This window comes from Cygnus olor, chromosome Z (genome assembly GCF_009769625.2).
Source record: "Cygnus olor isolate bCygOlo1 chromosome Z, bCygOlo1.pri.v2, whole genome shotgun sequence".
Taxonomy (NCBI): Eukaryota; Metazoa; Chordata; class Aves; order Anseriformes; family Anatidae; genus Cygnus; species Cygnus olor.
The window spans coordinates 53,122,973-53,411,330 of NC_049198.1; the positions used below are offsets into that span (position 1 = coordinate 53,122,973).

The 288,358-nt window shown below is 42.0% G+C and overlaps 4 protein-coding genes and 1 long non-coding RNA gene across 11 annotated transcripts in view; 1 reads left to right on the top strand and 4 right to left on the bottom strand.

Annotated features, from left to right (window-relative positions):
* CLTA (clathrin light chain A) overlaps nucleotides 1-10,568 on the bottom strand; it is a 13,408-nt gene extending 2,840 nt beyond the window's left edge. For 2 of the 3 annotated variants that reach the window (XM_040540073.1, XM_040540072.1), the window contains exons 1-4: nucleotides 10,311-10,568; nucleotides 4,474-4,511; nucleotides 2,496-2,613; nucleotides 1,350-1,461 (exon numbers count right to left, since the gene is read on the bottom strand). In XM_040540073.1, coding sequence (XP_040396007.1) covers nucleotides 1,350-1,461; nucleotides 2,496-2,613; nucleotides 4,474-4,511; nucleotides 10,311-10,509 — 467 coding nt within the window. In that variant the 5' untranslated portion in view covers nucleotides 10,510-10,568. The remainder of the gene's footprint in view (nucleotides 1-1,349; nucleotides 1,462-2,495; nucleotides 2,614-4,473; nucleotides 4,512-10,310) is intronic. The other variant, XM_040540074.1, reaches the window with a different exon arrangement.
* Nucleotides 10,569-17,890: 7,322 nt separating this feature from the next.
* On the bottom strand, nucleotides 17,891-21,065 carry LOC121061356. Its single transcript, XR_005815055.1, has 2 exons — nucleotides 20,276-21,065; nucleotides 17,891-18,274 (listed from the first exon to the last, which is right to left on the bottom strand). It is a non-coding gene; the product is annotated as an uncharacterized LOC121061356 (long non-coding RNA).
* A 5-nt stretch (nucleotides 21,066-21,070) lies between these two features.
* NANS (N-acetylneuraminate synthase) lies at nucleotides 21,071-31,150 on the top strand. Its single transcript, XM_040540071.1, has 6 exons — nucleotides 21,071-21,333; nucleotides 21,963-22,178; nucleotides 26,032-26,131; nucleotides 26,378-26,532; nucleotides 27,533-27,799; nucleotides 29,315-31,150. The coding sequence occupies exons 1-6, from the start codon at nucleotides 21,202-21,204 to the stop codon at nucleotides 29,522-29,524; spliced, it is 1,080 nt and encodes a 359-aa protein (XP_040396005.1). The 5' UTR covers nucleotides 21,071-21,201; the 3' UTR covers nucleotides 29,525-31,150.
* A 981-nt stretch (nucleotides 31,151-32,131) lies between these two features.
* Nucleotides 32,132-41,786, bottom strand: TRIM14 (tripartite motif containing 14). Of its 2 annotated transcripts, XM_040540068.1 has the most exons (6): nucleotides 41,557-41,783; nucleotides 39,126-39,221; nucleotides 37,992-38,225; nucleotides 37,186-37,348; nucleotides 35,875-35,967; nucleotides 32,132-32,981 (listed from the first exon to the last, which is right to left on the bottom strand). In XM_040540068.1, the coding sequence occupies exons 1-6, from the start codon at nucleotides 41,737-41,739 to the stop codon at nucleotides 32,446-32,448; spliced, it is 1,305 nt and encodes a 434-aa protein (XP_040396002.1). In that variant the 5' UTR covers nucleotides 41,740-41,783; the 3' UTR covers nucleotides 32,132-32,445. The 2 variants fall into 2 exon arrangements, with proteins under 2 accessions (XP_040396002.1, XP_040396004.1); XM_040540070.1 differs by lacking the exon at nucleotides 37,992-38,225 and having other exon boundaries at nucleotides 41,557-41,786.
* Nucleotides 41,787-50,174: 8,388 nt separating this feature from the next.
* On the bottom strand, nucleotides 50,175-176,681 carry RNF38 (ring finger protein 38). 4 transcript variants are annotated; one of them, XM_040540527.1, is made up of 12 exons: nucleotides 176,614-176,681; nucleotides 103,305-103,375; nucleotides 78,007-78,200; nucleotides 73,279-73,492; nucleotides 71,248-71,415; nucleotides 67,550-67,720; nucleotides 65,601-65,762; nucleotides 62,806-62,912; nucleotides 61,940-62,024; nucleotides 59,687-59,808; nucleotides 58,647-58,746; nucleotides 50,175-53,715 (listed from the first exon to the last, which is right to left on the bottom strand). In XM_040540527.1, the coding sequence occupies exons 3-12, from the start codon at nucleotides 78,111-78,113 to the stop codon at nucleotides 53,653-53,655; spliced, it is 1,299 nt and encodes a 432-aa protein (XP_040396461.1). In that variant the 5' UTR covers nucleotides 78,114-78,200; nucleotides 103,305-103,375; nucleotides 176,614-176,681; the 3' UTR covers nucleotides 50,175-53,652. The 4 variants fall into 4 exon arrangements, with proteins under 4 accessions (XP_040396461.1, XP_040396459.1, XP_040396458.1 ...); XM_040540525.1 differs by lacking the exon at nucleotides 176,614-176,681 and adding an exon at nucleotides 176,104-176,202; XM_040540524.1 differs by lacking the exon at nucleotides 176,614-176,681 and adding an exon at nucleotides 163,283-163,333.
* Between the last annotated feature and the right edge of the window lie 111,677 nt (nucleotides 176,682-288,358).

Here is a 288,358-nt window from a genome sequence, read left to right on the forward strand (position 1 = left end):
AGATAAGGATGAGAAGTACAGAACACAGCTGAAGGCAGTTTTTAAAAGTGCATTAATCTCATATTGCCTAGACCTCACTCTAACAGGGAAGCCACGACTACCACATGGAATGTACCAGTAAGGACACTGACTCACAGGGGCAGCATAAAAACTCTATGTCCTAGGAAGTTGGGACCAGCTACCTTAGGGCAAGCCCCAGTGTTAGCGTTAAACTACTTCCAGTGGACAGAGACTAATTAGAGAGATCTCACCAGGCTGATGAGAACACCAAACACTCCCAGAGCAATGCTTTACTTCCATGATCACAGCTCTTGTTAAGTGGGCCCTTCTCCTGAACGCACACCCTGAGCTCAAACTCTGTCCAAGATAAAGCTATGGGGATATCATGAGATCTTGCCACTGCTTGTATGAATGGCAATCCTGTTTTCTCTTCAAACTATCAGAAAGACTGTACCTCAGGGAATGAAAGCGTCAAATCCATAATTTTGTAGGATATATAGGCCTCCTTTCCTCCGTTAGTAAGTCTAGTAGTCCTAGGTAAGCTAGGACTACTTCTGACAAGCCTGCTGGCTATTTAGATAGGAAAAATGGCATTTCAAAAAACAGTTCAGCTTGATGACTCTGGGTTCCCAAAGTATAAAGTAGCCCTGATGACTACCTGGACAAAAATGACACTGGCAGCCCTAAGTCAGAAGTGAAGATCTAAGTCAGGACTACCATATTTACCTTTATGGAGCCAGAAGTCAAAATTCTGCAGGGAGCTTCTAAGGAACTGTAAGAATTTACTAGACTGCAGCTAAGCCATTAGTTTCTGCTCCACATCCCATAATGAAACAATTCAAGCCTTAAATGTAATAATTTAAATAGTCATCATTTAGTTCTTCCCTAGCAGTACTCAGGGTATTTCTCAAACACTTCCACATGAAACAGTCCAAGGTTTTAAGATACCTAATGAAACAAGTGGCAGCAAAGTTAACTAGAAGGCCACTTCCGTGTTTTTGAGAGGTAGTGAGTCAGATTGCTAGTTGCATGGTGGTCACTGAAGGCCTGTGCAGCTAGGTACGTACAAACAAGTAGGCAGACTGATAAACTCTGGCCAAGTTCAAACTTTTTGTCTTAAGGACATAAATAATTCTGGTTCATTATCTTAACACTTTCACTTACTATTCTTGGACACAGAATCTAGACTTTAAGATAACTTAGAGAAGAGTTTACCAGTGGACACCCATCTCTTAGAGAGGTTACTGAAGCGGGATGAAGAATTAGTGCTAGACGTTCTAACCTTTCCCCCCACCCAATCACTTTCACAGACAGTAGCACAGGTCTTCAAATAGCTGGAGAAATCTTACCTGTTGCTGGCTTTTGTTTTCTGGAGCTTTTCATCTTGCCTGGCATACCACTCCTCCAACTCCTTTATTGCTTTCTCTTTCCATTCTGCTTCCTGCTTTCGTGAGTTAGCATCTAAACATTTAAGAATTAATCTGTCAGACATATTTGTTCTACTTAGATCTTGCTAATACTTCAGCTGATGGTTCACAGTGCACCGTAGTGCAGATTGTTGCTTGATCCACTCAAATACGGGTTAGAAGGTTTCCTGATTTAGGCCATGAGAAGTCCAATGCCCTCAGAATTCAGAGGGTTAACTAAACAGAATGCCTGTGCTGCAGACAGTCTACTTCAGTCTAGGCTAAGAATCTGTAGACTAATTTTGATTCAGTAACTCCACAAACTCTTCAGAAACAGTCACCTTGCTATGGTAGTACTAGAACAAAGCTCAGAGTAAGGCCTCTGCATTAGACAAAATGAGGGAGCGTGATACTCAGCTTGCTTTTACACCCAGCCCACAGCTCAGGACAAATTCATCTGCTGTAACCAGTACAGAAGAGAAACAACAGGCTCAGCTGTATCTGGAATCACATTGTATACAAAGTTTTCCTAACAGTTTCAAGGCAGTGTCTCCTCCCAAACGGAACTGGAAAGCACACCATTTTGTAGGCTCCTAGAAGCTGTCCACAGGTAGGTGTCACTTAATTTGATAGCTTGATTTAGTTACAAGTCCATTACTTAAGTTAGCTATTAGGTTAAATCTACGTAACAGATGGCCTCCATCACAAAATTCTTTTCCCTTGCTCAGAGAGCAATCTTCTCCCTTGCAAAAAAAAGTGCTGATGGTTGTTGCATTAACTCACCCTTTTCTGCTGATAAAAGCTGTTTGTTTTCTGTTACAGGACTGAGGAACAGCTTATTGGTAAGTAAAGGGCAAGCCACTTGAACATTCCTGGATCAAGGTTCAGCGATCCACTTGCTTGCTGGATCCTACCTACACTAATATTAACAGTCTGCTTACCAGAAGACTCATCCCCCAAGCTTCCTGCTCAAGCACCAAGTTATGCTCCAAGGAACTAGCAACCACAGTTTGAGAAGTTTGCCTGCTCAAGAAGCTGCCGCTTCTGAGTCACCAGCAAGAACACTACTGCAACAAACACCCTCCTTACCAAGCTGCTCCAGGCGCTCCTTTTGCTCCTCTCTCCACTTACGAATACTCTCTGGTTCTGACTGCAGTCGATCTACTTGTGATATGGCAGCATAGCAGTCTGTTGGACCATTACTCTCCTTAAAGGGAAGAAATAATCACATCATTTACTCATTACAGCTGGAGATTTCAGCTAATTGCCTGCAAGCTACATAAAAGTAGACACCATCTGAACTGAGCACATGACATTCACTATACCACATCTTCACCATTACAATGAAAAATTTCTTGCCACAAATTACAGCAGGATTGCTGCAAATTAATATAGGGCTGCCTCTGGGAATTTAAGATCAAACAAATTCAAGCTGACTAGGAATTCAAACTATGCCAGAGCTCTATGCCTGAAGAAAGCAGAAGACAGTGCCTAGTGCCTCAGCATGCAGTTGCAGGCCTACAGATCCTCCAGCTCATTTCACCTTAAGTGTCTGCTATGAAAGTAATTTTTCAATTTTTTTTTTGGTTTTGTGCACAGGAGTTTAAAATGTTCTTTGTAACTTGCATTTGTCTACTTCAGAAAAATGTGTAAACCTTACAGGAAGTTGGCTTTTAATATCAGTCAAAGGCATTACAGAATTCGTATTGTTGTAAGCAGCTATGTTAAACAGGATGCAGTTTAACATTTAAGCAACAAAACAGTCCAAGTACTAGCATACTTTTCACCATACAATAGTTCAAAGACTTGCAATGAATAGTGTAATTAATGTACCAGACTTCCAAAACTAATATAGTGCTTTTTGCCGCAGAGCGTACTCCAACAGTTTTTACAGGTTCACCCTACCCTGAACAGATGAAATACCACTGCTGATAGTACTAGATTGCAGTTCATGGCAGGTGTGGCTACATCCTGCCATTCTCTGGGCCTCTTATAGTCATCAAAATGAAGGAATAATGCAAAGATAATGAGGAAGGTTGGTACAACAGCACCAGGTATCACACTGAACTCAAAACAAAATAAATTGGCCAGTTGCAGGGATAAATGAGTTACAGGTGGCTGAAAGAAATTATGTATAGCCCATTCTGTCTGTTCTTCCACATTAAGAGGAGGCTCCATCAAACAAAACAGTTGATTAATTAGAACTGCAAATAATCAAAATATTTCATCTACCTTTTACCATGTAATGAGGCACAGAGGACCAATAAGAAGCAGTTTTCCTACCAACCTCACAGCAACAGTGAGGACAAAAATATTAGTAGCAGTGAAAGTAGCTTATGTCTCCAGCAGCCTGTGTTCACTTAAAAGTCTATGGAAAAGTAGCTCATACGCTGTGTCCTTTCCAAGCGTTTACTTAAGCAGCACTATTCAAGCAACTCTCACAGCAGGAAGCAGCCATGCTTTAGCCAAACTTGTCTTAAATGCAGCTGCAATGCAGCGACTGCCTTAACACACCCTATTTCTCCCTGACACTGATAAAGCAAGCATCTCCTTTTGTTATTACCATGCCTAACATGCTTTCATAATATGACTGAGCTATCTAGCCAGCAGTTCAATTTCATGCAACTATATGTCACTAAGAAATGTGTAATGTTTTCAGTCAGTTCCTTATAAGACCAATGCTGGTAAGACAACCAGGATATATGAGCTATCCTTAAAGAATAAGCAATTTAGAAAACTGCTTTAAAGTAGTCAGAACATGCTTTGTTCAGTTTATTAGCCAGTGGCAAGTCAATGTTAAGCCATCCTACAATATGTCAACCTGCTCAGAGTGGTTATGTCCCATTCAGACATAATTCAAAATGGACAGCTGCTTTAAGTTGACTGCAAATTCAGAGGAGAGCACAATATGGGGCGTAACATGAGATGAGCTATCAGAATAGAAGTTCCTCTTGAGACATGAGGTACAAGCAAATTAGATAAGGGCAATTGGAAGCATGAGCCTAGACTGAGGTAAAATCCTTACAGCAGAACAGCACATTCTAGATACAGACTCATTCTACCTTACCTGATAGACATCTCCATTAATCATTCCATCAACAGCACCTGTAAAGAAATGACTACAGTTTAGCCACTTGAGAAAAACAATACCACTGGGTTTATTGACTACCGTAACTTGTAGGGAAAGCTATACTGCAGTATCCAATGTGGGAGTTATGTAAATGCTTGTCACTTAATACCTCACAGGGTCATTTCCTTATCTCTGCACTTTTACTCCTCTTCCAGACAGGCACAAGGGACAGTGAGCCATCATTCTTTGAAACCCACAATACAAAGTCAGCTCTTCACCACAGGATCACACCACAGGCTACATAAAGAGCAGAACTGATATTACTGAGCAGCTGCTACAGGGAATGTCCACAAGTTACTCCCACTTTCTCTCCTGTCTTCAAAAATTAGTAATAAACAACTGTTCAGAAGTTAAGCAGCATGACCTACACTTCCATCTACCTGGAAGACTAACAATCCAGTATGGCAACACTTTGTAAATATTAGCATCGTTTAGATAGTTCCTGATTCCTAGTTAATTCAAAAGTTATAGCTAACATTCCTACCAAAAAAACTCAGCTATCTTCTGCTATCATATTTGATAGCTTTCTACTTCAGCTGCAGCATTATTCCTTCCAAAGTGACATTGGCAGTACAGCCTTAGGAATGTGACCAGCTGCAACCTTTGCCACAGCTTAGAATTTCATCTTGAACAAAGATGTGAGAACACATATCAATTTTGAGACAAACATTTGAGCTTATGAAACCATTTAAATCACCAGACTATGCAAAATGCACTAAGATTTTCAGGAACTGCTAAGTCTCAGCAAGGCACCTTTCTGGAATAGTGGTATGTTACGGCTGTCTGTGTAAGGTAACAAGTCATGTCACTAACAGCTCTGCCTCACCCATAACAATACCCAGCACACACTGACTTGGGCAGTGTCAGCTGCAAGTAACAACACTGCTAAATAGGTCTAGGAAGACTTCAGCCCACAAAGGAAATACGCTGACACTCCACACCACTTGAAGATGCCCCCGCTGTCCGCCTTTTTCTGCTGAGCTGGAATTAGAGCTAAGCCAGGGTCCGTAACTCCTTCCGACAGGAGCAGCTTGGCTCAGCCAGCTGCCCACTCTGCCTGACCTGGGAGGAGCAGGGAGCAGCTCACACCTTCAGACACAGTCACTCTGCAGACAGAATTTGGTTGCCACGACACCCAGGAAAGGCTAGCCTTGAACTAGAGGTGGTTCTCCTCTCCAGCAGGAAGGCAGCTGCTCCATGAGGCGTACTCCATGGGGAGCACTGACTCGCCAGCTAGGCGAGCGGGTTTAGTCTTGAAGATTTTTCCAAGAACCGTGATAATACAAGTAGGTTTGCCACCCTAACAAAGAGAAAGCATTCATCAATGTCTTTAGCACTCAGGCTGGTAGACCATGGAGGTGAAAGGAAAAACATTCTTGCTGAGAGCTGCAGCTGAGGAACAGATGTTTGTCTTAAGACTGCTTTCTTCTGCTTGGAAACAGCTGCTAACTGGTGCTGCAGAAAGTGTTTTCAGAGAGCACACAAGTCAGAAACATTAAAAATACTAAAACAAACTTTCTATCTGTTTTAAGCTCCCTAGAACTTGTGATTAAGATGCCAAGTCAGCATGCTGACTGCGCATACTGCCAGCTGAAGATGAAATGGTTCTGTATCAACATCCTATCACATGCCAAGACAAGCACACTAACTGGAACAGAACCAATGGTCAAATATTCTCTTTTCAGCTCTCCAGTCTCAGTGTTTGTGTAATTCAGTATGAATTGCTTCATCTCAGTAAGCAAAGCTAGCTACATGCCAGATTTTTGTTCATAGAAATATGTTATTTTGTACCTGGCTTCCTCCAGACGAAGCCTAAATACCATTATTACTATCATGCTTTCATCAACCACAAACAATGAGTTGTCTACTGGCTTCAGAGTCCATCCAATCCCAACACAGTACTGCATCTTGAAGCTCATAAGTTAACACCACGCTTTTTGAAAAAGTTAGGAATAAATATCCCACATTCCTCGGTGTTTGCTTCTGGACTTAAGATAAGCACAGAACATGTCCAAGCATCTGTGGTTCTGCGACGTGCTGACAACAGGGTAACCAACTTCCCACACAGCTACTTCCCAGATGTTTTCGGAGTCTGCTGATACGGATGAAGCTCTCCCCACCAGCCCAATCTGCATAGACAGAAGACAAACAGCAGCCAAGCTTGCCAGACACAGACAGCTAGAATCAGTGCCCTCCACATGTCCTACAGCTTACTGAAGAAAGGTCTGGGTATCCTGAAGATAAACACAACAGTTTTGTCCCTTTGGTTCTACAAGTCAACAAGCAGTGAATTTGCCAAATTAAGCTTCTAGCTGAAAGGAACAGCCAAGGAAGTTAACGCAACTTCAAAACAGGGCAGACCAAACAGTTGACGCCGGATTTGGATATAAGTTATTCCTTCGGCATTGACCTCTTTCTGGTAGCACTATGCAAGAGCTACAGACCAGTTCCAAGACCAAAGCACAGGTTTAACCAAGGACTAGTTGACATGCTCCTCCTTTCATGTCAACTTTAATACTGAATGTGGACAGTAACTAAGCTGCCAGAAGCTTACTGTAATGGCCATCAGCTACTGCCAGGAATTGCTTTCAAGTAATATTACACTCTGGTGTAAAACAGTTTGCTTAGCCTTATTCAGTAGCATCCCTAACTTTTATTGATGATGCAATAGATGAGTGCTACCAGAAGTGTTAGAGGCAGGACTGTGCAGAGTTATCACTTGTAACAAGTCCAAGCAGTTCCTACCTCATGGATGAGCCCCTCCTGAAGTCCTTGTATTCGGCTACACTTTGGACAATGTCCTGCATGCAGGAGAAATGAACTTCAACCATACATATAAAAGTAGTACTTATGAGCTACTTTTGGCATCCCTTTTAGACACAGTATTCTACTTCTTCACTGCTACTTCAAGGGGACTCGTAAGCCATAGTTAAAACAACAGAAGAACACAGCTTCCCTTTCACCTGTCTCTCATCCATAAGAGGATAAAAAGATTCTTCTAAAAAGTAGTTGTTTTGGTTTTGTTGTTTGCTCAGGTTTTGTGTTTTGTTGTTTTTTTCTTGTGTGTGTTTTTTTTTAAGTTAGTGATGCAAGAAACTGAGAAATAAATATGTTTTCTATCTATTTCTCAAGCCTGTGTGTAATATAAAGACAAATGGGTCAGAAAGAGGGCTTATCTCCTTGTTGGTTCTGGCCTGCTGTCCCAGCGAAAATTAGAGTCGTTTTCAATATATTCATTAGGCTGATCCTAGATCACACTTCTGGGCAGTAATGCCGCACACCTCTATAACACTGTGCTGTAAGTGCTTCTGTAACTTCACAGCACACATAGCATTCCCTTTTAAAGGGCAAAATAGATTTTTCTACCATGAAATTCACAATCAAATACTATAACCAAAAAATTGCAAATACAAGTTAAATAGATCTCTCCAAATATATTACACCTTTCTCAATGTTATCTTACAGTGCCTTGAAGCCTAAAGACAGGGATTGCATAGCAAAACCTATGGCACTGACTGTTCAAACTGTTAAGAAGTATCAACAGCCACTAACAAGTAACTCATTCGGTCTGCAGTGCTAACTAGAGAAAGGACGAAACAATTCTTTCCCTAACGATATTTTCAAGCAAATTCATATTCAGTCCCTGAGAGAATATTAAATGCTATGAGCTGTTATGGTTTATGGACAAACCACCAAATGCAATTAAGTTCCTTAATTCCTAGAGAGGCTTACGAGCCTCTCCAGGAGGTAGAGAGACATCATTCATTCAAGTTCACATAAAAGTGACAGAGCTCAAAACTGAAGCTGTTTGAGACCAGGCAGCCTACATTAAACTTGAGTAATGTTTTCATTATTAACACACAAAAACACTTGCCTCTGAATGTTCTTCTCAGTAAGAAACTACCTGACAAGCTGTCACGGGGTCTTTACACTGATACACAGGTTCCAAAAGGCAGACACTTCAACCCAAACACATCCACTCCTGATGAAAGGACACAGCAAGTGAACTGTTCTAACTGATTTATCACTGACAAGGGGATCCCATAAGAGACCAAGATACTAATAACTAGACAACAGCTTTATATTGCTTTATTTATACAGTATTTTTTGTCTTCTGAAACGGTGATTATGCTTTCCCTTTCAAGGGAAAACAAGATTAATTTTCATACACCCGGGAAACTTGAACAGAATGGCTACTTACATAATAAACGGTCGAATGGGACAGGCCAGCAGTCCAGCCCTGACCACAGCACTATGAAGTGATGCTCTGTGAGACCAGGTGAGCTTGGCAACTTTCTGCCACTTCCCCCATACTCACTCAGTATTCAATATAACTACAATTAACAGGACTATACACTAATACCTGTTTGCACGGGCATAAGCTCCTGGAGTTCACCACTGTCCATGAGAATGTTTTTGTTTTGTTCTTTTTTTAACAGGCTGCAATGTAAACACATTGTTGTATGAGATAGCACATCCCTCAGAAGTACATTACATGAAGCTGTGACTGCTTCTCAGTAGTTGAAGTTAAGATCTAGTTAAGGTCTTCAAACTCCAGTTGAGAGTTGCCTCAGTTACAGCTCTTCCCCCAGTATCGAGGAAGAAAATTTATCCAGCAGCAGATCCATAAGTCAGGAGTTCAAGAAGGTTAAAAAAAGTAAATCCACAAATCCCTGACCACAGTGCTTACGGACTTACCTAAGGACTTATATAAATTCAAGAAGAAATTTGCATTCACTTACTTAACTTAATTACAAAATTGTTTAATAAACTAGCATGGACTAGAGCTGTCTGATGTTTGTTAGGATGCTGACTGGATCACAAGAAATCTCAAAGACAAATGCCAACATAAGTCATTAATTCATACGTCCCCATGGCTGAACAAGCACATTTTGCACTGCTGCAATTTGCACTTTAATTTTTTTTTTAACTGGTAGAGTAGAGGCTCCAACAGCCAGCAAATGAAGGTTGTATTAAAAAGGAGACCACCAAAGGTTCACAAGCAGAATCTGCTATGCCTATGTAACAGGCCAGAGGATAAACACAATCCCAAAACATGTTAAACAGCAAGATGACATACTGATCACACCTAGACTTCACAGATCAAATTATTATATCCATTATGATTTTTTTTTTCTACAAGTTCTCCAATAACAGTTTCACTTCTTCAAACACAGCTTAACTACTTTCACATTTTAACCCAATCTGGAAGCATTTAACAAGCTGACTTTTTGAGAAGAAATCACACTGCAAGAGCCACACTGCACGCATTTGGGGAAGGCGGTGGGACTAGATGGCTCTGGCAGCTGGGAGAGGCTAGCATCCAACAACTTCCCTTAAAGAACTCAGTCCTCAAGGAGATTGTTTTTATATTCTAGCATCTTTTTTGAATATAAAGGGTATGTAAGGCTTTTACGGGGGGAAAAAAGCGGTGTGTGAGGTGTATGAAAGGGGGAGTAAAAGCGATGTGTGAGGTGCACGAAAGGAGGGAGTTGTGTGCTATTTCTGCCCTATATAAAAGGAAGTCAGGCTGCATCTACTAGCACAGGATGGTTTTCTGATAACCCCCCTCGCACCCCAGCGCTCAGGGAAGCCGCTCCAACACCACCAACCCCTTCAACACCCAGCCTCCAGCCCCCATGCCCCAAACCCGACGAGATAACCGACTCCTGAGGGCCGTGTCACCACCCCAGGGGCAGGCCATGCCGCCGGGTACGAAGGTCGCGGCGGGGCCCTGCCGCAGGCCCTGAGGTGCCGCCCGCCCCGAGCCGTACCGGGAGCGAATCCGTCGGCGGCCTGCAGCGCGGGCGGCACGTCGCCGCTGTCCAGGATGCCGTACCCCTCGTCGCTCTCGATGCCCGCGATCTCGTTCTCCTGCTGCGCCAGGAAGGCGGCGGCCGGGTCCTCCTCGGCGCCGTCCAGCGCGCCGTTACCGGCCGGCTGCGCGCCCATCACCTCCGCGTCCGACGACATGGCGGCGGCAACGGCGGCAACGGGCTTCCGGCACCGCGCCCCGGCCACAAATCGGCGCGAAAGGGGCGGGGCCTCCGCCGCCACCAATGGGAGGGCAGCGCCGCCCCGGGGAGGGGCCAATCGGCGGCGAGGAGGGGGCGGGCCCGGCCGTTAACGGGCGTTAACGGCCGCCACCGGGTGCTGTGCGCTGAGGGGCGCGGCCGTTGGCGCAGGGCAGCCCCGCGGGGAGGGAGGGAGAGAGGGCGGCGGGGCACCGGTGTGATCGCTCCGGCCTTTTGCGCTATTTTGCAGTGTTTTTGCACCATCAAAACCGTTATTTTTGTTCCTGCTGCCTTACCCTGCAAAGCAGGGCAGGATGCATTGCTTTCTAAAGGCAGATGCCACACCTTGGGGACCACCATGGGCTTATAGCCCACAGTAGTGCCCTTTGTAATTCCTGTGTCACGCTGAGGAGAGCTTAGTAGGGGAACAACTTAATGGAAAGACCAAACGACAACCAGACTCCAAAATACTTCCAGTACAGTGCAGTTTCTCCCCATTCTGTGCACTGGGATGACACACAATTCTCATTTCCAAATCTACCGTGCTCTATTTCACAAGATGTTTTCGAGCACTTACCAAAACAAGGGACTGCAGTTACATACTTCCAGCACTTTAAGGAAATGGTTTCAATGATTTTAATGGAATTTTTATTGACTACTCCAGACCAGTTTTGATTTATGAAATTAAAGATTTAGTAGAATAGACATCTCCAGTGCAGAAAATGTAAATGCAAGTGCTTTCAGCTGCCTGTTAACCCATTCAGCATGCAAATGAGACAGGCAGTGTCCAGCTGACATCTGGGCAGGAAGCACATCTCAGGGAATCTCTCCAACTAGAGCTTTATTTCTCAGGAGCTGGTAGCTCCAGCAATGAGAAAGGGAGGGCACACACACTGCCTGGGGTCTGGTCCAAGCCCATTGAAATCAATGAAAAGACCCCCTCAACCTGCTGATGGCTCACAACTATCAAGCTACAGACAGGAGTTTGAAAAAAAATAATATTTTTTTCCAGTTAAATTAACCTAATGTTTTACAACTAGACTCCTGTGTCTGAAAGGTGATAGCTACTTTGCTTGCTGCTCCTCCACAAGTCACAGGAGCCAAGGAGAATGAGCTGGAGTGGCACAGGGAGCTTACAGCACCTGCCTGCCTCACAGCAGCTGCCCTGCGCACCATTTAACATCCAGCAGCAAGCTCCCTCACCGCAGACGTGTAGAGATCTCTGAGCACTTGCTGACTTGGGCAGTGTCAGCTGCAAGTAACAACGCTGCTAAATAGGTCTAGGAAGACTACAGCCCACAAAGGAAATACGCTGACACTCCACACCACTTGAAGATGCCCCCGCTGTTCGCCTTTTTCTGCTGAGCTGGAATTAGAGCTAAGCCAGGGTCCGTAACTCCTTCCGACAGGAGCAGCTTGGCTCAGCCAGCTGCCCACTCTGCCTGACCTGGGAGGAGCAGGGAGCAGCTCACACCTTCAGACACAGTCACTCTGCAGACAGAATTTGGTTGCCACGACACCCAGGAAAGGCTAGCCTTGAACTAGAGGTGGTTCTCCTCTCCAGCGGGAAGGCAGCTGCTCCATGAGGCGTACTCCATGGGGAGCACTGACTCGCCAGCTAGGCGAGTGGGCTTGAAGTGTCTCACCCTTACTTCATATGCATATTGACAGACATGTTGTTACCTTCTACACGGCCTCCACAACCACAGCAAACCAACACTGCCTCCAGTTTACCACACTGATTTGTTGCCATGAGAATTTGAACTGGATGGAATAATGAGGAGATGCTGTTGGTAGTGTCTGCAATGTGGTAAAACACAAAGGTCTCAAGATAAGAGGTGCAGCTGCTTTTCAAAGAACACCCATAAGTAGAAAGTAAAGCAGAAATGTACATATAACTAGTACACGTGCTGCAGTGCTGCTACTTTTTGTTGCTGTTACAGCTGCATCTCTAATCTTCACACCAGTGCATGGTATTCGAGAAGAACCTGAGTAAGTAGAGTGTAGAGGACAGAGGTTGTTCAATGCCTAAGGGAAGCTCAGAGCTGTACAAAGATGAACTGTACAGAGAGAGGGACAGACTGTTGGAGCAGAAAAGTCATATGACAACAGGTGGGGGAGGAGTGGTATAAAAGCCATCTTTGCAGTGATGGGCACAAGATGCTTGAAATGATACGACTGAAGATGTAAAACCATAAAATTGAAGTCAGAGGAACATGAGATTATGAGACCCCAATTTTAATGGAATGACTGAGGCAAAACAACACAGAGAAAAGAATGCAATGTAGAGGTTTTGATAAGGAACAAGACATTAAGAGTTGCTTTGTTTTTATCATAAGTAGTGGCAGATCAATCACAGAATTGTTTAGTTTGGAAGGGACCTCCTGAGGTTGTCTATTCTGACATGCCTGTTCAAGCAGCATCACCAAGAACCCCGTGTTCCGGACTGTGTCCAGTTGGGGTTTGAGTAGTTCCACAGATGGAGACTGCAGCCCTTCTGGGAACCTCTTTGATTGTTTGACCATCTTCACAATAAGAAAGTGTCTTCTTGTCTTCAGCTTGAATGCTCTTATATTTTTATCTTTATTTGTGCCTATTGGCTCCTGTCCTGTCAGTAGGCTCTACAGAGAAGAACCTGGATGTCCCTTCTCCATGAAGCCTCATCAGGCTGTTATACACGTTGGTAAGATCTCCCTGAACCATCACTTCTCCAGGCTAAACTGTCTCAGCTCTCACTGGGGGAGGACTGAGGCCCCCAGGCTAAGCTGATGCTGCTGGGCTCCTGGGCTCTGACACTAATTAGTATTTCTAAGTTTATTCTCGTTGTTTTTTTTTTTTTTTTTGTGTGTGTGTGTGTGTCACGCAGGCTTTCTGCACCAGATACCTTTCAAACACTGCTCTGACAACAGATTTCTTCACTTCTCCCCTGTACCTCTCCCTTGCACCTTTCACAAGAGTGTGGAGGATTTTTAAAGTAATAATTTACTTTTACACACCTCTCAGCAAGGTGAGAGAGAACTATTCCTCCCCTCTCTGTCCTCAATTTCCAGAGAGTACATTCACACACACAGGGCAGAACCAAAATACAATGAGATGAGGGTAGAAAGTGTCTATTTATTCCCAATGCCTATTTAGAGATGTCAAAGACTGGTATTTTATGATCATTGTGTAGTTCAGCACACTTTTATTGATTTGTAGCTGGACAAATTCAGCACTTGGGTAGACTAAATCATAATGCCTCAAATCACACAGACATAAACTGAGGAATTCAAATTTGCAATCTTCTGTCAAAAGCTTAAATTAGTAACTCGCACAGCATCACCCAGCGAATCTTCAGCAAAGGCTGGGGGAATCATCACTGTCTCAATGTAGGGACCAGCTTTTCTTTTCCATAAAGCTTTGATCACTCAGCCTCCCACCCTCTAAAACACGTAACATACGGACTTTAGGACAGTCACCTCCACTACATCTGGTACAACCTGGGGCAAAGACTCCTTTTGGGGTAGGGTATTTTGCTGACTGCTCTATAGTAAGTATGCTAAAAGAGGCAAAAACAACAACTGAGAAAAACAATCTTAAAACTAGCAGCCCTTATCTTTGGAGTTTTTTATAGCCCTAATCATGTGCTTTGTGTCATTAGCCCCAAGCACGTGCACTGTCGAATCAGAAAGCAGTGTGTCCCAGAGACATGCACAGGGCTGAAACATTTAGACCTCTGCTACTTCAGCACAGGAAATAACTGAAGGAGGAGCAGACAGTTGTGCTGAAGGAGGGAGAAAATATGCTGATGGCACATCTCCGGTTAGATTCAAAATCTTCACCAGATTGGGATGTGCTCTAGTGGCTCACAGCCTTTCTCCTGTGACTTTTTAGGAGGAAAAAAAAAAAAAAGAAAAAAAAAAAAAAAGGATGCTTAACACTATCAGTTCCGTATCCTCCAGTATGGCTCTCTCCTGCCTTTTTCCTTATTTCCAGTCCCATTTGTCTCACCTTAGTCATCTAGTCATCCCACTATGGACAGGCTCTTTAGTTTCATTACTCAGTCCCTTCAGCTGCCGTTCCCAGCAGCATTTCTCATGGAACCTCTCTCCTTCTTTTCAGCCTCCAGCTCCTGCACTAGTTACTCTGTCCCACACCCTTCAAAGCAACTTTTTGGCTTCCTCAGCTCTTGGGATTTTCCTTATTCTTCCCAGCTTACTGATCCAGTATCAGGCAGTCCTACTCTCTTCTCTCACTGTTCCCTAGTTTATCCTTTGATCTGTTTCTTTGCAGTTTCCACTTCTGTTACCCTTACTGGCTTCTAGTCACAGCTGTCTTGTTCACGCTATCCCAGCCAATCCGTCCAAATTCCTTATCCAGTCTCAGACTTCCTCTTCTTCATATAGAATCCTAGAACCACAGAATGGTTTGGGTTGGAAGGGACCTAAAAGATCACCCAGTTCCAACCCCCTGCCCTGGGCAGGGACACCTCCCACCAGACCAGGTTGCCCAAAGCCCCATCCAGCCTGGCCTTGAACACCTCCAGGGATGGGGCATCCACAGCTTCTCCAGGAAACCTGTGCCAGTGCCTCACCACCCACTGAGTGAATAATTTCCTCCTAACATCTAATCTAAATCTCCCCTCTTTTAGTCTAAAACCGTTCCCATCTTGTCCTGTCATTGTCAGCCTGAGCAAAATGTCACTCTCCTTCTTTTTATAAGCCCCCTTTAAGTATTGACAAGCTGCAATAAGGTCACCCCGGAGCTTCCTCTTCTTCAGTCTGAACAGCCCTTCCCTGGCTTTCAGTCATTTAAAATCTACAAAATGTTGTGACATTATACATCCATCATTACTGTAGTTTACTGAGCTGCTAGCATGTCTAGACCATTCAAAATACACAGGCTCGCTTTCAAACTGGCAAGAGAAGAGTGCCCAGAGCAAAATGGAAATGCTCGTAATCTTGGGTGGAGTCTGAAGTTTAGATGCTGTGCTGAAATTACAAAAAAAAAAAAAAAATCTACAGAGAATGAATTCTTGCCATCACCACAAGTAGGTGTGCAGCCTGTGACTGTTGTCTGGTGGCCCAACAACAACCACACTGCTGTTGCTAGTAAGAAACCTAATGCTAGCTTTGCAAGAGCTGGTGAACCCTTAGGCTTGTTATTAGCTAGTGCAAATTTGCAGTGCAGACTGGAGGTCAGTGCCAGGTGTCTTTTGTTATGATATGGAGTTTACGTGTGGGATAATTCCAAAGACCTTGAAGATATCTGCACAGGCTGAAAACAGGCCACAAAACTGTAAACATCTCACTGATGGTCAGCTTCTGGTTACTGAAGAAGTACAGCCTTAAGAGCAGGGAAGACCACTTTAGACAGAACAAAGAGGACAAAGAAGCAGTCACACAACAGGATAAGGCAGCTGATGTGGCCTGAGGAAGTTAACACCCGCCAGCATTGTGCAGTGTATAGTCCAAGGAGCTGAGAACAAAAATTTACAATCCACCGAGAAAATTTAACAGTTTAGAATCCTGATATTGGAAAGAAATTGCTGTGGGCAAATGATCATCAGCACTGAACCATTGTGAAATAGTCTTCCTACAAACTGTCAAAGCTGCAAGCACACTGCCTGCTGCGAGAACCATTTTCAGAGGTCTTCTGTCATGCCAGCTGATCTCCAGAGCTGTGTAGAAGCCATTTCATGTCAGAATGCTCAAACTACATGCACTTGTTGTCTCAAGCTCTCTAATTCCTGAATAAAGCATTATGGCATAAAAATCAATTTTACAAGTCACCATCTATCAGTGTGAGAACAAACACACTCTCATTGGCCTTAAGTTTACTTCTCATTATCGTGCCGAAACATATCCATAAAATACTCAGTGTGAGACGGCTCTCCCACCAAAGTAAAAGACAAAACTCCAACAGAACCAGGGTTTAGGTTTACATCATGCAGAGGTTCATGAAAAACAATTTTGTAATTGGTGTTGCCACACCCTTATCAAAGGTAAAAGAAATTGAAAAGTGCCTGATATCTGACATCAGTAAGTAGGTCCTAGCCCTACTCATTTTGTATGAGTTTTACTGCCTGCACAAAAACGACAACATCAAAGCTTCTGGCAGCTTCTAGGAGGTGGTAGTATAAAACTGCCCGAGTTGGACCAGTTCACTTGCTGTTCCACAGTTTCTGTACTTTCATTATCTGTTTCCTGCTTTTGTGCTTTACATTAGAATTACAAATCTATAGCTGCATTTCCTTTTATCTCCTGTTCCACTGCTTTAATGCAAGGTTAAAAAAAAAAAAAAAAAGTACGTGTTCAATCCTTTGTCTTGTTAGACTTTGACAGGCAAAGCTGTATTCTGCCATAGTAAAATTACTTCAGAAGTTAATTATTTGTGTTCTGGAGGCATCTTTTTCCTGCTTCTTTACTAGGTGGTTGCAGAAGGAACTTGCCCCAAGGAGGAGGGGTGTGCCTGTTCTGTGGAGCTGCCGGTGAGCATTAGTACAGGGAGAACCTACTGAATGTTGATGAGAAATCCGGGGCTTTGGGCTGAGACACGTTGGTTACTTGTAGTTATGTCTTATAAGCACACATAGCATATTGGAGTGTAAACTGACATTCACTGAGACCTAGCACTTTAGAGGTTTGCTTCAGAAGTCACTCCAAATACTACAATTAAAAAAATACTTTCTTAATGAACTGTTCTTTCAATCAGCAAATTTTGTGGGGAACTTATTCTCAGCGTTCATATGCATTCTGTGTTAAAGTTACACTCCCAAGTTGTTTTGTACATCCAACAATGAGTGTGAGGTGACTAGTTATAAATAAATGGCTAGTTATTTTTACAGCCTTTACATTCAGTTTGTCCATGCTGTGGTTTGCAACCCACTCTAATTCCTCAAACGATATTGTGGCCCATTATTGGGTGTTTTAGTTATACCTGCAACATACTTTTAAGTTTTTATTCTGTCTCTTGAACCTGTTCAGAAACATACAAAGTATGTACTACCCATTACACAAAATGTAAATGTTTCTGTAGGATAAAATGGGACTGTATTGCACTCAGATCTCTAGTGGCTCAGCACCCCTAAAGAAGCTGTGCCTGCATTTGTATCCACACGTAACAGTGGTCAATGTAACTGACTGGTAGAAATGACTAGTACAGATTCAGTTATCAGGAAACTTTCCTGGCTATGAAACAGCCAGGAAATGGATACGTGTGCCTGCTCTTTATATATCTGCTGTTTTCTTTAAGATGTGATATTGCTGAGTAGCAGAGATAGTGACAAACCTGTCTTTTAACTCATTCTTTCTTACTCACAGGTTAGCTAAAAAAAAATATATTTGCTCTACAATGCCTAAGCAGACAAAGCAAAAAATGGTGTTTATTCAGTGTCCTCTTCCCACTGCCGTTTACAGGTCTCAGCGCATTGTAAAAAGCTGCATCCATTCTGTGTGTCACTTCAGCACTGAGGTGTTGTATCATGGTATACTGTTAGCTCAGAGGCACCCCTGGTTTGAAGCTGAGGTCGCTTTTTAGGCTGGGTTTCATATCATATCATAGCAATGTGGTTGTTGTGTTCAAGTAATCACTGTTACTGCAGTCCTCAGAAGGACGCCGTTCTCCTCTGCACAGGAATAGACACAGCAGCAGAACGACCTACTACGCTTCTCTATCTACAGCGGTACAAAGGGCAGTATCTGGTATGCGTGGGTACAGCCTTGGAGACACAATTCAGCTTCACCCTGAAAAAAAAAAAAACAAAAAACCACGTACCACAAAATCATAATAAATGCAATTACCGATTTTCAGTTCCATTAAAACTCTGCAGATAGGCCCACAACAGCAGAAATATGTCTGACATCTGCCACAAGGTGTTTTTGGAGTCTCAGAGGCAGCCTTTGTCAGAATGCAGTAGTATGTGTAAATTATTTCTCCAGCGCCTCCGTATGGCCTAGTTGAGGCACGGATTCAGGAGGGCCGAGAAAGTAGGCTAAATCCCTGAAAAAGTTGTTCTTTGGAGTTTACCAAAACACAAGACTATCATACAGATACTCAGGACCTTGGAGATAGCAAACCTTGCCCTGGCTTATTTGATCAATACATATAACTCTGCTAAATTAATGTTCCTTCTCTTGCCCACGAAGGTACTTTTAAGGAGAAAATTGTTTCATTGTTTCCTTTTTCCCTGCCTCTATCAGTTTTCTAACCCATTCGCTTACTATAGTGGTGATGGCCCTTTCTTTTCTTAAATCTCTTGAGACTTCTGATATGTTTTTTTTTTTTTCTTTTGTGTTAGATGGATGCAAATAAACACATTCTATACTTCTCTAGTGTTACCACGGTAAATCTAGATATTAAAAACCAAGCTGTATGACCTATCAAAGTGTCACAGTTTAAGTTTCATTGGCATAGTAAGTTTCCTTACAAAATTAATGCACTGCCATCACTTGGAATACAAGGCGAAAGCAAGACCATCCTCGGTTTAAAAATGTAGAACAACATCCCCTAATCAAAAACATTCAGCTTTTCAAAATATTCACAGACACACACCAAAATTGTGAACTTCTTTCCTAGTTTCTTAGAGTAGGAATGCTTTTTTTTTCTTTCTTTTTTTTTTTTTTTTTTACAACACCAGGACTTGCAGCAGCAGAACAGTTGAGACGGCTGCAGTTCGGTGTTTTCCATCACCAGTACACAGAAACCTTGCTGGTATTCTGACAGCCTCATTTCCAAGCTTAACCCTACCATGACCGCCAGCAATTCACTTGGTGTGGCCTCTTTTCCATGCTAGGAGCCTCATACTTCCAGCAAAATCTGCAGGTGTTCTTTGGTTGTATAAGGGTTAATGATTAGGGTCAACAGAAAAAACCTGCAAGGACTCTTCTATCTTGCAGTGATTTTGGTTGTTTAAGTGAACTGGCATAACCAGTAATTTGAGCTCCTTACGTAACACAGACAGCAGCTTCCAACAGTGATAATTCCTCATCATCTGTGCATCTCCATTATATCCAGAACATTAGATCTTAACTTCTGTGGCTTTTTTTTTTTTTTGGTTTAGTTTTGTTTGTTTGCTCTATTCCATCAACACCAAGCTTTGCAGCTCTCCAGCAGCTTGTGTCAGGTAACCACAAACTGCCTTACCCATCCTTAATTCACCACCTCAACATTGTCTTTTAGTTATCACAGAGGGGGTAACTAAATTAGGGAAGTACAGCAATAATCTTGACAGGATCATTAATAACAACCTTCCAAACGTTTGCTTGGAAGGAGAGCTCCAGGATAAATGATTTTATGCAGCTGGCTCCATGAAATGTGGCTGCTCTTTCATTATCTCTCATGGGTGCCAGTATTGCCATTCCTAAATGTTTAAAAATGCCAAGTGAGACTGAATGTCCAGGAGATTTTTTTGTTTGTTTGTTTGTTTTACAGGCCCATGGCTTTTTTTTTTTTTTTTTTCCAAAGAGTGAGGGAGATACTGGGGGAAGACAGAAAGTAAGCCATATACTCTGGAGGAATGACAGGAATGTGGAATAGCTAACCATGTGAAAATCTCTGAACACAGGAAGTATTCCTTTTTTTTTTCAGAACTGTTAATTCATCATTTTTATCCAAAAATACACATTTTTATATAAAAAAATACTCTGTGGCTAATGTAAGTAAACAAGCAATTCAATGTTTTCCAGCCTTATCAGGTTCAGTCAAGAGAAAAGCAGAGGAAGGAAGAAACGGGAACTATTTATCACCTTCTCCTGAGATCACTTGGATCTCTGGGCGGACTCTGTCCACGCAGCACAGCTTGGTTTGGTTTAGTTCCTGATTCATACACTTTACTTCACAACAGATAGTTCTGCTTTTGTTTTTCTTGGAGTTAATATGTAGTTGCCCAACACAGCCTTAAACCACTACATGACATAAATGCAAACAAACTGCTCATTAATATATTCCGTTAGTATAACTGATCTGCATAACCTGCTTCCTTTTACACAGAAGCTTGTTCCTCAGGCTTAACAATCAACTTTTCTTTCCTCCTACAAATGTTCATTAGAATGCCTTTTATCCTTAAAGCTCTGGAGGAAGGTAACTGCTGTCTTGAGCAAAGTATCCCAGCTAGGTTGCAGGTAGCTGATGAGAAAAACAGAAGTTTGAGTGGAAAGAGGGGATATGCGTGTAGCATTTATAAACATTTCTGTAAAAATATTCTGTCGCACAATGACGTTCGGTCAAAAACAGAGCAACACATCGACATTTGAGTCAGTTTTGTTTCAAGAGAAAAGGAATTAAGAGTTTTTTACATTTTTTTTTTTCCCACAGCAGAAATTCTGGTTTCCACAAGGTGCACTCCCACGTGAGGAAAGCAAAAACGACACGAACGACCGTGTTGGTTAGGTGAACAACTCCAACCCGGCCCAGGCGCCCCCCAGCCCCGTGCCTGACTCAGGTCCGCCCCGTGAGGCCCGATGGCGGCGAGCACCCCGCCGGCGCCCCCTGCCGCCACCGCCACCGCCGCCATTACCAGCGCGGCCGGGCGGGGCGGAGCGGCGCGGGGCGGGGCGGGTCCCCTCGGCGCAGTCGCGGCCGCGGTCGGTCTGTCGGTCCGTGTGTCGGTGTGTCCGTCCGTCCGTCCGTCCGTCCGTCCGTCCGTCCCTAGGTCGGCGGTGCTGTCGCCGTCATGTCGCGGGAGTTCGAGCTGTGCCCCGGGCGGCGCGTCGGCGGCGACCATCCGTGCTTCATCATCGCCGAGATCGGGCAGAACCACCAGGGAGACCTGGACATCGCCAAGCGCATGATCCGCATGGCCAAGGTGGGACCGGGCGGGGCGGGACGGGCGCCCTCAGCCAGCGGAGAGCGTGTGCAGCCGCCGAGGTGCCTCCCATGGACATCGTGGGGACGTGTCACGCGTGTTAGACGTGCATTAGACATACTGTAGCATGATACACGTTAGGCTGTGTTCAGAACCGGCATGTCGCCGCCGAAGGAGAAGTCATGCTGTGCTCGCAGCCGCGACTGCTGGTGCTGGCGTGGAGCAGAGTAGTGAGAGGTTGGCTCTGCGACAGGCGTCATCCCAGGCAGCTTTCAGGTTCGCGGTCCTTGCCCTACAGAGGCCTGGCACTCCCATGTAAAATTAGCGTGCGGCAGCTGAGTTGAGGAACTGGCAAGCGTGGCAAGAGGAGGGTCAGTGTTGTAGTTTCAGTATGATTTATTTCTGGACTGCTTTTCTACCAAGCATGCAGGCATTTTGAAATAAAAGGGTGCACGTGGGGGGCTCCTTTGTCACTCGGTGCTCACACCATTATGCCATCGGTACAATGATAAATGTGAAAACTGAAATGCAGGTGACAGCATTAGTTGCGCAGGCCTTGTGTGCTCAGTCCTAGGACAAGTGCATTTCTGGTTGCACTGCCACTGAGTGTGCACCACCTTCTTTTGCAGGAATGTGGAGCAGACTGTGCGAAGTTTCAGAAGAGCGAACTGGAGTACAAGTTCAACAAGAAAGCCTTAGAGAGACCCTATACCTCTAAACACTCCTGGGGAAAGACCTACGGGGAACACAAGCGCCACTTGGAGTTTAGCCATGACCAATACAGAGAGCTAAAGAAATACGCTGAGGAAATAGGGATTTTCTTCACAGCTTCTGGCATGGACGAGGTACGTAAGCCATACTGCAATGACAGGGAGAATCCAGCTATTGTGTCTGTTGCTTGTTACTTATGCGCTATAGTTCTGACATAAAAAGAATACCAAGTATGTGTGGACGTTGAGTTTGTAAATGAGGAAATTGGAGTAAAGGTACTTCTGTCAGTTCACTTGTGTCACTATTCTGATTGATTAGACAGCTGAGTGTTTCAGAAGAACTGCCATTTACGCTGAAGTACGTATGCACAGTACATTATATTAGAGACTAGGCCTCAGCTGAACTCCTTAAACAATCAAGACTTTGAGAGTTTAGATCAAAAGGGCAATCTGACTGCTATCCAGTTTTGTCTGCTGTATCAGCTCCAAAACTTCAAACTCTCCTCTGTATTTGAACTAGATTCCGTTCTTAATGCCTGTTGTTTGTGTCTTTTCTTTCTTTCTTTCTGTTTACTAAGTTCATGTTTCTAAGCAGAAGAAATGTATTTCTTTTTCTTTTACTAATCAAGGTAGAGAAGATCTTCACCTTGCTCTGTTATTCTTGAAACATTTACTTATTTTGTCAGTGGGTTTTTGGGCAGTCAGCCACCAGCCTGGAAACTCCATGAAGCTCATCTGTTGCTGTTCCCCCTTGAAAGATGTAGAAATCTTTAATTCTTGCTTGTTGCCTACCTCAAAACGATGTTAGTTACAGTATTGATAAATGCAGTCTACAATTGAAATGTGTAAACTGGAAAGTTCAGGTAACAGTTAAACCTTAACACAGATTGAAGATTATGTATTGTTCTAGTTTTCTTTGTGGCCTAGAAAATAATAGAGAAACAAACTGAACGAGAGCTTCCAGAAACAAGCCAGCCACTCTTGCATAAGGCAGGCAAACGATCATCCCTGTCATTTTGCATGTAGCCTTATCCAGGATGGGATTAATCTAGTATTCTCAGGTGGTCTGTTCAATGCCTTTCTTTCCCTACCATCAGAGAGAATTCCTGATACCAGCTTAATCTCCTTTCTTATAATTCTTCATCTAACATAAAAGTTCATACTTTTATTCTCCTATCTCCTTGTTATTCAAACACCATTATTACATTATTATTACATTTTTCTCACTCTCCCTTTTTTTTTTTTTTTATATATTTTTCTGGACTAAGCAGTTCCAATCCCTTGAAGCTTCTTACGTTGTCTTTTCTAGTTCTCTGGCTATTCCCACTGTTTCTGTTAACAGACTGTCCTATGGACCAAAATTGCTGTGCCCCAGCTGAGAGTGCAGCTGCCGAACACCATAACACCATCAAAAACTACTTCAGACGTCTGATAGACAAGCAGGTGTTTTGCATGTATCGGAATAGCCCAATGCCATGGGCTCAGAAATAGATCAGGGAAAAGAGAGCGTTGTGATATTTATTGTATTGGTGCCTTCATGTCTAAGGGACCAGCTGAATAACAACACCTACTCCATCTTTTCCTTCAGTAAAAGAACAATTACATCCAGTAGTCTCAGACTTCTGTACCTGAGATCTTAAACACCCGCATGCCTTTGGGATGAAAAAATCACACCCTTTCTTTTCTGATGTTAAAAACCTCCTCCTTCTACAGGCTGTAGTGACATGCAGAACATCTTTCTTTCATATACAGCAGCTAATATCGCTTTCCACCTCTAAGATCTCTCTTTATCTCAAGGTGCTGTGCTTCTCTGAGCCTGTGGCCTCATCAGATAGTTAACAGCACTGATACATACTTGGGCATCCTTTTTTGAACAGCAGTTACTTTATACAGCTGCTGACACTTCTGGTAGTATTTCTGCTCACCATCTTCAGACTTACTGCAGACTTTGCATAGATTGATGTAGCAAGTCCTTGAGAACGTTAGCTTCTGTGAATTGATCATAACCTCTGGAGCTCCAGGTAAGTTGAAGAGGTTAAATTGTGTGTTTAATTGTATGAGGAAGTTCTGTGAAGCAATGTGTGACGTAAATACAAAGACTGTGGGTAACTCCTTTATCTGCTCTGCTCCAGTGTGTACTGGAGACGGAACAGGATCCTGTTGAACCACTCCCTTTAATGTTGTCCCTGCTATTTGAAGTTACACAGGATCACAGACTGGTTGAGGCTGGAAGGGACCTCTGGGGGTCATTTGGCCCAACCCTGATGCTCAAGCTGGTCCTGTTCCTTGAATCTCCTACAAGAAAGCTGCCAATTCCGTGAGACAGTCACCTTATGAAGAGTGGCATTAGATATTGGGTCCATATGTCATACTTCATTTTGTGCAGTCTCTTCTGATTAGATCGGTGGCTTTTTAATATGTCTTCATGCACAATGCATCTTAGTGAATAAACCATATTAAAGAGGCATTATGCATCCTAGACACAAGCAATTGAATCTGCATCATAATGATTATAGAAAAATTAGACTGAAGAAGGTGCGAATCTGTTTTGAACATTACCTGTGTCTTTCTCTGGCACTAAGTGAATTTGGCTGTGACAAGGAACGAGGCAAAGAAATTAAAAATGTGTGGGGAGAGATTGAAAGGGAGACAAAGTTAGGTAACTATTTAATTGTTTTGCCTAAATGTGAATGAAGAATTTTAATGTTGCTTGTGATATGTTTGGGATTTTTTTTTCATTAAATATACTTATTTTCAAAAGGTTACTTACTGATGCAATACTAATTTTAATGGAACCTCCAATAATTCCTGAATTGTCTCAAATATAGCACACACATTCTTAGAAGGAGGCAGAGTGTAATTAAGGTCTGAATAAACTGTCTTTTCTTTGGCACATATTTATTTTTGGATGTTGCTCATAGAAGACAATCCATTGTGGCTTTCTTTTTGGATAGATGATTTGCAAACACGATTTTTCCATGTCTGTGGGTTACTTGTTCTTTGAAAGGGAGCATTAACTTTTTCCACAAATAGTGACATGGCAAGTAGCTAGGTGCAGAAGTTTACATATGGTGGGAACTGAGGGGGATCAGCCATTGCAAACAGATTAGCTAGACTGACGAAGCTGGTGAGAGGTTTCTTCTTAGAGTCAAAAGGCAGCAGAATACTTGCATGACTGTTCAGAGTGACAGAGCTGTTCAGGAAAGCTACCTGTAGTTTTAAGTGTTGTTTGTGGTTTAATACCTCTGAACTGCAGATGTGAGGCAGGAAGACTGCCTCTGTGCCTGCAGTGCATTCCCTCTTCAGGGAGCTAACTCCCATCTGCAGGTAGTTACTCTTCCTCGTAGTGCCAGTAAAATCAAGCAAGAGTGCCATGGCCCACAGAGCCCTGCCTGGGAGTTAGAGGAGCAGGGGAGCACGGCTGTATGAAGGTGCTGTACCTAGAGCAGGCTTGACCAGCTATGGCCAGGAGACCAAAGAGACTGCCCTGAGACAGGGAACCTAATAAAAAACCTGTGCAAAATCTGTGTAAAATAAATTCCTACTATTTGCCTTCTGATTGTATCAAGAGTTTTTTGATAACAGCCTCAGAAAGTCAGGCTTAATGCTTATAGACATGCCACAAGGCATCTGACAAATCCAGCCACACTGTCTATGCTGTATCTTAAAATCTAGTCCTTTGATGGGCTCAGAGTTTCTGAAATGTTAACCTGCAGACCAACCTCCTGAAGCAAAATGGTATATCTGCTTTTGATTTATTTGACCTTTTGTTTTTTTTTTTTGTACCTGATACCATTGATTTGTGAGAAGTACAGTTTGGGGGGCTGTGTATATATGTGCCCTATTTACTTAAGCTTTGCTTTTACTGTTTTGCAGGGTTGGGTTGCTTTTATTTGTTTGTTTGTTTTAACACAGCATGGTAGTTCTTGTCTGTTCCTGACCCAGCTGAAGTGGTGTGGTGAAAAGCAGTGATTTCTTTTTCTTGCAGATGGCTGTGGAATTTCTACATGAACTGGATGTTCCATTTTTCAAAGTAGGATCAGGAGATACAAACAATTTTCCGTATTTGGAAAAGACTGCAAAGAAAGGTAAGCATTTTCTTTCGAGCAGTCTTGGTAAACATCACTTTGTCTCAATAGCTCAATTATTACATATTTCCTCCACTTGATTTTGGAAAACATCTTAAAAAAGAAAAAAAAAAAAAAGATTCACCCACCTTCTTTTTCCAGTTCAATTGAATTAATTCACTGCAAGAATTTCAAATAAGCTTTTGTAGCTTTCCTATGGACCTAAACTTGAGATCTGGGGCAAACCATTTTTTTTTTAATGGCTAGGACGCCCAATGGTGATTTCCAGTGGGATGCAGTCGATGAACACGATGCAGCAGGTTTATCAGATTGTGAAGCCCATCAATCCAAACTTCTGCTTCCTGCAATGCACCAGTGCCTACCCGCTTCAGCCAGAGGATGTCAATCTCCGTGTTATATCGGTCAGTGAATAACCGAGAGTGCCATGGGTAGGGTACCAGAGAAGAGCTATGTATTTCTATTGCGTTATATTTCCAGATCTTGGGCAAGCTGGAATGCACTTCTGAGAAGTCAGATGAGTGTCATGTTCCTCTAATTCATGCAAACATTGAAGTGAAATTATTAATTAGATCCTCTTTTAGCAGAACTCAGCTTTGAAGAATATGATAAGGTATATTACTGTTGGGGCATGTGCAATTAAACAGAGTGAAACAGGAGGTTGAAGTGTCACCCTGCGCTTTGCAGTGGAAAGAAAAGTGACACAGTTACCTCCAAGAAGGTGCATGTAATTGAGAACATGACTCTAAACAGGCGACAAGACCAGAAACTTTCATTGAAAAGGCTTCGTGTGAATATGAGAACTGCAAAGGAAATGGATTATAGTTGCCTTTGCTGAAAATATTACTTGTGTATGCCTGATGCTAATGCAAGAAAAGGTTCCGAAATTGGCTGGTGTTCAAACATTTGCCTAGCTTTAGTTTCAGTAGAACATGACTGCATTTAATTGCTTGTAAGACTGGATAACTCCTCTATGTGCTGCAGAAAGGACTGCCTCAGATTTGAAATAGTAGGAGGTGTAGAACCTGCTCTGGATACAAGTTAAGTTGTCCATTGGGTCCTTGGATGAAAATAAAGCACTACTTTATCAGTGTAATTTGCAGTGATGTAGGCTTTGAAGACCTCGAAGAGTACAACTAAATTAAAAAGAAAAGTATAAGAGAAATTGAAGAATAGAACGTATGTCTTTCATTGTCAGTATTGATAATCCCAATGAACTTGCTAAAACAAGATGGTTGGTAATGCATGACTTGTTCAATAAAAAAAATCATCTCAAGCATAACCAACCACCTGTTTAGTGGCACAGTGACTGTCCATGTTTTCATTGCAGTTATCGTTGTTAAACTTGCTCCATCTCTGAAATTGCTACCTTGATAATTTAGACCAACTCTGTCATGATTCCAGGCATATCAATCAGCTTTTCCTGATATCCCCATTGGATATTCGGGGCATGAAACTGGCATCGCCATTTCAGTGGCAGCTGTGGCTATGGGTGCTAAAGTAGTGGAACGCCACGTGACTCTTGACAAAACGTGGAAAGGAAGTGACCACCAAGCATCCCTGGAGCCAAATGAACTTGCAGAGTTAGTGAAAGCCATCCGTACTGTGGAAAAAGCAATGGGTTCTCCAATTAAACAACTCCTGCCTTGTGAAATGGCTTGCAATGAAAAGGTAACTTTTGCTTTTGCTTCACGTACAGCTGAAAGTCTTTGAGACTGACAGCTAGTAACTCTATATTCATAGGGTCGCTTTACCCTGCTGGACACCTGAGCTCCACCACAACTGCTCTCTCACTCCCTCTCCTCAAAGGAAAAGGAGGAGAAAATACGATGGAAAGGGCTCAAAGGTTGAGATAAGAACAGGGAGATCACTCACCAATTATTGTCACAGGCAAAACAGACTCAGCATAAGGAGATTAATGTAATTTTTTGCCTATCACTAGCAGACTAGCACAGTGAGAAACTAAAAGCAAACTAAAAAGTGCTCCAGCACGGGTCCCCCACGGGTGGGCGGCAGCTCCCCCCAGACCCCCTGCTCCTGCTGCGGGGGCTCCTGTCCACGGGCTGCAGCTCCGGCCCGGGGCCTGCTCCTGCGGGGGCTCTCCATGGGCCGCAGCCTCCTCCAGGCCACATCCACCTGCTCCAGCGGGGGCTCCTCCACGGGGGGGCTGCAGCGTGGAGATCTGCTCCGTGTGGGACCCGTGGGCTGCAGGGGGACAGCCTGCTCCACCAGGGGCCTCTCCCTGCACAGGCCGCAGGGGAACTGCTGCTGCCTGCCTGGAGCACCTCCTGCCCTCCTGCTGCACTCACCTGGGGGGCTGCAGGGCTGCTTCTCTCACACTTTCACAATCCTCATTCTCCCAGCTGCTGTAGCACAGCAGTTTTCCCCCTTCCCTCAATCTGCTCTCCCAGAGGCCCACCCAGCGTCACTCCCTGGCTCAGCTCTGGCCAGCAGCAGGTCCCTTTGGAGCTGTCTGGAGCTGGCTCTGGTCTGACATGGGGCAGCTGCTGGGCTCTGCTCACAGAGGCCACTCCTGCAGCCCCCATGCTACCAATCTCTTGCCACATGAAACCAATACAATTCAGAAAAAACAGCTTGATAATATGCACATCATACTTAGGTTTATAGTCAATATCTCAATTATTGCAGCAGTGTTTCTGCCTCTGCACTCTAAATTTTCTGCTGCTAAGTAACAGCATGCACACCGATAATGCTTACCACACAACTTCTTTGCAGACTTACTGTTTTCTGTAAAGTGCTATTTCTTAACTATTTTTACCAAACCATAATGCTGGCAATTTTGAGCATAGTGTAGTTCTATGCATATCATCCAGTGAGTAACTAAGTTGAGTTATAGTTGTGTATGACTCTATGTGAGCTGCTTTTGCACTAAGCTAGGATACTAGTCAGTCTAATGAGATTCTCTCTATTCTATTTCTGGGATATTCCAGTGAGACATTGTCTGATTTCAGAATGGGTTTAGATCTTCCTGACAGCCTTGTTAGAGTGAAGGCTTTCATGCTAACTCAAACTTAATTTGGACTAAGAAGTAACCAATGGGGAGAGCAGTCCACACAACCTCTTCCCAAGTAACTGCAGATTTTTTTTTTTTTTTCAACCTCTTTTGGTATTCTGTGTCTAGGAATGTGTTTGACTTAAACTTTCTTTTTATTTTCTCCCCTGTAGCTGGGGAAGTCTGTTGTGGCGAAGGTGACAATTCCTGAAGGTACCATACTGACCCTTGACATGCTGACAGTGAAGGTGGGAGAGCCTAAGGGATTTCCCCCAGAAGCCATCTTCGATCTGCTGGGCCAGAAGGTTAAAAAGCATATTGAAGAAGATGAAACCATCACTGAGCAGGCAGTAGAAAATCACGTCAAGAAAGTAAAGTGCTAAACCAAAGTACTCTGTTACACATTTCATGATGTAGGCCTGCCCTACTGCACAACATATTTAAGTATAGCAGCATGGTAGATTAGAAGAAAGGATCTAACCAGATTAGAATTTTCCAGATCCAGTTACCAGGAAGTTTTTGCAGCAAGGGGATATAAATTGTGAAGAGCAATTTTTAGAAACTGTGTATCAGTGTGTCTAGAAAATACCATACTCCTTTTCCATTCCACTTAACCTAGATTATTTCGGAGTTCTGCCAAATCAGAGACCAAGGTCTGCTGCCTTCCAGTTTGCCTTTTCTGGTAAGAATACACTAAATCCTAATGATTTGTCTACACTTTAAATTGTCATAGTGCTATATCTTTTAATGTTTCCCTCTCTCTTCCATCACTTTCCTCATCCCTGCAAAAATAGGATGCTAGTTGGAGTTAAATGCAGACAAGTGCAAGGTTACATAAACTTAACAGAAAACTTTACACATACAACCCGATGGATTTTTCTCAAGGTATGTCTTAAGATTTAAAAAGAAATCTCAAGATAAAGGGTTTGCAGGAACCTGCCTAAGGTGGACAAAGTTGAAATGAAGCATTACAGTGAAGGAAGATAACTGTCTATTCAGTAAAGCCACTATGGGAAAAAAACAGCTCCTTGAGAAAACTAGATTCCAGCATGGCCGTACCTTCTCAAGAGACAGTTCCAAGAAATGTAAATTGGATGGGTAGAAAGCCCCCATGTAACGAGCAGAGAAAGCCTTTTTGTACTTTTTTGTGAACTGAAAGACAAGAGAGCAAGCTGGACAGGTTAAGGGGAAAAATTGGTCCAAGATGGATCAGTGGAACTAAGTTTAACCAATGCATCCAGAAATTGGCAAAAGCATCCACCATCAGCTGACTGAATCCTGGCATCCTCATGATTTCTGCAGTGCATTGGGGTATCTGAATTTGTATTTGGGGGCAACTTCTCATGCTGGTAAAGATTCAGCAGCCTCCTTTCTAGACTAATAAGCAAAGGCACTGCATTGGGATTTTTGTTTTCCAACTCATTGCTCTTTGAAACAGCTGAGGTTGGCTGCTCGACTGGATCACATCACCGACTAGATCACAGCATGATGGTCTGTACTCCTCTGTGCACGCCACTCTTCCATAACAAATTCTTACTTTCCAAGTAAGAAATGCAGTTCCTCTGCCCATTAGCCTGCTGCCCTTACCTTTGTCCAGGAAGGATATGTATGGCAGCAGGTACAACACATCTCTCAGCTAGCTTGGGTCAGCACAAAACCACATTGTTTTAATTTGTCTGCGTTTGTCTGTGACAGAACCCTTTACTAGTTACGGTTATTTGGAACTTGCTACCTCTTGGTTATGAATTGGTGAAGTATTTTGAATTTGATGGTTGTGTTTCTGTACCTGTGAGCAGTTTACTCTCAAAATGTTTACCCTTCTTCAGTTCTGAGGAGACTGTAGTCCTGTATTTAAACCGGGGAGAAGAGGTCTTTGAATCTTGTGCTTGTGACAGTCTGTGAGCTCTGACTGATGCAATATGCTTGCCTTACATTAAGAAACAAGTCAATTGTTAAAAGATTTTTTTTAAAATGACAAATTTAAAAAATAAATTGAGCTTATAAAACAAGCTATTGTTTTTGTGTTTCAGTATGTGGTCAGAGCTTGCCTTTGCTAGCAGCAGAGAGGATTTCAGGGCAGTTAGTATTTGAACCACCCAAGATTACCTTGCTTGCTTCAAGTGGTAGTGCTCCTTCAGTGGGGTGGTACAGCTGGTTCTAGGGAATGCTGCCAACATAGGCTCCAAAGATTTCCAGGACTTCAATTAATCATAGAATCATCCAGGTTGGAGAAGACCTTCAAGATCATCAAGTCCAACCATCCACTTCACATATGGAGTCCCATCACTAAGCCATGTCCCTTAGAGCCATGTCCACACATCTGTTAAATACCTCCAGGGATGGGGACTCCACCACTTCACTGGGCAGGCTGTTCCCGGGAAAAGCCTTCCTACCCTCAAGCAGATCAACATTCCCGCCTAACTTGGGATCATCTGCAAACTTTATGAGGTTGCACTTGGTCATTTGCACGGGTCGTTGGCAAAAATGTTAAAGAAAACTGTCCCCAGAATTGAGCCCTGGAGAAAGCCACTGGTGACCAGCTGCCAATGGGATTGAACTCTGTTCCCTGTGACTCTTTGAGCCTGGGAAAAAGAATAAATCGTTATCCCTGTATAGAAACAGCAGATGAAAAGTAATCCTTGCAAGCTGGAAGAATAGGGCCACTGACAATCCCATTTCAGAGCCTCTGACACCCAAGACCAGCTCATGACTACTGAGTGTGGCTACAGAAGCTCCCACTTCAGCTCTGCTTAAAGGTACCTCTCTATCAGTCGTTGCCTCTATTCAGTTCTTCCATGAGATGATACTTCAGTACAAACCACTTAATTTTAATTAAACCACATTATCCAAATCTGACGTCAACTATAAAATTGGGCAATACGTCCACTTGAAGCTTGAGCCAAACTAAACCCAATATGATGCACAACTGCAACCTCTCCACGCAGATAAGGGGATGGCGCTGAAAAAAAAAATTACAGCAGGCTCAAATATGAGTTGTAATAAACTTTTTTTGCAGATTCTAACCAGGGTTTTTCCATTTTGCAAATTTGAATCAAGTACAAAAAACATAATGTATGGCACTTTAGGTGATATATTGACATCACTTATAAATGGCAGGTCAACTTCCCCTGTTTAAAACACACAGACATTAAAAACAACAATTGGTTTTCTTCAACTTCACCATTACCTTCTAAAAGCATCACAGTCGAATCTTCCATATGACATAGAGTAATTCATGTAGATCACTACTAAAGTGGCTTTCATACCAAAACCATGAAACATAGCCTTTTTTTTACTTCATTCTTTATGTTAGCTTGCGTATCCCAATGGACCCCTCCCAGAGCCTCAAGGCTGGGTAAATTGGCTCTGTGAACTTGCAGCGGAAGGTGTGCAGATGAGCCATGCCATCCGTAACATTGTAGAAGGAAAGGATCCCTGCTTCGTAATCCAGAAAAACACCAATGCGATCAGGATCGTCTTCTATCGCGAGCGGGATCCTCTCCCCCTTGTGGAAAGCCCAGTATTCAAAATCAAACCTTTTGATGCACCACGATGCTCTATTCCAGCCCAGGCGGCAGGTTTCAGAGTCTCCTTTCCTGCCAATGGAAGGGTAGGCTGCGCCAATCCACCACCCAGTTCCAGCCTGAAGGAGGTCAACTTCCCAGTAATGGCTCCCGGAAAGGAAGGCATCTCTGCTTAGCACTTGCCATAATTTATCGAATCTCTGGGGACCACAGGGGTAAAACATCCTCCTCCAGTTGCAGCTCACTACTAGACGGTCATCAGACAACTTCAGCCTAGGATGAAGGCTGTCGTACTCCCAGGTTGGCGTTCTTGCATCTGCAATCAAAACCATAAACGTACTTGCTACCTTTATTGTGACTCATGAAGGAAGCCTGAGTTACAAAAAGCCTGCAAAAGAGCCCACAGCTGGCAGTGGCTTGGAAACGGCAGTTTTGTAAGGAAATAGACACTTTTTAAATTGGAAAACACTGCACTATCAACATGCACTGATGGTTCAAAGTTGCATAGGCCTTAAAGCAGGTCAGTAAAAGACAAATATGTAAAAACAGTATATGTGTGTTTAACAAATGGTAAGAAGAATACAACTAGGTAGGGAATGAACACAGAGCTTCTGCTTTTAAGTGGAATAGTTGGAGACTGGTAGCGTGATGACAGCCTAAGGTTTTTAGAGAGCACTGGAGCAGACTCTTTGGTTGTGAGACCTCATTTCAGTGAGATCGCATTTGAAAAATGGGCTAAGTGTTGGTTTCACACAGGGGCACCACAGCTCAGAGGAGCAGCAGCATGTATGTAGCAAAAGAACAACCTACCCAAAGGAACAACCTACCAGCTCCCAGAGGATTTACAGCACTAAGTTTTCACCTAGCCTGTAATTTACAAAAGAAGAACCACAGTCTGGAACTATACCCTAGAACTCACCGTCTTACTCAGCAGCAGCTCAGAATATTTTCACCACGAAGCAGCTGTTACAGGACTGGAAATCACAAAGCCAGAAAAAGACCTCTATACCCATCCGTAGTGTTTCAGAAAGACAAGTAAGTACTACACGAGTCATGACTAAAAGATACAGCTGCACACCACGCCTCCCTTGCCTTGCCGTGGCCCCTAACATTAGCTATATTTAACATACAGGAAACAGTGGTGCACCAGTAGCTGTTGTTTTATACACAGCCTTGCTAACAAATCGTCTTGGTCTGGGCTGCACACACCTGGCTATCAGAAATGAAGCAGTTGCTTAGTCTGGGTGAAAGACATACAGAAAGAGTTGCTGATGTGTAAAATGCGTGTGAAGGTGCTAGAGAGCCCACTGCTGATAATTCTACCCCCTTCAAACTGTACCTGTTTGCTACAATAAAAGGGAGAGGCCAACAGCACTGTACATGCACAAGTGTTAACAGAAGCATTGACATTTTCTAAACAAAAAAAAAAAGCTTTCATAATTTTAATTCTGGTCTTATGACTGTAGACACCAAGTTGAAACTTCCAAAAGCATACCACTACAGGGGTAGGTCTCACACATGCAACATCTTACTGTTGTGATCTCTACTACACTTCAGGGGTGAAGCACCAGTCAGAAAAGCCAGCGCTGGCTTTCATACGGTCTGCATAGGCATTTTAGGTGGGTGAACACTGCAAACACTAACGCCCACCTGCGTGCACAGTTGGTGACAAAAGACAGGAAACAGGAATTACGAAGGTAAAAACAGCGTGCTGCAGGATTGTCTCTTGTCAATGTCTCTCTGGCTGTCTTTGAGTCTTGGCTTCAAGTCACCTTCCAAGAGGTGAATGGTGGAGACGCTGTTTGTACAGAACATGGAAGACTCTAGGACCAAAAGAGACTGAAAGTGTCACTTGAAAGTAGGGATGATTTTAAAGGCCTGGCTTCAGCATCTGCTTCTCTTCGAGAAAGCACTTGAAAAGCTGTGCAAATTAGCGGTGTAAAGTCTGTCAAATTTGCTCGAAAACCTAGATTTTCATAAAATCCGTTCCTAATAGATACATTGCTACTAAAATGAAAATACCTCCATTGCTTAAAAATAAACCAACAACAACAACAAAAAAAAACCATGAACTGAACGGCATCTGGATGCCAGTATATGAGCGCATGGATGTGAATTTGACCAGAAAAATAATGCAAAACAGCTGGAGTTTGGATTACTGGAAGACTTGCCATTTTTCCCAAGTAGTAACATCTCTAAGTGACTTTAACTCCAAATACTCATTTATCACTAGGGCTTGACAATTTTGCTGGACTATGAGCAGCTGCATCCAGCATCTTTCTCAGTGAGGTTTGTTATTTTTAGGTTTAATAGAGTTGACATATTGTCTTTTTGGCCCTTAAAGAGATGTCTGCTCACACACGAAACAAATGGAGTACTTTCTCTATGAATCCATCAGGAGACAGCCTGAAGGAGATGGATAAAGACTGATGTTCATGAAGACTGGGAGCCCACTTCACTGCCAGACAAAAGCCTCTGCAGTGTTCTCTTTCTGGCTAGAGCTCATTGACACGTACTACCTGTCCTAGCACCCTAAAAAGATCAAGTTACGGTTACAAAGTGAATGACTCAATCTGGATCCTGCAGCGCAGAGATGATGCAAACATGGAAAGACCCACTGACATCACAGCCACCAGATGCCATGTTAACAGGGAACAAAACAGCTTTTGGATTAAGAACAGCCACAGCATATCTGCTGCAGGCCGCTGGAAATGTTAATTAGCTTTCCATCAGAGAGGTGAAACAATTTGCTATACATCTTCTCTACCAACACCAGAGGAAATGATGACCTGTGGATTGTCCCTAGACACACTACATAGAATCACAGAATCGTTAAGGTTGGAAAAGACCTCCAAGATCATCTGGTCCAACCATACATGATGGACAGATACAGTTAAGGACAGACCACAATGACGTGGAAAATAGCAACGCCTTCAAAAAACGAAATTAGCCATTAACTGGTTCACAGCAGTTTTGAATAAAAACAAAGGATCAAGACTTCACAGGCAGAAACTAAAATTTCTTTCCCAACCTGAGATACAGAAAAGGGTACTGGCTCTCAAGCAGAGCTGAGAACTTGTTCCTCTCAAACAGCAGGAGCCCTTTTAAGAGACCTGTTCAAGATAATGGTAGCACACATTCATTGACTGCTTCAATGACTAAGCCATGAGTGTTTGGAGTGCTTCTAGCTTTTGTGCAACCATACTTACGTTTTAAGAAAAGCAACCGATCAACAGGAGACATGGTTTTCAGCATTGTTCCAGGCTCCTTCTTTGTGGTGGCATTAAGGCTGCTGAAAACGTCTGGGCAGAAATGAAAAAGGACAGTTTAGGTAAGTCTATGAGTGGAAGAAGATGGCTCTACTCTCAAGATTTTAAAAATAAACACCAGGGGGGATTTTGCAAGACAGGTTATTTGGGTTTTACCTCTTTGCTGTGAATTCCACCCACATCCTGAGTAAGGTTATATAGTCACACCCCATATTCCAATTTCATGGGACAATCTGTACTACTTTTCTTGGACAAGGTACGCTCACTCTGCACACTTTCTACTTTATGTTCTTTGGATAGCACAGAGATGCCAGATCCCAAAGATGCCACAGGACATCACAATCCAGCACAACCCTAGGCAAGCACCTGCCATTCCTCCAAAACCACTCCACACACCAGGTGAAAACACAGTCAGGCTGTTAAGACAACTACAGGTACTAGCCACAGAGCACCTCCGTGGCACTGTCTAGCAACTTCCCACTCATCCTGCAGTGACCTTCCACGTCTGGTGAGAACACTTCCCCCAGCACCCTGCTCTACTGTTCTTGGTGGCAGCTCTCAAAAATGGGATCATTAAAGGTAGCTGGATGTAATCTGTGGCCACTGTGGCCCTACTGACCTGAAACTCAACCAGCATCAGGATTCCCCCATGGTTATGTGGCTTTGTGGCTCTGTGTTAGGGAACTCCTTGCCTCAATCATGCAAGAGGTCCCTTAAGGATGAAATATGAGCTCGAAGACAAAAGGCCCTCTAAGCAGAACATGTTAACCCACCTTTAAAGTACCAAAAAACAGAGAGTTTTTTCAGAGTGCCTGAGACAGAAGGATCACTAGGTGTATCAACTACAAAAAGCTTTCAATTTCTAGAGGTAGCCAATGTCCCATGTCTGCAGATGTTCTGTCACAGCACTAAACAGTAACTGAAAGGACAGAGCAGCTGCATTGTGTAGGCGTGATGGTCTAGGGATAAAAATAACGTAAGTTCTGTGGAGATAAGTAATCTATATTGAAATAACTGATAGGGCTGGAAAAAAAGCATCTTAAGACATAAAAGAGTTGAAAGAGAAACCTCACGTGTTCCTACATCACCCCAGCTATAGCAACATTACACCGGTGCTGTCAGAGAACAGCACCCATACCCGAAATGCTTGCTTTCTCCAGCTTAGTTTACTTAGTAAAAGAATCTTACAAACCACACTTTATTTAGAAGGAGGCCAGGAGGAAGCAAAATTCGCAGCACTCTCATGAGTACCTTCTTTAAGCCGGGCTTCTAGTGGTTTCTGTAGAACGGACTGAAGCACTGTCATGAGATGCTTGTAGTAGTTGAGTACATGCTCAAATGAGAGAGGTATCGGATGCCACTGTTCTAGCTGGCTCTTTGGCTCCTGCATTTCCTTCTCGATTTCTATGGATTTCTGAGGGCGGAAAGGCAAATCCTCCGATTAGTACAGACAGCGGCACGAATGGACTCTTCCCGCCAGCTCCCACACACCAGAGGGCAAGGACAGCTCCATCACTACGTGAATGAACATAAGGACTGTAACAGGCAACCCTTGCTGTGCTCAGACTGTTTAGCAGCCCGTTAGGAAAGAGAGGCTGACATTTATCAGTAGGCAAGAAGAAAAGCACTCCAGTAAAATGAGCTCGGGGAGATTGGCATCTTTTGCAATTAAAGGAATGAGCCAATTTAGCCTTCCTCCTCAGGTTCCCAGAGAGGGCTGCCTTTCCTCAGACATTCATGTTACACTGTGTAAGGAAAGACCCGATACAGCATTAATCTTCAGGATGAGGAGACAGGCCTAACTCATTTCACGTATGCTTAAAATTAACGTGGTTCTCATACAGCCCTGACGTCAATGCCACAGCACGAACACCTAACAGCTCATAAATCAGGAAACAAACCAGTTCACCAAAATAACAACAAAAAGAAGAAAAAAAAATCAGTGAGAAGGATGCTGCTTACATACAGAACGATCTACAGGTTAGGTAGGCTAACCACTAGAGCAGTTTACCAGGGACTATGAGGATAAGAGGCAGAACGAGACCACACAATACCACCTCCAGAAACTGAATGATGTCATTGTTCTGCTGTGTTTCTCTGATTCGACATGAGAAGGTCTCCAGGGCTGCAAGCTTTTCTCGACAGGACTCCACCTGCTGACCATGTGCTTCCAGGGCTTGCTGAGTCTTTTCATCAATTAAATTTCTCGCCAAGCTCTCCTCTTCGCGAAGCAGTAACTGGAGCTCAGTCATTCTATCTGACAGCTGCTTTTTGGTCATAGCAGCGTGTGCCTAAAGGTGAAGCAGAAGAGTGACCGCCCCAGATTCAACAGACCATAAACATTTCAGCTGTCAATGACATATTTCTGTTGAATTTTACCAATTTGCTGCATCTCTTTAGAAATGAGTGTTTACCCAGTTAAGGGCAAGCACAGTCAGGATCTTCCTGCTTATCTCCTGAATGAAAAAGCTTGAGAGCAGATTCCGTGATGCTTAGTATGTGAAAAACACAGTTTTCAGCTGTAATGTAACCAGGCCAGGTACTGGGCCCGGTACCAACTCCTACAAGCAGCAGACCTGGTCCTTTGGTAGCAACGCTTTGTCCCCTTTTTAAAGCAAGTTAGGGTCAGGGAGCTGCTGGGAAAAGAAAGCATCCAAAAGGAAGTGACAGCAAACCACAGTGTCCAAAGCTCTTCAGAGATTCCTCCAACTTTTACTGATATTTTTGTAACAGAGAAGTTCAGAGATGCTCCTTGGAGCAAAGGACAGTTCATGCTCTATAAATGAGATGGAGCTTAGCACACATCCCCATTCTTAGGGGAAAGTTAATAGAGCTTTTCTTGTTTACCACACTCTGAATTCAGTCAGACTGAACAATGCAATTCTGTGCAATGCAACATCCATCAGTAAAGTCGGAACAAAATAAGTTGGTGGGAATATTTACTATTCCTCTGCACAGACATTTCAACATGGTTCTCCCAAAGGTGTTTGCCTGAGCAGGGGGTGAGGGCCAGGCCTTTAGAAACTCTTTCCCTTCCTCTCTCCCTTTGATAGTAGTATGTTGTAATGTACACACGAAAAACATTCCTTTCCTGGGAAGCAACAGCTGTCTGGTTATGGAGAGCTACAGACAGAGCAAAATGTCTCTCCTTGGAAAACAACCATCCAGGGGAGAAGGAAGCTATGCTTTACCTTCAGATCATTAGCAGCTTGCTCTATACACCTTCTGTTACCAGCCTCTTGTTCTTTTCTCTCTTCTAGATCCTTCAAATACAGTGTCAGGAGTTCCTATACAGTAATAAATAAATAAATAAAATTACTGCTTCATAACAACATCTGTAAAAACCAACTTTCTTTCCTTATCAGTGAGTATACTACGGGAACAGTTTATAAGGCTGTCCAGCAAGGCCACTGGAGGGAGATTAAACAAATATTTCACCATTTCATCTGTTGCCCAGTGGTTAAAAGGGTAAGATACATACAGATGTACAAATTATGCCACCTTCAAAAGCAGCAGGGAAACCAATGGTGAAAAAAACACTTTCATCTTGAAATCTATGGCATTGTGTACTAGGTCTATGTGGGAAAGTTTTGTTAACAGGGGATCTGCAGGAATGGCCTCTGTGAGCAGAGCCCAGCAGGTCTGAGGGGAGCTGCCGCCCACCCGTGGGGGACCCGTGCTGGAGCAGTTTGCTCCTGGGGGATGGATGGACCCCGCGGTACGGAGCCGTGTGGGAGCAGGTCTTGAGGAGCTGCTGCCCGCGGGCAGCCCCCGCAGGCTCAGTTCGGGAAGGACGGCATCCCGTGGGAGGGACCCCGCGTGGAGCAGGGGCAGGGAGGGACCGAGAAGGAGCGGTGGAGACGAAGTGCTGTAGACTGACCACAACCCCCATTCCCCTGTTCCCCTGCGCTGCTCGGGGGGGAGGAGGTAAAGGAGCGCAGAGTGAAGAAGTGAAGTTGAGCATGGGAAAAATGCAGGGGAGACAAGAAAAGGTGTCAAAGGTATTTCTAGTTTTGTTTTTGCTTTTCACTATCCTACTTTATTTTTAATTGGCAATAAATCAAGTTAACCTTCCCCAAGTCAACAGCAATTGCTGAGTGATCCCCCGTCCCTGTCCTTACTTCAGCCCAGGAGCTTATCCATCTTATTTTCTCCCCTGGTCCTATTGAGGAGAGGGGCTGAGAGAGCCGCTGGGTGGGTGACCAGATAAGGCCAACCCACCATACTTCAGATCAGGACTGCATGCTCACGCATTTAGCGCTGAGGGGCTGCTAACCAAGCACTTTCACCCAGACCATCAGCAGGGGGCTCTGTCTAGAGTCAAAACCCACTGAATGTTCAGGGTGCTTCCTGGCGTGCAAAAGAGCAATCAGAAACACCCACTATCACTACAGCGATGCTGTAGCCAACGGCTGCAACAACAAATATTTACAGCTTGGCATCAGTGATACCTGACGGCAAGGCAGCCCCGTGCACTGGTGATGTACACAGAGCCTCTCCGCTGTAGCGGGCAGGCCAGCTCCACAGCTACAGCTCTATCAGTGCGCCCGTCCTGCAGCTGGGACCCAGGCACACGGGTGAACTCACCGCGACATCCCCAGCTCTGTGTGGCGTTTTAACTCTGCAGGGGGGATAAACAGAGCCCACGAGGTTCTGTGTGGGCAACGCAGGTTTGCGTTGCTGACATGTGGCTCCTTTAGAGACGCATGCAATCTTTCACCCAATTACGAGAGAGACAGATGAAATGGGCTGCAGGAAAAAGCCAGAGAGTCCATGTCTGGAAGCTCCTTGGCACAGGCACATATGTGCAAGCAGACAGATGTTTCTCTTGCATGGAGAAAGAAACACCGAGAAACTTAGGGCATGACATCTCTTCCAGCCACAATTTTCCAGTCTTGTCCCTGACTGACCAAAGGTTTCTGCACCACTTAAAAGATTCAAGAGCTCTGCTAGGTGTTAACCTTCCCCGATCTATTCTGCAATTTGCACCCCACTGCCTTCCTCAAAGACCCGTGAAGATAACAGAGCAAAACACACCCTTCCTTCTCCGCCAGCAACGCACATCACCCGGCACTCCCACCCTCACAGGTGGCCACAAGGAAACACGGTGCCAGCCCCAGGCGTTTCAGACCGAGCATTACTCAGGGCTGCACAGAGGAAAACGAAAGCTGTTTCCAAGAGCGCTCCTGCGGCACCCTCAACACTGGCCCTGAGGAGCCAGCTCCAGCAGCGTTCCCTTAGGGGCTGCCTGGATGCAGGAACTTGCTCACTAGTGTGCAAACACGGTAAAAGCAGGGACTTCCACGAGCCTCCCAGCTCCAGTCAGGCCCACAAGTGCACATTCCCTTCCCTTCCCTTCCCTTCCCCTCCCTTCCCCTCCCTTCCCTTCCCTTCCCTTCCCTTCCCTTCCCTTCCCTTCCCTTCCCTTCCCTTCCCTTCCCCTCCCTTCCCTTCCCCTCCCTTCCCTTCCCTTCCCCTCCCTTCCCTTCCCTTCCCTTCCCTTCCCTTCCCTTCCCTTCCCTTCCCTTCCCTCCCTTCCCTTCCCTTCCCTTCCCTTCCCCTCCCTTCCCCTCCCTTCCCTTCCCCTCCCTTCCATTCCCTCCCCTCCCCTCCCGTCCCCACCTGCCGGTGCCGGGCAGCATGCGGCAGCAGGCAGGCTCGGTGGCCGCGGTGCGGGCCCAGCGCGGGGCAGAGGGCGCACACGCAGCGGCCGCACTCCTCGCAGAGCAGCTCCAGCGGCCGCCCGCTGTGGGCCCCGCAGCACCGCCACGCCGCCGCCGCCCCGCACGGCTCCCCCTGCGCCATGGCGGCACGGGGCCGGGCACCGCCGCCGAGACGGGGCCGGGCCGCGGGGCGGGCCCGGGGCCGCTGCCTCCTGCCCCCTGCCGGGCCGGGGGCGGCCCCAGGGGTTGCTCAACTTTCTCCGGGCCAAGGTGGCTGCTACGTTCTTCCGAGTCTCTCTCCCCCCTTCCCCCCCGCCCAAGGTTTATTTACTTTTTGTGTTTTCCTCCGATTGTTTCTGTCAGCAAAAGCCAACCGAGTGGCCAAAATAATGGCCCAGAGTTAAAGTGATGTGAAAAACAGGATGAGATTTGACAATGAGCCTTTCTTTCAGTGGGAAGCCTGGGAGCCAGTGCATGCATGAATGCAAGAGGATGTGGAGAGCTGAGGGCTGAGGGTGCTCCCTCTGACAGCAGCGGGAATGCCAGGCCTGCCAAAAAGCTGCACGGATACTCAGGGATTCACAAAAATGTTCTCCAAGGGCGCCTTACTCAGAGCCCATGCAAGAGTCACAGAATGGTGAGGGTTCATAGCAGTATCTGGGGACCATCTGGTCTCACCATCCCACACAGAAAAGGGCTAGAGCCTGGTGCTGTGGAGGTAGTAAGGATGAGGATTTCACAGCCTCTTTGGGACCTTGTTGCAATGTTTGACCGTCTCCACGGGGAAAACTTCCTAGCGTCAAGTCAAAATTTTCCTCGTTGCACCTTGTGCCATGTCATTTCACCATGCACTTTCAAGGACAGTTGTGACCCCATCACCTATTTCCTCCAAAAAGGGAGTTACAGACAGCCTTGAGATCTCTTCTGAAGGCTGAACAAGCCCAGTTCCTCCCATGTCTCCTTTGACATGCTGTGCTTCAACCCCATCGCTCTCTGAGTGGCCTCTGTAGGAGGGTTCCCTCAAGGAGACCAACATGCAGCTTGAGGCTGGTCTCCATCACCAGAGGGACGTGCTGTGGGAAGGTGTTCAGCCCACAGACCTGGGCCCTTTTCTGCCACAGCCTCTCCCCAGCCTGCTGGTGCCCAGCCTGAACCGCTGCAGAGGGGTTCCTTCATGCACGGGATGATCCCAGAAGTGGCATTCGCCTGCCTTGTTCTTGGTGGGATTCATGCTGGTGCCCTTCCCCAGCCTGTCACAGGCACTCTGCAGAGCTGCCCTGCCAGCTGTCACCTCCCATCCATAATCACCGTGGGCTTGTGGAGGGCACGTTCCACCCTATTGCCCTGTCTGTAGATAAGGACATTAAACATTCCCTGAGGAGCAGTGCTAGCACCCAGCTGCAGCCTGGACTTTGTGCATCTGACAGCAGCGCTTAGTGCCAAGCAGCACAGGAGGCTCTCTGTCCACCTGCTGGCCTATGTATCCAAACAACTGCTCATCAGTTTGGCTGGGAGGACATTACACATGGGTGCGTGCCTTGCAGCTTGCAGGTTGTGACTGCCTGGGACACTATTTCCCATTTCGTATAGGACCTTGCAAAGGAACCCGTTGAGCTCATCTCTCTCAGCTTTCCAATGCTTTTAATTGTTTGCTTTACAGGAGAGAGCTGCAGTAAAACTGGAGTGTTTGCATGAGCACCAGCGGGTGGTCAGGTGCTGGTACCATGCACTCAGGTCAGACACACTTTCACCCTGGTATTTTCCTGCCTGACACCGTGAGCCAGTGCTGCCCTGTGGTGGTGAGGGGCCAGGCGAGCAGGAGGGACCCTGCTCCTCTGCGCAGCTCCCACGTTTGTCTCTGCAGAGGGGCCTGGCGAAGCACTCAAAATGGGGCTCAGGTGCCTCAGAGGGTGCCGTGGGCTGTTTGCGGCCAGGAGGAGCTCTCCTCCAGTGCTAGCGGTGAAGAGAGGTTAGTTAAATCAAGAAGACGAACAGCGGGGAGCCGTGACATTTTCCTGCTTTGGAGCCACTCACCCTGACAGCCGGCTGGGTGGGGTGGGCCAAAGGGAGCTGAAGGGGGCTGAGACTCCCCCTGTTTGTTCTCAGCTGAACTTCCCTTTCCCTGGCTTCGGGTTCTGTAACCCCTCTGCACGCTAGGGGTGAGGAAGATCCATGACGCCTGGTAAAGAGGAAACTGAGCCTGGACACTGCCTTACATTTCCCCTGTCAAGTGACCTGCTCGGTGCATGTCTGGTGAGCCTCTGCGTGGGGCTGGCGGCCGCAGCACACAGACACCTGGCAGGGGTGAAGCCGGGGTCTTCCTGTGCCTCTGTGCAGAAAATTCCTCATACAGATCCGGCTTCTTCTTCATTCTGGGGTGTCAGGGCAAAGGGGAGGAGTGGAGTCTGACTTTGTGTACAATTCACAGGTTCTGGTGAGGATCTGGACTCTTTTCGCACCTTGGCAGAGACACTGGGGAGTGAGAAGTGGCAGCTACACAGCATCTGTAGACGTCAAGCGACAGGGAGCCCCTGCTGCACAGAGCGAATGTTCGACAGGATGAAGCCAAACATCCTGTGTCAGACTGTGGTGCTTTCAGTAAGAGTCACCCTTCCCCCTGGCTGGAGAAGAGAAACCATTCCTGCTGCAGAAAAGTCAAGTGACACTTACACTTTTGCCCAAGTAGTTTGCTTCAGACACAACTACAGGTACAACCTTTAGGCAGTTCAGCCAAAAAGCATGGCTTTCAGCTAAAGGCAGAGACGTATGCGGTTCGTGCTGCCCCAGGAAGGGGCAGAGGCTGGGGACACCAGCCACCATTGGGAAGGGTCCCCACATTGCAGCCGGAGCCTCCTGCATGCAGAGGACGGGCCTTGCTGTGGCTGGGCAGGTAGAGCAGTTTGGGCAGCTGCTGTGTCCCCTGCTTGGTGAGACATAACCCACAGCTGTGCGCAGCCTGCCTCAGAGCACAGATTTGGGTTGTTTTGTTTTTGTTTTTGAAGAGAACTTGGGCAAAAGGCCAAGTCAAGTCCTCTTTCTGCCCCCATTTCCCATGCTTTCCAGTAAAAAACAAACAAACAAACAAAAAAAAAAAAACACACAAACAAACAAGCAAACAACAACCTGTTGTTGTTCCTTTGCCACGACCCTTGTTACTTGCTGTTATTAACAACTACCACAGGACACAGAAAAGCCCAACCCAGGGACCAAGCCATCTTGTTCCAGGTCTGAAGAGAAGCTGGAAAGAAGAAGCCCTGTCCCCTTCTGGGGGAGGAGATGTAGGATTTCTGTTTGGTGTTTTTATCTGTGCACTAACTTGCCTGCTGTCCCCTTCTTCTACTGGCCTTGCTTTGTTCTACTTTTCCTTTTTACTTATTGGGTTTCAGCAACAGATTCTTTGTTTCCTACAGACAGGTTTTTAACTAGCAATAAGGGGAAAGAAATATATTGCTTCCTATCTCCTCCCACCTACCCATATTTATGACAGCATCCTATTTTCACTTTCTGTTTCTCTGCCTTGCTTGTCCGCCATGCAGCCTACTGTTGCATGAACAACACTGCCCCAGGACAACCCAGCAAAGGTAGCACTGAAATCAACGTGCATTCACCAGGAACCAAAATTTTCTAAAAAATAAGCAATCTCTGCATCCTCTGCCCTTTGATTATCCTTGATATTCTGCTGTTTGTCTGTTCTTTGCATACTTGCTGAACACTGCCACTTGCATAGCAGGTGCTCCTTGCCTGAGTAACAGATAGTTGTCTTTCAGGGGCTGAAGTACCACAGCTTGCACTGCTACCCAAGAGACTTACATTCACTTATTGAACAAGATTACGAGGTGGCCCAGGCTCCTGGTACTCATGCAAGCTCTGAACCGCTTCTTAGCTTCTCTTAGCCTCTCTCCACCTCCCTCTCCAACAAACATCTTCCATCCCCCATCAGACATGGTTTGGTGATATGTGTTTCTCCTGGCCAGACAGACTCTGTCCTGTCTAAAGGGCTTTAACCCGTTCCCATACCTGAAAGGATCTCCATATATATATGCCTTTTTTTCCTTCATACCGTGTAAGAAAAGCACGTGAGACAGCCCTGGCTCAGCTGAAGCATTTTTACCTCACATCTCACCCATAACACGACTGCAGGCCCAGCGGGACCCCCGCTGTGTCAGGCCCAGTGCTGAGGCCGGCAGCAAACCGACCCAAAGCTCCGCGGCCTGCTGCGGCTCTGCTGCCAGTCGCTGCTGTATTGAACGGGCTGTCTTGTGGTAAAATCAAGTGCTCGTCAGTAGATGGCATCATCAGTTTCAGAACCACGACGGCCTAACCCATCCACCTCCAGCACCCTCTGGGTGTTGTGCTCCTGCAGCCACTAGCACAGCTGACAGCAATGGGATCCTCCTCCAGGCTGTCTTGCCTCCACATTAAGTGTAGGGCACACATGGGTTGCTTCCCCCACTCTTCCCGGGACCTTTCATGCATTTCTCCTGCTAGAAAACACTTTTCACCTCTGTGCACACCTGCCCACTGCTCTGGGTGCCTCAGGCACCTCGCTCCTCACTGTGCGTTCCTCCGGAGACGCAAACTTGCTCTGTGGTCCTTGCACAGTGACTGTGTGGCAGCATTTCCGCTGATACTTAAACCGTGGCCTTCCAGCTAACTACTGAGGATGGCAGAAGACTCACAAGAAGTGGTAACGTAGGATCAGCAAAGACAGCTGCTTTATAGGCTGAGGAAGAGTGTGAGATGTTGTGACACAAAGGAGGTGGGAAGCCGGAGGTCAGGAAAGGAAGATCTGGGGGCAACTCCACTCTTCAGGCTGCAACTGGTTGTGGCCAAACTCCTGCTGCTCCTGCAACCTGCTTTACATGGGCAGAACAGCCAATGTCTGGGGGCAGCAGATGTGGCTCTGCAGGTATCTGAGCTCAGGTGCCTTTCTGTTTTCTGGTGCAGGTGTTGCTGTGATGATCTGTGACGCATCTCTAATATGTAATATTTCTCTATGGAGCTGAAATAACTCTGCTGACTTTGCAAATTGTTTTCTTTTTTTCAGGAGTTTCAGCCAGTCCGTACATTCCAAGTTACTAGGAAGGGAATACCTTCATGTACTTGCTGATGCCCGTCCCATAACCACACTTCCATGGCATGGTAAGTTCTCTGTGTTCTGCAGAGCAGATGCACAAAAAACATGACTGGGCTCTTTATTTAAGCAGTTTCCTGATGTAATTCAGTAGGAACTTTGCGCAAGAAGAGCATAAACTCCATCCTATGGGACCAGAAGGGCAGTCTTTCCTCTGATTCTTTCTCCACTTTCCTCCTACCCACCAGCAATTTACTCTTTGCCCTCTGATGGTACCGCTGCATCGTTTGATGCTGGCAGAAACCAGAAAGCTGCTTTAAACTGCAGAAGGGAGGGTTGAACTTGTTTGCTTAGGAGTTTATAGCATTTTTGAGTGCTGCCTCCCAGCTGAAAGTTAAGACAAAGTGGTGGAAAGCCAGCAAGTGGGCTGGTGCTAGAAGCAAGAAACCTCTGCCAAAATCAGTACTTGACATCAAAGGTGTTACTAAGCAGTCAGTGCTGTGGTTTGATGAGAAAGTTCTTGGTAAAAGCTTGCAAGGTCCCCAGTGTTCAGCTTTGACCTCACCTGAGACAGGCTGCTAAATGGTCCTGCTTTGACAATGGTGACCAAGGCAGCAAAAACACACCAAAGACACAGAATGTGCAAGACTTCTCAAACAGAAGCATAATTGCTCAGCCTGTTTTCCTAAGTGTTCAGTATCTGCTTGGATGAGATAGGACACAGCAGCTTCTGATCAGTGTTTTCCTCGTTATTTTACTCCTACCTGCAAAGACTGCAAGACTGGGCTCATGGTGGTTGGTGAGGCCACAAATCAGCCAGGAAGGAAGAATTGGACAGATTTTCTTGCAGAAATGTACTGTATGAAGATATCCTAGGGAGACAAGACTTAGCTTCATAAACTCTGTTCTTTTGGAAGGAGTAGAGGGCTCTATGTATTCCAACGATGTAAGGGGAGAGAGATGGGGGAGAACTTCACTTCTGGCCGAAATTAAGGACAACTCCTGGGTTACAAGTAACATGTGTTCATGGATTTATAGAACAGCTGGAGCTTGGCTTGGTATTGTGGATTAAGTGATTTAGATTTTGAAGGTGGTTGTACTGGGAACAGCAAATAAATAATATACTCAGTTAACAGGAAACAAAAGCAGAAAATCTACAGGTTTGGCAGTGAGAAGACTGTCTGGCAAGGCAGACTTCCACTTCGCCTACCAGCTGACAAGTCTGTTTCCTGAGCCTTGCTTCCCCACTCAGAGGCTTCCCATCGAACAGCCAAACATCCTCTTTTCTTCTGCACAGAAAGGAACTGCAGAAAGCTGCTGAGGGTTTCTCTTTCTGCCGAAGGTCTGCCTCTTGCACTCACACCATGACAGACTACAAAACAGGCTCCCATTACAGTACCATCCATACAGCACTTAACACCCAGTGAGTGTAGAAAAATTATTGCAAAAAGGATTAGCTTTCTGTGGCTGGGAGTGCTGCCTAACTCAGCACAACCCACGTGAACGGTGGATACAGCTGTAGCATGGGTTTAACCCGGTGCTCGGAGCCTTGCGCAGGTTTGTGCTGCCCCTCACGAGCTGTTGGCAGAGTGCTCCTACACGTTTGCTGGTGCCGCTCTACAGGCAAGAAGCAGTGGCCAGAGGGTAGTGGACAACATGCTGGTGTGGAGACAGCAGCTAAATTGGTTAAGGCTTATGTCAGCTATGCTTTGGTTCGTCTTGAGCAGGAGGCCCTGCTCTGCTCTCAGAGCCTTGCCAGTGCAGGCTCCAAGCCACCCACCAGCCCTTCTGAGGTCCCCAGCCACCGCTGGAGCTGGGCAGCCCTGTACCTCAGCTTCACGAGGACCACTGGCAGCACTGTAACTGTGTAATTAATAATTAACATTGCTGCATGAAGGAGGGTAAACTAGTTGTATCCAGGATTATAAATCCTAAAGATGCGTATGAATTCCTCCATAAGGATTTCCTTTCTGAAAGCAACAATGGATCTTTAGATATGCTTTGAGTATTAAGATTTGCTGTTGATAAACCTATTCAATACTCTGTGTAAATGAAAACCTTTTAAATATATATATATTTCTTGTTTTTAATGAGGTGACGTAAACTAACCAAAGTGCAACAAGAAAACACCTATAGGATGGGCTCCTTTTTGTTTATGTAACCACCACTTTCTTGTGTGACCCCAAATCCCTGCAATTCAGTTTCACCCTTAACTCAAGATGATTTTTTCCCCACCTTTAGGGCACTGCAAAATGTGACACATTAACACATCTCCATGACACACCGTGTGAACTGTATGCCCAAGGAGCACTTCCATCCCCTCAAATTTCCCTTTGACTATGTCATTATTTTCAGAAAGCTGATCTTTTAGGCAAGGCTCTGCATTCTATTAACTACAACCATTTTACACTTCCAAAATATGACACTTTGTGTCATTTTCTTATGATCTTTCAAAGTAGATCTTATTTAAAAGTCTGTATCACATCATCTTTGGAGGTATTTAAAAGACATGTGGATGTGGCAATTAGGGACCTGCTTCAGTGGTGGACTTGTTAGTGTTATGTGATGACTGGACTTTATGATCTTACGGGTCTTTTCCAATCTATATCATCCTATGCTTCTATGCACTGCAATTTAGAAGATAAACCTTCCACCTACAACACATCTCTAAGCTAAAATACAGGCTGGATGCAGAATGGATTAGGAGCAGCCCTGAGGAGAAGGACCTGGGGGTGGTGGTTGATGAGAAGCTCAACATGAGCCAGCACTGTGCGCTTGCAGCCCAGAAAGCCAACCGTATCCTGGCTGTATCAAAAGCAGCGTGGCCAGCAGGGCTGGGGAGGTGACTGTCCCCCTCTGCTCTGCTCTCGTGAGACCCCACCTGGAGCACTGCGTTCTGCTCTGGGGCCCCCAGCACAAGAAGGACATGGACGTATTAGAATGAGTCCAGAGGAGGGACACAAACATGATCAAGGGGCTGCAGCAGCTCTCTTATGAAAAGAAGCTGAGAGAGTTGGGGTTGTTCAGGCAGGAGAAGAGAAGTCTCTGGGCAGACCTTACAGCGGCCTCCCAGTACCTAAAGGGGGCCTATGGGAAAGCTGGGGAGGGACTCTTTGTCAGGGCGTGTAGTGACAGGACAAGGATTAATGGTTTCAAACTAAAAGAGGGCAGATTTAGATCAGACATAAGGAAGAAATTATTTCCTATGAGGGCGGTGAGGCACTGGCACAGGCTGCCCAGAGAAGCTGTGGATGCCCCACCCCTGGAGGTGTTCTAGGCCAGGCTGGATGGGGCTTTGGGCAACCTGGTCTGGTGGGAGGTGTCCCTGCCCATGGCAGGGGGTTGGAACTGGGTGATCTTTTAGGTCTCTTCCAACCCACATCATTCTGTGATTCTACGTTGCCAATATCTAGAGTCGCATGATGAGGCAGAGAAACACAAAGAATACTGGAAGGAAACAATTCACCTTTTTCTAGGAGAAAGAACAGGACAAAAGTGTGTAAGTGTACATCATACATTTATTACTGAACAACTCTCTCAACTCCAAAATTGGGCACAGGGATTAAAAATAAAAATTCATTGCACTACCTAGTAAAGCATTACTAGTAACTCTCATAAAAAATGTACAAATTTTGTTAAAAATTTATCAAGCCTTCAAATGATTTGGTTACAGATATTTATAATACATTTAAAACTACACATTAAATGATACAATAGAGTATGATTTAAAGAAAACACTTGACAAAATATGATTCCAACAAAACCCATAAGCTTTCAGAATCATTAGCAAATCTGAAACACAAGTAGCAAAATGAGGTAACAATGTACCAAAGAAAAAAAACACAGCTTTTATAAAGGCCCAAAGATAACTCAGTCAAAAATGTGTTTTCTGTAAGTAAAATTAAAAAGGCTGATAACTGTTATCCCCTGTATTACATCGTGTGTTAACAGCTGTGAAATCACATTCAAGAGACCGTATAAAACGGCATACAACAAAAGGCTTTTTTTTTTTTTTGAAAAGAAAGCCACAAAATGAGACATTGGAATTATCTATAGGCCTTGATATCCACTAAAATGTCAAATTTAATTGACAGTTTATGCCAAAAACACAGCAGTGCCATTATGATAAAGCAAACTTTTTTTTTTTTTTTTTTTTTGAGAAGAAGGAGACAGGTGATTGCAGGAAGGGAATGAACATAAGAAATGTCTTTCTGGATGCTGGTGCTGCCAGGCACCATGGCAGGCTGTGAAATTACACACAAACGTGCATAACACATGGCAGTTAACAGCTGAGCATGAATCCCCCTCCCTTGACAGCTGCAACATAGAGGACTTGGTTGTAGCTCGTCTGAGCTGATCCAGAACATATGCATGTGTGCTGTTTGTACACACTAACCACAGGAAGCAAGTCCACACACATCTGCAAGAGTCCCATGCAAACGAAAGAACCATTCCAGAAGAGACGAGCCATAAGAGTGCAACAATTCACTTCAGAATTTTACCAAGTTAGACCCTCCATCTCGATCTCCCACTGCCTCACATAGTTTCACTGGGGAAAAAGGCATGTTACACATCAAGGTTTCTCAATTCGAGAAAGAGGACTACTTTCCCTTGGCCTCAGAAGAATGGTTCTTGCTCACTATGCATTTTTGTCTAGCTTAGAAAAAGTGCCCTCTTTCCATGCTTCAAACTGAATACTGAACATAGTAGTGTTAGTTATGGTTAAATCTGTACACATAGAAACTTTTCTTTTGCAGCTATATAAAAGAGCCTAAGTTTTGTAAGACATGTGGCATACGCTTTTTTTTTTTTAAACATGATTTCATTTGTTAAAAAAATAAATTTTACTATATGTAATTTAACCTGCTAGGTGTTATTGTGAAAAACCTACTCTTTAACTCCTCTGGAAGAGAGAAGAAATTCTAACATTTTGAGTTTGATGTAACAGCAAATTTTTGTTTAGTTAGTGTTCTTAGGTATGAATAGGAATGGAAAGACTCAGTGTTTTTGAGAACTACCTGCATAACTAAATGGAAGCAAGATCATCTGAAATAAAAGGGCAAAATTGTGCTTTTATTTCATTTGCACCACGAGTTGTGACTGGTCTGTGGAATACTCAAAGAGGGCAAGCAGCACGGAGAACATGTAACACTGTCTGAAATTATAACTGACACTAAAGCACAGCAGCATACAAAAACATCAGAAGTGACAAAGAATAAACTTAAAGCTGAGACTGGCAGCAAGTAACAGCAATACTGCTAACTGTGCCACTTGTGCTGCTGCAATCAAAGTAATGACACTGAACTTAGGAGAAGCATTTTGATGTAAAAAGTGCATCCTTTGAATAACTATGGTATACGTGGACCTAAATATTTTGGTGAAACATCTTGAAGATGCTAACAGTCTGAAATGTTATAAATGAAACTAATTTCTTCGAAAGCACAGAGAAAATACTATTCAGAAAACAGTTGAATAGAGGTTACCTCCTGTTTAACAGCACTTTCTTCTGGAAGGTGTTCCCATTTTATCCTACAGTGGAGCACTCTGGAAACTCGATTGCAAAAACCAAGGGAGTTCCTTCTTCATATTACACTCATCACGTAAATAAGGAGGGACAAGAAGCAGCATCAGGGCAACTGAATTCTGCAATGAGTGACCAAAAACCACCCTCTTTTGTGATGCAATGAAAAAAAATCAGAAGTTCTACTTCTCTGTGAAAATGCTAAAAATTTTATTTTATTCATGAAGTTGCAGGAATAAAATTGTAACCTCTTACAAGTTATTTTAATTGTATACAAACTCCCTAGTAAATGACAAAGAATGTGTATGATTAAAGCCAATGTTTAAAAGCTAAAAGATTACGTACTTAGCAAGTACAATGGTGAAAAATGAAGAGCTGTTGCACAAGACCCTCAGCGTCCTTTCTGCTTCCTTTCATGAAAGAAGCACGTAACCGCAGCATCTTCAAAACTTAACTCTAATCTGAAATCAACCGAATGCAATTATAACCCAGCTAGAAAAACTGAAAGGGAGAACAGAAACACATTGATATTCAAATTACTAATTCAAAATGCTAATATTGCTAAATGATTTGTGCGATATTACAACTTTACAGTGATAAAATAACTTGTAAATCAGCAATTTAAAAATCTGGACTTTGTAACATATGCTAGTAAAACAAGGTTACTCATGTGTGAACAATCAATGCACTCTTTTGTGGTACACACTTAAAGCCTCCAATGAAGGGGAAGCATAACCGCTTGTTTGAACGGTAGGTAGAAAGGTCTTTATACCTCTAAGTACGCTGGGGAGGAAATACTAAATGTCTGTAATTGCTGCACCCATCACATTCAGTGTGCAACTGCAAACACAAGGAAAGAAACCAGTGTACAGTACTAGTACTGTTTAAATAACACACAAGATTATACATTGCAGCATAATTAATACTACACACATACGTTCTCAGTACATGCTGGTATATAGGTTCTCAAACACACATGCACACTCAGTCACAAGCACGCTTCATACATCCTCTCACTGACAAACACACGTTCACACCACTCATTCCCACTCACAGTATCTGAAGGCTCTATATAAGGTAGATTGCTATATTGTTTGGAGCTACCACTTTTTTTTCTTTTTATTTTATATAAAAGCACATGCTAAAAGATCACGTCTACAGTAATCTCGCAGCAACACTCGGAATGATCACACAAAAACCAGGGAATGTTAGTGCACACACAAAATTAAGCTAAAGAAAAAAATCTTTGGAGTTCCAATCACACTGCTAGTATAACAATCCCGTAACTGTGAAGACTAGTTTTAAGCTTTTTAATTGATTAAGTCACACAGTGCAAAGTAAGGTCCATTGACCCTTTTGTGGAAAGGGAAAGGCTGGAAGCCACATGGGTAAGTTCAATAGATAGTTCATATATACACGTGACCAGGAACATCCAAACCAGATTTGTGCTCTTAGATTGGTCATTCTGAATCACGATGCACTTCTGAAGCATCAGCTCGACAAATTGGGCAGGTACGATTTGCCTGTAAAACCAGAAACAAGAAAGGGTTTATTTTACTGACAAATACACTGTTAGCGAGTACATGACACAGAACATCCGTGATGACAAGGTTGCTACTTTCAGTGCTGAAGAATACTCAAAAGCAATGAAGAAGAGACGACAAAGTGTGTTTATGCCCTTTTTCAGTTTCCTTTGTTACTTTAGAGTTGTCCATTTGTCAATTCAAAATCATGTTTACAAAAGTTAAAAAAAAAAAAGGGCTTTTTATCTTAAGAGATAGAGGAAAACAGCAAACTTGGCTTTACCTATGCGATGGTGGTTATATTAATGTAGACTTACAGTCATAGTATATTGCAATCAGATGGGTGCAACTTAGAAGTTGTACTGTGTGTTGCAGAGGAACCCAGTAAAACCAAACAAGCCACAGTGGGCCAGAAATAAATGCCCTATATGAAGGTGTCATGCTGTCACAAGCCCTACTGATCAGGGATCACTACTCTTTATACTCTCCTTATCCAGTTATTCTCACAGAAACCCATCATACAGAGTTGGTCAAAGCAAAGCAGGGAAAAACAGAAAGGGTTTTAGTATGAAAATAAATAAATAATAATAATAAAAAGAAGGAAGATGACCTGGCTAAACAGGTATTAAACTTCAAAGCCCAAGTAACATACAGAAAAGCAGGTGTAAGTTTATCCCTTAACTAAAGCACTCACTGAAAATACGTATCCTGCAACTCTTTCACAACTTCTTTTAAAATGTTAATACAGATAAAATGTAACATTCTTTGGGTTACCGGGAGTATTTCTGTCTTTATTTCCTCTTTTTAACTAAAGGTATAATTTTATTTAAAGAAAGTAAGAGGAAACATCCCCCCCAAAAATGTTACATTTATGACAAACATTTACTTTACAAAGTGCAGAGGGAAGGTAATCTAGTTACCAGATTCCGTATTTCCTAATTCCTAAAACAACAGGACCAGCCATTGTCAACTCCAAATTTTTAAAAGGTAGACAAACTTTTTAGTGAAAACAAAACTGATAGCGTGAAGAAACATGGCTCCTCAGGTCACAGTTCCAACATCACTGCCACGCACTTGAAATCCAAGCTATAAATGCCAATGTAGCATGTTATTACTGTAAAACATTTCTTACTAATGTCAGTTAAAATGAATCACATTTCTTTCTGTCAATTACTTCTGTTGTTATCGACGTATAGTTTATACCACAGTTAATATTGCTTTATAGTTTTGTTAAAGCATGAACTCAAGAATCATTTCAAAAGTTATTCCTTGCTCTTTCTCTAGCAGTTTTATAATTCCTTGAAGACAATGCCATCAATTGGTCACTACTTTGCATTACTCTACATATAGTTCAGCTAATATAATTTCTAAAATAAAAAAGGTGTGTTCTTTAAAATTCAATGGATTAATAAATCAAGGGGTAATTACGAAGATAAATAATGAAGTATATACCATTTGCAGCCTGAAACAGAGCATTCGGCAGGAATATTACTAAGTAAAATTTCTTGACAGAATCTGCAGAAACAAACCCACTGTGTCAGGACAAAACAAATAGCCATGCACACTGAAACACTGCTTTTTAAGCAACTTTTCAAGATTCTACTAGAAGATCCATTTTAAATTTAATTGCATTCTTCTGTCTTTCTTAAAATTCACTCCCCTTCCTGACATTTAAAGAGACTTTTAAGTGCAAAAAGAGGCATACGGTAGTCACTCCTTCAGCCAAGCCAACTTTCTGTACTGAGAGTAAAAGAGAGAGTAAAAGAGAGTTGCACCATGAATTAACCAATTTAGTTATGATTGATAGAAATTTGTAGCTAAAGTGAACTGCATTTAGAGCAATGAATCTGTAATGTCACTAGAATTCTCTGACAACCACTGCACTTCTTTAGTGTTAATCAATCAGAACCAAGGGAAAACATGTAATATTTAGTTTGTCTTTTCTCACATATAATACTGCATTTCCTATCAGACTGTTAAACATAAAATCAAGTTTTCCTTGCCACCTGGACCTAAATCCTAAAAGTGAAGATGGATCATATTTTCAAGCTGTCCTTTGGAACGATGATTAAACTTCACCTTACAAAAGAAAAGACTTCTCATGTATTCATATTTGACCAAAGGATTTAGGATATTAAGAAATAAACAAATACTGCAAAATATGAGAGTTGACAATATTATGAAAAGAAAAAGCATTATCTTGTTAATTCTATTTCCTCTGCTCATTCACAAGTATTTAGCCTTGCTTAACCAGAGAAATGTAACCAGAAGCAGGCAACATAATGCACTTTAAAAGAACATCTCCTCTTGCTTGCTCACACTATATAAAGAGTTGGCACTATACACAGCATTATTTCCACAAGGCAGATCAAACCTTTCATGTATGGACAAGTCACAAAACTTGCCTAGACACTTTTTATTTGCTCCACCATCATCAGGCAATGGAATAAGGATTTATTCTCTTTCAATTACCACTTTGGATCACTAACTATGTCTTTACCACTTTCACTAACAAAATGAAGCTTAAAAGAATCAACTTGACTCTGGAGCTCCAGATCAATACGAAATATTCCTAGACAGCACATATTTTCTTCAAAGAAAAAAGATTAACCTAGTAAGAAAGACGGATACTTTTTTTTTTTTTTTTTTTTTTTCAGTCAAGGCTAAACAGACAAGGTTAAAAAATTGAAGTTTTTTAGTTTTTACTTATTTATCTACCCTTCAGGACCTTTTTTTTTCTTTTTTTTTTTAATACTTAAAGTACTAAATGCTAAGCTTTTTACCTTCCTTTGGAAAATTTATCAACACAATGTTGGCTGGATGCTGTGAATTATGTAGATGTGGACATAATCATACTATCAACATATTCAGCGATTTGTCAAATGTATAAAAAAATGGAGATAAGCAAAAAATTACAACCCCAAATACCTTTCTGTTATCCTCACTTCCAGATGGTTGCTGCTTTACCTGTAACCTATTTATTTATTTATTTATATTAAAATAAGCTGACATTATACAGGTAATTTGTTCTGGTTTGCAAGGCAAAATCACCTTTATTTGACACAGCATCTTCATGGATGCTTCATGAAACTAAACCTACACATACTGCTTCAGCAACCTTCCACCAGGGTGCTTTATTCTTGCTAGGTCACTTTGCATCCGGCTTTGGGATATGTTATGCAAATACAAACCATTTTTAGTAGGTATGCTTGCACCTCGTTTACATTTAGATTGTATTTCTTTCACCTTATTCACCCATCTAGGTGACACTCTTATGCTTATACAGTTTTCCTATGATATAACAACCTTTAGAATATACCACACTCAGACCTCTTAGAAAATACATGGTTCCTAAGCTGGGACAGGAGCATCAAGACAAAGCTATTTCACCATTACTACAGTAAATCTAAGATTTTGAAAATAAAGGCTAATGTAAGCTTGCTTTTTCCCATTTGCTGGTCTGAATTCAATTGCCAGTTCATTACCAGTTAGAAGTACTACATATAATGCTAGAACTGCCATAGAGTCCCCAAAAAGCTTCATTTAAGTTAATTTCCTGGCTCTTGAGACCAATAGCATGCAATAAGGGGCACAAGAGCAGGACAAGCTGGCATTCAACTTCCCTGACGTATTTTCCTAACTCCCAGCAATTTGCAGATCAGGACCTCCATGAATCATGGGTGATTTTTTGCACTAATAGCCTGGGAAGAGCTTTCTTTTTACAATCTTTATAGTCATTTTAACCTATTTAAGCTTTTAGCATCCTCTGTCTCACATGCTGTCCAATGATCCTAGTTCTGTTCCTCATAAAACAGACTGACTGCTATCCATAGCTACTTTGTTAACTCCACAAATTAAGTTTTATGCACTGAAAAGACTTTAAAAATGTGGTGTGAACACTTCCTGAGCACCAAGAGGAATAGGGGGACACTGGAGAACACCACTTCCATATAAATTATCTACTTAATTAGCAGTTACTGAATGAAATACAATACATCTCTGTGTGTGTGTGTTTTAATTTGAAGATAAAACAAACAGAAGTTTATATTCCTCTTGCTCAGGTATGTACATGAATTCAGGTACCAAAGGACAACAGTTCTTCTGAAAGTTAGCTGAAAGAAGGCAGTCACTATTAACTTGATTATTCATTTTCCTCAGCAAGTATTTCAGTGTATACCAAAGACATATTTTATTGCCTTTAGGAAGACAAAAAGGAAAGGGCTTTTACTTTCTATTTTTTTTTTATTTTAGTCCTCTAGGGACTGCTTCCAATATACTTTTTTAATATGCAATCACTGCAGTTTCAAATGTTCTACAAAGATTACACAAAGATTAAAATAAAGCTGAATAGAAGAAAATACAGAAAAAAGGTGAGACGTTAGGATACTTTGTTGGCAATATATCTGGCTAATGCAGCTTGTACAAATGTCTCCGTACCGTCTACTTATTTATATCTCCTGTTCTTCATACCTTCTATATAGTTATTTTCTGTCATCTTATTGAGCTGTCCTGATTCTAGACCCTTTTATTTTTTCCTCAAATTGTCTTGAAAGTGTATATCATAATTATGGAAAACTGTAACTATGGTTAAGTTTTATTCGCATATATTCTTCTATATATACATGCATACACATATATGTACACACATAATACACTCGATGTCCTCTAAAAGCTAACGTTGATAGCAAAGCAGGGAGGGAGGGTATTAATATTTACTCTTTGCTATAAAGGTTATTGAAAATAGTTAATCTCACCATAGTAAGGGAAATTCTAATTTGTACTTTGAAGTCTGTTGACATTTCTACCATAAATATTAGAAACATGAAGCAAGAGATGAAATGAAGCAGAACAGTGAAATAAACAAATCCCAAAATAATAACCACCCCTCCTCAAAATCCCTACATAATGAATTCTCCATAAGATGATTTTACCTTTAGCCATTTATCGACACACTTGGCATGGAACTCGTGGTTACAGGGTAAGACTCTAAGTAGCTGCCTTGACTCAAAATCACACATGCACACCACACACCTGAAAAAAAGACAGCAAAGCTTAAATGTATCTGTGATTTGAGAACACCGAATATCCATTCCACACACAACCTTGCAGGTATGACTGCAACACAGTAGCTTCTACAGTTATCTGTATTTGTGGTTGAAGATGTGTAATGCACCAAGGTAAACTGGGAACTCTCTTTTTTTGTGCTTTTACATCACAAAGCAAGTGCTGCTTCTCACAGGAGTCAACAAACCCAATCCACAGAACAGATGTTTCACCAAAATTTAAAATGGTGGAGACGATTATTTAGAAAGTTCACTCAAAAAAAAATTCTACTGTTTTGAATATGACTGCTTTTAGCTCTTCTGATGTAGCTGAGGCTGCAATCTAAATAAATAAAATACAAGCATATAGATCATGTTCACTGCCTACTGATGCTGAAGTTGAACTGAGGGGCACAGCCACCAGAATACCAAAGAAAAAACTTCTTGCAATTAATTTGTTACTGAGTCACTTTAAATACCTTTTTATCTATAGTGCTCTTTCCACTTAGTTGTGCAGACCTTGCAGACAGAGTAAGTTAATGGATTTTAAAAATAAGAAAATGCACTCCTAAACCACTGACTAAACTCTATCAGAAGCACTTGAAACTTCAACACACGAAGCTATTTTAACACAGGCCAAAATCCAAACTGACAATGTTATTTTAGATTCTAGGATGCTGAATCCTAGAACACCCTTCCTTCACTTAGGATTTTTTAAATGTGAAGAACTAAATTGAAACAATTCTAAATAATGTGAGGCTACATAGACATTTTACAGTGAAGTTACAGAGTATTTGATTTGGAAAACAATCTAAGAAAAAAGTGGTTACTGATACGACTGTTTTTAGCTCTTCTGGTGTAGTTGAGGCTGCAATCTAAATAAAGTCAAATACAGACACATAAACTGCATAACCTTGAAAGACACTTACAATGTCTGTTCTGACTGATGGTTGTTTGGATTGAACCTGTAGGATGGGAGCTGTTCAATGTCTGCCTTTGTCAGTCCTCGTGGTTTGGCCTCTCCCAGACGTTCTGCCAGATTCAGCAGTGCCTGGAAAATAAGGAAATCAGGTATTTAAAAATTCTGTTTAAATAAGCTCTGGTTCTGCTACAGGTGGAGGGGCCATTATATGTCACTATACAACCTGGTAGCACAAATCACACTCTTAAAAGATGTTTAGAACCCTTAGCTCTCCCCTACAAAACAAACATCATGGGAAGTCCTGTCCACCAACATCTTTCAACCATCTTTCTGAACTAAGTGAAATGTTCTCTTTGGGATTTCAAAATCCAGGGCCAAACTTCAAAATGCTACTGTGGTTGCACAGCTTGGTGTGTATTTTGCTTCCGAAAGATCCCTTCATGCCGTTATGAAATTAATAGTGTAGGTAAACAGAAAAAAAAAGTCAACAAATTTGCTTCCTAAGAATATACTACAATTCTAGTCCTCTGAAAGAAACCAAGAACTCCACATGAACTGGCAATGTGCACTTGCAACCATATCCTAGGCTGCACCAAGAGCAGCATGGCCAACAGGGTGAGGGAGGTGATTTTCCCCCCTACTCTGCTCTCTTGAGACCCCCACCTGGAGCACTGTGTTCCAGCCTGGGGCCTCCAGCACAAAAAGGACAGGGAAGTATTACAGTGAGTCCAGAGGGCAGCCACAAACATGATCAAGGGGCTGCAGCAGCTCTCTTATGAAAAGAAGCTGAGAGAGTTGGGGTTGTTCAGCCTGGAGAAGAGAAGGCTCCGGGCAGACCTTACAGCGGCCTCCCAGTACCTAAAGGGGGCCTACAGAAGAGCTGGGGAGGGACTCTGTCAGGGCTTGTAGTGACAGGACAAGGGGCAATGGTTCTAAATAACAAAAGGATAGATTTAGACTAGATATTAGGAAGAAACTTTTTACTATGAGTGTGGTGAGGCCCTGGCACAGGCTGCCCAGAGAAGCTGTGGATGCCCCATCCCTGGAGGTGTTCAAGGCCAGGCTGGATGGGGCTTTGGGCAACCTGGTCTGGTGGGAGGTGTCCCTGCCCATGGCAGGGGGGTTGGAACCAGGTGATCTTTAAGGTCTCTTCCAACCCAAACCATTCTGTGATTCTGTGATTTATGAATGTAAAGGAACAGCTTCTGAATCCCACTCTACAACGTGGGCTAGATGAACTGGGAGATGTAGACTTTATAACAAATCTGGAAAATGAGCGCATACCATCAAAGTTTAAATACTTTTTTGTTGAATTTTATGTTCATTTTCTACGAGTCAAGCTTTGCAACTAAGAGCCTCTCGTGTAATTAATTTTGCACTCTGTCATGTATGTAACTTGCACTCCCTTCCAAGGGACCTGGGAAAAATACCACTACAATCTTAACAGAGAACCGATGCCCAGAAAAGGTAAGAGTTGGTGAAAGCTGCAAAACAGTACTGATCACAAGCAGATTTCTAATACTGCCAAACCTAGCAGGCAATTTCTTAGAAACAAGATGATGCTTCTTCTGAACTAGCACAGAAGTTATGACAGAAGTGCTTGCTGTTCAGCTGACAATGGTGTACTGCTACTACACAGAGGAGCACTGGAGAAGAGATGCAAAAGTAAGGGTTTTTGAAGGAGGAATTTTTAAAGAGAATCCAAAGGGAATCAGATAGTTTCAGAACCAGCAAAGGCAGGTTGAATTGCCTCACAACTACCTAGGATATTACAGAGGGTTATGCATCTCTAGATGTGAATTCCTGTACTGTCCTGAGCGTCAAGAAGAAAAGCCACTAAAGCAGTTTTACAAATGTTACACTTAGATCAATTAATCCTATGATATTAACACTATTCTGCAGTTATGTACATAAGAACACTAACTTTTCTTTTGAATGTACTTTCTTGTTTGATATTTAAAATCATTTATCATTCAAAAGAAGAAGAGTAGCATGTAGAACATAAAGGCTGAACAATTTAATGATTACTAGTTAGGAAGGGTGTTTTCTGGGAAAGAGCAACTGGTAAAAGGTAAAGCTAAGCACTTCAGATATCCAGTACTGCAAACAGATATGAAAGGATGGCTTCCGGATTCTGTCTTCACGGTTATTATATTTATTTGAAAGGCAAAACCAGGATAAAAAGCAAAATATAATGCAATTTTATGTGTCACTTGATCTAAATCTATTCTTTAAACGTAGTCACAGTTTGTGCACCAACCTCGTAGTTTTCTACCTCTCCATCTTCCACATCCAACTCAAAGCTGAAAGCCGGTCCAACTGCAGGTGGCACTGGAAGCATTGATCTACCATGAGAGCAAACAATGATAAGGCTCAGCATCTTGCTGAAGGAAGGCACAAAAACATATGGCATAGGTAAAGTTATCTTATTTATCCCTCTAAAAATGTCAAGTTCTCAGAACTGATAAAAATGTTAAGTGTGAAATCAAGAACATACATTTAAAATGAAAGGATCAAGAGAAAAGCTAATTCTGCCAATTTTCGATATTGCCAGTGCTGCCTTTTTAATTGCATGCATGTCTTAACTGATACTTACAATAAGGCTTAGCATTACCACCAATATGAATCTCTTGATTATCACACATTATGGAGAGCTAATACTGACATTGCATTCATAGTCCGGACTTAAACAGTATTTTATTTCTTCAAATGTATAAAATATAAAAAATAATAAGGAACCCTGAATTCTCCTGACTCCCCAACACAAAATTATTGAAGCTTATATATATTTTTTAAAGTCTACAATACATAATGAAGATAATTAGGATACGCTACTGATGAACTTCCATATTGAAGTCATCTTTACGGAGAGTTCAGAAACAAGAGGTACAGACTCAAAAGTATATTGTACGAAATCCTTCACTTATATTTTCTCTTCTGCGAGTGTGTATGTTATTCTGAACAGGCTGAAAACTTTACACAGGAACAGAACTTTTCCTCCTCTTTGGTGCAGCCTATTCCTGTTTTCTGGTAGAGTGCAAGCATGAAGACTGCAGATTCCCATTGAGAGGGCTGGTTAACTCACTTCATTAAACCTACATGGAAGAAAATGTACTTGGAACTTACAGCACATAAGGTAGTAGGCTAGGATGGTATGGGTGTGGTGGTATTGCCTGCTGCGAGCGGTATCTGCTGCGCCCTGTGAGTCTTCGAGGCATAAACGGTGGGTACGGCTACAAGAGAGAAGAAAGTAAGTGTCATTTGAAACTTGTGGAACTGGAACTTTGAGGTTATGGAGTCTCACTCCTAGGAAATATTCAACAGCTGCCTGGACATGGGGCTGGGCAACGCTAGGTGTCCCCGACTGAGGACAGGGGGCTGGACCACAGGACCTGAGCGGCCTTTTCCAACCCCAACCACTCTGTTATCCCGTGATTCAACATGTGGTTTTCTTAATCATGAAATAAAATTATATCTGAATATCAAAATCAATTTTCAATAGGGCGTTATTCAAAAAATCCAGCTATTGCTTAAGTCCAAAAATCTAAGCCTCTCTTACAACAATTTGAAATAGTAATTCCTACCAGGAACAAATTCATACCATTCCGTGTTAAAAAAGTAGTAACACGCAACAGGAATCCTGGCAAGACCTTTTGTGCTCAGTCCACACGTAGGCTGGTTTGGGAAACAGTCAAGACTTGAACTAGTGACTTGCTTCAAGCCTCATGCTATTATGCAGGCTCGTGCACAAGTGGTTGAGTGAAGAAGACTTAAGAAATCTTAAAATAAAACCTTTAAAGATCTGTAGCTGTTATCTTCATTAATTCTTTGGTCAGCATAATGCTTTAATGCCTGCTATGGGGCACCGCCACAATGCACTACAGCAAAATCTCTAAGCAGGATTTAAAAAAGCAGTGGCATATAATTACATTTGAAGAGGGGCTGAAAAGCTTTAAACTGTACTTGTGGAGTTAAATTAGTACAATTTCTGCATCTGGACCATGCCTAAAGAGACGGTCAAGCCTACAGCTTCAATTTCCATGGATAAAACAGGGCTTCAACATCATATTTTTTCATTTGCATGCCAAGCTCTTCACTTAAATATTTAGGTTTATGGTATCATTGTTCAAAATTCCTTGTTTTACCTACTAAAATGGGAACATACATGGTAGAAATTTTCCACTTAATAGTAAATTATATTTTCCCAGAAATATTCAAAGTACTAAAAAATTATAGTAATTTTTAAAATTGAAATTCACATACCATTATTGAATTCAAATTTGAAGGCCTTGAGGCATTTAGTTTTTTGGAACAAAGGGCACTCAAAATCTTCAGTAAAAAGTATTTCTTCTTTCATGTTTGAAACTTAAGAACATACAGAAGCCCAACACCACCAGCAATTTAGCTAAAAATTCTTAAATTTACAATGGAGACATAACGAATAGATAGCCACAGACTTACATATAAACACAATATAAAAAACAGGGTCTTTTTCTTGCAAGTAACATCCCAAACTAGACAGAGTAAATACTAGCTTTACTGCTCGGTGAATTCTGCAACTCAGAAATATCATTATAAAGTGCTGTTTTCAGTTCATTGATTGAAAGAGAATCAGGGATGCAGCCATTCCACCATAACTTTTAAAAAGAGAACATTAATGACCACTTGAAAAATATCAAGCTGTTCTGAAAATCATTTTGAACCACTGGAGAAATTTTATAAATATTTAGGATTGCTTTATAAAACATTGTACGATTACTCATAATAAACCTTTATTCCACCCCTCAGCTGTATGCGACCCAGAACGAAAACACCAGAGAGGAAAAATTATATATATTCTGCAAAAAACATGCTGTTTTCTATCTACTTTTAATGAGTGAACATGGAAATCAAGAAAAACTCACTCCAATCAAATTTTTTTTGATGTGAATAAAATCCAAGCAATTTACCTAAGTTTTTAAAAGTGTCTTTGAAAGTGTCTCATAGTGAGTGAAAATTTCATTGAAAACCTTTTCAACTTCAGTTTAAACTACATTGCTTGATTTCAAAAGACTAATAAAGCAAAGTTAGCAGTGTGTTCTATAGGTACAGGTCCTAAAATTTCATTCTTATGTAAAGGTTTAAGTGACAATGTGCTTCTAAAACCTTCCGATGACTTGATGCACAGGTCAAAATCGAAAAAAATCCATCTAGTCTTGTCTCGCAGTTATTTCTTCAAGCATTACACAGGTAGGAAAGGCTTTTTTCAAACAAAACAATGTAGCGAACTGAAGTGCGCCACAAAGACCGTAAAGGCAGCACACACACATCGGACGTAGTTTAACCGCAAAGCACAAATTTCAGTGCAGATCTTAACCCAGACCAGGTTTCATTTTTTTTGTGCTGCTGCAGCTGAACTGCTTGTAGTCCTCTAGACAGGTGGCTTAAAGCAACCTTGGCTGTTTCTGTAATAGGGAAGTCTGCAGCATGGAAGCACTCTATACAATTGTTTGTGGGCACATTACAAACACTCTGGAGAAAAACTATTTTTAAAGCATTCTAGTTTTTCTGACTTGTAGGAACTCACCTTATGGATGAAGAATTAGCTGGAAGATAAGTGACAAGAGCTTTTCAAAATCACGCGAACTAGTTTCTGCAATGGAAGTCCTGGACTGTGTGGTAATATGATATGTTTTCAAAGTAACTGCTATCACTCTCTCTCTGCAGATAATGTTGTCAGAAATCATTTACTGGTATCAACACATAGGTTATCCTTAACTTGATTAAAATGAGCTTAAAGAAAACACCACAGCTGCAGCTTTAGCCATTAATGGACAACAGCAAGAAGTGCTACTTTTTGACAAAATGTACTACAGAATTGAGAACAAGACAGTCAGCGCAGCATGAATGAATGAGTATGTCATGCAGAAAACAATACTTACAACACCAAATGACACCTCCTGGTGTAAAGGATCATGGGTTAAGAATTGGAGAGGAGCTGAGGGAGGCAATGTTGGTGGATGGGCTGAGGGAGAATACGTAAAACCTCCTACAGGAAGATGTTCACCAAGCAGTTCTACTTCATTTTCTATCCTTTGAAGTGGCTAAAAAAAAAAAAAAAAATCTTTGCTGTGGTAAGAGATGCAATTTTTCCCCACTAAAGAACTGAAATCCCAGATGCATACTCTGCACTGCTGCGGCCAATTTTATGGGATAAAAAAATTACAAGTACTCACTTTCACAGAATATGAACAATTCCTGTGTCATTAACACTACCAAAAAGCAAAGACAGCACTACACATTTGATATAAATTCACCTTTTCCAGCTAGCCATGCTTATTGACCAGGAATTTATGCGATCTAGCAAATATAGGAGTGGTTGTAATTTCCTGTCTCTTGCATTTTGCAGGACAAATATTTGCTCTCCTTCTTGCCAGGCTGCTCTCACTGTAAAACTATGCGAAAGAAAAAAATAAACAACCAAAGACGAGAACTGAAATTGTGTCAAGACAATCTGAAAAGAGGAGAGTGAACATGGTGACTTTAATGATATTAAGCTATGAATGATATTCAGTAATCAAGCAGGTGCTTTCCTGGGAGGATTATGCAAGAAGTCCTATCCAGAACACAATCCAGTGGTTCAGAACCTTAAGATTCCAGTTCAGTATTGTAATTTAGTCATTTGCAGTACATCCACCAGGCCCAACAGTTCTGAAAAAATTCCCAGAAGTTGTCACTGCTTCATTAACACACCTTTCTGTTCCTGATGCTAAATTCCACCATCTTGAGAAATTCAGCTTACGAATCCCATCTTGTGGCAGCAAAGGAAAACTCTGCTTCCTTCTTATGCAGACCAAGCGTTAAACTCAACGTATTCTTAAAGCACTAAGATACAAGCTTTTTGCCAGACCTGAAGATTGGCAGGCAGACCTGGTCAATAACCTAAGTAAGAAATCCAAGCTAAAACCAAAGTTCATACATTTTCTAAAGGAGTCTTATAAAGATTGCCACTGAAAAATGCATTTTTCCGGCTGTTCACCCATCATCGTAACAAAGCTGTTACAACAGTTAGCCACACCTGAGATACGGCATGGATAGGTCTCAGCAACATTTATAATTAATGAAACTCTTTCTGCATTAGTGGAATATTGGCATCTTCTGGTCAGAGGGGCAAACAAATGGATGGGAGTATATTGATAGCCCCACAGTACAACGTGTACACCAGCAGTAAAAATCTAGCTTCTCTCCCCACACCCAGAACAGGGTCACATTTTCCTATATTTGCATAGTCTCTATCACTAAGCCAAGTCTGCATAAGCAAAAAGTGCCAATAACTTCTGTAAGTGAAAAAAAAAAAAAAAGAGAAAGAAAGAGACTGTAGGCTCCTGAATATAACTGGAAGCCCTAAGGTCATCACGTTCTAGCAAAACCACTGGTCATTTAAAAATTAACTGATAAGTAATACAGGGGAAGCATGTAATAAGAGTAACATTCCATCCTTTCTTATCTCTCTGCTAAACCTTTCTCTACTTCTAAGTAATGTAGACCACTACTGCTCTACACAGCTTCCTGTGGATTCTCTCTGGCTTCCTGGAAAAGAAACACCTGAAGGAACTGTTGGTAAAGAAGATACACATCTTTTTGATGAACAGTAAAGGCCCATGGAGAAACAGCACAGACAACAGCTGATGAAATCTGAAGATAAACAGGGTGAATTTTAAAATTATTTTTTCATCTTCACACTAAGTAGTTATAGACTTGCTAAGGAAGCATCAGGGCAAAAACCTGTTACTTTAAACAAAATCCACCTGTTTCCTGAATAAGGTATCAGCACTATTTGCCCATTCAGCCATACCAATCCTAAGGAGAGAGGGTAAGAAGAATTACTTACCGACCGTGACTGCTGTGCTTGGAAAGGAACAAATTGTCCTGGAGGAGGCAAGTGAGGAGGGTGGTGTGGAGAGAGATGAGGAGGATGCAAAAGGAATGGGTCACTAGAAATGAGGGGTGGAAATGCTGCGTACGGTACTGGTAGGTGCTGGACCGAACATGCCTGAAGCATCTGAAATAAAATGAAAACAACACATTTTTGTCTCTAGCACAAACACTCCCTATAGAACAATCCATGCTTACCATGGAAAGATGTCATAAAAAGAAAGCAGTTCTCTTGCCTCCTTGGAAGGACCTCCAAAACACACATAAATAGTAACTCATTCAAATACACAATGATCAGTAACTAGCACTCTTCAAGCTCTAGAAATACCATAGTGTGACATCTGCTAGGTGCAATGTAGCTCTTACTTCTTGTGAGGTCAGTGGGATTTTCAATACTCAGTATTAGACAAACTCCTAAGTAAAAAGTGGATATATTTACCCTGCTAACTTTTGCTCATGTTTTACCTTCAAAATGGCATCTGAAAGCAAGAGCGTTACAAACATTTTAAGCTGTAGATGCAGCTGAGGGACTCCCAGACATCAAACTGTGCCTTAAAACATATGTGGCCTTATATATTAAGAATAATGCATAAGCTCTGCTCAGTTCTGCACTTTGAGGGGGGCTTTATGCTCTGAAGCAGGTGAGATACACCTACTGTGGGAAGTATCCCTTGTTCTCTCGTCTTTGCAATTACTCATATGAAAGTGACTTTGGGCACTGAAGTTTGAACACAGAAATGATGAAGGTGCTGCAGGGGAGCATGAATGTGCTTCACGGAAGAGTTCAGTTTTGTTTCCATTTCTAAACATGGAGAGGATCAAGAAAATCTTCATTCTCTTTTTTCCTGATCTTTGAACTGTTATCAGAATGTTAGGTATTCCTGTTGCATTTTTAGCCATTAAAACAGCAATTCATAATATATTTGCTAGCTGTAAAACAACAGGTACCTTTGTTTTGTATAAACAAAGATGGTTATTAAGACAGTTTTAAATTTAAAACTCTACCACCCTACTTGCAAAGCCTATAGAATTATACAAAGTCATGTAGACGACAGTTCTGATCTCTCACTCTTTTTCATTAGTCTCGTGTCACACTGAACATGCTGACTATAATGGCAAAATGGTAGAGAGATCTAGTTTAAGATGAGATTATAGTAGTAAAGGTGGAATGACCACTTTATTTACTATGTAATGTCATTGCCAAACACACATTTAGATGCACTCAAACAGTATCAGACTATTTTGTTTTTCTTAAGTGCTGACTATTCTTTGAGTTACTACTTTGTTTTTATAAACAGTAAATACCATTGAGAAATGTTTCTACTGTTACAACACAATTGTTGTTACAGTTTACTACATTGAAAACTGTTCTCCAAAATAGCTGAAGATAAATTTGCAGGTACAACATGACAACTCTTTAAAACAGGAAGTACTTTGGAGAATACCGCAAAATAGGTTTCACCCCAAGACTCTGTACAGTAATGATTAGCTGCAGGATATGTTACTGCAGTATCTGCAATATATGTTGGGAAGGATCTGTGCTATGCTCACTGAAATTTTTAAGTAAGAGCAAATAAGATTTCATGTCTTTCCAGTTGAAAGATCATGCAAACTATTTGTTTATTCATTCAGACTTTTGGAAAACTTCTGCTGTTTGAACTTATGCTACTGTAAGTTTTAGAACTGATGAAGGTATTTTAGATGACAGTTGTTTATTTTATAGTTACATATATCCTGAATTGTGCTAATTTTGTGAAAGCAACAAAATGATACCGCAAAGTTCACAGGTGAAGTCAGGGGGAGCAAGGTGATATGCTAGAGATCAGTAATGCCCCTCAAATGTACTTTTATGGTGTGGGGAAACTGGATGACAGGAACCACGTGAAGTTCAATGAAGGCAAGATATGAAGTCTGGTACTGGGACAGAATAACCTCACGGAGCAGGACATTTTGAGACTGGCTGCAGAGTGGATGTACAAGAAAAAAAAAAGATTAGTTCTAGTGGATGGTTCTGTGTCTGGTTTTGGCCTTCTCATTACCAAAACCAGACACTGACATCCTGAAATGGGTCCACTGAAAGACAACATGACGACAAGGAGCCTTGATCACACTGTATAAAAGAAGAGGCTGCAGAACTGGATTTGTTCTGCCTTAAGAAGAGAAAACTATGTAATGACCTTAACACTGCCTTCATCTAATTCATAAGAATGGGTACCTGACTATTCCTCAAGGGGCACAGTAAATGGATGAGAAACAACAGAACCAAGTTGCAGCCAAGGAAATTCCAATCAGATACACAGAAGCAGCTCTTTACTGTAAGGACATACTAACACTGGAGCAGATGCTCAGAACAATTGTGCAATCTCCATCCTTGGAAACTGGTGACCACCAGATCATCTCCAGAGCCCTGTTGTAACTTATATTATTACTCGCTTCTGTGACTTAACAGAAGAAAGTGTAAAGTCTGCCTGCTGACATTACATAATTTCAACCCTGATTAATTCCTTATGTTCATCCACCCTCTCAACACACCTGATTAAGTGCTTACTGTCTCTCATGGGGATAAATGGCATCTGGACAACCTGAGTGCACATCACCCTCACTCTTCAACAAGCAGCTTAAACAAAGAAATAGCTGGTCACATCACGGGTTTTTTTTTCAGTGCCACAGACTAGTTCATGTTCTCTGGTCACAGAACATGCAACAGAGGAAAAGCTAAGTTACAAACTGCTAGGAAATGCACAGCTGGCAGATGTTGGCAATGTATATATCAACTTTATAAGTAGTTACTGGACACTGAATATATAGCTTTTATGTATGATATTGCAGATTTATACTAGAAAAGGGTTAAAAAATAGTTGTGACTCTTCCAGCAAAGTTCTACAACCTTCACTTGCACAGCTAAAACTTCTTGGGTGTACCTGTTTCATTTGTTCAGCCCTGGCATCTGTTAGCACTTAAAGGTGAAATTTCTACAGAATGGCATAGCATGGGAATGCTATGAACTGGAAAGTAGTATCCATCAGTTGATATCTGAATATTGCTGAGAAAATAGTTCATACACTTTCAAGTTCAAAGTTGGTAAGTCAATCAAGGCACTTTATTTCACTCCCAAAAAGGCTGAGAGACATCATTATTAAATAATATTTTGATTTTTGTGAGAGCATTCCAGATAGAAGAGCCCTTCTCAGCTTTTACTGATCATTCAGGATCTTACTACTTCTCAGAAGAAAAGTAAGTTTGGAATATCAGACCTTCTTTGTGTATAACCAATCCACGAAAGAGGTCTCTATAAAATAATATTTTTTTCTTGGTTAGTTAACTAATAAAAGTCTTAGAAGTGTTCCTCTTAAAATGTGAAAGTACGCAGAACAGCTGTTGGTGTGAAATCAGCTCATGAAACTGCATGTCACTAGAACTAAAAGCCATCAGGACTTTACACTAAAAACAGTCACGCACTACTAAGCTGGTAGGTAAGCAACATACATATGCTTACCAGTTTAAGGCCTGCATTGCTATGCCACTACAATTTAGCACTTGGAAAAAAATAATGTCATTTTCCAGTGTAATCAAAGCCACACAGATGTGGAGGCTCCAAGGTGCAATTCTTCTGTTTAAGATTGAAGCTGGTGTAAACTAAAGAAGCCCACTTACAGGGGGAGGTACACTGCAAACTGGAAGGTGCTGTCCACTGAAAACCACCGAGCACCCTGGAACCTGCTGTGCGCTGCAGGCTGGGATGTGCTGGCCTGTGCAAAGTGGTATCCCGTGTGGAGCCACTGTTGTCACTGTGTATGAGACAGGAACTGTGCCCTGATGGATCTGCAGCAAAAATAAAATTTAAAAAAAAGTTGAAATAACTTAATTACTGAAAACTCTTAACAGTACTGTACAGCATGCTGAGTAAGTTAACAAGCTTTTACCTACTTATCAGGAAAATATATACTCACAATGAAGGTCTACAAAAGGAGGCACATGCCTGTAATTCCTGTTCTTTCAAATACTCTTCTCATTGGAATACTACTCACTGATCAGCAGTTTCTGGGCAGGGTGAAGAGGGATCTCTCAGTTTAAAATGTTAAAACTTCCAAGGCTCTTATTTTGTTCTGGTTTGTTTGTTTAACACCAAGTAAGAAATCTCTGATGCTCTGATAAAACCGAAAAGCCTTAGTGTCATGGAGCATGGCTTCACAAAGTAATTATTTCAGAGAAGCTCATTCTTCCTTCTCGTTCTGCTAAAACAGAACTCACTCATGGGAAATTAACAAGCAAGAACAGCTCATCAGGAAGGTGAGAATGATTAAATTAAAAGACAGCTAATTTACTGAACTGGTAGTGTACAGTTAGACACAGAGGCCAAAACAAGAACACGGATCAATGAATGGAACTTAAAGCCTCAACATGTGTATCACTGATGACAGAAACCACTCTCAGGAGAGACACTGAATTTGACCTGGTTCTGGCTCAGGTACAAAAATTAGGCATACAGTGTAATGCTGAGTGTGATTCAGAAATGCTCAGAGTAAGAATAAAAAATGACCTCTTAAAATGGTTCTGTCTCTGAAGTATAAAACATAACCATGGAAGACCTCAGTTAGTCTGGAAACACTGACATCTGATCATAGATGGTGCTTGGAAGGTACAGGCAGTGGGATGGAACAACTGCTTATCCAGGCTTGTCATGATGTAATCTTGCAACACAAAGCAAAAGCATGTTTTGAATTTTTAAGATGCTGCAGCAGTACAGTTGTTCATCAAAACGCTAGGTTGTGAGATGGCTATAACGGTGGTTAGCTTCCACCCTTGCACTTGGTCCCAAACTCAAATACTTCCTCACTGAGCACTGCTCTGCAGATGTAGTACAACGCAGCAGTTGTATGCAGCTGCGCTGAATGCAGGTACGCTTTCAAGCAGGGCAGTTAAGAGTTGCATTCTATGCGTGTGCAGTTTGAGAAGCGGATGTCCAGATGACTAGTTCGTGACTGCGTAGCAACTAATGCACTTGTGCTGCAGCTTGCTGATTTGCACAACAACAACAAAGGTTACGTCAGTAAGTCAGCTTCTTCTATAGGTCTTCAGTTATGAACTCTGTAACAATTCCTGTCTCAGGAATTATTTGCTTTCTGGACCAACCACAGATTTCATTTTTTCATGTAATTTAAGGAGTTGATTAGGTTTGGACAACTAATTTGGTTATGTGACAATACTGTCATGTTTTATACTGTTATGTTCACAACCCATTATTGGCATTGTGAATTCTACTTCTGAATAATTTATTTGAAAAACTTATAGACTCCTGTGCTAAGGAGAGGCACTTAATGTGAAATAGAACACATTCTTGATTATCATCTTACATCTTAATCACGTTAAATTAACTTCAGAAGCAAGAGAACTGCATTTCGAAGGTGTGCCGGAGGCCTATAGCACTACATCAACATATGCATTGGAAAACTGTTAACTTTCAATCTTCTTTACTAACACTCTGGACTTTTTATTTCCCCACTGCCACCGCAGCACTTTAAATATCAATTATGGTACACAACAAAAACAACTTGTAAGAGGGCAAACAGAATTTAGTGATAACGTGACTTTCATAGCCAACTAATTAGGGGTGGAGAGGGATCTTAAGATTTGGGAAAAAAAGATATCTGTGACATTTGCTTGTTTGTACCCTGAAACTCTTACCTGATCATGAATGTCAACCATCACTGCATTTTGCTGTGGTGGGTGAGCAGCTGGGTGCAACATACGAGGAGATACATTCGGTGGGTGAAAGGCTCGGGGCTCTTCTATTGCTTGCTGTTGTCCATAAGAGAGATGGTGATAGTTTTCATCTTGGCTAATGGAATTATGTCGAGACAGGCGATCTCTCCTTGTTCTCTGACGTCGAACAGGAGGACTGGAAACACATTAAAAAGATTAGAGATCATATAAATGCCATAAGCCCTTCCTATTAACTAAAACCACATGAAAATCAAGTATCAAGAAAAAAAACTTGAAAATTTTACTGGAACACAATCGGAACGCAATTTCTTACCAACAAACTTGCCAAGAACTTTTGAGCTGACACTTATCTCAGTGTAGAAGTGCTTAATAGAGCACAGCTTAATGCTGTAAAGGAAACCTGGAGAACTCCAAAATAAATATTAACCTGCTAGAAAGATGACAGTTGGATTGCCAGGACAAGTGCTCAAATGACAACAAACTTCAGGAGATTTCTGTGCATTTATTCTAGGCAAAAATCCCTAACCGTATGATTACAGATTTCCCTAGGTTCCTTGCTCCAGCCACACCACAGAATGGTTGCTCACTTAGTGAGACAGACAAAGCAGTAGACTCTTCTGGAGAAACATGATTTTTTTTAGCTCTCACATGTTCACCAAATAACTGAATGACTCAGAGGCGTCTCTTTGGCAGACACCAGGAAATTGTGATTGCAGTAATCGTTCTTTTGCAGTGTAGAGAACTGCGGTGTAAATAGACCACAGCATCTACTTCGTTTGAGTAACTCATTTACATGTGTGGGATTTGATAATATAATCTTATATAATTACACGTATGTTATGGGCAGAACTGCTACTATCTTGAGCCAAAACTTCTGTAAATCAGAAACCAGCAGCTCAGGCTCAACACTCAGAAAATCAGGCACACACAAGTAACAAATTCACGATTAGAAGTTTTGACTGAGAGACTTCTCATTTATTTGGAAGGGGAAAGAACTGAATCATAGAATTATGTAGGTTGGGAAAGACCTCTAAGATCATCAAGCCCAACTGTTAACCTAGCACAGCCAAGACTACTGCTAAACCACGTCCCTAAGCACCGCATCAACACGTCTTTTGAATACCTCCAGTACTAGTACATCCCTGGAAGTACGAGACCATCCCACCATCCCCCAATACTTCCAATATGTACCTTCCAATCTCCACGACACAAATTGCATGCCCCAGTGGCAACAGCAAAGTAAAGCTACATGGCACAAAATGGTTTGCCAGTTACAGAACAGGCTGAAGGAGCCAAAATGCAGCAAAGAAACAGAAGGGGCTGCAACCGCTAGAGCACATCCTCTCCAAGAGAGTGTCAAAGAGAACGTAATGTGCTTCACTCTCACTATTTGTTTCCTATTACCAAATAAAACTAAAACAAAGTGGCAAATTGGCAAAACAAAGCCTGCTCAAGCCAAGTCCAACTTTTTTGCTGAGTGAAACTGATGTACTCCAGGAAAGGGGGAGCATAATAGCAGTTATTCAGATGATACTGTAAGTATATGATACCATGTCTTAAGCTGCTATTTTTCTGCCCTACTTCATACAGATGTTATGCCATTACTGTCTTAAAACTGTAATAAATGGTCATTCACTTCAGGTCAGACAGAAGGCCTGATGCTGAATTATAACACAGCGGAAAAAAAAAAAGCACAGCCCTCATTCTCTTCACAAATTAACATGTCAGAACACATAAAACATGTTTTATTCTGAGCACTGAGGATGTCAATTTACAGTTCAATATATTTGTATGTCTTAATCACAGTTTCTTTTCTGAAAAGTTTTTTCCACTTTCCATCTCTGTATTACTATTAAAATACACATATAATTTTCTCATTAGATAAAACAGGTATATATGATTTCTAACCACGTAACTGATTAACACTTAACTGCAAAAGATTTTTTTTTGTGAACTGAAGTTGCTTTATAGTTATTTCCTGCTACAAAACATAAATGCTCTAAATAAATATTTTAACATAAAATGTGTGTGCAACATGTGTGTTTCGAAAACCTCCAGTAACAGAGAAAAGCTATCAATGGCAACCCCAGTGCTTTGGAAGAACAATTACAGAAATTCTCTGACACCAGGACTTAGACAAGGTAGCTTCTCATAATTACTCTTTGTTAAATGTTAAATGGTGTACGTTTACTTTTTCATGGACTCAGAATTATGAGAAAGCACAGCCAGGAAAAGCTTGCATGACTTCTGGAGTAATGTTTTATTTTTTTTAAACAAATGGATTAACATTATCTGGAAAAAAAGAAAAACAGTATTTTTCCTACACAGAATAATAAACTACAGGTTTCATTCAGCAAAATTCAGTGCATCCAGATACACAGCTCTACATGCTTCCTAAGTTACTGGCAAGCACTTCAGATGAATAATCAACGCAGGGATCTAAACTATTACTGAACATTGGTAATGAACTTGTGCTTTAAAGCCCTCTGAAAGTAACCACTTAAAAACCTCTGCTTCTACATGCAAAGTATAAACGTGATAAATGCCCAACCGAAACAAAAAGGCAGAATGGAAGCAGTGAAAAAAAATGCAGGAGTTAGACTCCCAGGTAGGAAGAACCATCAAAAGGTGTCCATAACTGCAAAGTCTTGATGTTAGTATTCTCTAACAAGGGAGATTTCTTTGCACTAGCACATTCTCAAATGCCTTTACTCAGTTCAGTACTACCTTCAAGATGAGGAGGAAAGGAAAAATAGATGAAAGGAGAGGCACAGCAATGGCACAGATCTCCCCATTTTGCAGTGACTGGCAAAGACAAATTGAAATGGCCTTCTGTTTCATATAGACACGCACTACACTTCTACATTCACAGTTTATCTGTACTATATGTATCTGGACAAAAACAGCACCTTCCTTCTGCAAATTCATACCAGGAGGCCACTTTTCTAAACGTGATATTTAATTGCTTACTATGAATCTAAACAAAAAACAAACAAACAAACAAACAAACAAATTAAATTAGGGTTCTGTTGTGCTAGACATGGTACAAAATTGCTGATACAAAGAGATAGGGTCTAAACAGCAATCCAGGTTAAGGAAAAAAATCCGGATGATAATAAAAACCAGCGGAGACTCAGCCTGTGCTGACTGACAGGAGTGAGTCAATAGGGCAGAAGAGTTAGTACTGGTTACATCGGGTCAGAGTGATGTCCACCAACACACACTTCAGAGGTTTAGTTTGCGCTAGTCTGTTCCCTTGAACTGAATGACCGTTTGCAACTGCAGTGAGGCAACCTTTCAGCTTATCTTCATCTGAAAAGAGTCTAGGTTATTAACTCTGAGGCCACTCAGAGTGGGAACACAGGAAAGAAAGCAGGAAAACCAGGCAATTTGCTTTAAAAGCAAATGCATAATCACAACTAAAGCTTTAACAACAGATGCACTCACAATGATCATAAGGAATCAAACTTTGACCCATGAGAGTGTTTATTACCTCCAGTATGGCTCCAGGGCATTCTAAGACTCAGAAAGACTCCTACAAAACAGAGGCACGTGTGTGCCATTCTCCCTAACAATCCTGTTCTAGGAGGGGAGGTTGGGTGCAGTACCATTACGAAAATAAGCTACAGCCAGCTGCAATTCAACAGTGCACACAAACTAAAATATGCCCTGCTCAAAGGCAGGGGAGCAGAGCGCTGAAACATTCAAATGCCTCTCATTAGAACAAAAGCAGGTGTTACCCCAGAACAGGGTAACTAACTTGCTTCAAACAACCCTTGCCTGATCATGGTTGACAAACTTGATAGATGGAATCAGAAGAAAAACAGTTATATACATATATACTATGTGTATATATATGATAATGTATACATATTAAGTCTGATATTTTACATTCATGAAAAAGTGGGTACTTCAATTTTAGTAGAAAATAAGCTACAGTATTTCTCAGAAACAAAAGAAGGACAGTGATTTATAATTTGCATTAGGTGACACAGCATTTCTGAGCCAAATTTCAAGGCAGCGAAAGCTTGTCTTTTGGATAGTTAAACTATAATAGTAAAGTGAAGGAACCAGTTCAACCTTGCCATCTAAAACTGTACTCTGCCACGACCATTGCAATATATTCCAAAATCTCTTCTTTGAGAGTCTAACAAGCAACAAGCTAAAAACAATATGAAATGTAATTTTTAATCAGAGGTGAACCACCCACATTAACCATATGACACTATGCTAACCTCCTCGCTCTCTCCAGCCAGTAACCCTGAATTTAGGCTTTTAATGCACAAAAATAAGTGTGACTGCAAGGAAAATCATGGTACTACATAAATAATGATTATCATCTTTGAAAGTACCCTGATGAGAAATAGGATTTTTCCTCACATTGTTCTGAAAGATTACTGCTCCAATGCATAGTAGAACAGAATCAGGTTAATAATTAAAGATGTTAATAAACACTCCTTGAGTTGTCTTCAATAAATTATAGGATGATGAATCAATTTATATTACTTTAACTTCTCAGTTACAAATATAATAATTTACAGCTCAAAGGAAATGTTAACATATTTACCATGTGATCTGGTCTGAAATACTGATTCATCTGAATAGAGGAATCTATTCTGAGATACTCCTCTCTTGAGATGAAATCAGGAAGAATAAAAAACTGTTTCCCCATCTGTACATACTGCTTACCTCCTTCTGTTTCGTGCAGGTGTGTTGCATCGTTCCCCTGAGAAGTGGTGTTGGTTGGGCCGAGCCAAAGGAGGCTGCCTATTTGATGTCATCTCCCATGGTCGCATTGGCGGTGATGAGGCTGGTGATGCTGCTGTATAGTCAAAGACTGAATGGGAAAGGCGTTGTCGCTTGGGACTAGGACTGTCTTCGCTCTATGCCAGTGCAAGAAACAAAACAAAAAACCCACCTCCAGATGAGTGAGTTACAATCCACACTTCAATATCGCTTTGCAGCTAGCATTAGAAGGAGGGATTTACTGCAGACCGCACTAAAACACCATGAAATTAATCAACTGCAAGTAGTTACGTACTTACTACCTTTGTAATACAGATCTGTGATGGCTCTCTAACCCCTGACGAATAACTAAGTTATAATTTAGAAGCATGAACATATCAAAATCCTAACATCCACGCACAAACAAAATTGTACCAGGAAAGAGAATAATATGAGGAAAATCAGGTATATCCTATTTTGCATCCCTCCTGCCCTTGCATTTACAGGTTACAGAAGCTTGAAAAGATGCATAAGCACAGCCCTCATGCTACCACTCGTGCTCTGGGATGCACCCCTCTTCTATGAGGACTGTACTAACGTGGCTGATCAGACATTAGTGTTGCTCTGCAGCCAATTTTAATTCTGCCAGATCAGCACACAAGTGCTCATTTTTCTACTTATTAGTACAATACTGGTCATAGAGAAGTACTCATAAATGATCTGAAAAGAAATCACTTCTCTGTTTACGTGTGTTTACTTCACTAAAGCTCTGCTGGGACTACATAACACCTAGAGTTTTGGTGTCAGTGATATGAACGCCGCTCGCCTCCAAGCAACGTGCTCCCAGTGGGTTCTGAATACAAGTAACTACCCCTCATTTTCATCGTGTGCCCATGCTGCTGATTCGTTAGAGACAGCTGCCATTCCTGTCAGAAGATCTCACAGGCGACCAAAAATCCAGCAGGGAAGGCAATACATGTCCCTTCCCTCCACCCTACTCTTCTGTCGGAAGTGTAACCTGTCATGCTGTTAACCAGCCTAACAACTGAAAATGTTCTGCTACGGAGATCACCGAACACATGAACGTTAACAGCTACACAGGAATGGCCACGCTGCATCCACCTTTGAGTCCAAACATCACGTACACTTCACTGACACTCCCCCTGCAAGCCAGACCCTGCTGGTTTGCTGCTCTCCAGCTTACTCACTCAGCTCACCTCACCCATTTCAGTCCCTCGCAGCGTTATTTCAATTAGCTGGAGCGGCCTCAAATTTGCAGACTACTGCAGATAACCGAGTCAGAGAAAACCCGGCAATTCTGAGATTGTCAGAGGTCTCATTTCAGATTTATTTGTAGATTACGGACCTCTTCTTAGCTTTACAGGGACCTATCATTTTCTGAACACTACCAGTTGCTTCTTGAAAGTTAGTAATGATATTTAGTTTGTCCTCCGGTTCTTTCCAGTGCAAGCATACCTTTATGTAACTCCTAAGTTTTGTTGATGCGTTTAAGACAAAAAAGGTATTTTTCCTCTTTTGACTTCTGGCCATTTTGACTAAATTTCACTTCTCTTCAGCCTCATGCTTCCAAATACTTCAATAGAAATTGAGGTTTTTCCTACTGTATTTTAACTCAAGCAGTCACGCCATGATGATGGAAGAGAAAATTATGAGGAAAAAGAAAGTACATGGGAGGGTGCCCATTTTTAATTCCACATCTGCTTTTAGTGTGGTTTCCATAGGGAAACAGGCTGATAATGCATGCAACCTGCTTTTCAACTCCTTAACTCACTGCACTTGAATATCAAATTCAGTATCCATATTCAGTGTAAAGCAGCAAGAGAAAAACAGGTCAAAATACAGACATATTCCTGAAGGTTCACAAAAGCAGATGCCCAGTAAAAGGGTGACTCTTCCAGAAGGCCGCAGGCACTCAGGATTTCAATGTGTTATAAGCAAACAACTGGAAGAGACACTGGACAATTGCCCTCAAAGCAGTCAAAGCTTCTGTGAAAATATGTATCTTACCAGATTTCGGAGAGTGTTATCAAAGGACAAATCATAAACAAAGCTACAGTTGTTCTGCCACTCACAGAGCTGCTTGTTTAATCTATCCTACTCTTACAACAGAAGGAGACAAAGAGAAGGATTATTTGTGGCCCGACTCTATTCAAATTGAAACACAGGAAACAAAAATGCAGGTAAAGCAGGCACACTGGGGTTGTGGGAGCATAGAAAGAAAAGTCAAATGGAAGAAGGAGACACAAGGTTTAGTTAAGCTGGCAGAGAATAAAACATGATGAAGTAACAAAATAACCACTGTTGCCCTGCTATAACCCGTATGTGCCTTTGGTTGGCAACCTCCCATTGCTACTGACATATTTACATCTGGCACATTTTCCCAAGCATTAACACTAACACACCCTGCCCTGTAGAAAGTAGTCTGGGAAAAATAAAAATAGTTCTTTGATTATTTTTCATTTTGTATCTGGATTGCACCTCTTCAAAAACTGTGGAGATGCAAACTGCCAACTAGCTAGCATCACTCCAAATTCTACAACATCTATCTACAACATTCTACAAACATCACTCCAAATTACTACCTCACACTGCTATTTCAAACTCCACAGCAAGTGCTTAATTGCTCTCTACATTAAGCAACCGTACTTTCACTTCAACTCGCTTCCCATTAGAAAGAAAATAAAGATAAAATCATTTTTGGAATTACATATAACTATAGTTTTAAAAAGTAATTATGATTTTTTTTTCCTATACTGAGAAAGAAATAACCTGAAGCTATGCCAGATTTGCAAACAGATGTCTTTAAAAAATAAAATACAAACAACCTAAACCTCAAGAAGACCTGGTGTTTTATCTTAGTTCTAATTAAGAAACCAAATCTCATGTTATGATTACAGCAAGGTTGTAACAGCACATGAAAAAGAAAAAGAACACAGAGCCAATAACAGGAACACGTCCTGTATAAATTAAGGTTTATTTTCATGTCAGTTTCAACAAGCAGGTGGAATAACTAGCTATTTTCAGTATAATTTTCAAATCTACATAGTTATCACTCATTAAGTTCAACAGTTTATTTGTGGAATACGATGCTCTCAGCAATGATGGCAACTCCCCAAGTCCCAAAACCACTTCAGATGCACCTTGCTAATATTCAAAACATGCTCCGGGACTACTGCTGCTCTTAACAGCCATTACACAACACGTTTTTCCTCCAGCCCAACAAGCAACAAGAATAGGCCGCCTGGCAGCTACCGAAAACACCATACATAGAGCTTTTAACAAGCAAGGTGAAAACTCAACCCTATTTTAGATGTTACTTAAACTAAACAGCCTAATGAGCACAAACTACTTTGTATTTAAAGGTAGCAGAATCAGAAAATTTTAGGACAGAAGTATCAGATTGTACCTAATAACAGATGCAATTTATGTCAGGACACGAGATGTGCAATCTCATCCCTAGAAGCCAGCAATTCGGACATTCCCACCAGTGTTGTCCCATTCTCATCTGTGCAAGCTCTCACAGCGTAACAGTGACAAAGGTGATTAAAGAGAATGCCAGTTTATGAAATATCTTTTAATGGGAACACACTAGTGAAAAAAAAACTATTGTTATGCTTCACTGTATGTTGCCTACAGTAATTTTTATACGGTTTATCTAAATGCTGTTCCATTTTCACCTGGGGACAGAGGAGAAACTTTCATGAAGACAGCATCCTCTGGGGTGTTTCTTTTCCCGTCAAATTCTGAAGATTACACACATGAACCAAGTAGACCAACCATTACATAAGGGAAATGTCAAAAAAACTGCTGTCAATATCTGAAGATCACTCTCCTGTAGCCCATGAAGACCTGTATTTTAAAAGTAACCTTCACCTTAGTATCTTTACAGCATGGAGATACTTGAAGAGTCCTTTCAAGCACAGCCTTTTCCTTAGCCATACACAAGAATTATGATGTGATCAGCATACCCTCTACAACCCTACCAGGCTGGTTAGAAACCTTTAGCTGCATTTTTCCTTTTCGAGCGTGAGTACTGAAAAGGCAATGATTTTTCCCTTGAAATGAACTGAGAATAAGATAAATGTGAAAGCGTATAACCAACTTCAAATTTAACTATGGGCATCTAATGGGCTAGTTAACTACGCATTTTGCATATCCTCTCTGCAAAGAATCTACATGCTTCAACAACAGTGATCTAATTTACATCGCAATGTTTCTAGTACTCTGAAGGTACCTGCAGTAACGTCAAATCCTTGGGCTGAACAGACCAGCTGTCTCCAAACACACTGGCTTAGTCACTGTCCAGGACGGAGCTCACTTAAAGTACCATACAGCTCAGGTCTAGAAAGCTCTGGAAGAGCTGTGCCCCACGGCTCTGTGTCCTAGAGCCACGACAAAGGAAGTTGGTTACAGACGCTTACATGACTGCATGGAGCCAACCAGGCCCAGCTGATTTTATAAGCATTAATGCCATCCTGCATTTCACCCCCCAAAAACAGCAGAGGCTGAAGGTTAAGTTACATGTGGCATTACAAGGTAGAGCTTACAAGCCAGTTTAGTGCTGTATTCAACTAACCTGCCACTCTTGGAAGTGCACTGTACAGTGTACCTGAGATTCTTTGTCATCATCTACCTCTGCTACACAGCATCTCCTGGGTTACCTGCTTTCCACACCCCACACCCCCCCCCCCAAATATAGGTTGGAAAATGTTTCACCTAATCTGTCATTACCCTCAACAATGAAGAAATACAAAATATACCATCTGTTTACCAGTCTACCCCTCACAAAAACGTCTGAACACATCAACTAGCTTTAATGGAAATCTGTCAATGTCCAAAAAAATTACATGGACACCTTTTATGGGGGAAAAAAAAAAAGGTAACTGGTAAAAAGGAAAGCAAAGTAGCTATTCCCATTGCAGAAAAGGCAGAGAAAACTATAGTGTTACATGCTAGCAGACCACTGACCAACATGTGCAACTACGAACTAGCCCAGGATGGGTACTACAGACAGAGCCCCAGTCTTATTTCAAGTCTGCATATCGGAGAAGTGCAAGCACAGATCAGGCAGCAAAGAACACCAAAGTAGTTTCCAAATGCACTTAATTTCTGCTGCTAGTAGAATGAGAATAGTATATTTCCACAGAATTATTGTAAATTAATCCTCCTGATCAAGTTCTCCACATAAAACTTAGCTCACAGACTAAGAGGATTGTCTGTATTTGTCTAGGATTTCCATTCATCTTTCAGCCAAGATTCAACACCACTGAGTAACTCTGCTCAGCTTGCCATTCACCTGAACATCTCTCTGCCACTCTATTGCCCTATGCTATAGAGATGGGAAATCTCCATGAAACCAAGTATAAACGATTTTGGGAAAGATTAAAAACATGCTTCAAATAATAGGTGAGTGCACATGAGAAAGAAAGCTAAGCCCTCAGCTTTCAATAGGAGGATGCGGTGGATTTTCCTAAAGCCAAATGTCTGAAGATTAGTTTAGAAAAATATCAAAACAAATTGACAACATTGCAGAAGCTCTAGAGAAAGTATGGCAAAACCTTAAATACTTAGGTGGATGGTCTGTGTTCACAGTTGTCCATTGTTCATAAGTACTCATTGTCTATTGTTCATAAGTTTGTTCATGAGTAGAACAAACCAGCAGAAGTTAAGAAGCAACCAACAGGACATAACTAGCTACACACTATCAACGGCCCTGTAAATTATTAGCAAGACAGTTTTTTTTTCACAGATTTAGGGAAACCTCACTTTAATGCATACTTTTATATTTTCCAAGGACTTGTTTTATTCATTTTCTTACATAAAAAAGCAAAACAGAAAATCAATACACGCAGAATTACTCTTGCAAATGCATTACTATAAAACTGGCAAGTGTCTACTCACATTACTTTATTATGAATCACAAAAATCAACCAAAATATATTATAATAAATTCATATTCTTGATTAGGAAATAATTATGCAACAGGCAGGTTTTCAAAGAATAATTAATATGAAGGGCATTTTACAACTGCAATAAGAGCCTCTCAAAACAAGAGCTACAGCAAGACTAAGTTTGAATAGCTGACACTTCCAAGGGCATTAAACCACAGCTATACTAAGGATATAGTTGAATAGAACATGACCTAGCAGGTGTTTAATTACAAAATGCTACAAGTACCTTTACACTTTTAGAAAAGAGAGGATGAAGGCCTGCAAACCTGTATTATAAAAGAAAGGAAGGCTTAAAGGTAACCAGATCCTTTGAACATACTAATGTGCATATCCTAAATGTCTGTGTTTTGTTGTTTTTCAGTACAAAGCTAACAACATGACCTAGCCCTGTGTAAAAATACCAATAGGATATAAAAGATGGTGAATGTCTGTCTCATAGTGGCTGATACTAACAGTCACTGAAATACTGGTGTCTCTTATAAAATAATAATTGTTTGTGGTTACCAGGAACACCAGAAATACCACATTTCAATGCAGGACCCTTAAGTGTATTATAAGTCAAGCAATATGAACTTCTGGACTAGTGTGAGATGAACCCTATGGCCAGTGAAGTGCAATTCCTTCCCCAAAGAAGCAAAGCATCCTAATTAAACTATTTACTTTGGTGTGAATAAAAAAACGAGGTGGTAATGTAGGTCCTTAGATGGGAAAACAGGTTTGATTGTTTCTTTTATTTGCATTTCTAAGCACAGTATTTTATAGCAACCTCTAATATTCACATCTTCAATTTGCAAGCCTGTCTAGAAATCTGTACTAAACGTTTAATTTCAAACACAAAACATGTATCAAACTTCCCATTCTCTAAATGTTTAAAAAGCCTCTGGTAGATGAGACTAATGGTTCAAGCAAAGAATAAGCATTCATCATTTTCTCTTTATGCTTCTAAGATGTCCCCACAATTGCACTGCCTAAGGAGTAGTACTCTTGAACTTAATAAATAAATAAATAAATAAATAAATAAAAAATCAATCTCGCTTGGCAAATATTGTAGATCTTATCTCTGAATCAACAGTTTTAATCTGGACAACATCTAGCAAATTATGTTTGCCTACAGACACCCTTTTAACACCACTTTGTTTTCATACTTTCATATACTTAAAATTCAATACATTCAAAAAGCTGAAACTCAGGAATTCCACTTTTTTCCACATTAAAATCAGATATCTCGGTGGCACAATCAAAACGATTTAAAGTAAAGTAGTAACCAAGGCAAAAAAGCATATTGTGCACACACAGGGAAGGTGATACACAATCAACCATTTGGCAACTGCTGAATTTTAAGGCCAGAACGTTCTTACTGGAAGGTAGAAGAGCTCCTCTCCACAAAAAAATGTCATTCTCACTCGTCTCTTGAGTGACTATACAAATATGGCTTACACAAGCAACAAATTAATGATGTTTTTATCTCAAGCAGAAGATGGCAGTCAATTAAATGTTTTGTACATCAGAGACTGAAACTAAGTCAGTATTACACTTTGGAATCCTGATCAAAATGTGCAGTTTCCTTGTTTTTAAAGGAGGAACCCAAATGAAGCCACTGTGTCTCCCTGAAACTCTCTTCACTGCAAAAGTTAGCCTTGCCTTTCCATTCCGCAAATCCCTGTCTGAAGCCATGCTAGCAGGACTTCTTGACTAAACTCAGTGTCGAGGTTTCTCATCTTCCTCCCCAACAGACTTGGAGCAATGAATGCATGTCATTATCTTTCCTCCTCTAAAGAGCTCGTCTGACTGTCACTTTCATTATCAATTCTTAAATTGATAATCTTATGCTGGTCTGTTCTCCAGACTTGTCCTGTTTCCTGGATATCATCTACACAGTATTTGTATTCCAGTGTTTCCTGTTGCTTTTAAGTATTAAAAAATAAAACTTTTTTTTTTTTAATTTAAGAAGAAGAAAACATTTTGACATGCCAGCAAACCACACCATCCTCACTGTTTGGATTCTTCTGAATCCAATTTGCCTGAACAGTAGTTATTGTACCATTTTGGCAGTTTCTCATGTATTTATAGACACAACAGGAAGAAATCTAGAAGAAATTTTTCATTATGCAAATAGTTCCATGAACACTGGCACTAGAGAGGGGTTTGTTACAGATCTCTGTTTTGATGTGAAAAAAACTCCAACATCCTCTGCCTGTAGCCAGGTAAGATACTGGATTCACAGATATTGTTCTGGTATTCAGAATAAGCTCACATGACAGCATCTCCCTCAGCCCAGTCCAGAACAACTGCTCTCAAGTGTCTTCTATTTACACCAAAGTCACCTATTCGCACAAAACTGGCAAAACAGTACTGCAGGTGTAGAGCGACCTACTGCCTAAGCAGATTAAGTCTTCTGATAACGGAACAGCAACTGATCAAAATGGATTTACTTAAAAACTTTATAGATGTAAACACATAAAAAAAGCATAAGGAAAAAAACCAGACTTACTCTATTCCCTAATATTCCTTTTCACATTTGGGAAGGTAACTTGTTGGCTGTATCGCCTTACTCTACGTAAAAGCTGGGTACTACATTGGTATGTGCCTCCCACACCTCTCTCTCATATCTCCCCTTCACTAAAGCCCTTTCAGAAGAGGCAACCAGAGCAGAAATTAAGCTAATGAGTGCAACCTATTCTTTCATCAATCCGACTGCTGCTCATCAGAAGAGTAAATGTAAAAATATTGTCTCTGATAAAAACAAAAAACAACTGTATTTATGTTTAGGAAAGATCCTGTAAAAGCTATCATTATGATAACATAAAAATAATGATTTGGCAAGTCTGAACTGCATGCCACCTAAAGAACCAGTTTTACTCAGAAAGCCAAACATAATTTTAATTCAGTTATGGCAAACTATCAAAAAAAACCCAACAGCACGCTGATTTTATTTTTAACCTCCTAAAATACAATTATAAAATCAACAGATACAGTGAATACAACAAATACTCCATATTTGAGTTTCAGCAAAACACTTAACACTATCCTTCTCAAAATCTTGCCCTAAAGTATCACCAAAAGCAATTCAGACAACGTTTTTGTGGACTGTAACCTTAGTATATGCTGTAACCAATGCAATAAAGTGCAATAACTGTTACCTAGTTAGATATTTTGACAGCCCCAAACACTATAGTAGCTGATTATCTCAAACTTCAGTTAGCTTTCATTACCTTCGACTTTGAAGCATGTTATGGGCTACGCAGGTACACAAAGAAGTACCAGAGAGTGATGTAATGGATTGTTTTTATCCATTATCTGTATCAGCTGTAAGATGAATAATGATGTACAATGATGCCCACAGATGATTCTACATAAAAAAGTTGTGAATAACAAAGATGGATTTTTTTTAAGGAAGCAGGCTTCATAGATAAAACTATTTATTTGGAAGATGCATTAAAACAGATATATGAAAATTTTCTGAGACAGAGATGCACCACTTCATGAAAAAAGATCTTTGAAAGATCAGTGCTAACATACTAGTATTACACCTTAGGCAGTGTTAAACAAGGATGGTAACTTTCCAAGAAAGCAGAGCTTTTCTTTAGAAACCTAAAAAGTTTTCCTACACACAGAATTGAGTCACACTGTACCAAAACATTCTCAACTTTTACATTAACGATAAAATATAACTAATACATATTACGAGGAAGAAGGCAATAGCTTTTTATCTGTCAGCTTGTGTGTGAGACTGGGGTAGTTATTAAAAGGCTATTCTTACATACCTACAATCACATTTTGTCTACATGCAATGCATGGAGAAGTTAGGTTTAATCTCAAAGGACAGAATAAACAGGATATGCCCTGTCAAGCACAACATAGGCCGCAAAGGCTGAAGCTTTAATTACACCACCTTTCTCTACCTGCTGCCAAACACCAAAGACAAAGTAATTTTCTTCAGAGATACAGGCTTATTTTCCCCAGTCCATAGCAGCCGACTGCCGACCATAAAACCCAGCTAACTAGATCTGCAAGCAAATTTTGGGTAAAATGCCTTCACAGAAATGCTAGTTTGTATGTCATTTACAGAACTAAACCATCATTGACCTTATTAACATCTGAGTTATTGGTCCCCTCAGACACACTTTCAACGAGCATTTGGTTTCCTCTGTCCACTGCAAAAACACTATTTTCCTCCCATGTTTGGTCCACATGCATGTTAACTGTGCAAAAAGTCTGATCTGATCTTTATACATCTTTAGTCTAGTCTGATGTGATCTTGATCTTTAGTCCAAGAAAAAACATTGGTGAAAGATACTTGTACTTAAATATGAGCAACATGTCTAGTCATTTGTACTCCCTGCTGTTCCAGCAGCTTGACAAGCCACCACTGTGCTAACACGTCTCATGATTTTTTTTAACGTGCTGACAAACTCTTGATTTCCTGCATACTGAGAATGTAAGCATCAGCTGACGAAACAAATGTCCCCTCTCACAGACCAAGGAAAAGAAGCTGTTAAGGGATGTTATGTTGGGAGTGGCCACTGCCACCAGCAGCTCCAGGACTGGGAATTCCTCCTGTGTGGCCAGTGGAGCCCAGTCTGGTGTGTCTAGGGAGCTTTGGGGCTGAGGGACGTGGCCACTGCTGTCCTGTTGGCAGATTCAAACTGAGCACACGTCTTAGAGGCATACACCTACAGGACAGAAGCAGCCAGCTACACAAACTGCCACCGATGACAGGCTGCCCATATACAAGACCCCACCACTGAGGGGCACAGACTCAACGCCTCCTGCCCTGGGGCTGGCAGAGCCAGCAGGCCCTGGTGCAGGCCCACAGGCGACGTCCCCAAGCCACCAGCACACGCACCCCGGCCTCCCCCAGCAGGGACCCCTGCCCACACCCCGGCCTCTCACCCGCTGCTGTGGCCCCCGGCCCTGTCCCAGCCGTTGGAACGGAGCCCAGCGGAGCTCTGGGGACAGGCAGCGCTCCCACACCGGGGCTGGAGGGTGCAGGGCCCCCGCCCCTGGGGCTGGCACCGAGACCCCACGGGCTCCGGTCGATGGCACTGCAGGCCCAGGCCTGGCTCCAGCTGCCGGCCTCGTGCTGCTCACCGCGGCCTCGCTGGCGGCTGGCGTTTGGTCCCTGCCACGCGCACGGGACTCGAGTGGGAGCCCACGGAGGGGTTGTTAAGCAAGGATGTGAGGAGAAGGGGGACAGGCCGCGGTGACCAGGCACAGTCACACGCCAGCAGCCCCTCCATGCCCTCTTCTGCCTGTCCCCATTGCTCGTCCCTGCTCACCACCTCGTCCCTGCTCACCACCTCGTCCCTGCTCACCACCTCGTCCGCTGGCATCGCTCCACCAGCCCCCTCCAGCAGCCTGGACCTCAGGTTTGCATCCTTACCGGTTGCAAAGTCCTTGTTTGCCTGCAGTTTGTTGATAACACATCAGTTAGTGCAGCTGACTGGGTTTGCTCTTAGTCTTCACCTCTGTTAAGTTTGTCTGGCAGGTCTGAGTCTTTGCATTCAGTTCTGTTTATTGCTTCCCCCTCTTGCTTATCATCCCATTTGGCGAGGTCCTTGATCAGATCTCTCACTGCAGGAAGCACTCCCACATTCCACATACTCTTACCAATTACTGACTGACCAGATTTGGTTCTTGTAATCACCTCCCTTATCATTTTTTGGTCACGTTTGTCTCCCAAGAGAGTTCCTTTTTACGGCTTCCCCTCTTGGCACTGAAATGGTCCTTGACCAGACATACTTATACGTAGGGGCAGACACTCTCTCCTTCCCTACACAGCTAAAGAAATCACATTCGACTTCTACTAATTGTACAGAGAGAAATAAGAATGTCAGAAACTACAGTTCAGGAAGAATGAGAGAGACTACCCATGAAAACTGGACAAATGAACATCCCCTGTGCCTTGTCCTACACGGGAATGCTAAACCAAAATACAAAGGGCAAGAAAAAATAAACAGGAGAAAAAAAGTGATCATATTAACTTTCAAGGTGACAAATGAAAAGCTCATAGGCTTTATACAAAAAGCTTGACATTCCCTTTAAATATTCCCTCCAATTTCTAGATCTAAACAAATCTAGAAAGCAACTACTAAAAAGAAGCACATACATACGATAAACTTAAATTTAAGAGTAATATACCAGAACTGGCAAAAGGGTTATGGATTATGAACAGATTATTTCTAAGGCCAATTGCTATGCTTTTTCCAAGACAAAATAAACAACGATTATCCAGTTGGACGCGGGGCTGCATCACAAAGGAGTTGTCTGCAATTTGCCAGCAGAATCATATTGGGTTGACACACAGCTTTTATTGGCAAAAGCTCTTTACAGAAACTTTAGCTGACAGAACAAACATCAGCAATGAGAATCTCTTTCCAGAGTAATTGCGTTTGCCCAATGAATTTTGCTGGCTTAGTTGTGCTTTTTAAGATTTTTTTTTTAAACTGCTTTTAACTAGTGTGCTAGTTCAGCTATATCACAAAACACTTTTTGCAGTGTTAACTTCCTCTGTTTTGCAGTGTTAACTTTTGAATTCAAATCTTCTGCTCCAACCCACCAATTTTATACCACCATTTCACCTGTTCACATGAGTAATAAAATACCTGGAACATACACCATAACTCCTCAGACAGGACCTAGAAAATTTTATAACCACTGACAATGAACACAATCAGATGAAAAATAAGAATTTAACAGTAGTGTCCACACTTTGCATCCTCCAAGTACCAAATTCAAACCCCAGATTCCAAACATTCAAGACAAATAATTTAAACACTGCATCATAAGAACCTAAGTCCTATTCGGACTTTAAAATCATGATAATGATTTTTTTTAATTAAAATTCACAATTTATTTCTATCCCAGCTTCAATTTTAGATTTGGGACCAACAGACAACTTGGAAACATGGCTGGCTGAGCATATTCAAGACAACTTCCTGATGAAGGAACCCTTCAATAACATGAATATGGTCTAACGAAAACTTGGTGAAGAAATACAGGCATTCCCAAACCTGAGCTGGCTCAAGTGAGTCAGGTAGCTGGAAAGAAGCCCAGAATTAAGCTTTTGTTGGGGTAGGTCCAGAAGTCTTAAGAGAAAATACCTGTAGCATGGAGCTCCCCAGTACAAAACAGAGGGAGGGAGGTACCGAGAGAGTCCAGTGAAAAGCCACACAGATGAAGAATGAGCTGGAGCACCTCTCCTATTAGGAAAGGCTGAGAGAGATGAGACCACTCAGCCTGGAGAAGAGGTTTATGAGGGACCTCATCAGTGTGTACAAGTACCTGAAGGGAAGGTGTCCAGAACATGGAGCCAGGCTCTTGTCAGTGGTGCCCAGTAAGGGGACAAAGGCAGTGGGCACAGACTGGAGCACAGGAGGTTCTGTGCAAACATCAGGAAGCACTTCTGTGCTGTGTGGGTGACCAAGCACTGGCACAGGTTGCCCAGAGAGCTTGTCAAGTATCCTTCCTCGGAGATTTTCAAAACCCACCTGGAGATGGTCCTGGACAGCCTGCTCTGTGTGACCCTGCTTGAGCAGGGGGCTGGACCAGACGGTATCCAGAGGTCCCTTCCAACCACAACCATTCTGTGAATCTGAGACGACACAGATCAAAGCAGTAACTGATCTTCACTGCATGCTGTGCGCTAGGCTTTTAGTAGTGTTTTCCTGTGAATGCAGCAAAAAGCAACTCAACTAATACCTTGGGGTAGAGGTCTGGAGAAGTATTCCTGTGAATATATACAGTTTACCACTGAACACCATGTATGTGTCAGAGTATTTAAAATGGGATACTTTTTGCCACTGCACTTCAGAAGGGACTGTCGAGATTTAAGAAAATTGGTGGTATGTAACCAGTACTTGAGATGAAAATTTCAGGAGTGATCAAGAAACACTAAATACCCATTTCTATGGTTACAGCAGAAAAAAAAGTAGTTCAGAAGAAAACCCCTCACGGCCTCCTCTCCGGGGGATTAGGAAAGAAACACTATATTTTAATTCTTAGAGACAGAAGAGTCCCTAGCAGGCACATCATTCTGAGAGGAAGACTACACTTCCTCCGAACTTGCTTTTGAAATATCACCATTGGATAAGAAAAAAAATTAGTAATGACAGCTTAAAAATGGAAATCAATCTACAATGTTAGGTTGCCAATAAAAAATTTGCTGTGGCAGGTTTACACACATCAGATTTCTGTGACTTAATTAGCCCTGTTGATAATGAAATAGGGAAATATTACACAGTATTTACTAAAAAGAATACAATTTGTAAAGTGGGATAAACATTATTAAATGCAGTACAAAGAGGATGCAAGTCCACTTTTTTTCAGTGTTTCAAAACTATGATGGTATTTATCAGCTAGACTGTGCATCTAACAACTGTACTAAGAACACTTCCCAGTGATCTTTCTGGGCCATCCATAATTCGTTCATGGTTAATAGGATGAATTTGTATGTACTGACAATGAACACAATAGCTACTGTTGTTCTTCAGCTACCAGAAATGACAATGAACCCCTACATGCAAAGTGTTCCTGCAACAGATTGGGGGCACGCAAATAAGATCTGCAAAAGATCGGAGGAATGCAAACCACATATGGATACTGTAAAACACATTCCACGAAGTGCAACACTTAATTTTACTTATGATTAAAACACATTATTAACCTGAAAATTGAATATGCGGTTTATTCAATGGCAGGCTGACAGGCTCCATAAACATTTCCAGGGGTTCCTTTGTAGTACTTCCCTCTCTGAAATGCAATTCTCACTTAACTGTGTTTTTAGGAGACACATAAAAAAAACAATTATCAGACAGCTAAGCCTAAACTGCCTAAGGTTCACACAGGAAATAATATTTTAAACAGCCTGAAGAATTTGCCAGTTTCTTATACCAAACCCCGGAATGTTTATTTGCTGCATGAGAATTTAAAAGGCACACAAAAGAACAATAAAAGTTTTAAAAAAAAACTTAGCATCCTATTTAGCACACTGCATCATCCTCAGCATCAAGAAGAAAAGCAGCAAATTGTGTTTAGAAGACTACACATTCCATTATTTCCCTGTTCTATTGCTTATACAAAAAGGACAGCTATACTAAGATGCAACACATAAATCACATCCGAAGCATCTCCTTTTCTAATGCTGAAGCAGGCTCTAAGAATTAAGGAAACACACAGCCATTACAAAGTTCTTCAATCTGAATTTCAATAGTATTTGCTACTGCAAATGCTGATATTGCATGCAATACTTGCTGCATGCAAACAAAACTAAATATTTTTTTTAATTCAAAATTCCTATTTTCACATTCAAAATTGAAAATATTTTGCAATTATTTATCAAATAGATGAATTAAAGCAAATTTAGTAATTCTAAATAAATCAAATAAGGTAAATATTATTTATCGTATTTCATCAAGGTGTTTTTTTTTTTTTTCTGAATAGGGACCACTACCTCATGAAATCTAAAAATGATAGTTCTCTTCGGTGTTTTCATAAATGACTTGGATGCAGGACCTGAAGGTATACTTCTGATAAGTTTGTGGATGACACTACATTGGGAGGAGCTGTTGACTCCCTCGAGGGTGGAGAAGCCTTGCAGAGATCTTGACAAAACAGAGAGCTGGGCAGTCACCAACAATAAGAAGTTTAACAAGAGCAAGTGCTGGATGCTGCACCTGGAATGGAACAACCCTGGATATATGTAGAGAGTAGGGGATGAGAGGCTGGAGAACATGGCCCTGCAGAAAGGGATCTGGGGTTCTGCTTGATGGCAAGCTGAACATGTGTCAGCAGCGTGCCCCGGCAGCCAAAAGGGCCAGCTGTACCCTGGGGTGCATCAAGCACAGCATTACTGGCTGGCTGAGCGAAGGGATTGTCCTGTTCTGCTCTGTGCTGGTGTGGCCTTATCTCAAGTGCTGTGTGCAGGTTTGGGTGCCACAGTATAAGAAGGACATAAACCTATCAGAGAGTGTCCAAAGGAGGGCTACAATCATGGTGAAGGGTCTGAAGGGCAAGACGTATAAGGAGCAGCTGGGGTCCCTGCGTTTGTTTAGCCCAGAGCAAACAAGGGGAGCGGAGGGGCAGGTGCTGAGCTCTGCTCTCTGGGGACAGCGACAGGACCCGAGGGAACGGCATGGAGCTGGGACAGGGGAGGGTCAGGCTGGGTGTTAGGGAAAGGTTCTGCACCCAGAGGGTGGTCGGGCACTGGCACAGGCTCCCCAAGGCAGTGGTCACGGCACTGAGCCTGCCGGAGTTCAGGAAGAATTTGGACAGTGCTCTCAGACACATGGGCTGATTTGGGGTGGTCATGTGTGGAGCCAGGAGTTGGACACGATGATCCTTGTGGGTCCCTTCCAACTCAGATATTCTTTGAGTCTGAGAGAGTTATTTCCGTATCAAAGTCATCTCTACATATAGTTTTTTGCATGTATTCACTATTGACATTTTCATTTACATGTGTGAAACTACCGTACAGGTATGTCACCAGAGACAGTGAAGTAGACTGTTCGGAAACAATCACTCTTTGTACATAAAGTTTTTTTCCCCACACTAACCTTTATACATATATGTACAAAAGCACATGTACAGAGACATTAAATGCAGTATGTATAAGCGGCTAAGCTAGCATTTCAGCACTGGAGACGGAGACTGAAATGTCTTACGCAGATGAACAAATGTTAGAAGCTGACCATATTTTCTTTCTATGTTAAAGAAAATCCAAACACTGAACTCAAGCATACTGCTACCTAAGCACCTACATTATTTTTTACAGAGGCACGAGCCAATTTTTGACACATTAATACTTTTTAAATGGCACTTAACATACATGATTTAAATTAATCCTCACCAAATGTCAACCCCCAGAAGATTACACTCACACCGATATAAACGTACTTTATACTAGTATACTAGTCCTTACTACGGCAGGCACAAAGGTAAGTCAGCAAATCCAGCACCAGAATTGTGTTCCTATCAAAAATATTACAAAATACCTCAGTGCCTATTGTGGTAGAGCATTTTCACACCTGGTTGCCTTCACCAGCTTTGCATGTAGTCACAATGTTTTGCTGTGTTAGCAAAAGATGTATGTCTCTGTCCAGCTTTCCATATAACTAGAAATTTCTTGTTGTGTTAAAGTGTTATTATGCATTCTCAGAACCTGCGCAAATTGAGAGTCTCATTTCTTCAGCAACATACCAAAGTTTACTCTTTACACTCTTCTACTCATTGCATGTTGCTGGAAATGTGAAGGCTAAACAAATACTCCCAACCCATTCCAGAAACCAAGGAAAGAATCCACAAAACAACCAACCTACCCAAGTAGCAGGACTAAACTGTGATGCAGAGAATGTTCTTCAGTATACTGCATTTTCCGCACCCTGGTATTAGTATAAAAAATGTCTGTCATCAGTCCAAAAAAGAGTTGCATTTAAACACAGGCCTGCAAGTTTACAGAGTGCCAAGATACTTAATGCTAAGAAAAGGCACTCTAGGTTCTACCTTCTCCAACCTTTTTCCTCTCTGAGGTGATCCCACAGAAACGAGTGGTAATACGTGTCCCAAACGGCATGCAGTACAACTGCAACACGGTAGAATACAGAGCTAACTACATCGTGCTCTCCACTACCAAGGCATCAGGGCTCCTCTCACATGGCATTTTGGTTCTCTACTTCTCCCAGTTCTGACACTTTGTTCCTTCCTTCTTCTAGGAACACATGAGGAATCTTCTCTCTCTCACATGAGGACATATTCACAGCTGAAACAAATATAAAGGCGTTACTTCATCATTCACACAGTCCAGGACAAGCAAACTCTCTGCATCATCTACAAATGCTGGAACACAATGGCAGGCTCACTGAACATAACATTACAGATGGCATCCTGTTAACTAACTTGTTAAAGCTATGCCCATATTAGACACTCCTTAAGCCTACATAAGCCATTCAATTTTTACTAACAGCTTATGTAAGTTAATATAATTGTTTTAGATAGCTTTGGAAAAAAAAAATATTCCCTTTGCCATTAAGCTGAGTTTTAAGCACAACTTTTACCCTCTGTAGTTTCAAAAACTTCATTTTTGCGTGTGTCAGACTCACCACAAGTCCTCTGAACATATTAACTGCTGCAAAAGCAGCTGTTTCCTCTACCCATACAAAAAATGCACAGCAGGAGGCCATCATCTTGCATATGTCATCTATACACATATATAACCCTTACAGGGATATAACGGATAGAACACTTAGTCTTCTTAATTTACACAACAAACTACGGTGGACAGCAAAACCAGGAAATAATATATATTTTCTGCTCACTGAGTTAACCTGAAAGAGAAATATAAGAAAACATTGCAGGTTCTCAGCTTCAGGAAACAGTTTATAATTGTCTACATATTTTCTCTTCATTTCCTTTAAAAAATAGGAATCATTTTCAGGCAAAGTTAGAGTAAGTTTTGTTAAAACAAACAAACTAATGAAACAGATGATATGTATCAGAGGGTGTGTTGAAGAAAGAAAGCCTCACTCCACCAAATGCACTCAAATAAGCATGGTTTGCAGAATCTTCTTAACCCCCACCCCTATTTTCCTAAGGAAAAAGAGGACAAAGTGTGTAAGAAACTCACCGAGATCCGTACTTCTTTCTTATACTGTCCTAAGCCCTACTCTATACTGAAAAATGCCCGAATACATAACCGGTCTTGCCAGACTGTGTGTTCACATCTGAACACTTCTCTTAAATCCATACTCATCCACTTAGTACTTTGCCATTTGTCTCCACAAGTTCCTCCCATGTTACTTAAAAAGAATAGCTATTCTTACTGACTCCAACCTCTACATCACCCCTCTTGTTTTATATTCAGTCCAGACGTTTTGCCAACAGATTCACACACACAGGACACCAAGACAAAACGCCCCCTTCAGCATTTAGTGTCAAAGTAGTTTTAAATGTGTCTTCACAACAGGTTTCTAAGAATCAGATTTTAAAAGTGCAGCTCAACACAAATATTCATCACGCTACCTTCTTTTAAAGGAAATCACCTTTGCAAGGAAGAAAAATTCTCAGAAAGAAGGCTATTTCCTAAAGCTTTGATGAAGACTTCCAAACAGATCCCCTGCTTAGCAGCACCATAAGTTGTACTACCCTTGCTGCAACGTGAAAGAAAAAAATGGCTAATTCTATCAAAGAATGAACAGATTTGGCAAAGACAGACACAAGGCTATCAGCAGGAGGCTCTGGAGAGGATACAGGTGAGTTCAAGCCACTGGTGAGTTTGCCTAGGACAGAGGCATCAAGAGATCTCAGTGACAGGAAAACACTGTAAGACTCACCAGACAAAAGGGCTCCTTAAACAGAACGCAAATAAAATTTAGGATGTGTAGCAGTGCTCACATGAAGAAGCACAGCACTTTTTTTTTTCCTTTCCTTTTTTTTTTTTTTTTTAAAAAAAAACAAACACTGTATGATTGTAGTGATAAATACAAAAGGCGAAGTTATCAGAAGTGAACCAAGAGGCAAAAATCTCCAGGGCAGCAACTCTGAAAAGCCTGTTTTTCTGCAAGGGGAGAGCAGGTGGTGATGGAGAGCAAAGCCACCAGTCTTTATACAGCTGGAAAGCCTGTTGAAGGTACCTGGCGAGGCAGCTCTATGCTACTTAACTATTTTTCTACCAAGTGAGGAACAGTTCCAAAGCGATCCAGACAAACTGGTCAGACAGCAATCAGCAAAACACTTAAGGTGCAACAGAGCTTCCTTTCTTTTCCCTCCCACTGCTTTTCACTAGTAGCTGCTGTTAGTGTTTTGTTGCAGTTGAAGACAAAAAAATAAAAAGCCCTAGCTTTAGGCGTTCTGACCAACAGAAATCAGTAGAGGGCACCAAAGAGCAAAGGAAGGTTACCTGAGCTTTCAAGAGGAGTAAACCCACGCGAAGCCAGAGCAAGAACCACGAAAGTCCTCCTTTTAAATCAGAGAAGACGTAGGCAAGTTTCGTCCACAACAGAATTTAAACATGCTGTAATGAATTATTCAACTTGCTACACAAACGTACACAGAGAAGAAAAGCAAAAGCTACATTTCAGCACGAACTGGTTGTCAAGTCTCTTCACAGATGTTTCAAGAATCAGTGCCCCAACAATCAAACTCAACTCTCCAACTCTCCTAAATAGGAAGAAATTTCATATTCCATCTGTGCCCTCACTCCTACCTTTCATGTTCCTCTTTGGGGTGCAGAGGAAGAGCTCCTGACAAAGGTTAAATTAAAGACCTTTAGGAGGGAGTCTAAGACTCGCTCTGTACAAATTCCCATTAAATGCACTAGCAGTTTAGCCTGTGTTATTTCCATGGACAAACATGTAAGATGGTTTTGAAAAGCAATAAGACTACCGCTTAAGTTTCAATTTGCTTTTCAATAGTAGTCTTGAAGAACTCTCTTGTATTCACAACTGCACAAGTTTTGTACTGTTCTTTAATTAGAATATAGAAACCATTTAATTCTTAAAAACTTTCTTACTGGAGCTGAACAAGTAACTTTACTTTGTCAATAGCAATCAATTTAAACCATTATCTCCTATAATAACTTGAATAAACCATGTTGAAAAAATCCATGCGGATAAGCTTATGCATAAATTTCACAAATCACACCTGTACCAGCCTTGATATCCGTTTCTGAGACAAATCCATACCTTCCAGAAAAAGGAAAGGCAATTACACACTATGACTCCCCTGCCACTTCAAGTGCAAAGCAAGGCCGGTTAAACTTGTAACTTCAATTTTGAATTTATCACACCTTTTGTTTAAACAAAACACAAACCAAAACAACCCAGAAAGCAAATTGCAGAAAAAATGCGTACGTAGATCAAACAAAGTTTAGAGTGTGCTGAAAGTCAGGGAGATGGCAAGGTCAGTTTCGCATAGGAAAATCTTGAGATCCCTAACTTACGAACCCCGCTATTTTCCTTCTTGCAAGTACCTGTATTAACACGTACTATTTGCTGGTAACAAGCCCTTGGAAACCTTCATCACATTGTTATACTATGTATGCGTTCGTTTTTTCTTCCAGGGTTTGGTGATTAAGGAAGACAAACATTACTGACTTCCACCAGCCGTTAAACTTGCCGCGGCACCACCTCGTTGGCTCTGCTGTCTCATGCTTGATCCTCCGAATGACCGCGCACCCCCCTCCACTCTCTAACTGCTCCACAAATGGATTTTTTTCCTCTTTCTCAGAACAGCAAATCTCTACTGCCTCAGCTGCAATCCTGTCTTGAAAAAGAAGGTTTGCATTTTTCATTCTTTTAGTGCTGCAGAGCAATTATGGAAGCTGCTGGGCCAGCAAATAAAATCCCTAGGAGTGGGTAAAGAGCATATATTTGGCAACTGCACCCAGAGCTGTTTTCTTAGCAGACAGCATGTAAGAACAAGCACGTAAGTGAAGACATCTAATCACGGAGAAACACCAGAATAAGGCAGACTGTTAGCGCACGTGCTCACCTCACCATTCCCACTCCCATCACCGCATAGTCCAAGAACTTACCGAAACGTACATTTGGTCCAGAGACCACCCCCAAAAACCCCTTTCAGCGTGCAAACGCTACGCAGCCGTTAAGTTTCTCACGAGCTACGTACAGTTGGATGAAGCTGCGCGTAAGAGGTAAATGAGTTACTTACGCTAAAGGACCGCAACCTAAAGCGAGCGTCTGCAGGAAACACCTCAGCGTGCGATCGGTTTCAGGCTGTGCCTCTCAAGGAAGCGGCGCGGGCCTCTCTGCTCTAAGGATGAAGAAGCCCCCCTCACGGTATACAGGCACCAGAGCCGGGCGGCGGGGCTCGACGCCGCTTCGCCGCAGCCCCGAGCGACGCGCTGCCTGCCCCCGCCGCCCCCCTTCCCTCTCCCAGCCCCTCCGAGGCGACGCCGGACCGCGGACACCGGAGGCGCCCCGAACCGCCGCCGGGGCTCGGGCAGGGGAGCGCAACCACCTGCCGCCTCCCGGTCCCCCCGGTGCCCGCACCGCCGCTCCCTCCCGGCCAGCCGCCCGCCGTGCCGAACCCCGCGAGGGCCCGGCAGCGCTGCCGTCCACTTGGCGGAGGTGCCGCGGAGGCCGGCCGGGCCCAGCGCCGCCGATCCTTTACCGCGGCCGACGCCACGGCCCCGCCCCCCCCGCCCGCCGGTACCTGCGGCCGCCCCCCCCCGCGGCCCCCCGCCGCCGCCTCCGCCGGCCGCCATCTTCCGCCCCCCGCCGGACGCCGCCGGGACACGGTGACGTCACGCCCCGCGCGGGCGGGGAGGGGGCGGGGCGGAGGGCGGTGGCCACGCCCCCCCCCCCGCGCGGCGCCCTTTGTTTGGCACCCGCCCGCCGGCAGGCAGCGGGCCACGCCCCCTTTGCACGCCCCCCCCCGGAGAGGCCCCGCCCCCCTCCCCTCCGCCGGGCGAGGCCCCGCCCCGCCTCCCCCGCTCCCTCCCCCCTCCCCCTCTGAAAATCGGGTACAGCACAGGGAAAGAGGGTGCCCCGCTCCGCACCGGCGCTTCACGAAACAAATAAAGAAATAAAGAGAACAAAACTGGTTTTCAGAGAAATTCCCACTAGGAGCTAACGGCCAGTTCAAAACCGACGCAGAAATATATGCATATGCGGAACAGAAGCAGGGAGTGGTAGGGAACTGCTGTGGTACTCCAGTATCGCAACCAACTGCCTTTAGAAAGAGCTACTTACACTTAAAAAAACAAAACCAAACATAACACAACTCCTCAAAAAGCAAATAAGCAGAACATGAGGCATTCGTTTAGCCTATATCCCCCCCCGATGCTGTTAACTAGGCATTAGTGCCCCATCTTCTCCTTTAAAACAAAAGCACAGCATTCACTGGCACGTCACAGGAATAAAAAGCACAGGTGTCTGCTCAGGATTTTTTTCACCGTTTTTCCAAACACATGGCCATCGTAATCAAGGTATCAACTAGAACTTCCCATAAAATGCGAGACAAACAGCTTCGTGTACTCTCACAGAAAATCCAAAGCTCCTACCACAGAGACCTGGCATCAGAGGGAGAACACATTTCCCTGGAATTCACCCCAAACTCATTCTTTCTGCTTTTATACTTGTTCCACCTCAGTGGGCCTTTACAGCGTGGAATTCTCTTCTGGTGTAGAATCAATACCAATGTGAAACATGCTTTTCACCCACCATCCTTAAAGTCGTAATATTAATAATAAAAAAAAGATGTTCTGCCCCAATTCCTCTATCAATACGGAGGCAGATGCTTTGCCAATCGACTCAAAAGATCATACGTGCGCTCTTCTGAATTTCAAACCAGGTAAGCTGCCACCCCTTCCATTCCCACCCCCTAAACCTGTGAAGCACCTAACAGAATTTCCAACAAGCCTTAAAACAGCTTGAATTACCCTGATATGACTGTCTTCCCTCAGTTTTCTTTCAGTCCAACATCTAGAGGTGTTCCTCCGCATAATGACAGAAAAGGAAGAATGCTAAAAGGGAGTGCCAGTCTGAAGTTGGTGCACTAGGATTGCTCTGAAAGGAAATTTCCACCACCTGCTTCTCACCCAAGAATATTTCAGGAACGGAGAGCACTAGCACCAAAAGAAAATACAATGCAGGTAAAAGGAACTAACGCTTTCTTGTGCTGTTTTCCCCAGGTAGCACCACCAGGTGTGGACAACTGCTAACTGCGCAAGTAAACATTAAACAAAATCTTCTGCCCTTCATACTATTTTTTTCCTCTTCCACGTTTTTCCCACTTCTGATCTATCATGTAAAAGTGACCTTCAGCTTTATCTCTCCAAAGTGGAGGACAGCAAAGACTTTTACTTGCTGTGAGCAAGCACAGCAGAAAGTGATGTTGGAACTCTGTCTTTAAGCATCTTCAAAAACAGCTCCAACACCACAAGAAATAAAAAACAATAATAAAAAAGGGAGTTTAGCTGTTTTTGTTTGGTTGGTTTTTTAATCTACAGAGAATATTTTCAGACATTGGAAACAAAGTAGAGAAAATATCTTTGTTAGAGTTTCACAATTCATGACCAGCTAATCAACAGGAAACCAAGTAATTTTCCCATATTGTGGATAGCATGTTTGTCCAGTATCTGTACGTTAAACCAAGCCCCAAATATAGCATGCTCCCTGAAAACAAACATTTTTAAAAAGAGGGAGAGGGGAAAAAAAAAAAAAAAAAAAAGCAGTGTAGCAGTAAAAGAAACTTGCAGTGAGAACAAATCCAGTGCTGGGATGAGCTGGAATAACTATAAAACTGACCTGTTCCAGGATTTTAAAATACAAGGGGTTTTGCGTTTATCAAGGCACTAAGATGCAGATCTCATTTCTAAGAATGATCTTTAAAATTTGACTAATACATGCCCTTTTCCAGCCACGATGAAGTGTCATAGTTGCAAACAATGTAGTACCTGTTATATGTTGAATGAATGTTTATCAATTTGCTTAATTACTCTAAAACCTTAAGTACTCTAAAATCTCTTAGGGACAGTTGAAGTTAAAATCTCTTAATTACTTAAGGACAGTTGAAGTCTAGGGTAAACCCATCAACAATACCAGTAACTTGAAGGAAAGTCTCACAAGCACTTCAGTGTGAAAACTTTTCCCTTCTGTATGCCAGACTTACACTACTGATCCAAGTAACAGTGAACATTTAACAACCAGTGTGCTACCAACTGCGAGCCAATCTGAGAATGTGATTTCTTGTCAAAAATGACTAGGAAAACACTTATATGTTACTGGACAGGTTGGTGTTTTAAGACTGCACTACTGAGTGACAGTTTCCTACCTGTAAAACCTGAAGTTCCCAATAGCAGAACAGGAAGATACAGCCATTGCAAAACCAAACAAAACACACAAGAGAAAAAAAGAACCAACCCCCCCCCCCCCACAAAAAAAAAAGCACCAACAAAAAAAACTTGAACACCTTGAACACTTATCTAGGCTACAACTTCTGAAGCAACAGTAGTAAGACATCCTACCTTACCTAACCATTAGCAGCAACATTGCTTTATTAATTGAGAGCATCAAAATGGCAAACCACCAGTGTTTACCAAGGGAATGCAAGGAAAAATAAAAATATTGTACAACATAAATTTCTCCTTCATTGACTAAGAGATTGTCCTGAATAAAATATATTTCTTAACATGCCAAAGAGTTCAAAGACTAATTTTTAAAATTGACTGCTACGCCTGCATAACAAACAATTTTTATATACTAAAAGCAATACATAAATATATATATATATATATATATATGCATCTTTTGAAGGAAAAATTTATGTATGCCTCACCTTATCACTGTCATCGCTGCAAATGTGATCTTGATGGATTGACTGGCATTGAAAGGAAGTACCAATGCTACCTACAAAAGAAGTTGGGGAAAAATTGTTAAAGTGATAACCCAATTCCTGCGAATGCTAAAAGTAAAGACAAATGTACCAGCCAGATTTTTTTTTCCACACACAGAAGAGAGATTTAGTTGCCAAAGAGTTACGTCTGACAAGTCATACATTTAAATCTGATGCTGGAACAAGCATCAGAGATGCATTTTGCACAATGTGCCAGCAATATCTCCACACAGATTTTTTCCAAATACTTAAACAGAACAAAATTAGAACTAACTACTTCATCAATCCAAGGCAAACATATGCAGCAAAGTACATATGCACAGACACAGAGAGAAGCTACACGCTCCACGTTAAGGTAGTGCAGTCCTGCCCCGTATCTTTTACTACAGAAAATTTTCAGCACCCTGGTTAGCCACAAAACAAGTCTCTCTCCAATGGTATATTAGGAATAAGAGTGAGTGGAAAGATCCAAGGTCAAAGCAAAAAAGCTTTGCTTTGTTGTTATCAGTCTTGTCTATAGCGGAGTTTCTGCCTTAAGGTTTTTCAACAGGTTTCTTTATGCCACGTTCTCTTATGGGGTACAGCACACCTCTGCAAAGACTCACCCAGTCGTGGGACTCCTGTCTAAGGAGAGAACCGAACTGAAGTTTGATCGTATCCACACAGATTCTCAAACTTTTTAGATTTACAAAATAGACTTACAGAACCCCTACATTGTAAAGATTTATTTCACGTGTTTTTTCCTTGCTTAGAAACTACAGGAGTGGGGTAACAGCTATTGTTGGTTTTATACTGCCAAAGGCAGAAAAAAAAAAGTTTTTATTCTGCCATAGGCAGAAATGACGGTCAGTTAATGAAAGCCCCTTAAAGCCCTGTAACTGGGTGAGGGAATGTTTGTCCCTCCTTATTGCCATCACTGCCTCAGATAAGACTCAACGTATTTAGCATTAAAATTGCATTTGCCCACTGACTTCTGAAATAGAAAGTAAAGAACGGGAGAGAGGGAAAACGAGTTTCCTTCCCCTCCACTGAGTTGTAGGCGTGCTGTAGCCAGAGTAGACATTCTTGAAGGAGCCACTGCTGAACCCTGCAGCACAGACACCACAGGCACAGCCTGTGACAGCACACTGAGCCCTATCCAGCACTTAGCCTCTGGATGTTACTCATCGTGATCTTCAGCCAATTCACATCGTTTTAGGCTAGCATCACGCGCTTGCAGACTAGCCAGCTTTACCACAGCTACTGGGAAACAATTCATGTCACGGCTGCATGTAGATACTATCCTGAAGTTTCCAAGTTTCATAAAATATCTAACAGCCTCCAGTTTTTCTGTCCAAAGGTTTGAAGTTGCACATACTAGCTGAACAAGATTAAATCAGAAAAACTTTAATGTAAGTTTACTCATCCACTTAAACATTACTTTTCCCAAGAAAAAAAAGTCTCCGTCAAAGCATCAAATTTAATCCACAAGAAAACTCCAACATACCCTGACTTTCTTAAAAAGAATAAAGCACTTGACTTCCTTTTTCCTGTCAGGTACTGCTAAAAACTTCATCCCATCATGTGATATGTGTACGATTTCCTTCTGTTCCAAATCAGAGTTTGTTTTAGAGCTGACAATTCTTAGAAGCTCTTAATGTGTAAGAATGCACAACGGTATTTTACAAATGCTCACCATTAGCATATTTTAATACATAAACGAAGCAAATCTCAAAAAAATGTGGTAGCAGAGGATACTGTAGGCTACACCACCTACAGCTCTGTTTGGCTCTCACACGCAGAAGGTATTTTACTTGGTTTCGTTTTTATAGCAAAGCACAGGAATCCACGCTCGTGTGCTGGGTAGGATTAGAGCTTCCTCACACCCTCACAGATCAGAAATAGAAGCTTCGGTTCCTCGATAAATGCTTTGCTGTGCGGTAGTTTTGCAGAAACATGTTACCTCTGAAGTCAGCTAAAAAGCCACATTCCTTTAAACACTGCAGCTTTTAAAGAAAAGAGCACTTTTAAACATGTTGTTTGGTTATTCCCCTCCCTCCCCCTCAAGACTTACACATTCAACTTCTCACAAGTTACCAGAACTGTATGTTATTGACGGGATGGGACGGGACTCTCCCCCTGCCCCCAAGTTCCCCTGGCATTTCCAGGATGGAATAACTCTTTAAGAAAGCAGATGTCAGTTAAATTCTTAATAATCCCACGGTTCCACTCTCAGGAAATAAAAATAAAAATAAAAAAAAAGGAACCAGAACACACTGCCAGAATCTACATATCCTTTTGGAAAAAAATCCCAAACAAATAAACAAACTAAAACCTAAATTTTCCACAGAAATTACTAATTAGTTACAGTTTATATAAATAATGCATCAATATAATAAAAGATCATTAAATATAGATAAAAAGGCCACACATTTATTTGGCTTGAGATAACAAAAACAGCTTCAGATGTCATACAGTTTTCTTTTTGGCATCTGTTCCTAGTACCCAAACTAAAATACTTGACTCAGCTGTCACAGCTTACTGCAGACTGCTAGGCATTTGGGCTCACAAGCAGACTTTGAACTGAATCTAGAGTTGCACTTTTCATAGCTATTTTGGTCTAGCAGGTTAGGATGAAAAAGACAAGAAAACTATTTACGAAAATCTATTATTGATTTTTTTTTTCCTATGAATGTGCTTTCAAATGCTGAAAACTTAAGTGTTACCACAAACACAGCACCCTGGTGCCTATCTACACAATCAGAATTTTTAGATGCTGCTCTCACATGGCTGCAGCATGCACAAAACGTTTAAACACACACAGAAAAGTGTATTGCCTGAAATTCAGGTGAAAAATGTGCATGTCGACACCCACCTTGTCAAGCCTGGATTATATTAGATACAGCTTAATTTTATAGGTTGCACAAACACAGTTATTCCTTGCTGTTCTGAATGTGGCATACACACATGCTTGCTTCCAGAAGCCAGTCCCATGTGAACTTACAAAGGTTGAAAGAGGACTTCATGTAAATATATGCATGTACTAAATAATAAACATAAAAGCGTCAAAATTCCTGCAGCCCTGTTCTGGAGTGGCCATGCAGCAGAAAATCCTCTTTAGCAGCGTGACTTCCACGTGTATGAATGGGCTGGGAATCCTCACGCTGAAAAGCCTGACTCTCTTTTGGTGTTGGGGAACGTGGCTGGTGGTGCAAGCGGTCACAGGACTAACACCACAGGAATGAATTTGGAGAGCGGGTGGAATGAAGGAGATGTCTGGGAAGCACATGGCTGGCCCCAAACTCCGGAAAACAGAGAATAAGTAATAAAGTCATCTGGAGAAGAAAGAGGAGGAGCACTGACACCTCCAGCCAGCGGTGAGGTGCGGCTCTCGGTCAGGTCTGCTCCTCTAAGACGTGCTGTGGGGCGTGCTAGTGGTGGCGAGACACATCGCCGTGCTCCCACAGCTGCGATTCAGTGGTCATTAGACTGCAAACCTATAATTAGCAGCTACCTAGAAGGGCACAATCATATGCATTGGAATATAATTGCAAACTTCTTTGATGGCCTACCAGTGATGATTTTGCTGCTGTACCAGTTTCCCCATAACTAATTAATAAACTTCTTAATTGCTTTGCACCAATTATGACTCAAGTCTCCAGTCAAAAGGGTGAACTTGCTTCCTGACAGTAATGCAGACAGGGAACAGCAGGCGCCAACACCACGCAGTCCCATGTGCTCCTTCCTCTGCAAGCACCTGTAGCTCTGCAGCACCTTGAGGTGCCAGTTCACATTAGCCTGGAACTGCGAGCTCATGAGTATTGTGTTAGATTTCATGAGATTTGGGGTTTCCCTTAAACATCTCTCTTCTGCACTAATGTTGTAAACAACTCTGAACCTTCCTGTTTTAAATTTACAGACAATATACTTGAAAAGCGTAAAGAAATTGAATGTGTTAATTTTGTGGGAGAAACACACCAGAGGGGAAAAAAAAAAAAAAAAGATTTTACACACACACACAAACTTGCACATTTACTTAAGGTCCCCTTTCAAGGGAAAATCCTGTTTTTTTTGTGCCCAACTTCATCTTGCAAATTTTTTGATCTGCTCGTATCAAGAACTGCAGTAACATCAATTCAATGCAAAGGTATTAAAAAAAAAAAAAGGTTTTAGAAATCTCTAGTAAAGTATGGTAGATGAAGAACAGATTGTGGAAATCAAAAGTAAATATATATGTGTACATGTACACATATGTACATAGGTGTGTACATGTACACATATATCTGTGTATGTACACACATGCAAGTGTTTATATAGGCATATGTGCAAAATATAGTTTATAATTCTATTATATTATTTCTATAAATCTTTCCAGTATTTATAAACATTCATTATTTCGAATCGTTCACTCATGCCGTCAGAATATTCAAAGCATGCTGGGCTTAAAGGATAGCGGGACATGAAAAAGCAGCTCCTAAACTCAGGCATTAGAATACAACACTTCTAGAAGTATGGTATAAAGGCTTGGCACATAAACTGAAAATGGGCACTCAGAAGTAGGAAGGTCTTACTTTGCTTGATCTATGTTGTACAAATTTATCTCTAGTTTGTGAAAACTGAGCAAACTTGTATAAAGTTCCCTGTATTTACTTTTCTCAACATTAGGACCAATACTCTGTACCTTTTTTTGCAGTGGTGCACCTCAATACTAAGCATAACTGTTCTGATCCTTGCCTTAATGCCACTCAGAAATAATAGAGATAATGCCATTTTACAAGCAAAGCTAAATTCTAAATAATATTATATAATACATTATATAAAATAATATATATATAATAGAGAAAATCTAAATAATAATAAAGATAAATTCTAATGAAATTCTAAATAATGCCATTTTACAAGCAAAGATAAAGACTAGAACTGAAACAGGACTGAAGGTCTTTACAGCAGAACTAAATTATGCAGTGTGCCTGTGCATCGAATTGTGGAAAATTACAACAAACTTCCTTTTTCTCACATACGTGTTTTGAGAATGGGTGTTGCCGCAGAGGAAAGGGCACCTGCATAAGTTTCTGCATCACTGTACTAAAAACTGCTGCACAGAAGACAGGAAACTCCGGACAGCAGCAGCAGCAGCACATTCCTCTGGGTCCCTAACATCGTTAGCAGTGACAGTGCAGAGATGTTCCCACAGCCAGCCTGTCACTACCATTGATTTCTACCCCCCTCCTCCCTTAGCAAGACTGGCTTTCAGAGTCTGTTACTCCATGTTCTCGAAGGGAAACTTGACATTTAGCACTGACAATTCTGCCTGCTGAAAAAAGTTTAAAATTCGGTAGAAGGAAAACTAAATCTCTTTTTTCCTGCTTGCTCTGCAAGAGTCTTTGCCATTTTGTTTACAGATGTGTATTTGCTAGCAAATGGATCCATCACAACATACTGTGTTACTGAAATTAAATAGATGTTAATGCCTCGTGGAAGGTGGTGGTGGTGGAGTTCTTTCTGTCTTTCTTTTTTTCTTTTCTTTTAATCAGAAACTTCCAAGGACAGTCGGCAATGTTTATAACAAAGTAAAATCTTGTGTCAGGAATTCACCTACACCTACTGTTTACCACTATGTTCTGTATTTATCTATGCACAGTCAACTACATTCTATATATGCACACATACAGGCTTATATGTATGTACATTCATACATATACATGAGTGCATACACATGCATATATGTATAAATATTTTACATACACATATACACATATATTATGTTGTTTATTACAGATTTCTACAATCCATCTTTCAGTTTTAACACTGCAACCAGTTGCTAGGAGGGTAATTAACGACTCCAGTAAGGATCAGACAGCCAGAACAGACAAAAAAAACTGAGGAGTCTGTTTTCAAGTAAGTGTCCATAATTACACAAGAATCCCGAACTACAGAAAATGTGATTTGTGGGCAAAACAGTCTCCAAAGCTCCATTATTTATTTCTTACAGAACAGCAGAGATAACGTCATGTTCTTTGACAGAACAGAATCTCCAAACAAAATATAGCCCGTGTTAAAATATGAAAGTTAAGAAAAATCTCTAGTGGAGGGAAATAGCAAAAGGAAAAGACAGTAAGTACAGATAAATTACAACGAGATTGAAATTATTTAACTAGGTAAGCATAAGTAATTAGCAACACGAATAAGCAGTGTTTGTAAAAGAAGGCTCAGCAACACTGCTAAAGAGGTAGGATTCTAGATTAAAATTTTACATAAATATTTTATCTAGAATTATAGCTGATACACCCAGCTTTTGCTTTAATAATAAATCACAAGCTTTAAGTGCCTTGTTTACCCTATTTCTACAAATCATTCCAGAATTTGTAAGTTGACAGAGATTATCAATATCCCTGAGGTCGAAACTTATCTTTTATTCAGAGTTTATATAATCATAGAAACACAGAATGGTTTGGGCTGGAAGGGACCTTAAAGACCACCTACCTCCAACCCCCCTGCCATGGGCAGGGACACCTCCCACCACACCAGGCTGCCCAAAGCCCCATCCAGCCTGGCCTTGAACACCCCCAGGGATGGGGCATCCACAGCTTCTCTGGACAACATTGTAAGGTTAAAAAAAACAAAACAAAACAACAACAAACATATTTAGATTTAGAATTAGAACAATTCAGTTGGAAGGGGCTTCCAAAAGTCATGTTGTCCAACAAACCTGGCCGCTTCAGGGCTAACCAAAATTTAAACATGCTATTGAGGGCACTACCCAACTGACTCTTGAACACCGACAGGCATGGGGCACCAACCACCTCAACAGGAAGCCTGCTGCAGTGTTTGACCACCCTCACAGTACAGATTTTCTTCCTACTGCCCAATCTGAACCTCTTTGGCACAGCTTTGTGCCATTCCTGCACATTCTGCCGTCGGTGACCAGGGAGCAGAGACCCACACCTGCCTCTGTGCTTCCCATCCTGATGGAGTCGCAGAGCCATGGGGTCGCCTCATGGCCTCTTGTCCAGACTGAACAGCCCAAGTGTCCTTGGCCTCTCCCAGAAGGACATGTCTTCCAGCCCTTTTACCAGCTTTGTTGCCCTCCTCCGGACACATTCAAGGACCTTAGCACCCTTTTTATACTGTAGACAATATTCAAGCTGAGGCCACACCAATGCTAAATGCAGTGGGAGCATCACCTCTTCAGACACTGGCTGGCAATGCTGTGTTTAACACACCCCAAAATGCAGTTTGCCCTCTTGTCTGCCACAGGGCAGTCTGCTGGCTCACGCTGAGCCTGCTGTCACCAGCGCCCCCGGGTCCCTTTCTGCTGAGCTGCTCTCCAGGCACTCACGTCCCAGTCTGTGCCTGTGCCTGGCATTGCCCTGTCCCAGAGGCAGCTTCCCATCTGTTTCTTTGTTGCGCTTCATGCCCTTGCTGGCCACCCAATGCTCCAGTCCAACCAGACCCCTCTGAAGGCCCCTCGTCCCTCCAGCGAGTCAGCAGCACCTCCCTGTTCAGTGTCATCAGTGAACTTGCTGAGGACACATTCAACTCCTGCATTCACTTACCACTGTTGTTCAAGAAACACATACCAGAAAGGCACTTGGAAAGAAAAAGGCGGTGTAATAGGACAGTCTGAACTCCTCCACGTACTGTCCTGCAGAGGTTAAGGCGGCAACACACGCCTCCATTCACTCCTCTAGTAGCTTGGTCTAGTAAAACCGCAAATGACCACACCTGACATCTGCAGCACCGTTAAACCTACTCGTTACCCATTATGCCTTTTGTTTTTGCTGGAAATCACAATGCGGCAAGACCAAGAACGCACTTTCTGAAAATCCAGTTACCCGAGAGACACCGAGAAAGTTTAGGAAATGCACTGAGGAGAGAAAGAAGCAATAGACTGAACCCTGGAGAGGAAAAATCAACAGTATTCACCCAGAGGGCCTTTTCTGATGGTAATGCTGATCAACTGAATGCAAGATACATTAAGGCAAACATGAAAATTCATTTAGTTCTTTTCACAGGGCAGGAAAAAAAATCAGCCTCAAACTGATAATTTTGGACAAAACAGTAATTGCACTCTGCAAGCTTATCACTCTATAGTCCAAGATACAATCAAGACTTTTGTTGTCAAAGTACACAAGGATTGCCAGTTAGGTTTCTTGATAAAAGTTTTGACAATGCAGATGCAAAGACTGATGAAGATACGTTAAAGTAGTGAGTTCCTAGTGAATTAGCTGGCTGGCTGACCTCTTCAGACAGAGCTGACAGTTTCCAAAAAAAAAGAAAAGGAAAGCTGCTTTTTGGAAGGCCATCCTTTTGAAAAGCATGTTATTTTCCTCCAAATATTAGTTTCATAAAAATAACTTCTGACTCATCACTTTGGAAAGAAGTAACTTTGCCATAGGATTCACTGACATTGGCTTACACAGGTCATAAGAGTTCCAGAAGACTTCCTGTGTATTTCTGTAGGAAGTGAGAACAAAGAAGAAATCATTATTAAGTTGAAGTTTCAGGGTGTGAAGTTAGAAAAAGACCAGTTTTAAACTGCAAAACATGCTAAGCTCATTCCCATTTGATTTAGACCTGTGCAAAACACATGTACTTTCACTAGAAACACTCCACATGCTTTGCTGAAATCTGGAATCAATTCAAGCTCAAAGGCAAACTAAAAAATCATGAAAATGGTGTTAAAAATAAGGCTTGACAGCTTTCTGTCCATTACTTCAGATGCAGAATTAAAGTAAAATATGACCTCTTGAATTAGCCTAAGATAAAACTGTAGAGCAAGTTCAGTTCTGCCAAATCATGACAAATACTTATAAGCATGTTTTGGGCATCTGTGCATTTGGATAACAAAGGATGTTTCCACAGCTGGTGCATTTATGACATCTGTAGCTTACGTCTAGACTCAACATCACCTAAAACTTGTTCTCTAACATTAAATTCACATACATGGACTTTGCATCACACAAAGAAAGGCAGTAGCACATGCTGTTCATTTACAGTTGCGGTTTTCAAGAACAGTGATCACATACACAATGACAATCAGAAGCTGGCTTCGCTCTAGCTGTAATGGATACCAGCAGCAGCAATACAGTTGCAGCTGAACAGCTTTCACTTAGTAAATATAAACCTATAAAGCATCTGGGCAGCCTGCTACATTTCAGGTCACCAGAGCCACAATTCTAACAATGCCCACATTACTAAGAAAAAAAGCTAGCTTGGGATAAATCTACGTGCTTCACTCATACTCAACTGCTCCATAAGCTGAACCACTTACCACCAAGTGCAGTTAGCCACAGATACAGAAATGCCTTCTTTCCTGTTTTTTTTGAACGTTTTCCATGGTCTTCATATCATATTTGTTTCATTTTTGGTCAACTGCTTATTAAGTATACTAAAGCACAAGAGCAAGGTACAAAACATGATCCCATAACTGTCAGGACTTTACAGATGTCCTGCCTGCTTTGCACTAATTAGCTGGCTGAGCTCAACTACAGTCTCCCCAAAGGCAGCCTTGCAGAAGGGATTCCTTCAAAGACTGCGCTGGTAATGTGGTCCCCCAGACAGGGCCAGCACTGGCAGCAGAGCCAGGGAGCTGGGACAGGATTACCACCAGCTAGAGGCTGTGCTTCACAGCAACACAATCTATAACGTTGTAGGAGTTGTGGTTCTTTTTTTTTTTTTTAAACACGTTTTTAGTTTTAAACAGACAGGTTTAGTAATTGGGTTATCATGCTTTTAAAGTATCTTCTTTCTGAGAAACAGATAGCTTCTCCTTGCACTGAGGCAACCCTGAAGAAAGGTGAACAGCATTTCATGCCTCTGTAAGAAAGGTCAGCTGAGCCCAAATCCCAAAGATAACCTCAGCAGCTTTCTACTCTGCATCACCACTTTTCAACTGTGGTTCAACTGGGAAACAATGCCAGAGCTCCAGCATGGGCTCCTCTCCATGGGCCGCAGCCTCCTCCAGGCCACATCCACCTGCTCCAGCGGGGGCTCCTCCACGGGGGGGCTGCAGCGTGGAGATCTGCTCCATGTGGGACCCGTGGGCTGCAGGGGGACAGCCTGCTCCACCAGGGGCCTCTCCCTGCACAGGCTACAGGGGAACTGCTGCTGCCTGCCTGGAGCACCTCCTGCCCTCCTGCTGCACTCACCTGGGGGGCTGCAGGGCTGCTTCTCACCGCCCCTCTCCCAGCTGCTGTTGCGCAGCAGTATTTTTTCCCCTTCCTTCAATCTGCTCTCCCAGAGGCCCACCCAGCGTCACTCCCTGGCTCAGCTCTGGCCAGCAGCAGGTCCCTTTGGAGCCGTCTGGAGCTGGCTCTGCTCTGACATGGGGCAGCTGCTGGGCTCTGCTCACAGAGGCCACCCCGCAGCCCTTCTCCTCCCCCTGCCACATAAGCCCAATGCACAGACTGAAAGTGGGGAAAACCGCCAATAAGGCTCCTGTGTAGGTGACAGAGCAAGGCATGCAAGATACTGTCCCCACCACCTTGCCAAATGCATTTCCTTGCTGCAGTGTTCAGGAGATGCAACTGTGAGATCTAATGCCTACCTTTTCCCTATGAAACATCCTGGGCTGCACTCCCTCCCCCACAATCCACAGCAGTCTCTCTGCTGTGTGAATAACAGGGTGGTTTGTGACAGTCAGCAAGTTTGCTCAAACTCACAGCTTCTAATACCTCAATGACAAAACTGTAGCCTCAAGTTACGTTGAGAGGCCTGCAAGAAACAACAGCCATCCGTGAAACATCACAGCAGCCACCCCTTCTGCATCACCAATATCGAGAGGATACAGAGTAATGCCCTTCAAGTGATGCACGCACAACTTTCGCTTGTATATGTATGTGTGTACATATATCTAGATGTAATACACGCACACAAAGCCTCAAAGACATTTAAAGACAAACTTGCATTTTCCCTCTTCAAACGCAGTTACATTCTTTTTTAAGTCCCTTTTTCAAATCAAAGTGAGATACACTGTCTGATATGTCCTGAATTCAGGAAAAAACATCAGCTATATTGTAATAAGCAAGAAAGAGTGCTGTGCTCCCCACCTACCACAGGAAGGGGATTGTTTTCCTTCTAAACCCACACATTAAACTGAACAGCAGAGAGAATCTTCTGAATTTCATGGTTTCTACCTAAGTCGTGGATTGTAATAAAAAGGAAATCAATATCAGTTTTGAATGGCTTGCCTCATGCCTATTGATATGTGTTCAAGCTCATGAAATGCTAATGCAAGGGGAAGAGGTAGGAGTTCAATCCTTTAAATGCACTCATTTCAGAGCTACTGTAAGCATCTCGTTGCTTAAATGAATGACACCGATGGATACAATCATCCCCTTCTGAGCACCAGCCTGAACAGGAAACCATTTGTATATGTCACCTAAAGTACTGCACCAAACTTTACGTAGGATAATGCTCTTGAGCTCCACGGACTTGCCTAAGTCAGAAGAGGCCTAGGGTGACTGTTAGCAGATTTGAAGGCTAGAGTCCACAAAGTAGCAAAGGCATGGAAACAAAGTTTGGATTGGAACAAGTTTAGGCTCTTAATCAATAGTTTCTTTGATAAAACCTGTGAGTTGAGAGGAGGATGTATTCTCATGAGATACAGCCACAGATGGCCCGTCCACCTCTGAAGGTACAAGGAAGAGAAAACAAGAAGTTTGCTGTGATACAAAAATTTTATCTTCCAAACACAAAACGAAAAACACACAAAAAAACACACACAAAACCAAAAAACAACCTACAAAACACTCCTGCAGATGTCTATTATCTGCTAGTCAACAATATTCCTGTTTGCAACACACTGTTTATGTTTTAGATGTTCCTGCTAATTCAAGAATCTTTCAAACCACAATGAAGATGCTATTTAAAAGGCCAGCGGAATATTTCACTATTGACAAAGAAAAGAAGTTAGAGATGAATTCGAGAAATGATGCAGTGCCAATCACAACCTCTACCTAGCTGGGGCAAGGAAGAGATGTCTGTAAATCAGCTGTGCTACGGAACTTCTCTCCTCCCCAGGAATAGAAATCTCACCACGATGAAGAAACATGCTACATCTTGCCTGGAGGTTGTAGCTATCCTAGCTGTACACAACACATCTTAGGACTGTTCCCTCTTTTTCTCTGCTCTTCTTTTTTGTAAACTCCAGCAAACAGACCCCACAGGTATCCCACAGATCTGCATCCACTCTGACTTCTGTAGCTGATTAGGCCAGTGGAAAGAAAGCCGTCACATGCTGGGAAGAGCTGGGTGGTGTAGCACGTCCTTGGTAACTTAAGCAACTCCTGAGCATGGAGTATACATATTTAGGAGGCTGTTATAAAACTCTGTGTGACACTCTTCTTCAGGAAGCTGCCTGAAGCCACTACAGAAAAACAAAATATGTAAAATGCCTCCCAAACCTCTTCCTCCCATTCCTCCCATTCCTCTACCTGCCAAGAAATCCATGCTCCTGCCCAACTGTTTTCTGCCTTCAGGTCTCCTCTTCAACGCCCTGGCCCCAGCTAGCCGCACCACAAGGCCTGCCAGCCCCTTCTCCCCACCGTAAGACCCAGGTGGGGGACACTGCCCTCAATTCCCCATACTCACTGAAAGCTTATACACTGTGGGCATCAGAAAGCATGGCGAAATCTCCAAGAAAAGCTCCCTCTTGGTAGCTGTCAGGGAAACAGACTGTCTGCCTCATAAGGATCAAGAAAGCTGATGAAAATGAGACAACTGCAAGCTCACAGCGAAGTCTGGGCCCATGCTACTTCACACTCATTAAATGTACCTTCCAGTCACACTTCTGAGTGCCACCTCTCAGATACACCAGGGGAAAAGCAGAGGAATGAATCTAAGGGAGGTGCCCTGGCTTTTAGGATCTTACTCCGATGTCATTTCAAACGTTACTCAAAATTCTATTTAGAATTTCATGCAAGTGCTAAATTAGTGTTTTAAACTTAGTATTTCCCTATCTATATAGTGCACATATAAAAGCCAGCAGCATTTTCCTTAAGGTTACTCACAGGTGGTTGCTTTGCTCTGAGGATCAGCTTTTCCTGCTTGTTCAAGGAGCAGTTCAGGAAGAAGTCATTTGGGGCAAAAAATTTACAGCGGCCATAAACCTTCAGGAAATTAGGTTAATGCAGAAATACTTTTACACCCATAAGCACAGTGCCACCACTCTTTTGCTGGTAATCTCAGTACTTAGAATTTCAGGAGATGAAGTGCAATTGATGAGATTACACAGCAAAGCGTCAACAAAATCTGTTAGCACATTGTCAGTCTGGCTTATAACAGTTAGGCACCCTCAGAAAAAAATACTTAAAGCAGTAAGGTCAAAGGACTACTTGTGTCAAATAAGCTAATTAATCTTAGGGCCAAAAAGAGGAAGTCACCTTCTGTTCTGAGGACAACCTCTACAATCTGAGACTAAGAACTGATGTTGCTAAAGTCCCAGATTAGAACTTTATATGTGATGTAATTGCAAGGATATTCTTAAAAAAAAAAAAAACAACAAAAAACTCTAAAAAAACACCTCATTTTGCTTGTCTTAACAGTATATACTACTCTCCTCAGACAGCAATTTAGATTTCATTCGAGACCCATTTTTAAATAGAAATTTAAAAGCCACTTCTTGATTTTCTTACATAACATGACACTGTTCATAACTTTACTCCCACTTGCTGTGCCACTCGAGTAAAACTGCCATCAAGTATTGCAAGGATATGTATTTAACATCCACTGTTTATAAATACAAGCTGTTCAAAGTTTTTTTTTTTTTTTTTTTTTTTAACAGAATAGAACAGAGTTAGACCATTCACCCTTTACTGTACCAGGATTTTAAATTAATTGGCTGTGTCACTTTTGTATCTTCCTGTCTCTGACGAACTCAATTCACTAAAATCACCTGTTTTCTGTGCTATCTCATTCAAGCCTCAAACATGAAACACTACCTGTAAATGGGGGTTAGGAGACCGTTTTAAAATGTTCAGCAGCAAGATCCACCTCAGATGACTGCCCAAGTAGTCCCAAGGGAAAAATCACAGTGGGGCACATAATCAATCAACAGGGCACGAGCTCATTTACAAAAGAATGCCAGCAAATAAATGTGCCTGTGATTACTGAAAAAAAGACAGATCCAACTCAACTGCTCCCTGAACATACAGAAACACCACCTAACACACATACCAACCTTTGTGTGGGAAATTGGACAATTTTCCAAAAAGCTGCTTACTCCCACAACCAGTTCATGTTTGTTAAGGTGCAGTCTACCTATACATTTTGGAATACCCTTTTGGAGATTATTAACATGCTGCTGGAGACAATGCCTCCAGATTCAGAAGAGGTTATCCCTGCCGGCCTTGGCAGTCAGATACTTGAACTAAGCCAGCAACACAATGACCAGTTCCTCCTGTATGAGTAATCATTCTGCCAAGATCTTCTCTCACAACAAAACCGTTCTGAGGATACTTTCTAAAGAATTGACATCAATGTAAACTGCAGCTTGAAACACACTGCTACTATAACGTGAAAACATACTTCCTCCTAGCTGCTGTTATTACAGGAATCACACAAGATTTACCTACACAGAAATTGATGCTTGGAGGGATGAGAAACAGTTGAAAGAGAAGTACTCTTGTATTTTTCTATCTTCCTCTCCTTTGCTGCACAGTAGGATCCACAACTCCTACACTGGAATTATCTCTGATACTTACCAGAAGGAACTTTTTAATCGCTAACAAACCAAAATAAACCTAATTTTCTTCATTAAAACTCTGTGAGAGGCTGACACTACTGTCAACACACTCTGAATACGCTATCTGGCCCCTGTGACACCTTATTTTGGAGGCTAGTTACACCAGCCCCTGGCTGCTAAGGGGGTGGCTATTTCATCAGGTGTGATCCTGCAGAAGTAACACTTTAGCTGAGGACCATTAAGCTCTGGATCGTCTCATCCTGCAAGAGCTGGATGTGGAAACGTGCTTTTGATGCACTTCCAGAGTGAAGCATAGCATTCATTTATGCAGATACATAGTGGGGAGAAACCCACCACAGGAAACACTTCCTAGGAACCAAAATTTAGTACTGCCTTTTCAGATAAAGCCTCTCCCTCCAGGGAATTCAGTATCTACTAAAACAAAGGTAATATTCTTTCTGTTCTTGTCATCTTACAAAAGGAGGCTAACAGCAGCACCAAAAGACAAAAAGAAAACAAAATTATTTAAAAGCATGTGCAAATAGATACAAAATGTAAAGAAAACAAGTATTTCAATAACTCAGGGCTGACTTTGCTGAGACACCAGAGCAAGAAGTACGACTGGCAAGCCACACAGCATTTGTAAAAAGAAAAATCATTTAACTTGTCATGGAATTCAGTTTTCATCATCAACTGTTTGGGAGATGAAGCAACAGGAGAAAACACCCTGTTAAAAGCTGGGTATTAGCAGACGAGCACACGGACATCCTTACCCATCCTACAGGACTGATACTAATGGTTTTGAAGATTCAGCTGAGTTCCTGAGACACCTAAATATAAGTTATTTTTATGAAGCAAAAGGTACATGAAATTTCAAGCCATTTGTTTTTCTCTATTTGTAACCAGACCATTAAACTGATTTTCTTGAAATTCACCTTCTCTTGAGAATCTCATTAAGACTCTGACGAATCAAAGACTGCTTAAGCAAACTGTCTAGAAACATATTTTTGGACGCAGCAACTAAGAGTCCTTTCTTTGGTTTAAACTTATTGTCACATATTCATCATTATAATAACTACAACAAAAGCAAAGAGGCGTGAGTTTAAACGTTAAGCTCTAAACTTCAGAGGCTTGTTGCCTTCCTTCTATTTCTTTGTGGCATCACCCAACAAAGCAGCAAACCCATTGCTAATTTGCACAAAAATCCAGCCTATTCTGGAGAACACAAAGCTCTAGCAGTAAAAATGTTCCTAGTGCTGTCTGACTCGTACAGGCTTTAGTCCAGATAGGAAACAGTAATCTAGAGCGTGCATTTGTGATCAACGTTTTCCAGTTTCCTACTTTCATACAGAAAAAAATGTCAGTAAAGCCTTGGGACAAAAAATTCAAACATATCTCATTTTTATTTTGTTTTGTATTTTCACTACCTGTTCAATCTAGCCTTAAATCAAAGATTACCAGTGAGGCACTGCCTACTTAGGAATTGACCTTGGAAACACCTGCTTGAAACAGTGCCAAGCTGAAAGCTTGTTTACTTGAAGCTGTGTGATCAAGCCATCTCTAGGAAAGTATTTCAAGGGAAAGCCCAAATTCTCTCTCACAACAGATTATCTCCAAAAACAGGAAAACCTGAATATAATTTAAATTGGTCTCAGTTCAGAGAAGCCAGAATTTAGTAGCACTTTGTTACCCTGTATGAGCTTTCTACAACCCTGATCTCCTGGCAGCTGATGAAGTGCTTACTATTGCAACTTACCAGTTACTTAGTGCAACTAATCAGTAGGATTGACTTGCCAGGACAAAATGATTATAAATTAAATTAATTTATATTTGATGGGCCATGAAATGACTTTCTCTCGTCCTGTCGTTTTTTGTCTCACTCCAATTTGCGAGTGTTTGTCCCAGCTTTGTTTCCAAGGAGGAACACTAAGAATTTTACTTGTCTTTTTCTTATTATACCTGCAGAGTAAGGACATTAGCAGTCACAGATACCATGCCATTCTTTCTAAAAATAAATAAAATATTTAGTACTGTTTAGTTATCTTTTTGTCTGAGCAAGTCAGGTTCTAATGATAATACACGGGTTACTTAGAAGGAAAAGAAGAAAAGATTGGCAGCACACCTATTTTATCTCAGCCCCACACATGGTAACAGAGACATCAATTACAGAATCGCAGAATCACAGAATCGTCTAGGTTGGAAGAGACCTCCAAGATCACCTAGTCCTACCTCTGACCTAACACTAACAAGTCCTCCACTAAACCATATCACTAAGTTCAACATCTAAACGTCTTTTGAAGACCTCCAGGGATGGCGACTCAACCACTTCCCTGGGCAGCCCATTCCAATGCCTAACATCCCTTTCAGCAAAGAAGTTCTTCCTAATATCCAACCTAAACCTCCCCTGGCACAACTTTAGCCCATTCCCCCTCGTCCTGTCACCGGGCACGTGGGAGAATAGACCAACCCCCACCTCTCTACAGCCTCCTTTAAGGTACCTGTAGAGTGTGATAAGGTCGCCCCTGAGCCTCCTCTTCTCCAGGCTGAACAAGCCCAGCTCCCTCAGCCGCTCCTCAGAAGACTTGTTCTCCAGACCCCTCACCAGCTTCGTTGCCCTTCTCTGGACTCGCTCGAGCACCTCGATGTCCTTCTTGTAGTGAGGGGCCCAAAGCTGAATGCAGTACTTGAGGTGCGGCCTCACCAGAGCCGAGTACAGGGGGACAATCACTTCCCTAGCCCTGCTGGCCACACTGCTTCTTATACAAGCCAGGATGCTGTTGGCCTTCTTGGCCACCTGAGCACACTGCTGGCTCATATTCAGCTGACTATCAACTAATACCCCCAGGTCCTTCTCTGCCAGGCAGCTTTCTAACCACTCATCTCTCAGCCTGTAGCTCTGCTTGGGGTTGTTGCGCCCCAAGTGCAGGACCCGGCACTTGGCCTTGTTGAACTTCACACAGTTGGCCTCAGCCCATCAGTCCAGCCTATCCAGATCCTCCTGCAGAGCCTTCCTACTCTCCAGTAGATCGACGCACGCACCTAACTTGGTGTCGTCTGCAAACTTACTGAGGGTGCAATCAACCCCCTCATCCAGATCATCGATAAAGACATTAAAGAGGACTGGCCCCAGTACTGAGCCCTGGAGGACTCCACTAGTGACCGGCCTCCAACTGGATTTAACTCCATTCACCACAACTCTTTGGGCCTGGCCATCCAGCCAGTTTCTAACCCAAAGAAGCGTATGCCAGTCCAAGCCACGAGCAGCCAGTTTCTTGAGGAGAATGTTGTGGGAAACGGTGTCAAAAGCCTTACTGAAGTCAAGGTAGACCACATCCACAGCCTTTCCCTCATCCACCAAGCGTGTCACTTTGTCATAGAAGGAGATCAGGTTCCTCAAGCAGGACCTGCCTTTCATAAACCAATGCTGACTGGGCCTGATCGCCTGGTTGCCCTGCAAGTGCCACGTGATGACCCTCAAGATAATCTGCTCCATGAGCTTCCCTGGCACTGAGGTCAAACTAACAGGCCTATAGTTCCCCGGGTCTACCCTCCGGCCCTTCTTGTAGATGGGCGTCACATTTGCTAGCCGCGAGTCGACTGGGACCTCCCCTGTAGCCAGGACTGCTGATAAATGATGGAAGGCAGCTTGGCCAGCTCCTCTGCCAGTTCTCTCAGCACCCTTGGGTGGATCCCATCCAGCCCCATAGACTCACGTACATCCAAGTGCTGTAGCAGGTCGCCAACCATTTCCTCGTGGATAGTGAGTGCCACATTCTGCTCCCCATCCCCTTCCACCAGCTCAGGGTACTGGTTTTGCCACTAAAGACTGAGGCAAAGATTACAAAAAATTACAAAAATTACATATATCACACTATCCCCCCCGTTCTGGATATACCACGTCTCAATATGACTAGGTTTCCCCAGGGAGAGAAACTTTCCTAAGGAATCTCAGTTTGCTAAATCACAAGCGGGCCTATTATTGCAAACAACTAGGCACAGATCCTGAGAAAATAACAAGCCAATGTGTTACCAGCACAGATGAATGTTTCTCTGGAAAACCAGCTTCTGCTTTTTTGGAGTACCATTCAATAAGCAAATTACATCAAGCTTTACAGCACAGCAATTCTGTGTTAATTTGTTGCACCTCTCTTGGAGGAATGCTGCAATTCCTTCTGACTTTTTTCATGCTCTGTTTTTTTTTTAAAACCAAGGTGCATTACCACATACTTCAATCCATCTCAGTGCTCCTTTCCTAGCTGCTCCCCCTAATGCCTTTACCCAAAGCATCTCTACAGCTCCCAGCTCCTGTCACCACCTATACCCCCCCCCCCACACTTGCTCTTGTCCAGAGTACACTCTTCTGCAAAAAACTTTTCTCTCACACTGTTTAGTCTGAGAAGAAAGGACAGAAACGGGTACACAAACAGTTTCAGTTCTGGTGCAAACACAGTACACATTGTCATAACCTGTAGTTAAAACAAGTAAATCAGCCAGTAAACAGATAAGCAGAAAGTACCGTATTCACGAGTCTCAATTTCCAGCATTTCTGAAATCTGATTTGTTTTTTAATCATTTTGATGGTTAAATGCTCTTCTTTTCTCTAACTGAAATGAATTTCCACGGGGATGGTACAACACTGACACAAGAGCCCAAGCCTCTCCTAAGTTTCAAATCCTAGGAGTACACAACTAAAAAATTTCTCATAAATGAATGCTCCGAGAAACCTACCTAACCTGGCAAAATGCATTTCTGTCCTGGACCTTGAAGATAGCAGAAAATTCCTTCTGAGGTCTTCTCAGATGTTGTGCTGGAAAAATTCCATCTATCATGTCACCATTTGGAAAAAAGCTCTGAATAACTGAATGCTACAGGAACTACTGACTCTTACCAGCCCTGTTATCAGGGATTCATACACATACTTTATCTACACGCAAAACTCCTTTTTTAAGTAACGCAACTCTCTTAATTCTAAGGGCTTCAACTTCTAATTCAATTTCAAAATTCAAAAATCAGATTATGTTGTTTTTCCATTCTACCTCACTGTATCTGTTTGAAAAAGCAGCTGGGCAACATTTAATGCACATGCCACCGAACACCACGTCCTGCCCCTCCAGACCATTCATCTCGTCATGCCATTTCTTTCTTTGTTTTGCAAGCAGATAATTTTATGTACTACAGCAATAGTAACAGACAAAAAAGAACCTCTGAATACGTGCTATAACAACACGCGTATGGGCTAGGAGAGAGGTGAAAAGCTTCCAGGGTTTAAGTAGGTTTCTTTTTCAGTATCACAAAACACACTGCATCACCCTATCAAATAAGGCAACTTTTTAGCATGCTTAAGTCATTCACTATTTTTGCACGCTGTTGCCTTTTCTATTTTAAAATACAGAAATTCTTTGGCCTATCTTTCCTGCTTCAGTAGGTTACCAAGTCTTAGCAGGCTTATTAAATGCTAACATAGGCACCCTTTTTATACATATTCAACATTAGAAACCTGTCAGCCAAGGAGTGGGTTAGTTTCATGCACTGAAGCACATAGAAAAAATAAACAAAAAAATATTGTCTCCATTTATTTTGCTATTGTTAGACATAGGTAATTCTGGTAAGGGCACTCTAGAAACCTGTTACCTAAGAACACATACTCAAGCTCAGATGGATGGCTTGTTTAAGCACGTGTCTTGTTTCACTGCTGGTCAACAATAGATCTGTCAGGAGTGAGCACAGAAGAGCAGCGCAATTTTCCTCTTTTTTTTTTTTTTTTTCTCCTATAGCCTATCAAAAATCGATAGTCCACGGATCCCTTAGCTGCAAGTTTCATGTGAATAATGGTGTCTAATAAGCAATCATGGATCCATCCCTCATGAATTTGTCCAACCATTTTTTAGGCCACTGTAGCCAATTTGAACCTGATTAAAATCTTCCTTTTTTATAATCCCTGCATCTTCCAAAAATCACCTAAGATTCTTAACAAGAGTTCCTAAGGTTCTCAGCAGAGAAGAACATCTTTTCCAAAAGATCATATTAAAAAAAAAAAGTTCTAACTTACAACATACCTTTCTACAATCATAAACTTTGCTCTCTATGTAAGCAGCTCAAGTCATGCAGAACTCAAACCCTGACCTGTGATAAAAGACCAGTGTTACAAAGAAGCTGTCTCAGTATTTATTCACTTTATAGTTCTTCAGAATCACCAGAGTTAATATCCATCAGAAATTTCATTTACCTTCCTGCAAAGCACAGGCAGGCTGTGCTGCACCCATTCATTTAAATTATAGAGCACTGCCATGATCAAAATCAACGAGGTAGATAATAACAAGGCTAAAGGTAAGGTCCCTTTCGGTTCTGAAAAACATTCAGCACACAGGCAGGTTCTCATTAATTCACAGCACGCAGAAAGACTCCTCCCACCTGGAGGACTCCTGAGACCCAGAAACAGCCTCACAGCACCACTGTCTGGACCAGACATTCAACTTTCCAATATTTTAAAGCATGAGATTATTCAGTTCTGAAGAAAGCAACTCCATTCCAAACCCTTTCATAATTAAGAAAAAACAATGCAGAACAATGGAATTCCATAATAATACATTGTTCAAGAAAAATCAAGACAGAGCAGAACAATGACTGTATGTACAACCTTGATTCCAATCCCTGATCTAAGGAAGATTATTTGAACATCACAAGATAGGAGGTAAAAAGGCAAACATTTAAATAAAGACACTGACTTTAAACATAATAAATGCTACTTTAAGTGTACTTGAAATTGCAAGAATTTATATTAAAGCCTAGTTTTTTGTTGTTGTTGTTTTGTTTTTTTAAGTTTAAAGTCTGAAATGGTACGTATTAATCCTGAAGTTTTAGCATCAGTCAAGCCTCTGGAGGAAATTCTTGGCTGTGCAAATGAAGTCAGAATTGTTTAGGGTATGCTTTCAAAAGCTGTAGCCTTTTTTCCTCCTTCTGGTGAAAAGAGAGTCATTTTCCATTTCGGGATAATGGCTTACTTGTTCAAAGTGAGGAAATGTATTACAAATTGTAGGAGAAAACAGGATAATTTTTATAGATTAGAAAAAGAAGGCAAAGAACAAGTGAATTCTAAATCATGAAAGCTACAAATACCACGTATTGAGAATAACCTTAAATTTGCAAGTTCCTCAAATATTTTTGTTTTCATTTTCCTGAGTTTGCTAAGCTGTTTTATTCTCAGCACACTGACTTATCAACATATGCCTTACTTCTAAGAGTGCTTTAAGAAGCTTTTTGACTAAAATTAATTATATTACATTATTATTCAACAGCAGTCCAGCATCAATTATGAAATAAAAACTAATCCTAGCAAGGGGGAAGGGGGGACACACTTCACAATTTTCCAACAGAATAAACCATGGAACACAAGAAAACAATAAATTGCTACATGAATTGCTCAAGTATGCCTGCAAGCTTTCATAAAATTTATTCGCAAAATTTAGCAAAAAAACCCCAAAAGCTATGTTCAGTTGGAAGTGTCACAGCTATTAACAAATAATAATAAAATCTTATTCAACAGAAACCTCCAAAATATTAAACTGAAAAAGCATCATTCAAACAGAGGCATCCTAAATTAATTAAAACCAACGCAGCTTAGCTATTGGGTGAAGGGTTGTTTTTTTGTGCGGTGGGCTGAAGGCTTTGTTTGAGGCTTTGTTCTCTTGAAAGGGGGGAAAGAAAGCACACACAACAGTGCCTGTTGCCTTTGAGCTGCCAGAACGCAGACGGAGCCTCTGATTTCATTCCTGACCCTGCGAGCTTCCATTACCAATCAACGCCAACATGCTTCTCCGTTATCGGGTGCATCCTGACCTGTCAGTCCACGCTCTGTTCAGCACTGACACCAGTAATCCTCATTGCTGCCAGGGCTGCCATCCCGTGGGCAGCATCCAGAGGCTGTCGCCTGGGGTGCCAGATACCTGCAAGGCATGCTCTGGCGTATCTGAAAATGAGAGCTACCCACAACTTGAGACCATCCTGACCCACAGGCACAAGGGGGAGCAGGTGGTTACAAGAGGAATTTCACTGGGAGGGGCTGTAAGACCGGTATTGGAAGCACCCAGCGAGCTGTTAGAATCACTCAGGTTGGAAAAGCCCTCCAAGATCATCTGGTCCAACCATCCCCCTACCACCAATGTCACCCACTAAACCATGTCGCTAAGCACCATGTCCAACCTTTCCTTGAACACCTCCAGGGATGGTGACTCCACCACCTCCCTGGGCAACCCATCCCAATGCCTGGCTGCTCTTTCTGAGAAGAAATGTCTTCTCATTTCCAACCTGAACCTCCTCTGGGCACAACTTGAGGCTATTCCCTCTAGTCCTATCACTGGTGAGAAGAGGCTGACCCCCAGCTCCCCACACCTTCCTTTCAGGCAGTTGTAGAGAGCAATGAGGTCTCCCCTAAGCCTCCTCTTCTCCGGACTAAACAACCCCAGCTCCCTCAGCTGCTCCCCACAGGACTTGTGCTCCAGGCCCTTCACCAACTTTGTAGCCGTGCTCTGGGCACGCTCCAGGGCCTCAGTGTCCCTCTTGTAGTGAGGGGCCCAAAACTGAATATATGTAAATGATTCAGTGGCTCAGACGTTGAGTTTGGAGGTGCCTGACACCAAGCAGTGCTCCTGCTCCCAGCCTCCCTCACAGACAGGCCCATGCCTACGCAGCTGCACGAGCCCAGGCACTGTACGCGTGCTGGGCCTTGCTCTGCTGCCTCCCACCTCCTCCTGCAGCCATCAGTGCAAGCAGCCTGGGATGCGAGCAATGCCCAGAGCCATGCGTGACCACCAGCTTGCACACGAAGTCCTAGGACCTTGCCACTACCTTCCTCCATCGGCCTCTGCCTGGTGACTCCCCAGGCTGCAGCACAAATGTCCCTCTCCCATCATCTCCCCTCTAGGCTCAGCAGTCCCCAGCCAGTGTAAAGGGATGTCGCCTGAAAAGCTGGCCTAACATCACCAAGCTCGGCTGTAAATGAGTGTCTCATGTACAACATTGACCAAACTACAGCTGCAGTTCAACTGTCTGGTACAGGCAAAAGAACTTTTTTATTTTTTGAACTCTTTCCTAACTTACTATGCTATATCATGATAAGAATAACAAACTATTATATATGCTTTAAGCATCAAAAGCATGTTTGATATAGGGAAGATTTTGATCTCTGCCCTAAGAATTACATCCACTTCAAGTTCATAACCCAGACTAATTTACTAACAGAGATTTCCCTTCATGTAATTAATACAGTTTTGTCACTGCATTACCATGTTTTCTTGGAAAACAAAGTAAAACACAATCAAGCAGCTGCAAAGCTGAAATTCTTCATTGAAAAACACCCACAGCACAAGGTCTGCCTGTAAACACTTCCTAGTGCTGCTCCACTACAACAAAAACAGAATGCAGATTAAAACTATGGTTTACGTGGGACGGATTTATCAGATGCTAGGCAGAAGGTGAAGCACCTTCAATTGCCAAAGAAGTGAACTAAAATCCTAAATGGACCACAGGGAGCTCAACTTTTATTTTTATTTTTTCTCCTGTATAACTATACCAGCCTACTGCTCTCCTGCCTGCTTGACAGTTTTTAATACTTGGGGAGCAATCTGAACACCATGTATAGCATAAAACTAATTACAATTTTAAGATTATTACTTTACCGTCAACGTTAAAAGGACAAGGCAATACACACAAACATATGCATATATTTTAAAACACATACATGATATGTTTTCAAAAGGAAAATTAGGTTAAAGAGAGTTCTTAGATACAAGCCTGAAGCAGGTTTCATTGGTAAAATGTGTTTTTGCTAACATAAACTATGTCAGTGCTGGGGACTTGGTTTCAGTTATACCATACTAAACTGAAACTAGCTAACCCTACCACATGACACCCATGCAACTCACAACAAATCAAAATTTTGTCGATAGTCCTAATCCTGTTATTCTTCCATAACCGTAGCTCTAAACCCCACTTAGAGTTCAAGTGTTACACCTGCAGTATAACAAAACTGTGTAAGCTAGTAAGCAAACCCCGAACTGGATGCAGAGCTACCTACAGCTGGATAGCACAAATCTGCTGAAGAGGCTCCTCTCCAAAACATCCTCTTAGAAAGTAATTCACAAATGGAGATTTCCTTTTAATCACCTGCCTGAATCACTGAGATCGCTGCAAGACGCCTGCAGCAAGAGCTGAACAAGGACGACCACAAACGTGCACACACTCGCGTGGCAGGGGGCCCAGCCCAGGACAGCTGTGCTGAGCTGTGTTATCAGCCTCACCGAAATCACTTGCTCACAAGCACAGGCCAACAACACGAGCTGCCGAAGCCACAGCTCCTTTCTCACCAGCCTCAATGAACTGCGTGCGCCTGCATGCCTCTGTGCGGTTGTGTGAGCACAGGGGAGCATCAGAACGTATTCGGTTGGGTATAAAGTAAATCCTGCAAATGCCCTCTCGACAGAGGTAACTGACGGTAAACAGTCAAGTAAAAGTTTAAGACTGCGTACATATAATGGAAACAAATTAGATCACATTACTGAATTAATGACCCAGCAATCACTATATAAACGAAACAGCTGTAGGAACTACAAACACCGGCCAAAACCATTAAACCTGTACTACTTGGGCTTTTACAAATCAAAATAAAATGATGGTTTTAAATTAAAATAAAAACCCAAATGAAAACAAAAGAAAAAAACAAATAGCAGCAGCATTTCCTTGGGCTCTGGCCAGGAATGCCAAATTTCATTGCCTGCAGTAGGTTTTTACCACAAAGTAGTAAGTGCTGCCATGGATGAGGTTATAGTGGAAGAGTGCGGCAATTATTTTAACTGCATACTAGTAATGGGAACAGCTTTTAATAGGTTTCATGAAACCATTAATTTCGTTTAAGATTTGAGTTTAATAACCAAATATTTTCCCTCTCCTCCCTTTCTTGAACAGTTTTCAAAGAAAAAAAAAACACACACATAAGAAACCAAACAAACCAGCAACAAAACAAAACAAAACAAAAACACACCATCACAGGCACCCTTCTCCCCCTCCAAGAAGATGCCTTCTTCCACACAAGATTCTGCCAACTTCCAGGCAGTACTCTGAAAATAAGTTGTTTCATGCTTTGGGAATGCAACATTAACAGCAGCAGGACAGCAAGAACCATCACAAAGTCCTCTGTCAGAAGAAGGCTCTCCAGCAGCTTTTAAAGAGAATCAAAACATCACTCAGGAGTTTGGTTCCATTTTTTTTTTTTTTTTTTTCCTGACTGACCTGGTTGTTGCCATTCTGCCTTGTAGAGTTTTTAGATCAAAATTTTTGCTGGTACAAAAAGCTGAAGAGGATCCTTTATTTTGAAAAACCTTTGTTTCCATTAAATAAGCACCACACCATTCTGATCATTCTTTGATTGCTGCACAATTCCCTTACACAGAGAACAAAATTGCATACGTAACCACACCAATACAGCACTGCACAAAGATCCCGTCCTAGGGCAAGCTGGTGCTCCCTATGATACCTCACTAACACCATGATTGAGGTACCACATCAGACGTACCAAGGGCACTCCGAGTGCTACCTTTAGGCACAGGTGGCAGAAAGCATCTTAACAGTATTAGTAACAGACATGGATGAAAAAGTGCTGGCTGAAGCAGAGCTACATGAAGTGGTCGCAAAACTCAAGCAAACTCTGAGAGCAAATCCCCCGAGGGAGCCCAGCCACCTGAAACTCTCCAGGGACTCTTAGCACTGCGAAGCAAAGTCGCTGGTGGAAGCGTAACAGAAGCCAAGGGCTCTTCAGCTACGGCAAGCTGAACTAACCTGGTGCCATTCGGTATGCACGAGGAGCATCACCAGCTGTCCAGAAGAACACAAAAATGTCATGAACACATAGTTAATGGCGTCACATTCAGCTAACAGTTACAGAAAACTGAAGGCAGTGTTAAGTTTAGGCAATAAGTAGGTCAGCAGCATGAAGATTTGGGCAAGGGAGGAATCAGACACAATAGGCAGAAGGTAGCCAGCGTGAATGGTCCCAGGACATTACGCTTTGTACTTATTTCTTTGCACAGCAACATCAGTGAATGCAATGCATTTTTTTTTCCAGTTAATTACTCTGTAGCTTGCAGCATCTCCACAGTAAAAGGAGATTTTGACCTTGACCTAAAATTAAGAGAACTGGGGAGCAGCAGCAGCAGCAAGTGAAGGACTTGGAATGAGAGGAACAAAAAGCACCTTGGGAGCACCACTACAAGCTGAGGGATGCCTGCCTCAAATACGTCTGCACAAACACTTGCAGCTGGGAACAGTCAGGAGGAACAAGAGCCCCGCAGCCGATCACAACACAGAATGATCGGAGTAACTGAGACCTCTTGAATGACAGTGAGTGTCATCATGGGCAGACAGGTGCTCTTCAGGAGATGCGGGCAGGGAAGATGAAGAGGAAGGGATGCCTTCCTTCATGCAAAACAACGGTTGGATATAGGGAGCTCTTCCAGGGGACAACAGCTGGGTGGGAGCTTGTAGGTCTGGATCAGAGAAGAGGCCAATAAACACAGCATTGTAGCAGGAATGTCTATCTTACAGATCTCCCACATAAATGAAGTTCTCCTCAAAAAACTTGATAACTGCTCTTGATTGTGGCCCTGGTTCTTACAAAGTATTTTTTATCTCTTTGACATCTGCTGGGAAGACAACAGAGCAAGGGGGACATGCACTGGCAAGCAGATTTCTAAACTGAATATCTTCTCGATACAGGTACTATATAGTCTAACCAGAGGTGGTGTACAACTGACACCCTATTCACTAGCAGGGAAATACTGATTAAGGACATAAAAATCACTGGCAGCCTTGGTGGTGGTGACTATGACGCAGGGGAACTCATGGTCCTGAGGGCAGTGAGGGAGGACAGTTGTAGGCTACAGACCATGGACTTCAGGAGAGCAGGCTTTGGTAAGTGTGACCCCACTGGAAGCACCTGTGAAGGGTAAAGGATCAGAAGAAAGCTGGCAGGTCTTTATGGACATTTTCCAAGCACAAGAACAGCCTCATGCCAGTACTCAGGAAATCAAGCAGACATATCATGAGCCCAAGACAGCCAAGGAAGGAACTAATGGTGGAACTCCACAGCAAAAAGGCAGCCTACAGGATGTGAAAGCAAGGTAAGGCTACAAAAGAGGAATTAAACACTGTCTGAGCATGCAAGAATGATATCAGGAAGGCAGGTAAGAACTGCAAGTACTATAAGGACAAGGCTGACAGGGCTTTGGACAACCCAATATAGTGAAAGATGTCCCTGACCATGGCAGTGGGGTTGGACTAGATGATCTTTCAAGGTCCTGTCCAACGCAAATCACTCTATGACTCTATGATTCTAAGAGCTTCTGCTGCTACATTAACAGTAAGAGGCTGAACAAGAAAAATGTGGGACAGTTACTGAACTGAATATGTGATTTAGTGACAACAGATGTAGATTAGGCAGAGGTACTCTATGCCTTCTTTACCAGAAAGATCCTCCAGTGTACTGTACCTAGAAACGGGGTTCAAGGAGGGAAGAATGACCATCAGTGACTGAGGACTGAGTCAGGGATTGCTGAACAGGACTTGATGCATACATGTCCATTGGATCAGACCTGTTGCATCCATGGGTTCTAGGCAGTGCCAGTAACGATGCTCTCTCTTACACCTGAACATCATGGAGATCAGAGGAGATATCTGATGATTAGAAAACAGCAAATGTTGCCCCCATCTTCAAACAAGGGCAAAAAGACAACGTGGGGAGCTGCAGGACAGTTAGCCTCATGCTGGTCCTTGGTGAAAAATCATGGAGTGAGTCATCCTTGAGTACATTCCTGGATACATGAAGGGAAGGATGATGACGAACAGCATTTGCTCCTGAAGAATCCTCACTCTGTTGATAGTCACTAGGCAACAGGCTAATATGGGACCTCATGCATATCCATACCTGTGCTTGGAAGAAATCAATGAACTAACATATGGAGGGATGGGAGAGGAGGAGGAGGAATGGGATACAAAAGTACACATCTCCACATCTCCAACTGGAAACCTCTTACATAACAGCTAGCTAAGGAAAAACAAACACAAACCAATCCTAAAACTTGCAACCCCTTGAGTTTGTGTGTGTGTGTGTGTGTGTGTAAGAAAACCTATAAAAGAGCAATGAAATAAATGGGATAAATATCTAAGAATGAGAGTTTTTAGAGAGAGTCTCATCACATTTAGGTTTAAAGCAAGAATAACAGAAAAATCTGCAAGGGAAGCCCAGACCTGCCTCTCAGAACTCTTTAGAAAAGAAAATGTTCTTTTAATTATGAAAAATGAAGGCTGATCAAACACTGTGAGACAATGACCTTTTTCTCTGCCATCAGTTCTGCTGGTTAGTGACTCGATGTGGAGGGAGGGAATTTCTCATGTGAAAATATTTGTACCCAAACATCCAAGGTCAGTATTTTTTTTTTTTCTGTATTGAAAGTTAAGAATCTGCCACTTGCTCCTTGTGCCAACAGGTGTGTAAAACTCAGACCTTTACTGCCAAGCTCCTTCAAGACATAATACCTGGTTGCAGTCTGGAAGTAAGCTAACATAGTATTAAGCATCTAAAGTAATGTGGGGAGAACCCTCGTGCCTGAAGAAGTCTCCCTTCAGGAAATGTCTTTAAGCAGCAGTGGTTCATCACAAATTCTGGCTTAGTTCCCAGTCTACAGAATAAGTCTGAGAGAAAGAAGACGTGTACAGGAACTCTTTATCAATTTACATTTATTTTGTAAGCACCAGGAATAATAAAACGTCTGCTCACTGTATTTCCAATATTCTTTATAAATTTTCTCTTGTTACACACATGATTCTGGCACCTGCTGTTTTTGTCACTGCATAGTTTCCCTTCACAACTTTGCAGGTGTGCCTCTTGTACACGTTATGACTAGATCACTGAACTTAGTTTATGCTTAAATATATTTAACTTTTCAAGACAACTTCGACTCCCAATCATGCTTCCCCCAAAGCTCTCTCAGTCATTAAAGTCAAACAAAAAGAATATAATAAAATACTCCGACTTTTTGCACTCTTCCTGTTTGCAAATGTGAGGTGAGATGCACACTGACAGACTTGCAAAGACAAATCCTGAAACAACAGTATTCTAGTCGACAGCCCAGCTTAATCTGCAAAAAAAAAAAATAATTTTTTTTGCAGCTCCCATCTGCCCTCTCCCCGCATCGGAACTGAAACACATCTTCTAAACAAAGAGAATAGGCTGTCCTTTTTAAACAGGGGAGCATCTCTCCAGATGCTCCCAAAAATCCCTGCTGGAAGCCCCCTGGCAGCTGCAGGCAGCTCAGAAGAGCTCAGCTGGAACCCAGGGCCCTTGGCACCAGCATCCTCCCCAGTCTCAGAGCATGACACGAGAGCACTCCTTGGGTGCTGACACAGACAGTCCCCAGGGAGAAGAGGCTTGCACTCTCCTGGGATTTACTCTGAATGTCAGCTTCTCCCTCATTACAGTATTACTGTCCAGAAACATTCACTGAAAGCTTCTGAGCAATCTGCAACTTCTGCGATGAGAGAGGCCCTCTCTCGGTCCATCTCTACCCTACTTGTTGCATCACGCTGGCTTAAAACCACTCACTGAAAACCCATGCTCAGATCACTGAGAACCTGTGGTGCAGAAATCTGAACCCCATCTGAAGTCTCCCCCTTTCTCCCCTCTGCTTAGGTCTGTTATATCCAGGTACCTCCCTGGATGCAAAGCAACATTTGCCAGTGGAGCACTGCCATGAAGCACTCTTTTACTGCAGTTTCAGGAGACCAGTTCCAGGGGTGACGCACACATTTGCCTGTCTGTAAAAGCTTACCTTAGCCTCTGAATACTGCTGTACTCAAGGCTCAGCCAGTGATGGCTGCTGTCTTGGCATACACTGTGGAGCTGTTGGAGGCCTGGCATGACTCAAGCATCTCTGAGCGAGGCTTTGAACACCTCATGTTCTCAGTGCGCTGCCATAGAGAGGTCCACAAACTGTACCTGTGTATGAGTTTCACAACAGACAGCAAGAGAAGCTACGTTAGCAGCCACAAAGCATGAGTCAGCTTGCATCCACCATTAGGTTTTTCTGTCATGGAGAGCAGCGAGCATACTGCATGAATCTCACGCATGTGCTTCCAGCCACAGAGGTCTGAGAGGCCTAAAGAGCTGATGCTACAGCCAACATGTACGGGAAAGCATCCTGCCTGGGTGAAAACCGAGCCTGGAGATCAGGTCTGTGTGATGTCTTTTCACCAGCACGGCTACGTGTATCAGTTTGAAGGAGTGATGACCCTCACCTGCAGCAACTGTGCCCAAAACAACAGAAAGAGCACATGCAGCAACACAGCAAAACTGTGACCGGTGTCTGACTTTTTTACACAGATGAGCTTTGTTGTCACTGCCGTGCTCATCCCAGCAGCACTTTGCCATTTCAGCACAGCACAGCAGTCACACCTGCCATGCACGCTGAGGGAGTGAGACGCGGTGCCAGACGACTCCGTAGATGCACACACGAGCGGGACAAAGGCTGACGCCAGTACCAGGCCAGGAAAAGCAGTGCGGAGTGCAGGGTATCTTCCTGGGTCCCACTGTCTGCCACCCACATGAATAAGCCAGAGAAAACATCCACATCAGAGTTCAGCTGCTAAACAGACGTTGTGCAGAAGATTCACAAGCAGCCAGAGCGCTACGTAACACCCCAAGTCATCAGCAGCTGAGACTACCCCACTCACAGAAAAGAAGGAATCTGAACATGACTGTGGTAAGAGGGTGCACAACAGAGCACAAGACTTTCATATATTACATGCCAGAAGAACTTGACAACTTCAGGAGTCCATTGGGTCACAGAGGCATGTTCCAACTCACAAGGTTAAGTTGCTGTTACATGGGGCAGTGTCGCTACCAAAGCACACCACTGAGTCTCACCTAACAGGCAGAGTGGAAGCAGAACTTACTGTCTGTGCTATGCCATCCTTTTTATTTTTCTTCTTCTTCTTTTTCCCTCTTATCTTTCCATGGAGAGGAAAGGGTTGCTGTGTGCAAGGACAGCATGAAAGCAAATCTGATAAAAAGCAGCACGTGATCTGGCAGGGCAAGAGAACGGAAAAGCAAAGCCAAGGATTGCACTTTCAACATTTCGCTACCAGCAGGAGGGGTGGGGAAAAGGAACCCACCCACCCAAAAACCCCTGCCAAACAGTAAAACTGCAAAAAAAGAGTTTGAGACTCATCTGCATATAGGTCAGCTGGTGTTGGACTGCCTCCCCTCTTGAGGTTTGACTTTGAGAAAGTAAAAGATGGAGAATGAAGGACAACAGCCATCTCAGAAATATTCATGTGTATACATGCTTGCTTCTTTTTTTTTTTTTTTAATGTAAATGTGGGGAAAGAAAAGTCAGAAAAAGTGAGGAAGAGGACATGCAGTAAAAACAAAGCTTGGCATTCTATCTCTCTCCATCTACCCGGGACTGTGAGGCTCATGGAGATGCTTTTCCTAGTACCTGTCACATGTAAACAGAACTGATGTACTCAGATCTTCAGCAAGAAACCCTTGTTATTCAGAGCAAAATTATACAAAGTTGGTATCTTAGTCAGGCCGATTTATTTAGTTAAGTTTTTATATCTCATCCTCTTTGACCAGAAAACTTTTCTGACCTTATGCAAATAATTCTTTCATCGTGATACAGGGAAGAAAGGAGGTGTGAGCTGGGAGAGGTCTCCTTTGTGTTATCATGCACAGCCCTTAAGAAAAAGCCTAGAAGCATAGTTGAGCCAGGCACAGGTGTATTAATAAAAGCAACAGAAACAGGATGTCAAAACATGAAATAAAATCTCTGGTATTCCAGCTGCAGTAGGCCAGGTGCTGGGAACCATTCTGACCTTCCCAGATTAATCAGAAAACCTGAAGGAAAATAGTCAACATTCAAACATTGAGATTGCACTACTCCCACACACCCCAAATGCTGTAACAAACAGAAAAGGGAATGAAAGGACTATATATAGGTAAAAATAGAAAGGCAATGTTACAGACCTTAAGCCCTAACTACTACAGTGTACAAATCATGTCTTCAGTGAGTAACAATTTGTCAAGTAAATCACTAAAAAAGAGGAGAATGATAATTTAGCCATTTACTACATGCAGGACATGCTCTTCCTCAAGCAATTTAATTTCTAATTCTAATGTGTGATGCACAGCCATAGAAACACAAACTGAGAGCTGCAGGGCATTTTGCTGGGCTTCATAAAGAAGGGACGGGTACAAATTAACCCAACTTTAGGCTAATAAAAAAGCCAGCCTAGAAGGAAGCCCAACTGCATTTCTAAAATAAATTGATTTATTTAGGAAGGCAGAGAATCACTCAGGAGGACCAGCTGACATGATAACTGAAACCAGCACCTTCAACATTCAGAAATAACACCTGGTACTGTCCTTGGTTGTTCAGTGTATAAAGCTTTAGCCAGAAATTTCACAATCTCAATGCCACAAGCAGGCTTGTTTTTCAGGGGTTTCACTTCTCCAAAGATTTGTTTAATCAAAAGCAATGCAAAGCCATGCTGATACATATTCACTGTACAGCTGATGAGTCCTTTTCCCTGTCAGGGAGGAGAGGACAGCAAAAATGAAAAGTGAAATGGGTACACAAGATGCAGCCCAGCTGCCAGGTAGAGCAGGATGCACGGGGACATAGATACAAAACAAGGACAGAAACAGAACTGAAAAGACACAAAGAAAAGCCAGCCGAAGAGGTCATGCCACGATGCAGAATCCCAATGAAAAAGCTATGCCTGCATGCTGAAGCTGATTTCTGTCTCCCAAGACTTAGTCTAAAAAGGATCTGGTACCTGACAAGAGACGGAAAGAACACCTGTTTCTACGTAACAGTAAGTTCATTATCAAATCTCATTCCGAAAATATCCTCTAGAGGATGAAGAACTGGAAATTCTTTCCATATCAAGACATGAGACATAGCACAAAGCGAATGAATACAGCATCGCTCCTAGATCGCACCCCAATTCCACCCGCTGTCTGCAACCAGAACACAACAGTCATGTCTCCTTCTCTCATGTTACCTTGGAGCAAACCTAAATCAACCTGATCTCTCTCTCTGTTCAGCCCAGCAGCCTTAAATAAGCGTGCACACAGCCTCTGTTCAGAATTTTATACCACATCATTACTTAATCTTCTTTGGGGGGGGGCACAATCCTCTTGCAGTTGCAGCTGAAGGGGCTCAGAGCTCATGAATGTCACAACGCTTGCTCTACGTGGTGCAGATGAGCAGCAGTCTCTGTGTTAGTACGCACCTTGAACCCATTGACAAAATCAGTAAAATGGTCCTGCAGTCACACACCCATACATGACAGAAGACCCGGGCAGCAAGCTCCCTGTAGTTAGTTTTAATTCCTGCTTCAAGACTATAAAATGTCAGTAAATCAGATCTGTACACTAAGGTCAGACTGCCTCTTACTTGAGTTAAGCACAAAGGCGGCCCATTTCATTACCTCCGTAAATAAGGAACAGCAAGAAAGCTTTTACTCCTTGTGTTTTCAGCAGTTAAACGCATTTCAGCTATCCTGACTCACTGATGACACCTTCAGACAAACCAAGTAATTTTAAGAAATGACACCCAATTTTCTACCTAAGTAGTTATAAAATAATGACCAAAAAACAGTATTAGGTACTACGCAGGCACCTCCACATCCACTAGCTGTGGAGCAGGGTCTATGACTGTTCATTCAAGCAAGACAACATCATTTCTCCTTACTCTACTGATACATGAAAGAAAGACACACGGTAGTCAGCAGGAAACATCTGCTGAGGGTGATGGAGTGGTGAAAACTAGGACCCTGTACATCAACTGCTGTCAGATACTAAAAGTAAATCAATTAGGAAGAATGCTCCAAACTCACCAGTGTTTTCTGATCTTGATAATGTCAAATGCTACACGTAACAGTTCATGTATAGCACAAAGAAATGCAACTTTTATGCGAAGAAATGCAATGTGATCTAGTGGCTTGGCATCCCTGCCCATGGCAGGGGGGTTGGAGTTAGATGATCTTTAGGGTCCTTTCCAACCCGAGCTATTCTATGATTCTGTGATTTTAAAGGTCACAGAAGAAACACATACATGCATTATGCCCACAAAGTCTTATCAGTTAGTACAATGGATAAGGATTTGAGGGGAAAATTATCCTCTCAGGCTCTTTTCATGAAGAAGTTATATGCTGTATGTTCTTGTTTGTTTATTTTCATTTATTTTGAATAACAATGACCCAAATGACATCTTTTGGACTACTAGACTCTTAAGTAGTTCTAGTGCTATAACTTACCAACATTGTCATCTTATTTCTTAATTCTGACTTACAAGAAAGAGCTCTAATCACCTCAAAATTACTGTGTACAGTAATACGGATCTTTCTCAAAGTACCTGAATTTAGAATGCACAGCGCACTCCACAGCTTTTTTTTAATATGGAAAATTGGCAACACTTAACTGCTAGGGATCATGTGTTTCATCTCTTGGGAGGAAAAAGAACGCTAAGAAAAATTTCCCTGATCAATACAGAATAGTTCAGTAAGAGAAAGACTGCCTGATAGTGCAAATCCCTTCCTCCACATCCCTCCACAAGGATCAAGAGGGAACATTCTGCAGAAAATGCATTTTGTTCACATGGAGGGAAGAAAGAACTATTAATTCCCCTTTCTGCCTCCACAGAACTTAGTGTCACTCAAATGCACACAACATGACAGAATTACAGGCTGGGGAAAAACAAGTTGTTAGTTACTGAGAGATCAACACAAATGAAGAATCAAAATTGGTCCAACCTAGTTTGTGAAAGACCTATTCTATTTGGCTCTCTAACACATAATTCAGCCTTTTTCCACAACAGCCATGCTGTGACAGAGGGGCCTTGCCTACATAGCAAAAGTCACAGCAGTAGGTACCCTGAAGTTGGTTTCAGGATCGGGAGATATTCAAAACCAACTAGACAGTGTTGGGCAGCCTGCCTGCATGACCCTGCTCAAGCAGTCAGGTTAGACTAGGTGATCTCAACAGGTGCTTTCCATCTTGCTGACAGAGATTACTCTGGGCTAATTAGGAGTAGAATTAGAGTAGATATTAGGAAGAAAGTCTTCACTCAGTGGGTGGTGAGGCACTAGCACAGGTTGCCCACAGAAGCTGTGTATGCCGCATCCTTAGAAGTGTTCAAGGCCAGGCTGGATGGGGCTTTGGGCAACCTAGTCTACTGGAAAGTGTCCCTGCCCATGGCAGGGGGTTGAAATTAGGTGATATTTAAGGTCCCTTCCAACCCAAACCATTCTGTGATTCTCATTGGAGAAGCCACCTCCTCCATAATGACTTACATGATCCCACACAAATATCATGGGGTAATTTAAAGCTTGCCTTATCCCTCTATAGACAAGCCCATATGAAAAGACATTCTAGACAAAAGCTATTGAACTGAATAGTTTAAACTACTCAGTTTATGATCTGATTCAATTTGTGATCACTGTCTCTCATTCTCCTGTTCTACATCTGAGTAAAGAGCCTGGCTTTGTCCTTTGCCCAGCTTCTTCACAGGTAGTGGCAGAGCACTACTACCTAACACAGCTCCTGTCTCTTCTCCAGGCCAAACAGGACTCATTCCCTCAGCTTCTACAAACCACTACTCTCTGAGCCCAAATATCTAGCCAGTATTTCCACTCATACAGTTTTTCACCTGTGCCCACCGTATCATCCCGACTTGGATGCAAGGATGCGATGGGAGCCCATATCAATAGCCTTACTATAAATCAAGGGTGATGTCAGCCTCTGCTCTCCCATCTTCCACAGATCTAGTTGTTTCACCGCAGAAGAGAATTCAGGTTCATAAAGCTTGAGTTATTCCTCTCTTCCTTCATGCATAAGAAATGGTTTCCAAGAGGATTTATTCCACTCAGACCAATGCTGTCTAATTCTCTCAAAAATGAGGAATGCTGGGCTGTTCTGTTTCTTTTCACAGCTCATTAAAGATCCAGCTCACATGGAGAGAAGATATTAATTCTCCACCAAGCTGAGGGGGGGTGCTATAAATGTTTTATGAGAGTTACATGATAACAGAAGGCGTGCATAAATGATTTTTAAAAAAAATAATAGTGATGCTAAGGCAACTCCCCAACACAGCATTCTATCTCCTAAGTCAGTCTCCTACAGTTTCACAGAGCTTGCATTTGTTGGCATTGTAAGGCTTACATCGTTTCTTGATGTACTATGCAGAGCTTCAGCATGACCTTGCTGTGCATTAGTTTGCAATCTGCATTTAAAGGACTGAACGCCTGCATTTTGTTAGCTTCTGTCACTCACAGCTTTCACTAACGCTGGACAACAGGGGGCAGCTAGTCAGTCATCTGCACTGCACACACCTGGGGTATATGCCCACAGTAACAAGTTGCTTTACTGACACTCTGGGAGTATTTAACACCTTCCAATAAAAAAAGTATCACAGGTTACTGCTATAACTCTACAACTCGCCCTGTTGCAGCCCTGGGGCAGATTGCTCATTTAACTGCTCTGCAATGAGCAAGAACTCCCAGCACGAGCAATGACTGCTACAACAAACATCCTAGTTTTTAGTTCACACAGCAATCAAAATCAACAGTATTTTGAACTACATAACTACTACTGTCAAGCATATTGAACTTTTTGACAATTTTGAAAAAGAAGTGTGATGCAGCTCAGCAGATTCAAATCTCCACGGATTTTCTCCGGTATAGAAACGTGTTTTTCACTGTAGAGCAACATGCTAAGGATGCTTTTCTTAGAGCACAAGAGCTCTTCATTCCCATGCGCAAGAAAACGAGCAGGGAGGGCAGGAAACCAAGATGGCTGAGCAAGGACCTGATGGGCAAACTGAGGCACAAGAAAGAAATGCACAGGCAGTGGCAGCAGGGACATGTGGCCTGGGAAGAGGACAGGGATGCTGTTCAGATGTGCAGGGATGGGATCAGGAAAGCCAAGGCACAGATGGAACTGAGCCTGGCAAGGGATGCAAGGAATAACAAGGAGGGATTCACAGGTACATCGGTCAGAAAAGAAAGGCCAAGGAGAGTGTGCCCCCGCTGATGGATGAGAAGGGAGAACTGGTAGTGACAGACATGGAGGAAGGCTGAGGTACTCAGTGACCACTCTGCCTCAGCCTTCACTGACAGTCAGGCTTCCCACGTCTCCAGTCTCTGACCCTCTAGGCGAGGGCTGGCCGAGCAGAGTCCCTCCCACTGTAAGTGAAGAGCAGGTTGGAGACCCCCTGATGAAACAGGACAGGTACAGGTCTGTGGGCCCGGTGCCATGCATCCCAGGGTCCTGAGGGAACTGGCTGGTGGAGTTTCCAAGCATCTTTCCACCATATATTTAAAATTCATGGCAGGTGAATTCAGGTGGAAGTCCCTGGTGACTGGAAAAAGGTAATCATCACTGCCTTTTTTAAAACGGGTAGGGTGGAGGACCTGGGTAACTGCAGACTGGTGGGTCTCACCTCTGTGCCTGAGAAGATCATGGGACAGATCCTCCTGGAAGCCATGTTAAGGACCATGCAGGGCATGGAGGTGATCCAAGACAGCCAGCATGGCTTCACCAAAGGCAAATTGTGCCTGACTAGTCTGGTGGCCTTCTAATGGAGTGACTGCATCAGTCAACAAGGGAAGACAGACCAATGTCATCTACGTGGACTTCTGTAAGGCCTTTGACACAGTCCCACACAATATCCCGATCTCTAAATTGGAAAGATATGGATTTGAACGGTGGACTCTTCAATGAATAAAGAACTGGTTGGAAGACTGTATCCAGAGAGTGGTGGTCTATGGCTCTATGTCCACGTGGAGGCCGGTGATGAGTGGTGTCCCTCTGGGGTCTGTCCTGGGACCAGTACTGTTTAATGTCTTTATCAATGACAGAAACAGTGGGATCGAGTGCACCCTCAGCAAGTTTTCAGATGACACCCAGCTGAGTGGTGCAGTTGATACAGCAGAAGGAAGGGATGCCATCCAAAGGGACCTGGACAAGCTTGAGAAGTGGGCCCACGTGAACATCAGGAGGTTCAACAAGGCTAAGTGCAGGGTGCTGCACCTGGGCTGGGGTAATCCCAGTTGTGAGGACAGACTGGGAGAAGACGACTGAGAGCAGCCCTGCGGAGAAGGACTTGGGGGTTCTGGTGGATGAGAAGCTCGACATGAGCCAGCAGTGTGTGCTTGCAGCCCCGAAGGCCAACTACATCCTGAGCTGCGTCAGCAGTGGTGTGGCCAGTAGGTGGAGGGAGGTGATTGTCCCCCTCTGCTCTGCCCTTGTGAGGCCTCACCTGAAGTGTTGCGTCCAGGTCTGGGGCGCCCAGCACAAGAAGGACACAGACCTGTTAGAGAAGGTCCATAGGAGGACCACAAGGATGATGAGAGGACTGGAGCACCTCTTGTATGAGAAACCTGGGGATGTTCAACCTGGAGAAGAGAAGGCTCCAGGGAGACCTCATTGCTGCCTTCCAGTACTTAAATGGGGCCAACTGGAAAGATGTTGAGAGACTCTTTGGTAGGGAATGTAGTGATAGGACAAGGGGGAATGGTTTTAAACTAAAAGAGGGGAGATTTAGATTAGATGTTAAAAGGAAATTCTTCACTCTGAGGGTGGTGATAAACTGGAACAGGTTGACCAAAGAAATTGTGGATGCCCCATCCCTGGAGGTGTTGAAGGCCAGGTGGGACGGGGCAACCTGGTCTGGTGGGAGGTGTCTCTGCTCATGATGGGGGTCAGGAACTGGGTCATCTTTAAGGTCCCTTCCAACCCAAGCCATTCTATGATTCTAGATAATAAGAACAACAGACAACCCTGAGCCACCCTAACACTCAAAATAATGTATTAACACATGGGATTGTTACCAGCCTCAGAAGAGACCCATTGTCTAACATTTGAGAGGCAGCTAGAAGTCTTTTTTCTGCTTTCTGCTAGATAGAAGACACTAAGCTGCAAAACACTGCAGTTGACATCCTATAGAAGTCCTCACATTATCTGAGCAGAGGGACACTGCAAGTCAGTTACTGTAGTACAGCCACTTGGGCCAACAGAAAGCAGATGTACATTAAAAGCAATGAAATACTAAACATGATTTTAGGGTCAGAAGTAGAGCAGATTAGGAGAAATTCTCTCTCAGCATTATTTAAATTGGAATCTGCCAATCAATCAAAATCTTTTGTTTTTGACAGTGCTCCGGTGAATGCTTTTGGTCTCCCACCACAGAAATCCCCTGCTCTTTGGTAGGCTGCCTGACAGGTTCTTCAAAAAGCATGAACCCCAGCTGGGTCTCTGGGACCACCTGCAAGACTGCCCTAAGGCTCCCACCCATTCACTCTCTCTGCAGTAATCAAACCCTCTATACAACACTTCACCAACTTGCTCATCCAGAGCCCTAATTAGGCACATAATGGACACAGTAACTACCATCTGTGTATGCTCCCATTGTCATCATTGCTTCCGCATGCCTCAGAACTAAGAACAAAAATATGCGATAAGAAGAAAACAAACGAACAAATAAAACCAGCACATGCATAAAATTCCAAAGAGGTAATAAAGTAAAAGAGAGAAACTGACGAGAGATCTGCCAGGAACACTATCCAACTAACTAGAGTGGGAGGATGGCTGAGGACAGGAGGGCAGGCTGAAGGAGAAGAAAAGTTTCTAGATAATTTTGGAGAAAGGTCATTTTTTTTTTAAAGTGAGGGGGAACTCTGGCACTGAGGGTAATGCACTTTAAATTCCCACCCTTGGCTGCTCTTCCACATTAAGAAAAAAAAATACCCTGTGCAAAGAACAACATTTACAAAAACATTCTGACAGCAGAAGTACATTTTACCTTCAAGGTAAGCACTAAGAACTTCTGCACTCTTACCCTAAAGCTAGACCTGCAGCTCCAAGGTTGCTTGAATAGGAACCCTTCCACTCCAGCAAAGGTTTGGAGCATTAGCAAAGGCTCTTCCCTGACATAAAACAGCATCAGAAACACCTTTGCTTTAGTAACATGGCCCAGTTACTTTACTGCATCCTTTAAAATGTGCTTTCTGAGCACTTCAGACAGGAGAGAAACATCTTCCAACACATGATGTCTTCTGTATAACTCCCAGATCCAGAGGGGCTGTAGTAGCCATTTATAAAAACACAGGATCTCCATCAGATGTTACTGTTAGCTGCAATACACAAAGCACACAGGTCTGAAGTCACCAGTGGATTTTTGGGGCACATGAAAGGTGTTCATTCAGTAACATCATCTTCACTAACCAAGGTGAATTCATCAGTCTCTGGGACTGAAGAACTTGTAGCTGGTGCACGGTCTGATATGGTTAATTTTTCTAAAGAGCGCTGCTCTTGTGCAAGTACTCTCTTCTACCAGCATCCCAGGCTAGCTCTGCAAAGACATTCAGATTTCATTTCCTTGTGAAAGCTCTGGTGAACAGGCAGCTCATGCCATCTCCAATGAGCAGACCACTTTTCTTTTGAACCACTTTTGCTGCTAAAACACCTAAAAATCTCACGTATGATCTTTCCCAACAGATGCTCAGAGAAATGATAGTCATTAAAAATGGGACCAACAGATCTTTTTGCCTTGTACATTCTTCTGCAATGGCATGGGTTTCTTTTCCTAGCAGCTCTTCTTTCATACTGAAGGGAGAACGTTTTTGCAAGGTAAAGTGCTATCTCAGCACTGAATTAAAGAACAAATGAGCAGATTTTCCTCAATGATCAGCAATTTACACTGCTGACACATCCGAATATGTGCCTTAGTTAGACCACCTCATCTATTTGCCACTCCAGAGGCAGAATATGCATGTTCTCTTCACAGACTTGTAAGAAATAGCTCATTTTTCAAATAACTTTTTCCTTTTTTTTTTTTTTATTCTTTCCTAAAAGGTATTTTTTCTTCCCATAAAACTGAAGAGCTTTAAAAGCTCATAATCTCAACCTGGCAAAAACATCAGACCCAGGTGCCAGCTAATTCGTGGCAACCCAGAACAGGAAAGAACATGTATCACCTTACCTTCAAAGAGACTTTCATAAGAAAACAAGACCCTTCTGCAATAAAGCCAGCTGCTTTTTGAGCCAGCTAAATAAAGGCTTAGTAGGTTTCCGTTGTCCCCAAAGGAGTAGTTCTCATTCTCTGATTGTCACAGATCTTTCATCCATCACTTTCTCTCCATGGAGCAGAAGTTTTTCCAGAAGGTTAAAAATGAGAGTATGCTTGCCAGCTGACAAAGCTTTAGAGAAATTAGGCTTTTCAACAACAGAAACAGGATGGCAAACCCAGCCATTCAAATGAAAACATACCTCTCACCTTCCGTTACAAAATTCCAGCTTGCATGTTGCTAGAGACTATCAGTAAGCAGAATTTCTGGTCTGTGAAAAGCTGACGACAATTTTTATTTCAATTCCAAATCAGAACAGCAGTTGATATTCTCTCCCACCCCCATCCCTTATCTCTCTTCCTCCTGCCCCCTCCCAAGAAAACCAAAATGTTTTGAACTTGTAACCAAACATATTACCAGGTGCAAATTCTTTAACAGAAATGTGTATTTGCTTCAGTTTTCTCTCTCCTTTAAAGAGCTTATTATGGGAAGCTGCTTTCCATCTTTACTATTATAATCAGGCTTGTGGGCAGAGGCTGCAAAAGATACTCTCCTGCAAGAGGACTTCCAACTACAAAGCAGAAGTCTGGATGATCTACTTAAACTGATCGTCACCTATAGTCTTCAGCTGCAATTGGACAAGCTGAAGAAATTCCTGTCCACCCTGCTCTGCTCAAGCAGGGTCACCCAGAATAAGTTACCCAGCCATCCAGGTGGCTCTTAAAGATTTCAAGGAGGGAAGCTCCACAATGTCTTTGAGCAACCTTTGCCAGTGCTCAGTCACCCAGTAATGATGTGCTTCCTGATGTTCAGAGGGAATCTCCTGTGTTTCAGTATGTGCCCATTGCCTTTTGCTCTCAATTCTACAACCAGAATCACCTCAACTGATGGCAATACATTTTGCTTCAATTACATTTTCGATGTTTTGTCCACTTCTCAAGATAGCCCAAAAAATGAGGATGCAAGAACATACTATTCTGTCCACTTGCTTAAGGGTGGGAATATACTGAGGCAGCAGACAATATTCTAAAATCACAGTACTGTTTGCCTGTTTGGAGAATAAGGAAGAAAATCCAGCAGTTCTTTCTCTCAAGGTGTATTTGCAGTGTGTCTTGTATAGTCACACCAAAATACAAAAAGTATTTTCATTTTCAGTAGGAGGTTAAGTGTATCAGAGGACGATAAGTATATCAGAGAACAAAAACATATAATCAAAGAACAGTTTCCCAATTACATACATTTAGACAATGAAAAGCAGTGAATTTAGGGTCATTGAACTACACCACTCCTCATACGTCTTGCCCTCTAAAACCTTCACCAACTTTGCAGCCCTCCTTTGGATAGCCTCTCTGATAGTTTTATGTCCTTCTTATGTTGTGGCACCCAAAATTGCACAGTACTGAAGGTGAGGCCACACCAGTGCAGAGCAGAGTGGGACAATCCCTTCCTTCAACCGCCTAGCAGTGCTGTGCCTGATGCACCGCTGGGTACAGTCGTCCCTCCTGACCACCAAGGCATGCTGCTGACTTGTGTCTGACTTGTTGTCGACCAGATGTCCCAGATCCTTTTCTGTGAGGCTGTTCTCCAGCCTTTTGTCCCCCACCCTGTACGTACAACCACGGTTGCCCCATTCCAGGTACAGCATCCAGCACTTGCTCTTGTTAAACTTCTTACTGTTGGTGACTGCCCAGCTCTCTGATTTGTCAAGATCTTTCCGCAAGGCTTCTCCACCCTCGAGGGAGTCAACAGCTCCTCCCAGTTTAGAGCCATCCACAAAATCATTTGAAGTATACCTTCAACTCCTGCATCCAAGTCATTTATGAAAACACTGAAGAGAATTGTCCCAAGAACGGAGCCCTGGGGATCTCACTAGTGCCTGGCTGCCAGCCTGATGTATCCCCATTCTCTATAACCCTTTGAGCCTGATCCATCAGCCAGTTGTTCACCCATCACATTATGCATTTGTCTAGCTGTATGCTGGACATTTTGTCCAGAAGGATACTGTGAGAAACAGTATCAAAAGCTTTACTGAAATCAGAAAAATATGTTTCTAATTTCTGCTCAATTTAACCTTAGCAAAGTTCAATGCAAGAACTAGTAATAACTATGCTTTAGTGGTTTTTTCTCTTTCTTAAAAAAAAAAAAAAGGCAAAAAAAAAAAAGCAAGCATGATTTGGGAGAAACTTGCTGACCTTGCTTGGTTGTGGTAAGAGTTCTCAATCCACAATTTTAAGCATGCAGAATCTATTATTTTTGGCCGGTATGCAGACAGCGCTAGGAGGGGCTACAAGCTGGAACAACCATTGTTCATTAGAACTTGGAAGCCTCATGAAGGCCTTCCACAACATGCTCCCTGTTGTTCAGCTTGCTGATTTCTATGGACATTTAAGTAAGAACACCACAGTTACCAGGAAGAGTATACCCTATATAAGTGACTACGAAACAAACTGAGGTATAATGCCAAATATGTAATCAATGTAAACAGAGAATTCACATATACAAATGCTCTTCCTTCAGAGTTATGAAATCTGTGGTAGAACATATTCATGCTAAGGAGACTCATTACAACACTGCTATGTTGTCATCTGCAAAAGGTAAAATTCAATGCAGTGATCCAACAAAAAGGCTAAGAACTACTGGAAAAAAAACAAGCAGTGACTCCTCACATTTCCTGGTTTTAAAATGGTCCTTTTCAAAAAAATAATTATATATACTAGTGGTTTTCTGCACCAGGATTCTGTTTCTCATGAACTTAAAAGTCCTGGTAATTTCAACCAGGAAACCTGAAGATAGCAAGCTCTAAGAGGAGTAAAAAGACAAAGTACCAACACTGCTCAGAAAAGAGTCGATATTGTTCCTTAGTTCAGACCAACAAAACTTTTTTTGTGAAATCATGCATGGGTGACAGAGAACTTAACCTGGCCCTCATTGTTTACTATTCTATTATTTTTTATTATTATTAGACATTTTGATTTGCAGGAAAATTTTGCTTGCAGTCAAACAAATCTTTTCTACCCCAAATGACTCCATTTGACAAGGAAATGAACACGCACACAGAACCCCGTTGTGCAACCTTTCCAGAATTAGTATGCTTTCTGAATCACTCCCTGCATCACAAAAAAAGCGTGCAATTAATGAAGCAAATTATCAAGGCATAGGGATAAGGACCTGTACATGTGACAGGCTCTTTCGCTGGTTGTCAGCACACCATTCCCATGATCTGCTAGCTGAGGTTAGGCTAGCTGGGGATTTGATAGGCAGCTCTAACAGCTCATCTATAAAGAAGATGCCAGAGCAAGGCTTCAAAGTTCAGGAGAGGGTAAGCTGGTAGCAGGAACCCATTCAAGACACACTGCAGTTACACATGGATATACTTCTCTCCTTTGCCAGGCTTCAGGGAACAACATAGTGTGAAGATTACAGGAAAGCTTAATTTGTCAAGGAGGCAGATGCAGAGCACCAGGAGTCAACGGCGTAAGTGATGTTATACCTCACATCTGGAAGACAGCGCAGAGACATGCAGCAAGAATGATCAAGACATGGAGAAAGCACAAGACTACCAGCAATTTTCAGCTCAGAGAAGATATAACTAAGGGACACTGCACTGAAGAGTAAAATGTTCACGTGATATGAATAAGCAGATAACAATTACTCACTACTTCTCTCAGGACACCTGTCAGCATTGTGAAGTTGCATGGTTAACTGGTAGTTTTTCTGCACAGTCCCTGTCTCAGCTCTGGAACCTTTTGCTTCAGGGTGCCACAGACAGCTGTGGATCAGAAGTGATTATAGACAATGAGATCAACATCCACTACTAACTGCCAAATAAACTGGAAGTACAGACCACGAAAGGATCCCTCACTGCTTTTGATCCTAAGATTCTCCCGAAGCATCCACTAGTTGCTACTCATCAAAATGAAAGACTAAGTAAGAGGGACATGGCCCAAGGACAGACAGACTTCTTCCCCTAAACAAATAGAGATAACAGATAAAAATCTCACTCTTTTACAGCCACAGACAACACATGCCACAACAAAAGCAACGATTTCCCAAATTCTACTCTAATCACTACTCAGTCAAAGCCAATCCTGAGGTCAAACTACTTATCCTCTTAAAATGGTTTGGCAACTTCAGCACTCTTGAGCGAAGGCATGACATCTATAGCCAGGCTGATCTGCTTCTGCTTACAATACCCACAGGAGTCTACAGCGCACTTGTCACTTGAACATCCATGAAGGCCAAGCTTTCTTACCAGGAAAGAAGGAACAAGAACTGCGAACTGTTGTCGCAGGTTAGTTGAACCACTCTGCAATCTGCTAAATCCGTTGCTATTACAAATGACTATTTTATCAGAGGCGATGGAGTTACAAATCACAGAATGGTTTGGGTTGGAAGGGACCTTAAAGATCACCCAGTTCCAACACCTCCCACCAAACCAGGTTGCCCAAAGCCCCATCCAACCTGGCCTTGAACACTGCCAGGGATGGGGCATCCACAGCTTCTCCGGGCAACCTGTTCCAGTGCCTTACCACTCTCATAGTAAAGAGTTTCTTCTAATATCTAGTCTAGATCTACCCTTTTTTGTTTAAAACCATTGCCCCTAGCCCTATCACTACACCCCCTAACAAAGACCCCAGCTTTACCCTAGGCCCCCTTTAGGCACTGGATGGCTGCTTATAAGGTCTGCCCGGAGCCTTCTCCAGGCTGAAAAACCCCAACTCCCTCAGAGGTACTACAGACCTCTGATCAGCCTTGTGGTCCTCCTCTGGACTCATTCTAATACTTCGATGCTAAATGCCACAGACAAACAAGACAGCCTTCATCCTATTTATCAAACTAAGAAAAAGTGAGAATGTACACAGAGCTTTTTTATTTGTAAGAAAAGCCTGCAGAAAGTCCCTTGCCTAACCATCTCACTCAGACACTTCAAGGGGATTTCTCTTTTCATTATCTTTTATGGCTACCATAAAAGACTGTAAAATAACTTTAAAACAGCATGGGGAAAGACCTGGACATCAGGTTAGAAGAGACGCATTTTGTGGCCTGGAGACAGCCTTTCAGTGGAAAACCATATTAAGTCTCTTTGTGCTTAAGTCCTCGACTTCTGTAAGAGGAAGGAAGGGATTGCAGACTGTATTTTCCTCCAACCACTGGTGCATCTGGTTTACTCCATATGTTAACTGAACAGAGAGTGAACTCCAGAACACCTCTGTTATTGCTGGACTCCTGCACCATTCACACGGTAATATTCCATTTTTATTTGCCTTTGTTTGCCGGCATGAAGACTAACAAGTGAAATCAATTTATCTGTTCCTGCTATTTTGCTATAGAAGTATTCAGATACATAGCCATTAAATCAGCTTAAAGTAATAGTCTGAAGTGTTCAGAGTGCCTTGTTTTGGAAGCACAAAGAAACAAAGAATTTCTTCTTCTTTTAACTATTCCAAAGATGTTCCTATGAGTGGCAAAGCTTGGTGATCTGGACTCCAGTTATTAGAGCAGACTGTGAGGTATGGTGCTTGCATAGTTATTTCTGCTTTGTAGCTCTGAGGAATTATTTGCAACTGGACAGCCATATTCCTCTACATTCTGCACATTCAGTAGGCACTCTTAAGGCACATGGGAAATTCTGTGTTTTCTACATACACAGTTTTTCACACCTGCTAGTTTAAAAGCTGATCACCCACCAGGGAGGCCGAGTCTGAATGACAGACCTGTGACCCACTTACTCCTCCATACTGCAGTAAAAAATAAAGAGAGGTGACTGCATACATGTACAAGCATACAGATGTACACAGGAGACTAACACAACAACTTTCTGTCTAGGCTACTAACAGATTTTCTGGTTTGTCTGTTCCCAAGAGGATGCAGTATGACATACATGACTTCTTGAAACACAACCAAAAGTACCTAGTGCTTAACTCTATTCAGAGATCATCCTCACAAATACACAGTAGCTCAAGAGGCCTGCCAGTGAGGGGGGACAGCAAACTGGTAAAACAAAAGTGAAAGGATTCAATTCAACTTGTTACTAACATTCTCACAAAGCAATACACAATTCTGTATTAGCTCCTTGGCTTCATCTTTTACAGAGAAAAAGGTATCACAGCTGAAAGAAAACAGAAATTTTTCAAAACCCTGTACCTGTTTTGAAATTCCAGCTGAACTTTTCAAATGGCCTTAAAGTAAAATCACATTACAAATGAGAAGTGATCTTCAGGAAATGGCTGAATTAATATAACTTGCACAATGCTAATTTTAACCTCTCTGGATATTGTGACAGTGGGAAAACACCATGTTTCCCCCTGCACCCCTCCCTCAGTGACCGGATTCTTAGCACAGAGAAGGGTCATCCACCGCTTCCCTTTCGCCTCACCTTTCAAAGTTCACCACCACACACTGAACCTGCACAAATCATACCCGCGATTCCCCTGTGGTCATACTTTGGATGTCATTAACAAGTCCACCATGTCTACAAGACAACAACCCCCTGCTGCCATTTTACAAAGAGTTGACTTGGCAAATGTTCGCCTCCTTTTCTGTCTGATCCTCCGGCGCGCGGTGCATGCTGATGACAGGCTCGTTTCCTAACCTTGACAGGACTGCTTTCATTGATCCCAGCTGCAGTTACACATGCCCAGAGCTCTGCAAAACCAGACAATGGGTTTATAGGAAGGGAAAAACAAAGAGCTCCTGCAAAAAGCATGGGCTGCACAGTTTATTTGCCTGACACGAGGTATTGGAGGCAGGAACAGAACTCAGTTTGCCATGGCAGTTCCCACAGTCACAGCCACCATGGCCTTTCTGGGCTGGAAGGCTCTGTCCCAGACACTGCTCATTTTCACACGTGACACGACGAGGGGATGCTACAGGCCAGATGCTCTCGTGATGCACCCCGACTCGTTCTGCAGCAGGATCCGCTGCCTGCTCTGGACACAAAGCTGAAGTGCAATTAAAAAAAAAAAAGTCTTATGTACTGTAAGGCAACATCATAAATACATCTCAGAAAGTTACCTTAAGGCTGTCCATGCAACTCAAAGGTTACAAAGCAAGTAATTCAAAATATCCCAGATTAACTCCAAATACTGCACTTTAAAAATACTTTTATTTTCTTCCTATTTTAGACAAGAGCTCACCAGAAATTTAATTCTGCAGAATGAGGACAACACACAAACTCTGCTCCACACAGGAAACCTCAGCAAAGCAATGGGGATTTCAGCCTCCCGAGTTTCCTATTGACACAGCAAGTGAGCATCCAGAAGCAGCTGGAATCTGCAAGGACCAGCTAACAGACTGGAAGGATGAAGAGACTTCCACCTCCACGGGTCCCTGCTATGCAGCTCACTGTGATCCCTAATCCGACTCTGGAAAGAGAGATTCACCCAACTGCTACAGGAAGGTCTTGCCCTTCTGCCAAAACCTCTGCATCTTTCTAACCATAACCTTCTGTAAACCACATTGCATGACACAAAGAGCTCCTTTAAGCCAGGAAATTACAAATTTCACCCTGTTCCACTGCTTCTCATGCAGCCAAACTCAGGAGCTGTAAGGGCTGTGTGCCCTGTAGCCACCCGACAGACAGGAGTCCACCCAGGCACACGTTGGCACACTTGCAGCCTCACCATGCTTTCTTTCACATGGGGGGCAAAACATCCCACATCAGCACTCCCACCCACTGCTGGTTTCCACAGCTGAGATGCCACAGCTTCTTAATGAAATCATTGCAAGAACACATACAGCACAGGGGGCAGGAAAGGAAATGTGGGATGTTTTTCTTAATCCTCTTCCACTCAGACACAGACAAGCCTGTAAAACAATTCAGTTTCAGGCAGAGAAAGCATGAAAAATAGAACAAAAAAGTAATATTCTCCCAGTTCTTGCAGAGTCTTATTACCCCGAAGAGCTGAGTCACATAAGATGCTGTTACCTAACACCTCCTGTAATTATGACGACATTCATCATGTTTTTGGTGTTTGTTTGTTTGTTTTTTAATCAAATTAGAAGAGAGAACAAGCACACTGCACAGCAATAAATGGGTTTATTTTCCGTATAAATGATCAGAGACATCTTGTGTTTTAGTTTAAAATTTTTTTGTTTGTTTTTAGAATTATTCTTTCTTTGTACTTGGAATTTTTTCACAAGCTCCACCAAACTGGTTACTCAAGCAGCTGACAACACCAAGGTGTCCACAGAAAATATTAGCTTAAAAAAAAAAAAATACAAATCAGAGCAGGAAATTGGCCGAAGGCAAATCAAAAAAAAAAAAAAAAAAAAAAACCTCTCTGGGCTAAAACTGCACATACAACAAAATGAGAAAGCAAGGAATAAAAAACTGCAATAACACCATCAAACTTGACATAAGCCTTGAAAGAAATAAAGTATAACTTCTGTGAATCATAAAGAAAGATTTGTCTCCGCTCAGCAACTACAGACTATATGCAGAAGATCCACTATGAAGCACATGACTACAATGTTAAATATGTGAAGAACCCAGACATTCTGCATCTTTAAGTCTTAAAGCACTTTAAAGGTAATTAAGCATCATTATGCGTTATAGTCTGTGCTTTGACAACTGTTTTATGACTTCAAGGGAAAAAGTTACAGGAACAGCTGTCCAAGGCATTCTGTGCTAGAAATGCTGACTACCCAGACAGTCTGTTACAGTTGATGTCATTTTTACTCAGTGGTGACAGTAACCCAGTTGAAAAGTTAAATAGATTATAATTAATAATAAATTAAATTGTTAAAAGTTAGAAACATTCTGAAGCAGCATTCACAGAGGACAGAAAAAACAGGCGTATAAGAAAGACACGTTAGCATGCACAGTTTAAAAAAAAAAGGATAATAGAAAAAGCACAACTAACAAAATACAGCTACACCAGGAAAGCTAGGGAAAGAAGAACACATTTCTCCAGTACATTTTCGACAAATCTATGACAGGAGTTTAACTACACCCCTGAAATAAACTAACGATGCATCAACTGGGAGGTGAGAAACATGTTTGGAAAGGGAGAATTTCAAACGGACCACTTTCCCTTTCACCACTCCTCTTTCAGCTTGTTGTCTGAGAAGCTCCTTGCTCCTGTTCTGGCAGTCTCTTTCTGAACAGCCCACCAAAGCGCTGCTCCTGAACTCCTGGCAGCGTCTTCAGCAGCGGTAGCCACCAACAAGGACAAACGCTTCTATCACCACTGCACCCCCTGCAAAGCTGCCTCTCGTTGTAAGGCAACTTCTGGCCCTGCTACCAAGACGTGAACAAGACGTTTCAACACACAACACTTCCGGAGCCATTTGCCTGAAACTCCATTGCCTGGAGATCCTTGCAGTCCCACAAAAAACAAAGCAAGGGGCACAAAACCACCACCACAGCAGTCCGGCTGCAGTAGCGCTGCCTTCCTGGGGACATGTTTTCAGCGCCGTCACTGAAGCTGCCCACTTTAAAGGCGGCCAAATCCGTAAAACTGCACCCCAGTCACACAGGCTGAAAGAAAAGGGCACATGCAGTCTGCGTACTGAGGACGGCAGCACGGTGGTACCACATCGCTTAGCGCCACAGGCGAGGAGCACACGCCACCATCCCCACCACCCGCTTGAGTAGGCCCCGGGATGGCGGCGGTGGCCGGCCAGCCACAGCCTGCCCTCTGACAGGCACCAGAAGGACAGCTTTTCTCCTGTGAGAGGGCAGGTTCGTCGTCCAGCACCTCCCAGGTTTCTGCATAAGGGTAATAATATATCCGTAATCTCACTGGACAGAAGGCTTTGCAGTCTGTATGCAAACACTAAGAACGCTGACTTTATTTGTAACATACGCGGCATCCTCTGTGTCTATGGACAGGAGGAACAAAGACACGTTTCAGAGACAAAAAACAAAAACTCAGCAGTCGGGGCACAGGGCTTAGCTCTATTAAAGGCATAGAAACATACATGTCACACAAAGTAATAATATAAGATAACTGTATGGAAGTCAGTGATTAGACAGGGAAGGGTGTCTTTGAAAATTACAGGAAGGACACATCAGTAGAAAAAGCAGGGGCACATCTGAAGATTAAGGGGGGCAATTTTGCAAAAGTTCCAAATCACCCAGAAAGAGCTTTCAGGAAGTAGGAATAGGTAAAAGCAGAAAGTACATCCAGCATGAGATAATAATTGTAACAATTTATGAGACAATCACACATCACAAGATCTAACCTTAAGTTACATAAGATACTTTGAAAAAAAAATAAGATTTACAGGGACCAGAAGCTGATGATGCTATTTCACAGAAGAAACAGAGGAGCAAAACGAAAAGGTGAAGTAACTGCCTAGCCCTTGAGAAGCTGAACCGTGTTCACTAAACAGTCTTTTATTCCCTAAAGTCAGTTTTGCTCAACCTACACCAGCTTGTTAAATCATTTCACCTGGCATCTCGCTTGCTCCATCACTCTGACATGCTGTGGTAAGTCAGTAAGGGATGCTCTTCAGAGGAAAACTTACCCTGAGCTGACAAACAGGACAGCTGTCCTGTTTGTACGCTATAGCAAAGGCTGAACCACAGCAGAGAAGTTCACCTACAAGCACTAAGCAGTAGTTCAGTACCACACTTACTGCTTTAACTGTTCAATTTTCTTTCTTTCTTAATCCCAAACGTGCCAGAGCTATTTGATACTATGACTAGGTATGCTGTCACATCCAACACCAGTACCAAGATGCCCATTTCTCTCACTGTAGCACTTTTTCACTTATTTCGCTCGTCCTTCTTTCAGCACAGACATTAATGATAACCTGAGGCACACTGTCAAATAATACAAAATTAACAACATGAAGGTAAACATCTAGCCAGTAACCTAGGTCGACAAGCACATTAACGATAACCTACATTTCACTGAAGGCTTCTTTTTAATAGAAGGTATTAATGCTATCCATAACGGACACTGTGGCTTCCCCATCCGACGAATGACTCAAATACTCACTCATTCCTTAAGCAGGACAGCAAGCAGGTGTCAGAACTCCAGAAGCTCAGAACTCCAGGAGAGGCTTACTGGGGAAACAAGAAGGACGTGGTTGCAACATTTATGATGTGCAGCAGCTACCTGGAGTGAATCCTTTTGCCTTTTCTCTTCCGCAGCCTCAACTGCAGATGCAAGATACGAACTCTGCCTCCAGTATTTCTATCACTGCAGAAGCCCTTAAGGGCTCAGCCCATCCGTCTTTCGTGACGCTGCCCCAAATAGAAGTCAATATATTCACAAGCACATTGTCAGTACAGCGTTTACTTTGCCTCTGAAAACCAAAGCTTTCAGAACAAGAAGACCGCGCACAGTGTGCCACTACCACATACAGTCAGGAGACTTTTCCACAATAGCATTATTTAAACCTTATTTAAGAAACTTACAGCTCTCAGGATAATTACTGCACTGGAATGATTCTTTTGTTCTCTCTTGAAAAGAGAAACAAAGCAGACTGAAGACATACTTTTTGGTCTTGCTAATTTCAAGGAAGCCACAAGATGTTATAACTAGTGGACAGAAGCCAAACTCCCTAAGCAAGGTGGAAAAACGCAATCCGAAGCGGAAATATAGCATAGAACTTGAAGCAGCTCTCACAGCAACCCGCTGGACTCGAGCAGACATTTTAAGATCTTCCAGTCTCCGTCTGAATTCAGTGAAGCTACAGTTTTGAGCACTGTGGCTTGACAGCAAGATCAGCCAGTAGGATCTCTCTATGGAAAAGAGGTGATGCCAGCAGTGGGATCTGCAAGGGACACATTCCCAGAGAGCAGGTGAAAAGAGGGATCAGTAGATTCACAGCTCACCATGAAGAAGAAGTGATGGGGGTAATATAAAAGCTTTGTAATTATTCACAGCAATTAAAATAAATGCTGTTGACCAGAAAACTGGTTACATACCATTTAAACAAGGAAAAGTGGTTTAAGTCATTTAATAAGTGAAAGTGGGAAGAGGGCCAGCAAATATCTTCAAGGAGGTGGAAAGGGGAGCAACAAGACAGTACCATGAATGAAAAGAGAGGGAGCCACCTCTGCCACAGACCTCTGCCACCCATGTCAGGCACTGCCTCCGCATTTCCCAAAGATCCTCAGGAGCAGGCAGAGCAGCACGTTGCCAGTAATGGAAATGGGGCAAGTGTGATTGAGCCAGCCCCACGCAGACATGCAAGCATGCTGGATGAAGTGGGCAGAACTGTTCCTCTAAGGAGTGTTCATGCTCATCTTTCTAGCATGGTTCTGCAAAACTAGGCAAGGATTTAAAAGCTTCAATGCAATCCTTGCTTTCTAGTCTACTAAGGTCAGACACAACCTACGGTCAACACAGAAGACAGACAACAGAGTTATGAAAGGATTTAACACATTGGGCAAATAAAGTGACAGATGAAATTCAGTACCAATAAATACAAAGGAACCCAAACAAGGAGGAAAATAAACCCAGTTACACTTGTGGACCAAAATCTTTCTTCTCCTGCCTCTCCTTAAAATGAAAAAGACTTTGCTTCTGGTAGAATTAACAGATAAACATTCAGAATCAGCAGGAAAGGGCCATGGAACAAGACTGAAGATGCCATACAATCAAGGTTAGCTAGTACCTTGAAAATTGCATTCTTGAGAGCCTATAACTCAAATCACAAAACAGTGGTAAAATAAACAAGAGGGGAAAGAAGACAACATATAGACCTGGACCTTTCAGCTTTGAAGACAGAAGGCTGATCATCAGTTCATGAGACCACGGAGAAAGTAGACAAGTTATTCACTGTGCCTCAAAAATAAGGTCTAGTTACTGAATACAATGTGCCCAATGGTTTAGTGGGTGACTTTGGTAGCAATGGGTTGGTTGGACCAGATGATCTTGGAGGTCTTTTCCAACCTTAATGATTCTGTGATTCAATACAACTTCCAGCTCAGAAGTTCCCAACCAGGACTTCCTGAAGCTGGGGTGATACAATGAGAAGGATTATTTGGTCTGTGCTTCACTCACAATAGGTTGAGTAGGTTCTCAAGCACCTACTGTAGACCAGCAGCAGCAAAAAGGTACAATCTAGACTGATCTAGGACTAACCTGTATCTGACAACATGAGAACAATTTGTTCCAAAAATACTGTTCGCCTTCCACAAACATCCCTATAGACACTCAAGTCCAATTACAGGTAAGTTCCAGGTTTTGCAAAGCACTTCAGTACTTGTGTGCGGACTCAGTAAAACAGCAGAACGGAACAAGCATCACCAGAGCAACCAACAGCAGTTCCTCTCAATGTAGAAAACTCATTTACAGACATTTTGTGGCTTACTGGGCATAAGCAGTTTTCCCCTGTTGGAGGAGTCCTATCACAGACTGACAGGTGCCTTAACAGGGCAGCAGAAACCTCCTGGCATGAGATCAGACAAAATCTATATGGCACTTTCTCCCCAGTTGGAGAGTGGTCTGCTTGATTACCAGTTTTTCTCCCTGCTGTGTGCATTTGCTGCGTTTTGCAAAATAAAGCTTCTCTAAGCATGACAGCAGTTTAAGTAAAAAAAATCTGACCCAGGAAGCAATAAAGTATGACACATTATTTCCTGGTTCAGGAGCCAGGTACCAAGCCCATGATTTTCCTGGAATGCGACCAAGTGCCAGGTGTTGGTTTCTGGCAGGATACACAGACTGAGGAAAAACCTGAAGTTTGTTTTGATTGCCTAACACTTAGTACGTGACAGACGCTTTTTTGATCAGGTACCTGGAAAATGAAACTAAAAGAATGGTAGATAAAGTTGAGGCTGGAGAAATTAAGAGAGAGAAAGACCTTCTGAAAATGGTATCTGTTTCCCTTCGTCCCCAAATCACCCAGAGGAGATGGATGGTAAGAGAAGTTGGAATGAACAGTAATACTATTCGGAGAGAGGGTTTCAGTACCAAGGAAATAGCCTCAGATATGTGTGGCCAAGACTATGCATGAGTGAAAAAGGAACTACTGGGTTCCAGACCACCTCCCAGAGACAAGCTCAGCCCAAGGACTCTCCCATATTAAAAGATGAAAAGATTCCCCTTTCTGCCAACAGTGGGATGTTACAACACGTTCAAAGTGTCTGTTAATGGGAACCCAACATGGGACAGCAACTAAAGTAAGTACTTCCAAATGCACAAAGTCTCTCAGAAGCACTAGAAGACCCTGCTTACTTCTCCTAATAGTCCTACATCAAGACCTTCTTCTTTCAAGAGCTAATTTGAGAGAGTAAACCACAATTCCAGCTTTCACAACTCAAGTACTATCAGTAGCTGGCTTTAATAAGCAACTGAACATTAGTTCTCCTAAAGTAAAATGACAAAGCTTTATACTCTGGATTTCTAGACACAAATCCTCACTTGTCTAATTGCCAATGTTTTGTGTGTTATTTTCATAACAAAAGCAGCTCTTACAGTGGGAAACTCTCCCAACTTTAACACAAAATTGTTTCCCTCCAATACTGGCAACCATACTACAAAGTTTAAGAGGGTGTACTCTAAGATGAAAATAACCGATATCAGAATGATGTTAATGAACAGCTTTGCCAGAAGAAAAAAAAAAAAAGTCACTCATTTAGTTTTATAGGACAGGCTTAATACAGTTTTGTGAAAAGACAGCATGCACTTGGGTTTAAAGACAGCTCTTCTGCATTTTCCTTGTTAAGAAAGAAAAGCCAACAATTTTTCAGTCTGTGCCTTAAGCACAGCTTACATCATATTCACGCCTGTGCGTACCAAAACATGAGGCAAAAAGCACCCAAAAATACGCCTGCTGAAAGCACAAGAGGAAGGCACTGGGGCTATCTGAGCAAACCACATGAAGCCCTGTAAAAATTCCACTCAGCTGCCGAGGCTGCTGCCTACCAGCCTATAAGCCTGTGGCTTGCTGAGCTGCAGGGGGCTAGTCAGGATCGATCACTACCCGCACAATGGCAGGGCTCTAGCCTCAGACTCCTGAACAGCGAGGATTACTCAACACAGCGAGTGGAAACCAAGCTATTCTATCTGATTCATGCAGAAACTGAATCACATGAATGAAGGTGCAGTTCAGAGAAATGTTATCTGCACACTGAGGACATTCCATCTACGCAGTCATTTTAAACACTGTTTTTCAGTCACTTTGCATTACCGTAGAGCTGCAAGCAACAGAAAACAAAACCTTTACTTCTGATATACCAAAACACTCTCCCTCCCCCTACCAAATATATGTCCCTTCAGCATTGATGCTGTCTCTATCACTACTAATCTCTACAGGGGGAATAAATGCATATTTTATTAACAGCCAAAAATATAAATAACTGTCATCAATATTTGTTTACTTTTGCAAAACACCCATTTACTGTGTGAGTCTGTTTGAAATTTAATCTGTATATGCTAAAAGCCCTCTAAGGACTCCACAGACATTACTAGTTATGGCAAACTATATTTCAGTTTATTAAAAAGAAAAATTCTCTATATTCAACAATGTAGTAGCTATCAGCCCTTCCCTGTTACTCAGTGCCCCTAGCAATTTACTAGAAGGTACCATGGATGAAGAGAGACAGAAACAAGCATCACTCAGAAGTCACCAGGCAGATTGAAAAGTAATTGCAAGGTTTTTGCTTTGTTTCTTGATTACACTCTAGGGCAGCACTGTCACTGGGGGAAACACTTCCACCCCTCCCATATAGCATGGGTAAGGATCATGGGATCATCCACACAGATGCCCTGTGAACCCAGACAAGGGATTTACCTCATTTAACACTTTATGTCAGCATTCATCCAGCTTAGGATGGAGGCGGTCAGAAGCCAGGGTGATAGACAACAGGCTGCCTTTTCCGCTCCTCCATCTGCAACTTAAGTGTACATGACATTATGACCTTAGAAACACGGTTAATTTTCATGACAATCCTTGTACTGTTTCTAGATGGTTAATAAAGGCGCGAATGCCTGATTCAGAGCTTCATGACATCATCTAGAGAAAACACACACGAGAGAGATAAGGCAAATGCTTTCTGAACTCTGAAGAGACCAAAGCTGGTCTTGTCTGCCTTTTATGCAACTGATTTCAGTCAAACACTCCACGGGTTTATAAAAAAAAAAAAAGTCTTGCAGCATGCCCTAATTTCACCTGCCTCCCGTTTTGCTGTGAAGGCCACATAGCCTCATGCTCAATGTGAAGACAGCGACTGCCTAATATTGAAACACTCCTAGCAAAGATGCAGACAGTGTTCTTTACCCCAAAGACTGTCTGTCATCACAGTAAAAGCCTCCTGGAGGAACCGCTTGCTTTAGAGTTTATGAAAAGGCCTCACACCCACTCAATCCAGTGAAAAATTGATCCCTTCAAATGTATTTCATAAAATTTTCTTTGAACAATACTAATATCTTGGATAAGCCACAGCACCTGCATTACTTCAGATGGCTTGAAATGGGTAGCTTTTTACCATAGCACACAATACCAGAGGGGTCGCCTAAAGCAACACAAACTGATCCTTACAAAAACAAAAGCCCTTAACCATTCCTTCTTGGTAAGCAAATCAAATGCTCCTTGGAAAGTAGCACTTCCTTACAAACACAAGGATAGAAGCCATTTCCCCCTCCCCCTCATTCAAAAATGCCATGCACCCTTCTAGAGACATGGTCTGGATGATTAGGAAAGATTGTTACTCTCAATTATTGCCAACAACTTGGATGACGTCTGCCCTGACATGAAAATCTGTAACAAAGCTCCTTCTGTCCTTGCGATGGGCACAACTGCTGTCTGAAATTTACTCTGAACATCACAACGCTCAGCATTTGACCACAAGTTAGGTGCTAGCCACGTGTAATCCACTTAAAAGGTTCTCACAAAAATGCATGCAGAAATCTCAGTACAGCATTTACAAAAGAATACACAAAGTGCAGCAATTCTGTCAAATGACAGAGCACCAGGTCACTCTTAAGTAGATTTTGTTGCAAATCACACATCAGTCTGAACACTCCTGTTTCCATTCCATTTACATGGCTGGATTATTTCTGCATCTTTGTTAGTCTTGCAGGAGACTTCCGTCTGCTGTGCGACAAACAAAACAACAACAACAAAAAGATTTCTGGAAGCCTGGGGAAAGTTAAAAATCTCAACACCCCCCAAATGCTAAGCAAAAGTCATGATAATTCAGCCTTTAAGGATCTGTAAAACATCAAATGGTTTTGGTTCAGCACTTCATTTTGAATTTGGTTATTTTCTTTTCTTTACAATAGCAGATTTACCCCTCCTCCCCCCAATCTCAAACTCATAAGTATATGTAGAAATCCTAAGATTTCTGGCCAGTGGGTAATCTACGGAGCCTTAGCAAGATTCACAGCCCTTTTCTACAATCTTCTGCATATACAAATTACTTTATTCAAAATTATGGCTGCTGTGCAACTCACTTTCAATTTTAGATGCAGGCTATAGGATGAGGAGGCCAGAAACACCTGCCTTTGGGGTCAACTACATTACCCTTTTCAGCTGTAGAGCTTCTCTAGGCAGCAAATGGCATAAATCATAATACAATAATCACACACAAAGCAATACAGGGTGCTGAGTTCATTCTGCTGCCTTACACTAGCTTTTTTAACACAGCTCTTCCTACACCTCCTCTTGCCCCAGGACACCCTATGGATATTAGCCGCATTTCCTTCTTCTAGCACCTGTCTTCGAGTTGTGTTAAAATTATGAGCTTAAATTCCCTGCGCAGTTAATGAAGAGATAAGCACACACAGACAGGCAAGGTTTGTCTGCATTAGTTATCATAGTAATTCCAGGTCTCTTTATTCCGTGCCACAATAAGGCCTTGCACACAATAACCCTTTTTCTTCATAGATTTCCACATTAGTTTCCACAGTTTTTAATTTTTTAAGTTCGGCATAAAAGAACTGCACTCTTCGTGTCTCTTGATTGAGTATGGGGCTACAGAAGTACTCAGCTCACTTTTCTTTCTAGTGAATTTCTTACTGTTTCCTTCTCTGTAGTTTCTGATTCTCAGCTGCTGCTATGTTCACCTCTGACCTTAGCTACGTCTCTCATTTTCTCATGGTCTAGCCTTGCTAGTTATCACCCACTCTCACTCTATTCCATCAGGTGTCCCCAAGCCCCATCACACTCTTACCTTTCTCAAGTATACAAGACCCAGCTCTCCCAAACACTCCCATTACCATAGCTCCTTGTGCTCCAACTGATACTGATGGTAACATCTGAAAGCAAAAGCAGCAACACAGATGCACGTCAGCCAGTACCTGTGACAGGTCCACACAGCTCAGTAGTTTTCAATTGTTCATCTAGCAGCGTAACAACAAAAGTACATATTGTAGTTCACAGCATCGTAGATACAGGAAATCCAAATTTGATCATGAGGGCAAGCAATTATAGCTACTTGACATTTTGGTCATTTTAAGTGACTAATTCCTTCTGATGGGGACCGCTATTATGTTCGTATGACTGAACACATTACCTCTTCTGCTTTTAATGAGGGCATAGCTGTATCCAGTCCAGAACAAAGGGCTCACAGACTTAGGCACAATGCATATACACAGATTTTAAGACATACATATCGCGTTCTAGTTCAGTTTTAAATACATGTGAGACGAAGCAAAGATCTTGTGAAGTAGTGTGCAGAACTGAAGAGAAGTAGCTCAGGAGCCAGGTCAGCCAGCCCCAACAGCAAGTCATCACACAGCAGAGATGGATATTGCAGACAGTTTCACAAAAGAGCCCTGCAACGTTTACAATGCACTCAGCACGCATAAATCTAGGATGTTAGAGAGCCAGTTTCCTCCCCAGCAGTATCTCTTTTCACATCCTAAATAATGCACCGATGCAACTGGGAGTCAAGGAAGTCACAACTGTTAAACCCTCTGATGTTTAAGAGGCGACTGTTTTAGATATAGCAATGTGTAAGTCCATGTGCGTGCCTGTGAGCATTCCCCATGCACGGGGTCTCGAGCAGCAAACAAACAACTGAAAAGATGCAAGGCAAAACAGAGTTCAAACCTAAGATGCTGCGCACGTTTTGAACTCTCAACCCCTCTTTAAGAGCAACAGTATGTTAATAACAGTAATAATAACAAGCAAGAAAAAACAGAATATTCAACAGAAATGTCCATTTAAAGGAGACTTTGAACAGATAATGACTTGTAAGATATCCATCTTTCTTTCAGCACACTACCACTTATTCAGGATATTTTCTACATCAACTGCCTGTGGGTCATCTCCAAAAGCCAAAAGAGGCCTTCCAGTTGCCTCTCCACAGTAACGAAGCTCAGCCACTGGAATTCTGGAAGTCTACAGAAATAATCTCTCCTGCCTTCCCCTCTCCAAATACAGTCCTCACAGTACATGAGCACATGTGACTCCTTTAACATAGGCATAAACAGTGAAATCAACACAGACTGACAGATCACAGATCAATACTGTTTTCATGACATTTGATTTGCAAAGTTGAAGCATGAGTGTTCTTGGTTACAAGGAGAATTATGCCTACACTTCTGGGGACAGCAGACCAAATCTGATCCCAAAAACCTGCCTGCATCTGCTCTGTTTCACAATGGTGTCTGGAAAGTGATATCTGCACTGCAAGGGTGAGTGAGTGAACTAAGAATTTAAGTTCTCACTACCCAAGCTTTTGCAACGCAAAATATGCTACTTCCAGAGCAAAACTCCAGGAGCTCAGACACATCCAGAGATCAAATTGCTACATTTCTTTCTTGTACATACACCAAACAAGACCCACTTCCTCTTCTTTTTGCAAGTCATAATTTGTAACAATAGCAGTTTTCTTCACATAGAAAAACCTTCCTTATTAACACCATAAATACAAACTTTTAAGCCTAGTTTCGCCAGAGTTTTAGTATGAAATGCTCAGAGGGACTCCAGGCACTTGGAGCAAGACAGCTTTTTGTTTACCAGAGCTCAGAATCACTTTCACATTCCAGAAATGTGTTTTGCAGAGATGTTTTTTAAGCCTCAGCCTGCTAACCATACTTTCCAAGCAGACCTCAGTACAGCCCTGGAGAACACAGATATCCACAGGCATGGGTGTCCCCTCTCCTACATGGTAGGTCTCCCACATCAACACCGCTTCTCCTATGATATAACGAACAGCTCCACTAACCACAAAGAATGATGGACACAGCAATCTGCAATAGATGTGACTCAGCCCACCAAAGCATTTTTATTACACTTCGAAATTTGTTCCTTTAGCAATTGCCTTGAAAATGACAAGCTTAATTGAATTGGGAGGGAGCAAAAACCAGGAAAAAGCCTGGGAAGTCTGGGTATCAATCCATGTAGCTCCAGCATGACTTGCCAAATGAGTTGAGAAGAGCACAAAATTTTTGAACACAAAGGTCAACAAAACCAAAACAGCAGAAGCTAGGCAAAGAAGAAGTTAGGCAAAGCAAGATAAAAGGAAACAAACAAACAACAAATGTTTTGGAGGAAACCATCTCATAAGTTCATCACATGGGGAAAAGGAGGCTTAAGCCAAAAGGTACCACATGCTCCCAGCAAGGCTGGAAATTTCTTTTCAATACAAAATGTAACTAAGCAACTTCAGATTTCAAGGACTTCTAAGCTGCTGTTCTACACACGAGAACAGGCAAGTATATTGGTGAGCAGTGAAGTTCCAGGTACACGGTGTCTGTAACTCTGTGTTAACAGATCAAAATGTTATCAATGGCTTATCCTGTTTTTCAGAACAGGACAAACTCTCCAAGAATCAGCAATTCAAAGCCATTTTCATCTTTGAGAAGAGCATTGTTGTCACTTTAGCTACACTGATTAAATTAATGTGTAACTTTCCAGCACTGACAAAACCTACACAGTAACGCTGGACAATGTCAAAGCTTCTCAGTACACTGACAGTCAACAATGTCATCCTCACTGTAGTAAACGCAGACAGCATTTACAGATTTGCACCTACTGCTGTCTGTGGAGTACATAAAATCTTTACTGGTTGTCCTGGGCCAGCATCTCTTCTCCGAACTGTAAATTCCGGCTCTAAATAGAAAATGATTTTGATATCTCTTTGCTGAACAATTCACCTGAATTTGTGTATCCCTTCAGACATAAAAGGCCTTTAAAAGTAGATATCCTGCCTTGAGAGTGAAGCTCTCCTACAGCTTTGTACAACGATAGATTGATTTCCTACGTTCTGCCTGCTGATGCAGACCATCAGACTTCTTCACCACTGCTCTGTTTGTCACTGCAAAACTGGAGAGAAAAAAAACAAAAGGGTAAAACAGTAGAAGAGGGAGAAACACTAATCTAAGTAAGAACTAAGATACCAGAAACATCTATCTGTCAGTTCCAGACAGAAAACACAACATCCAAAATGTGCACCAAAACAACAGCAACAACAAAAAAAGACAGGAAACAAATACTTGACCTAACATGGAAAAATTATACAAAAGAAAAATATATAAAAGTCTTTGTTTTAAAGTACTTTAAGGTCACTTTTGACCCAACCTAGGTGTAGATTCGGGAATTCCGGCAAATCCTGTTTTCCTCTTTTGGCCTCACTTCCCCCTGTGCCACACAGCCTCTGTGCAGCTGGCGAAAAAGAGGTGCAGGTGACACTGCAGTTGACCCACATTAAACAACCCACAATGATATGGGCAACTCGTCAACTTTTAAAACTTTCTTTCATAACATGGTTGTTTTAGGAGCATTCTTCAAACCAAATCAGTAGTCACAAGAGCAGCAGTCGGTGAAGCCCGGTTTCCATGGGCCTTCACTCTGTACTTCCATGCTCCGCCCCTGCAATAACCCCACTGTCCCCCGAGTCCTCACGACCCCCTGCCATTCCCTGGGCCTCCCATGCCCCTGCCGCCCTCCACTCCTCCTGCCTGGAGGCCTGGCAGGCCTGCGGCTGCCAGCCCGGCCGGGCGCCATCAGAGCCTGTCACGCTGTGGGGGCACGCCACTCGATGGCTGACTTCTCCCAAGCTGAGCATTTCCTAGCCTCCCCGGAACAACTCTGAAGTTATTTACACAGAAACAGGACTAAAAGAGCAAGCAGGCAGCTTTACATTGAATGCTGGCCTTACATTTACATGAGAAAGCAGCCCGAGGAGGTCACATACCAGAGTTTTTTGCTCTTTGCTATGCCCATATTCTGTGCTACTGACAGAATTCCTCTTTGTACCGCTACAGATGATTTCTGCTCCAGTAGATTCACCACACCACAAATACTGATAAAGTAAAGGCTAACAGACAAAGATGAAACTGTCGTTGCATAACTTTTACATATTTTGATTATTTTTTACTTATTTTACTCACATGCCTTACAAACTTCACAAAAACACCTTCCATTACCAAACAACACACCCCTTGATGCATTTAGCTGGCACCTTCTGAGACAGCGCACCCAGTATGACAGCAAAGACCAGACTCAACATCCCCTACACCTGTAATGAAAAGAAATAAAAATTGAGGTGCATGCCTTTGTCTATGAGAAGAAAACATGCTTGTAGGTAAACTAGCAAGCTCAGAAGTTAGGAAGAGGTGCTGAAAGAATGCAGCTCTGCTTTCAGTGCTCATTTAAATATAAACAGCTAATTATGTTTTAATCAGAAGCATTTATATACAAATTATGCATCTCAAAAGGTTTTCCGGGGTGTGTGGGAAAGAAGAGTGTTATGATGATCACAGGGAAATATTCAAACTTCAAAAAAAAAAACCACACCACCTAACACGACAGAGGCGGCACTTGTATGTCCAAGAAAGCTGAGTTTTTGCCATTGCTTCCGACCACCTGCAACTAGAGCAGTCCTGAATTACTGTTACTTCTCCATGTGCAGTCAGAGAGCTGCTCAGGTGGCAAGAGACCGACTGCTGAGGCTCGCTTAGTCCAGTCCCCCTACCATTCAGACCAAGCTGCTCAGCGCCATGCCGAGCTGTGTTCTTAGTATCCGCAAAGACGGAAATCCCACAGTGTCTCCAGGTCTCTGCTCCAGTGCCTGAACACCCCCAGAGAAAAAAGTATTTGTTCCTAACACCTAGTCAGAAATTCAAGCATTCCAGCCTCAGTCCTATCTGCAGCCTCCTGTCCTACCAGCATGCAAATATCTGTCTCCCTCGTTTCTGTGTCTTCCCATGAGGGGGAGCAGACACCACTGGGATCGACCCTCGAGCCATCTCCCCTCCAGCTGCCCTCGGAAGAGCACAGCTGCCATCCAGCATACCGGCTGGTCACCACAGCTTGGTGTCATCCGTGAACCAGCTGGAGGACCACTGCTCCGCCAGAGACATGCTGCTGAGTAATGGAAGACTTTACGTAAGTCTGTAAGGTGACTCCACCCTAGCCACTGTTGTTACACCATTTTCACCATATTCGCCATTCTCACAGGTTTTCCCTGTTTTTTCATATTCACTATCCCCTTTTAAACAAAAACAGCCAAAATGCAGCAAGTCCTTTAATTAATTTTTCCTTAATGCTGAAATTCCTAGTTATTACTACTTTTGGCATCACACTGTATAAAAACAGAATCAATTAAATTTATGTCAAAAAAAACCACCATACAAACAAAAAGGACATCCATTTTTCCAAACAGGCAAATAAACAGCATACCATGAATTTACAGGCTGGCTAAACATCTCCTGAGAACTCCTGTGCAGGTTTCAGAAGTAAACAACTCAGCGGTCAGATTCAGGGTCATTCAGGATGGCTGAATTTCTCTCACTGCTTGACTTAATTTAAAATTAGAACAGAAGAAAAAAAGAAAAAAAAAAAAAAGGTCCATTTAACATCTCCTTAATCCAGAACCGTTGCAGATTATTGGTTTAAACAAGGATTTGTATATACACATCTATGGCTTAGCATCATGGATGACCACCCAAAATATTATACAACAAAAGACCCTACGGGCACAAAAGACTGCCCTTGTTTTAAAAATAAAATTACATTCTAATGAAGAAGGGAGTATTTTTCTGGGTGTGTCTCCTTCACTTTTTCAGTCCAACTCCAGCAGGCACCTACCAAGAACAACATCAAGAGTATCCTCACTCACAATTTTCTGGAAATACGCTGCTGCAGCATGTGCCACGGTTTGCTGCTTTGCTACTTCATAAGCACCGTCACAGAATTCTTACTTTCAGCATGCTTTTCATACCAATGACTAGAAGCATCCACTCTTGTATCTCCAAAAATCAACAGGAATTTCTGGAACTGCTCAGAAGTGTAACCTGTATCCAAACTAAAATAATCTGCAAAAGTAGTTTTCATATCATATCATATCATATCATATCATATCATATCATATCCACTCTATGTAACCTTGCTCAAAACCACACACAAACCACAAGGATCATGGACTCCAGGCGCTTCAGCACCAGAAGGCTCAATGAGCTACCACTAGTAAATCTGCACCAAAACTCCTTCCACAAGACACCTCTTACTCTTGTGTGGCTTGCTGCCATACCAGCTCACAAACAGGAAAAAAACGATGCCACTCAGAAGATCTATAGAAAGCCTGCACGCACCAAAAATAGGCAGACAAACAGGTTATGAGAGGGGCCATAAAAAGCACATAGAAATACTGAGCCGTAGGGACAAAAAACCACAATTCAGATCCTGCAATGAGTTGCACGTGCTCTTAATGAATGCAGAAGCATCCACATGCCCAAGAGACAAATCTTGGTGGAGCACAAACCCAAGCAGACTATAAACATAAGCCTCTAGCATTTTCACCATGGAACCAGAACGTACCCCAGCTGCAAAAAAGGATGAGAGGGGATGGTTTTCAGCTACAGTGCAAACAGGCAGCAAATGTTCCCAGCCCATGTGCTGCAGCTCCTTGGTGTGGGTCCAGCCAGCCGGCACTCGCTGTCGCTCCACGCGTCCCCCAGCAGCCCTGGCTGCTTCACTTGCATGGTTAATGTTCCTGGCCATACTCGGCGGGTCAGAAATCCCTTCCCAGGCTCTCCTACTAACAAAAGTCATGCAAACAGATGTTCTCCATGACTTTTAGCAATTTTTAGGCTATTTAAGTATTTGTAACGGGTAATTTTCCAAGTACTCAGATTAGGAGGTATTTAAAAAAAAATCACAGAATACATATTTAGCTCTATTCCTCAACACACAGATTGACAGAAAGCTTATTATTTAACATAAATGACAACCTTTCTCCTGCCCTCCTTTTGATAAAAGGTGCCCTGGAGCACACATTAGCAGCATAAGAGAAAAGTGCAATTCCTTATTCATAAGGAGAAATGCCAAACAATCTTAAGTACACCTTTAACAGTGTAAGTAGTGTTCTTTACAGTACGACTGTATATGGCAGAAGCCTCTTGTGCTACAGTTGTGCACATTATATAAAAGAATAAAAACTCAAAGGTTTAAGTGATCTTCTTGATTTTTATGCAATTAGGGAGATGGAGCATGTCCTCTTTCAAGCTCATCGCTTCCCAATTTCCCAGCAGCTGGTGACCAAGCCCAAATGCTCAGATGTACGAGCTCAGAAATACTGGGGCGTTACACTGAAGGCTGGCTATGATAGCATGTTCGCATCCCCTCTATAGAGATGATCCCCAAGAAAACCTCACGAGCTGCTGGACAACACAGCCACAAACACCTGTATCATGGCAAGACAAATCCCAGAAACGCCTTGGTGTGCTGGACCACCGACAGACCGACCCCAGGTGGCACCTCTGCACGCATCCTGTCTGCTGAGAGCTTGTGCGAGAGAAGGGAGGTGGAGGCTCAGCCAAAATGCGGTGGCCGTGGCACTGGGAGGTCAGAGCTGGGATATCAGGCTCTCCACGGGGCAGGATCTAAGAAAGGGAGTTTTAAGAATTAACATTTGGAGCGCATGCATGCCTCTGAGAAGCCTGGGAAACAGAAATGCTGTACACTGTGCTTGCTCATAACACTTAAAATACGTATGACTTACAACCACTTCCTGCTTCTTTCCTTAAATAGAGCGAAGTATTCATTCTTTGCTGTGCATTACACATCAAATGACTTCTGAAAGAAAACTTGATCTTTAGTCATCAGAACATAAGGACAACAATATTTTTCCCCTCAAGAATGGAAAATGTTTTCCACATTCAGGGAACTTTAACATCCAAGTGGGTACTTATGGTTCTCCATATACACAAAGAAGAAAATAATATTTTAGAGCAAGCATAAATGAGCGAAAGCAGAAGGTGTTAAAAAAAAAAACACAACAACAACAATAAAAACAAACAAACCAATCCAGGAACACAAATATGGAAGAAAGCAGCACCCTCATATCAGAATATTCATGCAGTTTCTCACTGCAAAATTCTTACTAAGCTCTCAGGTAGTCTGTCTGCTTGCTCATCATCCCACCCATACCTTGCCTCAAATTCACACTGACAAATCTTACATTTAGATGACACAGCTTCACCTGAACTTCTGATATGAATCAGATGGCATGAGAGACCATCTAAAATACCCAGGGTGAAAAAACTAAGACAAAAATAGCTGCAGTACTATTGGCAGAAAAGGATTTAAAGTCTTTCTCAGAAACAAACAAACAAAAACAAAACAAAACAAAAAGCCCACAGAACTGACAACCCTGGCTCAAAAAGATTGTGTGTATGTGTGGATTTAATTTTGCCAATTAATGTTGCGGGTGGAAAAAAAGGGTTGGATGAGCAGCAAAAGTGAGTATGAAAAGGCAAGAAATTGTTTTGCTGGGTTTTGTTTTTATTTTTTAAATTGAGCACAGTTTTTCCAAGGATTTGCAATGTTCACGCTTACGTTTAGTAGTATGCTTATTAAGCAACTTCTCATTTTAACCTTTTTCTGTGACAAGGCAAACATTCTTCTCTACACTACGCCTGTGAAATTTCTGTCACAGAACTCCAGTCCCTACACCCGCCTTTAAGCATAATCCCTGTGTGATGCAGCAAGAATACAACATCTGCCTTGGTGCCTTACTTTTTCCTGTAGATATTTCATTTCGTAAAGAAGTAGCTTAAGGATCAAATGGTACACGCAGCGTGCCTGGGATGTTGACTTCAAGTGGACATGAAAAGGCAAGTGTTGTAGTTTTGTCATTAAAATAGAGAAGAATCATGCAGACATAAGAGGGAACTGACAGGACATGAACCAGGATAGTACACACGCATATATACGTGTACTTGTAATTTTGGGTGACATTTCATTTCTCTGAACTGAGACTGTACTGCACGTTGAATTATCAACTATTTGTTATTAAGTCAGGAACTGAGATGGATGTATCAGTTGCAAAATGAGACAAATCAATACAAACTGTACAAGATATCAGACCTGAATTGCTTTTTAGGTACATATCCATGGCATCTTCACTAATACCTGTGGCGTGACACCAGCAGAAAAAGCAACAGAGAGAAAAAGTGTTTGTCTCCAGTTATATATGCACACTCGCGTCTAACACTTTTTTTGTTTTGATGGAAGCACCTGAATTTATCTTTAATTTGGAGCTGGCAAACCTAAGGAAGTATAGCAGGAGATGCAGATAATTACTTGCCCGCTTTCGAGGCACTTCACAACTTTTAGCTGAAAAAAGACAGATGAGTTTGCAAACCAGCTCAATCGACAGCCACACCACAGCTCTGCAGCAAGTTTTTCTGTGTGGGCCCCCGAACTCTCATCCTTCTGACAGCTGAAGGATCCATTCCAGGAGACCATCCAGTTCAAATCAACAGACACTGACAGAAACTGGTATCCTGACAGATTAGACCAAGAAGGTAATTTAGGTTATTTCGTAAGCAGACATTGCAAAGCAGAGTACGCATTTCAAAATTAAACATTTATCTTTGGTCTTCTTCCTAATATTATACAGATCTTTGTACTGGAGAGTCAGTTCAGAATTTTTCATTCCTGTGCTCCTGCCTATCCTACATTTGAAAAATGCCAGTATAAACAAGGATAAAGTAGTTTGTGCTGCAAGGACTACAATTTAAAGACCCACATATTCATTTTATTTGATTTTTTCTCCTGAAAATGTAGTCATCCTAGTCTGACACTATCTTTAAATACGTAAGCCTGGGAAAATAGAAAAAATAAATAAATACTTGCTAGCATTTGCTTGAACTGGTTGGTGCTAACAGCACCTAAAAAGCCTACTTCTAAAACAACTTTATACAGTACATTTATAGCAAAGAACAATTTTATGTCATAAAATTATAATTTCCGGTTTACATAAGCACTGCATACTTATTAACTTACTAAAACAAATCAAAAAGAAATGAAACTGGTAGGGAAGATGGACACAGAGAATGACTTAAAAGCAAAGTGCACATTACCTGTACAAAAAAGTACATCTGCATTTATTTCCCAAAGTGGTCCCATAAATATGCAACTTATTTCTACTAAAGTCTTGAAATAAGTGCTCAACATATGTCTGCTAACTTTAATTCCACGATTACAAGGACCTGGTCAGAATACAACTATTTTATGTAAAAACCAAAGCCTTCTATCTTCAATTTTAATTCAAAACTAGCAAAAACAATGCACCAGCATTATAATAAATAATTCTGAGATAATAAATGCAATTACAATTTAGCGTCTGAGATAAACTATTTCTATCCATCAAATATGCACAGTAAGACACTGCAGGTTTACAATAGTGTGGTAATCCTAACCGAGAAGTACCACCAAGCCACGTACTCCCGAACACTGCACTTTAAACAAGTTCAAATACAGGTGCTGTGAAGTTTTAGTTTGTTGTTGTTTTTGGTTTTAGTCTACCCAAATCAACCAAGATACTTGTAAACAATCCATATACTGGATGCACTTTGCTTAGGAAGGAGCTGCATTTGCATCTTGCCCTATTTCACACATTTATAAAGCTGTGCAGGCATCACTGTAACACAAACCTGAAGACCCGTGCCCATCTCCAGATCATCAGGTCCAACCAACCACTTAACTCTACAAGTCCACCGCCAAACCACATCCCTTGGTGCCACATCCACACGTCTCTTAAACACCCCCTGGGATGGGGACTCCACCACCTCCTCTGGCAGCCCATTCCAATGCCCAACCACCCCTTCCACGAAGAAATTAGCCCTGATGTCCAACCTAAACCTCCCCTGGCTCCACCATGCAGCCAGAGGAACTGCCCCACAGCTGGAGCACTGAACGAGACACACCACATGCAGGTAATCGCTCGAGGCACACAAGCTCACGTGGGCCCATCCCAAGACGCAGGGTGCTGGCACTTGGTGCTCAGCACGTGCTGCATTCGGCAAAAGCACCGCGAGCCCAGACAGCCTCCTACTGCACTTAGTGGGCCGCCCCGGGGCTCTGCAGGGTGGGTTATGCTGGAAAACTGGCACCCATCCTTCCATCGGTACTGCCAGTTTCTCCAAACAGAAAGACTTTGCAAATGCTGGGTTATCTGCCTAAGTACGCAGCACCCGTTACTCCTTTTAACAATGTTTCCTGATAGGACTTGGCCTCATGCGCATCTTAAATGTTGTTTTTAGTTTTAACATGATTCTAGCTCAAGACTTTGCGACATAAGGAGGATGTTAACTAATATTAGCAAAATTCACCAGGTGACATCCAAAGGGCTGACCTGCGTAGCAAAGATATTTAAGAGGGCAGCTGCTTTCAGCAGCATTTATACCTTTGGTGCTAAGTACATTGCAAGTTTCAAAGTCGCCTTTCGAATGCTGCAAAACCTCAGAACAGTAATATAGACCCCTTACAAAAAAGTGAATCTAAAAATTTCCACTGCAGCCACCCTTTTCTCCTCCCAGCCGACAATCACGCCTCTAGGTCATTTTCTCTCTTGCCCTGAGAAGATGCACGTACCCCAGTGGAAGCAAAGTACTTTACTGAAGGTGAAGTGCCTCTTAAGATCAGGATCAATTTCCTGAATGAAACAAGGAATCAGCTCTTCTGTGCAGTGTTTTCTGGTCCAATATCCTTTCACTAATTTGACAGTCATGAATAGAGACTTTCCCTTCTGCTGACACACAGGGGGAGAACAGACACACACAAAGAAACAACAGCAGCCAAAAAAAAGAACCAGACAACACCAAAACTACTTCTGCTGGGGGAAAAGAAATAAAAGAAATAGCACGTTCTCTCAATCCTGCTCATAAATTATGCTAAGTTTGCTAGCCTCTCGTACTTGAAGGCTGGATCGTAAAAATACAGGCTTTGTTTGTTTGTTTTATTTTCCCCTAAAGTTAAAATACAGGGACCACCAATGGGAGACTACTGCTTTCAACAGCAAGACCATGAGGATGCTTAGCAAAACAATCCAAGCCTGGCCCTGACGCCACAGTTTGACACATCGCTTTTTCCTCTGGTGGCAAATATCTGAATGGGACAGGGGGACTGCCACAAATTCTGTACAACAGCTTTTCCCTTCGGAGGAGAAAAATATACACTTTTCATCCGCAAGCTAGAAATCTCCTGGATCGGCCTGTGAATTATGAAATTATCTCGAAAACAGAAGATGAATCAGAGATCACACCACATAAAAACATTTTATATATTTTTGAGATCACAACTAACAGCGAACATTGATCCGCTAACGATGACCGAAGCGCACTGTAAAACTCCACCATTTCACCCTGACACCGGCAGGAATTATTCTGAGCAGAGGTTCTGACTCTTCCAGCTGCCTTCGAGCACGGGAGCTCTGCTGGCGAACACCCAAACTTCGGGACAAGCCCCCGGGACCCCCTTCGTTTTTGAGAAAGAAAAGGGAAGGTGCTCCCTGATCCCACAGCAAGCTCTGGGTGCACCAGGGCTGCGCTGAGCTCACCCACCGCACGGTGAGGGCTACGTTTCCTTCCTCCACCACGGGTTCCCGCAGCACACAGGGGTATCTCCCGCACCAGGACGCTTCGTGCACGGGACGGCTGGCAGCGGGACGTACACCCCAACACCGTCGGGGCAGTTTTGAAACAAAAAGCTGAAATACGGTTTCAGGCAGGCGAAGACCCTTCTTCTGATGAGCTGTACCTGCAGACTCGTTTCCTCCAGGACACCCCGCGCACAAGGCCCATGCAGCCGGCGGCGAGGGGCCAGCTTCCAGCACATGCCGTGTGGCCTCGGCACGTCGGAGAGGCGATTTTTTTTAAGCACCCGAGCGCAATCCAAACGCCACAAACTCCAGCCCTGCCTCTCGCGGCTGCACGACAACCCCTGCCCAACACCAATTTCGGGGCGAACTGCCTCCCGCAGCCGCCCCACCGTGCAGCAGGACCCCCGCGGGCACACGAGCGGGGCCGGCCCGGGCGGACAGCCGGCTGGCAGCCCGCAGCAGGCCGCCGTGCACTCGGACAGCCCCGCTCGGCGCACGGACAGCCCCCGGCCGCCCCCCCCCGGGACCCTCCGGCGGACACAGCGAGGGGGGGGGGGTCCCCGCACCCCCGGTCCCCGCCGGCAGCTCCGCCCCGCCCCGCCCCGCCCCGTCCCGCCGCGCCCCCCAGCCCGGGGGCGGCAGCTCGGGGCCGTGCCCGCCCCGCTCACCTGGCGGCGGGCCCCTGGCTCCCGGGGCGCTGCGGGGCGCGGCGGGGCTGCCCCGGCCCTGGCTGCGCGCTCCCGGCTCCGGCAGGCTCGGCCCGTGGAGAGGCGGCGGCGGCGGAGGGGGGCAGCGGGCGGGGGGCGGCGGCGGCGGCGGCGGCGGGGGGAAGCGAGCGGCGCCGCCGCTCATGGCGGGTGCGGGGCGGCCGGGGCGGGGGCGAGCGCGGGGCCGGGGGGGCGCCGGCAGGAGGCAGGGAGCCGGGGGGGAGGTGGCGGCGGCGGCCTGGGCGGCGGGGGAGGGGGAGGACGGGCAGGAGGAGGAGGAGGAGGAGGAGGAGGAGGCGGGCGCGGGGGCGGGGGGAGGCAGGAAGGGGGCGGTGGCAGGGGCCGCCCTGCAGCCGCGATCGGAGCCAGGCGGAGCTGCGCCGCGCTCCCGGCGGCGGGAGGGGAGACGGGGGCCGGAGTCGGGCTGCGGCCGGCGGGGCACCGGCATCGCCCCGGGACAGGACGGGGGTGCTGGGGAGCCGCCGCCCGGCGCTGCGCCGAGGAGGAGGAGGAGGAGGAGGAGGAGGAGGAGGTGGAGGAAGAAGTCTCCCCGCCTGCTTCCTCCCTCCGCCCCGTCCCCAGCGCGCTCCGCCGGCCCGGCGCCTTCCCGGGGCCGATCCCCGCTGGCCGCCCGCCGGTCCCGGTGCCGCGGGCTGGCTGCCGGCGGCCGCCCCTCGGCTCCGCTCCGCCCGGCCGGGGGTGGAGGCGAGCGGGGCCCGGCCGGACCCGGCCCCCCGGGGCCCGGGAGCCTCCGCCCGCCCCGCGCAGTCGCGCCGGGCCCGGCCCCATCCGCGCCTGCGGCTCCACGCCCGCGGGGCTGCGCCCGGACACGGGCAGGGACACGCGTGGGGCCGGGGTGCCCCTGACCGTGCCCCTGTCCCCGGGAGGGCGGCTGTCGGCTGGCACAGGGCAACGCGGCGGCGTCAGGAGTTCGTGGAAAAGCACGGGCGCCAATATATCGCACGGGTGGGGAATAAGTGCCTGCGTTTGGCACGCCGCCCCGAGCGGGTGCTGGGTTTCAGGGCAAGGGGAGGAATGGGAGCGTGGATGCGCCCATGGCCAATGGAAAACCGCTGCTTAGCAATATTTACTGCTGGCAGGGACACACGTGATGTCGCCAGCTGGAGAACAACTGTGCGAGCGTGCGGGCAGGACTCGTTGCGCTTACGCGCCACAGCAGTGCCACCTTCCATGCGGTGCAGCGAGTGGCGAAGGTTTCCGCAGCGGTGGTGGTGTCAGCATCCCCCCCCCGGGGCCTTTTGCCTCACCCCTTCACACGGTGGGACCCGTCGCTCCCAGAGGGCTGGCACCTCTGGGGCCTGCAGCCTGGTGCCCACACGGCTCACTTTGCCAGCAGTCGTGTTGGGCCGCTCAAAGCTGCTCAAGGTTTGTGTTCTGAGCTCCACAGAGCTCGCCCACAGCGTGGTGATCCCTGTCCTGTCACCTGCTTCACCCGTGTGAGGTGCCCGTGCACCTTTCAGGTGGCCATGGGGCAGATGTGCACTGCCCGCATGGAGCCCCGGGGTGTGTGGTGACGGTCACAGAAGCCACCGCTGCTCCTTGGTGATTCATTTCTCGCCGGCTTCCTGAGGGGAAGCTGCTGTTGAACGGCTCCCGAGCTGAGGCTGTTACACAACGCAGCGCTGTGGCACAGACTTCCTTCCTCATGAGCCCTCTGAAACAGGGTAGAGTCAAATGCTAGAGGGTAACTGCTGCAGGAAAAGGCCTGAAAATAGCATCAGTCGTTCAAGTCCAACTTGGATGCGCCTGGTTTGTCTCCCAGAAACAAGCAAAGGCAGGATGTCTCCACGTGATGTGTCCACTTCAACCACTGATCTAATGTGCACCCCAAGCCACGGGCTCTCTGGAAGGTCGGGGAGGCTGCTTCCGAGGGACATGGGTCGGTGGACCCATGGATGTGTAGCTGGAGGGTTCTGGTGCCTGGCACTGCCTTTGCTGGTGGGGCTGGGCTGTCCTGTCCTCCTGTCATGCTGGTTCTGAAGTAAAATGTAGACCATACCATTACAAGAGCCAGATCCAGCCTTTTTCCAAGTGTCTTTTAGCTCAGGGGGGACAGAAATGGTTATCCCTTTAGCCCAATAGCTTATTAGGCTGATTAACGTATTCGGAAAACTGACAAGCTTTTGACGGGAGCCTTCTTCAGGTCTGTTTAAGGTCTCCAGATACTTAAAGTTTTCTCTCTGTACTGTTGAAACAGCTAGTATCTCATTTCTCTAATTAGAAACAAACTGACAGAAGTCTAGAGGTAAACTCACTGGTGGGTTAAACTCATCAAGCAGATCCAGGCAAAAGTTAAGGTGAATGATTTTTTTATTTTTTTTTTTATGTTACAGCTTTCATTTTGTTTTAAAGTTTACAAACTTGAAATACTGCAATGACCAAATAGCTACCACACTCAGTATTGTAGACTTAGGTGAATTCAAGAGTTCGCTGGTTTGACTCAGAGCAATCAGTACAACAACGTCTCATGCTGCTGCAAGCCGCCTTGCAGATCAGGAGTGCTTGTTTCTTCCAACCTCATAGCTAACTCTGTCTAAAACAACAACAACAAAACCCCACAAAATTTGAGTGTGGGTTTCTGTCAAATGGTCTGCCAGAATCAGGCATACGATACAGTTCTCAGGGTTCCAAGCAGTCTTGAAAAAGGTGACATTAGTTGAACTGTTTCATTAAAAATTGACCCAGTTAAGCCTCCACTGTAGCCAAAGGCATCTCTTAAAGACTGATAGCAGTTGAAGTGGTGTTTAAGGCTTTGTGTCAGTCACGCTTTGCAATGGGATGATATTTACCCTGAACACTTTGTTTTGTCTCTCTCAGTGATGCTGAAGTGCCTGATTATGAGGGGGACACATAGAAAAAAAGTCTTAGTCCAACTAAGACTGGCACAATGGCTTGTGTGCCAAAAATGGCAGTTAATTGAAAGAAAGAACAAACAGAAAACATCAGAGAGTTGTGTCAGATTTAAAAAACAAACAACATTTTCAGCAGAAAGCTGATATGCATGTTTTAAAAGTGTTTTCTTTTCTTCATGGGCAAATAAACATGTTCATTCGGAAACTCCTTGTAGAGACAATCCATGTCCAGCTTCCTGCTGACATTAAGCTATCTTCTAAGTAGTTCAGAAAGACATTGAAATCAACAAGACTTAAAACAACAGCTCTGATAGTTGAGTGCAACAATACAGGTGTTGTCTCCCCTGCGAGGTATTTCCAGTGGTGCTAGCTCTGTGTCTACTGCATGTTCAACATGTGCAGCCATCCCTTGCTTACTGCAGGGGCAGCTGCAGTCCTGCCAGGGGCTAAGAGACACTGGGGGTTGCACTCTTGCACTCGGTCACCTCTTTGTTGGGGAGCAAATGGGACACAGAGCAGGGGACGCAGAGCAGGCAGTGGGGCTGGCCCTGCTGGGGACAGAATAGGTCACTCACTGAAGTTGCCACTGAGATATTGCTAACCTCAGTGAAAAGTGAGGTATGCAAAAGGCAGAAGATGTAACACATCTCTCAGGAAACAAATTTTAGCATTAGTAACACATGGAAATATATTCAGGTCTTCTACTCCTCCAACAAGATAACATTTTCGTAGTAAGCAGTCACACAGACAATGTGGAGTTTTCAGATGGGCCCTCTGATTTCCTTCCTCATGTTCCATCCCAGCATTCACTCGCTTTGAAGCTGCTCTTTTATTGGACTCCCCATTCGCAGTCATTTCTAAACTCTGCTGTAGGTTCCAGCCGAGTTGCAAAAACCTCACCCTGGGCAAAGCTTAGTGAGGAGACGAGAAATCATGTAGCTGAGCATACATGATAGCTGAAGAGCATGCACAATTACTTGCTTATCAGTACACAGACAGGAACAAGGAATGTAAGTGAAAAGAGAAGGGCTTTGCCTGTGCATGACAAGAACTGTCTGTACTGTCTGTAGTTCTTCCAGGACATACTTGTTACTTCCTATCTTCTCACTACCAGTGTGTCACTCATAATGGACTTTACCAATATGTCCATCTGAATGCTCAATGGACACAGAACAAAAACAGTCTAGCATTCTGAACGACTTCAGCAGTGTAGATGCAATGGTGCAATAGGGGGAATATCCCAAGTGGTAGACCTTGGAGATAAAGGAGTGCCTAATGTAGCAAGTTCTCTTTCTTTTATATTTGTGTTGGGACGTGCTAGAGAGAGCTCAGCCAACGGCAGCACCTCGCTGTGTGAGGTGCTGTACAAACATGTTCATAGTCCTGAGGAGCTTGCAATCTGTTCAGAAGAACGGGGAAGAAGGGAAGCTAAGGCACGGACAAGCGCACTGATTTGCCTCTAGAAACAGGGCATCTCAGTGGCAGACAGAACTCACATCCAATGTCTCAGGTTTGATACTGCCTGAAAGCACACCATCTGCCTCTGGCTATGCTTCACCTCAGGGTGGAGAATGAGCTTGGGATGGTGCCCTTCCTGGAAGTGCCTTGGGCCAGCAGGCACACTGAACTGGTAACCCTTCATCCACAAGCATGAAGTGATCACCACTCCTAAATGCAAAATGGCTAAGGTGGCTGTCACTACTCCCTGATGTGTGTTCAAAGTCGAAACCCTTTAGAGAAAATCTTACAGGTCTTATTCATCACTGTCTCTGCTTCAGATAAAAGGGTTTCAGACTGGTGAGCCATCCTCTCTGTTAAAGAGTTCACCTTCCTGGAGGATCTATGCTGATAAGAAGAATAAATGCGGTGGCCAGTGTGACCTAAGGTGAGGGTTGACATGGGTTCACTTCCTTGGGGTAGCAGAGACATCCACACAGTGTCAGGTGCAGAGGAGAGGCTGCTGCTCTTTATTGACCTGCAGGGGTGAGCACAGGAGTCAGTTGTCTACAGGGCAACTTAAACCAGTGGAAAGACCATGCTGGCATCAGGGTTCAAGGCTCTTTGTGTCAGTGGCCACAGAGAACAGTTAGCAGTGTTTTATACATCAACAAACAAGTGTAGAGGCTGTCAAACACAAGCCGTCTTGACCCTTAGGCTCATGCACAAGTACAAGGGGAGCACAGCGTTTGGGAGGCAGAACCAAAGAATAGGGAGGCTGGGAAGGCAACCAAACTAGAACTGTCCCGGCATTCTTGGGAACCCTTCCCAAAGTATGTCTCATCCCTCAAATATGTCAAACCAGCACACAGGCAAACCAACATCCTGCATGCTGTCACAGCAGCACTTCCCTCTCGCTCTTCTCCCTGCCTTCTCAAAGCTGCCCGCCCTGCGTGAACCGCACTTTGCCTTTCTAGCAGAGGTATGTTGATGTATCATCCTCTCAAATGACCAAAGCTGTGGTGACCAGACACAAGGCTCAGCTAGACAGGATTGTCAGGTGCTGCTACCAGTGTGCTGTCTTAACCTAGTCCCAGAGCAGCACCTGGAACAGCCCAACAGTATGGGCTTTAGCACACACTTCCAACAGGAAGGTTGTACCGCTTGGCGGGGCATTGATCTGCTTACTAGTGCATGCTGAAGAACAGCTGTTGCATCCTCACTGCTCTTTTTGTGTAGATGACAGTGGCACACTTATTCTGGATGTAAAACATTCTCACCCTTTGCTTGTGTAGCTGCACATCATGTTTGCTGGCTGCTGTGCTCCAGACCCCTAAGTGCAGCTGCTTCTGGGCAATCTTGGGTTGCAGTATGCTTTGAAGGAAAAACAATGAAAGGACTGGTTGCTAAGCTGGCTTTGTACCTTTTTCATTGCATCTGTAAAATTAAAGCTATGGTCTCTCACTAATGGGAAAAGAAAAAAGAAAAAAAAAAAAGCCTTCGTCCCCTGCTTTAATGTCTGCAGCCTGGATGGTAAGAGGAACCTCCACACATTCTCACAAAGTTTACACTAGATGAATGAAAACTAGCCCAGTCAAGCAGGTGCAAGTCTGTGCTGATGGCTGATATTGAAAAACGAAGTGAATTTTAGAGGAAGTAGGAAACCTCATACTTCAGCCCTAAGCCAGTCTCCAAAAGGTTAAAGATAAATCCTGTTCAAAGAACAGATGAGACTACGGCTGCCAGCATCGGGCTTTTGTAACTTCTTCTGAAGCGTCTGGTTTTGGCTATAGTCAGAGAAGGGTTCCTAGGAAAGGTGGACCCTGTGCCAGAGACATTAGCAAATTGTCTGACAATGTTAAGGTTCCTTAAAATAAGTAGAATTATGATTCACTTTGTATACGTAAATAACCCTAGTATAGCTATACTGTATTTATTGCTGTGTAAAGTACCCCTGTAGCTGATGCAGAACCCAAGCTAAACTGCTGGTATGTAAACCAACTTTTGCACTACTTCAGTCAGAGCAGAGTAAGGCAGCAAAATGGCAGAGCTGGCACACTAGGCTTCTCTGCAGCTTTGGTGCTTGGCATGATTCACCTGCCACATGTGTCTCCAACTCAAGACCAAATGCCCACCTATATTTAATGCCAAACATCTGCGTTGTACAACAAATTCATGTTTTGCTTCCAACTGTAGAATAGAGCGTCAGGCCAGCTCAACATTAGAACAGATGTAGGTTACGTGAACAATCTTATGTGAAATGTCACTGTGGTTTGATTAGGAAATACTAGAAAAGGAAATATGCATGAAATATTTCAGTACCTAAGCCAGACTCTACAACGTTTAGAGATCCCACATGAGGAGCAGGCAAACTACATGACCATTTTGCTATAGGCAGGACTACAGTGATGATAATGAATGTCCTCTCATGTTGTCATGCCTCTATGTACCAGATTAAATACAAACAAACAAACAAACAAACAAACAAACAAAATCCCAATACATTCTGTTTAGCTTTTTGTTTTGTTTTGTTGGTTGGTTGGTGTTTTTGTTTAAAATCTTTCACTGGCAAAGGGTAATAGGATGAATTTTAATTTTTATTTTGGATTTTTTTTTTTTTAGTTTGGTTTTCAGAACATAAAGGCACATGTGCAAACCTTTCAGTACACTTTGAAATATTCTTTACATTTTCAATTATTAGTTCTTTGTCCTGCATTTTCCTACCTTTCTATTTTTCTGTCACTTGATGTAGTAGGAATAGCACTGGGCAGGTTTTAAAGAGTGCAAGTTAAAGCATTGAATTTCTTCTCTTCCCCCATCAAGTTTCTAAAGTTTAAGCAGTTTTGTAGCCTCTAATTACAAAAAATGTAAACAGTTTTCAATGGCAAAAAATTTGAACAGTTTTCAGTCTTAATCTTAATTTTTCCTTTCCATGGGTTCTTTTTGAAACCAAAGAAAAAGTAAGATGAAAACCATCAGAATTTCAAAAATTTCCAACTTTGGAATAAAAGCATATTTAATAGATTTAAAGCAAACAAATATTTAACTTGAAAGGAACTGAAACAAGAATATATTGTTCTTGAGAAAGATCTAGGGGTGTTGGTTGACGAGAAGCTCTACATGAGCCAGCGCTGTGCGCTTGCAGCCCAGAAAGCCAACCGTATCCTGGCTGCATTAAAAGCAGCGTGGCCAGCAGGACTGGGGAGGTGATTGAACCCCTCTGCTCTGCTCTCGTGAGACCCCACCTGGAGCACTGCGTTCTGCTCTGGGGCCCCCAGCACAAGCATGACATGGACGTATTAGAATGAGTCCAGAGGAGGGCCATGAAAAAATGATCAGAGAGGCCTGGAGCACCTGTCCTATGAAGACAGGCTGAAGGAGTTGTGGTTGTTCAGCCTGGAGAAGAGAAGGCTCCAGGCAGACCTTACAGCGGCCTCCCAGTACCTAAAGGGGGCCTACGGGAAAGCTGGGGAGGGACTCTTTGTCAGGGGTTGTGGCGATAGGACACAAGAAGTAATGGTTTTAGCCTAAAAGAGGGTAGATTTAGATTAGATATATGGAAGAAATTCTTTACTCAGAGGGTGGTGAGTCACTGGCACAGGCTGCCCAGAGAAGCTGTGGATGCCCCATCCCTGGAGGTGTTCAAGGCCAGGCTGGATGGGGCTTTGGGCAACCTGGTCTGATGGGAGGTGTCCCTGCCCATGGCAGGGGGGATGGAACCAGGTCTTTAAGGTTCTTTCCAACCCAAACCATTCTGTGGTTCTGTAATTCTTCCTTCAAGAGGTTGTCAATAAAATGCTTTATTATGGAAACTAACCCTCCCCCCCCAAATATATATGTATATGTATATGTGTATATATATGTATATGTATATGTATATATAAATTTCAAAGTAAGATATTAACCAGCTACATTGAAAGAAGTGCAAAACAGGTAGCCTGAAGCATTTCAAATTAAGTTTTCAATTTACATTTAGAAACAGCTCCATTGTTTAAGTGTGCTCTGCCTCTCAATGCACAATAAAAGAACCTTTCTAATCTCTGAAACTTGCCTTTCTTAGATGCAAAGTATTCTGGAAAGCTGAACACAGCCCAGCACTCTGGAGTGAGGCAGACAGTGAGTTAAAGGATTCAGCATAGGGGAGCTGAACACAGCTAAACCTGCTTTGATGAGGTTTGGGTTCACTTACATCCTGAGCAGCTGGCAAGGTGTTTGATCTATGGCTAACTGATCAGCAACTTACTTCATATTTTTTAAGTCTGGCAACACCTCTTGGTCTTGGTAAGATTCCTTTATCTAGAGAACAACACAGATTTAAGGAAATAATGACAAAATTTTGAGTATGTCCAGCCTGAGTGAGTTTTATTTTGGATTAGGAAAAATCAAAAGTGCAAAACGAACCCAAGAAAGAACACAGGTATTGTCTCTACCAGAGGCTGTAGAGGTCACGTGCTCTGAACAGCATGTATCTCTGTCTTGGCAGAAAATAAGATAGGTAATGAGAGCTTGGGAGCATGAGATGCATCTACATTAAGAAGAAACTAATACTTACCTTCAAGGATATGGACTGGCAACTTCTAACACAAGCCAGTCCCTTTGCTAGGTTAAAGCTTGGCTGGGGAGACCTCAAGAGTTTAATTCTACAGAGAAATTTTACTCCCAACACTATCAGAAACAGGAGTGATGCACATGTCATGTTGTAATATATCCACAGAAGGCACCATAGCTGCCAGACTGACACACCCTGTGTTTGATGTATTTGATGAAAACAGTCAGGTTATTTTTCATTCTGGGTTTTGCATGCCTCCCCAGCAGTGTTTGCAGAGCATTCAGTGCAAAGAGATTAGACAGGGACACCCTTTGGCTCTATTTTTCCCCTCCATCATCATACAGTGTCTTATGGTGCCCTCAATCTCTGGACAGGTTTTGGGGGCAGAGAAATCACTTCAGACCCATATCTGTCATTTTCTTATCTTCATTGCTTATATTATCCTGCCATGTCCCAACTGTGGATTATCCCAATCACTGTGCTGAAGCACTAAATGATTTCTCTATGCATTGTCCCTGTTCTTTATCAACTGTCCATCAGCAAGCCATGGAAAAAAAATACTGCTTTTTAATTCCCCAGAAAGAAAGCGTTTCCCTTTGTCTGTAAGAGGCAAGATGCCTGAACTCCCGTTGTGACCTTGTACAGTAAATAAGATATGAGACAAACCACCCCATGATCCACTCTTATGCGGTTCCATGTCAATAGTCAGGCATGCAGACTCTCTTTTAAAAGAAATCTGTTAGTGTCACAGAGTGAAAGAGAAACCCAACATGCCAAGCACACATATGAGGACAATGGGTGTGAAGTATGGAGTGAAGACAATGGGAGGAGAGGTAATCTGCTTGGGTAGCATAGGGAGGAGAAACCTTCCGAAGGCAGTACCACACACCTTGGGACCTGAGACCCTTCCAGGGAGCTTGTGCAGTTGCAAAGGTTGACCCAAACAGCAAGTTCCAGGGTGTTTCTGCTCCTCACTGTGAAGGCAAACACGTTGCCTTTAATTATGCTTTTTGGCCTTCCTGCTCTTCTACCCCCATGCTCATACAGGGCAATTACCACGTTATAGCAGTTATCAAATAGTTAAATCTGCAAGAGATGCCACATTTTAGTTTGCTCTTCTCAAGACAAACGAATGTGAGCGTTCACTTTATTTGGATTAAATGCAGAGATCCCGTGCTCCATTCAGCAGAACCATACTGTAGGGTGAAGATTGAATATCTTCCTTAAATTACAATGGCCAAAATCGAATCCTACTTTTTTGTTATGACTCTTGCTACTTTTCTTTTTTCTGACTGTAATTTTTGCTGAGTCTCCTTCCACTTGCTCCCTGTAATTTTTTAGAGATCTGCTTTTACTCATAACTAACTTTAGCAATGTACTACTTATGTTTGTAAGTATAGGCAAGTAACTGCTAAAGAAGGCCCCTGGTGTAGAGGCTTGCTAGCAATGACTCCTTACACTACCAAGGAAACTGAACGTACGTTTAGCTGTGCATACGGGGAGAAGCACGGCACTTGTACTTCTCCACAGGTGGTACGTCCCTGCTGCAGCTGCCACCCAGTGGTTGTTTGTCATCAGCATACCTATTGTGCTTTTCCTGAACAGCCTTTCTTCAGTTACACAGAGGCCTTGGAAATTTGGAATAAGGGTTTGCTGGAACAAAACTACTTTCCTGAAAAGCCTCCTTGTTTTATCTGAAGCACTGATTTAAGTGGGTACATTTATTTGTATCAACAAGTACCCTGTTTGGAGCTTGAAAACATAGGATTTTTTTTTTTTTTTTTTGAGGTGGGGCTTGAGCATGGGAGCCAGCCCTGCAAAACAGAGAAGAGCAGAAGGTGTCTACAGTGATGCAACCTGACATTTATTTTTTTAATCTAAATTACTGCTTTTTAAAGTCTTATACCCACTAATGGCAAGCTGCAAACTCCCTCACTAGAGAGGCAGAACAGTCCTGGATTGAATTTGTTGTTGCATGCTTACCACAGTGCTTTCTTGAGTAAATTTTCTTTTAGGTGAAACACGAAGGACACAGCAGTTCAGGGAAAGAGTTTTTCTTTGTAGATAATGATTAACTGTTTTACGGACCAAAGTTAACAGATACTTTCCTGGCCGTAGGTACACTAAAAACAAAATGCGAATAGCCTATAATGCTGTTTCCATTACTCTCAGAATATGAACATGCATGAAAAGGAGGAACATGCAAATGGAAAAGGGGTAGGCAAGATGAGCATAACACTTGCAGCAGTGTCTGTTTCTCTGTAATTCATTGTAAATTGGCTCCTTAGGACTGCACTGAATACTTTCCCACTCCCTGCCCCATCTGGCTTCTGACCAGCACAGTGTTTGGGATGCCCAACCACTATCTCCACATAATCTTGCTGAAGCATGAGGCAGGATGTCCACATCCAGGTGACTCAGCTGCTGCTTTTAAGACTGTAGAAGTTCTCAGAGACGTATGGGTGACTAACGGGGAAGGTGTGATATAGTTTCACCATCTTCTGGTGGACTATTTCCAGAAAGTGGGGCTTAGCAGCTGTTTCACATATCGGGAGGAATGTCACAAGAATTCCTTCTCCACATTGTTATTCTACAGATCTCTCTGCCAAGTACTGGTCCCTCCCATGGTGATAATATGGGAAATTCTCAGTAATGGACACAGCTTTTGATCTAGCAGTTCAGTGGCTCACTGGCAAGTTTTTCTTTGGAGACCTGCACTTATGAATGGTTCAGACCACTGGCATTTCTGAAGGCAGACTTTATATCTGGCTCTGCAATTTCAGTGCATCCTAAAAGCATTGAGGCTTCTTCAGTGTATCTGTAAAGGCTGAACGCTTTGCCATTAAATTCCCTTCGACTTTAAGAGAGAATTACATCAGGTATCACTTCCACAAATGGATCCAAAATACTTTATACAGTTTGAGGGCTGGGAGAGAAGGCTATAACAAGACATTTTTTCAATACAGAAGGGCATTGCAATGTTGAACACTAAAAAAAAAAAAAAAAGACAGCTAAGCCACTTTCTTGGGTGTGGAAATAAAGCAACTATTTCCAGTCAAAAAGTAATGCCACATTTCTGTGTGTGGTGACTTCACAGATAGAATCACAGAACCATCCAGTCTGGAAAAGACCTGTGAGATCACTAAGTCCAACCATCAGCCAAACCTAATGAGTGGCATCAGCCAATCTAAACCTCCCCGGTGCAGCTTTGTGCCAGTCCTGCACATCCTGACATGGGTGACCAGGGAGCAGAGACTGGCACCTCCCTCTGAGCTTCTCCTCCTCATGGAGTTGCAGAGAGCCATGAGGTTGCCCCTTGGCCTCCTCTTCTCTGGACTGGACAGCCCGAGTGTCCTCAGCATCTCCTCACAGGACATGTCTGCCAGCCCTTTTAAGAGCTTTGTTGCGCTTCTCTGGATGCTTTCAAGGACATTAACATCCTTTTCACACTGTGGAGCTCAGAACTGCACGCAGCATTCAATGTGAGGCCACTTCAGTGCTAAATATAGTGGGAGAATCACCTCTTTTAACCAGCTATATGTCATTCTGTATAAACACTGTAGAAAATAAATTCACTTGAGACCAGATTTTCCTGCCTTTTGCAGGTTACACCTTCATCTCATGCAGTAAGATTATATTCAACCTTTGGAAAAAACGCCCCCAGTCCCCACCCCACCTGTGGGGTTGTGAATGGAGAGAGGAAAAAACAGCTGATATAATCCAAAAAATTGTTCACACCCAAGTGTGAAGCAACCCCATGCCTCACGTACAAATACTGTAGTAGAGTCGAAGGGAAATGCCACAGCTTCTGAGAGGACACTTCTAGGGACTGAACAAGGTAGGAATATCTGTTGGTGTGACAGAAGAAATCCAGAGACCAGGGTGATGTTTTATTTAGAAACTGCAAAGAGACCAGGTGTATACACTATTCAGAAATTGCAAAGGAATATTTCATCTTAGTATAACATTGGAAAGAGGGAAGTAGAGGAGGTCTCAAGAAGAGAAAAATGGACATGAAAAGCAACATAATTAAGTATTATACTGTCAGCCCAATAAAATGCTGGGCTAGAGAAACTTGTCTGTTTTATACTGCTAGCACAGCAAGTGTTGATCCTGACAGGAGCCCCAGGCTACTGCTGTCTTTTATGAATGCTATGTAATAATAATAATTATCTGAAGAAAAGAGAAAATGTGGATATGATAGTTATAGAGAAGCAAGGCTTGGCATTACTGGAAGCTCAAAGCACATAAAGGGAATTTTTGAAGAGCAACATTGTCTAGGTGGGACATAGAAGACATTGATCAGGGATTCACTGCATCACAGTTTTTCAGATGATGCAGAACAACCCTGTATAAGAAGAGGAACATTAAAAATATTTGCTTCTTAATAACAGTATAAAAAGATAACAAGATAATAACATAATAATATCAAAATAATAATATAATAATAACAAGATAAAATATAATATAATAATATAACAAGATATATAATATAACATAATAATATAACAAGATAATTTCAAAGGTCTGACTTTCAAGGAGGGCACCTAGGCATTTTTTTGAAAGATGGGCACTGTTGGGGTCTTCATGTGCTCAACGTTATTTTCAAAAAACAACCTTGGATCCAGAAGACACATGGAGCGCATCAGTGGCCATTCCTGAGTCCAAGGATGAAGCAGAAGTTGTTGGGACAGCTCACAAAACCATTAGCAATCAGACACTGTATAAAGCTTCTCCTGAAAGATGCAGTTCTCTCCACAAAATGTTTTAATGAATGCTTGTTAAGGAAGGGTTTATAAAGTACTGATTTAATTACAGGAAACGCTACCTATAGCCTGTGAAAATTAACTCTGGCTGCAAGAATTGATTTACTTTACAGCAACGATAGCAATTGTGTCTGCAAGGTAGTGGAGTGATAGGTATTATGGTTTGTTTGAAAGTGTCTAGTACACTCCGAGTTTTGTTCCAACAGCCAGTGAGAAACACCACCTCAGACCAGCCAGCTCACTACACACATGTAGGAGTGCTGAAGAAACCATCACCCCCTTCCCAGTGACAGAAACAGACTGGACCACAGCAGTTCTTTCCATTGTAGAGGGAGATGAGAGCTTCAGCCTGCGTGCTCATCTGTAGCTTTGTTGCTGAAGAAGAGTCAGTAGGTGGGAGAAGAGCGCAGCTTCCTGTGCTGGAAGAACCTTGTTGAGTCACCCTGTTTCAATCAGTTTTTGAAATATATGCACCCATTGATTTTTTTTTTCATCTGTTTTTGTACTTTAGTGTATGCCAGGTGTTCGGACAAGGCACAGTAGCAAAGAAATACAAGATAACACAAGGCTCTTGTGAAACATTTGCAGGGCATCTTACTTTAAACCAAATCAGAAGAAGTGCTCTTCAAAACAGTGAAAAATATTTTCTTGTGTTCTCTTGTAGGAATCTTAGGAATGTCTCATGACCCTAGCGGGCAAAGGGCTGTATACGTTAAGAACACCTAAACTGAAATTTTGGGCAAACTTTTTCTTCTAAAGCAAAACCACTCCCACTCAAACCCTCTTTGTTGGAAACTGGATTCCTGCCCAAATTACAGTCTTGACGAAAACTAATATAATATTTGTATATTTTCACAAATATATGAAACCAAAATAAAACAAGTAAATAAAGAAACATATTTTCACCGGATAAGTTTGTGTCTGTCTTTTGATAAAGAAGCAATTGTTTTTCCATGGAGGACACATTTCAGACTGGTAGGCATATATCATGTATATAAGTATATATTTCAGTATTAAACTGAGTAGAATTAAATAGAATGTATCCAGATTAAAATTAAATCCCTAAAAACCTAACTTTTCAAAATTAAAATTAAAGCCAAGAGTTGCTAATTTAATGTTTTTGACAAAATTTAATGTTTTTATTTTTATTTTTTTTGACACAGTGGTATTGCTGTTTCATAAATAACAGCAATCACTCTCAGGAATTTTAAATATAGTTTGGAATGACAGAAACCATCATTGCTAACTGTGTGGGTCTGAGGAATAGAGAGAATTTACGAGGTGTCTACAAAGTGAGAACATTCAGGATTGACAAGCACTGACAGTGCCTCTAGAGGCTGAGTTTCACTATTAAGCATATCTAATAAGTAGTAAAGAAATTACCCATTCATCCACTAAAATCAGAAGACACTCGTACAGAGCGTGGCACTGATTAGTGTGACATTTATCTCCTTGATTGACTGATCTAAATATCTCATTGATGCAGGTGCATTTCTTCCCTCCACATGCTGTGCTACTTTGGTGAAGACAGTCATTGAGAAAGAGTTCTGCCAAACAGGGTGAGAGCAGCCTGCTCTGGTAATGGAGAAACCTAGCAGTGGTCTTTCTTCTTAAATAGAGTTAGGCCCTGATATGAGAAGAAAGCCTAGGATGAGGTGGCTAAGGATGTGCTCCCCTTGCTTGTTTTACTTACTAGATCTTGAAGGCTTTGTTAGGTATAAACTGAAAAATAGCCACTTAGAAAAAGTGGACCGAATTCAAGTGTCATGTGATGCACATATATGCATTTACCATGGAGCTGGATGAGGACTGAGGCAGAGTAAGAGGCATTTGTATTTGTAAGAAACCTTTGAAATCTTGATGTGACGGAGGAGCTAAGATGACCTCACATCTCCTTCTGGAACTGATGGGGGGATCCTCCAAGCAAATGGAAGGTATTTCAGTGGGCTGATTAGGTTTGGATTTCTGCTGGTGAATGACTATAATGGCATATATGCATGTGTGTGCATGTGCATGTCCATGAGTGCAGGTTGTGTAACCAGTTTCCACACAGGAGTGTAAGAATGAAAATCTCTCTGTGGATACAGAAGATAAAAGAGAATGTTCAGAGAAACTGCAGACAATTCCAGAGCATGCTTGACAAGGGATGCAAAGGAAGATGCTAAGAGAAGGTTTTTGGTAAAAGTAATTGCAAAGTAACTGATACTTGATTCTTGTTTTGTGTTCAGGCAAGTAGGAATTTATACTACTCATGACTAAACAGGCAATGACTGTTGGGGAATTTTTATTGTATCCCTTGAGGTAAATTAAACATGTCTTTATGCTTAAGTATAAAGAGATTTAATGAACAGTGCATTGAACAGTCCTACCACCGTAAGCAGTTCTACAAGGAGTCTGCAAAGCTGTGTCATGAGCCCATTCCTTACGTACTAGCCCCAGCATCAATCATGAGTGTTGGCACAGGACACCTTTGCCTGGTGTTGGGTTTGTCCCCCAGCACTTACCTCCAATCCCCAAAGGTGGCCTCCAGCACCTGCACCACATGATCACTGTGGGAGAAAGCTGCAGCATTTCTTATCTCATCAGCAAGGGGAACTTCACTCCCTACGCGGAGTCGTTCTGTCCCAGGCGTTTCTGTTTCCCATCAGCTTAAACCATCCTGCAGCCAGACCTTCTTGCCCTCGGTGCCAGAGCCTCCCTTGGTCACAAATTAGCATTGCTGCACTGTGCCTTAGTGGATTTTCTGAGAGTTCCCTCTGTGACCAGCCCTATCTCCTTTGTAAAATCATTTCCAGAGCAAGATGCTTCTTACAGCTTGAGTAAAATAAGGCTGAACTGGACTCTAAAAAGAAACTCCCTTACTGGCTGCAGTGCTGCAGGTATTATTTATATTGTAATTTCTGTTTGTCTGAGGTGCCTTACTTCCTGGCCAGTACTGCCCTGCCAAATTTCTCTCAGAATAGTAGATTTTGTGGCTGGATTAGGTCAAGCCAATGACTCTTTGCCTGAGGAAGTCAGAATCACTGTCAACTTGCTGATCAAGTTATTGGTCTGCTTTTCCACTGAGCCTTTTCCAAACTGTTCAGCTTAGCTCTGATGAATGAGATGCATTGGAGGATTCCAACTCCTCAGTCAGGAACTAAACCAAAATGTCATTTTTGACCTTATCGCCACTTCTTATGAGCAGCATAATTTGATAGTGGCAGGTGGGAAGGAGATTAAACAGTCCATTTCCCCACCCCTCAGATATTCTTATAAGTCTTGATTTGCACCAGCCTAGTGCAGGGCAGGCTGTTATGGCTTTATGACTACAGGTCAGCAAGTAGCAGAATGGGGAAGGGTGTGGAGGTATGTTTGTGAGAGGGTTTTTCTGGCTGAACACATGCTACATCCAGACAGCAAGAAAAAAATTCTCCCAAGCAATAGCCTTCTCCAAAGACCAATAAGGACCCACATCTTCAGGTACTCTGAGGGCAGATTTTCTGTTCCATTGATGTGTAAGATGTCAGAGGAGAGTTCAGAACGTACTGAAAAGGTCAGAAGATTTTTCACAAAAAGAGAAAAACCTTGATGAAATCAAAGAGAAATTAATAGTTACCTGTGGGGATTGGGGAGGAGAACTCAGTTGGTGTGTCATTTTTGTCATGCCAGGAAAGATGTTAAACTCACTCACACTGTCTTGCTACAGGGATTGCCTCTCCCAGCATGGGGGATGGGAGAGAGAAAAGAAAAGGCAAGGGACATGGTCCTAAATTAGCTGGGCTGGGAAAGGGTTAGAGCTTGGATCAGTCAAAATTCCTTCAGAAAAGTGCTCATCCTGTGAAGCATCTGCCTGTCCCAGTCATTGCAAAGGATCTGTACGAATCACCCCACTTTGAGACCAAAGTACAGCAGCTGTCTACATGACCAGGGCCAAGAGGCAGGAGGGAGAGACAGGTCATCTCAGTGTGCAGTGGTGTGATGTGAGAGATGTGATGTGATCATCCACATGTCCATTCTGGTGATTTTATTTATTTCTGCAGCATAGCCAAAAGATTCCTGAAGGTGGACCCGCTTTTGAAATAAGACCTTACTGAAGTCTGAGCAAACGTACAAAACTTCCTGGAGTTACATATATGACCATATACAGTCCTGGTCCTTTCCTGGAAGAACTGCATTGCAAGTCTAGCAGTAATAGGATACACTCTTGTTATAGACATACATGTGTACCCAAGTATATATACATAGAGAATCATAGAATTGTAGAATAATTAAAGTTGGAAAAGCCCTCCAAGACCATCTGGTCCAACCATCCCCCTACCACCAATGTCACCCACTAAACCCTGTCCATAAGCACCACGTCCAGCCTGTCCTTGAACACCCCCAGGGACAGTCACTCTACCAGCTCCCTGGGCAACCCGTCCCAGTGCCTGACTGCTCTTTCTGAGAAGAAATGTCTCCTAATTTCCAACCTGAATCTCCCCTGGCACAACTTGAGGCCATTCTCTCTAGTCCTATCACTGGTTATCTGTGAGAAGAGGCTGACCCCCAGCTCCCCACACCTTCCTTTCAGGTGGCTGTAGAGAGCAATGAGGTCTCCCCTGAGCCTCCTCTTCTCCAGACTAAACAACCCCAGTGCCCTCAGCCGCTCCTCACAGGACTTGTACTCTAGGCCCTTCACCAGCTTCGTAGCCCTCTCTGGACATGTTCCGGGACCTCGATGTCCTTCTTATAGTGAGGGGCCCAAAGCTGAACACAGTACTCGAGGTGCAGCCTCACCAGAGCAGAGTACAGGGGGATGATCACCCTAGTCCTGCTGGCTATGCTATTATGTATATTATGTATATATACAAGCCAGGATGCCGATGGCCTTCTTGGCCACCTGGGCACACTGCTGGCTCATGTTCAGGTGAGCATTCGTCAGCTCCCCCAGACATTTTTCCTCCACATATCTTTCCAGCCACTCTGCCCAAAGCCTGTAGTGCTGCATGGGGTTGTTGTGGTCAAAGTGCAGGACCTGGCACTTGGCCATGTTGAACCTCATCCCATTGGCCTCTGCCCATTGACCCAACCTGTCCAGGTCCCTCTGCAGGGCCTTGCTATTCTCCGGCAGATTGACATTTCCCCCCAACTTGGTGTCATTTGCAAACTTACTGAGGGTGCACTCAATTCCCTCATCCAAGTCATCAATAAAGATATTAAAGAGGATGGGCCCCAACACTGACCCCTGTGGAACACCACTGGTGACCGACGACCAGCTGGATTTCACTCCATTCACCACCACTCACAAACACACACACGAAGGTATGTTTGGACAAAACAAATTCTGGATATGCAGAAGCTTCATAAACTCTGAGAACTCTAAAGAGGGTAACGGTCTTTTTTTTTTTTTTTTTTTTTTTCCCCAAAAAACAGATTTTGCCTATGAGTAGTCATGTTCCCTGCTAACTGGGACACAAATCCCACTCTGCCTGCTGCTGCTCCTAGTTTATCCTTCCCATCTTCTCCTTAAGTATGGCCTGAGCAAGCTGCTGTCACTCCCTGCAAAATGCAAATTTGAAACCTGCGCTGTTGGCTATCTTAATTATAAGGACCATATTTTTTTCATCCATTCTGCACATAGAAGAATGCTAATCATGTGAGTGACTGCTGTTTCAGGTTTCATTTTGGAGACGTGGGCTGATTTATGCAGTGAAGGTTGCTTATTCTGAGATACATGCATCCTCCCTCTCTTTTTCTCTGTTTGGGATGAGTAACATCTGATTCTGATTTACTAATGAGAAATCTAAAGTCACCGAACAACTGTCCTCATATGACCCGTTACTGAGCCTTCCAAGTGACAGCAGCAGGATTGCAGTTTAGCCATCAGAACATTAAGGAAGTAAAGAAGTTTTGTCCATTTGTGATGATCATAGTTCACAAAATATAGTTGAAAAAATACCACTTAGAATAAAAATATATTGCTCTGTGCTTAGATTAGGTAATTATATATTTATTTTTTTTAATGGTAAATCATCACCACATAAAGCCTAGCAGAAAGTTTGTAATAAATCTGGCATACATAATGCTTGTTTTATAAAACATACTGATAGCATGATTAGAAAAGATTAAAATCCTAACCTCTCCTGGCCTAACTGACATCAGAAGGAGCTCATGTCTGTGACCACAAAGAAGAGTGTGCACATTTAGAATTAAAACTGAGAATCACAAATAATCACAAGAAAGTAGTGGGACAGTATTTAGAACACGATCCAGAGCAAGTAAATTATTAGTCCTTTAAATTACCATAATTTAATCTCTTAAAGTATTTCTGTGAGTTTCTGTGCATTGGATTGTGCACTGTATATCCTTGCTGTTGAATTAATCTTTATTACATTCTCACAGCAACAAACAATAGAAATGACACCAGCAGTATCACAAAGATTTACACTGATGGGACCTAGTTCAGATTATTTTGCTGTGGATTGGATGTGAAAGGTTATTGCCTTTTATGGAGGGGTAGAAATTGCACAGTCAGATTATCTTATATTAGGGTGGAATCTTGGTTCAGGGATAAAGTATGAAGCGCTCGCCTTCTAGAAGTTAAATTAAAGCCAAGGATACTTAACGGGCTATATATAAAATGTAAGAATTTTAATTTCTTTCTCAAATAACTAAATGAAAGGAAGAAAATAAATAGTAGATATGTATTTAAAACAATATAAAATGACCCTAAATGGTTTATTCTGTTTTGAATTGTTCCTTGCTAGAAAGGTCCAAAAAGACCTGAGCCCTACTCAGCAAACAGCCACGTCATTTATAAAGACATCATAGTTACAGCTAAAGTTACACACCACAGGACAGACAGTAATCAAATTTTTTACTAATTCCAGGAAAATGCTGCAAAATTTAGTATGGATAAACAGAAATGTTATAGAACTGAAGCAGCAGCAGTTATAACTGACATACAAATAACAAGGTCAATATTTTGTATGCTCTTCAGGGCACAAGTTTGACTTAAATTACACCTAAGAACACAAATCAGATTTTGACAAAATATTACAAGTCAACAGGTTGGCTGAAATTTGTCCTGCAATGGAATAATCATCTAAACACAGCTTACCTTCAAATTTGGCAGCAAACAACTTTGAAAGGAATACAAGTTACAAGCAAGTAGAAGTCATCAATAGAAAATGAAGTGCATGAGTAAAATGAAGCTGGCCAAAAGGCTGCTGCATGCTAGTTCTTTCCTGCATCACCAGAATCAATGAAGAAGAAAATAAATCATGCTGCAGAGAAACAGACATGAGGTAAATTCAGATGCTGTCAGGGAGAGTGCAATGAGCTTTACGCAAGGACCTTGCTGTTTCCTATCAATACTGATGAGCCCAAGTCTGATGTGTTTGCTCACAGCATGTACCCTGGGAGGACCTCTGTGGGAGGGCAGAATAAGATGCTCTCCAGCATGGACATGAGCATCAGAATGTACCTCATTATGAATGTTCTCATGATTTGAGTGTGAGTGCACTAGTCAAGTAGATTTTCAGCCCTTTGTATGCTTTGCAGTTGTTAGTAGGATGGTATGAATCCTAAATCACGAACAAGCTGCCCTTGCCTGACTGGAAGGTACTCTGTGGACACACTTTATCTGGTGACAACCCCTATCCCTCTGGCCCTGCTGCTGGAACCCTTCTGGCTCATGCTGGGGTCTCAGGGCACATAACCAGCACAGACTGGAGACCAGATTTCTCAAGTATTTTAAAATAAGTAATGGGGAAAATATACTGCAGTCCAAAAAAAAAAAGGATAAGTAGAGTAGGAGGGAAAACTAGTGCTATGACCTTACCTTCACATTTGAATCATTTTGATCCAGATTGGGCATCATGAGAAGAGCACAAAACTGCAATGTTAACTTTTTGATGAGACCAGATTAATGATGTAATACCTTTTATTTAGTTGCTCTAATTTCTGTCTGGTGTTAAACAGACAGAATGATCAGCCAAGCCAGATCATTTTCTTAATGGCTTTCAGTGTTAGGCCTCTACAGTATTTTGATATTTGACAGCTGAATAACTTTTGTATAGCTGCTACAGTTTGGTCAGTTTAAATTTGCGCTGAGGAGGGGAGCTTTCAAGTGCAACAGCAGTTAAAAGCCGTGAGACATTGATATATGCTTTATTTTAGATATTGCTAATCTTAATTTTAAGGGAGCCCCGTGATTTCTGAGCTGATGCTGTGACTGGTGTCTGCAGCCAGACGTGGAGCTGCAGTGACAGTCTAGCAAAACACCAATACCTGGATCTCCTTCAAGCAAACCTCAGAGGTGTTTTATGAGGGATAAAAACACAGGGCTGGACACCAGAGCTGTAGTTAAGCAGCATCTTCTTGTGTTTCTCCTGGTGGACACTCTGCCCACATTTTCTTCACCCATTTCTCATTTAGCCCTCCTCCTTCACCAGTGCAAGGTACTCTGAGACTCAGTGTAAGTGTTAAAGAAATAACTCCCCAGGTAGCCCTGCACAGCTAATGGGACTGCCTGCCCAAGGCTGACCAAGAAGGGCATTTGGATTCATTGCCTAAAAGACTTAGTGGGAAACATTTAGATGCCTGCTCGACATGGGACTTACAGCCCTGTTCTAGAAATATTAAGGCCAAGGTCTTCAAAGATACGGGTATGCCAAATTCTCACAGATCTGAGCAGGAGTTAGGCACACTGGATAAGATTTCAAAAGATGTTTAAGCACTTAGCACAGCATTAAAATTCTGGCCTTCGGGGATCCCAAAGTACTTTCGAAAATTGGACTGTCAAACTAACATGTAATCATCCACTCCCCTTTTCCATGGTTATATATTAGTTTTCAGTATTTTTGATTTTCATAGAACACCCATTTCAACAAAAAGTCAGTTAAAAGTTTACCTTCCCTACTAATCACGCTTTAATGAGGTCTAACAAATGACAATAATTTTAATTAACATACTGTCTATAAACAGATTGAAAATTCAAGGCATAATTAAATTACTAACAACAAAAAACCTGTGAAATGAACTCTGCTAAAATTTGGGCAGCAACCTTTGCTGCCCAAGGCTCAGACTTTGCCATGAAATGCTGTCTGTTCACTGCTGGACCTTTGCTTTGGCTCTCCACAGAAGTATGTTGTGGCACCACCTCTCATTTTGCTACACTGCAGATTTTTTTCTCCATAGGCAATTTACCTTAGTGATCTTACAGGATGGACCTACTCTGGGTGTGAGCAATGGTTCTCCCACTCCTATGAACTATTTCTGTTTTTATTTTAATAAGGAAAAGCCTTAACTTGGAGGACGATTGCCACTTTTGATCACAGTTCCATAAAAGCTCACTTCTCCTGTTAATACATGAATACTTGCATTTTCTAAATCAGCAATGATAACTTACATAAACACAGGACATCACTGTTGCAGAGAAGCATGGTAAATTGTTATGGAGGTACTCAGTGGCCTCAGGAAGATGTGCAAAGCATTCTTCATGACCTCTCCATCACCTGCACACTCCTTACTAAGCTTTGATTCTGCTGATGGAATTCCCCTTGGCACTGAGTACATCCCATTTCCTATTTATTTCTGCTCCTGGCTTCTGCCATGATTTGTGCGCCTGGTAGTGATTAAGGAAGGAAGTTTTGCTGGCTCCTTTCCCCCTCCCCACAAAATGTAAAAAAATCTTGTGTATGCCTTCGGTGGAGCTGTGCACCTACTTGCATGGGAGTCTAGAGCTCAGTTAATGAAATGTTGCTAAATGGGAAGCTGAATCAGAATATTACCAAGCACAAACTACGTGGTAGGACATACCTATAGACTGGAGTATGTAAAGCAGTGCTATGCTTTCTTCTACCGTGGTCAGATTTGCCTACATCCATTAACACTTTATGACCACATTTTCTTCATTCATAGAATAGAAACAACTTAGCCTGTGAATTAAGCCCTGCAGGAGACTTTTGAAGCCAAACTGATATTTGTTTGTGTGCTATGGAAATAGAAATTAATATCAGCAGCTCATGGCAGCTCACAACCATTTGTGGTTTGTGATAAATGTAACCAATCAGCAAATCAAAGGCTGGGATAAACCACCAACTTGTCTATAAGGTGTGTTTGGTGAGCTGAAGGTTTGCCTCAAGCCACGGATAGTTTTGGCTTGCTAGTGTTATACGAGAGATCAGTTTTTAGGAAATGTGTTACCCAAACTGGTTTGTATGTTGGAGGTGCTAACAAGTATAGTATGTCAGCAAGTGCAGTATGCCAGAATGTCATGCCAGGCTGCAAAGAGAGGAAGGGAGCTTGCTGGTTGGAGCAGTATTCAACCTCAGCCTAACATCAGCCACAAGACAACATCCTGGAATGTTTCATTACTAGTTGTATTTATTCTAACAGGTTTTATTGAAGAAATGAAATATTGTGGCTCAGATTTTAAACTCTAGAACCATAAAATATCCCAAGTGGGAAGGGACCCACATAGTATAGTGAAGTATTTCTCTGGCAATAGATGTATGACAGTATTTTCACAGAAAATGTCTCAGCATTTGAGAACAATTGTGGCAAATGCATGCACAAATTAGGCATACAGCAAAACATCCAACTCATTTCAAATACAGGTCAAGCAGAGTACAATTTTCTGTCTTCTGAGCATATTGGTGCAAAATGAAATGAAAATTGGTAGTTACTTTTATGAAACAATTTCCAGTGCTGTTGTATTCCCACTGTCGTTGCATTGTTTAACACTTGCTGTGCACACAGCACTCGCCAGGTATGGCTGACAATCCGGTCCCTTTTTAAAACGGTATGAGTACTACAAGTCTCCACACCGACAGTTCATGCTTGGTTAAGACATCTGCCATCTGTAGTAACTTAGAGGGTAGAAGTTTCATCATTCTCCCATGACTGGTGCTTGCTTTGACTTAGTAATATTTTGGTGGTTTTGCTTCCAAATTAGGGAAATGGCATCAAGTTGCACCAGGGGAGGTGTAGGTTGGATATTAGGAGAAATTTCTTTACTGAAAGGGTTGTTAGGCATTGGGATAGGCTGCCCAGGGAAGTGGTTGAGTCACCATCCCTGGAGGTCTTCCAGACATGTATAGATGTAGAACTTAGTAACATGATTTAGCAGTGAACTTGTCAGTACTAGGTTAAAGGTTGGAGTACATGACCTTAGGGGTCTTTTTCAGCCTGAATGATTCTATGGTTTTATGATTCTGTGAACTGTAACAGACCATCTGAGAAACTGAGTAAAAACACTCAGATCCTATGGCAGGTGGTGCATGCTCACCCACTCATGGATGCTTTCAAAAAGGAATGGAGGCACAACCACAACAAATTAATTTGCTATTCCATGAAAAATCTCAAGCCGGAAATTTAGGAGACTCCAGGTAGTTGGAGAAAAGCTGGGCAAAGCAAAGACCACAGAAGCACCAGTATCTAAGCAGTAAAAATATCCCGGGTACTTCACCTGGTGATGGTGATGGTGTTGTTCTGTTAGTATTATGTGTTCAGCTGGGAAGAAGAGGTGGGTCTTTGATTTTCAGCAGTTCCGAGCTGAGCTGGCTTCAGCTTGGTTACTGCATTGTGGAGAAGTGCATGCTGGTGGTTGAATGGGACTCTGATATCAAGGGAAGTTGTGATGGCTTTCCTCTGACTAGTCCGTGACCATCACAGTGGGCTCAGCATGGATCTGCAATGGAATTTCAACAACGTACATGGGGATCAAAATGGCTTGTGTTTAATCTGCATGAACAGTTCAAAAGGATGTAGATCTTTCCTGCCCTGGATTACAGAGTAACTCTGTCCTTGTACACATAAATGAGCAGTATTATGCTTGTCCTCCCTTTTGCACCTCTGACTGAGGAAAATATGAATAACATGTCTTCACTGGGGAGGGAACAGTCATCCAGTGTTGGTCATTAAACCAGTCTTCTTGTTCCTACAATTTAGAAAATAAAAAAGAGTTTCATTCTTAATTAGCAGCAGCTTCCCTCCATGCTTGCTCTTCAAAATCTGAGGAACCATGGTATCACACGACAGGAGACATCAAAGTAAAGCCTGTCCTACCAGCAGACCCAGTCACAACTTTGAACAGGAACTCTTCTAGCACCCTGGTCTGATCAGATGTGAATGGTCGCAACTCTCTTTATCGGCCTTCCGTTTATAACAACAAATACAATTTGCTAGCAGAGCAGAGCAGCCTTCATGATAACTCAGCTTCTCCTTGGGACACATCCTATCCATGTGAGAGGGTGGTGATTTACACTCTCCTAAAACTTCTCATTCAGTATACGGTTAAACCCAAATTGCTTACTGTGGCATATTAGCAATGTTGTGACATCTAACCTGCTCTCATGGGACTGCCAGTGTGTCACACCAGTGGTAGGACTACATCTTTGACTCAGCATATGCTTGGCCTTCACTGTAGACAAAAGGTGCCACCCTAATCCCCACACGACAGGGTACAATGTCATGTAGAGCTGGTCTTTGCTTTGCATTGAGCTGAGTGACTACATGAGCTAGAGGGCTGTGAAGAATCTTTTTCCTTCCCATCAGGAAGCTGCTGCAGCTGTTGATGATGATGAAGAAGATGGCAGCTCTTGAGGGTTGCATACTGCCCCCTGAAAGGGAAGCATGCTGAAAGCTGGAGACGTGGTAATGAAATCTTTCGCTGTTGTCCCTAACTGCAGCAGTAACTCCTTGTGCTGCAAATACATTCATATACCTTTTGCTGAATCATGTTCCTCTTCAGACATGTCTTTATGTATTTTTTCCATATTGTAGGGCATTTAGACATTGCAGATTACTGTGGAAACAATATAAAAAATGGAATTGAGACTGCCCAGCAGAGGTGGATTTATGTGCTTCATAAAATTCCCGAGGTCACATTATCAGGAGCATCTGAAAATGGAGCTCTTAAAATACTATTGGCTTCATGTGGGAGCTATGTAGTGCTTTGGAAACAGGAGTTTTAAGTCAGACCTTCACTACCTGTGCATCTTCCAACCACCATGCTGCACTCATCCTCTCAAGGCCTGTACAAGACTGTATAGTGGTGTTGTCCCACTGCCCAGCACAGCATGCTAGGTGAAGATGCAGTGGAGAGCACCCAGCTTTCACTCTTGGAGACAAACCTTGGGCCAACAACCCTTCCTTTCAACTCTCTACAGGAGGTGAACTAAATCCTGACTTCACATTATGTGTACGCCCTCCGAACTGCAGACCTCTGACCTAGGCCCCACCTTCCTGTATGGCCAAGGACACACCCCACATATAGAGAGGTGTGTGTGGTAATGTCATGTCTCTACATACATAGAAAAAAAAAAAGACAAGTTCATGAGATAACATTGCTAAGTTCTGACAGACATTCTAAAATCCATGAATTCCTAGGCTTTTATAACAGTTGATTTTTCCTAAGAGCTCAATTTTCAATGAATCACAGAGTTAACAGAAGGAAATATGTATGTTTTCATGTAAGAAAGAACTCAAAAATATGCTGGGTGTTCAATATAAAACATCTGGATGGTAAGAGATCCATCATTTCTACTGGCTTTAAAAACCTTGCGACTTTGTGGAAGAAGGCCAGGACTCAGGATTTTGGACATATGAAATTGTCATAATGATCCATCTCTCCTCTTCATGTCATCTGTATTATCTTATTAAAGGGAACTACTTGTTTATCTTGGACAATATTGTCTTTAACCAACCCACTCTATCCTTGACTCACACTTTATTTCCCCATACTGATTTCCTCTCCAGATAATTCTTCCCACCATCCCGCCCCATGCCGTTGTATCATGTATTGTTCATCAGATTCACTGACAGGCTCCCTGGGAGAAAAACCCTGCTTTTGTTAAAAGATGTGTGTTCATCATGTATTTGAATGATTCACTTTATTATTACAGTAGTGTCTATAGACTCCACTGACGGATCTACTGTTAGGTACTGCACAAACGTAGAGAGAATGCTTCAAAGAGCTTGCAGGTGGGACAGTGTAGTACTCATCGGCAAAATTGCCAACAAATGCAGATATGTTTAAAGCTGAGCCTTTCAACATAGGAGACATAAAACTTTTTACCTGAGGAGATAATCAAAGACAGCAGAGACCAACATCAAAGACAATGGGTCCCTGGTGAGGCTTGCTCGAACACATAGTAGCACAGCAAGGAGTTTCCCTGATTTCTAACGCAGTGATCGGTGAATTTCTTGCCTGGTAAACTGCATGGATGAGAAAGGAAGAAGAGAGGAAACAGGTACAGAAACAGTGCTGAGCAAAGACACTGTGCATTTTCAGGCATAACACTCGTTGACGGTGAATGACTCAAAAGTCTTGAGCAAGAAAACTCCCTAAGGCATCATATTAATAGTGTGCTTTTGTTCTCATTGTCCATAATCAGCAGAACTGCAATGGACACACCTGTTCCACCTGTTAATTTCTCCTCATACTAAAAATGAAGTTACAAGGCTTCAAAGAATTGTAAGCCAGAGAGGATGATAGACAACAAGACAGGTAGTTGGAAGAGCACAGTAACAAAGTAATGTGGATTTAAGTATGGAATTTAAAAGGTATTAACCATTTTTGGATTAACTGACAATCACTTGTTGGCTTTATGACAAGAGAAGTTATTTTTTCTGAGAATTCTATTGAACTGCATGCAGTCAAATCATGAGGAGAAATATGGACCCTGTTTCTAGTGTAAAAGAATAATGATCTGAGGCTGAACATTACACTTAGTGGTGAAGGAAAAATTCAGAGGAAAGTGACGGCTGAAATTGTTTTTGGCTGTGCAACACATTTCAGAGAAGGAAAGACTTGCCAGACAAAGATGAATGACAGCAACAGTGGAGTATAAATTTCAGCACAAACCTTGGGTGAAGGCTCTCATGCAATCACAGAATAGAAATAGATAAGGTTAAAAGGTCTGGAGGTCACCTGGTCCAAACACCTGCCCAGACAGGTCCATCTACTGCAGGTTGCTCAGGACCATGTCCGGATGGCTTGTGAAAATCTCCAAGGACAGAAAACCCAGAACCTCTCTGGGCAAACCATGCCAGTGCCCAGTCACCCACACAGCAAAGAAGTGCTTCCTGGTGTTCAGAGGGAGACTCCTGTGCTTTGGTCTGTGCCCACTGCCCCTCGTTCTGTCACTGGGCACCACTCACAAGAGTCTGGCTCCATCCTCTTTGCACCCTCCCCTCACATATTTGTACACACTAGGGAGATTCCCCTTGAGCCTCCTCTTCTCCAGGCTGAGCAGTCCCAGCTCTCTCAGCCTTTCCTCACAGGAGTGGTTCTCCAGTCCCTTCACTATCTTTTTGACTTTTCACCACACTCTGTCCACTCTCTCTCTCTCTTATGCAGCCCAGCACCGCACACAGTGCTCCAGGTGTGGCCTCACCAAGGATCATCTCCCCTCACCTGCTGGCAACACTCATCCCGATGCAGCCCAGGGCACCGTCTGCTGCCTTTGTGACAAGGGCACTTTGTGGGCTCAGCTAGGTGTCCACCGATCCTTTTGTGCAGAGCTGCTTTCCTGCAGGACAGCATTCAGCTTGTGCTGGTGCGTGGGGCTGTTTCTTGTGCCGGTGCAGGACGTTGCACTTCTCCTTGTTAAATGGCGTGAGGTTCCTGTCAGCCCATTCCTTCAGCCTGGCCAGGTCCCTCTCGATGGCAGCACAGCCCCCTGACGTACCAGTCACTCCTCCCAGGTTTGTGTCATCTGCAGCCTCGTTGAGGGTACACTCTGTCCTGTCATCCAGATCATTAATAAAGGTGCTGGACAGGACTGGGTCCAGTATTGACCCTTGGGGTACAGCACCAGTGACTGTCCTCCTAGCAGACTTGGTGCCACTCATCACCGTCCTCTGGTCTGCCTGTCCAGGCAGTTTTCAATCCACCTCACTGTCTGCTCATCCAGCCTGTACTTGTCAGCTTCTCCGTGGTAGACAGTGTCCCTTACTGAAGTTAAGGAGGACAATATCCACTGCTCTACCCTTCATCTGCTGAGACATTCATTTCATTGTGGGCTATCAAGTTAGTCAGGCATGACTTTCTCTTTGTGAAGCCATGATGACTCCATGCAGCCACCTTTTCCTTCATGTGTTTGGTTGTGGTTTCCAGAATTATCTGTTCTCTCTCTCTCCTGGGTGATATTTCATACGTAGCTTCCATACAATAGAAACAATGGATTTTAAATTAACATCCACTTTGTGTTGCTTTGCATTTCAGTGATTCCTGTAACCATGAGTCCTGAACACAACTCTCATTCCTTAATACACATTAGCTTCACCAGCCCAGGTTTGCTCTGCCAGTATGCATAAGCCTTTATGGCAATACTCTGCTGATGATTTCCTCACGACGCTAAGATACCACAAGGCTGCTGTCAGCTTTGAAGTGCTGGATATTCAGATGTGTTTCTTGGCAGAGATAAGAGGTCTGTGGTGCACCTTTGGCCTTTCCCAAGTGGCAGAGAGAAAAGCTATTCTATGATGTATATGAGAGCTGATCCTCACTGGGTTAGAGAGGTCTGAAATCTCTGTCTCTGCACAATGTTTCCCATGTGGAAAGTCAAAGCAGTGGAACAAGACCTGGATAAGGACTTTACTCAAGTTCCAGTACAGACAGGATAAACTGGATTCCTATTTTGTGGCGTACTGTTAGACTCTGGTATCAGGGAAAGAAGAAATAAAGAGGTCAAGGTACTTTTCCAAATACCATATTCTCCCGTGTGCTAATAATGTATAGTCCTTAAATTCTCTACAGGAGACTTACTGAAGGCTTGACCTTTAAATGAATCTTAAATATGGATTAGTTGCCTTGCAGTGTTCCAAGTTACAGATTGGGAAAAGGTTAGTGCAAGAAAAACCAAGAGCATCAGATGTCAAGACATGAACAACTAGCACACCCTTTGTAAGGTGCCGATTTATCACAAGGCCACATGGAAGAATGGGAGGAGATTTCTAATCTGAGACAGAAGGAACAACTATGAGAAGCAGATGTACTACTGATGGGTAACCATACTCTAGCTCCTATTGCGTGAACAATTTGTATAGTTCATATGAAAAGCCTTTTTTATTTACGCCCCTAAAAAAAACCAACCAACCAACCAACAAACAAATAAACAAAAAAATAAAAAAGGAAAAAAACCCACAACCACAAAACCAAGCATCCCAGACAAAAATCAAAATGAAAAACATTAGTCCTGATTTTCATTTTAACCTCTTTAAGTCAAGAGGAAGTTCTTTCCACAATGAGTCTTACAAGATGTCTCACTCCCAAACATTTGGATCGATGTGTAGCTGTTCTGCTGGAAAAGGATGAAGCATAACCAGAACAACACATGACACCGAACATGTGCTGGGATTTGCTGCGTCTTCAAGTAGCCGTTTCACAACTGACGGTGGACAGAAGAACACCTCCTGTCCATGGCAGAGAAACTCTCCATCCTGTAGTACAGCTAGTTCACTGTGATGATCATGCTAGAAGTTTTGTGTAATTGCTGAGCCTTTCTGTTAGGGCAAGGCAGTGGAGGGAGGCCTCCCTCGGAGGGAGCTCGAACACCAGGTTGTGCAGCTTTGAGACTGGCAGCGTGGGCTCGTGATCCAGCATGTCTCAGCTGATGGCACTAACTACTTGTTGCTGGGCCAAGGGCATGAAGACTTTACTCGTTATTCATATTTTGCTAGTTGCACTTGAATGGAAATGAGTGTGATGTTACAGACTCTAGATTGCAAGTGGTAAACCAGACTGAGTGAATCTGATTAGAAAAATCTGCTTGCATACAGATACCATCTTCTGGCAATGAACATGGACAGAAGAGGAAGTAAAGAATGGATGTAAAATATGAATGAGCTTTGGTAGTTGTTTGCCTGATTGTGGTAACAGATTTCCTCTTGTGCTCAGATGTTCGTGTTCCTACACCGAAAAAATATTTATAGAGTTTCTCCCTTGTTACAAGAAAAAAGCTGGATAGGATGTGGCACAATATCCACAATATGATAGTTCATATTGTTACTGAGGACAGACCTACAAGCAGTACAGTCTTTCACAGCAAACAGGAAATACTATGAATGACTTAGGAATGAGACATATTTATAATCCCTCACTAGTCATATTGTTTAAGACACCACTACTCTGGCACAAAACATACAGTGCAGCTCCTATTTTAGCACTGAAAAGAATAAGCCAATTTTGCAATATTGCTGTGTTTTGACACAACCATGCAAAGTGTAAAACATCTATGTTTTGACATCCAGTAGTGACAACACTCTGGATCACACAACTATATTCCAGCTTTCCTCAAATGACTGCCACTTTACATACTGTCTTTTAACACATTCCTTCTGGAAAAACAGAAAGAAGATTCTCTTCAAAAAATCAAATCAAATCAAATCTTTTTTGTTTCTCTTTCTAGTGCAGTGACTATAAAATCTAATATACATTTCAGTTTAGCTATTTTTTTTCTTTATTATTACAATACATTATTTACCATTACTTTTGCAAAAACCATTTTTATGATCCTCATGATCAATCAAATACCACTTCTATAGACAACACAGAACAGCAAGAAGCTGGAGTTTCTGTATTTCATCTTCTGAATGAAAATACTAAAATACCAGTGTTTTTTTTTTTTTTTTTTTTTTTTCCCAGCTGTTTAAAGACGTAGTGGACGAGATCCTCTGGAACACTATCCTTGGGGAGAAAGGAGCTGAACAGAGGTGTCAGCTCTTTAAGGATGCTTTTCTTAGAGCACAAGAGCTCTTCATTCCCCCTGTGTAAGAAAGCAAGCAGGGAGGGCAGGAAACCAAGATGGCTGAGCAAGGACCTGCTGGTCAAACTGAGGCACAAGAAGGAAATACACAGGCAGTGGCAGCAGGGACATGTGGCCTGGGAAGAGGACAGGGGTGCTGTTCAGATGTGCAGGGATGGATTCAGGAAAGCCAAAGCACAGATGGAATTGAGCCAGGCAGGGGATGCAAAGAATAACAAGGAGGGATTCACAGGTACATCGGTCAGAAAAGAAAGGCCAAGGAGAGTGTGCCCCCTGTGATGGATAAAGAGGGAGAACTCGTAACAACAGACATGGAGAAGGCTGATGTACTCAGCAACTTCTTTGCCTCAGCTTTCACTGCCAGTCAGTTCCCACGTCTCTCCAGTCCCTGACCCTCTAGGCGAGGGCTGGGAGAGCAAAGTCCCTCCCACTGTAAGTGAAGAGCAGGTTGGAGACCCCCTGATGAAACAGGACAGGTACAGGTCTGTGGGCCCGGTGCCATGCATCCCAGGGTCCTGAGGGAATGGGCTGATGGAGCTGCCAAGCCTCCCTCCACCATATCTGAAAAAAAGTCCTGGCAGTCAGGTGAAGTCCCTGGTGACTGGAAAAAGGGAAACACCACTCCCATTTTTAGAAAGGGCAGAAAGGAGGACCTGGGGAACTACAGACTGGTGAGCCTCACCTCTGTGCCTGGGAAGATCATGGAACAGATCCTCCTCGAAACAATGTCAAGGCACATACAGGACAAGGAGGTGATCTGAAGTCCCTGGTGACTGTAAAAAAGGGAAACATGAGGAAAAAGAAACTACGAAGAAAAGATTTTAAAGGCAAGGATTAAGTGGAAAACTTCATTCAGCTCATGATCAGAATCTTTTTCATCTTTAAAGGAGGTATGAGATGAGCTATACCCTGTTGGACCCATGTTGTTACAAAGAAGAGAGGTAGGTTATGTGCCATGCAAAAGGTAAGCACCACATTCTCTTCTTAATATTGAAAAATCTATCTATGACTTATGGGCATTACAAACGTTATAAGACAATACTGAAAGAAACGTAATTATTTTAAGCAGTGGGGTTGCAAGTGATGTGGCTCACAGAGACTCATATCAGACAGAGCAACCCTGTCACATTTCTTCCCTTTGCTGTGCCTTACAGCTTGGTAGTGTGAACTCCACAGTTTCTGTGACAGCAGATTCACAAAATCTGTGGCAGGAAACACATTCATTGCTTAAGATCTGGAGGTTGGAGCTGCCAGCGTTGCCTCTTGACTGACCACAGCGATTGGACAGACTGCTGGAATCTGGCAGTACAAGAGGCCTGAGGTTTGCATTTCAGGCTGCTATCAACAACATGACCTGGGACAAACTGTGAAAATCTCTTTTATGTATCATTTCCAGTTAGTAGCTCCTGGAAAGGGAACATGTTATTTCAAGGGATCAAACTGTAGTAAGAAAATTGTGCCTCCCCTCCACCACCACTAAAGTATTCTGAGTACAGGAGTCTATAATTACAACATATTGAATGGTCAGGCAAATATTTCTGAGACAAGCAATGATTTTGATTATAAGCTTTGAAGTAAGGATCCGTAGCCTGGCAGGAGCTTTGGATTTCAGAGTCCTACTTCCTTTTACTTCAGGCTCTATGACTCCCCTCTGCAAAATTCAGCTATGCTCCATGCCAAGCCAGGCCAGCACCCTGCCTCTGTGTCTCTTGTGGTCAGGCTCTGCTAGAACCTCCTTGCTCCTGTGGTTAGATGTCTTCCCCTAATTTCTAGCCTATTCATGGCAAGACTACTCATTTGATCTTATGCCAACATTGTGTCTTAGCTCAAAAAGTTTCTCTCCCACTGTGGCATTTACTTTTCTGATGTATTTACAGAGTGATCAAATACCTCCAACCCTCCCTTTAACTGAGAAAATCAACCAGGCTTTTGGTCTTCATTCTGGAGAGCTGCCTTTCAGCCCAGAGCCCTGACTCTGGCACTAGGTAGCACAACATGCATTAGGAATTGTTTAATACCAAATCAGCTTCCAGTAGTCCGTGAGCTGAAGTTTCCTGAGACTCATGCTATCCTTTTATACAAAAGATCTAAGTGCTTTTTACTTCCTTGAGTTTGTCTCAATCCATATTTTAGCATCCATGATATTCTGGGGGAAAGTCCACATGTATATGCTATGAAGGATCAGTTAAATCACTACAACTTGCAATAAGCTAGTTGCTTTCAGTGGCCTCAGTTTTAGCATGTGAAAATACACTGAATTAGCATTCAAAAATACACTGACATATTTTACACTTTCCCCTTTCCTTGTAACCATGATGATCACACCTGTACAGCTTTCTGTCACACTACTCACATTGCTTCTAGGCTGAAGGCTCTCCGTTCCCGCAGGATGGTCTTGTGTACAGGCTCCATCCATCCTTTGTCCCTGATGTCTGCTCCTGTTCATGGAGGTAAGTTATTCCTTCTGAGGTGGAGAGACTGGAATACAAAGTGTTCTAAAAGAACATTTTTACAGCAGCATGAAGATATTTTCTCTCTCCATAACTCCTTAGAGTCAGTTTGTTTCTTGACCTTCATTCATAAGACAGGCTCCTCATTCCCCAGTTAACATCACAGCCTTTGTCTGCATCAGGTCTAGTAAGAATTCATCTTCCATTAGCGTGAGAGGAACAGAACTTGATGCAGCTCTGGAAGCAAGATGAGGCTTTAACCACAATTAACCCTTTTCCCAAATACCTAAACATACACATTCTAGGCATCCTTTTGTCCTTTCTATAACTGCACCTGCTTGGTGGATCATAACAATCCTGAAAATGATAAGTATACTCATTTCCTTCTCTTCCTCAGGTCATTCAAGTCTTGGAAGCTCCTGTAAACTTATTTTTCCCCCCCCAAAAAATGTCCTAATATCTTCTTGTGTTGAATCGTACTCCTGTTAATGTGTGCAGTGTACCTACATACATATAATAACTTCTAACATTTTTCATCAGCAATTTTCATAAGTATACTTCTCTTGGGAATAAGGTCATTAATGTAATTATCAGACATGAATAAAATGACTGGATCTTTTATAACTCACTAACGTCTCCTGTTTAACATGATAATGTTGATTCCAATGCAATGTGGTGATATGTCCTTTTCAATTAGTTCTGCATTCTCTCCAGTTCTGCATTTTTGGATTTCATAGTGTGATTGACTATTTCCCATACAGAATCACAAGTTTCACTACTGTCCAGATACCTAGCTGGGTAAGATATCATTTCATTGCCAAAGATCTTCCAGATCATGATCTAGAGATCATTAATGATCTTTGTCTAGAAAGTCAGTTACATTAACATGGGAAGCTGGTCTGGTATGATACATGCCTGGATAACTCATTTTGCATTTCATATTTATTACTGCATTATTCCATGTCTTTGATGTCTCTTCCACCAAAACAAAGAAAAAAAAAAGGACAGAGTGTTACCTGATACTTCTAATCACTTTCATTCTGAAGGTGGATTTTACCAAAAAAAACCCCACATTAATCTAAAACAAATAATTACCTAAATTACCTATATTTTTAATAATGACTGTAAAAATTTTGGTTAGGTTTTGGTACTGAAAATGGATTAGAAGGCACAGGTTTATAAATACCCCTTACATGCTAACTGAAATTTCCTGAATATGGCATTCCCAAAGTTTCACTGTAACTGTAGGGTTATTTACTTTTTTTTTTTTAATAATTTTTGTCCAGAGATATATTCATGATTAAATCTGCTTTTGTGAAGTGGGTGTGTCTGACAGTGAGGATTAATGTGCAGTCTATGGTGTCACCTTGTGTGTTGGAGCTGAAGCTGAAGTCAGCCATTATGCAGATAGGAGTCCTAGGTCTCTTTGTTACTTTTATAAGAGACAATTACTAATTTTAAATCTGTCAGAACACTGGGTCCAGGCAGTAATATGCCAAAGGAATATTTATCATTTCGAAATGAGGTACAACTGTCCTCTCCCATATCTAAGTCTTGCTTTATAGCCCATCCCTGCCTGACAAGACAGGTTGTTCTTCCCTACCTCACTCTCACTCAGGTTGACTTCACCTTCTACCACCATGCAAAACTTTCAGGCCTTCAGCTCTCCCTTCCTCACTGTACTGGCAGCCCCCGGCTGTCTATCCTCTTTCTCAAAATGACACCCCAATTCAAGAGTTTGGAGCTATCTACTCAATAATGGCTTTCATTGGTTACATAGAGTACTGCTTCTTTCAGATAACAGCTGAGGCTGTGAAGGACCTCGGGTCACTAGCCCAGCCTTGTGCCCCGAGAAGAATCAGCTTGTCAGAGTACAATGCACTCTCATCAGGTTCTTTTAGATACTACATGTATGTGGGGTCTAATATTAAACTCAGTTATTTGAAAATAGTTGATGTTACACCAGATTTCTGATCTAGCAGAGTGATACAAAATATACTGAAAACAATACAATTGTAAGTTACACTTAACAGAAGATACCAACTACAATACAAAGTTCAATCACAATACCAGTGCAATTCCCACTCCTCGTCTCTGTAACATGTTCACCATCATTACACTGGTCGTTCCCAATTACCAGGAAGGAATACGTGGGCTGAAGCCAGCCCAACATTTCTCTTTGAAATTGTTTTGTTACTTGTTTAATTTCTATACTCTATGTTGGGCTGAGCTATGTATTCACTCCCTACTACACAGCCTCTCTGGGCAACCTGCTTCAGTGCTTGATTGTTCTCACAGAGAAAAAGTGTTTCCTTATATCCAGTCAGAACCTTGGCATATTTGTACTGTCTGCTCAGACTGCCTGATCTCCACTTACCTCCTATTTCCCACTCCTTTCCCTGTGTAATAGTGAGTAGGAAAGGGGAAGGAAGAGGAGAAAACAAAACAAAACAAAAAACAAAACCAAACAAATCCAACATATTTGAAAACTATTCTGGAGCACAAAATAGACTTCCATTTGGAGTGATTCATTCTTTTTTTCTTCACGAATGATAGAAAAAAAGGTAAATCACTTTTTCAACACACAAAACAAATCCAAGCAACCAGAAACACATGGAGGGCAGCTGAATTTCCCCACTACTTTTCAGACCTGCACTTTCTGACTTTCTCCGAATATTTGTTGTCCCTACTCTCTTCTGCCTCTTCGTGGTCTTCCTGATTTCACAGGATTATTTTTGGCTGATCCTGATGGACTGAGACTCATCACTTCCTAAAAAGATCTCAGTTGCCTGTGAACACACTGGATCTCTCTATACAAGCAAGGTACCCTCCAGGGGATAGGGAATGACATATGAACATATGTGTGGGTCTAATCATCTGTCTGTAGGCAAGAATACTGGCAAAATTTCACAGCATGGTATGGATGTTACACAAAGACATAAAACAATTAATGTTATTTCTGCTGTCAAGTGAAGAACAGTCTCAAAGTCATCAAGAGGGCATGTCCAAGGACAGGTTAGGTTATTTAAGATAGTGCCTTTACAGAGACATCATTTTTAAGTGCAATACACTGCTGTCACACAGTGGAAGGAAGACTTCTCATGGGTAAGTAGGCTGCCTTCATGGTACCACTCCCTGGGAGTCACACTGCTGAATCTAAGGTTCCAGTGAGAATCTGTGAACAGCCTGGTGCAGTGGAGGGCACCCCAGAGAAACCTGTCCACTTCTCCCATCTCCCATTCTCACTCGCAAGACCTCATCAAGCTGTGCCACGATGCCCACACACATATCCTCTCTGGGTGACATTTTACTTTTTCCTTTTCACATAACCTGTCTGCTTCCACTGATATTTTCCTAATTTCAACTACCTCCATTTATAGTTACCCCCAATTTTTTTTTTTTTGGTATTTAGATTCTTTCTTTCCCTCAGTCCATGTTTTCCTTCAGTTCTTTCTCCTTTGTCATGTTTGCTTTCATTGAGGCAGATGCTGTTTTCCTGTTTTTAATTTCACTCTGTGATTCCCTGTCTCCCTTTTTGTTGGTATTGCTGTGTTGCTTGCTTCCTCTGCAGAATAGCTGGAGTGGCTTGCTATCAGAGCAGGGATTGAGTCTCTGCATTGTCTGGGTCCATAGTAGCAAGTGTTGCACAGCTCGTCTGTCAGAGATCTGTTATTTTGCTCCTGCTTTTGGGGCTGTCTAAGAAAATCTCTCTGCACATTTATTTTTATTATTATTTTTATTTTATTTTTATTTTTTTATTTTTAATTTTTATTTTTATTTATACTTCTATTTTTATTTTTTTTGCTTTCTGAGAGAATAAATACAAATATCCTACTCTCCAGGTTTCCCTACCTGCTCCACTTCCCCCTTTTCCCCAAGTTACCTAGCTTGGAGAGCAGAAGAAACAATCCCCAGGCCAGCTTCCATGTTAACAGATACCCAGCCACATTAGTGCTACCAGCAGGGCTGTTTGTGTGGTCTTGTGTCACAGTCTTTTCCAGGACCTTGGTGCTCTGTTGTGTTTCTACTACATTGTTATAAGCCAGGATGTTCCTCCTTATATTTGACCCATAGAAGACACTTTTCCTCTCCTCCAACAGCAAAACCAGCCCGGTCTGTGTAACCCTTCACACATCAGCCCTAAACCCTTGGGAGGCTGGGTGCAGGTGAATGTGTCAAAATATCTTGATATTTAGATTCACCACACCCTGTTCTGAAAAATAAAAATAAAAAAAATAGGTGTTTTCCTGTTACCTGCAAATCACTACTAACTTAACCTTCTTAAGGTAAAGTACAAATAGAAGAGTTCATTTACGATATTAAAAGAAGCAGAAGGAGAGAAAGAAGACACGTTTTACCTTATTAAACCTAGATCAATGCATTTGCCAGTGTGCAGGGCCATTGCCTGGAGCTGAGCTAGGCCACTCACTGACTCTCTTGATGCTCTTCCTGCAGGGGTTTGTCTGCCCTGATTCTTTCCATCTCATACTGTATTTCTTACAGAAAGCCTCTCCCTTGCAAAACAGGGCAGCTACCACAGACAGGCTTCCTCCTGTAATGACTGCAGGCTTGCCCATACCTCTCAGCACCCGGACTTAATCACCTCTGTGTGATGACATGCTCTGGAGCTGTAACAACTAAGGCCTTTCTCACATCTTTGGAAATGCTTGAGCAAAGCGGTAGTGATCTCTAGTGCGTAACTGTGCAAGCAACAACATCTTAACTTGAGAAGGGTTAAAATGCCCAGGTTCCTTATGCAGACTGAGGCTGGGCAGTGAATACAGGATGGAGGTACTGTCATTCCCTTTCTGGCTGCCCACTCCTACCCCTGTGCCACACAGGGATCTCTGTGCTCGTATCCTAGGCTGCGCTGGTACAACTAGCTTTGCCTTTGCCCCACTGGACCAATCTGGTATTTTAAAAAAGCTGTTCTTATGCATTGTTTCTTTCATTGAGCTACACAAGTTCCCAAATTCATTTCCTCATGTGTCAATACAAACAACTGGGCACACATCTGAAGGAAGGGGAGGACATACATGCCCATACTAAGGAAACAAGCAGTGAAAAGAAAGCTTCTCTACAGAAAAGTAATCTTGGGGAAGAAAAGTGTTCTTTTGATACTGTCTTGGAGTGGACTTCCACTTGTGCTTTTCTGTAACAGCTCCTATTCAAGCTTCTGATTGTCATAGGTAAAATTCACGTCTGCAGGAAAGGCAATGGTCAATACCGGGGGAATGTGACCAGCACTACCACAGGCTGCCCAGTCTGCTCTCATGCTTTTCCATGGCACACAGCCAGTAAGAAGCTCACACAACTGCTGACTGTCTCCAGTGCTTCTGATAATGCTGTGGCAGGTTTCTGGCTTTCCCAGGCAAGCCAGCACACACACAAAAAAAAACCTGAAATGAATGGAAACTTGAGAGTGGGAATGCAGGAGCTGAACTAAGAATTTTCCCATGGTTTTTGTTGTCAGGGAAACTCACTCTCCTTTCTGTGTGGGTGCAGATCAGATACTTCAATTTATTGTTGGAGTACAGTAAGGTGCAGCTTTGGGAGTAATACAGCAAATAAAGAGTAAACACTTGTAATGCAACAAAATTGAGTCAAATAATATGACTTGTTTCCTGTTTTGGCATTGTTTCAGGAAGACCAGCAGCTACTTTGGCTTTCTGTCAAATATTCACAAAGTTTTGTTGCTATACCACCTTTCACCTTCTATATTTTCTTCTTCAGTAGATAGCTTTCCCATTCTGTTATCCACATGTAGACTATCAGACCATTATGTAATGATGCAAAGATTTAAAAACCTGCCAAATTATACTATAGATTTAAAACTTTATGCCTTTTATGAAGTACCACATCATCCTGGAGTCTTACCTTGCATTGATATCAACAGGTGGAAATTTTGTTTAAAAAAAAAAAAGTGGAAAATCTTCTTATTTAAAATATCTGCCTTTGATAACGTTATTGTTGTCTCATTTGTTATATTCGCATTCCTGATTACATAGATCCTGTTCTACAATTATGTGCTTATGCAGAGTCAAGGCAATTTTAGTGTTATGACACAGACCACTGTAGTGACCCTGAGCAGAAGATCATTGTACATCGAGGAGTTAATGACCCACAAAACAGCTGTCCCGGGTAGGCCCTAGCTTGTGCTGTGCCACGCTATAGTATGCAGAGTGTATGGCTTGACCTTCAGGCCTGTCTTCTTCTGTACATATTCCTTGGATGCAGGATAAACTTATCTGATTGATTATAGCGGAGGAGCTTCCACTTGATACCAGCAATTACACCACCTGCACACTTTTATCTTTATCTAAATGTCAGGTAGAAGTTCTTATGTAAACATCATCTTGACTGGCAGTAGAAAGGATGTAGAAGTTATTTTCTTTTGAGAAAATACTATAAGAAGCTCAGTTGATGAAAATGGGATAACCCTTCTATGGACAGGATCAGCATGGTTTGCTACATGCTGGTTGAAGGCCCATTGATGCTGCACAACTTAGGGCTCCCAGCCTCTGAAGGGATGATAGAGTATTTATACTACCCTCTCATTCTTTTAAGGTTGGCTCTAACAAGGAACGTTATAACTGACACTTTAAATGTTCTGAGTGCCTTTCTTACTTTGGTTATCATGAACCAGCATCTCCTGCTACAAAACAGAAATGTGGTATGGACCCGTGGTCAAATATGAATGACAGGTGTTAATTTAGAGGCGGGCTCACACAAATACTGGTATTTCTTCTGATATGCTATTGGATAAAGCACTGTAGGGAAGAGAACCAAGGAAAGCAGTTAATATTCAAGAATCACCTCCTGTAAGCTCTATCCCAATGTGAACCATCCCAATGAGCAGGCAATCTCCTATAAAGACAGGCTGAGGGAGTTGGGGTTGTTCTGCCAGGAGAAGAGAAGGCTCTGGGGAGACCTTACAGCGGCCTTCCAGTGCCAAAAGGGGACCTATGGGAAAGCTGGGGAGGGACTCTTTGCCAGGAGATGTAGTGACAGGAAAAGGAGTAATGATTTTAAACTAAAAAAGGAAAGATTTAGATTAGATATTAAGAAGAAATTCCTTACTGTGAGGGTGGTGAGGCTCTAGACGAGGTTGCCCAGTGAAGCTTTGGATGCCCCATCCCTGCAAGTGTTGAAGGCCAGGCTGGATGGGGCTTTGAGCAACTTGGTCTGATGGGAGGTGTTCCTGCCCATGGCAGGGGGGGGTGTAATTGGGTTATATTTATGGTCCCTTTCCATCCAAACCATTCTATGATTCTAAGAAAGCCAAAGATCACCCACATTGAATACAGCAATGTATTTCAAAGGCATAAACAAGGGCTTCCATAAGTTCATTGGTGACAAAAGGAAGACTGGGGAAGAGGCCAACTCATTTTCAGCCTGCTGCTGAACAGGATAGGTGACCTGGTGACGCAGAACATGGAAAAGACTGAGCTATTGAATGTGTTCTTCATCTCAGGCTTTACTAGCAAGACTGGCCTTTGGGAATCTCAGGAATCCCAGGGACCGGTGTGAAAGGCTGGAGCAAGACGTACCCTTGGTGGAATGTGATAAGGAAATACTTAAGCAAATTGGGTATGCTTAAGTAAATGGACACTCATGAGATGCACCCACAAGTGCCAAGGCAGATGAGAGCTGGCAAATGTCACTGTGAGGCCACTTGTAATCATTTCTGATTAATTATGGTGATTGGGAGAAGTGCCTGAAGACTGGAGGAAGGCAAATATTACTCCTGTCTTCCTTTAGGGCAAGAGGGGAGGACACAGGGAACCACAGGCCAGTCAGCCTCACCTTCATCTCTGGGAAGGTGGGAGAGCAAGTAGAAACCAGAAAACATTTCCAGGCACAGGAAGCTATAGAAAGATACCAGGAGTTATCAGTATGGATTCACCAAAGGGAAGTCATGCTTGACCATCTTGATAAGCTTCCGTGATTAAATGACTGGTTGGACACCACCTCCCATAATATCCTCATGGAGAAGCTGACAAGTACAGGCTGGATGAGCAGACAGTGAGGTGGATTGAAAACTGCCTGGACAGGCAGACCAGAGGATGGTGATGAGTGGCACCAAGTCTACTAGGAGGACAGTCACTGGTGCTGTACCCCAAGGGTCAATACTGGACCCAGTCCTGTCCAGCACCTTTATTAATGATCTGGATGACAGGACAGAGTGTACCCTCAACGAGGCTGCAGATGACACAAACCTGGGAGGAGTGACTGGTACGTCAGGGGGCTGTGCTGCCATCGAGAGGGACCTGGCCAGGCTGAAGGAATGGGCTGACAGGAACCTCACGCCATTTAACAAGGAGAAGTGCAACGTCCTGCACCGGCACAAGAAACAGCCCCACGCACCAGCACAAGCTGAATGCTGTCCTGCAGGAAAGCAGCTCTGCACAAAAGGATCGGTGGACACCTAGCTGAGCCCACAAAGTGCCCTTGTCACAAAGGCAGCAGACGGTGCCCTGGGCTGCATCGGGATGAGTGTTGCCAGCAGGTGAGGGGAGATGATCCTTGGTGAGGCCACACCTGGAGCAAGCACTGTGTGCGGTGCTGGGCTGCATAAGAGAGAGAGAGAGTGGACAGAGTGTGGTGAAAAGTCAAAAAGATAGTGAAGGGACTGGAGAACCACTCCTGTGAGGAAAGGCTGAGAGAGCTGGGACTGCTCAGCCTAGAGAAGAGGAGGCTCAAGGGGAATCTCCCCAGTGTGTACAAATATGTGAGGGGAGGGTGCAAAGAGGATGGAACCAGGGTTTCCCAGGGTTGCCCAGAGAGGTTCTGGGTTTTCTGTCCTTGGAGGTTTTCACAAGCCGTCTGGACATGGTCCTGGGCAACCTGCAGTAGATGGACCTGTCTGGGCAGGTGTTTGGACCAGGTGACCTCCAGAGTTCCTTCCCAAAGTAAACCATTCTGACAATCTGTAATGTGTGTAGACATATGTTCTCCATGAATCTCTACTTTTTTACAGCAGTTCTAAGACTGTCCTTACAGGGTCAGTTACTGGAAGCAAGTGTGAATCACAAAGCCATCACGCATTTCTTAATTTATTTGCAAGCCTCTCCAAAACATAAGAGAAAGAGAAAGAAGTCACAACCTGGTTACCAAAGATGATAGATATGAAGTGATATAATTCTGCAGTACAGTTCATTGGCTTCCACACAGTGAGTACATAAAATAGCCAAATATTGCTAATTTACATAATCAGTTTATTTTGTAGGATTTATGTTTTCTTATTCCATCTTAAATGTGTCTGGGCAAGTTAAATTTGTTCTGAGGTTATAACAGACCAAAGTGTGTCCTTGCATGACTGTGTATGGCTGCCATCCAAATTAAAGGGAGTTAAAGTTAAAATCCACAAAGAGAATTTGGTGTGCAGACTTTCTTAAGAATATAATTTTCTAATTCCACTGTTTCCAGCTTTGCTCACACAGAAAACTCCCACAAAATTTCATAGGAAAAAGTACAGAATACAGAATGCCCATAGCTTTTATTAGAATAAAATTAATTCTATAGTACATACACAATATTTCACTTTAAATACTCGAGGATGAATCAAATCAAACGCAAATACATATGTTCTGACAGATTGTAGGGTAATTTCTGTGGACCTCCACAGCTGTAAGATCTTTTACAGCTTAATGCACTTTCTTAAAATGGTAGTCAAGATTTGATTCTTTTTTAATTCGTTATGAGAACTAGCTTGACTTTCCTGTACCAAATTAGTCATATCCATTATTTGTAGGTGAGTGTCCACACCTTTAAAAGAGTGAATAGAAACAGGATTTATCTTAATTAGTCCAATTAGGTTATTAATGTTGTCACTTTGTTGACCTGGGGGCCAATTCACAGGCCACTGAATTAACAGAGAACGTTTCCACTCACATCAGTAGATGCCAAATCTGGCCTTCTATTTTATTGACTATGGGTATATAATTTCACAACCAGTAAGCAATCAATTTCTGTGAGGAATTTGAGAAACTTCTTGCAGGGCTTCTGTCAAACAAAGCCTTGATCCCAAAATTGCTAAGTGTAAAACAACATATTATTAAGGGATTAAAAAGCCCTGTTCCCAAATGAAACAATCTGTTTCCAGCATACTGTTGAAGTTACATATATAGCATAACTTAGTACAAAAAACTCCACTTGTGATAGTTCCTGCACAGTATGGTTTACAGAGCTGAAAAGGTAAACACAGAAGCTGTGTACACATTTATACGACCTTATTACAGTATAATGCCTTTCTACAACAGCAGCCATCACATTGCTCCTGTAAAAGTATCTTTGTACTTTACTAACACGCAACTCTCCATGGAAAATGAACAGATTTTTGTATTTCTTCATGACCTCACTCAAAAGCTTGGAAAGTTCTGCGACACGTATAAACCAGCAATACCTAGCCAATAACTCTTTGACAAGTGAAGAATCGAACAATGGAGAGAAGTAGGGCTAAAATGCATAAAGAGGGACAGAAAGGTTGCTGAAACTGAGAGACTGGTCGTATGTTTGAGAGATGCTTCCTCAACCATGAAGTATGATTTTTCCAGATTCAAAACTTTTTCTTCAAGATGTAGTCTTTTAGTTCAATTTTGTTTTTACATTTCAGTGGAGACTTCTCACCATCCCACCTATCGTAACATCTTCCCATGTCTTTAACTGTGTTTTTTTAAATTTATATATGTATGTGTACACTGATGTTCACAAACACACACATCCGCAGGACAAGGTATGGAGACTAGCATATAATACAAGCAGGTATGTTTGAAAGCAAAATCAGTATTAACTGCTCTCTGCAGAAGGTTCGTGCCAGAACACAGGATCAGAAGAAAAAGGACATAGTACTCTCTCAGAGGATATTTACCAGAAAACAAGCAAACAAATAAAAAACCCTGACATTTTGTGAATCCTGTTTTCCCTACAGCCCCATATTTAAAAAAAAATTAGCTATTAAGACACCAGTGAAAACATTCCACAGAATAGCTAGAAGTGCTGAACTTGCAACTAGTGCCAATGGCAGAATACTTCATATCATATATGACAGGTTTTCGTCCTTGGTTTTCTGTTCTGTGTTATTGCTGGAGTTAATCTTAATGCCATTCATATATAATACGTCCCTGATTTAAGAGCATATGGCTGTTCTCCAGGAGGCTGGTTTAACTTCAGAGAAATATGTTGCACAGGTTAGGAGATGGAATATCTAGATGGATCATCTAGACACTTCCCTTTTAATTGGATTGATATCTTACCTTTCAAGGGTGATCCTACTAACAGTAAATCAGATTTAACTCATACGTTGCCAATCATACCAATTTTCAAAGGCATCTTTATAGGCTTGCAATACAAGCTGCTTATTTCTCAACTACATTTTTCTAAAACTGTTAGACAACAGTCATTTTTTCATTCTGTGCCAAGGATTTTAATTAGTGACACTGTTGCTAGTAACATACTTACAAATATTCTTGGGTGTGGAATTGGAAGACCTGCAATTCAGCGCAAAAATTCCCTTTGATCTGATATGTCTTTTAAAAGGGTCTTAAAAAACTATTTGGACTGCTGCAGAGGTGATTCTATGCAAGGGTGGGTTTTCCAACTGAATTGTCATTCCACCAGGACATCTTCTGTGTTACCCCCTTGACATCTCCAATGCCCATTTGTCATCTCTGTAAAGTGACAGCATTTCGTTTAGCCTCAAAAGGCACCAGGGCTGCCATTTTAAGTGGTTTAAAACTTTAGTTCAATATTTTCAAAGTGCCTTAGGGAATTTTATTGCTGCTCATTTGGATTGACCATGCATGAGCTTGGGGAGATATTATGGCATAACTAGTTCAGAGAAGGTGTAAGGTGCACATCCCTAAATGTGGACAAAACATGCACAATTCAGTCAGTAATATGGTGGACATTCTGTCCCTTGCAATTTCAGATATCAATGGGTTTTGTCCTACAGGTTTAGGAAATGAGGAGAAGATAGCAAAGGACTTGCTCTAATCTATTACATTTCTTCCACAGCTCTCGGGGACTTCACATTAGAGGCCAATATGACTTACATATAGAGATTGTACACTGAGATCTTTGTGTTGGAGACAATTTTCTCCAACCCTGTTCAATTTGAGACAAGTTTATTGTAGCAAGGACTGTCAGTCTGTGTCCATGACAGTTTTTTTTTTTTTTTTTTTTTTTTTTTTTTTCAGGAAAGAGAATGCACTTTTCTTAAAAACTGTTTCTCCTTAAGTAAACTTGTAAATAACTCCTTCAGTAAAGTGCCTGGCATTACAATGTTAAATTTGGAAGTGGTCCCATATCCCCATGTCTTCCTTCCCTTTCCTATGTCTTGAAGATATAGAGGTTAACATTAAACATCTGGTTTTCAAATTAAAACAACTACAAAAACAAAATAATAAAAAGTAAAAACCACAAGCTCTTCTGGTGTTGTCCTAGAAAACAAGGTTAGACTGACCTGCTCCACTTTTCATATGATGACTCTTGGTATGATTTCCCCTTTGTATTTTTTCTTTCCAAGTTTCTTTTTTTTTTCTTCTTTTTTTTTCTTTTTCCAAGAAGCATTGTTCTTATGCCAGAGAAAAACAGATGGCAGCAAAAAATGAAATGAAGACCATAAGATACAGAGGGCCTCTCTGAGGAGGACCTTGCCTGCCACAGTTTGGAGAAGAGATCATGCCAGAATAAAACCTTAGCCCATACATGCCAGATAACTTCAGTGGGAGGAGACTTGCTTATGCCAGCTGAAATTGCTTGCTGTCTTTTTGGACAGCAGAAGACACAGAAGCAAGAAATGTTTCAAACACTGAATTTGACCGTGGACTCACAGTAGCCTCCTGACTCCCACACAGAGACTGTGCAGCTCAGACCCATCTGTTATTTATAACATTACACACACACACACACCAAAAACAAACAAAACCCCACAAAGCTTAAAAATTAGAAAAAAAAAATCCACTACCATTTAAAATAACTGACATGCACCCTGAGGAGTGAAAGTGTTGTATCCTGTGACTGAGTCTGCTCAGAAAAAATGTACAGATGGATGGAGAAGAAGGGATGTTTAGTGAGACCTAACAGAGAAACTGTGGGTACTTGACAGTGGAGACCTTTCCAAGAGAGGGTCCCACAGGGCAGCCCTGCAGTGGAGATCCTCTCTGTGAGGGTGGAGAGAGTTCCCATGTACTAGACATGGTCCTAGGCCATTGAGAAGTTTCAGTTCATCCTAGCTTTCTGCTTGAAGTGTCTGCTTGTCCTGTGTCAGGACATTTCTCTACCTTGAATTTTTGCTAGCATCGTTCACTTTTTCATAGCTTAAAGAAAAAGGAGAAAGAAAGAAAAAACATGGGGGCAGGGGAGAGAAGAAGACCAAAAGGCACAAGTAATCAGCATTTGGTCTCTCAAGGGAATCTGCTCCCTCTGCCTGTTTATGTATCTTCTTTCCTAGCGTTCAGTTGCCTGGGATGTAATGGCCTGACATATTCATTTGCACCTACACTATGAAGGATACAGTGGATATGTGATTATGAAGGCACTGCCAACAGTGCAGCAGTCAATGTCAGTCAAAGTTGTGCCAGGCAGAATGCTGGCAATGAACCAATGTTAACAAGTTTTTCAGTACTGAGAATATAAATCAACAGATGAGCACTACAGGATAATATGACAGCATCCTTTCAATAAATGACATTGACATTGAGATCCCGACAGTACCCATTTGTTCTTGCAAGTGTGGGGTATTGGTCATGTTCCCCCCTGTGCAGACTGCACAAGCACTGGGGATGGAGTTACTGTCACTCAGCTTTAAGTTCTGCAAGGGGTAAGCATCTCCACCATGTCAGCTTCCCAGTCAGCAGATGGTCTCACTAGTTAGGCACACTTACCTTAAGGCACAATGATTTCCCTCGTCCTGTCAAGTACAAGAGCCTGCAGACAGAAGAAATATGAGTCACTAAAAGTGTCTGATCAAGGAATCCTCTCCTTCCAAAAACAGCTGTTTACTCCTCTTTGGCCCTGCCAGATCTGAGCAGACAGACTTTGGTGTTGAGTGAGAACAGCCCCTTTCCAGAAAACTCAGAAGAGTATCACCTGCCTTACCTGGCTCATACTCCTGGGATCCCATCTTAAATCTCTCTAGACAGAACAGCACAGACTTATAAATATGGGATGAAAAGCTGGAGATTGCCAGAGCAACAAAACAAAACAAAACAATGCACATTGCTAGCATCTAATGTGATAGTTACTCTGGATCACATAAGAGAGAGCAGAATCTGGAGCACAAAGTTCTTCTGGATGTTGCATATGAGAGAAAAATTTTGCTTTAGCTAATGAGAAAATGTCATCTCCACTTGGCAGATCAGAAAAAAGAACTTTATTGAGAGCTACCTGAGAGTCACTGAGTGAGCTGTGGAGCATACATTCTCCATATAAACTTGTATATAAACTCCAGGATGTTTTCCAGATACAGGAGTATCTGAATGACTATTCTGGTACACATATGCACAGACTTTGGGAGAAATGCACTTTACAATTCATCCCTAAAGTTTAAAAATAAAGGATATTGCCTAGTTTACCTTTGACAGTAATTAAACACTAATCCATTCTGTAGCCTACGACAATTCAAACTAGAAACAAAGGCTGTATGTGGATACAGACTTTGCACTTGAAAAATAATATAGATTCAAGTCTAAAAAAAATAAATTTACGGAAATAAAATAATCTTTTAAGGATGTAATCTAATCCAAATCGGCTGGGTCTGTTACACAGGTAGATATGTTCTTGCACTGTGATGATGTGCCTTTTCAGACGCATTTTGATTTTGCAGCATCTTTTGTTGGTGGCAACTTGAAAGTGCTATTATGAAAACATAAAATAATAGGAGAGAGAATATTACAACAAGTATCAGTAAGAAAATGAGTGAAAACCTAGCACTTATTGTTTAAATATATACCGAATGAGTAATTTATATTTATTGCTTCCCTAAGTTTTCCTTATTTCTCTTTTGCCCAGTGGGTATTCCATTGTCAAGCTTTGTTTTCCCTCTGGTCAGTCTGTGCCCCCTGGGTCCTGTTTAACCTCTTGAATCTACGGCCTTGCTTTTTTCCATTCCACAGCAACATTTTATTGGTGGTGCAATGTTTGGCTGTGGTCTCTGTAAAAACGGAGCTCCCCAAACCCAGAAGGATGACATCTAGTGGCTTTAGCCGTTGTGAATGTCAGGTTGCTCCAGAACCTGATGGTCAGGTCCAGAACCCAGATCAGTTTCAAAGCCTGTCTTTGTCTGGCTTGGGTGGGGACAGAGTGTGCACATGGCCCTTGCTTGCAGAGCGTGGCAAGGCACAGCCAGGACATGCTGTGGGAACATCCAAGACGTGTGCTCTTCATGCCTTCTTTCAAGATACTTTGTGTAATGCTTTTTATGTGAAACTTTACAATCACTGAAATTTTCCTTCCTTTTCTCTCTCTTCTTTTTCTCTCTCGTGTTCTTTTCCTCCTTTTACCCCTACATTTTCCAGTGGCTATATGCAAAAACAAATGAATAAACAAACAAAAATAAATCAGAGAAAGTGAAATATAAACAACAGAAAAGAGAGCATCTCTTCTGCAGAAAACAAAACATACTGAAAAATGGTTTTGTTCAAATGTTCAAATGTTTATTTTAAATAATAACTATTCAGATCAAAAATACTTTAAGAGATGGCAATTCATTGTTTTTATAGATTTTTTTTTTCCCCGCAGACAATTCTCTGTATAATGCCAACTCTCTGACTTTGTTCTTTGCCAGGCCTCTAGACATAACTCTGAATAATAGTTTCTGATTGAGATTCTTAAGGGAGATCAATTTCCTACAGTTTTTGGAGTAACATCAAAACATGAGTACACATAGTTAGAGAGATCTGATTCTGATTTCATTCTCACCAGGATCAAGAAAGACAAGAGATGAGACTTTTAAACATCATCTTAAACAGAAAATATTATTATTTTTTAGTGGTCAACACTAAAAAAAATACATCTAAATTTGGTTATCAAAAATCTACTGCCAGTCCATTCAGTGTAGCATATTTGCAATATTTGTATATATACATCTGTATATATATATAATATATATATCAGATTTAAACCAGACAGATAATTGCCAGGATACCATTCAGACCATCCTACTTTTACATGAGGTTACTAGAAAATTAGAATCAAGTGTTGAACATTTTGGTAATTTGGCCTTTTTCTTGTGTTCCCCTTTGCAGAACTACTCCAAATACAATTAACAGATGGATGTGGATATGTACGTATTTTGAAAGGTGTCAGAATTTTGGCAAAGTGTCAAGAGAAGTCTATTATTAAATCTGTGCACAGAACATGGAAGTATGAGTAAGCCAGGAGAGACTGATGTGGCCAATGTAATAGCAGAGGTTTGTTCTCAAACCCGTGCTCTCTCAACTTGTTGAGTTTATGCTCTGTTCAGAACTGATTAAATCAGAACCTTTAAGACAGAACACCAGTACATAAATAACTAAATTTTTCAGTTGTTACAGCATGAGAAATCCCAGGAGAGGCTCATGTGCAGAGATCTCTTCCTCAGAACATCTGAAAAATGTTGCTTCTTTCTTGTTATTTAAAAGCTGTATTATTTTGCCAAGGTGACAGAAAACACTTGCTTTATTCTTTCTTCCCCACTTGTTTCCTTAGATTGATATCTTCAAGTACATCATCTGACTTGGAAAGTTTAAGCAGTGGTGTCTTTTCTCATGCATCGGAGAACCACAAACAGCACAGAAGAAATGTGACCTACTCTTAAATACAATCTGCGACTGATTTTTTGTCACTTTTATCCCTGGCAGGTATTTTACAAAAATGTTACAAGGACACTGTGTTTAAATTTGTGACAATGGCAAAACAAGATAAAATAAGCCATGATTTCAGTTATATGCTGTCTTTATGCGCTCAAAATCAGATACCTTGTCTCTGTCCCATAACCACTCGCTTCGTGTGCACATTGCCAGCTGCTGTTGTCATGATGTCAGGGACCTTAGGCAGCTTCTCAGGAGAAAGGAGGCATGAAGGTCACTCTCACTGCATAATGGTGCAAGTTGGGTAAGTCAGCACAGGGATCTCTCTCTCTCTCTCTCTCTTCTTGCACACTTGCACAGAGAGACACAGGGAAACTCCATTCCCACCCTGGATTGTACGGTCCTGATTTTCCAAAGAATCCACAAGTGATCAGCTATTCTCCCTTTCAGAAAAAACAAAAAATTATATATATATATACATATTCACTGTGCACTCTGCTCTATAATCAGTATATTAACATTATTAATACAAGTAGAAAGGATTGAAGCAGTCTTCCCTCATCTGGCCATATTAGAAATTAAACTCAGCCACCAGCAATGAGAGGACTGTGGGGGTGTTAAGGAATCACTCTGGGACTGTTTAAGCACCTTCTTCATTCAGCTTCTCAACGGCAATGAACCTTTCAGATGACAAGAGCCTCTTAAATATATTTTCTCCCTAGTATGTCTACAGTCTATGGAAAACATCACAGAATCACAGAATCACAGAATTGTAGGGGTTGGAAGGGACCTCAAGAGATCATCAGGTCCAACCCCCCTGCCAGAACAGCTTCCCTACAGCAGGCTGCCCAGGTAGGCGTCCAGACGGGCCTTGAATATCTCCAGAGAAGGAGACTCCACAACCTCCCTGGGCAGCCTGTTCCAGTGCTCCGTCACCCTCACCGTGAAGAAGCTCTTTCGCATGTTGGTGCAGAACTTCCTCTGCTCTATCTCGTGGCCATTGCCCCTTGTCCTGTCCCCACAAACCACTGAAAAGAGGTTGGCCAAATTCCTCTGTCTCCCACACTTCAGGTATTTATAAACATTGACAAGATCCCCTCTCAGTCTTCTTTTCTCCAGGCTGAACAGAGCCAGGTCTCCCAGCCTTTCCTCATAGGAAAGATGCTCCAGGCCCCGTATCATCTTTGTGGCTCTCCGCTGGACTCTTTCCAGGAGATCCCTGTCTTTTTTGTACCAGGGAGCCCAGAACTGGACACAGTACTCCAGGTGAGGCCTGACCAGGGCGGAGTAGAGGGGGAGGATCACCTCCCTTGACCTGTTGGCCACGCTCCTTTTAATGCACGCCAGGATCCCACTGGCCCTCTTGGCCACCAGGACACACTCCTGGCTCATGGTCAACCTGTTGTCCACCAGGACCCCCAGGAAAACATCAGTGGGCTGTTGACCTTCCCAAAGCAACTAATTTGCCTGAAATATTAAAACATCACAATTTGCTTTTAAGACGTAAATTCTTGCCTTCAAATGGAAAAGATCAGTTTGTTCTTAGTTATGGTTTCCTTATTCAAGGTTTTCCTGAAGCAATTTGTCTTATTATCCCAGGCCTCTGCATCTGTTACATCTTCACTGATCATGGCTGAATGAAGTGAAGATAGAGCCCAACTCACAAAGTTCTCTTGCTAACTGGGATAAAAAAATCCACCAGAACTTTGCCTTGAGTTAATCACTGTAGACTAGCTCTCTACCTTGTTCTTTTCTTCCCCAGAATTATGAGAGAGGCCAGGTCTACAACAACCCAAGTGCTAAGGTCTTTTTCAAAATCTGTTTTTTTTAATTAAGGTACAGAAAACAGAGGATGTGATCTATAGAAAACATGACTCCAATCACAAGCACAGAATAATTCAGGAACTCAATTGTGTCTGATGGCCAGTGGGTAGAAAATCCAGTTTTCACTTCTTTTCCTTTCCTCTCTGGAACTGTTCAGGTTCCATGCTGGCCATGACATTTCTTGGCTGGCCGAGGAGGTCAGTGAAGCTTCTTGTGCTCTTGATGTTTCAATCATTAAATGCTTAGATCATCTTAGGCCAAGAAAAAGCCTACGAGCAAAATATCTAGTTTCTAAGTGGATGTGAAAACAAATTGTAGGCATGAAAATGAGTATCAGAGCACAAGTCCATGCCTGGGGATTCCAGATGGTAAAATAGTCTTCACTGAGCTCCAAAACTCATGGATATCTTTGTTCCAATAAAACCTAAATTCTTCTGATTTTCAAGTAGCTTAATCATTATTCCTTACCATTGGTCACATAGTTTAACAGTTTAGATTTAGTTTAAAATTTTCAGTTTAGTGACTGTTCAGTTTGCAAATTGTCTGCTCTTATGACTGGGCAGTCTTAAATTATGGCTGTATGTATGGGATAATCACTGAGTCCTGATGAAACTGGAGACTAGTAACCAGAGCATGTGATGGCCATCTCCAGTACCACTGGAGAGTCCAGTACAACTTCTGAGACTTCTAGGCCGTTGTTCCTTCTAATCCACAGCTGTGGCATTGGTGGGAAACTTTTCCAATACACCGAGCATGTTTGGAAATTTTCTTGTTTCATTTGTGTAATGGGAAGCTGTTTGGGATTAAAATATATTCATACTCTGTAACGCACCCTTATTACAAGCAGGGCTAGGCATATGCTCTGCACTGGCAGGTGCTGGTTCATTATGACCCCTGCAAGAAAAGCACTCAGACTCTGTAATGATTCATTTAAAGTGCTGTTTATTAGAGCTAACCGTGTAAGAAGAGAATAACATGTATCCCTTGTATCCCTTTAGATACCAGGAATCCTGCATAGCGTTGCATTGAACAGGATGCAACGTCTGACCCACGCACACCACGCAGACACGGTCCATAATAGAGATTCTCCCTTTGGTCATTCAACTCTTAGAGGATGTTCTTAGAAGGAAACGGTTGTACCATTTTTGCAGTCAAAACAGAAACAACATTCTCTTGAGACCTTCATATTTCATGGTTAGTTGAAGACAATCCCACACAGGTGGTGTAATTACCAATACCAGCTGTGGGCTGCCTGCAGGCTCCTCCACTACAAGGAGGGGGTTGAGACTCACACCAGGCCAGGGGGTCTGTGCAGCACAGCACAGGCCAAGCCTGGGCACAGTCAGGCTAACCCTGGTGTAGATCACCAGGATCACTACAGCATATCTGTTAAAAGGACTGTGTCATCTGCCTCAGTGATGACGAGCTGTAGGGGAAACACTACTTAGAGAAAAATTTGCTTAGGATAACATCCATCACAGGTGACCAGTTTGTGTGCCTTCTTGTTTGGATAATAGAAAAGATGTTCAAGGAAATTGTATTTTACAAACTTCTTGGCCCAGAAGTCAAGCTTTCTCTTTTAATTTTCTGTTGAGCAGTTTGGCCACTGATCATACACACATTTCCCTGGAAGATAAAGGTCTTGGCTTGCCCAAACACGTTCATTGCAGAGATCTTGGAGCAAATGCACTCATTATATGTCACTTTGCCAGTTGGACATGTTTCTTCACTCGTGATGGGGCTTCACGTTATACTCTTCTGGGTGAAACCAACACAGACCCACAAGTGAATTGACAGTCTCTAGACTCCTATTTGCACGAATAGATTTTAGAAGTAAACACAGCAAATAACATTGAAAGCTGTAGAGAGGAAAGAACACAGATACACAGGTAGCAAAGGTCTGCGTTGGTTTCGTTAGTTACAACATAGATTTTGACATCTGTCATTTAAGTGTGAATAACACCATGAGGACTCCTATGCCTTCATTCTGCTCAGAATGTCTAAGGCTTTCTTTTAGATCAGACAGTCCTCTCGAATAATGTTGTCTTTCACCTGGCCTTCAAGCTGAAAGACCAGCAGCATCCTGTGATCTACGGAAAACAAATTGAGAGTAAACAGAAGGGATATTTTGATTTTTTAATTCAAAGCTCACTGAAGACCTGATGTATTCCCAAATTTGGTCTTCACATCTTGAAAAGTTTCATAGTGGAGGGCAAACTCTAGGGCTGAGGTCTTTGTTTTAAGGTGTTCTGTTTGTCTTGACATAAAAAATAATTAGCTTCAGACAGCCATAATGGCAGCTTCTTTGTGTGTGTGTGAACAAAGTTTTTGTTAAAAATAAATGCACAAGACCTTGTAATATGCTCTGTGAAAATGCAGTGGCAGCTGATGTATAACACAAAGCGTGCCTCATATGGCTTAGATAGCATACCACTTTCCTATGCTATGCTAAAATTTCTGCACTAAAGTGAGGTTCAGCGAACTGGGGAGTTTATTATTGTCCTAAGTACCAAGGCTCACTCTTAGTCTTCAAGTGGTGTGACATTGTTGTTTCCTTTATCAAGAGGGGAAAACGAAGGTACAAAATGTCTCCTTGATTTTTAGACAAGCTCTCTAATGGCTGAAATTCAATGTTCTTCAAGCACACCAATGTTCTGGTTATTGCAGCAGAAGCTCTATGAGGAGGTACGGTACTGAGGAGAGTATTTTATGCCAGGATGAAGCTGTACTTTCCTGAGTGACAGCAGCAAATGACTCTCTAATACTTGCCTATAATAGAATTTGCACACTGCTGTGCAGATTAACATGCAGATACTCAAGGAATTTCCCATAAATAAACAATAACTTATATATTAAAAAAAAAGAAAAAGATTTAAAGAAAAAGAATCTGGAGATTCACAAAACAGGGCAGCTGCATGCACTCCCGGGTTCATTCATCAGAGTAAAAAAAATGGTCTTGCAATGAAAGATGTGTTTTTAACTATCTTATAATAACATCCTTGCTATAACAATGGGTCTTCCCTCTAAAGAACAAGGCAATATGCCTGGTTTGCACCAGTCCTGCATCTGGCTCGCTGAAATTGTTTCACCACAGAAAGGTCACGTATATGCTGCAGATGTAGTCTTGGTCAATCAGTGAACCTCAATAGGCAAACTGAGCCAGAAACATGCAGCGAATGAGGTTCACTTGACTCTAAGTGGGATGCAAGACAAAATGTCATAGGGCCAGGCTGGAGGGGAAATCCTATGAACATTTTCAGTAGAGCTAGATAGATATTTGAGAAACAGTATTTTCTGAAATATTCAAGATATGCTGAAATAACTTAACTGCATACTCAGCCCTCCTGAATTAACTTTTGAAAAAAAATAATCCAGTGAGCAATCCGACTTGTAAAAGTACTTAGAAATAAACAGGAAATATGAATATCTGAAGAAAGCAAATAAACCAGGAATGTAACAATTTCAACAGGAAACTCAGAAAACGACACATAAATGCATCCACTGAGTCATTTCTGGATTAAAAGCATGCATTCCTAGTTAAGAAATATGACAGATAATTTAAAATGACCAATCAAAACTGTCCAGAGAACTTTGAAGTTCATATAGGTCCCTTTCAGTCAATGTACTGGTTGAATTCTCATCACTTCCAACTGGTTGACAGTGAGACTGATGTAAGCAGTTGTATGGAATTTCTCAACATTTTTTTTTGAACAATAACACACAAAATAAAGCAATGAGTCAAATAAATGACTCTCTACAGACCTCATATTCATGTCCCTGTTCTGCAGAAGGCATAATCATTGTTCAAACCCAAAGCCCACACACTAAGAGTCAGCTTCTGTCCATACAGGAACCGTGCTGGGAGACACAGATCAAAAGCTATGCTGAAGCTGTTCTGGGTGGAAGTAGCTGCTGAGTCAGTGGTGGTGTACCTATTTTCACCCTTTGTTCTGATCACCTTTGTTACGGTCTTAACAATGCTGCATGTGGTTCATGGCCTGTGAAGATCAGAGGATTGATCTTTTGGAAAAAAAAAAAAAAAAAAAAAAGTGGCCAAGGCATTCACTTGCTATTGCTAGAAGACTTGAGAGAATGTTGTTAATTCAAATAATCAACCTTGTACTTTTTGAAGCCACCTTTTCTCATAGCTGGTCTCCCTGGGAGCAGAGGAACATGTAAATGAAAAGACTTGACAGAAGTATTGAGTCAACTATATATAATATGTCTAATTTTACCTGGAAGTTCATTTCTTTCTTAGCTTTCATACATTTTATAGAACATTAACATTTCATCTCCAGTGGGTTTGGAAACATGTTATTATCAATGTCATAATATTGTTCTGAATCTTTTACAGATGAAGACATATCTTTTCTTTCCTTAGTAAAGGTACAGTGTGCATGTATGTATTTGTGCCTACACTGGCCTGTTTTACAGCCACTTAGACTGGCTGCGTAATTATGACATAAGAAAGCAAATGAAGATGAGATCATCTGAAACAAAGATCTCATGTTGAAACTCAGCATGAGCCTCACTTACTTTTCACTGGAAAGACATAGTGGGCTAGATTCAGCTATGGTCCTGAAATGAAAAAGTGCCTGCATGCTTTCACTGCCCTATCTATGGCTTTATCTCATTGCAATTTTATGTCATTAAAAACAAACAAAAAAAAGTATGGCTGTCAATCCATTCTTAATGCAAGTCGAAATGACTACTGCATACCCTATTCCCAGTTGAGACAAGTACTGACGACTCATTGAAAAATGTTTATAGCAATAGCACAGTGCCTTGGGAGAAGGTAAGCAGTGAATTGGAATCCACTGTGTGAACGAACACAGTTGTGGATGTAGCAAAGTACTAGATCATGTCTACATCCAGGTACTTTCTCACACAGCTGAATATGTTTCTATTTGTAGGGACACCCGAATGCTAGATAAGGTTATTGAGTTTTATCATCCTTTGCAGAGCTGTGAGGGCAAGCTGCATGTTTTGTGTTACTTTTGTAGTAGTTACCAAGAGGTTCATTTTTTTCTGATGATACATCATTCCTTGTTCTCTGTATTTTGCTATTGCTAAGGTAAAAAGAAGACAAATAACAGAAGAGAGGCACAAATTCCTGATGAAATTGTTGAGAGGGTTTCTCCTGTTGTATTCATTAAAAATTGCATGATCCTTTTCTGACCCACTCTTACTAAGAATACGGTTTCAGTGACAATGTCAGTCAACCCACAGACTAATGAGCTGGAGCTGACCTCTGGGCCTTTTGGAGATAAATTTTACCTTGCACTAATACCTCCAGGACACAGATCCTTGTAAAAATTTAAGGTCTAGTATGCAGGCAGCTGAAGGCAATATTCTAATTAAATACTTTAATTTATTTCTAAAGTTCTTGGGTGAGGGTTTTCTTTTATGCCCCTTGCAGCTGTATTCTCACTGAAATCTGAAACTCGTGTTGGAGAAAGAAAAGGTCAGCATTCCAGCAACAAATAAAGGGGAGGAGTATTGTGTGCAGTTGAAGGAAAAGAATCTTGAATGAGTAAAGGTGATATCTGGCCTAATAACAGAACCACTTTTCACTGCTAGCCTAGAGCTGCTGGGGTAATCTGGAAAACTCCTCTGAGATCATCAGATGCAAGAAAATTTACACCAAATTGGGATATGCTTAATCTGACTGCAGAAAAACAAAACTTATGATAACTTCTATATGGGATCTAGTTCCTAGTGACATTAGTGTAGTTGTTTATGTGTGATTGAAGCAGCTCTGCCTACAAACCACAACATTTAGGTACCTCTATCTAAATGCCACCACCTCGGCACTCCCTGGGCAGCTTACCTGGGCCATACTCCTAGACTGGGAATGGGTTCCCCAATGGCCAAGGACTGTGGCAGTCTCCCCTGGGATGTTTGCTCTGATATGTGGGGCAGGACCCGTCCCCCTCCCCACTCCTGCTGCAGCTTCTGAACTGGGCCTATTGTTCACATGGTGTGCTGCCTCTGGGGCTTCACATCCAACTGCTTTTTTTCCCCTTCATTCTCTAATGGAACTGAAATTTTCTGGTTCATATTCCTAAGGGTTCTCAATGTTTCCATGGCAATTGCTTCCAGCCAGGCAAAGGCTTGGTCCATTACTGTTGTTACTCCTTCATTTTAGGTGAAGCAGAGGGTATCCCAGCAAGCAGAAGGCTCAGTTTTATTTTTTGGCTCTGTCACAGATTTTGTGTGTGTGACCTGTGCCATGGACACTGGCCATTTCTGTGGGCATGCAGGAGATTTGTGGATGAGACCATCAGAGACCATCTGTCCCTTGCACAGATGTGGGAGCAGTGCTGAAACTGTTCTTACTCATTTGTTTTGATTGGAAGGAAAACAGGAATGAGTCTGTGGTCAGATGTTTGCCCAGAAATATCAGCTGATCATGATTTTGTCCCAAGTCTGGTTGCACTGTCCCTGTACCCTTGAAGACTGTCCGCCCTCCCATGGCTCTCCCAGAAGAATGCCTGTGGTTGTACTGGTGTGTCCCCTGCTCTCTGTACCCTGCAGGACACCTCTTCTGGGTGGAAGAGGTGGTTTGAGCTGAATAGATGGCTTAACACGTAGTTGATTAGTGAGCTCTTGTGAAATCTTTTCTAATGAGCCAGTTATAGCAAGAATGTCTTCAGCTGGTCTGGTTCAGTCCAGAAGATGGTGTCTGTCCTGCACAGCTTGGATAAAATCCACAGTTTAGTAAACATACAAGAAGCTTACATAACTAGAATTTATTGACATGAAAATGCCCCCAGGAATGTAGACATAGCACTGTGCTGTGGACATGGATGCACTTAGGAAATACTACTCCTGGCTGATGGTGGCAAGAGAGCACTTTCCTATCAGCGGTAGCTTTTATTACAGAAATAATCAAAAACTGTGCAGTGTTCCCTACATTGAGAAAGTGCTTCATTTCTGAAAAGATAATTATGTGTGGGCAGCTGATTTCTGGCAAAAGCAGCTAGGTAATATTCATGGCACTTGCAGAAAAGCCCAGATGAAGTGGGCTTCCCCTGCCAAAGCATGCAGAGTAAGTAGGCATATCCATTTATCCTTTCTTCCTCACATAAAGGCCTGCAAGGATAGCTGAAGTCAACAGCTAGAGGACTTTTTTTGGCTTCTTCAGCTGCTCTGCCAGCCTCTGCCTATCTGTGTGAGATTTGTGAGATTTGATGAAACTATGCTGAGTAAATTTAACAAGCTATGCCCATGTGTGGGAAGCAGCTGATTTTATGAGATCTCCTGACTTGTACACCCATGAAAATGGGCAGAACTGAGCTCCCAGGAGAAAGTATTTACAGTTCTATAGACTGCTGCAATACCTCTGCTGCTCTGATTCATACCACATTCATGCTCCGAGATATTTAGCCTGTCATCCTCTTTTCTTGCTTTATTTTTAACAGCATAACAGGTGAAATTGTCTTTGCCCAAAACATAGCAGTGCTTTCATTATTAGATGTGTCTCTTCACCTTTTGTCACTGTATCATTATTTTACATCTCTTGGTTCTCTTTCATGAGAGAGTTTCAGAGTTTCTTTCATGTCTGAATGCACGTACTCACAAGGAAGATGCCACCAAAAGTTCCTTGGCAGTACCTTTCTCAGGATGGAACTGATTGGTTGGGACTCCCTCCAAAGTAGAGTACTGGTCATGCTGCCATGAGGAAAAACTCAGCACAACTTGGAAAGACTTACCTTTGGCTATGCTGCATGTCTTCCCCTTTAATGTAATTTTTACAGTCAAACTTTTTTGAACCTTGTCCTGTAGCTTTCCAACTCTGACATTTCCCTCCAAGCACCTAATCTTGAGAAGCATTCACAAAACCTAGGAGCTTCATTGTTTGTATGGAATCTCTTTATCGCATCATTACGCTACCTCCTTTGAGGAAGCCATGTGGTTTATTTTTTATTAAATCCTGTCTTTGCACATTTTCCCTGTTTGCATCTTTAATAGTTTTCTGACCCACTAATTGTACTGTAGGTTTTCAGGTATATTCTAGAGGTTGTTTTTTTAAAACTAATGTTATGCTGGATCCTTTTTATGTTTACAAAGATCTCTGCCAATTCGGGAGAATTTTTAACAACCCTTCCTTAAGCTGCTCCTCTTTTTCCTCCTACTTAGCACTTTCAGATGTATATTTTCTATTCATAGTACCTTCCCAATTTTAAAAACTAATTATTAGGGTTGGGTAAAACTTGGCTCATCTCAAAAGAGAGAAAACTCTAAGCTGAATACTTTTCTGTGAACTGCAAAAAGCTTTCCTTTTTTTTTTCCCCAATTCTAATTACAAGACATTTAACTGGTATAAATATTCTAGGAGAATATGAACAAGAAGGAACAGCTCTTTGATGGGAATAGGAAATAATCAAAGGCTTAAGGGGTATTTTCCATCTTTAAGCAATATAAATCACCTCTTTCTCTCAAAGAATATGGAAGATAAAAGCTAAGATTATTTGTTTGTAGAATTTCAGACATGATGAATTTTGGAAGTTCTGGGAACACCTGATCATACAAGATTTTTAGGCACAGTGTCCAAAAGCAACTGTACAAACCTCAGATTAATGTTAGAAGACTAATACAAAGATACATTTTGCAATATGGCCAAACCCAAGCTTTTAGGAAACAATGTGTCTTGTACTACCACAAATGGTGAAAAAGGCTTTAAATTCATAAGGAGCAATAACAATAATAGTATTAACAACTACAACAGGTGGATTTATTTGCAGGTCAGATAGCTAGGTGTTAGAGCTGATGCTGTCAATCATGTAACGACAGTCTGAAAGTTATTTTTAGATAGCTGATGCTTTAACCCTCTTCATCTCAAGGCTCCAAGAACAGTCTTTTTTTGAGAAAAGCTGTAAGTATGGGTCAAAAAAAAATGCAAGACTTAAGAAAACTGTCTGTCCATGAACATCTGCTTTTGTCTTATTAAAACACTTCTACACTTTGCATTCCACATTATATACTAGGACTCTTAACTCCAGAGTTAAATTCTCACCTTCTTAAAACGCATACAGAAACTCATTCATTAATTAGTATTATTAAAGTTCAGCTTTCATGTGTCTAAGGAAGGAGCATGTACACTATTTGTAAGGGCAGGTGCAAAAGTATTATTTTTCTCAACTATGTTTTCAACACTAAGGGTTAATGTACTAATTTCTCATCAGTCTCTGACTCAAAACCTATTGTGGTCAACATAAAGCCCTCCTCATTAATTGTGCTTCTGACTTGGTTTCATTTCCAGCTCTTGTATGACCCACTTCTAAAGACAAAGACCTACATGCAAACCTGAGTTTCTCCAAGCTCAGAAGAAAAGCAATCTTCAAGATAAAACAGAAACTTTTCACTCTCCTTTTGGGTTGTTCCTTGCTACAAGCTAAATCTCACATTTCTTCTTTGTCAGCACTCTGATGCTATTAAGAAACAACTTGTCACCGACACCATTTGCTCTGTAAAAGATGGTGGTGTTGAATCTGAGGAGATCAAGATTGGTCTCAACTCTCATGTTATTCCAAGTGTGATCAAAGCTCTAGAATGAGCTTCTTCCATACCATGACAAGAAGACTTTCCCTACTGCCTGTCTTCCTACCTTTGACTTACTGTTAGGGTACATTCTGCTTTTATGGTGACTAGACACACAGTATGAGTGATTTGAATGGCCACATGATTTTCAAATGATTTTCTTTAACCTATGCAAAATACATTTTGTTCTTAGCTGTAATTATGTCTACATCTAGGTCTTTTCTTCAGGGGAAATTTCTACTTATGAAGGGAAAACACAGATTTATGATGATACAATAAAATGGAAGAAATTTCTCTGCTGCCTCTCCTACATCACTGTAAGAGTAATTGATTTTGTTGTAGTTTAAATCACTTTGTGGCACTTACATACTTAACTGTAAGAAGAATATTCAACATTCAAATAAAAGTTTTTACAATGTCTGATAAAGGTTGACTAATTAAACTGAGATAAGCAAGGCCTAAGAGAGTAGGGTTGATTTTACACTGACTTTCATTATTTCACTGGCCTGAAATTTAAGTAAATACATTGTATTTCACAATGGCTTGACATTGCAAAAGGCCAATGCCTTGGGTACTAAAGATCAACAAAGTTATCTGCAAGATAGCGTAAGTCTGGCTTCTTACTTTGTGCTACAGAAATGTATGTTATTTATTTATTTATTTATGTTGTTGTTAACAAATCTGCACTGCCCTAAGAAATATACCTCCTTTTCACAGATGTTTATTTGAGTCCTTTTAACAGGTTGTTATGAAGGAGTGTTGTAAATATTTAAACGACTCTCCATTATCTGCATAACCAGTTCCTTACTGGCTTTAATTGCTTTTCCCTGCAGGCAAACGACATTTGGTTATGCTTGCTATTAACTCTTTCACCTCAGTCCAAAACACTTCCAGCCACAGGAAACATTTGCTTTCTTCTTGTCAAGGAGCAACTCTCTCTGCCTATTTCTCTGTACACCTTTCTTTGTTTCTAGAATTTCACCAAGGCTCTTGATGTGGCTTCCCATCAATTTCACAGGCCCCTTCATGTGAGTGTTTCCATGAAACCTTGTGGAACTCTGTGCTGCAGTTCAGGTGGCAGCAGACTCAAGAAATCCCTTGAATAAATTAAGGGCTGAGTGCTGAACTAAGGCAGATTTTGGGTCTTCTTCAGCATCAGCCTGAAGGGCTTCTGACACTCTGCAGTTCACTTTGCAGCCCAGCTCTGATACAGGTGAAGGCTGTGCCTGTAAAAATATGTAAAGGCCAAACAGAACATCTTGCCCAGATCCCCGAACCTAGTACCTTGTTAAGTGCAGATCTCTGCCCTTAGCAAAGCCAGGGCTCTTCCATGCTCCTCCTCCTCCATCACACGCGTTTGTCATGGTGGATGTCAACCTTGCATTTGTCACCTTCCACATCACAGAGTGCAAGATGTGGACAGGCTTTGGGGACATTCTTTTCACCCAGAGGACCATGCAGTCCTATATACTCTCTCACCCTGAACTACCTTAAATGAAGTGCACACATGGGTGTCCAGGTTGTTAAAGGTGTTAGCATGAGTCCTGCCCAAAAGACCATGTGAGGCATGACTGCAAGATGTGCTAAAGGTAGTGGCTCTGCATGCTGCCCAGTTCAGAGAAGAGCAATCTGAGGAAAGGCCCACTGCAATGACTTTGGTAGTCTTATCACTGGCCTTATAAAAAGTGCCTGAGGGCTCAGATCTGTTATTGTGCCAACAAAACTCAGTGTGATACTGAGCTCTGAATGGAGAGTTTGGGCCAAGTTTATTCCAGTTCATCCCCAGCACATGCTGTGACAGATCTAGTGTGACCTTTTGCCCCAAAAAGCAATTGAATTTACACTTGAAAGGGAATGCCATCATCAACAAATGGCCTGCATGGATGTGTCTAGGGTTTAATTTTGTATGCACACTGCTTTATTTCCCTTAGCTTCACTATGAATAGGTATTAAAAGAGCATTTCAAACCTGAGTATCACCTGCTTATCACTGGACTATCATCAGAACGGGTTTCCCTTTCTCTCTGGGTCTTGGGGAGGGCTGCAAAGTGACAATGCTAGCAGACACCAACAGCAGTGTGTAGCTGCTGCAAGATCAGCTCTAGAAGAGAGCATGGGGATTTAATGAGCAGTGATAACACTGGTACAGTTCATACAGTGATGACACTGATAAAACTGGCAGCTTGGAAGTCTCACTGAGAGACTTCTCCAAGCCCTGTCTTCAATATGCTCTTCTTTCTGTCCCTACTGCAGCCAAGCTTTTCTTGCAGGCATAGACTCTTGATCAGGCAAGAGGAGAATTGAAGCCACATCTCCCACAGTGCCCAGCACAGAGAAAAAAAGTTAGAGATAGATGACAGCAGATGGATATACCAACACCCCTGTCCTGTCACATCCAGTCATCAGCTGCTCAGCAGAGGGAGGCTTGCTCTGTGCACTGGTGGAGGGGAAAGCTAGTATATAACAAGTGGAGAAACCAATTAGTCAGAGAATAGTCCAAAGGAATGTGAGTTTCCCAATTGTTTCTTCTCTTGGTTGCTGCTGGGAAAACACCTCACTCCCTGCTCATAATCCTGAAAGTACCCTTTTGGGATTGCTGTTCAGACAGGGATGCCAGAAGACAGCTGTGATTTTTCAGGGTCCCCCTTCAGGAGGAGTACTGAAACATTATTGAGACATTTGCCATTAGCAGCTGGTAGATGTGTTCTCACTTGAATTCTTTCACTACATGTGAAATAAATTCCTCCTTTTAAGTTAGCATTTGGGCAATGCAAAGCTAGAATCCAGTCATGTTTCCCAGTGAGCCCCTTTTAAAATAACTGAATCCTTGCATAACCTCCTATTGAAGCTATTCAACGTATCTCAGTGCCAGTTTTATAACCCACCAACTCTAACCTCCATAATGATGGTTCCAGTGGTTGAAAGCCTTTATTTTGTAATTAGAAGAAACCCAAAGATTTAATGTTTTTTCTTCCATGCAGCTGTCTGAGCATTTTTTTTCAGATTTTTTTCATTTTGATGGAGTTTTGATTCACTTAAATTTTCAGTGAATGATGCTGACTTTTAACTTCAAGCTCTCAGAGACCAAGGAGCTTCCAGCAGCTGAAAACTGAACATTTAGGACCATTTGCAGCCCAAATTCTTCTTAGTTCAGAATCTTTTTACTACATGGAAAAAAACAATCAGATTTAAACAATAAATGTAATTTCAATGCCAGTGCAGTTTTTCAGCTGATGCAAACAGTTCTAAGGAAAGTGGCAGAAAGAAGAGGAGATCTGAGGGCGTTTAAAGAGGCTGTGTGAGTGTCATCTGTGACTGAAAATGGTTCTAAGTATAATAAACCCATGGGTGTTGTGAGGGTTCCCTCACTCATACGAGCTATTTATTTCCTGAATTACTTTTATAAAAGTGTTGTTTTCCTGAGATCTAAGCTTTCATCATTTCATGTGTTTCACTTGTAATATAATTTTCAGTGTACAGGAAAGAAATGGAAAGGCTGCTGCATTTTTTCCTTTATTAAACCAACTCCTAGTACAGTTGCTATTGCTCAGGGAATGACTGAACCCTAACTGTATTGTTTTTTCCAAAATTCTGTAAATGGCTCATGTGATTCTGAATGAAAGCAGCAACATGTGTATACCTTGCCGTGATTTTTCCTACTGCTAAAGGGTGATGAAGGGCTACCTGCAGTATTTCAAGGGGTCAGAAACAAAGTTATCACTAGAAATAAGTGACTTCACAGGCACTATTGCCATAATTGGTCTTTAATGTAGGTAAATCCTCCAGTACATTCCCTTTTGTGAAGAAAAGTTGAAGGAGAAGTCTTGACTGAAGAATGAATCCCATGACAGTAAATGTTTCTGTCTATTTTTCTAATCCCAAATCCACCAAATCCGAAACTACATCGCGGTGAAGGCAGACCGTATGTACATCTCAAGGAAATACTTACATTGGTTACATATCGTCTATTTCTGAGAAAAGAAAAACAGAGGTTTTGGCAAATTGCAGCATATGCTAGTGGTAGATTAAAACCATTATTTGTATTTTTTGTTTTGTTTTGTTTTGTTTGTGTTGCACTGAAGAGAGGGCACGTGGATATCTGAAACTCAGAGAAGGACTTCTGAAGTGAAAAAGCTGAGAAACCTGGGTCCCCAGAGAGCTGTGCACATTGGAAGTCACCACCTTTGGAAGGTTAATTTTGAAATCAAAGTTTTTATGCACTGTATGCCTCCGGCAATTTTTATAATAAACCATAAGGCAAAGTAAACATGTATTTGTGTTTAATTATGAAAGAAAATTAAAACAATGCATTGGACAAAGTCCTGCTACCATAAGCAGCTCTACAAGGAGTCTGCAAAGATGTGTCATGAGCCAGTTCCCTATATACACTTGACCCAGCATCAACCGTGAGCGTTGGCACGGGACACCTTCACCTGGTGCTGGGTTTGTCCCCCAGCACCACCTCTGCTGCCCACAGGTGTCCTCCAGCGCCTGCACCACACGATCGCTACAGGAGAAAGCTGCAGCATGTCTTATCTCATCAGCAGGGGGAACTAAACTCCCTACATGGAGCCGTTCTGTCCCTGGCATTCCTGCTTCCCCTCAGCTTAGCCCATCCTGCAGCCAGACCTTCTTGCCCTCCATACCAGAGCCTCCCTTGGTCACAAGTTACCACCGCCAAGCGGTTACAGTTTGAATTTCCCCTTCTTTACCAAAAGGAAAGCAGAAGCTTCAGGTTCTGTGATGCACTGGACAAGTCAGCAGGAGTTTTCTAAGATCTCTAAGAGAGAGACTTTCTCAGGCTACTTTTGCTAAAAAGGGTACCTGTCACCTGTACAGAGTCACTTAATGAAATTAATTCTTTTTCAGGACACCTGTTTATTGTGTATTTTGGTACATTGGTTAAAGCCCCAAACATGGTGCCTGGAGCACTCCATTTACCTCTGGCTGCCTTGGCTGGGTATGTGCAGTGTCCAGCAAATTCTTCTGTTGCTGTTATGGTTCTGGTTTGAATTCTGCTCTCTGTATTTCTTAAGTGAGCCGTATGCTCTAAAGGATTAATAAGATGCATGACCACAGTCAACAAAGAACATTCAGCTACTTCCACTGAAAGTCAGGAACTGAAAAATGTTTCCATGGCAAAGAAGTGTCTATGGATTTAGTGGGGGGTGAGCAGGGAGTCCAGATTTTTTTGAGTGTTCCTAAATAATTTGTCTCATTACTACTTCTTGGGTGAAGGGAAGATGTTTCAGCTGTATGATAAATAAGCACTTGTTGCAAACATCAGCACCAGGTCACAGAATCACAGAATGGTTTGGGTTGGGAGGGACCTTAAAGACCGTCTAGTTCCAAGCCCCTGCCATGAGCAGGGACACCTCCCACCAGACCAGGCTGCCCAAAGCCCCATCCAGCCTGGCCTCAAACACTTCCAGGGATGGGACATCCACAGCTTCTCTGGGCAGCCTGTTGCCTCACCACCCTCTGAGTAAAGAATTTCTTCCTCACATCTAATCTAAATCAACTCTCTTTTAGTTTAAAACCGTCGCTCCCTGTACTGACGCATTGGTAATACAGATGGTTTTCTTGTTGTGACCTGCTAGCAAAATGGACTTTTGACCCCAGAGAAGGCCTCCCGGCTACCAAGAAGTCATTAATAAGCCAAAGAAAAAACATAGCTGGAGAGAAAAAACAATTCATCAGACTGGAGGTTGGTTTACATTACAAGAGTGCCAACCAGTCTGAACGAGACTGCTCAGCTCAGTTAAACACTGACACACATTAAAGCAGCACTACTTCATCTCTTCTTTGTGGAGACGATAAACCATGAAATGGAGACTGGACTCAGGCAAAGACAGACAGTGTGGGAAGGCAGAGCTGTACTAAATATCATCTCTTCAGCTGTGTATCTGGAAGTCTGTTTAGAAATGGGCTGCAGACTGAGGCTTGTATGCTATTTCATATAATTTTTTCCCTTCATTCATTAAATAGGAATTTAGAGAGCACTGCATCCTCACTGTGTAACTGCTGGTTGCTCTTGCATTATCTCTGCATCTGCACAGAAACAAGGACACCCATGCCAGGCAGGAAACCTCCAAGGCATGACAACCCGATGCCCAGCTCCCTGCATCCAGGGACCTTGCACAAGGTGAGCCATGTGGTAGCTGTGACAAACTGCCCTGGTTCTGGGGGTCAGGGCCAAAGGATATGGTTACAGTAACTCCTCTCACCTGTCTTAAGGCAGGTTCTGAAGTTAAACAGTACTCTGAAATGGGCCTACCCACATTTTCCCTGAAAGCAATACACTCACATTCTCACAAAACAGATTTAATACAAACTTATACAGTGAGGTGTTTTTTTTTGGACACCAAAAAGAAGATTTCTGAGATAATTATTCTGTGTACCCTTGTGCCCACTGTAAATAAGCCCTTGTCTTTAGGTTTGCTGTCATCCCTCCATCCCAATGTCACCCAATCTTGGTAGACAGCTGTGTTGCTCCCAATCTTCCACTGAAAGGACTGTTATGAAGAAACATTTTACAGATGCTGTCTTTCTCATACAGTAAAGGGCTCCTTCACTGTTTGGAAGGATTTGTAGGTAATGGCTTTCCTACCTCAAGAAACATTTTGAAATCAAGGTCGTATTTCCTTCCTGATTTGGCAAAATAGTCAAAAATTGTGAAAGATTCTCAAACCACAAGTGAGAGCAGAAAGATGTGTCTACTTTATGAAGAAAAAAAATAATAATCTGGTGATTTGAAAGCTTTTCTATGTGGCATTTTTTATTTTTCTCATTGTAAATCCGAATTCCAAAACACAAATATCTCTGAACAGAGAACTTAAATCAGTTTCCAGTTTGTGTAACTTAGTGAAACAAGAAGTATTTAACAAAACATGTACTTTATGACTATTGCAAGCTGATTAAGCTGTTAGTTCATATTAATGTTGCAATGTCAAGGACTTACTTACCAAGAGTCAGAAATGTTTTCCCCAGAATAAATTTGTATATTTCTAAAACTTCTGCATTTAAAAAAAAAAAAAAAAGTGAAATATGTTATACATGGAGGCACAGACAGAGATACAGGTACATACATTGCAAAATCTAAAAATGTAAACCCAAATACATTCTGCTGAATAGACAGCATTGGTATTATGAGATATTAGAATGAGAAGTGCATTTGTGTGTGCATGTGTATCATAGCAATTCAGGTAATAAAGTTATTAGACACATTAAGAAGTCTAGAGAATAAATATTCCAGTAAACAGATGCAATTATTGTATTTGAGTCAGTCACAGGATGCTGCCGGTTTCATATATTAGAAGTCTGAAAATCATTGACATCAATGAGATTTGAAGCATGCCCTTTAAACTTTTATTATGTTAAATACTTACCTTGGCTAAGAGCTTGCTTTCCAGAGAACTGATAGATACAGATCTTTGGAAATATATTGTTTGCTAGTAAGTATGGGAGTACACAGAAATTACTATGCATTCAAAGCAGAGGTTGTTATATGATTATTGCTTTCTTCTGAAGTAGAGCATTATGTGATTTGACAAACACAAGATTCACAGTAAACAATCTTTGATTTTCATGGTAACATCAATTATAACTGTAGAGTTGATTTTTAAAATTTGCAGAGACAAGCAATTATTGTATATGGTACTTGCAATTCAGCTAAATAATGGCTCTATGGTTATATATACTATCTGAAATCAAGGGATGTTGCAGATTGTTCAACTCCTACAAAACAGACAAAAATATTTCTGGCACAATACTCAATTTGTTATAATTGACTGTTGTATGATATGACTGTTATGACTGAGTTAAGTAAAAAACACCACAGCATCCACTCTTTTCTGTGTAGTATTAGCAGAAAGAAATGCTGCCAATAGCAGTTACTCAGAGCTTGAACCAAAGTGTCCTACAGTCAATGAATCTGTGTTGGATGCACTGAAAACTGAAATCCATTCTCAGTGTCATGGAGTATCCTTGGGAAGAAGGTATCCTGACGTGAGTGTAAAGTATCAAGGTGTTATCAAATCTGCCTGTGTTGCTTTAGGCCATATTGAATGGACTGAATTTGAACTGTAAAATTGCTTAGGGTTTTACCTATATTTGCTTGAAGTAGACTTTTCCTCACAATATCATTAGGCAGGAAGCAGGAAGGGGAAGGCTGGTGAGGAAGGGATGCAGACCTCCCACAGGTTTTACCTTGTTGGGAAATACTGCTGATCTGTCAGTGATGCAAAACCCGCCTCTGAGCAGGTGGAAAGGAGGTGAGATTGTAAAGGAAAGGGAAGTAAATCATAGGAAAGGCATTGGAGTGTCTGCACAGCATAAGTGATTTTTTTACTATTTATTTATTTATTTGTTTTGCATCTGTGTAGTGTCATTTTCAGATGATTTGGGGAATCTGAGACATATACAAAGAACTGAAAGAACTGGCAGGCACGACCGAGAGTCTAATTGTTCTTCACCATTTCATAGCAACAGCTGAAATATCCGAAGGTGAACAGAAAGTCATTAGATGCTTGCATTTATGCACCTGAACTTCTTCTCCCTCTTCAGGGGCAGTCAGAAGAAACAGAATGAACTTCTCCGGTACTGCAGAAGGGAAATAAATGTAGGTGAGCCAAGGGAGAAACAAAGCTGACTGTGACTATTAGAGATGCCAAGGTACCTGAGAGTATAGACATCTATGAAACATGACCCCCTGTAGATGAGACGCTGCAGCATATGAAGAAGTAATTTCATTATGCCTCAGCCACATCAGTCCTTCTTCTCCTAGCAGCCTTAAACAACATAGATATACTGCTGCCAAGGGACTGCAGGACATGCAGAGGACTCTTTGGGCACTGCACAACAATTGTGGTAGTGCTATTGATGTAATACTCAATCTTGTTGGTAGCATTGTGCTAAGTGGGAAAGACAGCCAAGAAAGCAATGACACAACTAAAGGACTTCTAAGTTTCATTCTGTCCCAGCTTGTCATCTGCAAACATGCTGAGCTTGCTGAGAACAAAACAAAAAAAACCAAAACCTAACATAAAAACAAAACAATGTATGCAAAAGGATTTGAAACAGTGCAGAACAATAAAACAACTATTTTAAGGCATGTCCTGTTTCAACTGTTTTCTTTTCAATTCCTCCCTGAACATGGAACACCACTTAACACAAGCAGGGTGGCTGGGGACAGCCCTGTCACTTGCCTTAAGAGTGCAGACTGGTAGGGGCAACCCTTCCGGGGAGACGCTGGGGACAGAAACCCAAGGTAGCATGGGAGTGACTGAGAGAGCCATGATGCTCCCCAGGATCTGATGGGTTGAAGGGCTATGTGGTGTACACTTTAGGAGACAAGGGGGAGGGCATAAATGCCTCAAACCAGGGGTATGTGGCAGGTGGCTCTGTGGCGAGCCCATTTATTTTCAATGGAATCTTCAGCTAACTGTAAATATTTTGATGGCTTGGGTTTGGAGAAATGGTACAACAAATCAGACAGGTAATTGCTGTATTGCAGTGGTCCTAAAAGAGGAAAAGAATCATTATCATTTTCAGTCATTTTGGACACCTTAACAAAACAGGCACAGCATTTACAGTTTACAGTTGGCTCAGGGCTCCACGTCAGTTGTTCAGGACAACTGGAGAAAAGGTCCTTTTTTGAAAAAATAGGACTGATAAATGAAATGCAGATGCATTCTCATCAAGAGGGATGTAACATAGCATGTCTTTTGGAAAAACCATTGTTAAGCTATGAAAATAACAATGTTCTAAAATTATGAGAGGATTCATTCATATAGTTCACATGAACCTTTCATTCTTTGGAAAAGACAGCAGGCCAATCCGATGGATTACAAGGATGTTATAAGGATATGTAGGGACAAAATTAGAAAGACCAAAGCTCATCTGGAGCTCAATCTGGCAACTGCTGTTAAAGATAACAGAAAATGTTTTTATAAATGCATAAACACGAAAAGGGGGACTAAGGAGAATCTCCATCCTTTACTGGATGGGGGGGGGGGGGGGGCGGGGTGGAAACTTAGTGATGTGAGATGAGGAAAAGGCTGAGGTGCTTAATGCCTTCTTTACCTCAGTCTTGAGCGGCAAAACCAGTTTTTCTCTGGATATCCAGTATCCTGAGCTGGTGGAAGGTGATGGGGAGCAGGATGTGGCCCTCACAATCCATGAGGAAATGGCTGCTGACCTGCTACAGCACTTAGATGTATGCAAGTCGATGGGGCCAGATGGGATCCACCCGAGGGTACTGAGAGAACTGGCAGGAGAACTGGCCAAGCCGCTTTCCATCATTTATCAGCAGTCCTGGCTATCAGGGGAGGTCCCAGTCGACTGGCGGCTAGCAAACGTGACGCCCATCTACAAGAGGGGCTGGAAGGTAGACACGGGAAACTATAGGCCTGTTAGTTTGACCTCAGTGCCAGGGAAGCTCATGGAGCAGATTATCTTGAGTGTCATCACGCAGCACTTGCAGGGGAACCAGGTGATCAGGCCCAGTCAGCATGGGTTTATGAAAGGCAGGTCCTGCTTGAGGAACCTGATCTCCTTCTATGACAAAGTGACACGCTTAGCGGATGAGGGAAAGGCTGTGGATGTGGTCTACCTTGACTTCAGTAAGGCTTTTGACACCAATTCCAACAGCATTCTGCTCGAGAAACTTGCTGCTCATGGCTTGGACTGGCATACGCTTCTTTGGGTTAGAAACTGGCTGGGTAGCCGGGCCCAAAGAGTTGTGGTGAATGGAGTTAAATCCAGTTGGAGGCAGGTCACTAGTGGAGTCCCCCAGGGCCCAGTACTGGGGCCAGTTCTCTGTAATATCTTTATCGATGATCTGGATGAGGGGGTTGATTGCACCCTCAGTAAGTTTGCAGACGACACCAAGTTAGGTGCGTGCGTCGATCTACTGGAGAGTAGGAAGGCTCTGCAGGAGGATCTGGATAGGCTGGACTGATGGGCTGAGGCCAGCTGTGTGAAGTTCAACAAGGCCAAGTGCCGGGTCCTGCAGCTGGGGCGCAACAACCCCAAGCAGCGCTACAGGCTGGGAGATGAGTGGTTAGAAAGCTGCCTGGCAGAGAAGAACCTGTGAGTATTAGTTGATAGTCAGCTGAATATGAGCCAGCAGTGTGCTCAGGTGGCCAAGAAGGCCAACAGCATCCTGGCTTGCATAAGAAGCAGTGTGGCCAGCAGGGCTAGGGAAGTGATTGTCCCCCTGTACTCGGCTCTGGTGAGGCCGCACCTCAAGTACTGTGTTCAGTCTTGGGCCCCTCGCTACAAGAAGGACATCGAGGCCCTGGAGTGTGTCCAGAGAAGGGCTACGAAGCTGGTGTGGGGTCTGGAGAGCAAGCCTTATGAGGAACGGCTGAGGGAGCTGGGATTGTTCCTCACAGAGGACTTTATATAGAAATGCATCTATTGGTCAAGAGAAATCTGATTTGCATGGTCATTGGTGTTGTGAAGAAACAGAGGAGGTCGTGTACTTAATCAAGCTGAAGGAAAGGTTTGTGGAAACTATCCACAGATCATGAGTTTCATATAACGAATTGCTTCTGGTAAAGTCGCATAACATCTCCATGAAGGCCAATTTAAAACACACATGGACCATAAGTCACTTTCTTCCCCACTCATGAAACCCGTGTGGACGTCACAAGGTTTACAAAGGGTATATATATATATTACAACACATACAGGAGTGAAGTAAACAAAGAGAAACTGATGTGATGGGATTGTTGTGGTTTTACCCAAGCTGGGTAGCTGAACTCCACCACAGACACATCCTCACTCCCCCTCCTCAAAGGAAAAGGAGGAGAAAATTTGATAAAAAAGGCTCAAGATTTGAGATAAGGACGGGGAGATCACTCACCAGTTACTATCATGAGCAAAACAGATGCAGGATAGAGAGATTAACATAATTTATTACCTATCACTAACAGATTAGAACACTGACAAACTAAAAGCAAAAAAAAACCACCTCTCTCCTCATCCACCCTCTTCTACGTCCTCCTGCCAAGCAGTGCAGAACAGGGAATGGTGGCTGCGGTCAGTCCTGATGCTTTGCCTCTTCTGCCCCTTCACGGTCACTCTCTGCCCCTGCTCCACATGGGGTCCCTTATACTAGGCCACCACTGCAGCCCTGTACTACCAAACCCTTGCCAAGTAAAACCAATACACGGATGTGCCTAAAGCCAGCATATAAGAGGTTGGGATATAGAATATATGCAGTGAAGTCCACTGTCCATGCTTCATCTTTAAGCCATTCGCAAACCTTGCTGTTAAACTCCCATTACTCCTGGTGCTCCGAGAAGAACGTGGGATCCCATTTTGCGAGGTGCAGCAAAAGCACTGATTGCAAGTTAAATTCACGTCTGAGATGATAAGAGACAGAGACAGGAAAAACAAACAAACAAACAAAAACAACGTAATATGAAAATGATATTATGTTAAGAGGGAAAAAGTCTGTCATGATCTCTCTAGTCAAATGCATGACTTTGAAGACTACGGCTCCTCTGAATACTGCTTTCAAACCAGTTGTGCATAAACACCTTTTTAATTTGTCAAGTGATATATTAATAGATTTTCTCTCTTGATCTTGTGGGTCTTTTATTTTCTGCATTTGACAAGCAGTTTGCTTTCCTTGTAGGAACTAAATCTATGTTCAGTCTCCAGATAAGAGATCCATTAATACAGTTTAGACTACATTATCCCCATAGAACCTTCATTTATTTTTACTCTATTTCAGATACAAAAAATGTACAGGGATCAGTCTATTCGTGGGTGCCACTGCTCTGTCTTCATACATATTTAACAATCTACAGAATAAAAAGCTGCTGCTTGTGCTGAGGTTGATTCAAGAAGGTCAACTTTGTTATCAATAGTAAAATTTCCATTTAGTGCTGAGAAAATTGGAACTGCTATTTCTCAGGAAAGGTAGACATTTTGAAATGTCCTCTCATCCTAAAATGACACCAAAAGCCAAATTCTCAATTCCACTCCCCCCCTTTTTTTTTTTTTACTTTAGGATTTATCATCCTAAGAATCATTTTAGATTATTTTATTTTAGCTAGGTCACTACACATAATTTTGACTTTATCTTTCAATCTGTTATATCATGGAAATGGAAAAAAAAATCAACTAGACAATTTGGTCTTGCATAAAAGTGTCAGTAATGTCCTGTTGAAGCTTTTAGTACAACTGACAAAATCTTGCTGAACATTTTATTTTAATGATGTCATCAATAAGATTTGTGAGGAAATTTCCATCCAGGTTTACTTTTCTTTGAATAGCTTTCCAAATTTCTAATAATATTCGGTCACCTAAAACTCATAGTGAGTTTTTACTACTTTCAAACTATGTTCTTTCTAATTCCTGATATTTAAGAAATGAGTCATAGAAAACCCTCTGAAGAACCTGAGGGTCTATTCTGCTACATCAATTTATGAAAGTACCCATTATTGAAGGTCTCTGGATTATTCCAGAATACATTTCAGGCCAGACTGATCAGATTCAAATTTTATTTATTTTTATATATTTTTTTAATTTCCTGTAAACATTTGAAAATCACTTCCTGTTTTTCCAGTGGCATAGATGTAAGTTATCAATGTTAGACTTTGATTTCTCTTTTCCCCTGCCTCCTCAGGGGGGGAAAACAGCAAAACATTTTTTTCTGGGGTCTTCTTAAAAATTCCCCTTCTGCTGTTCTTTTATATTTTCTAACCATGCTTAAATCAAATATTAAGTGAACTGTTGGCAGACCCTTAGTGCCACATGAAAGAATGAAATTGGCAACTTCCAACTAACAGTGTTGATTTACATCTGCTGGGAACTTGGCCCTCTCTTTAAAGAAATTCCTAATGAAGTATGATGATGAAGCCATTTCAGTGCCCCATGTAATTTATTTTTCTTTCTTCTTTCTGATACATTTGTAGGAATTTCTGGTGTTTTGTTGTTGCTGTTGTTTGTTTGTTTAAATTACTCACTCTTTTTGGAACACTCAGTCAGGTTTTACTGCTGCTAATCCCACAGCTGAGAAATAGTACAAGACTGAGGTAAATAGGGCTGATTTATTTAACCTTCTGCCAGCACAAACACTACCTGGAATCACAGTATGTGAAAACCTTTTCTTACCACTCAAATTGCCTGCTGAATGCTTCTCTTATTTATAATAGTGTCAGTAGAAGAGAATTTGGTTAAAGAGCAATAAATACTATTTTTTTAATGTCCAAACAATTTTTAAAACAGTCATTATTTTACAAATCATCATTTCATCTGCTGAATGTAATTGGGACTTTCATTGTTTAAAGATATATGCATACTGTGGCTGTGAAGAAATGCACGATGTTCACAGCACTATAATGAACTGATCCTATTGAACTTGTTTTACAGTGTTAAACACTTTAGTATCCAGGGATATTTCAGGATTCATGGATTCAGCTTAGAAGGAACATTAATTTCCTCTAACATGACCATCTTTATAATAAGACATAGTTTTTCACCTCATTATCCCTATGCTGAGACCACTTAGCAGTTTTTGACTTAAGCATATGTTGGACCAGGGCAGGAATTTTGCAAGGTCACCTCTGTAAATTTTCCAGAACAAAATGGCATATACTGATACTACGATCCTAAAAACTTCCTGACTTTTGCTAGCAGAATCTCATCACTAGCCTAAAATGCCCCTTTTCTTTTCTTGCCTGGAACTTGTGTTTGAATGCTCACTAAAATTGGGCCTGAAGGCCCACTGAAATTTCTCTGCTTTATTTGAATTGTTATTGCTATACATATATATTTATTGAATACACTCTTTTTTTTTTTTTTTTTTTTTTTTTTAAAACTGGCTTTCCGAAAGGTACCTTCCAAAGAAGCAGATATTTGTATTTGTACTTGTTCAAAAAACAATAGGGAGTACCTGAATCCATAAATTACTAGGAAACAAAGATGTTTATTAAAAATGATAGAAGCAGGGAAGAGACATGCATTATGCAATATAAAAACCTCTGGCTAATAAAAAACTAAATTCCATTTAAGTAAAATGTACTCCCTAAAAATTACTCCTCCTCTTTTCATATGGTCAACTGTATTTCAAAATTAAACATTATATGTAGGTGGTTATATAAAGAAGATCAATATTGATGATGACTGAGTCAGGTGTAGCCGGGAGAGAACACACACATTTTTAGTTACCCACAAATATTGTCTTGCATAGGCAGTACATGGGCAAAAATTAGATGAATCTGCACACCTGGGTTTACCAACATCAGTTTTAAGAGGAATGGTTCTGCAAGTATGGATCATTTAAGAAAATAACTCATGTTTTATATCCACTCCCTGCAAATCCCCAGTTTAGATTTTCAGACGACATCTATAGTGTTGGTGTAAATAAATGCTGTGTTTTACTACAGCCCATAGTCAAATGGATGACATTTCTTACCACTGATAAAAACATTTCATTCAGTTTGCCAAATATAAGCTTGTCTGTTATCTGCAGCTGCTCTGGGAAACATGATTACTTCTTATTTCGCCCTTCCCTTCTGCCTCTTCTTCCACCATTGCAAGAGCATATAAGAAGCATTTCTCTAGTTAGAATGGGGCACTGATGCCTCTGTGATATCTGGTTAAGAGAAAGCAGAAAATCTCGACTGGTCCAAACATTAAGTGCCAAATATAAGGGAACCAGAAAGCACCTCTTCCGGTTGATATTTTTTGTTTCTTCCAGAAAGGAGATTAGTAAATGCTTGTCCATGAAAGCCAGCACTGTTTTGGTTTGCCATACTTTGAACAGTGTTTGCACAATGCACCAGCACTCTGCCAACAGTCAATGTCAGAGCTGCAGCACCATGAGTGAGTTCTGAACTACCGATGCACTGCTGGTGGATGCACTTGATATTTTCATCCTCATTTCTTCAAGGATCTTGCCTTCTAAATGGTTCAGAGCAAGCACTTCCCAGGGATTGGGAGGGCTTCCCCTTGGTTTTGAGACACCCATTTTCCAAACAGATGCCTTAATTGCCTCTTCACAAGTAAGCAATAGGGCAGATAGAAGATGAGAGGTGATAGAGGACTAATCACAGGGCTTTCTGTAGCATAGGAAAGCAGCAATTCACATGCTGCAACCAGTAAAAATTTTAAATAACTTGAATGTGTAGATATATAAATCATTTAAAGAGAAAAGAATCATGGCTGATTATGAAGAAAATCATCTTGGCTAATGAAAATTTGGCACCTTGCACTGCAAATAAAAAGGTGACTGTCACCTGATCAGAAAAGGTTTTTGATTTATTATTTCTCCATATTAAAAGGAAAAGTAACTGTTAATTAGCCAGTCTGTCTTTTCCATGCAAAATCAAAACTCTGGTTGGCTTTGGATATACAGACATCTTTTCCTTGTCCCATGTTTCTTTCTTTCTTTTGTTTTGTTGGAAGGAAAATATTTCACCGTGCTTGCATATTTTCATTCTAGGCGGGAATTTGTTATTGACAGCAGTTGTGCACAACCAGTATTTGAAATACCAAGATGACAGGGGGCCGCTTAGAAAGGCAAATCAGTTCTCCTGCTATATCATGCCTCAAACACAGGGTATTGTGCAACTGAGCAACTTCAAGAAAAAAAAGAAAAAAGAAAAAAAAAAAGCAATGAATTTGCATTGCAATCTGTATATCTTGCCTTGCTTCCTCCATAGAATTAGCAACGCTCAAGAGCTCTGAAAGCCAGAGCCTATGAAGTTTTGGGCTGCTCTGTTGTCAATAAAAAAACCCTGCCATTAACTTACCTAAGCATGCAGTTTAAAGTTGGTTGAGACAAACAAAAACAATTCAGAAAACTGCAAATTCTAATCCCACTTCTGAAATCTTAAATGCAATGCAACTTCCCTGCCCTTCTGACAATCAGTAAATCAGGTAGCACCAGGTCTGTGACAACTGGACTGACCCTGTCCTCCAACACTGAGGTCCAAGTATTGTGCTGCCGTCAGGGACAGTAACATCAGTCCCAAGGTGCAAAGGGATTATGTTGTGTCCCTGCAGGAGCAGAACCCCATGCCTTTCCATGTCGACACTCAAGTTTATGTTGACAAAGTCTCTCAAGAGAAGGAGCTGTTGCAAACCAGCCAACAACTGAGCTCAAGCCCATAGCCAGTGTCTCTCACAGCTAGCAAAATGTGATACAGGTGTTTACCAGGTGCACGCAGAGAGGAAAAGTGAGTTGCATATGTGTTCAGTTGTTCTGCTGTGTCTCAAGCTGTTTCTAAAACAGAGAGCATAATGAGGGCCTCCAAAGGCTTAGGAGGTTATTTAAAGATGTACCAGCTGTTCTTGTAATGCTACAACCCAGTAGTATTGCTTGGCTTCCTCTGAACTGCAGAGCTGCTGTTACTAGACAGAAACTCATGTTGGGGAGGTGCTTGTAGCAAGGAGATAGTTTCAGGCATGTTTACGGACCTCCCACTGATGCTGTAAGGCATAAGAGGTCATATGCCTTGCTAATAGCCAAAGAAGCTCCACTGAAGCTACTGAATTCGTGCAGATTTGCACAGATTTTTATGTTTATAAATGTTTTGCTCCTTATCACACAGTAAGCATGTAGGACCTTAGGCAGAGAGACTGGCCACTATGATGTTGTTTAGAGTTATACCTTCATGCACCTTCTCATGAACAAGAAGGGGAAGAGTGAGCTTAGGCAAGGCAGCAGTGCAGACCCCCAAGCAGTACTGCCAATGGACTGGTTTCTCAGCCTCTTCAGGCTGTGCAATTTCAGTCTGCTCTTTAATTCTTGGAAGGCTCCTGGGAGGCCATTTAGTCATTAGCAAGTATGAGCTCTGTTAACTGATTACTGGGAAAATGTTTCACACGCCACTGATATCTCAGCATAGACATGTCAGCTTGGGCGGCAGAGTAAGTTGTTTTGTGTCCAAACCATCACCTTCTAGGACTAAAACACCTTTCACCAGAACAGTAGAGTCTTGTATGACCCATGCAGCAGGTAAGCTGCTGATGAGCTCTGGAGCCAAGAGCTGCTAGATTAAAGAAACAACTAAGAGGATGTTTCCTGACAAAATCCAGTAAACTTTAAAGCATTAAGCTGTTAGCCTTTTGCTCTGCTTTATACATCTTCAGTTCCAGGAATAGAGGAGCTAAGCAAGGAGCATGGGGAGCGGTTATGGGAATGGGCATAGTGTCCAAAATACGTTCAGTGCTGTGCCAGTGCTGATATGAAGGACCCATCAGGATACAAGGCCCATCAGGACACACTCCTTGTCTTCAGCATCACCTACTCAAAGTACAGAAACCTTTAACTTGAGAAGGAAACCAGATTCAGCTTAGGAAAGTGGACAAGCTTTCAACTTGTTTGTTGAAATTTGGCTTTATTTGCAAGTTGGAAACATCACATAAAGGTCTTTTTATGTTTTGTTATAAGGTACTCTGTATATATACATTTATAGTGAGTGTAAAAATTATGTAGCTTAGTTGAGTCATTTCTGAACCTTTAACTGTTATTCACATCTTTTCTTTAACAAATTACACTACATTTTTGTTCTTTTATCCTAAGCAAACTCTGCATGAAACTGCACCTCAACAAATTCTCTTTGCATTTACAATTTTACATTCAAGTTCTGCTCACACAGACGAGGAGGTGAGGGACAGAACAATGAAAATGAAGGATACTGGGTTAAGTTCCACTACGAAAACCTGGATAAATCCAAGGGTTTTTTTATTGGATAAATCTAATAATTTTTTTTTGATTGGATAAATCCAATAACCAGCACTGTCAATTTCATCTACAGCAAATGTAGAAGCAATTATCTTTGAACATGCAGAATTAACATGCAAACTGAAGACTCACTTCCCACCATAACATTTTATTTCTTGCAGAAAATTCTGTAAAAATATTGTGACTGCATCTGGGCAAGCAGAACCAGGACACTGCAGAAAGTATGTCTGTGATGTTGACAGACTCCTGTTTTGCTGTTAGATGACAGGCAAATAAAATTGAAAAGAACCATTTCACTGGAACTGCCAGTTCATGACACACCCATTTTTTGCTTCCTTCCACCATGACTGCTATCTGTGAACACTTCATTGTCATTTGCATATTCACATCCTCCACCTTTTTATTTATTTATTTATTTTTTAATGTGTTTTCATAATGGAATATGAATTAAGACTTTTTTTGTTTAGCTTCTTTTACATTTATAGTTGCTGAACTACCATTCAGAATGGTACTTGAGGACACATCATTGTCTTGAAATGCAATCAAACAGCCAGTTTTAAGTACTTGTGGTAGTTACATATGCTTTTGACTTGCTGTGTCAGGTTTCTCACAAATATATTTTCCTAATTTTAATTGGTCTTTTCCAGTTGATGGAAAAGGTGGAAAAGGTATATACCAGTAAGAGGGAAACAGAAAAGTATTTTGAAGAGGTGGTGAGATCAGTGGAATTAATGAGGATTAGGGATGCCAGAAGTACTTACCTAAGAAAACAAAACAAAATAGATTCATATTCTTTAATATTTTTCTAATCCTGCTTTACTTTCTTTACTAAGGTACCATTAAGTTCACATCAGGAGAAAGATTAGAGAAAAAGAAAAAGAAAAAGAAAAAGAAAAAGAAAAAGAAAAAGAAAAAGAAAAAGAAAAAGAAAAAGAAAAAGAAAAAAATCAGTGATATACAGAGTCATTTTTAAACTGATGTTTCTTTAAAATCATTTGAATACCATCTTTTCAGTATTTAGAGAATGTTTGGATGAAATATCTGGAGATTACTCTGCCAGAATTAAGCAATGTTCATGGAAATACTTCTTGCTTCTGCACTTTTGTTTTCTAGTCTTGTTACTACTTATTTCTGATGAAGTAACCTAACCCACCACTGTAATTTCTAAACTGACTGCTCTGCACAGTCTGGAGGACACAGGAATACTGGAATTTCTGTGCTTGCTCAGACCATATTCATATAACTTACCATATTATCCCAGCATTCACAATGTGGTATGATGTCTTGTTATGATGATGATGTTCCCACCTTTTTTACACTGTTTTACGTTTTGCAGCAGAGGATGTCATTTATTTATCTATATATTTATTTATTTATTTATTTTAGCTTTAACTGTGCTAACTAACAATGCTATTTTTCTTGTAAACATCTTAGAAATTTCTTCAGTTCCTCATCTCAGTGACCTTTGCAGTAATAGTCTCCTCACAATAATTAGGCATAATTGAAGGAAGCATTTATTTTTATCTGTTTATTGTGTTTCTTTCAATTTCATCATTTAAGCTGAATGTCACCACAATGGTATGTAACAAGACTTAAGAAAAGTTATTTCTCAACATTTTTTTAAAAATGAAGGAGCCCATAATTCTTAATAAGTAAACAAACTAATGAACATTTACTTTTTTAATGGGAAAATAATTCTAGGACTGAACCCCTTCCTGCATTAACTGAATATTTTTCAACTAATGAGGTTAAATTTTTAAAATTAGTTTTATTTTTTCCTATTTATTTATATATTTTTCTCTTGAATGTTCACTTGAGAAGGGGCAGTCATTTTTCATCGGTTCACTGTTTATTTGCCTGTCTCATGTCTGCCGTGGCTGTGAGTTGCAGCAAGGGGCATAACGTTCTAGACTGTTCAGCATTTTATGGATTTTTGTGATACATTGCTTACTCGGTCCCTCTGGATTAAATATTTCTGTGGTTTTAATCTCTCCTAAAGAAATATTTTCCTAGATTCTAGGTCACTTTCACCTCTCTTCCCCTGATTTGTTCCCATTCTGCAGAATGTATTGAACTGGAGTGATTAAAATGGAAGATGATAGGTAGAACTTTATCTGAGTGAGTGAATTCTTGCTCCTAATCAGCCCACATCTCATATTTGCTCCCTTAACAGTGTCTGCTGTGTAAGAAGCTCTGTCTGCTTGTCTGCCTGCAGTAATGCCCACAACCTTTTCTCTATTCAGCTTTTCCTCCCAGGTCATATTACTTTTTCATTGACAACATTTAGCTGCCTTTGGCATCTTATTGCCCAGGCTGGCTGAGTTATTATAATTCCTTGCAGCCTCCTCTGGGACCAAGTGGGATTGATGGCTCCTCACAGCCTGTTCCTCCATGACAGGGGTAGGGAAGACATTTCTCTGATTGCACCCAATTCTTATCTAGAGTAGATGTTGATTCAAGAGGTAGTTCCTTTAAACTCTCATTATGCCTTGGGGAGAAACACTCACCTCTGCAGTGCAATCCAATTGACTGACTTTTACATCTGTCTCAGAATATGTTGATTCACGTCCATGGTGATTTTTCCTCACAGAGAGCTCACAGAAGTGCAGGTGATAGGTGACTGAACAAATAAATTCTGGCAGTGAACTCTGTGAGGGTGACCTGTCTGCTGTTCTAGCAGTGACATGGTTCCTGCTGAAAACAATTTTGTGAGACCACACGTGAAGACACAACTGATCCTTTGAAGTATGTGATATACTAAGTTTGACACAACTGATCCTTTGAAGTACGTGATATACTAAGTTTGTGAGCTTGACCTCATGCTTATTATTCAGCTCGCAGTGCAGAACATAAGTGGCAAGAGAACTTGTGTAACTGTAATTCCTTTGCTTTGGTTGAGTGTCTTACTGGCATCAGAAAGTAAGAAGGAGAAGGATTCAATCTCTGTATTAGTTGTTTACTGAAATCCCTCAGGGGATGTCAGCAAATCTTTGAGAAACATTTCCTTGGAATATCAGCAATGTTGACCAAGATGCCATGAGATTTCTCCAGAAAATCTCCAGAAATTTCTCCAGAAGACCGACTATCTGTAGATAAACCAGTCTCTGTTTCTACTTTATGACAGTATTCCTAGTGCGATGTCCTTTCAATCTTTCTGTCCCGGTCCTTCTGCAACTTTCCCCAGCAACTGGTTGCTGCCAGTAAATTAGGTAGCGATACCAGTAAATACTGTGATTTATAGACAAGTGTTACAGTTGCTCACCAAACATCTGTCCCTGACAGAGCATTAATATATCTGGCTAGCTCGTTTCCCAGTATCTATGGGAATCATCATGGTTTTCATTTTGGTTTAGTTTTGGTACGTAGAGACTGGCAGGATGCATTTTGATATAAAGTGGAATCTATTCCCAAATGTAAGAAGAAACTTGTGCTGCAAACTTTCATGTCATGCCAACATAACTGTTCACAGGCTGCAAGCTGCAGGCAAAAAATGCTTCCCAGATCCTGTGTCAGGTTCCTTGCCTTGTGCAGTCACTCACACCTTTTCAGAGATGGTGTGGAAGCACAGCCATGTAGAGGTGGTGATGTTTGACCCCTGGCAAACAAATGGCTCCCTGTCTGGGAGGCAATGAGAAACTGGGCTCTCCAATGGGTAGGTAAGTCGGGTTCTTGTGGATAAACTGCTTAAAAGAACCAGTATTGAATGACAACAGGGAAAATAAAAAAGAACGTATATTAGAGTGCTGTGGGAATTTAACAGGGAGATTGCTTTTTGTCCTTAGTAGATGATGACTTTTTGCACCAGAGCATAAATAGGGTGTATAAATGCTATAACTGCTGCTGGCCTCCTCTCCCACAGACTGCACTGTTCAGGTGAGGTTCTTAATGGACACTCTGTGTCTTCTGGAGGAAAACTACACAGTTCCCTTGGGGTGTCCAATGCACCTCACATAAATGTGATCAGACCAGCCCTTGCCTTTGTAAGAGACAATTCTCCCTGCTCCCTCAGGCAGGAAAGATGTGACAGAGGTGCATTGCCTGGGAGAAGGGGAGAGCAGATGTGGTTAAGGGACAAGAAGAGGTGAATAGTACCTAAATGAGGTAATATGAAGAGTTTCTTGTGAGAGCAGTTTAAATAGTGTTGAAAGAGAAAGAGAACATCTAGACCTCTCTGTTGAAAGACACATACGAGAAAACATTCATTTCAGAAAGCCTATTAATTCTGAATACGTTACACTCACTGGCAGATATTATTTGATAGGAAGTGGAGACCTCTACAGACTCCTCATGAAAATGAGCTGCTGCTGAGATGTGCTGACATACTACTAATGCTTCACCTCACCAAGGGCACCCAAACATTCATTTTGTTCTGAACATTCTGTTCCATGAGGTTAGGAGAATGTTCTGTGCTGAACCCAAATCTTTCTTTTAATTCAAGTCAGCAAGTGAAGGGAAGATTTTATTTTGTTAAGATGGGATGCACCATGCATTTATAAAGTGAAGGGGAAAGGAAAAGGAAAAAACTTAGTGGATTTGCTATCAATATTATGTAGACCACTTACTAGGGTTTTTTTTTTTTTTTTTTTTTTTTTTTTTTAATGCAATGCATGTGGGGGTACTGGAATATAGTCATGAGTGTTTTTGTTGCTCTTACTCGTACAACTGTACTTATCTATGAGGCCAGTGTTGTAACATTGATCACATAGATGTAGACTGGAGACACAGAGGAACTCTGTTAAAAAGATCAATAACAAGAAAGTCACTTCGCATCACTTCCTATCACTGCAGTTTCCTTATGGTCCACTTTCCCGATGTCCACGTGCAAATGTAAACCACAGTCCTCTTCATCACCAGGTTTTGATGCTCAATACGCTTGTATCACATAACTTAACTTGCTCAAGCACTGAAATATGACTTTTAGAGACTTGTGGGGACAGGTATTCAGCTACCTGATGTAGACAGAGTGACCCCATCTCAAGAATGAATGACACCAAAATCCTTTAATTTCCAAAGAGTCAGGTCCTGATTATCTCCTCTACACAAAGATAAATTCTTTAATCTCAAAATTGTGATCTATCCCCTTCTCTTTATATTCCTTTTCCCTTTTTTGTGGTTGTCTTAGTGAAGAGTGTTTTAGACTTAACACATTTTTTTTCAGGTTTTAGCTGAGCCCAGCTTTGGTAGTACTTCCTTTATTCCTGTGTTTGGCTTCTAAGAAGTAGCTACATTGCTGTTATGTCCTAGTCCCATTTCAAATAACGTTCCCTGCTTAGGCGTTCTATTTTTGTGAACACATTAACTCACCCAGTTGATTATGAAGTCATTTCTTGCTATTAGGATAAGCTTGCATTTTGTTGTAAAGAAATTCTGTAGTTTTTCATTTTCAAGTCCATGACTCCCCTGCAGTCTGGGTTACTTGATAAAACTTTAACTGCACAAAGTTTCTGGAACTAAAAACTTTGTCTTTCCATTGTAGTTCATCGAACAGTTCCTCTGATGAGCTATTATCTATGGCTTGCTGTTCCATAAGAAACCTCTTGTTCACCCCACTCTATTAGAAGACACTTGGTGACTATGCAGGGGAGACATTTGCTATCTCAGACTCAGAACTCTCCCAGCCTCCTTTATTAATGCTTTGCTTTCCAGTTTCCTCCCTGCTTAGTCTTACTAGTTACAGTGTACAAGTCCACCTCTTTCTGTGCAGACTTTACAAGCTCCTGTCATCCTTCTTATCTAATAAGATAGCTGAAGCCTGCTTTGTCATTTTCACTCATATTATTATCAAAATAAGATTAATGGTAGATGGTTGTACGTGAGAGGCATAGAGTCATTCTCTCACTTATCATCAACTCCCTCCTGTATGGAAGTCTCGTCTCATTTGTTGAAAGCTACAAGGGTAAATAAGAGAGGATCGGTTCAGAAATGTTTCTCTCACTGTTGTTGAAAAACTGCAGATGCTCTGAGTCTCTGAGTAACTCATACTAGCTACACTTGGTGAATGATGTCATGCTCTGCTTGAGTCTGTACTCCAACCCGCCATATGTTTCTTCTATTGAAATCAATTTTGGTGCACTGCCATACTCCACAATTTGTCATTCATTATAGGAAACTGAGACAACTGTGTACTCCTCACACACTGCTTAAAAAAACTGCCCCTTTCCTGCTTTGTTGTTGTTTTTCCAATTCAATGAACATTAATGTTGCTCATATCCTCCTGATTTCTACCCAGATGCTGTAGAGATGAGAAATATCATTAGGCATCTTACCATCCTTCTGGTACTGTGACATGTAGGGAAGTCTTCTAGTTGTCTTGCTGAGGCACTGGATGTAGATGAGAAAGCTGATGTGCTGGGGTACTGGGCTTTGTATAAGCATAGAATGAAGGCAAAGAGTTGTGCTTGGGGCCAAAGGGTGAGCAGCGTTGAAGATATGACAAGACAGAGAAGTAAGACACCGTGACAATGTTGTCTCTAACACATTTGTGCTGCTTAGGCAGTAAAAGGCCAAATGTTGATGGTGACAATGTTGGGAGGTGGATTTCAGGCTGTGCAGTGAGAGATGAGCAAATGTCAACAGACATTTCTGCTTGCCCATGCAGAAAAAATAGTGTAGAAAACAAGGACAAAGATGAACATACAGTTATATGAACTTGACGCTTGTGGGCTCTGTCATTCAAACACTAAAAACCCACACTCTTGCAGCAAAGGAACTGCTCTGGGGTGATAGTCTTTTTACAGTTTAACAGAGGACCCGTAGACAGGAAAAACGTTCTAGAAATCTGAGACTGACAAGGGTCACTGACATGCTAGTGATGTCAAATTAGACATGGTCTGTAGGATGATAATCTAGTAAGAAGCATGGGCAGAAAGAAGAAACAGCATGCCTCAAGCCATCGCCACGGCAAGGAGTTGGGCAGATACTCACATGCTCTCAAGAGGGGGCAGCGTCCTTATGCTAGTGAGGAAAAAAACATCTTTTTGTGTTCCCTTGTTGTCACCCCTCCTTTTCCCAAGCAGGGAAACAATCTGTGGGAATATTTCTTCTAAACTCAGATCTGTCATTAGTCAGTCCTGGGCAAAGTTAACCATCTGAACAGATAGGATTCTATTTTTGCTATTGTGAAGCCTCCGCTTCAAAACATATATTACCAAATGTGTTGCTTTACTTCTGGAATCAAGGCATCTGTAGCACATAAATAGGTGTGGTGAGTAGCTGAACTCCACCACAACTGCTCTCTCACTCCCCCTCCTCCTCAGAAGAGTGGGAGAAGAAAGTATGTGGAAAGAAAAACAAAACAAAACAAAACAAAACCAAAAACAACTCACAGGTTGAGATAAGGGTAATTTAATTAAAAAGAAAAGGAAGAGGGAAAAAAAAAAAACAAGCAAAGGCCATGTGGAAGCACAGAGAGAAAATAATTATTCTCTACTTCCCATCAGCAAGTGATGTTCGGCCACATCCCAGGAAGCAGTGCCTCAATACATGTAGCGGTTGTTTGGGAGGGCAGACGTCTTCATAATGGGTGACCCCCTCTCATTTCCCTTCCCCACCTCTTATTGCTGAGTGTGACACCACACTATGGAATATTCCTTTGGTTGGTTTAGGTCAGCTGCCCTGGTGATGTCCCCTCCCCACCTCTTGCCCACCCCCAGCCTGCTGGCTCTGGGGGGGTTGGATGGAGTCCTGCTGCTGTGCCAGCACTGCTCAGTGATAGACGGCACACTGGTGCGATACCCGTGCTGTTCTAGCTACAGGTGCAGAGCACTGCTCTGTATGGGCTGCTGTGGGGAAAGTTAACTCCATCCCAGCCAGACCCCGTACAATAAGTTAAACAAGCTGTCCCTACTTGCATAATTTTCAGCCATGTGAAGTGAGCAAAACAAATGCAATCATTTTGGTTATACATCTGCTCAGAAAATGCCATAAATATGTGGTCATAAAAAGAAACAGAAATGCAGCTCTTTTGACTATAGCATGGTATCTTCTCTCAAAAGGTATGCAAACCTTTAAAATAACAATATAGGAAGCTAGGAGGAAAATCAAATGGTCAGTGCTTAGATTACAATAAGACAGAAGAATTGTAGGAGTTTGATAGGTGGATGGACAGAACAGCAGAACATTTTATATAGGTGGCCATCTGCTAAATCACCGTTGCTACTGACAACCAGCCTCGGTATTCTCTCTTACACAAGTACAACTGTCTTCACCAGGAATTCACAATTCTTGGATGTGCCATAGAGATCAGGTGCGTTACGCTGAAGCTGTGGTCTTCTGCAGAGAGTTTTGGTCTCTTCAGCCTTGCAGCAGGCATATATACGCTCACAGACTTGCACATCATTCTTTTGGACTAAACAGAAGGTGAGACAGAACAGACCTGACTGAGCACTTCATTCACCAGCTCTTTTCCAAATTATCTCTCTTTATCTATCATTGTGCAGCCTTCTGCTGCATTTGGAAGGAATTCTATAGAATTCCAAGGATCAATAGGATAATAAGAATAGGATAATAAGAAGAACAGGATTCTAGAGATTAGGCTTGCCATTTCCCTTCAGGATATGATTTCCTGCCACTCGGTTAGACAAGGGAGAAACAGCTTATGCATTCACTTCTGTCTTTAATAGGACTTAGCATGCTACCTATGAGACTAGTAGTTATGTCCTCACTTCAGACAAGATATCAGAGAGACAATAGAGAATGCAAATATCGAAATACCTATGTAAACATGATACAGGTAAGGAAGGCAAATGCCATATATATATATAGGTTACTGTACGTATACTGGAATGTTCCTAAACCCTGTGTGAAAGAGGACAAGACTAAATCACGGAGCCATTGGAAATAAAACGAAGATCAATATGTTCTCTCTAAAAGGATGAATACTCCAAGCTCTCATGAGATGCCAGTGCTGAATTCAGTCTTCCAGGGAGACTGTGTGTCTAATGAAGTAGCTACAGAACAGCCATCAGGTATCTCTAACCTAGAGGAACAGGCCTGAAGCAGACATCCCAGAAATGCTCTTTTTCATTTCTGTAAGTTTCCATTCTCTGAATTGTTAGAAGTCAGCTGTAAAGTTTGCTCCCTCTATAGGGAAAAAAACACTTCTTTAGCCCAATAGCTTTCCCGTAGTGAAGACTTTTGGCTTAGATTTGAAAATATAGCACACTCCCTGGGATCAGACCTTGCTCCCACTCAGTTTGCACACTCTGTCTCCACCGTTTAAAAGCAAGTCCTTCTACCACAGCAGTAGCGAAAACAGTTTGTGGGTCCCAGCACTCACTTTTTCCTGTTGGCCAGCTGATTCAGCCCAGCTTATTCCATTCTGTAACCAATGTCCCTTGTGTTTTTCTAAAACTTAATCCTGCACAATTTTGGTAAAAAGCAGGAGCTAGACTCTTTCAAAGCAGTATGTTTATTCACATTGTGGTGTAATATCATTTGAAATGGAATTTGTCATCACAGTATATCTGTGCCTCTGGGGACAAGCATTTCTTTGAGATCACACATGTATACAGGATCAGGGAGAGAAGGAATGTGTTCAGAAAGAAATGAGAAAGAGGGCTGATAATGAATTTTAGAGGAGCTAAACTTTGTCTTGCAGGAAATGAATGTTTATAAACTACAATCCAAATTCAGTTAAAATGAATTTTTGCTATTATCTTCACTGATGGTGAGGACAATTCATCCTTGTCTGATGGACATCCTTCAAGAGAGCAGGAAAAAAAACAATTTACCTTGTCAAACAGAGGCTCTAAGCAGTGCTAAGTCACTAGTCACGCTGAACTGAACAACACCCAACACAACACAAAACACCTCTGAAACGTCAGCTAGTGTCTCAGATACATACTCCCAACCTTGGAGAATGAAAACAACACACAGTTTATGGCTATCTGTTTCATCAGAAAATTATCTACAAAACACAGGCTCCTACAAATATTTTAAGCTACACTGGTCTGATGTGAAAAACCCTGATAAAGGAGGAGGCCCTTGAGGTTTGTTTGTTAGGAGAACTTTTCTGTTGCCTCTCATGTTTCTTCTCTTCATGTTTATCAGCACAAAGTATCCCAGAAGAGTATCTAAGATGCATTTTAATCTCAGTTCACTGATAATGATATCATTATCACATATATACTTATCTCTTCATTCTGGTGTTTTGCTGCTTATCCTGTGAATACGTTTTCCTACCAAACCTTCCAAATTCCAGTGAATTGGACTTTGTGAATCACGCTTTTAAAATAAATGTTAATGAATCCCTTACTAGTGACTAATACTAGTGACATTCAACCTATAGTAAATAGCAGTGACTGCAGATTTGTCCAAACCAAAGGAAAACAAGTGAAGCATGCATAAGTATGGTATCCCTTGTTCGGTCTAGGTTTTAAAAGCATAGTATGGGGCACTTTGTGAACCAGTTCTCCAAAATGTCTAGTCTATGCTTGATTTGATGAAGATCCTGCACTATCTGGGGGTCCATCGAAAACTGGTCATTTGCTCTTGATCTTGGGTTCCATTTACTCTGGTTGCTGAAACATACGGTGCCAGTGGTTGCTGGAAGGCAAAACCAAACCTCTTTGATTTTCCATACACCACAGTTCTGTGAGTTGTTTGAACTTTAGCCATTTAATCTTATTATTATTATCTGTAATTTACTTGTGAGACTGTATGAGGAATTAATGACCCAATTATCTGTTCTTATTTCTCGGTACTGTATCTTAGTTAAATAAATAGTTATCTTGCCTGTATCTTAGTTAAATAAATATCCATGTTTTCATCCCAGAACTTATTTGGTTTTGAATTGAACAGTTCAATCATAGGTCAATGTTGTTATGTCTGGATTCACACAACCTAACTTGACATATATAATTCAAATGCTCAAATTAAAATCCTATTTTAAAACTACAGTGCAGTTTCTCTATGTACTTAGTGGAGACAGTCATGTCAAGGGAAGTATTTAGCAGGACAAATAATTCTCCAGATGGTGCCTGGTCCTCCTTATAGAAATGCAGAAAGATTTCTACGTACAAAGTTTAGAATAAGGTCCTTAGGTTCTTTTGCTGAATGCCTGGAGTTGGATAAGGGTTCCCCATGTCTTTGACTTTCTATGGTACAAAGCTCTGTCTATAACACACAAGTGTCAGTACTGCCTCCTCCTGTATGTATCTAAAAGGTCATTTTTCTAGGGTAAGGACTATCTCATGCTCTGCATTATACACAGCATGTGATACAAGAAACTTCCAACTCTTACTGAATTTTCTAGTTGCTACTGTAAGTAAATAAGAGCAAGTTAGGAAAATATAAAGATCCTTTGACAGAAGGAAGTCTTGCATGTGAGTATGTGATTGTGTTAATGAGCATTTTGGCTCATCTATGTGGAACAGAACTGGAAAATTAAATGCTGATTATAATGATTAACTAGGAGGAGGATTTCTGAATGACCCTGGGGAAGAAACAGAAGCTTGAATTCTAATGTTCCTCTTCTTGTTCTTACAATCACCTCCTAAAGTGCTTGGAGTTACACAAATGCTGAACATGGTCAAGAAGATTTTGCCTCGACGAATGGCCTTGACACAAAGTGCCTGGAATCTATGGTAATCTTTCTGCCAAGCTCAATCTGCTCTGATTTGCAGAGATAGTTTCAATGTTCCTTCCCTGGTGGGAATTTACCCTCTTCTAAGATGAACATATGCTTAAAGGGCATGGCAGGAGAATTAGCTGGGTTCTGAGCTGGCAACAGTTGGCACCACCTCTTCATCGGTAACAGGGAGGAATCACAATGCACAGGCATTTTGCACTGTGCTTAGGTTACTTAAAAGGCGAGTGACAAGTAAACTGTCCTTACATCCATATGTTTTCTTCCAGAGTTTTCACATATCAATAGTAGGTACAAGCCTTAGAGATTCGAAAATTTAAATATCATTAACTGATGGGGACATTTTGGGGAGGAATAATGACATGTCTCTAGCTTCCTCTGAAGTGTTCCAGACTCAAGTGAGTTTTTGTGAGCCAGAGAAATGAAACAGTTTTTAAAGAAAAGAAATGAAACCTGTATCTCCTCTGGCATGCACATAGATGCACATGGATTAGCTATAAGTGCCTACCTGAATTTTTGGCAGAAGTCTATAAGCAATAGGCTTTGGTCCTGCACTGAATTATTCACCACCACCACCCCAACACGCTCTCCCCCCCCCTCCCCCCCCCAAAAAAAGGAAAAAAAATCTAAATATTCCTCCAAATCCTAAGTAAATTCTGTCTACATTGAACTAGAAGGGATTGGATTCTGCCATTGTGTATCGCATTACACAAAGAAACCTGGCATTCTTCTTCTGAACTTTTTTTCTGCAATGTCTTTTCTATTGTGTTATCTCAGTGGTGCTTAGAGATTTGCAGTAATGTAATAACAACCCGACTAAAAGTTTTGAAACACATATGCTTATAATGCATACCTTGAGTTATGTAGCTCTGTAAGCAGTGTCTGACTCAGCAAGTAAAACGTTTTAGAAAATACCAGTCTCAATAGCAATGAAAATGCAAAGCCTGTAACAAGAGAACCTGATACCCTTGTCAGACCTTCAGTGCACAGGTTTGTTATTCCTGTGCAAAGCACAAAACTCTAACTGTGCTAGAGCAGATATTTTCACATGAGACATTCAATTCTGATTTGAAAACTTAAATGACAGAAAATCTCAAATATATCTTAATAAGGTCATCAGCTGCTATTTAGCTACTGTGTAATTTGTTATAAACTTACATTTTTTCTCCAGCCTGATTTTGTCTGCATCTTTGGTGTAATCATCTTCTAGATTAATGAGCCATTTAATCTCTGAAACCTCTTCTGATAACGGTATTAGTAAGCCACAACCACGCCATTACCTCTTAACATCTCTTAAATAAGAGGTTTTGTATCTGGTTTTTGCTCTCTTCCTGCCAGGGAAGATTTCCAAACCAAAAAATTATTTATCCAGTTCTCATAATCTTTTCCATATTTCACCATACCTTGAGTATACATGCAAGAACCAAATATGCTCCCTAATGTGGTACACAGTGCTGCTGGAACACTTGAATGAGTAGCTTCCTGGTACACACTATGAATTGTATTCTCTGTGTCAGTGCATTGCTCTGCTCTCTATCCAAAACACCGTTGCACGCTTTGTAATAGGAACTGATTCCGAGATATGAGACCTTTATTCACCTGAATTAATATTTATGCCATTCAAAAGAACATATTTTGCTATGGAGGACAGGTCTGGCCATCAAATTTATCATCAGTTCTTATGAGTTAAAGTAGTGAATAAGTTTAATAATAAACTTCATGAATGTGGGTTTCAAGCTTGAAAGTTTCTTCCAGACTATGCTGAAAGACAAAAACAATGTCAGTTATCTTGTCTACCTTTGAGAAAACTGAATTTATTTCAATTTGATTTATTTAATCAAATAATTCATGTTAATTTATTTATTAAAATAAATTCAATTTATTTCTCTTCAGTGTTTGGATACCTCTTCAGTACTTCAAGAGTCTAAAAATAAATTGAATCAGCAGCTTCAGTTCAGCACACCAGCCAACAAATTCCTGTCAAACACTTGGATGCAAGTTATTCATAACCATAAGTTTACAAATGCATAGCTTCAGGAGTTGCACTCCAACAGCTTATTTACAGCTGGTGTAGAAATTTCTTTATTGTCCTCGTAGTAGAATGTTACTGTATCATCCAGCTAATTTCCATACATGAAAAATAAATTTTTATGGGAAGTTTCTGCCATTTCAGCCTTGATGTATTCTTGATAGCTTTACTATGTCTACTTAGAAAAAAGTCTTCACTAGTCAGATATTTTCTTTCTTTATTTGTGGCAAATCTGAAGTTATATTTTCTTATACTTTATAGTAATACTATTTCATAATATTTTTATCTGTTATTAGTTGTCTGAACATAGAAACTAACAAATTATAGTCATTGCTATCAATTCTCCCCTTTCTTTTTTTTTTTTTTTAATTGAATGTTCCAGGATTTATTTATTTTTAACAACTTTAAATATCACATCTCTCTCTCTCTCTCTCTCTCTCTCTCTCTCTCTCTCTCTCTTAATTCTGCTTTCAATCAGCTTTTCTCAGCTTTTCTTATATTTTTACTTAGTATGAGATCATTAGACTGACTTGCCAAGGGCGTATATGTTACTGATTAGGTTTGCAGTCTCTATGTACATAACAGAAGTAATGTGTTGGAATCACTTGTAGAGATCAGGGATTTCTTCATCAATGGTTGTCAGAATAATGTCTAACATAGAAATACTACACACTGAGGAAACTATTATCTAATTTATAGAATCACCGGGGAGGTATCACGGTAACATGGTACTTCCAGCTTTAGCCCAGAGTGGCTGAAATTCCCTATGACTTCAGATGATTTTTTCCCCTAAGCCATGCCTAATCCAAGCTAAAAGAGTCATTTTATCACATTGTAACTTGTGTCAGTGTCTGTATTAGATCACTGTTGAATTAGAGCAGTGATCCACATGAACTGACAGGAGCTCTGACACAGGTCATGACATTTCCAAAGTAAACAGCCACACACTCTCATACCTTCCTTCCTGCTCTAGCCTTCCTAAAGAGGAAGAAAGGCCAACCTGCAAGATATTTGAATCCTGCTGACAGAATCATTAATTGGCTGGAAAACTGAAGAGAATCTACCTAACCTGAGCTAAACTTGTGCTTGCTGATTTTCAAATATTACCTGCCAAAATATGGAATATATATAAAAGTTCCTATGTATTCTTCAGTGATTTATTACAGAAGCAATCCTCAGCATCATTTATATAAGTATTTGTTAATAGTATTACTCCACAGGCAGACATAACCAACCCTCCCTCCTCACATGGTCCATTAACAAGACCAAGATGCACAGCTGAATCTAGCAATGTGCCAGGAATATTAGCCTCATGGATGAGTTCTGCCATATGGTGTAAAACCAGTTCTGGATGTTCCTTGAACAGAAGTGGCCTGCCACCCTTCTCATACTAGTATGAGATTTCTGCAATAAATTACAGTTAAGATGAGGAGGCTCACGTTCTGCTCTTGGACTGGTAGAGTAAAATCATGCAGGATTTTCATCCATTCACATCCTATGAGGGAGTGAACAAAATGCAAAACTCACTGGGCTTAAAATAAGTAGTTTCTTTGCACTGTGACACAAAATCATAGTCCTGTAAACAAATCATTGAAAATCACTGGGGAGTTGCTCTTTTTCTTTCACAGCATGACGACAAACAAGCTACTGTAACCACTGTTGTCTGCAGCACTTTGGAAGAAGAGGCAGTATTTTGCCTGCACAATATTTTTTCTGCTACAGTCACATACTTTGAAATGTTTATTTTCTAAATTATGCTCCATCTTTCCTCCATTGTCCTATTACAATACTTTTTTTTTTTTTTTTTTACTGAAAAAGAAGTCATTTTTCAAACTAAACAGCACTCCAAAACTTGCAAGAAATGAAGATAGTCAGCAATTTCATCTATGGATAGAGATCTTATCCACGAGAAAAAATATTTTAAACATTTAATTACCTGTGAATGCAAATTTGTCATTTCAAGTGCAGACACTGACCTGGAAGATTTTGAAAACTCTTGTATTGTACTCATAATATATGTATGCTTATTATATAATGTAGATATTTTACATAATTATATAATAATAATTATAGTGTATAAAATACATTATATGTCATGCAATATGCTAATGCTTAATATATAATGTACTATACAGTATATGCTATATACTATATAATTCATACATCTACCTATATATATTTATATCTATCTATATATAAACTGATAATACTGTTATAAAATAATATATGATACATTATATATAATATGCAATTATCTGATTATATATTTTTCTGTTTGTTACGTTTTACTTAATAATAAATTATAATATAATAATAATGATAATAAATAATAAAATATAGTATAATTGTCACTGAATCACCATTTCTGTAAATGCTTATCAAATATTTTATTACACATAGAATGCATACAGGTATAATTAATAGAAAATTAATGGTCAGTAGCTGCTGTTTTGGAATATGAGAAATATGTTAAATATATCCAATATATTTGATGTCTCTGCCTAAGGCGGGGCAGTTGAACTAGAAGATCTTTAAGGGTCCCTTCCAACCCAAACCATTCTGTGATTCTTTGAATATATTATTTGAATAGATTAATGAATTTCAGAAGGAAAACTGGAACAAATACAGAGATTGACTCCATAGCTCCTAGTACAGAGGACAGTGTCTCTTCACCTAATCTTCCTCTACTGTTCTGAACCAGCATAAAGCCAAAATGTTGTCCAATATATTTATTAATTACTTAATTACTGAGCCATAGCTTACCAGAAAAATATAATAATAATAACAATAATAATAATAATAATAATAATAAACCCACGGTTCTCATGTATTAGGATGCAGGATGCAGTTAAAATTTTACATACCAAACTATGGAGTGATACTGGCTGAGCCATTTGGAAGAAATTTGTCTCACATTTGCTTTTCTGTGTCTAACACTTGGACATTATTGGTATGAAAATAAAACTGAACCTTAGTTGTATGCGTATCTAAACAATTATTTAGGATTTTGCTTTTAATCCATTTTAAAACTCAGTCAACAAACAGATTTTCTATCAGTTTAAGTATGCTAGAGGGCTATGCTTTGTACCTTATTAAAACATTGTAGCTATTGCATTTGTATTTATATCAATAAAAGTGCACTATAGTGGTACTCTTAGTTAGATACAGGAATGTCAATTTGCAAATAATTTGTAAATCTTGCATTTGTAGCAAGTGTTTGAACCTTTTGACCTGTAGTAGTTAGGGCTATAACTAAGACATTTAGTCTTCATGTCAAAGAGGCTAAACGTTACGGAAGCTTATTTTTAATTTGATTTCTCCCATGACTGGAAGTTCAGCTTCCTAATTTTCTGTTTAGCTTGTGATAGCTTCTGCAGTGCTTTTAGTAGGTATTAATTCCTCAAGTTCCTACTGTTAAGTAAAATCTTTGATGAGTTTTTAAAGATGACAGCAATGCAGATTAGGTTTGAGTATAAAATTTTATAACACATTTCTATATTTCAATTTCCCATGCCTCCTGAAACACAGCTTGAGTTTCCTTTGCTCTGTGACTTTCCTGATTAATTTTCTTTCTTGATGTTTTTCTTTTTAAAGGAAAAGGATGTCCAACTTCTCCTTTTTCTCTCAGATCAGATTCATCTTCCAAGGCTCAAGAAGCAAGCAAAAAATGTTCCTGGATAACTCTTCCTTAATATCTGGGCTATGGAGAATCATCACTTGATCATGATAAGGTATAAAGATGTCATTGTGCTTTTACCCCTACAGTATGAAAAAGAGCAGAAAAGGATAAAAGAAAATGTTTTTCAAAAATGAAATAAAATATATTGTAGTTTTAAACTCTGCTGTGACAAATGAATTTTAATAAGCAACTAAAAAGATCAATGGGTTGTAGCCTTGTTTGTTTAAATAAGACATTCATAACTTCTACTTCCTTTTTTAATAATTCGCAAATTGACACTGTACCCATCTGAAATGTCAGAGATGTGTCTGAAAACTGCCTTTCCAAGTAAATTGGACTTCTAGGTAGAATTTTTTTAGCACTGGTCTTCAGGCATTTGTGGTGGAGAATTGGTCATGGAGGTACAACTGAGTCTACATGATTCCAGCAGTTGATTGCTGCAGAGGATAGGAGTGAGGTTCTTTAATTAAATTGGTCATTTTTGTTATGGTCCAGGGGATCTACACAATAACTTGGCTCAGATATGGAAGCATGCAGATCTGGCAAAAATAGACATGCACATATGTGTAAAGACAGGTCACTGCATTTGCGTGAAAATCAAATTAACCCCTAATTGTATGCATACCTAAACTATTCTTTAGGGCTCTGCCTTGAAAGTATAATACAACTCAATCAACAGACAGATTTTATACTAGTGCTACTAGATTTTAACTAGTGCTTTCTACCATAATGTTTTACACAATTGCAGCTATCATGTTTGTGTTTACAGTGAGAAAAATGCATTATAGTGTTATGTCTTACATATGGGGATATATATTTAACTAATGTTGATTTCCATTGCCCCTAATTTTGTACCTTGGTTGAAGTTTACTAGTATATGAGTATATTCATTGAGAGCAATAAATCTGGGACTACATTTCCTCTTCTACTGAACATTGAGGAGAGCACTTCAGTGTCTTGTACTCCTTTTCTCCTTTTGATCTTACACTGCGAATGCCTACTCTGTTTTTTGTTTGCTTTTTTTTTTTTTTTTTTCAAGCTAGCCTGTCACAGTGATGCCTAATTGTGTAGTGAGTTACAAATGTGGAGGAACTGTTCATCATGATATATAAATATAACACACCAGAACATCACAATACATAAATATAACACAGCAGAACACCAATCCATCTGAATTTATACATATAAAGTAGACTAACCTTAATTAATGCAAAATGTAACATCATTAGTCTGAAATTATCCCTTGTTAAGTAAATGGTGGATTTGTAACCTGTAATATGGATTTCAATGAGCTAAATCAAGTTTTAAAACTCCCAATTATTATATTTTTGTTATAAATGTCACTGTGAATAGGTAGCTGTATCTTTTCATTACATGAAAGAGACTCTTCTATTTCTGACTTACTGTCTGCTGCAAATTTTCCAAGCATGCTTCGATGTTAATCACTAAAAAAAACATTCTTAACTTTTATTGGAATGTTCAATCAATTCCCAGAACAATTTCATGTGAATACCAAAGAAAACATTTTTAAGAGGCTTAATGTCCTTCTAGAAATGTATATAGTGATACCTCTAAAAGGTAGAGACAACTCTCATACATATGAATAGTGATATGAACAATCATTCTTTTTTTTTTCCCCATTTTTGTGTTATTTGGTATGTCACTGTTGAAGTAATTCATGTATTTTATTAAGGCACATCTGAACGTGAGAGAGACAAGGTACAAAAAATGAACAACTGATGATACTTCCATTAAGAATGGATTCTGGAATTTAAGAGCTTTCACCTCATCAGAAGTCTGTCACAGTCAGACTGTGTAATACCAGGAGAAGACCTTTACGCTTATGATGTGACATTTCCGTCCACATATATCATGGTGGAGAATGGGGTTCAGACCTGACAGAGAAACTGAAAGTCTCTAAATTAATGATTCCAAACTGTGGAGATACTATGCTGGTGGTAGACACAAAAGATCTGGAAATACAAAATTGTATGTTCCCTCTAATCACAGCAGTGAGTAGTGCTGACTAGTTAGAACTAGAGTAAGCTTGAGATTTATTTTTTTTCCCAAAACAACAACAACAACAAATAATTTAATATAAGCCTTGGTGATGTCATAAAAACTGGATTTCATCTAACCACAAGCTGGACTGAAAATGACTGATCTGGAGCAACACATATAATCTTCATTTTATCAGGAAGGAAGAATAACAACAAAAATTTCTGTCTTCTGAAGGATAGCTTCTTGAGTACATCATTTATAAAAAACAGAACCTCCAATTTCTCTTGAAAATAAAACATAAAAATGTAGATATTACTTAAGCATATTTGTCCATTTATAAAGAAAGGCAGGTTTCATCACCTAAGATAAATTACAGTCCTTCAATTTGGAATATTTTCTTCTCCATCATATGTTCTTCAAGTCAACTTACAACGTCATAAAACTTCCATAATATTGTGATGACAATCTCTCATTTATTTTCCTGTATCTTATTACATTTGTATATAAAAATATAATGCATATCATGAAAAGTGTTTTATAATGACAAATAAAACTCTGTTTTACCTGCAACAGATGTCATAAATTAAAATATCACTATAACCCTTTTAGAGATTAAAAGCTTGACACTAACTGAGGTATATCCATTACTCAGGCTTCTGGACATGCTTCTCCTATGCTTCAAAGAAAAATATGAGATTTTTAAAACTTGGATTTTTCAAAGGAAGATAGAGCACTGAATTTCAATGAAATTAATAGGAATTCCAAACCCACCAAATAAAGTAGGATTTTTTTTCCTACTACATGTGATTACACTATCGTTAAGGTCAATAAAATATAAAATTTTGGAAAGGATTTTATATTTTTATGAGAAATAAGAACAACCAGGGTTAAAATAGTTCATGAAAATAAACATTGTTCCCAATGTTCAGCTGCTTTTCAAGTTCTAAGTCCAGAAGAAGGTTCCTGTAGGATGCTTACATGTTGGTCTTGATATAGCTGGTACCAACTGCTACTGCAGTTCTACAGGGGAACGGGGAATGGGGGCTGCGGTCAGTCCCTGACACTTCGTCTCCGCTGCTCCTTCACGGTCCCTCCCTGCCCCTGCTCCACGCGGGGTCCCTCCCACGGGATGCCGTCCTTCCCGAACGGAGCCTGCGGGGGCTGCCCACGGGCAGCAGCTCTTCAAGACCTGCTCCCACACGGCTCCGTACCGCGGGGTCCATCCATCCCCCAGGAGCAAAGTGCTCCAGCACGGGTCCCCCACGGGTGGGCGGCAGCTCCCCCCAGACCCCCTGCTCCTGCTGCGGGGGCTCCTCTCCACGGGCTGCAGCTCCGGCCGGGGACCTGCTCCTGCGGGGGCTCTCCATGGGCCGCAGCCTCCTCCAGGCCACATCCACCTGCTCCACCTGGGGCTCCTCCACGGGGGGGCTGCAGCGTGGAGATCTGCTCCGTGTGGGACCCGTGGGCTGCAGGGGGACAGCCTGCTCCACCAGGGGCCTCTCCCTGCACAGGCCGCAGGGGAACTGCTGCTGCCTGCCTGGAGCACCTCCTGCCCTCCTGCTGCACTCACCTGGGGGGCTGCAGGGCTGTTCCTCTCACACTTTCTCACTCTTCTCTCCCAGCTGCTGTTGAGCAGCAGTACTTTTTCCCCTTCCTTCTGACTGCTCTCCCAGAGGCCCACCCAGCATCACTCCCTAGCTCGGCTCTGACCAGCAGCAGGTCCCTTTTGGAGCAGCTGGAGCTGGCTCTGATCTGACATGGGGCAGCTGCTGGGCTCTGCTCACAGAGGCCACCCCTGCAGCCCTGGGCTAGCAAAACCATGCAATGTAAACCCAGAGCAGTACTGGACGTAAGATATATTTCCTTACTTGAGTGATTCATTTATTTTAACTTCATAGTACAAATAGAAAAGTAGTCTCCTTCACACGACTTGGTAGTTTGACATTGTTTTGTTGACTCTGTGATGTTGAGAACTCTCATTTTCCTTGCCTCGCTAAGGGTGTCTGTAGGATTTTTTACATTCCTCGTGCAAATACATTCCAAAAAATACTAAAGGCTGTGCTACCATGAGTATGGAGGTATGTGAAACCACCAACTCTCTATTTTTTGTCTCAGATTGCTTCATAATACTTTCTTCATTTTCATCACTGTATACAGTGTACTTTTCAATGTACAAAATCTTTTGTGTAAGCACTTGGTATCTGTGTCCTGCCTAATATTTCTAATTCTGTACCTTAAAACTAACACAAATATTCTACCTCTGTTTTGATGGTTAAGGACTACACCTGAGTGAACACCATTTTCCTAAAGTGTTTCCTAAACAGCGTGGCCAGCAAGACTGGGGAAGTGATTGTCCCCCTGTACTCGACTCTGGTGAGGCCACACCTTGAGTACAGTGTTCAGCTTCGGGCCCCTCGCTACAAGAAGGACATCTCTATATTATGTTATTATATTGGCTTTTATTATTTTTTTATTTTATTATTTTTTATTATTTATTATTATTGGCTATTATTATATTATATTATTATATTGGCTCTCTATATTAGAGAGTGTTTTGATGTTGTGGAACTCGAGACTGGGAATGATAAGGTTGAGTCCCTGTGGGTTAGGATCAGCGGGGTGGTCAACAAGGCAAGCATCCTGGTGGGGTTCTGTTATAGACTGCCAAACCAGGATGAGGACAGATGAGGAGGAGTTCTACAGGCAGCTGGCAGAAGCCGCGAAACCGTCAGCGCTTGTTCTTTTGGGGGACATCAACTTCCCAGACATATCCTGGACATACAATACGGCTCAGAGGAAGTAGTCTAGGAGGTTTCTGGAGAGTGTGGAAGCTAGTTTCCTGACGTAGCTGGTTAGTGAGCCTACCAGGGGAGGTGCCTCGCTAGACCTTCTGTTGACAAACAGAGAGGGACTGGTGGGAGATGTGGTGGTTGGGAGCTGTCTTGGGCAGAGTGACCACGAAATGGTAGAGTTCTCTATTCTTGGCGAAGTCAGGAGGGGGATCAGTAAAACCGCTGTCTTGGACTTCCGCAGGGCAGACTTTGATCTGTTCAGGGCACTGGTTGGCAGAGTCCCTTGGGAGGCAGTTCCAAAGGGCAGAGGAGTCCAGGAAGGCTGGGCACTCCTCAAGACGGAAATCTTAATGGCTCAGGAGTGGTCTGTCCTCACGTGCCCAAAGATGAGCCAGCATGGAAGAAGACCAGCCTGGCTGAACAGAGTTGTGGCTAGAGCTTAGGAATAACAAGAGGGTTTATGACCTTTGGAAAAGGGGGTGGACCACTCAGGCAGACTAGAAGGATGTTGTAAGGCTGTGCGGGGACAAAATTAGAAAGGCCAAAGCTCATCTGGAGCTCAATCTGGCAACTGCTGTTAAAGATAACAGAAAATGTTTTTATAAATGCATAAACACGAAAAAGGGGACTAAGGAGAATCTCCATCCTTTACTGGATGGGGGGGGGGGGGGGCGGAAACTTAGTGATGTGAGATGAGGAAAAGGCTGAGGTGCTTAATGCCTTCTTTACCTCAGTCTTGAGCGGCAAAACCAGTTTTTCTCTGGATATCCAGTATCCTGAGCTGGTGGAAGGCGATGGGGAGCAGGATGTGGTCCTCACAATCCATGAGGAAATGGCTGCTGACCTGCTACAGCACTTAGATGTATGCAAGTCGATGGGGCCAGATGGGATCCACCCGAGGGTACTGAGAGAACTGGCAGGAGAACTGGCCAAGCCGCTTTCCATCATTTATCAGCAGTCCTGGCTATCAGGGGAGGTCCCAGTCGACTGGCGGCTAGCAAACGTGACGCCCATCTACAAGAGGGGCTGGAAGGTAGACACGGGAAACTATAGGCCTGTTAGTTTGACCTCAGTGCCAGGGAAGCTCATGGAGCAGATTATCTTGAGTGTCATCACGCAGCACTTGCAGGGGAACCAGGTGATCAGGCCCAGTCAGCATGGGATTATGAAAGGCAGGTCCTGCTTGAGGAACCTGATCTCCTTCTATGACAAAGTGACACGCTTAGCGGATGAGGGAAAGGCTGTGGATGTGGTCTACCTTGACTTCAGTAAGGCTTTTGACACCAATTCCAACAGCATACTGCTCGAGAAACTTGCTGCTCATGGCTTGGACTGGCATACGCTTCTTTGGGTTAGAAACTGGCTGGGTAGCCGGGCCCAAAGAGTTGTGGTGAATGGAGTTAAATCCAGTTGGAGGCAGGTCACTAGTGGAGTCCCCCAGGGCTCAGTACTAGGGCCAGTTCTCTGTAATATCTTTATCGATGATCTGGATGAGGGGGTTGATTGCACCCTCAGTAAGTTTGCAGACGACACCAAGTTAGGTGCGTGCGTCGATCTGCTCGAGGGTAGGAAGGCTCTGCAGGAGGATCTGGATAGGCTGGACTGATGGGCTGAGGCCAACTGTGTGAAGTTCAACAAGGCCAAGTGCCGGGTCCTGCAGCTAGGGCGCAACAACCCCAAGCAGTGCTACAGGCTGGGAGATGAGTGGTTAGAAAGCTGCCTGGCAGAGAAGGACCTGGGAGTACTGGTTGATAGTCAGCTGAATATGAGCCAGCAGTGTGCTCAGGTGGCCAAGAAGGCCAACAGCATCCTGGCTTGTGTCAGGAACATTGCAGCCAGCAGGGCTAGGGAAGTGATTGTCCCCCTGTACTCGGCTCTGGTGAGGCCACACCTCGAGTACCGTGTTCAGTTTTGGGCCCCTTGCTACAAGAAGGACATGGAGGTGCTCGAGCGAGTCCAGAGAAGGGAACGAAGCTGGTGAGGGGTCTGGAGAACAAGTCTTAACGAGGAGCAGCTGAGGGAGCTGGGCTTGTTCAGCCTGGAGAAGAGGAGGCTCAGGGGCGACCTTATCACACTCTACAAGTACCTTAATGGAGGCTGTAGCGAGGTGGGGATTGGTCTATTCTTCCACGTGCCTGGTGACAGGACGAGGGGGAATGGGCTAAAGTTGCACCAGGGGAGGTTTAGGTTGGATATTAGTAAGAACTTCTTTACCGAAAGGGTTGTTAGGCATTGGAATGGGCTGCCCAGGGAAGTGGTTGAGTCACCATCCCTGGAGGTCTTCAAAAGATGTTTAGATGTAGTCCTTAGTGATATGATTTAGTGGAGGGCTTGTTAGTGTTAGGTCAGAGGTTGGACTAGATGATCTTGGAGGTCTCTTCCAACCTAGATGATTCTGTGATTCTGTGATATCATTCCTAATACTATATTACTTTTTGTATTGGTGAAGATGTTATTGCCAGGTGGTGAGCTGCTGCATCTCTTGTTGGTTTTTCATTCCTTCTTGTAACATGGGAATCTGTTTTGGATGTGTAAAACATCCTGCTCTGCTCGTTATTTTTGTCAAACTGTTTGGCGGTTTTCAGAGGTGCCATTCCATGTCTCAAGTCTAGATTTTCTTGGTATTTGTAACCCATCCATCTTAATGCCAGGGCTTGTATTGTCTCCACTAGCCAGTGTCTAGAACAAAAAGCTGTGGAATACATTTCCACTACATCAATGTCAAATCTGAACCAGTCAATTGACTTTCTTTCTAATCCCATAGTCTGCAGAAGCAAGAAGACATGAGAAAAAAAATAAAAATAAAAAACCTGCTTGGCCTTTTAATGCCATATTATAGCAAAAGAGAATAATTTTCCACCCACCTCCACCTGAAAGAACCCTTCTAGTTTATAAAATCAGGAGGAACAGGAGAATGATGAAATGGGGATGGAGACCCTCTGGTCCTCATTTCACATCCTGATCATTGATGCTCTGCGCTCACAGCTTCATGAGTGGAGGAGATAAAAAGCATCCAGATCCTGTAGGAAATAACTAGATTAACACAGACTTTACGCAAACAGAGAAAAAATTGTGTGCGAGGCATTATGATCCAACCTCTGCACATGCTATTCATTAGATAATATTTTCTTGTCTTTTGTGGGATACTCTTTTGATTCTCAAACCCTCTTTGTCTCATGACTGTCACCCAGTGCTACGTGGACAGAAAAGTTCTTTAGGGATCTTGTGCAAAATGAGGACATTACTAAGTTGCAGCTATAATTAAAGACTTATTATTTCACAGATTTTTGTAATTAATGCAGCACAGGGTTTTAGAATCAGTGTAGCTTATGGTTACTTTAGTGTTTGTTCTAATCACCTGTGCCATCTGCAGATCAGGTCAAATCTACTTGGCCTTCAACATAATAATCATAATCCAGATTCAGAATTTACCTAAAAGTACACAAGTCACTCACTCAGCCCTTGGAGGAAGCCAGTGATGGTGGATACATCCCTGGCCAGCGCAGGATCACGGGTTTTGCCACCCACCAGCAGTTCTAGTCCAAGTCCCACCTGGGGCCTGCAGCTGCACAGGCAGTGCTCCCTGTGCTGTCATGCTTCCCTGTGCCCTGAGGGGGTCACTGCACCCCGGATGGCTTGGCCCAAATCCCGGGACCTCACAGTGCTGGCAGGGAGAAAGTGGTTGATACGTGACCAGCTTGCTTACAGATCATGGCCACTTTCTTTCCAAATGGCGTTGATTATGTTAACCATATAACCAGGGGTCAGGAGCAGGGGGCACTAGTCACAATGACTCAACTGAAAAAGTCATCATCCTTACACTGTGGCCATAGTGCAGAAACGCATAACAAACTTGCTGCTACCAAAGATAAGCTGGAAGAAGAAGAGAATTCAGAGAATTCCTGGGAAGTGTATTTTGGAAGCAATCTTTTTAGACTGTCAGAGTGGAGGGAAGATCTTGTCCAGCTGTTCTTAACCAGATTTTTTTTCCTACTGAATTATAGGTTGCTTTCAAACCAAAACCTGGGTTCACTTTGGGGCATAAACTACAAATCAGGCCCAACACAAAAAACTGTTAAATATATGAATGTGATCATTCTTCAGAATGTTTGAAACTGTGCCAGAAAAATAGATTATTTTTTTTAAGCTCTTGACTTTTATTCTATTTTATTTTAATTTTTGGTGGAAAGCGTACTTATATAAAAATAACCTAAATTCATAGAAAAAAAAAAAAAAAACACACCAAAAAAAAAAACACAATGGCAATTTTGTCAATTTTTGATTGAATAAAGTCTAATTTGGCAGCAAAGAAAATTTACATCCTCTGCAGAAAAAGAAAGCATTTCCCATTGCTAGCTGATGGTCCTTAGATAAGTAATGGGGAAAGTAAAGCATAGAGAGGATGCATCTCAAAAATCACCTCTGCAGTTCAAAGGAGCCCCTAAAGAGAACTTTTTTCTGGCTAGGCTGTCACAGAACTTAAGTATTTCTCCAAAATAAAAAATAACAAAAAATGTAGAATACAGAATGTAATAAATAACAAAAAGGTGTATCAGCAAATATGAGCAAATTATACTGATCTAAAAAAAAAAAAATCTTTCTTTGATAACTGATTTTCTAAACAGAAGAAATATGAAAGCTCTTCCCTGGAATACAGAAAAAAAAAAAAAGTGATAGAACACACAACAAATTGTTAGTTAAACTGGAGATTACCACTGCAATTCTTCAAATTTTATGTTTGGGGTTATCTTTTTCCAAGACTTCCTTTACTGACCACAGCACAGCACAAAATATATGCGTTCTCATCATCTTTGCTAAAGACATCAAGATAGAGAACATCTTCACTTAGGAGATGGGTTAGAATATTTTACGGATTATACTGAATAGCTTTCACAACTCACCTGGTGAGAAAGAAAACTTCAGATCATAAAGTGTATAGCTACCCCATATTTTTGTTCCCAGGTGGAAGCTGTTTGGTTGAATTATTTGTTATTATTACCCATGATACCCACTGCCAGTAGAAAGAAACTGTGAATGAAACAGTGATTCTAGAATCCCTTGGGTAGGGTAATTCCATCAGTGTTGAGGAATTAGTAAAGTCATTATACAGGCACTGATAGATTTAGTACTGCATCCAGCTTTGGCCATCTACATTTTTACAATTTTAAATAGAAATTCAAACAAATGGAAAGTTGGATGATCAGGTTCAAGAAACAGGAGAAGCATAAAAGTTTATTTTATTAAAAAGAGAAAATTGTAATACTGTGATATTCCTTAAATGATAACTGCACACAATAGATGTATGTTATCTTCAGTTCTACATGAAAACTTTCCTTATATTTTCAGTGGATATCTGAGATTTAAAAAAAAAAAAGTCTTTTTTTCTCAACTATTTCATATAATTATAATCTTAGAAGTCTCAATAAAATGACAAAAAAAAAAAAAGGATTTTTTCCTCAAAACTTTAAAAACAACAACAACAAAAACAAAAACTTGGAGGTTACTGGAAGAACTTGATATCCTCTCTGAATAAAAAGCAGATTTTTCCAGTCATCTGAAATTATTAGATATGTCTATATGGGAGGGAAGAACATTAAGACTGAATATGCAACCTTTAAGATTTCTCCCGCTGGAAAGATAAAAAAATGTATTTTGTGTATGTGAGATTGCTATACCATTTATATTTGTACATTAGATAACATTCCACCAGAAGCTGTTAAGTAAATAAAATTAGAAATTTAACACTAGGCCCGCAAGGGCAAAAAATACCAAGTAAGTGAAAAGAAGGTTTAAGCCTAAGGGTTGAGCCTCAGATTTTGCTTTTAGAAGCAAGTGCTTTCATTACTTGAACTAAAAGGGAAGAGCAGATTCTGAAACCTCACAAATGACCAAACCATTATAGAAGGGGAAAATTTATAATCTCTTCACTGCAGACTGAAGAGCTAAATTAAATAATGTAGAACTCTGAATTGGTGAATTATGCCTGAATATTAAAACTTGTGGAAATTTAAAGTTTAGACAATTCCTATGACAATTAATATTTTTACTTTGTCACACTGAGAAAGAAGTTCAACATCAAGTAGCCTAAAGTGTTCTATCCTGCCCTATTAGTCTACTCACCTCTGTTTTGGGTGAATTTTAGATAAGATCTTTCATCAAATAACCTGAACAAGACTCAGTAGAGCAATGCAGAGACTTTAGCATTTGTGAGCATTAGCTTTTATTTTCTCTCCTTATAACAGGCAGAAATACAGAACACAGATAACATAGTAAAGGCCCTAACAGTCTGAGAATGACAGATAGCTGTGGTAAGGGTCCTTCTTCAGACACGCTCTGCAGTAACTATCAAATGTACCTGTAAATACAAGCGCAGACAAACAGGGCTTAGACAAAACAAGGGCATGAATTCAGTATGGGCCTTAATCAGTGTTCAGTTTTAAATGTAAAGTTTTGTTTCTACATAGATTAAACAAGGTTGCTAAAGAGCTCCTGGAATGGCATAAGGATTAAAAATATTAAGGAGGGTTGGAATTAGATGATCTTTAAGGTCCCTTCCAACCCAAACCATCCTGTGACTCTATGTTTGCTTTTCATGGTGCAGTTGACTAGCTTGAGTGCTTTCCAGCTGTAGAAAATCTATTAAATACCTTTGATAACCCACATCATCCTCCTTTGTACCTCTTATGTCTGCATAATAACTTTTTTGAGAATGTTCAAGAATGAGTAATCAGAATTGCACATAATATTAAGTATGTGGCCTTCCCATTAATGCATTTATTTTACATTTTCTGCCATTGATTTTCATCTGCTGTTTTCTGCTGGCCCTTCAGCACTGTGAAATCCTTTCAATGGCTAGCTTTAGCTGTGACTGTACCAAATACTTCTGTGTTTTCAGCAGAGCTTTTTATGTCACTACTCTCCAACAATTTATGGAAATATGAGCACCTCACATTTGCCCTTTGGTGAGCTCCCTCTGTTGCGATGCCCAGAGACAGCATGCTCAGGTTGTTCCCTACAAGTGATTCAGAGTGTCCACACCAGCACCTGAGTGACACCATGAAAAATGAACAGTGTGACTTGCCGTCCAAGCTGTTGTGAATATCTAGAGTGCATTAAAAGCCCAAGCATCAATAGCTCTCAAGCTACTCCTCAGCCTCACACCAGGCCTGCTTATTCAGGTATCATTTCAGTTAAGATATAGATTTCTGCATATGAGTGGAAATCATTAAAACTTAGATATAATTTACCTGACATGACAGTGAAAACGAGCAGCAGATGAAGATCTTGTCATTGGGAGAAGACATATAGAACAGCTACTGGTATTTTGTATCACATCTTAAGAGCTTTATTTTTCCTTAGCTAGACTGCTTACAGATAAACTATATAAAACTGATAATCCACTCTACTAGCCTTCACTTCTCTGTGAATAACACAGTAGTGTCTCTACACATCCTACTCATCTTCCAATTCTTCAAGAACTTTTCTATTCAATCCAGAAGCCTTAAAATTAGTTTGTTGCTTACTTTTTTCATTGTGTCACAAGGGCTTCAAAATGCTTCTCTAATCAATGTGTATTTCTTTCAGCACCTTTCTACACATCCCCAGCCATTTCAAGTGCCTTTCTGTGCACCTTGTAGTCCTTGGAACACTCTTCTGTGTGGCTCAGGTGCCTCCAGGTTCCTGAGGTGGTAGGGCATCTACTTGCCTCCACTATTTGACCACAGGTGTCTTCAGGCTCTTTTCTGTTCAATGCAGGTATCTCCAAGAGTATTTCTGTGTTGCCCAGGGGCTTCTGTTTTCTTTTCTGTTAGACTCAGGGTACTCTAAGTGCCTTTCCGTATAGGCCAGGAACCTCTGATTGCTTTTCTCTTTGACCCAGTGGCCTCATTTTACCTTCATCCATGTGGCACAGGCACCTTTGAATGCCTTTGTGCAAACATG

Coding starts and splice junctions, on each gene's coding strand:
- RNF38 (XM_040540524.1), bottom strand. CDS start 163,331: ATGGTAATGGGAGTGTTTGGGAGAGCTGGGTCTTGTATACTTGAGAAA. Junction 65,763..67,549: donor AAGCACAGCAGTCACGGTCG/GTAAGTAATTCT, acceptor TTTTTTTTTTAG/CCACTTCAAAGGATAGAAAA. Junction 53,716..58,646: donor GTGTCGATAAATGGCTAAAG/GTAAAATCATCT, acceptor CTGGTTTTACAG/GCAAATCGTACCTGCCCAAT.
- NANS (XM_040540071.1), top strand. CDS start 21,202: ATGTCGCGGGAGTTCGAGCTGTGCCCCGGGCGGCGCGTCGGCGGCGAC. Junction 26,132..26,377: donor GGAAAAGACTGCAAAGAAAG/GTAAGCATTTTC, acceptor TTTAATGGCTAG/GACGCCCAATGGTGATTTCC. Junction 26,533..27,532: donor TCAATCTCCGTGTTATATCG/GTCAGTGAATAA, acceptor TCATGATTCCAG/GCATATCAATCAGCTTTTCC.
- TRIM14 (XM_040540068.1), bottom strand. CDS start 41,739: ATGGCGCAGGGGGAGCCGTGCGGGGCGGCGGCGGCGTGGCGGTGCTGC. Junction 38,226..39,125: donor AAGCTGCTAATGATCTGAAG/GTAAAGCATAGC, acceptor CTTCACCTTTAG/GCACACGCTGCTATGACCAA. Junction 32,982..35,874: donor TCGGTTGCTTTTCTTAAAAC/GTAAGTATGGTT, acceptor TTTTGATTGCAG/ATGCAAGAACGCCAACCTGG.